Source organism: Thunnus albacares, chromosome 10 (assembly GCF_914725855.1).
Source record: "Thunnus albacares chromosome 10, fThuAlb1.1, whole genome shotgun sequence".
NCBI classification, from domain to species: Eukaryota; Metazoa; Chordata; class Actinopteri; order Scombriformes; family Scombridae; genus Thunnus; species Thunnus albacares.
This window is the reverse complement of record NC_058115.1, coordinates 16,288,921-16,525,587: the sequence shown is the minus strand read 5'-3', so window position 1 is coordinate 16,525,587 and position 236,667 is coordinate 16,288,921. Positions and strand designations below refer to the sequence as shown.

The following is a 236,667-nucleotide window of genomic DNA, read 5'->3' as shown; positions in this document are numbered from 1 at the left end:
ACATATGAAGGGCAAACACAGCACAGGAACTATAAATATAGTTTATCCACACATGAGTGTCTCATTTCTATTTTCCATGTACCACCACATTCTACCTCTATAGATCAATATATGTTAAAGCATTGTGTAATGTATTTGTACTTTCTTATTAGTCATGCAGTACTGAGGAAGCAGCAGGCAGTGCTGCATGTGAAGTGCACTGCAGGTGCAGGCCTGCTGCGCTAGGGCTTGGCCCATTTCTTAAAAAAAAAGAGAAGGGGGGGGGGGTCTGAATAATAGAGGAGAGTGCTGGCCTGCAGAGAGTCTGAGGTTGGAAATGTTTGAAATGGTTTTGTGAGGTTGCTCCACTTTCCACAGATAACGATGATAACTATTTATAAAATAATGACTTGCCTGCCCATCATTTCAGCTTAGTGGAGCTGTCTCAGAATAGCAAACACCATCTTCCACTCTCATCACCATCAAAACTTAAAGAGCTACATGGACAGCAGCCTCTTGCTGTGGTGAGGATGATAAGTATTTAGGTGCAACATGAGTGTGCATTTTAGCTTGCATGTGTGTGGTATATGCTGGTCAGTGTGTGTTAGGTAGAGGGGGTATACACTCAGTTGCCACTTTATTAGGTACATCTGGCTAAAACTAATGCACACTGATACAACCCTGCAAAGAATCCTACCTTCATTAAGGATATAATTAGTTTAGTATTTGTTGAAACTGTTTTACAAAAGTGTCAATTCAACCTACAGGTCTTTTCAGGGCTGTAGTTGGTGGTGCTGTTAACTTGTATTGTGTTATTCTGAGAGGTGTTTCTAATATTTTGCCCACTCTATTTGGTCAGAGTAAACATTAAAGATAGCTCTCAGCATAATGCAATACAATTCAACAGCACCACAACGGCCTCCAAAGACCATGAAGTTGAATCAGCACCTCTCGAGGTAACATTGACTGGAATATATCACCACTAACAATAAATCATACATGCAACACAGAAAAGGCCATAAATAAATCTAAGAGGCAACAGACTTCACATTGCATACATTTGCCAAGTATTACAGACTTGTTGGTTTTAAGCACCTGTAGTTTTACTAACATTAATATAACTGTGACTGTGAATGAACAGATAATGCAGACAGGGCCAAAACAAATACACAAGCGACAATAGTAGAACACAAAGTAAAAAAACAGATAGCAGCCTGGACATTAACTTGGAATTTAAGGGTGAGTGGCATCCTATTTCATTCTGTGCTGCTGCCTTTCCAAAGCTACTCTTCATGGCATCATTAAGATGATTCCACCTAATCGCATTAGAGGAGCAACATTGTAGAATTATCACTTTACAGAGGCCTTAATCCAGGACAACTGGGAATACTGACAGCAGTGGCAGAATGGAAAAAATGCTTTGACAGGAATTTCCAATTAAAAACACCTGGAAGAGGGATGCTGTTTGCAGTGAATTTAAAGTATTTCATACAACAACTATTTACTGCCCATTCATCGAGGTGTAATTTCACATTTAGTTTCACATAGGTAACACTACTGTATATATACTGCAGGGCTACATTAAAATATACAGGTGTTTTTTGTTTATATTTCACTGGTCTCTGAGTGTATTTTTAAAAAATATATATCATAGATTATAAGCCTTTGTTCCGCAAGGAGCATCATCAGCGCAACTTTCTACTCCAGCTCTCAGTTAGAGGACAAAGCAATGTGAGTCAGGATTAAGACGAACATTAGGCAGTAAACAAGGGCTTAGGGAACAATTAAACTCCAGTCTTATCGCGAAAACCCCATTTACAGTAGTCTGTAAACAAGCACACCAAACTCCTTGTTATTTTGGTATCATGTTTTTTAACGCCTTTGTTGTCTCTGCTCAGTTTTACACCTCTTACTCACATTAAGCAGACTCTTGCTTCATTATCTGTAATGTGATGCAAGGATTATCCAGCCCATCTACTGCGGACAACTTAGTTTTGGTGTGCATGAAAGATTTAGTTTATCGATTCTATGCATCATGTGATACCTGATCTTGTTTTCTGCTGTTAAACCCAGCTGATATCTAAACCGTCAGACTAATCACAGCAAAAACAGTGATGCACTGAGACCTGAACTCAAGGTCTTATGAGATGAGAGGTACAGACATTTAAAGAATAAAAGCACTGAACAATGAATTACACCTGAATTACACCTGAAACTGCATCATACTTGCATGCTACTGCAATAAGATCCACATGTCTGTGAAATGTATCATTAAATTGCCATTACTCAGATAATGTTGCAGTGATACATAAAGCTCTTTGATTATGCATGGATGATCACAGGTTTTAAATGTGTGACATGCACTCATATGACCACAACTAATATTTAATAAAAGGCAGTGTCTGGAAGAAAGCAACTTAACACAAATTACTCTTAGAAAATGTAACAAGAGCAGGCTAAGAATTGGAAGAAAGAAAAACAGTATAAAAAAATAATTCAGCTGCATCTGAGAATGATTATTTTGCTTCTGAAAAAGATGCCCTTTGGCTTTAAATGATGATGGCTCTAAGAGAGAGATGGCTGGTTTGTATTTTAGCCCCAAAGCAATAAAACACTAATAATTTATTAATTGAACCATTTTATGCAGCACAACAATCTACTGATTCTTGTCAACAGTAGCAATAGTTATCATGATCACCATAATCATTAATTGCACAGGCCACACACACACACAGACAAACAAACAAACTGAAGCAATAACATTATCTGTGCAAGGCTGTACTCCAGGAGGCACAAAGCTTCATCTTTAAATCAGACATGATGAGATTAGCACTGTCAATAAAGTGTTAGTTGACAATAAAGCAACATGTATTAGTAGTATATTAGTAGTCTGTAAGGTGGAAGTTGTTCCTAATTGCTCAATGATGGTTAGAGGTTATATTGCAAACCCATCATACTAAAACACATCACCTTACAAAAATGTCCTTATTTGTATTAAAATAAATATCTTTCATCTCATGTGTACCCTAACATTAACCAAAATAACTAATCTCACCTGACACAATTTATCTTAAGTCTAACAAATACGAATATGAATATGAAACCATGTCTTCTCAATGTGTCTGACAGTGCCAATGAAATAGCCATGAACATCTGTTTAAGTCAAGTCAGTTCAACAACAAATAGCCAAAACAGTGACTCTGGGTTCAAACATAAGACACACTGTAACAGAGAACAGCTTCAGATTATTTTGTCTTTGGCTCCAGGCCTGAGACTGCTGTGAGGAGCCACACTAAGGTTTATAGTGGTTCCTATCTCCCTACTTCTGCCGCAGTCATAAGGCAGAGATAAATAAAAAGGTGCTCTAGCATATTCAGCTCTACTCACAGCTCCAGTTTCTACAGAAAGAGGAAGTATTGTAGAAGTACTGTGGTCAGAAAGACAGGAGGGAGTATTATGGAATAAAGACAAGTGGACAAAAGGGTTGGTCAGTTAGTCTTTGTCCATTAGTTGTAGCCAAATCATGAGTGCTTAAAATTTAGAAATAGAGAAGAGAGGGAAAGAGAAAAAGAGTAACCCAGCCTCGAAAAAGGTGTCAGCCATTTTCTATCAGCTTGTACTCACACAAAGAGACAGGAGGGGGCATAAGAGAGAACCAGCCAAAGGAGATGCGTGGGAGGAGGAGGAGAGGGATGTAGAAAATCAGAGGAGATTCTTTGTGTGAGGATGAGACTGAAGAGATATGAAAACAAAGACAAGGGTTGAAGAAACAAGCTTGCAGAGGAAAAGAATCCAGTAAAAGGTGAAGACGAGCAGGAAAGCACATGGGGCTGGAGAAAAACGAGGTAGTGATAACGAGAACAAAGGCAGGGGAAGGGGGAGAGAGAGAGAGCCAGTTGGTGGGAGGAGAGAGTGGGATATGAGTCAGGCTTACAGCATTAACACTCGTCTTCCACACCCATGTCTCATTGTTTTATTCATACACTGCACCCACTTAATAAGATGGCGGTAAACATGGACAAACATTTAGCGATCGATACACATGTAAACACACAAACAATCATACACAGCTCAAGTGTGTACGTGGCTACAGGGCATCATATAACCAAATCTCCCTAATATCATGATATAACAATACTAGCACTAACCCTGAATGCACAAGTTCCTGGTTTCTTTTCTTTTTTTTCTTTATGACAGATGGTTCACCTAAAAATAAACACAGCAGACCAACTTCACAAAATGAAAAGCTACATGTGGGATGAGATGACTCATCCGCTGTACAACACAGCTTACTGGTTCACACTCACAAAGATGACCAGAAGAAGTCAAGCAGCATTCGGTTCATTTTAATAAGAAGAAAACAGATATTCAGCTGTAGCTTTCATCATTTTATTAAAAAAAAACAGGCTTTCTCTTAGTATCTACATAACCATATCAATGTGATATGATCTCACACACACCTGATATCAGTACAGTGACTCCCTCCCTTTGCATCCCGGGGAGACTAGATATCAATTAATTATACTTCTCTAAATACACAGGCCATTAAGCTGAGTGCTTGCTGACCACATTTTCCTTTTTAATAGAAAAAAACTGTTTTGTAGTAACACTGATGTCAAGTGAAAAACTTGCCCCTTTTAGTAGTCTCTGTACCAGTTTTCTGATCAGTTTGTTTTAGTCATATCACAACTGAACAGATGTGGTGAGAAATAGTCCAGTCAGTCTGCAAATATACACACATCACAGAAAATAAACTGTAGCTGTCTTTCAGTATACTCATTCTTGCATTCCTGGCTATTCATGTAAAAAAAGCATTAAAAGAAAAAGACAGATCTACAATACTGTTTTGTGGCTGCATTAAATAAGTGATTAACACATTGAAACTCTCACTATAGAGCTTTATTGATGTGAATATCCAAACAGGAAACATTCAGAGAAATAATAGACTTGCTAAAAACAAGGCTAAGCAATTACCCAAGATGCTTAGTAGGAGCACTTGTAAGGGACAAATAGCCACAGGGGGAAAGAGGAACCCTGCAGCTAGAGACTAGATCTCTCTAACAGCCAACATCTGATCCCATCCATGCATAGGCCAAAAATAAATCCAACATACGGCATTCATCAGACAACTATATGGCAACTGTGACTGTATATTCCATCTACCCCACAGTGAGCAGTGCAAGGATACGGCTGTAAGAAGGCAATCCTCTTACCAAGGCTGCATCCACTGTCCAAACAGCTGACTCTGGATTTCCCTCACCCATTCATACATCATTTCAATCAGAAATCACAACCTCATCCCCTAAATCTAGAAATCAGGACATGCAACATGGTGAACTCTAACTTTCAACCAACTGTGTCTTCACCAGTTTTCCACTTTATGGCTGACTGTCTTGCATAAAGTCTTGTGCTGACCCCTCAGTCAGTTCAATCCTCCAGGCAGGCAGTGATGATCTAAGTACAGCAGCAGATGTTGTGGCTGTATAAGCACTGATGCCAGACAAGAGCAGCACAGACCTACATCTGCTCTGATCTCTGTTGATTCAGAAAAAAAAATTAAACATAGCACAGGGCTAACTGCACTTTACAGAGAAATAAAGCACATGTTATTACATCATACAGATATAGAGGCACATTATTATTCAACAGTATTACATGAGTCTTCTTATTGTTCAGTTAATTGCACTGTTAAAAGATAAGTTGATTCTGAAATAAAGTAAGTCAACACATCAGCAAAATGTAGCACCCTGAGCGAAGCATATTTTATCCAGCAAGTATTTAAAATGTCACATGAATATAGTGTGGCGAATGTTTTTCATTAGTGCAATGTTGTTAATGCTCATGAAAATAGAGCAGGCTCACACCCTGGAGAAAGGCCTCTGTGCCTTGATTCAACTGCGGTGGAGTGAGTCTGAAATGAGAGTGGCAATGTCCAACCTATAGCACTCATCCACACAGCCATGAGTCAATGGACAGAGACATAATGAAACTGAGGGCTTATATAACCGAGTGGTAGAGAGGAGAAAGGGTCAGACCTACTCACACAATATCAGGCGTTCAAGAGATACAGTAGGTCTGAGAAAGAAAGAGATATGCACATATTTACAAAGAAAAAATATTTAAAAAACACTACTACTCCTTATTAAAATGCTGCCAAGATACTAAAGGTTACGATATCAGGCTTGCTGGACTAGCTCACAAATAGAAATGCCAAGTTTTGTTATCAAGATGGAAGAACCAGGTTTGACCCATATACTGAAGAGCAGTGGTGGAAGAAGTACTCAGATCCTTTACTAAAGTAAAAGTACCAATACAGCAATGTAAAAATACTCCATTACTTCAGTAAAAGTCCTGCATGAAAAATCACACTTAAGTAAAGTAAATAAGTATTTTGAGCTTGATGTAGTTAAAGTATTGCAGTAAAAGTAGTGGTTATATCAGTATATCTGACTGATATATTATTATATATGATGTCATTAGATTATTAATACTGAAGCATCAGTGTGTAAACAGCATGTTACTGTTGTAGCTGCTGGAAGTGGAGCTAGTTTGAACTACTTTATATACAGTTAGCTAGTTTAGTCCAGTGGTTCCCAACCTAGGGGTCGGGCCCCTCCAAGGGGCCACCACATAAATCTGAGGGGTCGTGAGATGATTAATGGGAGATGAAAGAAGAAAGAACAAAGTTCTGATACACAAATCTGTTTTTGGACTTTTTCTCTAATCTTTGATTTTTGGTGAAATATTGGATCATTTGAACATTTTATTGAAATGAAACCATGTGAGAAGTTTAGAGGGAAAAATCACTATTTGGTGGAGCTGTTAACAACTCATAGACATGTGAAATGTGACCCCGACTACACACTGCTTTTTGTAAGAGGTCAAAAACCAAAAAGGTTGCAAACCACTGGTTTCATCTTTAACAATGTGTTGTAATATATATATTATATATAATATATTATCCATTGTGTCAAATCTTCATCTAAAAAGTAACCAATGCTGTTAAATAAATGCAGTGGAGTAGAAAGTACAGTATTTCCCTCTGAAACGTGGTGGAGTGGAAGTATAAAGTAGAAATGGAAATAATCGTGTAAAGTACAAGTACCTCAAAATTGTACTTAAGTACAATACTTGAGTAAATATACTTAGTTACTTCATCGACTGGATAGGTGGTGCATGGTTTGGGTAGGGTTTTGAATGAAACAGCTCTCCATACTGAAGAGCAGTGACTAGCCTGGGCCAATTCACATCAAGCCACACTTGGCTCTGAACCAGTCTCGTCATGTTCCAGGAAAAATGACAAGGGCAAAAGGAGCTCTGCCAGGGAGTCTTGGCCCACAATTGTGAATGCAGCCTACAATAAGATTTTGGTCCGATGACTCTGACTTTCACTTGTTAACCCAGAGGCAACAGTAAAAAAAATGTAGTATATCAGCAAGTTGTGTTGTTAATAGTTAATTTAATGTCATTGTCAAATAATCACCATCACAAAAGATGTTTCTCTGTACTATTCGAGCATTATGAAGTCTGATCAAGATACTCAAGAGTGGGGCATTCTGTTGAAATCTGTCAGTTTCACACATTATAGAAAAATACTTATATCAATTCACACACAAGTCCAAGATTTTAAACATGGACTCAAAGTTAAACTCACAAAATGTAAATACGATCACACAGGGAAACAGCTGTTTACAGTTAGTCAAACTTGATATACAGAAGAGGCATTTTTCATTGTTGTCCAACCCTTCTCTGCCACTCCATGTCGAAAGTACAACACTACACAGCTGTATACAAACAGCTTATTGACCAAACACTATAAGCTGCACTGCAGCAGTGCCTGTACTTGCTGACATTCACAGTAACAACCTCCTGATTCACCAGCACCAAATCATCTGAATGGTCTGCAAAGAAGAACTACTGATGCAAACAAACATACTCACTAGCACACAGACACACAGGGAGAGTTAATTTACTCTCAACCCACATAACAAACTGTCCAGCAGCATCTGTACAGCATACAGTTTATGTGGCAAATTACAAAAGAACCTAAAACAGCAAGTATTTATGTAACTGCTGATCAATACAATGCCAATGTAATATTCAACAGTGAGAGTTAATGCAACAGTCCCCTCCCTCCATCCACAGAGCCACATCCATTTAATTAGTGAAAAACAATCTCCGGTCAACCTTGTCAACTGTAAGTGACTGCTGATAAAGAATTAAAAAAAGATCAGTGCTCAGTGACACAGAAAAAAAAATGTTATGTAGCATTCTGAATTAACTCAGTATGGTTACATGTTAGACAGATAGATGACAAATACAACTAAAGCACACAATGGGAAATAAAAACATTGCTCTAGAAACACAGATGTAGTTGCCATTGTATGCTGTGAGTGTTGTTGCACTGTCAAGCTTATCTCAGCACTATTTGTGTGCTGTGCCAGTGCAGGAGAAAAGTTTTGCTAAACAAAACTACCAGGATTATTTCTTAAACCAATTAGTATTGTCAGTGGCAAGCTTGACCTGTTCTATGTTCACCTGCGCTCTTGATAGACATAGTGCTGAGGGCGTGAAATGTCAAAGTTTCAGCCAGGTGGAACACTTATCATTGAGTCCGGTTTCGGTACGTGACTTTAAGTTAATGACCTGAGCACAACAGCAGGGAGAGGGACACAGATAAAATTTAAATAGGTGAAACTTATATCATGGCCTGAACAACCAAACTATAATGTAGTGTACACTGAGCAAGAAAGAATGAGATACAATAGCTATATTCACTCCCAGTATTAAACACCTGTGTTACATGTGTAACTACACACACAGTGAGCACACTCTGTAACACTGGTTAGTCGCTGTTATTGTTTGGTTCATTTTGCATGTTTTGGAGCTGTTGTCGGTGGCTGAAAGGAAGAGTTTGGTCTGTCTTGTCCGTCTGGATTGGAAAGTGAAATGTGTAGAGACCGAAGTGGTTTGACACAATCTTATCAAGCTAGTGGCATAATAGAGGTTTCTCAGAAAAAAACTCTGAAATCATGAAAGAAATACTGGAGGACATCTGATTTTTGGTACAGGGCTTTGATTGATAGAAATGTCTCTTCTTATGCTCTGTTTTCTTGTTTTCTGTGTGTTTCAACCTACAGTGCCAGTTAAAAGTTTTGACTCATCTTCCCATTCACTTGAATGAGAAAATGTGTCCAAACATTTGACTGGTACTGTATGCTCAACCTATTTTTTTCTGTGATAGTGCTGCTCAGTAAGGTGGATTATGTGCGAAGTGCTGTTGCGTGTGTGTGTGTCTATGTGAACATTAAGATCGTAGCTGTTGTCGTTGCACCCTACTATGTGTGTAAATAAGATTAGCGTCACTGCTGCTGACCTCAATGTGAGTGGCGCCATCCTCCCACAAAGCTGGAGCAATAAGAGAGAATGTGCCCCACTGACACACAACAGCACGTGCAGCATCCACAGGCACAACCCCACAGGCATGGGGCAAAGCAACAGAGAGCTAAAGAGCATGTGGCAGAACCCGGAGAGGAGATACACTGCAGAAAGAAAGGCAGAAAACGATAGGGAGACAGGCTTGGGTGGCATATGAAAGAGGAAACGAAGGACACATGCATGAAAGCGGGAAAAGGAGGCCATGAGTGGAGTGGGGGAGGGGATAGATGGGGAAGGGAAAACTGTGAGTGATATCAATATGGAGGGTAAGGAAGGAGAGAAAGTGAGGAGACAGCAAGAGAAGCTGCAAAAGTGGAGGAAGGAAAATCAGGTGATTGCATGAAACAGAACAGAAGCAGAATAGAACAGGAAGTACAGCAAGGAATGGCATTTTACAGAGTAACATTCATATTGCAGTATTTAACAAAAACAGCAAAAAAAAAAAGCCAAAGAAAGAGTTTGTAAGGGGAGCCAGAAATGGACAGTGAAATTAAAGAGAGATAATACAGCAAAACCAATTTTGAAACATAAAGGAGTAAAAGATGTTTTCAGAAAAAATAAGAAAGCAAAGGCGAGAAGAGTTTGAGTTACTGAAAGTTGTCAGTATGTGTGAATGCAGAAGAGCAACCACATAGAATAAAGCCATTTCTCGAAAGCTGCTGGGATTACAGTATATACAGTCCTGCTGAAACATCTGCATCTCTATCTCTCCCCTTGACATTTAGCTTGTCCTTTTAACCTCTCTCCATATGACACTGAGTGCAGTTTAATGAGGAAAATGCTCTCACCCACTTAACAAAGACAACATACACAGACATATGAAACACAAGGGTCATTGCACTTTAAATGATTTCTAGTGCAGATACTAAGCATGCAAACACCATTGCACAGATCTGCTGAGCCAGCCAAGCAGACTGACAAAGCCACTGGAGCAAACAGCCACACCCCTGCCAAGAGAGGAATATAGTATACTGGACATGGAGCATTCAGTTTTCCTGTTTAACAACAATGTTAATTATTGCAGAGACAAATGTTGATTGTGTTGTTTATGCTTTCATCAAGGCAAAACCATTCAGCATGATCCTCACACATAATGTTGTTGATTCATCAATGGACTAAAGCTCATCCCATGTGCTTTCATTGTGAATGCAGCTCATGACCCTAGTTGCAACTCATTCACTTCCCCCCTCTCATCTGTTTTTTCTCTCCCAACTATGCAAGCACAAATGCCATGGCAAATAAATAAAAGTGCAGCAAGATACAATTCTTTCTCATACATGACTAGCTCAAAGTATAACCGGAAAGATGTGATCCACTGATGCCACTGCATACTTTTTAGTTTTAATGAGATGCACTCATTTTTAATCACATCCATGAATCTTGTAGGGGCATCTGCTGTCCAGGCGCAGCTTAGTACTGCTGCTGTATTGCGAAACACATAATGCCTCACACACAAACACATGCACATAAAATATGCATACATGCACACATATACGCAGAGAGGAAGTTATTACTGTATAGTAGAGCACTGAATACAACTGGACAGAGGGAACTGCATAGTTCAGCCTCTTCTTCATGAAGCAGAAGTGATGCTTTACTCTGAATCTGTCACAACACTGACTGAATTGATCCTCTCCTTTCCTCTATTAATACTCCACTGTGGCTTTCTGCTTTAACACACATGCAGCTCAGTGGGTCAAAATATGCAATCCCATCAGCTTTTAGTGATGGCAAAATTAGACACAGTTTACCATATACGTTTTTCTGCCTGTCATTTTCGAGGTAGGAAATCGAAGGGCGACCCAGTTATTCGAGAGAATAGATTATCTCTATCCTATATAATATCTAATTATCAGCTCAACTATTCCTGCCTTCACTATTACTTCTATATCTGCACCATCTGCTGCCTGATTTACAGTGGAGATTTTGACATAATCCATGTGTTTCTTTCTAAATAAACCCATTTTCATTAAATATTGTGAGATTTCTATAGATGAGGCATACAATAGCCACTTCCCCTCCCCCCTCTTCTACAGTGCTCTCTCTATCCCTCCCTCATCCGCTTCCTCTGCTGTTGCTAAGACCGTTGAGCGCGTGCTAGTCTGTGGAAACCAGTAGACTCAGAGAGGTGGATCTCCCTGTGTGTTGCTATGGGCAACACAAAGTGTTCAACAGCGAATCAGCCCAGAAGCCTAGCATGCAGACCTTCACACATGTGATAAAATATGACCTATTTTTCAGTCAGTCAAAATGGGGGAAAACAGGAGCTCAGACATGTGCATAGAGTATTATTGTATACTGTATGTGTTTTATATCACTGTATTATATTTAACAAATCCAAAGCACATTAGACTAATCAAATGCAAAAAATAAAAAGAATATTGCATTCTGCTTTTCAGTCCTGAAATGAATGAAGATCCCAGCTAAGGCAGTGTCCTAACCCCACCTGACTGGTTGTACATTGTGAGTCACTGCACACCAGCCGCAGGCTCTCTCTTCCCCACTCTCTGTCATAGCTCCAGCCATTCATGGCCCACTGAATCACCTAAATCAGCAAACACAGACCTCAAATAACTCAGTCAGTCAGACTCTTCACACACACGTAACAACCCACATAGATGGGCACATAGTACAAAAATGCATACCAATGTGCACAAGCCTTTAAAACATGCACCAGCACATTTTTCGTATTCTAATAGATGATATGATATATGCTAACATGTCTTCTTCAAAAGACTATTTACATGTTTGGAGGACTGTAGGTAGTAGCTCAAATGATGCAGGGTGGACACCAATTGTAAACACAATCTCCTGCAAATAATTCTTGCAAATCAGACTTTTGATCAGAAACAGAACAGAAATAAACTAACCTTTAATTTTATGCTGAACATAAACCTTTCCTTATTTCACAAGAGTAAACCACGGTCTGCTAAAGTGATGCCTTTATTATGTTTCAGAGACAGTGTATGACCTACTATGACACAACAGCACATGGCCTGAAATAGGCACATGTAAGAGGAGTGTGCTGTCACTACTTCACCAGCCAACTTGGTGCTCAGATAACAAAAGAACAAATGTGAAAGATCAACTCAACAACACAAAGCAGACTAACTGGAAGAAACGTCTTTATTTCACAAACACTTTTCAGTGCAGGTTCGTCATCAGAGGATTGGAAGTGTGTTCCAGTTGGTCAGCTTAGTGTTGCTGAGTTCTTTCACAATGAAATAGACACCTTATAGCTTAAATTATTAAGAGTTAAAGTTGGTCAGTGCACTGAACATGAAGTTCTCAAAGGTCTGACATAAGTAAAGTGTGATGAAACACCAAGGAGACAAAATATGACATCTTACAGGCATTAATTGTCTTGAAGATCAAAAAAAGAAAGAGTTAGCTTTGGATATGTTGTCTTATTTTAGAAAGAAACTGTGTCTTCAGTACAACAAGAAAGGATAGATATTTCTGTTTACCTCTCTATATCCTTATAACAATGTTTCACAACTATCCACAACATCTTATCTTAGCCAACACAAAATCAATATATTTCATAAAGGTGTGTTGATTCCTGGAATTCATTTCATTTTCAGTAAGTACTGCTGGACACTGCAGCATTAAAGAGCAACCACAGCATAAAACTTAAGTTCGATTTGTAATTTGTTAAGTAATTAACACTCTGGGCTGTGTAAGAACCAACCATACAACCACCTGTAAACCAACAACTTAACTCAGCAGTCTCATTACAACAAAAAAAATCTCCCCGTTTCCCTCTGTGATGATTTTTATATGCCTGTACTCCTTTTTTGTCCAGCTTTCCCGAATGAGTGGTCTGATCCAGTACTTTCAGCAGACTTGAATCATTAGGATCTGCATCTCATCTATTACTAGCACTCATACCAAAGCTACCTTGAAAAAAGTGATTTTTCTTACCTCTCCAGAAGTGTGTCTCCTGTCAGGGAGCACTAGAGTATTGGCATGGCTACCAGGGACTATAGTAGATCCTATACTCATCCTGGGTCCAACTAACATGTAGCGTTTGTCTCCTGATCTGTACTGGATGCTGTGACACAGTGTCCCATCATAATTTGTGTCTTGTAGATATTTAGAAGTATAGTCTGTGGATTTTGAACACTGCATTGCAATCAGCACAATGATACTAATAAGAAAAAGTACAGAAACTGAGCCCAAAGTTATCATCAAGTAAAATGTCACATTGTCTTCCTCGTCAACCTTAGTTGCACTTTTAACATCAGAAGCTGCAAAAGCTTCTTTGGGCTCCACAACTTTGACAATCACAGTAGCTGTTGCTGACAGTGAAACGTTCCCATTGTCTTTTACCAGTATGACCAGTTTATGCTCAGCCTCGTCTGTTTCTGTGAATGAGCGAAGTGTTCTGATCTGTCCTGTATAGCGGTCCAAACCAAAGAGACTGTGGTCAGTAACTTGCTGCAGTGAAAAGAGTAACCAGCCGTTATATCCTATATCAGCGTCATAGGCTCTGACTTTAGTCACCAAGTGTCCTGCGTTCACATTGCGGGGAATCTCCTCCACACCTTCAGCAGAACCGTTAGAGCTGACTGGATACAGGATGACTGGAGCGTTGTCGTTCTGATCCAGAATGAACACGCTCACTGTGACGTTGCTGCTTAGTGACGGACTTCCAGAATCTGTGGCGACAACTTGGAACTGGAATGTTTTCAGTGTTTCAAAGTCGAAACTTTTTAGTGCCATAATATCCCCTTTCTCAGAGTTTATGTTCAGAAATGATGTAAATGTTTTGTGTTCATCCCCATTTCTCACTATGTTAAATGATATGAGAGCATTATTACCCTCATCACAGTCATAAGCACTCACTGAAAATAAAAAGGCTCCTGCAACATTGTTTTCAATGACATAGAAAGTATACGGATTCATTGAAAATTCTGGACTGTTATCATTCACATCTGATACCACCACACTTATTGTCTTGTGAGATGACAAAGATGGTTCACCAGCATCTTTAGCAACTATTGTCACATCATACTTGGACTGATGCTCTCTATCCAGCAGAGATTTGGTGACTATAGAGTACATATTGTCTTGTAAAGACGGTGTTAAAGTGAAAGGTACATCCTCAATTATATAACAGATTACCTTTCCATTTACACCTGAATCATTATCATTCACACTTATCAACGCTACTGTTGTTCCAGGTTTGGAGTCTTCAGGAATTGCACTGGAAAAGGATGTCACCTCAATCTCAGGTGCGTTGTCATTCAGGTCCACAATAGTTATCATAACACTTTTTTCTGTTGCTAGGGGGACTGGTCCTTTATCAGAAGCTTTAATATCGATTTCATACTTGTCTTTTGCTTCAAAATCTATCAGTCCTTTAACAATAATTTCTCCAGTATTAGCATCAACTTCAAAGAGTTTACGTAATTTATTATTTACATTGTTGCCGAATGAATAAACCACCTCCCCATTTAAACCGTCATCTGAATCTGTAGCATTCACTTGCATGATAGTTGTGCCAATTGGTGAATTTTCATTAAGCACCGCAACATATGAGTCTTTGGTAAAAACTGGCATGTTGTCATTTACATCTAAAACATTAATGATAATATCTATTGTTCCCGACCTAGCAGGCTTTCCTCCATCAACTGCTGTCAGCTGTAATCTATGACTTCTTGCAGTTTCTTTGTCTAGTGGTTTATGCAAATACAAGAGAGGTATTTTCCCATCTTCTCCTCTATCTTTAACCTCCAGACGAAAATGATCATTTTGACTCAGCTTATACATTTGAATAGAGTACATATCGCTGTCTGGATCACGGGCACCTTGTAGCTGGAATCGTGCCCCGGGTAAGGCAGACTCTGATATCTCTAAATACGTCTCGTTTTCGGAGAAGGTGGGAGAGTGGTCGTTTACATCCAAAACCTCAATGGCGACGTAATGCACCTCTAACGGATTCTCCACCACAGTCTTTATATTGATAATGCAAGTACTGATCCGTTCGCACACCTCTTCTCTGTCTATTTTTCGGTTAACACGTAAGATGCCGTTATTATTCAGCTGAAACAGGGGTTCAGTCGACCCAGAAACGATGCGAAATCCTCTAGCATCCAAAGCACTCAGATCCAGCCCTAAATCTTTAGCGATATTCCCAACAACAGCACCCTCCGTAAGTTCTTCGGGAATAGAGTACCGTAGCTGTGCAGAAGTAAAATTAAAAGTCAGATCCATATAAACAATTAGAATGACCAGGCGCTCCAACCATGCTCTGCATCCCCGTCGTGCCATGTTGGATTAAAAAAAACCCAAACGGATATACCGGTCAAAAATTAAAATGTGAGTGTGAGTCTACACAAGAACACACATTTCGAACAAAAACAAAATATGTTGCTGAAGGAGTCACAAATGTGAAGCCATCGCCCTGAAGCACAAGTGTACTCTGTCGCGAAATAGCATCAAACTACTGACGTAGGAATGTTAAACCGAGAGTCGTTCATTTTCACAAGCAGTGACACCATGCGAGCATACTTTTACAATGCAGACACACTTTAAATAACATCTTATTTTTATATGATGTTCGCAGTGTTTAAACCTTTCTAATATCTGCTGAAGTATAAAATGAAAAAAGAACGTCATACTGTTTCAGAATTAATGGAATGGGAAGACAATATACCAGAATTAGACTTGATCTTGATAGGATTATTACAACCAATATAATGAATAAATAATTACTTCCAAATCGGTTATAGCAATTTTCTTACCTCTCCAGATGCTCTCCTCCTGTCAGGGAGCACCAGAGTATTTGCATGGCTGCCCGGGACTATAGTAGATCCTATACTCATCCTGGGTCCAACTAACATGTACCGCTTGTCTCCAGATCTGTACTGGATACTGTGACACAGTGTCCCATCATAATTTGTGTCTTGCAGATATTTAGAAGTATAGTCTGTGGTTTTGGAGCACTGCATTGCAATCAACACAACAATACTGATTAGAAAAAGTACAGAAACTGAGCCCAAAGTTATCATCAGGTAAAAAGTCACGTCACCTCCCTCATCATCTTTTGCTGCACTTTTAACATCAGAAGCTGCAAAAGCCTCTTTGGGCTCCACAAGTTTGACAATCACAGTAGCTGTTGCTGAGAGTGAAACGTTCCCATTGTCTTTCACCAGTATGACCAGTTTATGCTCAGCCTCGTCTGTCTCTGTGAATGAGCGAAGTGTTCTGATCTGTCCTGTATAGCGGTCCAAACCAAAGAGACTGTGGTCAGTAACTTGCTGCAGTGAAAAGAGTAACCAGCCGTTATATCCTATATCAGCGTCATAGGCTCTGACTTTAGTCACCAAGTGTCCTGCGTTCACATTGCGTGGAATCTCCTCCACACCTTCAGCAGAACCGTTAGAGCTGACTGGATACAGGATGACTGGAGCGTTGTCGTTCTGATCCAGAATGAACACGTTTACTGTGACGTTGCTGCTTAGTGACGGAGTTCCGGAATCCGTGGCGACAACTTGGAACTGGAATGTTTTCAGAGTTTCAAAGTCGAAACTTTTTAGCGCCAAAATATCTCCATTCTCAGAGTTGATATTTAAAAACAGACCAGTACTGTCTCCACTGCTGTCCCTCGGAATGTGATATGAAATATGCGCATTATCACTGTCATCAAGATCAGTTGCCCTAACTGAAAATACTGGGGCTGTTAAGCCATTATTTTCAGTAATATAGAAAGTATATGGGCTCAGTGAAAACTGTGGTCTGTTATCGTTCACATCTGACACAACCACACTTACTGTCTTTTCAGATGAGAGTGATGGCTCACCGGTGTCCTTTGCAACAATTGTAAGTTCATAAAAAGACTTTTCTTCTCTGTCCAGTTGTGATTTGGTTACTATGGCGTACATATTATCTTGCAACGATGGAGATATAGCGAAAGGAACGTCCTCACGTATATAGCAAGAAACCTTTCCATTGGCACCTGAATCCAAATCATTGACGCTTATCAAAGCGACGGTTGTTCCAATCCTGGAATCCTCAGGAACCGATTTGGAAAATGATGTAACTTCAATCTCTGGAGGATTATCGTTAAGGTCAATTACCTTTATTATCACAGTTTTGTCTGTAGAAAGGGGAATAGTGCCCTTATCTGAAGCTTGTATATCAATTTCATAGCTTTCATTTTCTTCAAAATCAATTATGCCAGCCACTTTAATTTCGCCAGTCCTCGGGTCAATGTTAAATAGTTTCTGCACGTGTATATCCATTTCTTTACCAAATGAGTAAACTATTTCGCTGTTCGCACCCTCATCCAAATCTGTCGCATTAACCTGAATAACTAACGTGCCAGGGACTGCATTTTCATTTAAAACAGCAGAATATACATCTTTCGTAAAAACTGGAGAATTGTCATTAACATCAAGCACCTCGATCAGTATTTCTGTTGTTCCGGACCTCACCGGTCTCCCGCCATCAACAGCTGTAAGCAGAAGCTTGTGTTCTCTCATAGTCTCCCTGTCTAGCTGCTTCTGTAAAATCAGAGAGGGCATCTTACGGTCTTCGCCTCGCTCCTTAACTTCCAATCGAAAGTGATCATTGTGGCTCAGTTTATACTGCTGAACAGAAAACTGGCCACCATCTGGGTCGCGTGCAGGTTGGAGCTGAAATCTCGCTCCCGGTGATGTCGATTCAAATATCTCCAGTCGTTTCTCTTTCTCTGGAAATACGGGGGAATGGTCGTTTACATCCATCACTTCTATGGTCACATAATGGATTTCTAGAGGATTTTCTAGCACGGTTTTAAGGTTGATGATACACGCGTTGCTTCGTTCACAGATCTCTTCCCTGTCCACTTTCCTACTCACATACAGGATACCGTCGTCGTTATTCAAATGAAAAAAGGGTTCCGCCGAACTGCCAACAATACGGTATTCTCTGTCTTTCAGCGTAGCCTTATCAATTCCTAAGTCTTTTGCAATGTTTCCGACAACACTTCCGTCTTTCACCTCTTCGGAGATGGAATATCTGATCTGAGCTGAGGCGTCGCTCCACAACGTTACCAAAGCCACCATGTAGGCGACGCATCTCCATCGCTCTATCCACAACTGACGTCCGCTTTGTTCCATTATGTAGAGAAAAAAAATCCGTGATCTATAATTTTATTGTCAAGAAATAATATACAGCCGTATTCCTTTGCAAACTTCGCTCCATCACCAAGACAGCGCAGGGAATGTTACAGAGCTAGTTTCGTGTTGAAGCCCTTTGCACATAATGCCAAAATACAGGGTTGGATCAAATGGTGATGACGAAAAGCTAGACAATATTTGCCGTTATACCGACACCATGCGATCCAGAACATTATTGCAGCACTATTAGACTAAAAATATAGTAAAATCAAAAGTTTAGACAACCACGTAAACACTATAGGCAGAGGAGACAGACAATATGTTAGAATATTAATACAGATATGCGTTTAAAGTCATTTTTATGAAGCAATGGACTTAAGTCACAGTCAGTTCCCTCTCCAAAAAGGCATTATGTCCAAGAATCTACACTGCTACGACATCTTCGTTTCTGTCAGACTTCAAGAGAAAAGGCTACGGTTTAAAAAAAAAAAAAAAAGTTCAGTACCACGGACAGCGACACTTCTCCTGAACTCAAACACGTCGGTTTAGATTACAATACATCCATTGTGACACAATTCCTTCATACTCGAACATTATAGAAACCTGCATTGTCATGCCCTGTATATCCTCGAGTATCCAGCAAGAAGACAGTGTAACGTGTGTGAAATAAACAAATGAACAAGATGTGAGCTAGACAAGATAGAGATGCTGCTTTTTAATCATCAGAAATTGTTCTTGTTATGACAAATAATAGTGACTAGTTCTAAAATGTCACCACTATGGACACCAACAACATATTTATATAAATGAGGGAGATCAAGCAACACGTGGTTAATATTTTACTCACTGACAGCTGCTGAATTTTTTCAGGGGCAAGAGCAGAGACTATTTCTCCATATAAAAGTGCATGAGTATTAATATATTAATTAATCTTATATAATTTGACGTCAAGTTGTATTAATCTATTCAGATTGCCATAAAATTACCACATAATTTAGTATAAATAAAAATGCGGCAGTTGAAATATTGTGAGTATTGATTGCTCTTACCTCTCCAGATGCTCGTCTCCTGTCGGGAAGCACCAGAGTATTGGCATGGCTGCCCGGGACTATAGTAGATCCTATACTCATCCTGGGTCCAACTAACATGTAGCGTTTGTCTCCAGATCTGTACTGGATGCTGTGACACAGTGTCCCATCATAATTTGTTTCTTGTAGGTATTTGGATGTATAGTCTGTAGTTTTGGAGCACTGCATTGCAATCAACACGATAATACTGATGAGAAAAAGTACAGACACTGAGCCCAAAGTTATAATCAAATAAAATGTCACATTGTCTTCCTTGTCAACCTTACTTTCACTTTTAACATCAGAAGCTGCAAACGCTTCTCTGGGCTCCACAAGTTTGACAATCACAGTAGCTGTTGCTGAGAGTGAGACGTTCCCATTGTCTTTCACCAGTATGACCAGTTTATGCTCAGCCTCGTCTGTTTCTGTGAATGAGCGAAGTGTTCTGATCTGTCCTGTATAGCGGTCCAAACCAAAGAGACTGTGGTCAGTAACTTGCTGCAGTGAAAAGAGTAACCAGCCGTTATATCCTATATCAGCGTCATAGGCTCTGACTTTAGTCACCAAGTGTCCTGCGTTCACATTGCGAGGAATCTCCTCCACACCTTCAGCAGAACCGTTAGAGCTGACTGGATACAGGATGACTGGAGCGTTGTCGTTCTGATCCAGAATGAACACGTTTACTGTGACGTTGCTGCTTAGTGACGGAGTTCCAGAATCTGTGGCAACAACGTGGAACTGGAACGTTTTCAGAGTTTCAAAGTCGAAACTTTTTAGCGCCAAAATATCTCCATTTTCAGTATTTATGTTTAGAAATGAAGTCAATTGATTTTCCTCGCGTCCATCTCTTAAAATACGATATGAAATTACTGCATTGTCGTTCTCATCGCGATCAAAAGCTTTAACCGAAAATACAGATGTTCCTGGCTCATTAGCTTCAGTAATATAGAAAGTATAGGGGCTCAGTGAAAACTCTGGACTGTTGTCATTCACATCTGACACCACAACGCTTATCGTCTTTTCAGATGATAATGACGGCTGGCCAGAGTCTTTGGCAACTACTGTTATGATATAGTGCGACTGTGTCTCTCTGTCCAGAGGCGACTTTGTTACTAAAGAATACATTTTGTCTTGTAAGGTTGGTGATAAAGCAAAAGGAACATCCTCACTTATGGAGCAAATAACTTTTCCATTGAGACCAGAATCCAAATCATTCACACTGATAAGGGCAACTGTAGTTCCAGGTCTGGAATCTTCAGGGATGGAGCTGGAAAATGAGGTAACCTCAATCTCAGGTGCATTGTCATTCACGTCAACTATCTTTATAATGACGCTTTTTTCTGTCGCCAGAGGAGCGAGACCTTTGTCTGAAGCTTGAATTTCAATCTCATATCTGTCTTTTTCCTCATAGTCTATTAAACCTTTCACAATTATTTCACCTGTTGATGGATTGATGTCAAAAATGTTTAGTAATCTGTGACTCACACTATTGCTAAATGAATAAACTACATCTCCGTTCGGGCCGTCATCTAAATCAGTTGCATTCACTTGTATGACTGTTGTGCCTACTGGAGCATTTTCATTAAGCATCACAGAGTAAACATCTTTAGTGAAAACAGGCACATTATCGTTGACATCTAAAACATTAACTAGAATATTCATTTCGCCCGATTTCGGAGGTTTCCCTCCGTCCAGAGCCGTCAGCACTAATGAGTGGCTTCCCGCTGCCTCCCTGTCCAAAGATTTTTGCACAATTAATATTGGTATTTTACCATCTTCTCCCTTATCCTTAACTTCCAAACGGAAGTGGTCATTGGGGCTGAGTTTATACTGCTGAACAGAGAAAGGACCACTGTCTGGATCTCGTGAAGCTTTTAGCGGAACACGTACTCCAGGCAAAACAGACTCTGAAATCTCCAACGTTTTCTTTTTCTCTGGGAAACTGGGAGAATGGTCGTTTATATCCAGGACTTCCACTCCTACATAGTGGACCTCCAGTGGGTTTTCTATCACGGTTTTTAGATTTATTAAACACGTACTGCTCCGCTCGCATATCTCTTCTCTGTCAATCTTTCTGCTTACGTACAGGATGCCGTCGTTCTGATCAACATGGAAAAGAGGTTCCGTAGCACTAGAAACAATCCTATACTTCCTTTCTTTCAACGTGCTCTTATCTAATCCCAAATCATTCGCTATATTTCCAACCACAGTTCCTTCCTTAATTTCCTCGGAGATGGAATATCGTATTTGCGCCGAGGTCACAGTCCACAAAAGCACAGCGACCACGTATCCGATCCACCGTCTTCTCGCCCTTCTTGCCTCGCATCCTCTTTGTTCCATGATTTAAACCAGACTGCTATTAATTCCTCACAGGATTAATAATCGTACTGAACGAAACTGTTACATTACACCCGGGTATGCGAATGTCCACGCTCCTTCAAAAATGTTAAAATTCAGGACAAGGTTTCCAAAGGCAACAAACAAACCGGAATGCGATTGTACCAGTATCGAACTGAGAGTCCTATAAAGAGGTGGAACCAAAATGCAGTGACGACATGTTGAAACCTTTATTTTCCTAACACACTGACACCGTGCGAGCTCATTGCTCACTGCAAGTAAATAAACGTTTCTGCAGCAATTTATATAGCAGAATGCCAAGTGTAGCGTTTATTTACTTTGACCCTAAGTGCAGAGGTTGTGGAGTGACAGGTGACGACACGCCTTCCTTATCCCATTAACAAGCAGACGAAAAATTTACATTCCGCTGAATGAAGATTGGATGCAGAAAATCGCCCTAAAATGTTTGATGCTTCCATATAATAACTATGAATTCAGTTATTTTGGTATTTATAAACAAAAACGTATGATATAATGGCATTATAAATATTAGTGGTTTGACATTTCTCACCATGTAGTAAGCGGTATCAGGACGTTAGAGCAGAGCCTATCAGCACCATGGACAGCGTATAACGCCAGATATAATTGGGCCCAGCCATGAGTTTCAGATTATATTACATCACAGAAGCCCGACAGCTCAAATGACGTTGTAGTCTGTGTTAATGTGACTACAACTGTAATACTGATATGTGTTTTTCACAGTAGTGAAAAAGCAGGAGACTAAATAACAAACGGATGAGTTTGCGTAAACATATCACAACTGTTATTATAGTTACAGCAACTATGCTCAAAAGGATAGTATGACCAAATTGCAACTGAAAACCGAAGTGTCCTACTCCACAAAATTATATCAGCACAAAGCAAACAGTACACATGTAGTACATGTAGTGGATGGTTGACTTAACTAATTAATGAACAAATAAATTAATAACACTGCCAGCGTAAACAAGACAGGGTTTTCACAAAAAAAACTGTCTTACCTCTTCAGATGCTCTCCTCCTGTCAGGGAGCACCAGAGTATTGGCATGGCTGCCTGGGACTATAGTAGATCCTATACTCATTCTTGGTCCAACTAACATGTAGCGTTTGTCTCCAGATCTGTACTGGATGCTGTGACACAGTGTACCATCATAATTTGTATCTTGTAGATATTTAGAAGTATAGTCTGTGGGTTTAGAGCACTGCATTGCAATCAACACGATGATACTGATGAGAAAAAGTGTTGAAACTGAGCCCAAAGTTATCATCAGGTAAAGTGTAACATTGTCTTCCTCGTCAACCTTAGTTGAACTTTTAACATCAGAAGCTGCAAAAGCTTCTTTGGGCTCCACAAGTTTGACAATCACAGTAGCTGTTGCTGACAGTGAAACGTTCCCATTGTCTTTCACCAGTATTACCAGTTTATGCTCAGCCTCGTCTGTTTCTGTGAATGAGCGAAGTGTTCTGATCTGTCCTGTATAGCGGTCCAAACCAAAGAGACTGTGGTCAGTAACTTCCTGCAGTGAAAAGAGTAACCAGCCGTTATATCCTATATCAGCGTCATAGGCTCTGACTTTAGTCACCAAGTGTCCTGCGTTCACATTGCGAGGAATCTCCTCCACACCTTCAGCAGAACCGTTAGAGCTGACTGGATACAGGATGACTGGAGCGTTGTCGTTCTGATCCAGAATGAACACGTTCACTGTGACGTTGCTGCTTAGTGACGGAGTTCCGGAATCCGTGGCGACAACTTGGAACTGGAACGTTTTCAGAGTTTCAAAGTCAAAACTTTTTAGCGCCAAAATATCTCCGTTTTCAGTATTTATGTTTAGAAATGAAGTCAATTTATTTTCCTCGCTTCCATCTCTCAAAATACGATATGAAATTACTGCATTGTCGTTCTCATCGCGATCAAAAGCTTTAACCGCAAATACAGAGGTACCTGGCTCATTAGTTTCACTGACATAAAAAGTATAGGGACTCTGTGAAAACTCTGGGCTGTTGTCATTCACATCTGACACCACAACGCTTATTGTCTTCTCAGATGATAATGACGGCTGGCCAGAGTCTTTGGCAACTATTGTTAGTTCATATTTAGCCCTTTTCTCTCTGTCCAGAGGCAATTTGGTCACTAAAGAATACATTTTATCTTGTAAAGATGGTGATAAAACAAAAGGAACATCTTCAGCTATGGAGCAAATAACATTTCCATTAAGACCAGAGTCCAAATCATTTACACTGATAAGGGCAACTGTAGTTCCAGGTCTTGAATCTTCAGGGATGGAGCTGGAAAATGAGGTAACCTCAATCTCAGGTGCGTTGTCATTCACGTCAACTATCTTTATTATGACGCTTTTTTCTGTAGTTAGCGGAGCAACACCTTTATCTGACGCTTGAATTTCAATTTCGTATTTGTCCTTCTCCTCATAGTCTATAAGACCGTTGACAATTATCTCCCCTGTTGATTGGTTAATATCAAAAAGCGTAAATAAACTATTACTCACACTGTTACCAAATGAGTAAACCACCTCTCCGTTCGGGCCGTCATCTAAATCCGTTGCATTCACTTGTATGACTGTTGTGCCTATTGGAGCATTTTCACTGAGTGTAACAGAATAGATATCCTTCGAGAAAATCGGGGTGTTATCATTAACATCCAAAACATTTACTAAAATATTCATATCTCCAGATTTCGGAGGTTTCCCCCCATCTAGAGCCGTCAGCACCAACGAGTGGCTTCCAGCTGCCTCCCTATCCAATGATTTTTGTAAAACTAATATCGGTATTTTACCATCTTCTCCTTTGTCCCTAACTTCCAAACGAAAGTGATCGTTGTGGCTGAGTTTATATTGTTGCACGGAGAAATGGCCACTGTCTCGATCCCGTGAAGGTTTCAGCTGAAAGCGTGCTCCCGGCAATACAGACTCAGAAATTTCTAATTTTTTCTCTTTCTCTGGGAAACTTGGAGAGTGGTCATTTACATCCAGCACCTCCACTACAACATAGTGCACCTCCAGCGGGTTTTCCAGCAAGGTTTTCAGATTTATTAAACACATACTGCTCTGCGCGCACACCTCTTCCCTGTCAATCTCTCGGCTAACATACAAGATACCATCGTTTTGATTCACATGGAAAAGCGAATCCGCACCGCCAGAAACAATCCGATACTTCCTGTCTTTTAGTGTGCTTTTCTCTAATCCCAGGTCTTTCGCTATATTTCCGACCACAGTTCCTTCGTTAACTCCCTCGGAGATCGAATATCTCAGTTGCGCCGAAGCCACACACCACAAGAGCACAGCAACGACGTAGCCGGTCAAACACCCTGTTCTGTGTCGTCTCTCATATCTTCTTTGTTCCATGGTAAAACCCGATATCACCAGTAATCATTCACAAGAACAAAACTGCATTACAGTGATCGTATCCAACACTTTCGTTTATGGAAATAGTCATCCTACATTGCAGACATGAGCGCAAATAGAGTATTTCCAAAGGCAGCAGTATAAGCTCAGAAACGACTGTGTTAAAATCCAACTGAGGACGCGACCAAGAGGTGGAACCACAGTACAATGACGACAAGCTCGTGCAAGGCTTCCTTTTTCTATAACACTGACACCTTGCGATCTAAATTCACACTGCAGAAAATCAAAAACTAGTAGCATATTGGTTGAATTATAGATTATTTTCGTGTTTGTTCTGCTTTTATTTATCTCGAAACAGAACCCAAAAATAGTGGGGTGAATGAAAATAGAAGAGGAGGCTGTTCACTCTTAACACAAAACATTCGTCAAAAAAAATTAAAAAAAAACTTTTCAAAATGTTGAGAAGATTTTGTGTACCACGTGGGGATATGTTTATTTCACTTGATTAAGTTGTATGAATTATAACACTGAGATAACACTACTAAGTTGATAAATCAGTTACAACTCATGAACACATGCTGGTAAATGGGAGTAAGCATGTTCAGCACCACGGACAGCGATTACCACTAACTTTACTTCTGACCAGCTTCATGTGGTGATAGTATTCCATTTCAACTTTGTTAGTAATACAAGATGAACAACAGGTTATTTAAATCTTTCCATGCTGTGTTACCTTACCCATACTTCCGCTTCGTGGTTTTCATCTCGTGTTGCCTATGGCTCAGTGTGATTTAGGTATAATAAAGGCGTGCTGATAGAGCAAACACGTGTAAAATCAATCAGCTCTTGTTTGCTTCAAGAATGAGTATCCTCATCTAATTAGGCAGGATAAAATGAAGATGTACAGTTAGTTTCATATTAGTTTCTAAATATTCAATAAGTATAAAAAATGAGAAGTAGGTAGACAGTATGAAAATAAAGATTGTAAGCGTTTTAGTCTGTTTCGCTGTTTATATAAAGCAGTCCAGGTTAACCTTTTATTTAATTAAAGAAAATATGTCCTTAAAGGACATGGCATCAAACTTGTCAAAGGAAACTGGAGAGTAACCAAGGGACCCAATAACATAATTTGTAAACACACACCAAGGGCCCAGGAAAGCATACAGTGTGGTAAAAAAACAAACATACAATAGTCATCAGACATGCAGCAGCTTAAACTGAAATATGAATTTATGTTCTTCATTAGCTTCTTTTCTTGCTTAACAATGATCACGATGTTTTTGCATTCAATTTGAAGAGGGGAAGCTTTTCAGATACGTCCATTATAAATGTATCAGCTAATAATATTAAAAGTGAAGATTATGTAGGTGTTGTTTGATGAATATGGAAGTTGTAACTGATATATTGATTATGAACATGTAGGCTTCCCCAAAACATGGTTGCTATAAGTGTCCAATACCTGGACATGGAGGTAATTATTTGGGGGAAAAACACTTGTTTAAAACTGCCTTACCTCTTCAGATGCCCTCCTCCTGTCAGGGAGCACCAAAGTATTTGCATGGCTGCCTGGGACTATAGTAGATCCTATACTCATCCTCGGTCCAACTAACATGTACCGCTTGTCTCCAGATCTGTACTGGATACTGTGACACAGTGTCCCATCATAATTTGTGTCTTGCAGATATTTAGAAGTATAGTCTGTACTTTTGGAGCATTGCATTGCAATCAGCACGATGATACTGATGAGAAAAAGTGTTGAAACTGAGCCCAAAGTTATCATCAGATAAAAAGTCACATCATTCCCTTCATCATCCTTAGTTGCACTTTTAACATCAGAAGCTGCAAAAGCTTCTTTGGGCTCTACAAGCTTGACAATCACAGTAGCTGTTGCTGAGAGAGAAACGTTCCCATTGTCTTTCACCAGTATGACCAGTTTATGCTCAGCCTCGTCTGTCTCTGTGAATGAGCGAAGTGTTCTGATCTGTCCTGTATAGCGGTCCAAGCCAAAGAGACTGTGGTCAGTAACTTGCTGCAGTGAAAAGAGTAACCAGCCGTTATATCCTATATCAGCGTCATAGGCTCTGACTTTAGTCACCAAGTGTCCTGCGTTCACATTGCGAGGAATCTCCTCCACACCTTCAGCAGAACCGTTAGAGCTGACTGGATACAGGATGACTGGAGCGTTGTCGTTCTGATCCAGAATGAACACGTTCACTGTGACGTTGCTGCTTAGTGACGGAGTTCCAGAATCTGTGGCGACAACTTGGAACTGGAACGTTTTCAGAGTTTCAAAGTCGAAACTTTTTAGCGCCAAAATATCTCCATTTTCAGTATTTATGTTTAGAAATGAAGTCAATTTATTTTCTTCGCCTCCACCTCTGAAAATATGATATGAAATACGTGCATTCTCGTTCTCATCACGATCAAAAGCTTTAACTGAAAATACAGAGATACCTGGCTCATTAGCTTCAGTGACATAGAAAGTATAGGGACTTTGTGAAAACTCTGGACTGTTGTCATTCACATCTGACACCACAACGCTTATTGTCTTTTCAGATGATAATGAAGGTTGACCAGCGTCTTTTGCCATTATTGTTAGGTCAAAGTGAGACTGTTTTTCTCTGTCCAGAGGCGACTTTGTTACTAAAGAATACATTTTGTCCTGTAAGGATGGTGATAAAGCAAAAGGAACATCCTCACTTATGGAGCAAATAACTTTTCCATTGAGACCAGAGTCCAAATCATTTACACTGATAAGGGCAACTGTAGTTCCAGGTCTGGAATCTTCAGATATTGAGCTGGAAAATGAGGTAACCTCAATCTCAGGTGCATTGTCATTCACGTCAACTATCTTTATAATGACGCTTTTTTCTGTAGTTAGAGGAGCAAAACCTTTATCTGATGCTTCAATTTCAATTTCATATTTGTCTTTCTCCTCATAGTCTATTAAACCTTTCACCATTATCTCACCTGTTGATTTGTTTATATCAAATATGTTTAGTAATTTTTGATTCATGCTGTTACTAAACGAGTAAACTACATCTGCGTTTGTACCGTCATCTAAATCCGTTGCATTCACTTGTATGACTGTTGTGCCTACTGGGGCATTTTCATCAAGCATCACAGAATAAACATCTTTAGTGAAAACAGGCGCGTTATCATTAATATCCAAGACATTGACTAGAATATTCATTTCGCCAGATTTAGGAGGTTTCCCCCCATCCAGCGCGGTCAGTACTAATGAGTGGCTTCCTGCAGTTTCCCTGTCTAAAGGTTTTTGAACAACCAATATAGGTATTTTACCATCTTCTCCTTTATCCTTAACTTCCAAACGAAAGTAATCGTTGTGACTAAGTTTATATTGCTGCACGGAGAAATGTCCACTATCTCGATCCCGCGAGGCTTTTAGCTGAAATCGTGCTCCGGGCAACACGGACTCTGAAATCTCCAGCGTTTTGTCTTTCTCTGGGAAACTGGGAGAATGATCATTGATATCCAGCACCTCCACTCCAACATAGTGCACCTCCAGTGGGTCTTCGAGTACGGTTTTTAGGTTTATTAAACACGTACTGCTCTGTGCGCACACATCTTCCCTGTCAATCTTTCGGCTCACATACAGGATGCCATCGTTCTGATTCACATGGAAAAGTGGATCCGCGGTACTAGAAACAATCCGATACTTCCTTTCTTTCAATGAGCCTTTATCTAACCCTAGATCTCTCGCTACATTTCCAACCACAGTTCCTTCGTTAACCTCCTCGGAGATTGAATATTTAATTTGCGCCGAGGCTCCACTCCATAAAAGCACAGCAACCACGCAGCCGACCAAACATCCTCCTGCCCTTCGTTTCTCGTGTCTTCTTTGTTCCATGGTTAAATCCGAAAAAATCCGTAATCCATCACAAGAACAATATCTACGTTGTAAAAGCCGAATCCAGCACTTTTTTCCATGTAAATATTCACTCTCTTCCAAGAGAAATCAGTGGTGGCAAACAGGGTTTTCACAAAGGCGACAATAAGCTCAGAAACGATCGTGCTAATGTCGAAGTGAACGTTGTCAAAAGGAGGAACTGAAGTGCAATGACGACAAGCTCGTGTACTGCTGACTTTTTACCTTTCACTGACACCATGCGATATAACGTCGCACTGCAGAAAATTCAAAGGGTTTATAGCACATCAAATAAATAGTAAAAATTCCTTAGTTACCGCGAATCTCTGACCAAACATAATCAAGTAATTGGAAGGTGGACTCCCGTTGAGAGAAAAAAAGCTAACTCAAACTTCCCTCCAAATGAAGTGAGACATAAAAGCCTCTCCAAGGTTCTCAGTATTCAGTATAACACTTGTGAATATTGTGTATTTAATATCATTAAATTGTTTGCATTAAATCATTGAGATCATGTCATTTTGTGATTTGATGTGAATTGTCTTTTATGAACAGATTGGAACGTGAAACCAAACACTTTCAGCACCATGGACAGTGATTACCGCTGACTACAGTTAAGTCTAGCTACATTTTCTGAAAGTGTTAACATGCTATATCAAATGTATCGTCCAATAATACACGATAAACTCCAGCGTACTTTCTTTTTAAAATGCTGCCACGTTGAACACATTTCTACGAGAGACTTAGCAATATGTGTTGTCAGTGACTGAGTATGGGTGTGGTGTGGTGATACTGCTGATGCAAAACGCTCTTGTATCTGAAATCAGTCATCATAATCGTCATGTAATTACGTGCAAACAACAACTGAAGAATAACCACATGGTAATTACTCCCGCAAATTTTAAATGTCCCAAAAGTGTGCAAAAACTACTGTATGAAAACAAATGCAATAAATTGATGGAAGAACGAACTTTGTAACATAAAGACCTATAAGAAGCACCGAAGTTGCTTGGTCTACAAGAAGTGCAAAATGGAAAACAGTGCGCAAAGTAAAACCCGTATTGAAGAGAGATCGGGACAGCCATACCATGCAAAACCACACCAAGGCCCCATGAAACCACAGGATTCGGTATAGTAAACAAACAAATCAAGCGGGGTTTTTTTGTGTTTTTTTTTAAAATAAAACCAACCCCACTGCTACTAATTTACCTGACGTGCAACTAATCTGGAATATGGAAACGGATATATATTCACTGACAAGAGTTACTGTCAGTACAGGAGCACAATGTTTTGCTTATCTCAACCAAGTATCTTTATTATATGCCAGAACTTAACAATGCCTTGACAATTTGTGTAGGAGAAGATTTTAAGACGTGGGCTAACAATTTGTAACGTTGGAAGTGAAATTTTGCACGTTATTTGTTTAATATGCTAATGTAAACGTATCGGCCAATAACATTCAAAGTGAACAGTTTTGCAGGTATTGTTTGTCGAATATTAAAGTTTTGACTGATATATTGATTATGAACATGTAGGTTTCCCCAAAACATATTTTGTGTAAGTGCCCAGTACTTGAATATGGATGTAATTCTATGAGGAAAAAAAAAAGCTTTTTTAAAACTGCCTTACCTCTGCAGATGCTCTCCTCCTGTCAGGGAGCACCAGTGTATTCGCATGGCTGCCTGGGACTATAGTAGATCCTATACTCATTCTGGGGCCAACTAACATGTAGCGTTTGTCTCCAGATCTGTACTGGATGCTGTGACACAGTGTCCCATCATAATTTGTCTCTTGTAGATATTTAGAAGTATAGTCTGTGGATTTAGAGCATTGCATTGCAATCAGCACGATGATACTGATGAGAAAAAGTACAGAAACTGAGCCCAAAGTTATCATCAGGTAAAGTGTAACATTGTCTTCCTCGTCAACCTTAGTTGAACTTTTAACATCAGAAGCTGCAAAAGCTTCTTTGGGCTCCACAAGTTTGACAATCACAGTAGCTGTTGCTGAGAGAGAAACGTTCCCATTGTCTTTCACCAGTATGACCAGTTTATGCTCAGCCTCGTCTGTCTCTGTGAATGAGCGAAGTGTTCTGATCTGTCCTGTATAGCGGTCCAAGCCAAAGAGACTGTGGTCAGTAACTTGCTGCAGTGAAAAGAGTAACCAGCCGTTATATCCTATATCAGCGTCATAGGCTCTGACTTTAGTCACCAAGTGTCCTGCGTTCACATTGCGGGGAATCTCCTCCATACCTTCAGCCGAACCGTTAGAGCTGACTGGATACAGGATGACTGGAGCGTTGTCGTTCTGATCCAGAATGAACACGTTCACTGTGACGTTGCTGCTTAGTGACGGAGTTCCAGAATCTGTGGCAACAACTTGGAACTGGAACGTTTTCAGAGTTTCAAAGTCGAAACTTTTTAGCGCTGAAATATCTCCGTTTTCAGTATTTATGTTGAGAAATGAAGTTAATTTATTATCTGTACTTGCATCTCTGAAAATACGATATGAAATACGTGCATTCTCGTTCTCATCATGATCAAAAGCTTTAACTGAAAATACAGAGGCACCTGGCTCATTAGCTTCAGTGATATAGAAAGTATAGGGGCTCAGTGAAAACTCTGGACTGTTGTCATTCACATCTGACACCACAACGCTTATCGTTTTTTCAGATGATAATGACGGTTGACCAGCGTCTTTTGCCATTATTGTTAGGTCATATAAATGCTGTTTCTCTCTGTCCAGAGGCGACTTTGTTACTAAAGAATACATTTTGTCTTGTAAGGTTGGTGATAAAGCAAAAGGAACATCCTCACCTATAGAGCAAATAACTTTTCCATTGAGACCAGAGTCCAAATCATTTACACTGATAAGGGCAACTGTAGTTCCAGGTCTGGAATCTTCAGGGATGGAGCTGGAAAATGAGGTAACCTCAATCTCAGGTGCATTGTCATTCACGTCAACTATCTTTATAATGACGCTTTTCTCTGTAGCCAAAGGAGCAAGACCTTTATCTGATGCTTGAATTTCAATTTCATATTTGTCTTTCTCCTCATAATTTATTAAACCTTTCACAATGATCTCACCTGTTGATTGATTGATATCAAATCGTCTTAATAACCTTTGATTCAAACTCTTGCTGAATGAATAAACTACATCTCCGTTCGGACCGTTATCTAAATCAGTTGCATTCACTTGTATGACTGTTGTGCCTATTGGAGCATTTTCGTCGAGCATAACAGAATAAACATCTTTAGTGAAAACAGGAGCGTTATCATTAATATCTAAAACATTAATTACAATATTCATTTCGCCCGATTTCGGAGGTTTCCCTCCGTCCAGTGCGGTCAGCACTAATGAGTGACTTCCCGCTGCCTCCCTGTCCAAAGATTTTTGAACAACCAGTATAGGTATTTTACCATCTTCTCCTTTATCCTTGACTTCCAAACGGAAATTATCGTTGTGGCTAAGTTTATACTGTTGCACGGAAAAATGTCCACTGTCTGGATCACGCGAGGCTTTTAGCTGAATACGTACTCCGGGTAATACGGACTCTGAAATCTCTAGCGTTGTCTCTTTCTCTGGGAAACTGGGAGAATGATCATTGATATCCAGCACCTCCACTCCAACATAGTGGACCTCCAGTGGATTTTCTAGCACGGTTTTTAGATTTATTAAACACATGCTGCTCTGCGCGCACACCTCCTCCCTGTCAATCTTTCGGCTCACATACAAGATACCATCGTTCTGATTCACATGGAAAAGTGGATCCGCAGTACTAGAAACAACACGGTACTTCCTGTCTTTCAATGTACTTTTATCTAATCCCAAGTCTTTTGCTATATTTCCAACCACAGTTCCTTCGTTAATCTCCTCGGAGATTGAATATCGTATTTGCGCCGAGGCTCCACTCCATAAAAGCAAAGCAACCACGCAGCCGAGCAAACATCCTCCTGCCCTTCGTCGCTCGTGTCTTCTTTGTTCCATGGTTAAACCAGAAAACATCAATAACCCATCGCAAGAACAATAACTGCGTTGCAAAAACAGAATCCAAAACGCCGGTATATGTAAATATTCACTTTCTTCCTACATGCAGAAATCGTGTCAACTAGGGTATCTGCAAAGGCAACAATAGGCTCAGAAACGACTGTGCTAATATCGAAGTGAAGATATTGTCAAGAGGTGGAACCAAAATGCAGTGACGACAAGCTCGTGTACTGCTGACTTTTTACATTACACTGACACCATGCGACCTCCTATCCTATTGCAGGCAATTAAAAATTATTTATAGCACATTATGAAGGGTAAATTGTTATTCAGCTTCCGCGAATTTCTGACCAAACGTGGTTGAGTAATGGTAAAGAGATGAGCAGGTGGACTCCATAAACAAGCGACCACAAAATTTACTTTGATTAAAGTCAGAAAACAAAACCTCTTAAAATATTGTGAGGGTTCCTTATAGTAATATTGTGTATTTTATATTATTAAGCTGTATGAATTAAGTCACTGAGACTAAGTGGTTTTGTGATTTGCTGTGTTAGATTTAATGAACACATTGGAATATGAGACCAAGCGCTTCAAGTACCATGGACAGCAACAACACTAACTGCAGATAGTTTAGCTACATTTGAGGACAGAATTATAATGCTATTGTATTATACAATTATACACTATAAACTTCAGCATAATTTATTTTCTTCAATGCTGACACATACCAGTTTTTACAGGATAGTTATGTGTTTAAGGCTGAATATGGTGTGAATATAGCGATACTGCTGATACAACACGTTACTGTATCTGAAATCAGTCAACTCTTGTCTGATGGAAGTTTGACTCTCCTCATATTACTTAAAAGAAACAATAATAGAATAGTAAGTACACGGAAATTGCACTACAAATGTGAATGCCCCACAAGTGTAAAAAATGATGAGAAACTGTGAAAACAGTATGAAAGAAAAGTGAATGGAAAAATTGACTTTTTAATATAAATAACTACAAGCATTAACCACATGTTTAACTTATGTTTGACCTAGCCCAGGTTAACTTCTCTTTCTATAAAAGAAAAAGTATCGTTAAAACAACATAGTAATGGAAAATGAAAGAGCAGTTAAGGGATCCAATGCCAGATGTTGCAAAACTATACCAAGGACCAATGAAAGCATACAGTTCAGTATGACTGTAGTAAACAAACAAATAAACAAACCTAGCAGTCAAGAAACACATCACCATTTACACAACTCTTAATTAACCCTATGTGCTACTAATTTCACTCATGTAATCTGAATTTACATTCACTGGCCAGGCTTACTGACTCTCCAGAACCACAGTGTTTGCCTTACCTCAACCATGTATCTTAATTATATACCAAAACTTAACAATGCCTCAACAGTTTACTTTTCACATACGTGTAGTGTATGAAAACAACTCAAAACCATGACAGTGATAACTTTTAATGTTGGAAGTGAAATTTTGCAGATGCTCTTTGTTCAATATGTTCAATATAAACATATCTGCTCATGTTAAAAGTGACCAGGTGTGCAAGTATTGCTTGTTGAATATGAAAGTTTTGACTGATATATCTATTATAAACATGCAGGTTTCCCCTTAACATATTTGCTATAAGTGGATGTAATTCTGTGGAAAAAACACTTGTTTAAATATGCCTTACCTCTCCAGATGCTCTCCTCCTGTCAGGAAGCACCAGAGTATTTGCATGGTTTCCCGGGACTATAGTAGATCCTATACTCATTCTGGGTCCAACTAACATGTACCGTTTGTCTCCGGATCTGTACTGGATGCTGTGACACAGTGTCCCATCATAATTTGTGTCTTGTAGATATTTGGAAGTATAGTCTGTGGTTTTGGAGCACTGCATTGCAATCAACACAACAATGCTGATTAGAAAAAGTACAGACACTGAGCCCAAAGTTATCATCAGGTAAAAAGTCACGTCACCCCCCTCATCATCTTTTTCTGCACTTTTAACATCAGAAGCTGCAAATGCCTCTTTAGGCTCCACAAGTTTGACAATCACAGTAGCTGTTGCTGAGAGAGAAACGTTCCCATTGTCTTTTACCAGTATGACCAGTTTATGCTCAGCCTCGTCTGTCTCTGTGAATGAGCGAAGTGTTCTGATCTGTCCTGTATAGCGGTCCAAACCAAAGAGACTGTGGTCAGTAACTTGCTGCAGTGAAAAGAGTAACCAGCCGTTATATCCTATATCAGCGTCATAGGCTCTGACTTTAGTCACCAAGTGTCCTGCGTTCACATTGCGAGGAATCTCCTCCACACCTTCAGCAGAACCGTTAGAGCTGACTGGATACAGGATGACTGGAGCGTTGTCGTTCTGATCCAGAATGAACACGTTCACTGTGACGTTGCTGCTTAGTGACGGAGTTCCAGAATCTGTGGCGACAACGTGGAACTGGAACGTTTTCAGAGTTTCAAAGTCAAAACTTCTTAGCGCCAAAATATCTCCATTTTCAGTATTTATGTTTAGAAATGAAGTCAATTGATTTTCTTCGCTTCCATCTCTTAAAATACGATATGAAATTACTGCATTGTCATTTTCATCACGATCAAAAGCTTTAACTGAAAATACAGAGGTACCTGGCTCATTAGCCTCGGTGACATAGAAAGTATAGGGACTCTGTGAAAACTCTGGACTGTTGTCGTTCACATCTGACACCACAACACTTATTGTCTTTTCAGATGACAATGGCGGTTGACCAGCGTCTTTTGCCATTATTGTTAGGTCATATAAATGCTGTTTCTCTCTGTCCAGAGGCGATTTGGTTACTAATGAATACATTTTGTCCTGTAAGGATGGCGATAAGGCAAAAGAAGCATCCTCACCTATAGAGCAAATAACTTTTCCATTGAGACCAGAGTCCAAGTCATTGACACTGATAAGGGCAACTGTAGTTCCAGGTCTGGAATCTTCAGGGATGGAGCTGGAAAATGAGGTAACCTCAATCTCAGGTGCATTGTCATTAACGTCAATTATTTTGATAATGACGCTTTTTTCTGTCGTAAGAGGAGCTAGACCTTTATCTGATGCCTGAATTTCTATTTCAAACTTGTCTTTTTCCTCATAGTCTATTAGATTTTTCACAGTTATCTCACCTGTTAATGGACTGATATCAAATAGGTTCATTATATTTTGATTCATACTCTTGCTGAATGAATAAACTACATCTCCGTTTGGTCCGTCATCTAAATCAGTTGCATTCACTTGTGTAATGGTTGTGCCTACTGGAGCATTTTCATCGAGCATCACAGAATAAACATCTTTAGTGAAAACAGGAGCGTTATCATTAATATCTAAAACATTAATTACAATATTCATTTCGCCCGATTTCGGAGGTTTCCCTCCGTCCAGTGCGGTCAGTACTAATGAGTGGCTTCCTGCAGTTTCCCTGTCTAAAGGTTTTTGAACAACCAATATAGGTATTTTACCATCTTCTCCTTTATCCTTAACTTCCAATCGAAAGTGATCGTTGTGGCTAAGTTTATATTGCTGCACCGAAAAAAGTCCACTGTCTCGATCCCGAGAGGCTTTTAGCTGAAATCGTGCTCCGGACAACACGGACTCTGAAATCTCCAGCATAATCTCTTTCTCTGGGAAACTGGGAGAGTGATCATTTATATCCAGCACCTCCACTCCAACATAATGGACTTCCAGTGGATTTTCCAGCACGGTTTTTAGATTTATTAAACACGTACTGCTCTGCGCGCACACCTCTTCCCTGTCAATCTTTCGGCTCACATACAGGATGCCATCGTTCTGATTCACATGAAAAAGAGGGTCTGCATTACTAGAAACAATCCGATACTTCCTGTCTCTCAAAGTATTTTTATCTAATCCTAGGTTCTTTGCCACATTTCCAACCACAGTTCCTTCGTTAACCTCCTCGGAGATTGAATATCGTATTTGCGCCTTGACTCCACTCCATAAAAGCAAAGCAACCACGCAGCCGACCAAACATCCTCCTGCCCTTCGTTTCTCGTGTCTTCTTTGTTCCATGGTTAAACCAGAAAACATCAGTAATCCATCACAAGAACAATAACAGCGTTGTAAGGACAGAATCCAACACTTCCCAATATACAAATATTGATTTACTTCCTATTACGCAAAGGTTATGGCAAACGGGCCATTTTCACAGAATAAGCACACAAACGATCCTGCCAGTGTCAGAGTGGGAATACTGTCAAGAGGTGGAACCAAAAAGCAATGACGACATGATGTCGTGTAATGCGGACCTTTTAGATTACACTGACACCATGCGACTCAAATTCTCATTGCAGAAAATGTGAAGGATATATAGCACATTAGGTCAATGGCAGTTTGGTTTTTAGTCATAGCGAAGTTAGTCGAGTGTAGAAGGACTTCACCAGGTTACTCCTTCTCTGTAAACAAGCGACCACAAACCGTCTTTCAGAAATAGAAAAGAAAATATGTTTTAAAGATTCTATATCCCACGAGCAATTGTTGTTTTACCATGTTATTATTATTGTATAAATTAAGATAATGTCATAACGATATTGTTTGCTTTGATGTGTATTACACAAACGAAGCCAACACTTGAGCACCAAGGACAGCGATCGCCACGTGTTGCACTTCAGTATATCACATCGTCTATGGCAGTATTACATCTTTTCAGGTCTTTTTAATAGGGCTGTGTCGACTTGATCAGATTTTTCACACTGCCATGGTGTTCTTGTAATTCTATGGGATGGTATAGCCTAATATTTTTTCATATGTCGTTCATGGTTAAGTGGAGTGAGTGTTGACGCAGCACACGGAAAAAAGTGAAATTATATTTGCTCTTACGCAATTTTAAATTACAGAGCTAGTATAAACATTTAAACATAACCACACAATAGAGCAGCAAAATAAAAGAGCCACAAGCATTGTTAATGTCATGGCCCAAGAGAATGTCAAACAATTTTGTCTTGTACAGATGGTGATAAAGCAAAATGGTTTTTAAGAATTTAAGAAATTAAGTGCTGTTTAACTATTCAAGTCAACTTTAATTATCATCTGTTGCTCTGATAAATATGAGCCATAAAAATAACATCGGGTCATAAGTGCCAGGGAAGCCAGCAGATTTGATGCCATGCTATGCAAAACATTCCCCAGGGAACTATAGTTGATATCTTTAGTAAACAAATAATATAGTAAGTCACCTCACAGTTTGCACTTAAATATGTCTTACCTCCACAGATGTTCTCCTCTTGTCAGGAAGCACCAGAGTATTCGCATGGCTGCCCGGGACTATAGTAGATCCTATACTCATTCTTGGTCCAACTAACATGTAGCGTTTGTCTCCAGATCTGTACTGGATGCTGTGACACAGTGTACCATCATAATTTGTGTCTTGTAGATATTTAGAAGTATAGTCTGTGGTTTTAGAGCATTGCATTGCAATCAGCACGATGATACTGATAAGAAAAAGTGTTGAAACTGAGCCCAAAGTTATCATCAGATAAAAAGTCACATTACTCTCCTCATCATTCTTAGTTGCACTTTTAACATCAGAAGCTGCAAAAGCCTCTTTGGGCTCCACAAGTTTGACAATCACAGTAGCTGTTGCTGAGAGTGAAACGTTCCCATTGTCTTTCACCAGTATGACCAGTTTAGGCTCAGCCTCGTCTGTCTCTGTGAATGAGCGAAGTGTTCTGATCTGTCCTGTATAGCGGTCCAAACCAAAGAGACTGTGGTCAGTAACTTGCTGCAGTGAAAAGAGTAACCAGCCGTTATATCCTATATCAGCGTCATAGGCTCTGACTTTAGTCACCAAGTGTCCTGCGTTCACATTGCGAGGAATCTCCTCCACACCTTCAGCAGAACCGTTAGAGCTGACTGGATACAGGATGACTGGAGCGTTGTCGTTCTGATCCAGAATGAACACGTTCACTGTGACGTTGCTGCTTAGTGACGGAGTTCCAGAATCTGTGGCAACAACTTGGAACTGGAATGTTTTCAGAGTTTCAAAGTCGAAGCTTTTTAGCGCCGAAATATCTCCATTTTCAGTATTTATGTTGAGAAATGAAGTCAATTTATTATCTCCACTTGCATCTCTCAAAATATGATATGAAATGAGAGCATTATCACTTTCATCACGATCGTTGGCCTTTACTGAAAATACTGAGGCTCCGGGGCTGTTATTCTCCTTAATATAAAATGTATAGGGGCTTGATGAAAACTCCGGACTGTTGTCGTTTACATCTGACACGACGACGCTTATAGTCTTTTCAGTTGAGAACGATGGGTCGCCCGTGTCCTTTGCAATTATTGTGACATCATATTGAGAAATACTTTCCCTGTCCAACTGCGACTTGGTAACAACAGCGTACATGTTCTCTTGTAATGATGGAGATAACGTAAAAGGGACATCTTGGCTGATTGCGCAAATGACTTTACCATTGATGCCAGAGTCTAAATCACTGACACTGATCAGGGCCACTGTAGTCCCTATCTTTGAATCCTCCCGAATAGAGCTCGAAAATGATGTCACTTCTATCTGAGGAGCATTATCATTTACATCAATAACAGTTATCATAACACTTCTATCAGTTGTTAGAGGAACTGGTCCCTTATCAGATGCTTTTATGTCAATTTCATAACTCTTACTTTTCTCGAAATCAATCTGACCAGTTACATGAATTTCACCAGTGTTTGGATCGATACTGAAGAGATCCATTAATTTTGAATCAACTTCGTTACCGAATGAATATATTACTTCGCCGTTTGCACCCTGATCCAAGTCTGTCGCATTCACCTGAATCACTACAGTGCCAACGGGTACGTTTTCTTTAAGTGTGGCAGAATAAAACTCTTTAGTGAAGACGGGCGAGTTGTCATTGATATCGAGTACATCCACAATTATTTCTATAGCTCCAGACTTCGCCGGTTTCCCTCCATCAACAGCTGTTAGGCGAAGTTTATGTTTCCCAGCTGTTTCTCTATCCAGCTGTTTCAGCAGAACTAAAAATGGTACTTTACGGTCCTCGCCTCTATCCTTTACTTCTATTCTAAAATATTCGTTATGGCTGAGTGTGTATTGCTGAATGGAGAACTGGCCTACATCAGGGTCACGCGCCGCCTGCAGTTGAAATTTCGTTCCTGGTAAGGCCGATTCAGAAATCTCAAGCTTTTTTTCTTTTTCTGAAAAAGCAGGCGAGTGATCGTTGATATCGAGTATTTCCACTGCCACGTAGTGAATCTCCAGCGGGTTTTCTAGCACCGTTTTCAAATTGATCAAACATGGGCTGCTCCTCTCGCATGCCTCCTCCCTGTCTATTCTTCTTTTCACATACAAGATACCGTCATTTTGATTCACCTGAAACAGGGGTTCAGTTGAGCCTGTTACGATGCGATACCCTCTGTCTTTGAGCGCACTCTTATCTAGTCCCAAATCCTTAGCTATATTTCCAACAACGGTCCCATCTTGAATTTCCTCTGATATCGAATATCTGATTTGTGCGGATGCTCCGCTCCATAAAACATCCAAAACAAGCATAAAGGCAAACCAACGCTGTCGCTCCCTCCACGCTTTCAATTCTCTTTGTTTCATGACTTGCTGATGAAAATGAATAGTCCATCAAATGCGCTGTATTATTAACGAGACTTAATGCGTCATGGTCCTGAACGATCCTCAATGTCTGCTTTTACAAAAACTGATGATAATAAAACAAACTCGTTGCTGCCAATCCCGATACAGCTCCCTATGCCATTTGAGAAAGATTCAAGGCATCGGTTCAGATAAAGCCCGTGACGTAAAATCCTGCTCAATGCATTGGAATACTGAACTACACTGACACCAAGCGTTATAATTGTTATTTACACATATTAGAGAAATTTTACCAGATCAAAAACCACCTTAAAATGTAAAGAGGTAATACATTCCCACATTAATAAAAAAAACTTGAAACTGATCGGCTTTGACCATTTGACTACAGTGAACGACCTAAGCAGATGTTGCAGCCTTTGTCTTTGTGCTTACATTTCAGACAAACTGAGACAATAAAGCCACTGGAATACATTACTCTAGAACATATGATACAAACACCATTCACATATTAAAAATCGCATCTACTTTAGCAAATGTTGCAGTAAAACCCTTTAAGGCATTTAAAAATATTACAGTAATTAATTGTATCATTTGTAACGGTCAACTCAAATAAACTAATTGGAATACATACAAGAAAGCCACACACTTAACAAGAAGTATTATATTTTTGAGTTTGTTGTGTTATATAAGGCACTGTTCCCTAAGCAAAAGGCTGTAGAGACATTTTAGGAAGAAAACTTCAAGCAAAAGGCTAACATAGAACTAAATGCTTGTAAACATATTGTATAAAACTTTGTTTTTAAAGTCTTACCTCTCCAGATGCTCTCCTCCTGTCAGGAAGCACCAGAGTATTGGCATGGCTGCCTGGGACTATAGTAGATCCTATACTCATTCTGGGTCCAACTAACATGTAGCGTTTGTCTCCAGATCTGTACTGGATGCTGTGACACAGTGTCCCATCATAATTAGTGTCTTGTAGATATTTAGAAGTATAGTCTGTGGTTTTTGAACATTGCATTGCAATCAGCGCAATGATACTGATGAGAAAAAGTGTTGAAACTGAGCCCAAAGTTATCATCAGGTAAAAAGTCACATTATTCTCCTCATTATCCTTAGTTGCACTTTTAACATCAGAAGCTGCAAAAGCTTCTTTGGGCTCCACAAGTTTAACAATCACAGTAGCTGTTGCTGAGAGAGAAACGTTCCCATTGTCTTTTACCAGTATGACCAGTTTATGCTCAGCCTCGTCTGTCTCTGTGAATGAGCGAAGTGTTCTGATCTGTCCTGTATAGCGGTCCAAACCAAAGAGACTGTGGTCAGTAACTTGCTGCAGTGAAAAGAGTAACCAGCCGTTATATCCTATATCAGCGTCATAGGCTCTGACTTTAGTCACCAAGTGTCCTGCGTTCACATTGCGGGGAATCTCCTCCACACCTTCAGCAGAACCGTTAGAGCTGACTGGATACAGGATGACTGGAGCGTTGTCATTCTGATCCAGAATGAACACGTTCACTGTGACGTTGCTGCTTAATGACGGAGTTCCAGAATCTGTGGCGACAACTTGGAACTGGAACGTTTTCAGAGTTTCAAAGTCGAAACTTTTTAGCGCCATAATATCTCCATTATCAGTATTTATGTTAAGGAATGAAATTAATTTATTTCCTTCGCTTCCATCTCTTAAAATGTGATATGAAATTACTGCATTGTCATTTTCATCACGATCAAAAGCTTTAACCGAAAATACAGAGGTACCTGGCTCATTAGCTTCAGTGACATAGAAAGTATAGGGACTCTGTGAAAACTCTGGTCTGTTATCATTCACATCTGAAACTGCAACTGTTATTGTATTTTCAGACGACAAGGCTGGCTCACCTGAGTCTTTGCACGATATTCTCACATCATATTGAGCCTGATTCTCCCTGTCCAGTGAAGCCTGGGTAACTATAGAGTACATACGATCTTGCATCGACGTTGCCAATGCAAAAGGAGAAAAGTCATTTAAAAAGCAAATAACTTTTCCATTTGGGCCAGAGTCCAAATCATTGACACTAATAAGCGCCACAGTGGTCCCAATCCTGGAATCCTCAGGAATACTGTTAGAATATGAAGTGACCTCTATCTCGGGGGCATTATCATTAACGTCTATCACTTTTATAAATACGCTTTTATCAGTTGTGAGAGGAGCAGCTCCTTTATCGGATGCTCTTATATCTATCTCATAGGCTTGGTTATCTTCAAAATCAATTTTGCCTTTAATTGTTATCTCTCCAGTTTCCTGATTTAACCCAAATAGGTCCATTATATTACTATCAACCTCCTTTCCAAATAAATATATGACCTCTCCATTTAAACCCTCGTCCGAGTCAGTTGCGTTAACCTGAGCAACTGTTGCACCAACTGGTGTGTTTTCACTTAACGTTACTGAGTAAACGTCTTTTGTAAACGTGGGAGAGTTGTCATTTACATCCAGCACTTCCACATTGACTTCTATAGTACCCGACTTTGCTGGCTTCCCTCCATCCACTGCTGTCAGTAACAGTTTGTGTTTCACAGATGTCTCTCTATCTAACTGTTTTTGTAAAACAAGAAAGGGAATTTTACGATCATCTCCCCTATCTTTAACCTCTACACGAAAATGTTCGCTGTGACTCAGTTTGTACTGCTGAATTGAAAACTGCCCACTGTCTGCGTCCCGTGCAGCTTGAAGCTGAAACCGAGCCCCTGTTACGGCTGACTCTGAGATCTCTAAATTCGTTTCTTTCTCCGAAAAGGCAGGTGAATGGTCGTTAACATCTACCACTTCAACAGCAACATAATGGATCTCCAAGGGATTTTCCAGTACAGTTTTCAGGTTGATCAGACACGTGCTGCTTCGTCCACATACTTCCTCACGATCTACTTTTCGTTTCACGTACAGAATGCCGTCGTTTTGGTTTACCAGGAAGAGAGGTTCAGTGGAGCCAGACACAATACGAAAATTTCTATCCTTTAAGGTGTTTTTATCAAGTCCCAAATCTTTTGCTGCATCTCCGACCACCGTTCCTTCCTTACCTTCCTCAGAGATGGAATATCTGATTTGCGCATAAGCCCCACTCGTTAGAAGAACCAATAAAGGCACCGCTGCAACCCAGCCGCGTAATGGCCTCCACGTCGAGCATCCTCTTTGTTTCATTTTTTTGTTACTTGCAGTAACAAAACCAAGAATAATCCTCCGGTCAAGGAACAAAATCCCCTTGCCTTCGCCACACGCTCATTAAAAAGCCAGGAAAATGTATTGATCCATAAAAAACAATGTTATTGATGCACGTAAAACCACTGATGTGATGCCCGTGGTCGACTGATTCCGGCGAAGACTGAATGATAAGTCGACAAAGGGGGTGGGACCACGAAAATAAACGGAGGTGCTATCACCGTGTTCATATACTGACACCTTGCGTTTTTTCCTGAGACTGAAAATATGCATAGATTTACAATATTCAAACTCAAGACATTTGAAATATCGATTCTGGTCAAGCAGTGCATGTTATTAATTACTGTGCTAATAAAGCATGACAGTTTACATCACTGTTATCCCTCCGTGTAAGATTTTAGCTGCTACGCCAAGCTTCAGCACCACGGACAGTGACAAGTGCATTTTTTACAAAGATATGGAATACAGAAGCGTGGTCAGGGGAAGACGTCAACAACAACGTAAAAACGTTTCCAGGCCAAAACAATTATGTTAAACACAAGGACTTCCATTACTATAAATATTAAATATCAAATGTTTTGTCATGGTAAAAAAGGCAATAGACACTCCTCCAGTAATTTGTACAGAGTTATAAACTTCTTACCTCCCCAGATGCCCGCCTCCTGTCAGGAAGCACCAGTGTATTGGCATGGCTGCCCGGGACTATAGTAGATCCTATACTCATTCTAGGTCCAACCAACATGTAGCGTTTGTCTCCAGATCTGTACTGGATGCTGTGACACAGGGTCCCATCATAATTAGTGTCTTGTAGATATTTAGAAGTATAGTCTGTGGTTTTAGAGCATTGCATTGCAATCAGCACGATGATACTGATGAGAAAAAGTACTGAAACTGAGCCCAAAGTTATCATCAGATAAAAAGTCACGTCTCCCCCCTCATCATCTTTTTCTGCACTTTTAACATCAGAAGCTGCAAAAGCCTCTTTAGGCTCCACAAGTTTGACAATCACAGTAGCTGTTGCTGAGAGAGAAACGTTCCCATTGTCTTTTACCAGTATGACCAGTTTATGCTCAGCCTCGTCTGTCTCTGTGAATGAGCGAAGTGTTCTGATCTGTCCTGTATAGCGGTCCAAACCAAAGAGACTGTGGTCAGTAACTTGCTGCAGTGAAAAGAGTAACCAGCCGTTATATCCTATATCAGCGTCATAGGCTCTGACTTTAGTCACCAAGTGTCCTGCGTTCACATTGCGAGGAATCTCCTCCACACCTTCAGCAGAACCGTTAGAGCTGACTGGATACAGGATGACTGGAGCGTTGTCGTTCTGATCCAGAATGAATACGTTCACTGTGACGTTGCTGCTTAGTGACGGAGTTCCAGAATCTGTGGCGACAACTTGGAAATGGAACGTTTTCAGAGTTTCAAAGTCGAAGCTTTTCAGCGCTGAAATATCTCCATTTTCACTGTTAACATTTAGAAAGGAGGTAAACAAATGTTCTCCGCCCATATTCCTTAATATGAGATATGAAATAAGAGCATTACTCCCCTGATCATGATCACGGGCTGTAACTGATAAAATAGACGCTCCGGGGTTGTTATTCTCAGTAATGTAGAAAGTATAGGGGCTCTGTGAAAACTCCGGGCGGTTATCATTCACATCTGACACAACAATTTTTATAGTTTTATCTGATGATAATGATGGTTCACCTGCGTCTTTAGCTACAATTGTTACATCATATTCCGATTGCTGTTCTCGGTCCAAAAGTAATTTTGTTACCAGGGAATACATGTTATTTTGTAAAGATGGAGTGAGCATAAAAGGAAGGTCTTGGTTTATGTAACACATTACCTTTCCATTGAGACCAGAATCTGAATCTTTAACAGTAATCAAGGCCACTGTGGTTCCTGGTTTTGAATCTTCTGGTAGCGCGTGTGAAAAAGATGTTATCTCAATCTCAGGTGCGTTGTCGTTTAGGTCAACAATATTTATAATGACGGTTTTGTCTGTTGTCAGTGTAGGTGCACCTTTGTCAGATGCCTGGATATCTATTTCATATCTGCCACTCTCTTCAAAGTCTATGATTCCTGCCACTGTAATTTCTCCAGTTTTTGGATTTAAATCAAAACGTGCACGTGCCTGAGCATCCACGTCATTGCCAAATGAATATACAACTTCACCATTTGAGCCTTCATCCAAATCTGTTGCATTAACTTGAATAACAGTAGTACCAAGAGGAGAATTCTCTTTTAACTGCACAGTATAGGAATCCTGGGTAAAAACTGGGGGGTTATCATTAACGTCTGAAACATCTACAATGATTGTCATGTTACCGGACCTAGGAGGTTTACCTCCATCAATGGCTGTCAGAAGTAACACATGTGTCTTGATAGATTCTCTGTCAAGTGGCTTTTGAAGAATTAAACTAGGAGTTTTTCGGTCCTCACCACGATCTTTCACCTCCAAACGAAAATGTTCATTATGACCTAAGCTATACTGCTGAACGGATAATGAACCACTATCAGCATCACGTGCAGCTTGTAACTGAAATCTTGTTCCTGGTAACGCAGATTCGTAAATCTCTAACATCTTTTCATTTTCGGGGAAGCGTGGTGCGTGATCGTTTACATCCAGAATCTCTACTGTTACATAGTGGACCTCCAGTGGATTTTCTAACACGGTTTTTAAATCAATTAGACAAATCTTGCTTCGGTCGCACACATCCTCTCTGTCAATTTTTCGGTTCACATACAAGATACCATCGTCCTGATTTACTTGAAAAGGAGGCTCTGTCGAGCCATAGACAGTACGGTACCCCCTCTGTTTCAGTGTGGTCTTATCGAGACCTAAATCCCTCGCAATATTTCCAACAGCAGTTCCTTCGTTCACTTCCTCGAAGATGGAATATCTGAATTGTCCGGACGCTCCGCTCCAAAACGTAACAAAAACCATCATGTAGGCAGCCCACTTTGTCCGCTCTCTCCATGTCTGGCGTCGTCTTTGTTCCATGATGTGAAGATGAAACATTTAGAATACAAACAGATTTCAAAGATCTATACTCGTATACTACCGTAAAGTTCCTCCTTCACATTCGTTGTCATAATCCAATCGTTCTCCAACAGAGCATTAGAGTTTTTACAAAGCCGAGGTGTGCATTCAAGCTGTTAGCACGTAAAGGGTTTTGTCAGTTATGGTGTTAAGCGAATGGGATGGGTCTAGTGGCTATGACGAAAACGTGTGGAAGCATTATTTGTCATTATACTGACACCAAGTGACCGAGAATCACACTGCAGTGCTGTATTTGGAGCAACAGTAAAATGTATTAAAGTGGACTTTGCACGCAGATAAAAGCTTCTTCTTTTTTTTTTAACAATGGAGAAAAGCGTCCTGACATATTTCCACTTACAAAGCAGAAAGGAGGCAAAGATGCCCCTGCAACTTGATTTAACAGATAATCCATGAACACATTAACTTTTACATCACAATATTACCGATTAGTATCATGCTTCAAATGAGTGTCGCGTTTCACATAAAAAAAAAAAAGAAAAAAAGGGGGGAGAGGGACGTGCTCAAGAACATTTCAGCACCACGGACAGTGACAGCCTGAACTCAGATGCTGTGGCTAAACCACCAGTGCACTTGTATACATGCATCACAGTGGGATAAGACAGCGACTGTAAAAATAGATGTTTAGTCTGGCACAAACAGCCCTCTTTGATTCAGCAGGAAGAGAAGGAGATAAACCAGCCATCTTTCATAGCAGTAGGAATCACACATCCGAAGCTGTGATGCATCTAAGACAGCTACTCTCCTATATTGCATGTAATATCACTAACAAATTCACACCCCCACTCAGTTGATATTGAAACTTGCCAGTGCACAAATGCCATCAACTACAACTCATCTCCCCACCGGTATCAGTGTAGAAGAGTGTATGCTTCATGACAAAGGACGTTAATTAGCGTGATCCCGCAAATACAAACTAGAAAACCGATTACATTACTGACAGATGCACAACCTTCAATCTCGAGAGCATGTAATTAAGTAAAATATCATTAATCTGAATGTAATACAAACAAATTTAAGCTATAAAAACTTACAGAAAAGGGAGTCAAACTACTGATCTTACCTCTTCAGACGCACGTCTCCTGTCGGGAAGCACCAGAGTATTGGCATGGCTGCCCGGGACTATAGTAGATCCTATACTCATTCTGGGTCCAACTAACATGTACCGTTTGTCTCCTGATCTGTATTGGATGCTGTGACACAGTGTCCCATCATAATTTGTGTCTTGTAGATATTTAGAAGTATAGTCTGTGGTTTTGGAGCACTGCATTGCAATCAGCACGATGATACTGATGAGAAAAAGTACTGAAACTGAGCCCAAAGTTATCATCAGATAAAATGTGATATTGTCTTCATCGTCAACTTTTGCAGAACCTTTCTCATCAGAAGCTGCAAAAGCTTCTTTGGGCTCCACAAGTTTGACAATCACAGTAGCTGTTGCTGAGAGTGAAACGTTCCCATTGTCTTTGACCAATATGACCAGTTTATGCTCAGCCTCGTCTGTCTCTGTGAATGAGCGAAGTGTTCTGATCTGTCCTGTATAGCGGTCCAAACCAAAGAGACTGTGGTCAGTAACTTGCTGCAGTGAAAAGAGTAACCAGCCGTTATATCCTATATCAGCGTCATAGGCTCTGACTTTAGTCACCAAGTGTCCTACGTTCACATTGCGGGGAATCTCCTCCACACCTTCAGCAGAACCGTTAGAGCTGACTGGATACAGGATGACTGGAGCGTTGTCGTTCTGATCCAGAATGAACACGTTCACAGTGACGTTGCTGCTTAGTGACGGAGTTCCAGAATCTGTGGCGACAACTTGGAACTGGAACGTTTTCAGAGTTTCAAAGTCAAAACTTTTTAGCGCCAAAATATCTCCATTATCAGAGTTAATGTTAAGAAACGACGTCACTTTATTTTCATAACCTGCGTTCCTCAGAATGTGATACGAAATAACAGCATTATCTCCCTCATCACGATCAGACGCGCTCACGGAAAACACAGAGGCTCCTGGGGGATTATTTTCGGTGATGTAGAAAGTATAGGGACTCAATGAAAACTCCGGACTGTTATCATTTGTATCTGACACAAAAACGCTAATAGTCTTTTCGGATGTTAAGGCTGGCTCGCCTGCGTCTTTGGCGATTATTGTAATATTATATCTTGATTGTTGTTCCCTGTCAAGCTGTGACTTAGTGACAACAGCAAACATGTTATCTTGTATTGATGGCGTTAATGTAAAAGGACTGTCTTCGGCGACGTAGCTTATTATTTTGCCGTTCATGCCAGAGTCCAGATCAGCAATGCTGATAAGCGCTACAGTTGTTCCAGGTCTAGAGTCCTCTGAAACTGCACTTGACAGTGATGCCACTTCTATCTCGGGCGCGTTGTCATTTATATCTGCAATTTTAATGATTACACTTTTATCTGTTCTGAACGGAATGATTCCCTTATCAGAAGCCTGTATATCTATGTCATAGCTGTCTTGTTCCTCAAAGTCCACACGACCTTTCACAATTATCTCTCCAGTAACAGAGTCAATATGAAACAGCTCTCGAATTTTACTTTTTACATCACTTCCAAATGAATAAACAACTTCTCCATTAGGACCGTCGTCTAAGTCGGTTGCGTTAACTTGAGTGACTGTCGTGCCGACTAGGGCGTTCTCTTGTAGAACGGCTGCATATGTATCTTTGGTGAACACTGGCATATTGTCATTGACATCTAAAACATCTATGTATATTTCAATCGTGCCTGTCTTTGGGGGGTTTCCACCATCAGTAGCCGTCAGCACCAATTTATGGCTACGTTTGGTCTCTCTGTCCAGCTGCCTCTGTAACTGTAAAATTGGAGTTTTCCCATCTCTTCCTCGATCTTTAACCTCTAGACGGAAATGGTCATTCTGACTGATTTTATACTGTTGAACAGAGTTTGTGCCACCGTCAGGGTCGTGGGCATTTTGTAACTGATATTTTGCCCCCGGTAACGCAGACTCGGAAATTTCGAGCCTTTTTGTTTTCTCTGGAAATGCGGGAGAGTGGTCGTTCAAATCTGTTATCTCTACGGTGACATAATGTACTTCTAGTGGGTTTTCAAGAACAGTTTTAAGGTTAATTAAACATACACTGCTCTCCTTACATACTTCCTCTCGGTCAATTTTATGTATCGCATAAAGGACCCCGTCATTCTCATTTACCTTGAAAAGAGGTTCAGTCGAGCCGGACATGATACGAAATCCCCTCTGCTTCATTATATTCAGGTCTATTCCCAAATCCTTAGCTATATTGCCAACAAAACTTCCCTCTTTGAGCTCTTCAGATATGGAGTATCTCAGCTGTGCCGAGGCTGCTCCGAAAAACAAAAGCAAAACCAGAACGCCGAACAAATGTGGCCGCTGTCGCCATGACTCCCATCCTCTTTGTTTCATGTTTTGGGGTAAAAGTACGAATCCAAACGCGTCCATAATTATCCACTTGTCTAGATTTTTGTATCCATTACAGCATGACGTATATTCAATTCTCCTTGTAATGTGTTTCACGAAAGAAGAATAGTCACCTTGCGGTTATTCCAAGACTGGCAGCTAAATGTTGTAACCAGACTGAACGTAGAAGGGGCGGACTCATGTGTATCCTGTTCTTAGAAGCTATACTGATAAGATACTGCCACCCTGTGAATGTGCGTAATAACACATTTTATCACTCCAAATTGATCAGTACCAAATGTCACAATATATGTAAGTGTTTTGAATATGTTATATGTACGTTTGTTGAAATGATCCTCATGTGGGCTCAATTTATATCCAATAATGACAAAAGTAAGCCTTAAGTTATAGTATATATAGCAAATACAAATATTTACTCACCTCTCCAGATGCTCTCCTCCTGTCAGGAAGCACTAGAGTATTTGCATGGCTGCCTGGGACTATAGTAGATCCTATACTCATCCTGGGTCCAACCAACATGTACCGTTTGTCTCCAGATCTGTATTGGATGCTGTGACACAGTGTCCCATCATAATTTGTGTCTTGTAGATATTTAGAAGCACAGTCTGTGGTTTTGGAGCACTGCATTGCAATCAGTACGATGATACTGATGAGAAAAAGTACAGAAACTGAGCCCAAAGTTATCATCAGGTAAAAAGTCACGTCATTCCCCTCATCATCCTTTGCTGAACTTTTAACATCAGAAGCTGCAAAAGCTTCTTTTGGCTCCACAAGTTTGACAATCACAGTAGCTGTCGCCGAGAGTGAAACGTTCCCATTGTCTTTGACCAATATGACCAGTTTATGCTCAGCCTCGTCTGTCTCTGTGAATGAGCGAAGTGTTCTGATCTGTCCTGTATAGCGGTCCAAACCAAAGAGACTGTGGTCAGTAACTTGCTGCAGTGAAAAGAGTAACCAGCCGTTATATCCTATATCAGCGTCATAGGCTCTGACTTTAGTCACCAAGTGTCCTGCGTTCACATTGCGGGGAATCTCCTCCACACCTTCAGCAGAACCGTTAGAGCTGACTGGATACAGGATGACTGGAGCGTTGTCGTTCTGATCCAGAATGAACACGTTCACTGTGACGTTGCTGCTTAATGAGGGAGTTCCAGAATCTGTGGCGACAACTTGGAACTGGAACGTTTTCAGAGTTTCAAAGTCGAAACTTTTTAGCGCTGAAATCAGTCCATTCTCTGAATTTATATTTAGGAAAGATGTTACATCATTTTCACTCCCTGCTCTCACAATATGATATGAAACAGCTGCATTTTCATTCACATCATTGTCTGTTGCACTTACAGAGAATATTGACGCTCCAGCTAAGTTATTTTCTACCAGGTAGAACTGTAATCGGTTTTCGTCGAAATGTGGACTGTTGTCATTTACATCCGATATCTGAATGTCAAAGGTTTTAACAGTAGATAAGGGAGGCTCACCACAGTCGGTGGCTTTTATTGTTATTTCATAATGTGACACCTTCTCTCGATCTAAAAATTCCTTAGTGACAACTGAATACGTGTTTTCCTTATAGGAGGGCTTTAATTCTAAAGGCACGTCATTGGCTATGCTTGAAATAATTTTTCCATTGACACCCGAGTCTTTATCTGTTACACTGATGAGAGAAATAACAGTGCCAGGCTTTGAATTTTCGGACACTGTATTTGAGAGTGATGTGATTTCAATTTCTGGTGGATTATCATTGACGTCTTTTATCTTTATAATGACTCTACACCTGCTTGTTAATGGAGGTGTTCCTTTATCTGATGCCTCAACTTCTAGTTTATAAATCTCAGATTCCTCAAAATCTAACCCTCCTTTTAATTTAATTTGTCCACTTAACCTATCGAGTTCAAATATCTCGTAGACTTTTCGTGCTAATGATTTGCTAAGGCTGTACTCTATTTCTCCGTTAGCCCCCTCATCTGGATCCATTGCATTCACTCTTGTAACGGTTGTACCAACTGGAACGTTTTCATATATTTCAATTTGGTAAGTATCCTGACTAAACATTGGACGATTATCATTACTGTCAAGAACAATAATGGAAACATTTAGTGAACCTGATCTTTGAGGTTTACCTCCATCAAGTGCTGTAACAAATAACGAGTGCTTAGTATTTTTTTCTCTGTCTAAGGACTTCTTCAGCACTAAAAATGGTATTTTATCTTCATCGCTTTGACTAATATCTATTTCAAAGTGATCGTTTCCCGTTAATGTATATGTGCGGATAGAGTTTATTCCAGCATCAGGATCACGGGCTGCGTGCAGTTGAAATCGTGTTCCCGGAGATGAATGTTCCGCTATCTCAAATGTCTGTTGCTTCTCAGAAAAACTAGGGGAGTGATCATTTACATCAGTAATTTCTACAACCACATAGTGTATCTCCAGGGGGTTTTCAACAAGGATTTTTAGCTCCATTAAGCATGCACCACTTCCCTGACAAAGCTCCTCTCTGTCGATTTTCTTATGGACCTGTAAGGCACCGTTGTCCGGGTTTACCTCAAAAAACGCGTCCGCGGATCCAGAAACCACTCGGAATCGTCGGTCAATCAACGAGATTTTGTCCAAACCAAGATCCTTAGCAACATTTCCAACAACAGTTCCTTCTTTCACCTCTTCTGGAACAGAGTACCGTAATTCAGCCAAAGCCCGCTCTCCGAAAAACAGCAGTAGAGACAAATAAAAACCAAACCAATAGAAGCCCCATGATCGGCATCGTCTTTCGCTTTCCATCCTTATTCAAAAAGACGTATATACACTCCAACCCGTTTCTGCAACAAATAATTCTTTATATCAGCCAGGCGAGTATCGCATGTTTAGAGAAAATACCACGGAGCCTCATGCGACTCGCATGTTTAAATCAAATGTATCCTCTGCCGTGAGGTGGTAGACAAAAGCTTTGTTAGAGGAGGGACTGAGTCCTTTATGGCCTTATTGACGTAACAGTGACACCAAGAGGACAACACTTAAGAAAATTTAGTTAAAATGGTATACTACAGTAGGTTGTACTGTATAGTTTAGGTTTGAAATACAATAGGGGATATCAGAGAAAGAGCTGAGGAAAAAGCTGGTCGTGAAAACCAACATGATCATAAACAATTCACAACCATGTAAAAGACTCAAAGGTTCTTATGGCTACATCCTTATCATATGTTTACCTTTTCTCTCTCCCTCTCTGCTACACACGTGAAAAAAATACACTACAATAAAATAAGATATAATATGCACAAAAAGAATATAAATAGCTGAAACTCCTTAGTGGTAATACAAACAAGGAATTGTGGAAAATACTAGTCTATTTATTTTACCGTATTTCCTCTGCTTTGTTCTACTTTTCGCTCGCCATTAGTGAGGCCTTTGAATTTCAGCACCATGGACAGCGATCATGAGCGGACTTGTAGCCTTTTTCTGCACCACAGAATTTGGGTGCTTAACTATTAAGTCCCTTACACAATGCATATAAATACTAACAATCAACAACTTACAGAATTTTACTTATGATATTGTTAAAAAAAAGTTTAAACAATTCTTGAAGGTCAGTGATAAAACTCATTACTGACACTTTCCCAAACAGACACCTCAATTACAAAGTTGCAAGTTTTGTAATTCTTTCTTGTCTATGGGAAATACCTGTTTTGTTTCTCATAATAGCTTTGAGAGTATAACGGTGTGCATAATCTTTCCAAAGGATGAGAAGAGCTAAGAGCAACTTGTGGACCAGACAGGGGATCTAACAAATAGAAAAAGGGAGTTGAATCCATTATTGTATGCTGGCTGGTAAAGTTAAATCACTTCTCACGGAAACAGAGTGACATTGACATATATGTCAAACAATTATGACACTGATTAAAACATGCTGAATCAGACAAAAGTCCACAAATCTTACATAATGTGAAGAAGAAAGCATTAAACTTTCTTTACGTTTATGTGGTTTGTATTTTATGGGAAATGTAGTAGTCTGGATCACTATGCAATGGAATTTAAGGGCAAACATATGCTTAGTACAATTCAAAACATTTCTTTGTAGGCAGCGCTACATATTAAAGCCTTACCTCTACAGATGTTCTCCTCCTGTCAGGAGCCACCAGTGTATTGGCATGACTTCCCGGGACTATAGTAGATCCTATACTCATTCTGGGGCCAACTAACATGTAGCGTTTGTCTCCAGATCTGTACTGGATGCTGTGACACAGTGTCCCATCATAATTAACATCTTGTAGATATTTAGAGGTATAGTCTGTGGATTTGGAGCACTGCATTGCAATCAGCACGATGATACTGATGAGAAAAAGTACAGAAACTGAGCCCAAAGTTATCATCAAGTAAAATGTAACATTGTCTTCCGCGTCAACTTTAGTTGAACTCTTCACATCAGAAGCTGCAAAAGCCTCTTTGGGCTCCACAAGTTTGACAATCACAGTAGCTGTTGCTGACAGTGAAACGTTCCCATTGTCTTTGACCAGTATGACCAGTTTATGCTCAGCCTCGTCTGTCTCTGTGAATGAGCGAAGTGTTCTGATCTGTCCTGTATAGCGGTCCAAACCAAAGAGACTGTGGTCAGTAACTTGCTGCAGTGAAAAGAGTAACCAGCCGTTATATCCTATATCAGCGTCATAGGCTCTGACTTTAGTCACCAAGTGTCCTGTGTTCACATTGCGGGGAATCTCCTCCACACCTTCAGCAGAACCATTAGAGCTGACTGGATACAGGATGACTGGAGCGTTGTCGTTCTGATCCAGAATGAATACGTTCACTGTGACATTGCTGCTTAATGACGGAGTTCCAGAATCTGTGGCGACAACTTGGAACTGGAACGTTTTCAGAGTTTCAAAGTCGAAACTCTTTAGTGCTGTAATGTGTCCATTATCAGAGTTAATGTTAAGGAAAGATGACATTTCATTTCCATTTTCTCCTCGAAGAATATGATAAGAAATTGCTGCATTTTCATTCACATCATTATCTATTGCACTTACAGAGAACATAGATGTTCCCGCAACATTATTTTCCAAAAGGTAAAACTGTAAAGGATTTTGGTCGAAATGTGGTCTGTTGTCATTTATGTCTGATATTTGAATATTCAGGGTTTTTACAGTAGATAAGGGAGGCTCACCACAGTCGGTGGCTTTTATTGTTATTTCATAATGTGACACCAACTCTCGATCCAAAAATCCTTGAGTGACAACTGAATATGTGTTTTCCTTATAGGAAGGCTTTAATTCAAAAGGTACATCTGAGGTTATGCGAGAAATAATTTTTCCATTGACACCAGAATCTTTATCTCTCACACTAATTAGGGAAATAACAGTGCCAGGCTTTGAATCTTCAGACACTTTATTTGACAGTGATGTGACTTCAATTTCCGGTGGATTATCATTGACGTCTTTTATCTTTACAGTTACTCTACACCTTCCTGTTAATGGAGGTGTTCCTTTATCTGATGCCTCAACATCCAGTTTATAAATCTCGGATTCCTCATAATCCACGTCTCCTTTCAATTTAATTTGTCCACTTAAACTGTCCAATTCAAATATCTCATAGACTTTGCCTCTCAAGGTTTTACCAAGGCTGTACTCTATTTCTCCATTAGTGCCTTCATCTGGATCTATTGCATTCACTCTTGTAACGGTTGTACCAACTGGAACGTTTTCATATATTTCAATTTGGTAAGTATCCTGACTAAACATTGGACGATTATCATTACTGTCAAGAACAATAATGGAAACATTTAGAGAACTTGATCTTTGAGGTTTACCTCCATCAACTGCTGTAATAATTAACGAGTGCTTAGTATTTTTTTCTCTGTCTAAGGACTTCTTCAGCACTAAAAATGGTATTTTATCTTCATCGCTTTGACTGATATCTATTTCAAAGTGATCGTTTCCCGTTAATGTATATGTGCGGATAGAGTTTATTCCAGCATCAGGATCACGGGCTGCGTGCAGTTGAAATCGTGTTCCCGGAGATGTTTGTTCACCTATTTCAAATGTTTGTTCCTTTTCAGGAAAACTAGGGGAGTGATCATTTACATCAGTCATTTCTACAACCACATAGTGTATCTCCAGGGGGTTTTCAACAAGGATTTTTAGCTCCATCAAGCATGCACCACTTCCCTGACAAAGCTCCTCTCTGTCGATTTTCTTACGGACCTGTAAGGCACCGTTGTCCGAGTTTACCTCGAAAAACGCGTCCGCGGATCCAGAAACCACTCGGAATCGTCGGTCAATCAACGAGGTTTTGTCCAAACCAAGATCCTTAGCAACATTTCCAACAACAGTTCCTTCTTTCACCTCCTCTGGAACAGAGTACCGCAATTCAGCCAGAGCCCGCTCTCCAAAAAACAGCAGTAGAGACAAATAAAAACCAAGCCAACAGATGGCCAGTGACCGACATCGTCTTTCGCTTTCCATCCTTATTCAAAAAGACGTATATACACTCCAACCCGTTTCTGCAACAAATAATTCCTTATATCAGCCAGGCGAGTATCGCATATTTAGAGAAAACACCACGGAGCCTCATGCGACTCGCATGTTTAAATCAAATGTATCATCTGCCGTGAGGTGGTAGACAAAAGCTTTGTTAGAGGAGGGACTGAGTCCTTTATGGCCCTATTGATGTAACAGTGACACCAAGAGGACAACACCTTAGACAGTGTAGTTAAAATGGTGTACTAGGTTATACAGTTTTGTCAAGAAATCCACCACAGAATATTAGAGAAGCTGAGGAGAAGCTTGTTTTGAAAACCAACATGATCATAAACAATTCACAATGATGTAAAAAAAAGAAAAAGAAAAGAAACCTTCAAAATTCTTAAATTCTTAAGGCTGCATCCTTGTTGTTTGTTCATTCTTTCTCTCTCCCTCTCTGTTACACACAGGAAAAAAGACATTACAATGAAATAAAATATGCACAACAAGATTATAAATAGTTGAAACTCCTAAGTGGTAATACAAACAAGGGTTTGTGGAAAAATACTAGCCTATTTATTTTAACATATTTCCTCTGCTTTGCTCTACTTTTCACTTGACAGTAGTGAGGCCTTTGAATTTCAGCACCATGGACAGCGATCACAAGCAGAGTTGCAGCCTTTTTCTCAACTTAACCACAAAATGTTGTACTCAATTATTATGCCTTTTACACAATGCCTATACTGTATATATTTACAATCACCAACAACGTACAGAACTTAACTTATGATGTTGTAAAAAATGTTGAAAGTCATTGCTAAAACTCTTTACCAACACCTTACCAAACAGACACCTCAGTCACAAAGGTATAAACTTTTTTATTCTTTCTTCTCCCTGGGAAGTATTTCCCCTTTTTTATTCATTAAAAACAAACACTTTTGTTACTCTTAAGGTCTTTGAGAGTATAACAGTATGCATAACCTTTCCAAAGGATGAGAGGAGCTAAGAGTAAATTGTGGAACAGACAGGATCTAGCATATAAAACCAGTGACTTGTGTCCCACATTATTATATGCTAAGTTAAATCATTTCTCCCAGAAATAGAGTACTCACTGACATATACAGTACTAATCAAATGTTTGGACACACCTTCCTATTCACTTGAATGATGACGTGTGTCCAAACCTTTGACTGGTACTGTATGTCAAACAGTTATGACCTTGGATTAAACGTGCTGAATCAGGCAACAAGTCCACAAACCTTACATAATATCAACAGAAAGCTTCTTTCCTAAGTTTTTGCTTCTTTGTATTTGATAGGAACTGTAGTAGTGTGGATCACTATGCAATTGGATGTTAGAGCAAATATTTGCTAGAAAACCACAGTGTAATTCAAAACAGTTCTTTGTAGGCAGCGCTACATATTAAAGCCTTACCTCTACAGATGTTCTCCTCCTGTCAGGAGCCACCAGTGTATTGGCATGACTTCCCGGGACTATAGTAGATCCTATGCTCATCCTGGGTCCAACTAACATGTAGCGTTTATCTCCAGATCTGTATTGGATACTGTGACACAGTGTCCCGTCATAATTTGTTTCTTGTAGATATTTAGAAGTATAGTCTGTGGTTTTTGAACACTGCATTGCAATCAGTATGATGATACTGATGAGAAAAAGTACAGAAACTGAGCCCAAAGTTATCATCAAGTAAAATGTAACATTGTCTTCATCGTCAACTTTTGCAGAACTCTTAAAATCAGATGCTGCAAAAGCCTCTTTTGGCTCCACAAGTTTAACAATCACAGTAGCTGTTGCCGAGAGTGAAACGTTCCCATTGTCTTTGACCAATATGACCAGTTTATGCTCAGCCTCGTCTGTCTCTGTGAATGAGCGAAGTGTTCTGATCTGTCCTGTATAGCGGTCCAAACCAAAGAGACTGTGGTCAGTAACTTGCTGCAGTGAAAAGAGTAACCAGCCGTTATATCCTATATCAGCGTCATAGGCTCTGACTTTAGTCACCAAGTGTCCTGCGTTCACATTGCGGGGAATCTCCTCCACACCTTCAGCAGAACCGTTAGAGCTGACTGGATACAGGATGACTGGAGCGTTGTCGTTCTGATCCAGAATGAACACGTTCACTGTGACGTTGCTGCTTAGTGACGGAGTTCCAGAATCTGTGGCGACAACTTGGAACTGGAACGTTTTCAGAGTTTCAAAGTCAAAACTTTTTAGCGCGGTGATGTGTCCATTATCTGAATTAATGTTTAGGAAAGACGACATTTCATTTCCATTTTCTCCTCTAACAATGTGATATGAAATAGCTGCATTGTCATTCATATCATTGTCCGTAGCGCTTACAGAGAATATTGACGTACCAGCAATGTTATTTTCTGAAAGGTAAAACTCTAAAGATTTTTTTTCGAAATGTGGTCTGTTGTCATTCACATCCAATATTTGAATATTCAGGGTTTTAAAAGTCGATAAGGGAGGCTCGCCACAGTCGGTGGCTTTTATTGTTATTTCATAATGTGACACCTCCTCTCGATCCAGAAACCCCTTAGTGACAACTGAATATATATTGTCCTTATAGGAGGGCTTTAATTCAAAAGGCACGTTATTTGTTATGTGTGAAATAATTTTTCCATTGACACCTGAGTCTTTATCTGTCACACTGATGAGGGAAATGACAGTGCCAGGCTTTGAATCTTCAGACACTGTATTTGACAGTGATGTGATTTCAATTTCTGGTGGATTATCATTGACGTCTTTTATTTTAATAACGACTCTACATCTTCCTGTTAATGGAGGTTGCCCTTTATCCGATGCCTCAATATCTACTTTATAGATTTCTGATTCTTCAAAATCCACGATTCCTTTCACTTTAAGTTCTCCACTTAAACTATCCAGTTCAAAAATGTCATAAACATTACGTCTCAAGGTTTTACTAAGGCTGTACTCTGTTTCTCCATTAGTGCCTTCGTCTGAATCCATTGCGTTTAGTCTTGTAACAGTTGTACCAACTGGAACGTTTTCATATATTTCAATTTGGTAAGTATCTTGACTAAACATCGGACGATTATCATTACTGTCAAGAACAATAATGGAAACATTTAGTGTGCCTGATCTTTGAGGTTTACCTCCATCAACTGCTGTAACAAATAATAAGTGTTTATTGTTTTGCTCTCTGTCTAAGGACTTTTTCAGCACTAAAAATGGTATTTTATCTTCATCGCTTTGACTAATATCTATTTCAAAGTGATCGTTTGACATTAATGTATATGTGCGGATAGAGTTCATTCCTGCGTCGGGATCACGGGCCGCGTGCAGTTGGAATCGCGTCCCTGTAGATGTTTGTTCAAATATTTCAAATGTCTGTTGCTTTTCAGGAAAACTAGGGGAGTGATCATTTACATCAGTGATTTCTACAACGATATGGTGCATTTCCAGTGGATTTTCAACAAGGATTTTTAGCTCCATTAAGCATGCACCACTTCCCTGACAAAGCTCCTCTCTGTCGATTTTCTTACGGACCTGTAAAGCACCGTTGTCCGGGTTTACTTCGAAAAATATATCCTTATATCCAGACACAACACGGAACCGTCGTTCAATCAAAGATGTTTTGTCCAAACCAAGATCCTTCGCAACATTTCCAACAACAGTCCCCTCTTTCACCTCCTCTGGAATAGAATACCTTAATTCAGCCACAGCCTGCTCTCCGAAAAACAGCAGTGGAAGCGACAAATAAATAGCAAACCAACAGTAGTCACTTGACCGTCTTACGCTCCCCATCATTATCAAAGATCATTAACACGCAGGTGTCTGTTTCTATGAATGATCAGTTCTCCATACCCGAACAGTTTAATATGGCATCTTTAGAAAAACGCCCCACACGGTCTAATCCGACTGGCATGCTTACATCAAATGCTTTGAGGTACCAAACAAAAGCTTTTTCAGGGGAGGGACGAACACTTGTATGGCCTCGATGATATTACAGTGACACCAAGAGGACAGAATTGTATACCACTTTAAATTGTATGAATGCATACTACATTATAGTTATATATTTTGTCAGCATACCTGCAGAGATCAGAAATAAGATTGGAAACTGTCGGAAATGCCTGAAGCGTTCTGAATTAGCAATATGTTATTCCCATCATCGAAACACTTACAGGAGCTACGTATTCATGCAAATGAAGAACTATGAAAAAAACAAAACATTCCATTAGTCATTCACTCTTGTTGGCCGGGAAACAGTAAAGCCGATGTATTTCAGTAGCCTGGACAGCTATCACAACTCTTCACATAACTAAATAGTCCTGTGCACCATTAACAAGCTCGTTGCAAGATGCATACTCAAATACAGTATATATATATTTTTCCCCCCCAACACTTTCTTCACAGAGGAAGGTAATTATTTAGTCCATTAGTTCGTTGTTTTTGGTAATCATAATGGTCATGGAGTGTATATTTATGTACAGGAGAGACAAACAAAATGGGCTAGGATATTTTAAAGTCTTACCTCTCCAGATGCTCTCCTCCTGTCAGGAAGCACCAGAGTATTGGCATGGCTGCCTGGGACTATAGTAGATCCTATACTCATCCTGGGTCCAACTAACATGTACCGTTTGTCTCCAGATCTGTACTGGATACTGTGACACAGTGTCCCATCATAATTTGTTTCTTGTAGGTATTTGGATGTATAGTCTGTGGATTTGGAACACTGCATTGCAATCAGCACGATGATACTGATGACAAAAAGTACAGACACTGAGCCCAAAGTTATCATCAGATAAAATGTCACATTGTCTTCCTCGTCAACTTTTGCAGAACTTTTAACATCAGAAGCTGCAAAAGCTTCTTTGGGCTCCACAAGTTTGACAATCACAGTAGCTGTTGCCGAGAGTGAAACGTTCCCATTATCTTTGACCAGTATGACCAGTTTATGCTCAGCTTCGTCTGTCTCTGTGAATGAGCGAAGTGTTCTAATCTGTCCTGTATAGCGGTCCAAACCAAAGAGACTGTGGTCAGTAACTTGCTGCAGTGAAAAGAGTAACCAGCCGTTATATCCTATATCAGCGTCATAGGCTCTGACTTTAGTCACCAAGTGTCCTGTGTTCACATTGCGGGGAATCTCCTCCACACCTTCAGCAGAACCGTTAGAGCTGACTGGATACAGGATGACTGGAGCGTTGTCGTTCTGATCCAGAATGAACACGTTCACTGTGACGTTGCTGCTTAGTGACGGAGTTCCAGAATCTGTGGCGACAACTTGGAACTGGAACGTTTTCAGAGTTTCAAAGTCGAAACTTTTTAGCGCCAAAACATCTCCATTTTCAGAGTTGATGTTAAGAAATGATGTCACTTTATTTTCATAAGCGGCATCTCTGAGAATATGATACGAAATAACAGCATTGTCTCCCTCATCACGATCAGACGCGATTAAAGAAAATAACGACAGTCCTGGAGAGTTATTCTCAGTGACATGAAAATTATATCGGCTCTTTGAAAACTCTGGACTATTATCGTTTATGTCGGATACAACAACTCTTAATGTCTTTTCAGATGTTAAGGCTAGTTCACCTGCGTCTTTAGCGATTATTGTTACATCATACATCGATTTGTTTTCCCTGTCGAGTTGTGTTTTTGTTACAACAGCGAACATGTTGTCTTGAATGGAAGGCGTGAGTGTGAAAGGGACATCGCCTTTAACAAAGCTGATAACTTTTCCGTTTACTCCAGAGTCCAAGTCAGTAATACTAAGAAGTGCTACTGTAGTTCCGGGTCTAGCATCCTCTGAAATTTTGTTAGACAGGGACGTTACGTCAATTACAGGTGCATTGTCATTTACGTCCATAATATTTACAGTAACGCTTTTTTCTGTCCTAAATGGAACAGCACCGCTGTCAGATGCTTGAATGTCTATCTCGTAACTGTCATCCACTTCATAGTCTAATTGTCCTTTCACGGTTATTTCACCTGTGCTCGGGTTGACATCAAAGAGTTCACGCACCTTATTATTAACATTACCAAAAGAATAACTTACTTCGCCATTCAAACCTTCGTCCAAATCTGTGGCGTTTACTCGTATGACTATTGTGCCAACTGGTGAATTTTCACTTATCTCTGTGGAATATACATCTTTTGTAAAAACAGGTGCATTGTCGTTCACATCTAATACATCTACTAATATCTCCATGGTCCCTGATTTCGGAGGTTTACCCCCATCCAGGGCTGTAAGCAGTAGTTTATGGCTGCTAGAGACCTCTCTGTCTAACGGGCTTTGTATTTGTAAAACAGGGACTTTGCCATCTTTCCCGCGGTCCTTCACTTCTAGTCGAAAAATATTATTTTGACTTAGTTTATACTGTTGGACGGAATTCACACCGCCATCCGGATCGAGAGCAGCATGCAACTGAAATCTTGTTCCCGGTAAGGTGGACTCTGAAATCTCTAGCCTTTTGTTTTTCTCCGGGAAAGAGGGCGAGTGGTCATTTACATCTAACACTTCCACAGCAACATAATGGATCTCTAGTGGGTTCTCTAGCACACTTTTAAGGTTTATCAGACATACACTGGTCCGCTGGCATATTTCTTCTCGGTCAATATTACGATTTACGAATAAAACCCCATCGTCTTGGTTTACCTGGAAAAGGGGTTCGGTGGAGCCGGAAACAATACGAAACCCCCTCGCTTTTAATATACTTGGATCTATTCCCAGATCCTTTGCTATGTTCCCAACAGCAGTTCCTTCTTTGATCTCTTCCGATATAGAAAATCTTATCTGTCCCGTGGCCTTGCCGAAAATCAAATTCAAAGTCAGCACGAAGGCGAACCATTTTCCTTGCGGTCGCCAGGAGTCTTGTCCTCTTTGTTCCATTGTCTGGTGTCAAATGATAAATCCAACAGTTATAAAGAGATCGATCAAGTCATCACACATCTATTAATTATATAGAGTATCCGATTACAATGCGAGCAATTTGTATGGACGCGAAAACTGATCAAATAAAATCACATCCAGAGGATAATGCTCTGCCCTCCTGAATGCTTCATAGACAGTCTCGCAGCCCTATGTATGGTGAACTGTGTGATGCGTATTTCTGGTTGTATAGTGCCACCATGCGATTCTATCACAACACGGATTTTTCTTAAGTCATACAAACAATATAATCTTAGAGCCAAATACTACACCAAGCGGCGATTCACTGGTTATATAACATGATAACAAATAAACTAGATTGACACGTAAGAAAGGATTAATCACGATATTGTATATTTCTTTTGTTCATCTTATATTTCAAAGTGAAATATATCGACTACATCAAAAAGGTATATGTGAAACATTCTCAATGCAATCAACTAGTAGGAAGTGGAATATATATAGTATTATTATATATTTTAAAAATGTGATTCTGCACACACCGGCAAAAAAAATAACATTTAAGCAGGTCTTACCTCTGCAGTGGCAGATCTCCTGTCAGGAAGCACCAGAGTATTGGCATGGCTGCCTGGGACTATAGTAGATCCTATACTCATCCTGGGTCCAACTAACATGTACCGTTTGTCTCCAGATCTGTACTGGATGCTGTGACACAGTGTCCCATCATAATTTGTTTCTTGTAGGTATTTGGATGTATAGTCTGTGGATTTGGAACACTGCATTGCAATCAGCACGATGATACTGATGACAAAAAGTACAGACACTGAGCCCAAAGTTATCATCAGATAAAATGTAACATTGTCTTCCTCGTCAACTTCTGCGGAACTTTTGACATCAGAAGCTGCAAAAGCCTCTTTGGGCTCCACAAGTTTGACAATCACAGTAGCTGTCGCTGAGAGTGAAACGTTCCCATTGTCTTTGACCAATATGACCAGTTTATGCTCAGCCTCGTCTGTCTCTGTGAATGAGCGAAGTGTTCTGATCTGTCCTGTATAGCGGTCCAAACCAAAGAGACTGTGGTCAGTAACTTGCTGCAGTGAAAAGAGTAACCAGCCGTTATATCCTATATCAGCGTCATAGGCTCTGACTTTAGTCACCAAGTGTCCTGCGTTCACATTGCGGGGAATCTCCTCCACACCTTCAACAGAACCGTTAGAGCTGACTGGATACAGGATGACTGGAGCGTTGTCGTTCTGATCCAGAATGAACACGTTCACTGTGACGTTGCTGCTTAATGAGGGAGTTCCAGAATCTGTGGCGACAACTTGGAACTGGAACGTTTTCAGAGTTTCAAAGTCGAAACTTTTTAGTGCTGAAATGTGTCCATTCTCTGAATTTATATTTAGGAAAGACATTATATCATTTTGACTTCCTTCTCTCACAATATGGTAAGAAATAGCTGCATTGTCATTTAAATCTTTGTCTGTAGCAGTTACAGAGAATATTGACTTTCCAGCAATATTATTTTCTACAAGATAAAACTCTAATGGGTTTTGTTCAAAATGTGGGATGTTGTCATTTACATCCGATATCTGAATGGCAAAGGTTTTAACAGTAGATAAGGGAGGCTCACCACAGTCAGTGGCTTTTATTATTATTTCATAATTTGGCACCAATTCTCGATCCAGAAATCCTTTTGTGACAAATGAATACGTGTTTTCCTTATAGGAGGGCTTTAACTCAAAAGGCACATCATTGGTTATGTGTGAAATTATTTTTCCATTCACACCGGAGTCTTTATCCGTCACACTAAGGAGTGAGATTACTGTGCCAGGCTTTGAATCTTCAGGCACTGTATTTGACAGTGATGTGACTTCTATTTCTGGTGGATTATCATTGACGTCTTTAATATTTATAATGACCCTACACTCACCTGTCAGTGGAGGCGATCCTTTATCTGATGCCTCAACGTCCAGTTCATATACGTCGTTTTCTTCATAGTCCACTACTCCTTTTACTCTCATTTCTCCGGTTAATTTGTCCAATTCAAAAATATCATAGACTTTCCGCAACAAGGTTTTTCCAAGGCTGTACTCAACTTCTCCATAAATGTCTTCATCGAGATCCGTCGCATTCATTCTAAATATTGATGTGCCGACTGGAATATTTTCTTGTATTGCAATCTGATAAATCTCCTGACTGAATATCGGACGATTATCATTACTGTCAAGGACAATAATGGAAACATTTAGTGTTCCTGATCTTTGAGGTTTACCTCCATCAACTGCTGTAACAAGTAGCGTATGTTTGTCCTTTTGTTCTCTGTCTAATGATTTCTTCAGCACTAAAAATGGTACCTTATTCGCATCACTTTGACGGATATTTACTTCAAAATGTTCATTTGACGTTAAAGTGTATGTACGAATAGAGTTTATTCCTGCATCGGGATCACGAGCAGTGTGCAGTTGAAATCGCCTTCCTGGCAATGTATGTTCAGCTATTTCAAATGTCTGCTCATTTTCCGGAAAAGTTGGAGAGTGATCATTTACATCAGTGATTTCTACAACTACGTAGTGTATCTCCAAAGGGTTTTCAACAAGGATTTTTAGCTCTATCAGACAAGCACCGCTGCCTTGACAGAGCTCCTCTCTGTCAATGTGATTATGGACGTGCAATGCTCCGTTATTCTGGTTTACGTCAAAAATAGCATCCTTTGATCTAGAAACAACACGGAACCGTCGATCAATCAAAGAGGTGATGTCAAGCCCAAGATCTTTCGCAACATTTCCAACAATAGTTCCGTCTTTAACCTCCTCTGGAATAGAGTACCGTATCTGAGCCCAAGTCTGCTTTCCGAAAAACAGCAGCAGAGCCAAATAAAAACCTAGCCTGGGGTAGTCCCTTGTTCGAGATTTTGTCTCGGTCCTCATCGTTATCCAACAGTATATAAACACACAGGAGCCTGTTACTGCGAAAAACAACTATACATGTCCAAATCGCTCAGTATCGCACATCCACAGAACGCACAACGTGATTTCATCGGCTGGTGTGCTTGATTCAGTTGCTTTCTTTGCTCTGCTCAGATGACAAAGAAAGGGATCGTGAGGGGAGGGCCAAAGTCGTTTGTGGTTTCCTGATATAATAGTGACACCCAGAGGTAATTACTGAGAGCTAACTTTGCTACATATTGTTTTTTTAAAAATGTTTCTAGAGGCGTGAGAACAGAAACTGAGGTGAAACGCACCTTGAAAAACACAAATAATTTCAGCATTTTCTCTCCCTCTCTCCCTGACAAATCCAAAAGTTTGATGATGCATTTTTTAGATGGTTTGCACTTACCAAGTGGCATATTAATTTAAACTGTTGAGTTGTAATATAGAAATAGGACTCGTAAAAGTAATAATAGTCAAAGTTACTTGAACATCGCATTATAGTTTGACGGTTTGCCTTTCAGCACCATGGACAGCAACCACAAGCAGTCACACAGCCTTTCCCTCTAATAATAAAAATAGTTCAGTGTTAAACCAGTTTAGTCCATGAATTCTACTCAAACACCTCAACATAAACACAGAAACATCTCCAAACTTTTCTGTCAGTTATCAGTTAGAATTTAAAATATTCTAAATACCAAACTGTGACAAACTCACTGCTCACATTTCCCAAATGCAGACTATAACTTCTCTGTGTTGCTGTATAACAATATATTATATTTCAGCAGCATGGGCAGATGTCATAGTCAGCTCACTGTTTACCAAGAATGAGCTGTTCAATGTATTTTAAAAATATATTCATCATGGCTTTGAGCATCTATATGCATGTATCTCTTACTATGTAAACAAGCACTTTTTATGATGAATCAGACAATGAAAAAGAAAAGAAACTCAACCAAACTACTTGGAATGTGTACATGAAAGCTACACATGGAACAAGAAGTATTATATTTTTGAGTTTGTTGTGAGTTATATAAGGTACTGTTCCCTGAGCAAAAGGCTGTAAAGACATGTTATGAAGAAAACGTCAAGCAAAAGGCTGACATAGAACTAAATGCTTATAAACATATTGTATGAAACTTTGTTTTTAAAGTCTTACCTCTTCAGAAGCCCGTCTCCTGTCTGGGAGCACCAGAGTATTGGCATGGCTGCCTGGGACTATAGTAGATCCTATACTCATCCTGGGTCCAACTAACATGTACCGTTTGTCTCCTGATCTGTACTGGATGCTGTGACACAGTGTCCCATCATAATTTGTGTCTTGTAGATATTTAGAAGTATAGTCTGTGGTTTTTGAACACTGCATTGCAATCAGCACAATGATACTGACGAGAAAAAGTACAGAAACTGAGCCCAAAGTTATCATCAGATAAAATGTAACATTGTCTTCATCGTCAACTTTTGCAGAACTTTTAACATCAGATGCTGCAAAAGCCTCTTTGGGCTCCACGAGTTTGACAATCACAGTAGCTGTCGCTGAGAGTGAAACGTTCCCATTGTCTTTGACCAATATGACCAGTTTATGCTCAGCCTCGTCTGTCTCTGTGAATGAGCGAAGTGTTCTGATCTGTCCTGTATAGCGGTCCAAACCAAAGAGACTGTGGTCAGTAACTTGCTGCAGTGAAAACAGTAACCAGCCGTTATATCCTATATCAGCGTCATAGGCTCTGACTTTAGTCACCAAGTGTCCTGCGTTCACATTGCGGGGAATCTCCTCCACACCTTCAGCAGAACCGTTAGAGCTGACTGGATACAGGATGACTGGAGCGTTGTCGTTCTGATCCAGAATGAACACGTTCACTGTGACGTTGCTGCTTAGTGACGGAGTTCCAGAATCTGTGGCGACAACTTGGAACTGGAACGTTTTCAGAGTTTCAAAGTCAAAACTTTTTAGCGCTGATATTTGTCCGTTTTCAGAATTGACATTGAGGAAGGATGTGATGTCATTTTGTACTGCGTCCTTTCTAACAACCTGATAGGAGATCGCTGCATTTTCATTTAAATCCACGTCATATGCGTTTACAGAAAATATTGAAGAGCCAGGAACGTTATTTTCTACCAGATATAACTCTAAAGGATTGTGTCTAAACTCAGGGCGGTTATCATTTACATCGGATACTTCAACAGTCAGAGTTTTGACGGTGGATAGTGGAGGTTCACCACAGTCACTGGCTGTTATTGTAATGTCATAATGTGAAACATTTTCCCTGTCCAGACGCCCCATAGTCACAAGAGAATACATATTTTCCTGTATAGATGGTCTCAAATCAAATGGGACATTCCCCGCGATTGTACAAATAACTTTACCATTAACACCTGAATCTGTGTCCGTCACACTAATCAGAGAGATAACAGTGCCCGACTTTGAATCTTCGGGGACTACGTTTGACAATGAAGTCACTTCTATATCTGGCTTATTATCATTCACATCTATTATTTTGATAATAACTCTACATTCAGCCGTCCAGGGCGGCTGGCCTTTGTCGGAGGCTTGAACATCCAGTCTGTAAATCTCCATATCTTCAAAGTCTACGTTTCCTTTCACTCGAATCTCACCTGAGATGCTATCTAGGATAAATGTGTCATACACTTTTTGTTTCAAGGTTTTGCTTAGGCTGTATTCAATTTCACTATTCGAGCCTTCATCCAAATCCGTGGCATTGACTTTAAGGACAAGTGTACCACGAGGGGCGTTTTCGTGTAAATTTACTGTGTATACATCCTTACTAAATATAGGGCGGTTATCATTCGTATCAATAACTATGATAATCAAATTAAGGCTTCCGGATCTCTGTGGATTTCCTCCATCACTTGCCGTTAATACCAAGCGATGCTCTTTCTGTTGTTCCCTGTCCAAGTGTTTCTTTAACAGGAGAAATGGTATTTTTTCATCCTCGTTTTCTCTTATCTCAATGTCAAAATCAGAATTTGTGTTAAGCTTGTAGAAACGTACAGAATTAATTCCGCTATCGGGGTCACGGGCTGCATGAATCGGAAATCGTGTACCCACAGGAACATGCTCGGATATTTCCAGGAGCTGGTCCTCGCCGGGGAAAGACGGAGAGTGATCATTTATATCCGTAATTTCCACTGCAACGTAATGTATTTCTAAAGGATTTTCAACCGCTATTTTTAGATTAACCAAACAGACACTGTTTCCAGGGCACAATTCCTCTCTATCTATCGTTTTATGGACATACATCTGTCCATTGTCCTGATTTACCTGAAACAGGACGTCACTGGAGCCAGACACAATACGAAACCGCCTCTCCTTTAGAGTAGTGAGATCAATTCCCAAGTCCTTTGCAATATTTCCAACGACAGATCCCACTTTGGCCTCCTCTGGAATAGAGTACTTCATTTGAGCTGATATTCCATTGTCGTAACACAACAACAAAAATCCCACAACCCACCAGAGCTCTATCATAGGCCATTGTCTCCCGTTTCTCACATAAAGCAACATCTTCGTCAAACCAAACACAGTTATTCCTTTGTTAGAAAACAAAATTCCGTCGACTTTCCTACTCAGAAACCGAAGCATGAAAAAATCCCTCTATTTGCCTGATCCTGCATCCATAGACCCGACTCTATCAACGACTGAAATGGAAATTATACTAATACGCGTTGAGCCCGTACAGCATCAAAACCAGAACATAAACTATGTCACACTGACACCTTGTGGCCCGAGTTACAAAATATTAATTTAGTGGCACATTATTATGGCTGTATATGGCAATGTAGACTGCAATTTGGCTGTGGCAATTACATATTTATATAAAAAAAAATATGTGTGTATGATTGAAATGTAAAACTGAAAAAAATAAAAAATCAGATTTTTTTCAGAATTTCAAAAATGGATTGAACTGTAAAATTGAAATCTATACCGAACTAAACGAAGATATAGTTCAATTGCATGCCGTGATTATGGTATAATTTTTTAACAGACCAGAAGAAACATCACAGAAATCTAGGAAAAGCGGTGCTTACCTCTCCAGATTCTCGTCTCCTGTCAGGAAGTACCAGAGTATTGGCATGGCTTCCCGGGACTATAGTAGATCCTATACTCATTCTTGGTCCAACTAACATGTAGCGTTTGTCTCCTGATCTGTACTGGATGCTGTGACACAGTGTCCCATCATAATTTGTTTCTTGTAGATATTTAGAAGTGTAGTCGTTGGTTTTGGAGCACTGCATTGCAATCAGCACAATGATACTGATAAGGAAAAGTACAGAAACTGAGCCCAAAGTTATCATCAAGTAAAATGTAACATTGTCTTCATCATCAACTTTTGCAGAACTTTTAACATCAGATGCTGCAAAAGCTTCTTTGGGCTCCACAAGTTTGACAATCACAGTAGCTGTTGCCGAGAGTGAAACGTTCCCATTGTCTTTGACCAATATGACCAGTTTATGCTCAGCCTCGTCTGTCTCTGTGAATGAGCGAAGTGTTCTGATCTGTCCTGTATAGCGGTCCAAACCAAAGAGACTGTGGTCAGTAACTTGCTGCAGAGAAAAGAGTAACCAGCCGTTATATCCTATATCAGCGTCATAGGCTCTGACTTTAGTCACCAAGTGTCCTGCGTTCACATTGCGGGGAATCTCCTCCACACCTTCAGCAGAACCGTTAGAGCTGACTGGATACAGGATGACTGGAGCGTTGTCGTTCTGATCCAGAATGAACACGTTCACTGTGACGTTGCTGCTTAGTGACGGAGTTCCAGAATCTGTGGCAACAACGTGGAACTGGAACGTTTTCAGAGTTTCAAAGTCAAAACTTCTTAGTGCTGAAATTTGTCCATTATATGAATTTATATTCAGAAAAGATGCAATATCATTATGACCACCTTCTCTAACTATACGATAAGACACTGCAGCGTTGTCATTTAAGTCTTTATCAGATGAACTCACAGAAATTATAGATGCGCCAGCGACATTATTTTCCGTCAAATATAATTCCAGGGGACTGTGTGAGAACTCTGGGATGTTATCATTCACATCTGACACCTGAATACTCAAACTTTTGAATGTGGAAAGAGGAGGCTCACCACGATCAGTAGCTGTTATTGAGATGTCATAAAGTGACACAGTTTCTCTGTCCAATGCTTCTTTAGTCACTAATGAAAACATGTTTTCTTTAAATGATGGTTTCAGTTCAAATGGCACATTGTCTGTTAGACTGCATATGACTTTGCCATTCAGGCCAGAGTCAATATCTGCAACACTAATGAGAGCAATTACAGTCCCTTGTTTTGAATCCTCTGGGACCATGCTGGATATTGAAGTCACGTCTATCTCTGGTTTATTGTCATTGACATCTTGGATTTTTATTATAACTCTACAATCAGTTGTCATCGGAGGCTGACCTTTGTCAGAGGCTTGGACGTCTAACTTGAAAACATCAGCTGTCTCATAGTCAATTTGTCCGTTAACTCGAATTTCTCCTGTATTTCCGTCCAGACTAAACAGTTGTAATACATTTGAATTAATGTCACTTCCGAATGCATACTCCATATCCCCATTAGTTCCCTCATCAAGATCCGTTGCTTGAACTTTTGTGACAATAGTGCCTAATGCAGCATTTTCTTGTAACACAACAGAATAAACCTCTTTAGAAAAAACAGGTCTGTTATCATTGATATCAAGAACCCTTATTGTAAGATTTAGATTTGCAGATTTTGGCGGTGTCCCTCCATCTATAGCGGTCAAAATCAAGCTATGGTTTGTTTTCTGCTCTCTGTCTAAGTGCCTCTGCAACACTAGAAAAGGAATTTTATCCTCTCCCCTATCTCGAATTTCAAGATGAAAGTTATCGTTTTGACTAAGTTTATAGCGCTGGACTGAATTTATTCCAACATCTGGATCACGGGCGCCTGGTAACTGAAATCGTGCTCCTGGTAAAGTGTTTTCTGCTATTTCTATTACCTTTTCTTTCTCGGCAAAACTCGGTGCATGGTCGTTAGCATCCGTTATTTCCACAGTGACATAATGGATTTCAAGTGGATTTTCAACAACGATTTTCAGATCCATTAAACAAGCACCGTTTCTATCACACAGCTGTTCTCGGTCGAGATTTTTATGAACATACAAAACCCCATTGTTCGGGTTTACCTCAAATAGCGCGTCCTGAGCTCCAGACACAATACGAAAACGCCTGTTTATCAAGGTACTGACATCAAGACCCAAATCCTTGGCAACATTTCCAATAGTAGCTCCCACTCTGACCTCTTCTGGGGTCGAGTATTTTATTTGAGCTAAAATAAGCTCACCGCAACAAAACAGCAGAGACAAAAGCAGGGAACGCGAGCAAGACATCATTCTGCCTCTTTGTCCTTTGTTTCCTTTTGCGTAATCATTTAAAACAGCATCCACAAATATCCTCCACTCGAAACACCTCCAGATGTCCTGAGATTATCTTTCAGAAAACCATGTTCGCGTAGGAAAGGTACAGATCAAAATCCCGAAATGATGGCACTCTTTGTGGTCGGGCAGAAAAACACAGTTTGAAAGGGGCAGAGTCTATTCTGCATCAAGCCTTAGCAGCTCCCTACTGTAACACTGACACCCCGTGGATCATTCGATGCTTGCATTTAATATGAAGGAGGAAGAGAACATCAAACATGATTCCACTTAACAGAGACCTATAACGAACTAGATCTAGAATAGATGGATTAGAAACTAAATCTTGAGTATTCAAGCTGATCTCGATACGATGAAGCGAAAATATCACTAGACAGCCCACAGCATATGAAACAACAACTTTATAGTGAATATTAAAAAAAAATATGGGTTACTTTCCCTAAAACCCGATTTTCGGGGGCCACTTCAGTATTTGCATTGCTGGCCTGGACGATAGCACAAACTCTGTTTGTTTACTGCAAAATTTCAGCACCGTGTACAGCGCTAATACTTGTTAGTACTGTTATTTTGGGAGCTTAACTGAAATAATACTAGGACAAGCGTCGCCAAAATTAAAAAGAAAAGCTATTGTATCTAGCCAAGACAATGAAACCTAACTTGAAAACCACCACAACGTGACCAAAAAATCGCCACGAACACGAAACTTAATGGATAGCGCATCAGTGCGGAACCAAATATATATTTGCATACACATTTTACAATTACAGTAGGGGTAAACTTTGGACATTACAATGACTTTGACCAAAACCATATTTCAATTCGTTCACAAGGTATAGCAAAATTCCTGTTTTAAAAAGTCATCACCATATTCCCTTTAGAAGAAGTTTTTGGTAAGCCGAAAGAAATTCCTATATAAAAGTGACACATCAGTTATTAAGGATCATAAATTACTCTTACCTCTGCAGATGCCCGTCTCCTGTCTGGGAGTACGAGAGTATTTGCATGGCTGCCAGGGACTATAGTAGATCCTATACTCATTCTGGGTCCAACTAACATGTACCGTTTGTCTCCAGATCTGTACTGAATGCTGTGACACAGTGTCCCATCATAATTTGTGTCTTGTAGATATTTAGAAGTATAGTCTGTGGTTTTGGAGCACTGCATTGCAATCAGTATGATGATACTGATAAGAAAAAGTGCTGAAACTGAGCCCAAAGTTATCATCAGGTAAAAAGTCACGTCATTCCCCTCATCATCTTTTGCTGAACTTTTGACATCAGAAGCTGCAAAAGCTTCTTTGGGCTCCACAAGTTTGACAATCACAGTAGCTGTTGCTGAGAGTGAAACGTTCCCATTATCTTTGACCAGTATGACCAGTTTATGCTCAGCCTCGTCTGTCTCTGTGAATGAGCGAAGTGTTCTGATCTGTCCTGTATAGCGGTCCAAACCAAAGAGACTGTGGTCAGTAACTTGCTGCAGTGAAAAGAGTAACCAGCCGTTATATCCTATATCAGCGTCATAGGCTCTGACTTTAGTCACCAAGTGTCCTGCGTTCACATTGCGGGGAATCTCCTCCACACCTTCAGCAGAACCGTTAGAGCTGACTGGATACAGGATGACTGGAGCGTTGTCGTTCTGATCCAGAATGAACACGCTCACTGTGACGTTGCTGCTTAGTGACGGAGTTCCAGAATCTGTGGCGACAACTTGGAACTGGAACGTTTTCAGAGTTTCAAAGTCGAAACTTTTTAACGCTGAAATGTGTCCATTATCTGAATTTATATTTAGGAAAGACATTATGTCGTTTTGACTTCCTTCTCTCACAATATGATATGAAATAGCTGCATTGTCATTCAAATCTTTGTCCGTTGCGCTTACAGAGAATATTGACACTCCAGCAACATTATTTTCTACAAGATAAAACTCTAAAGGATTTTTTTCAAAGTGCGGTCTGTTGTCATTTACATCTGATATTTGAATGTTAAGAGTTTTTAATGTCGATAAGGGAGGTTCACCACAGTCGTTGGCCTTTAATGTTATTTCATAATGTGACACCTCCTCCCGATCCAAAAATTCCTTAGTAACAACTGAATATGTGTTTTCCTTAAAGGAGGGCTTTAATTCAAAAGGCACGCCATCATTTATGGTTGTGATGATTTTGCCATTGACACCGGAATCTTTATCCGTCACGCTGATGAGAGATATAACAGTGCCAGGTTTCGAATCTTCCGACACTGTATTTGACAGCGATGTGACCTCTATTTGTGGTGGATTATCGTTTACATCTATGATCTTAATATTGACCCTACACTCACCTGTCAGTGGAGGTGTTCCTTTATCTGATGCCTCAATGTCTAATTTATAAACGTCGATTTCCTCATAGTCCACTATTCCTTTCACTCTGATCTCCCCAGATAATCTGTCCAACTCAAAAAGGTCATATATGTTTCTTCTCATGGTTTTTGCAAGACTGTATTCGATTTCCCCGTTGCTGCCTTCATCTAGATCCGTCGCATTCATTTTAAATATTGAAGAATCGACTGGAATATTTTCCTTTATTGCAATTTGATAAATCTCCTTACTAAACATCGGACGATTATCATTACTGTCAAGGACAATGATGGAAACATTCAGTGTTCCTGATCTTTGAGGTTTACCTCCATCAACTGCTGTAACTATTAACGAGTGTTTGTTTTTTTGTTCTCTGTCTAACGACTTCTTCAGCACTAAAAATGGTATTTTATCGTCATCGCTTTGACGTATATCCACTTCAAAGTGATCATTTGACGTTAAAGTGTATGTGCGAATAGAGTTTATTCCTGCATCGGGATCATTAGCGGTGTGCAGTTGAAATCGCTTTCCTGGCAATGTATGTTCAGCTATTTCAAATGTCTGCTCATTTTCCGGAAAAGTTGGAGAGTGATCATTTACATCCGTAATTTCTACAACTACGTAATGTATCTCCAAAGGGTTTTCAACAAGGATTTTTAGCTCCATCAGACAAGCACCGCTGCCTTGACAGAGCTCCTCTCTGTCAATGTGATTATGGACGTACAATGCCCCGTTATTCTGGTTTACCTCAAAAATAGCATCCTTTGATCCAGAAACAACACGGAACCGTCGATCAATCAGAGAGGTGATGTCAAGCCCGAGATCTTTCGCAACATTTCCAACAATAGTTCCGTCTTTAACCTCCTCTGGAATAGAGTACCGTATCTGAGCCCAAGCCGGCTTTCCGAAAAACAGCAGCAGAGCCAAATAAAAAGCTAACCATGGGCAGTCCCTTGTTCGACTTTTTGTCTCGGTTCCCATCGTTATCCAACAGCACATAAACACACAGGAGCCTGTTACTGCAAAAAACAATTATACATGTCCAACCCGCTCAGAACGCACAACGTGATTTCATCGGCTGGTGTGCTTGATTCAGTTGCTTTCTTCGCTCTGCTCAGATGACAAAGAAAGGGATCGTGAGGGGAGGGCCAAAGTCGTTTGTGGTTTCCTGATGTAATAGTGACACCTAGAGGTAATTACTGAGAACAAATTTTACTGCATATTGTTCTTTTTAGATGTTTCTAGAGGCGTGAGAACAGAAACTGAGGTGAAACGCACCTTGAAAAACACAAATAATTTCAGCATTTTCTCTCTCTCCCTCCCTCACAAATCCAAAAGTTTGGTGATGCATTTTTCTAGACGGTGTGCACTTACCAAGAAGCATATTAATTTAAACTGTTAAGTCGTAATATAGAAATAGGACTTATAAAAGTAATACTAGTCAATGTTACTTTAACATCGCATTACAGTTTGACGGCTTGCCTTTCAGCACCATGGACAGCAACCATGAATTAAGCCCAAATACCTAAACCCAAACACAGAAACATCTTTACTTTTTTCAGTCAATTATTGGTTAGAGTTTGGAATATTCTAAAAACCCAAACTGTGACAAACTCACTGCTCACATATCCCAGATGCAGATTATAACTTCTCTGTATGGCTGTATAAAAATATATTGCATTTCAGCGCCATGGACAATGAGAGGAAAAGACTGTCCTCATTACAAATGATGAGCTCTTCAATGTATTTTAAACTTGCATGTATATGCACAATACAGGGAGACAAAATGTATTTTTTTTACATCTCTTGCTATATAAACAAGCACTTTTTATGATGAATCAGACAATAAAAAACAACAGAAACGCAAACAAACTAATTGGAATGTGTGTAAGAAAGCCACGAACTTAACAAGAAGTATATTTTTTAGTTTGTTGTGAGCTATATAAGGTACTGTTCTCTGAGCAAAACGCTGTAGAGACATGTTAGGAAGAAAACTTCAAGCAAAAGGCTAACATAGAACTAAATGCGTATAAACATATTGTATAAAACTTTGTTTTTAAAGGCTTACCTCTCCAGATGCCCGTCTCCTGTCAGGAAGTACCAGAGTATTGGCATGGCTGCCTGGGACTATAGTAGATCCTATACTCATTCTGGGTCCAACTAGCATGTAGCGCTTGTCTCCAGATCTGTACTGGATGCTGTGACACAGTGTCCCGTCATAATTTGTTTCTTGTAGATATTTAGAAGTATAGTCAGTGGATTTTGAGCACTGCATTGCAATCAGCACAATGATACTGATAAGGAAAAGTACAGAAACTGAGCCCAAAGTTATCATCAGATAAAATGTAACATTGTCTTCATCGTCAACATTTGCAGAACTTTTAACATCAGAAGCTGCAAAAGCTTCTTTTGGCTCCACAAGTTTGACAATCACAGTAGCTGTTGCTGAGAGTGAAACGTTCCCATTATCTTTGACCAGTATGACCAGTTTATGCTCAGCCTCGTCTGTCTCTGTGAATGAGCGAAGTGTTCTGATCTGTCCTGTATAGCGGTCCAAACCAAAGAGACTGTGGTCAGTAACTTGCTGCAGTGAAAAGAGTAACCAGCCGTTATATCCTATATCAGCGTCATAGGCTCTGACTTTAGTCACCAAGTGTCCTGCGTTCACATTGCGGGGAATCTCCTCCACACCTTCAGCAGAACCGTTAGAGCTGACTGGATACAGGATGACTGGAGCGTTGTCGTTCTGATCCAGAATGAACACGTTCACTGTGACGTTGCTGCTGAGTGACGGAGTTCCAGAATCTGTGGCGACAACTTGGAACTGGAACGTTTTCAGAGTTTCAAAGTCGAAACTTTTTAACGCTGAAATGTGTCCGTCATCTGAATTTATATTTAGGAAAGACATTATGTCGTTTTGACTTCCTTCTCTCACAATATGATATGAAATAGCTGCATTATCATTCAAATCTTTGTCCGTTGCGCTTACAGAGAATATTGACGCTCCAGCAATATTGTTTTCTACAAGATAAAACTCCAAAGGGTCATTCTCAAAGTGCGGCCTGTTGTCATTTACGTCTGATATTTGAATGTTAAGAGTTTTTAATGTCGATAAGGGGGGTTCACCACAGTCAGTGGCTTTTATTGTTATTTCATAACGTGACTCCTCCTCTCGATCCAAAAATTCCTTAGTGACAACTGAATATGTGTTCTCCTTATAGGAGGGCTTTAATTCAAAAGGCACGCCATCATTTATGGTTGTGATGATTTTGCCATTGACACCGGAATCTTTATCCCTCACAGTGATGAGAGATATAACAGTGCCAGGTTTCGAATCTTCCGACACTGTATTTGACAGTGATGTGACTTCTATTTGTGGTGGATTATCGTTTACATCTATGATCTTAATATTGACCCTACACTCACCTGTCAGTGGAGGTGTTCCTTTGTCTGATGCTTCAACATCCAATTTATAAACGTCGTTTTCTTCATAGTCCACTATTCCTTTCACTCTGATCTCCCCAGATAATCTGTCCAACTCAAAAAGGTCATATATGTTTCTTCTCAAGGTTTTTGCAAGACTGTATTCGATTTCCCCGTTGCTGCCTTCATCTGGATCCGTCGCGTTCATTTTGAATATTGAAGAACCGACTGGAATATTTTCCTTTATTGCAATTTGATAAATCTCCTTACTAAACATCGGACGATTATCATTACTGTCAAGGACAGTAATGGAAACATTTAGTGTATCTGATCGTTGAGGTTTACCTCCATCAACTGCTGTAACGATTAGCGAGTGTTTGTTTTTTTGTTCTCTGTCTAACGACTTCTTCAGCACTAAAAATGGTATTTTATCGTCATCGCTTTGACGTATGTCTACTTCAAAGTGATCATTTGACGTTAAAGTGTATGTGCGAATAGAATTCACCCCAGAATCGGGATCATTAGCGGTGTGCAGTTGGAATCTTTTTCCTGGCAATGTATGTTCAGCTATTTCAAATGTCTGTTCTTTTTCGGGAAAATTAGGAAAGTGGTCATTTACATCAGTGATTTCTACAACTACATAGTGTATTTCCAAAGGGTTTTCGACTATGACTTTAAGCTCAATCAGGCAGGCGCCGCTGCCCTGACAGAGGTCCTCTCTGTCGATTTTCTTATGGACATACAGAGCCCCATTGTCCTGGTTTACCTCAAAAAATGCGTCCTTAGATTCAGAAACAACACGGAACCGTCGGTCAATCAAAGAGGTGATGTCAAGGCCAAGATCCTTCGCAACATTTCCAACAACAGAGGCTTCTTTAACCTCCTCGGGAATTGAGTACCTTATTTCCGCCAAAGCCCGTTTTCCTAAAAGCAACAGTAAAGTCAAGTAGAAAGAAATCCAGGTGCAGCCGCTTGTTCGAGTCTGTCTTTCGGTCCCCATAGTTATCCAGCCACATATCAATACACAAAATCCCGTTACTGAAATAAATGTCTATATCCAACCTATTGCGTGTCGCATATTTACCACAGCACTATTCCATCGGATGGCGAGCTCGATTCAAATGCCTTCTCTGCTTCTTTCAGGGAGCAGACAAAAGCTTTGTCAGGGGAGGGACAAAGTGTCTCTATGGGTTCCTAATGTAACACTGACACCCAGAGGTCATCGTGGAAGTTCTAGCCCAATATACTTAAAGAATCTACCATCACCATGACCAAACCATCACGATTCCACCTTTGTTCTTCCTCATCACACTGTTCTCTTTGTGTAGCAAACAAAATGTATAGAATTGCTCCAGATAGATTGTAAAACGGGCTTCTCATTTGTTAAATTCGACTGTAGTTAATGGGCTTGGCATTCAAAATGAGCAATGTTTATTACGTGTCTTCATTCTCCATCACTGTAGACTGTTATGTAGGAACACAAAGACGCAAAGGCATTTCAGCAACGTGGATAGATACATGACCCTGGCCATTTGCCTGTCTCTTTCTTAAAAAAAGAAATAGTAGTCCTGACTTAAAATTATTATTGCTTATACGAATCAATAGGAACGCTAGCAACTTCAAACTTTACCATTAGTTGTTCTATGAAATTTAGTTGAATGTTTACAGAACTGTCACAGACACACACCAAAGTAGAGATACGTCAGCGTACTTCAGTGCCATGGACAGTCGTCACATTTAGGAAGATTTTCCTCTTTAAAATGGATGACAGAAGATATTTATATATTTTATCTATTCTAAATATTTGGTATTCACCAGCTTACGTAGATGTGAAAATTATAAAATCAGATGGTGTGTCAAGTAAGGGGAAAACTGTGGAACTTTGTGGCTATTGTCGACACAACAAATAAAAGAAAGCAAGCCATTTGTTATACTGATTTGCAAAACCACATCTCTTTTTATGGAAACAACAACAAACAACACTGTCTGGTCAATACCGTATGTCTTAAGAAATTTGGACTAAACGGCACAGATTCACAATTAATGAGCATCACAATGATCAAGTTTGTAATATATTTTGTTATAGTTTATTTCGACCTGTTTTGCAGTTCCCTTTGTAGAAAGGCATTGAGAGAGATGGAAAAATGCTATTAAGCAAAAAGCAAAGACAGAACGGAATACATGTAAACATGCTATATATCACATCGTTTTAAAGTTCTTACCTCTCCAGATGTTCCTCTTCTGTCAGGAAGCACCAGAGTATTGGCATGGCTGCCTGGGACTATGGTAGACCCTATACTCATCCTGGGTCCAACTAACATGTAGCGTTTGTCTCCTGATCTGTACTGGATGCTGTGACATAGTGTCCCATCATAATTTGCATCTTGTAGATATTTAGAAGTATAGTCTGTGGATTTGGAGCACTGCATTGCAATCAGCACAATGATACTGATGAGAAAAAGTACTGAAACTGAGCTCAAAGTTATCATCAGATAAAAAGTCACATTGTCTTCCTCGTCAACTTTAGTTGCACTTTTGACGTCAGAAGCTGCAAAAGCCTCTTTGGGCTCCACAAGTTTGACAATCACAGTAGCTGTTGCTGAGAGTGAAACATTCCCATTGTCTTTCACCAGTATGACTAGTTTATGCTCAGCTTCGTCTGTCTCTGTGAATGAGCGAAGTGTTCTGATCTGTCCTGTATAGCGGTCCAAACCAAAGAGACTGTGGTCAGTAACTTGCTGCAGTGAAAAGAGTAACCAGCCGTTATATCCTATATCAGCGTCATAGGCTCTGACTTTAGTCACCAAGTGTCCTGCGTTCACATTGCGGGGAATCTCCTCCACACCTTCAGCAGAACCGTTAGAGCTGACTGGATACAGGATGACTGGAGCGTTGTCGTTCTGATCCAGAATGAACACGTTCACTGTGACGTTGCTGCTTAGTGACGGAGTTCCGGAATCTGTGGCGACAACGTGGAACTGGAACGTTTTCAGAGTTTCAAAGTCGAAACTTTTTAGCGCTGAAACGTGTCCATTATCTGAATTTATATTCAAAAATGTTGCCATTTTAACTTGACTGCCTTCCTCTCTAACTATATGATAAGTTAGAGCCGCATTTTCATTTAAGTCTTTATCTGAAGCCGTAATAGAAAAAATTGGGTTTCCAGCGACGTTATTTTCCACCAGGTAAAGTTCAATTGGATTATGCAGAAATTCTGGGATATTATCATTCACGTCTGATACCTCAATACTCAGAGTTTTAAATGCGGATAGAGGAGGCTGACCACAGTCTGTAGCTGTTATTGTGATGTCATAATGTGAAACTGATTCTCGATCCAAGCGATGTTTCAAAACTAAAGAGTACATATTATCTTGAAATGATGGTTTTAATTCGAATGGCACATTTTCTGAAATACTACATATTACTTTACTGTTTAAACCGGCGTCTTTGTCTGTAATACTAATAAGAGAAACGACAGTTCCAGGCTTTGAATCTTCAGATACCATGTTTGACAGGGATGTCACCTCTATTTCAGGTTTGTTGTCATTTTCATCGACTACTTTGATGATTACAATGCAGTCAGCACTCATTGGAGGTTGTCCTTTGTCAGTGGCATGGACGTCTAACTTATAAACGTCAGCCTTCTCAAAGTCAATTTCGCTCTTTACTCTAATTTCACCAGTGTCTTTATCCAAGCTAAACATGTCATATATTTTATGGTCAAGTTCACCACCGAAAAAATATTCAATATTTCCATTTGAACCGTCATCCACATCAGTCGCCTCCACCTTGATCACAGTCGTATCTGTATCCACATTTTCAGGTATCGTTACGGAATACACTTCTTGGCTAAATACCGGATGGTTATCATTTGAATCAAGAACTATGACTGTCACATTAAGAGTCCCTGATCTCGGTGGATTTCCACCGTCAACTGCTGTCAGAATCAGTTTGTGCTCATGGTGCTTTTCACGATCTAGAGACTTTTGCAAGACTAAGAATGGTACCTTGTCGTCTGCTCTGTCACGAATTTGGACACTAAAATATTCATTGTGGTTTAATTTGTACACTCGCACCGTATTAACTACAACATCTGGATCGCGTGCAGTCGGTAACTGGAAGCGTCTGCCTGGAAGAGTAGACTCAGAGATTTCTAATATTTTTTCTTCCTCTTGAAAACTGGGTGAATTATCATTAACATCTATGATTTCAACTCCAACATAATGTACTTCCATTGGGTTCTCAGCTACCATTTTTAGGTTCATTAAACATGGCGAAACGCTTTCACAGAGCTCCTCTCGGTCGATCTTTTTATCCACATACAAGACGCCACTGTTCTGATTTACTTCAAACTGAGCATCTTCAGTTCCTGAAACAATACGAAACCGTCTTTCCTCCAGCGAACTGATGTCCAGTCCTAGATCTTTGCCGACATTTCCAATGATAGTTCCCACTTTTACTTCCTCTGGAATTGAATATTTTATCTGAGCTGAAACCTGCTCCACGCAGTTGAGCATCAAAGAGAGACGGAGGGCTACCCACCAGGACTGTACTCCTCGTCTTTGTCCTCCGGTTCCCATCGTTTCAGCTTTGATTGGTATTATATCCACTCAGAGGTCCATACGAAAAACGAAATTGCCTAAGCCACAAAATATGCTGTTGAAATATATCCCATATTTTCAACTTGTCTATGTACACCCGTCAGAACGGCAACACTGGTTACTGTTGAAGGTACTGTCTCTTCTGTGTCGACCTGAACAAAACCTCTGAGGAAGGGGCAGGGCCAGCGCTATAATACAACAGTTTATGCTGATATGACACTGACACCTTGTGGACTGAGCACATTATGACCCCTTATTGAATCAAACCACGTCATAAAGGACTATATCAGTGTGTTTGCAAATTGTAACTCCCGAACCACAAATCATTTATCGTATTGCAAGTTAGACAGTTTTAGATTTCAATAATGCATTTTTCTACCGTTTCAGGTAGCTACTATCCCTCATCTCTGTATGGTATGATACCAATCATCAGACTCTTGAAACGTGCTCATGTTGTGTAAACATAACAGCGATCATATCTTCATTATTGTTACATTATGGCTTCATGTCAAGGCAGTAAGCACTGATAGATTTGAACATTGCGAACTGAATTCCCTTGACAATAATGTTACTTTACGAAAAAAAAATGCAGAATGAATGCACTTTAATGGACAACATTATTCAACCAAGTTTTAATGGTGTGCTTATAAAGTTTTGTAATTCAGATGAATAGAGACCACCGGATTCCTAGACCGGTGGAAAAGTTATATCCAGATTACTAAAACACAGTAGGGTGGCAAACAACACAGTCATTGATTTGTAGTACATAGGCTAAAAAAAATCAAACCACAAGTTTGGTTCCTGAAATCCATAAATAAAACCCACAAAGCTCACAAAGCTTACACTCTGAAAATCACCACAATATAACCAAGCATGATTAAGTGTCAGCACCATGGACAGCGCTACACATTATGCCGTTATGTTGCAATAGTTTTCCTTGTGGAGCAGCCTAAACCTGTTGCTTAAAGAAGTGATATCCAAACTGAAACCTTAATCCGAACTTCTAACCAATACCGCCAAGACTACATTTAAACACCTTGGACAGTGATCTCATATAAACCATGGACAGCGCCACGAAATACGGTGTGACATTAATAACCTCACCACATTTTCTAATTTCAAGAGAGGCATGTGCGCTCACTGATAAGACTTTCATATCATTTACTTCACATAGTAAACTAACTGTTTTATATGTGTCCAAGGTTAATCATACCTGTTAAGAGGAAGTTATCTTAATGTGACTCACAATAAATTCCCTGTAAGTTTGCGAAAAATATCTTTAATTAAAATCGAAACATGTGCTTACCTCTTCAGATGCTCTCCTCCTGTCAGGAACCACCAGAGTATTTGCATGGCTGCCCGGTACTATAGTAGATCCTATACTCATCCTGGGTCCAACTAACATGTACCGTTTGTCTCCAGATCTGTACTGGATGCTGTGACACAGTGTTCCATCATAATTTGCATCTTGTAGATATTTAGAAGTATAGTCTGTGGTTTTGGAGCACTGCATTGCAATCAGCACGATGATACTGATGAGAAAAAGTACAGAAACTGAGCCCAAAGTTATCATCAGGTAAAAAGTAACATTGTCTTCATTGTCAACTTTTGCAGAACTTTTGACATCAGAAGCTGCAAAAGCTTCTTTGGGCTCCACAAGTTTGACAATCACAGTAGCTGTTGCTGAGAGTGAAACGTTCCCATTATCTTTGACCAGTATAACCAGTTTATGCTCAGCCTCGTCTGTCTCTGTGAATGAGCGAAGTGTTCTGATCTGTCCTGTATAGCGGTCCAAACCAAAGAGACTGTGGTCAGTAACTTGCTGCAGTGAAAACAGTAACCAGCCGTTATATCCTATATCAGCGTCATAGGCTCTGACTTTAGTCACCAAGTGTCCTGCGTTCACATTGCGGGGAATCTCCTCCACACCTTCAGCAGAACCGTTAGAGCTGACTGGATACAGGATGACTGGAGCGTTGTCGTTCTGATCCAGAATGAACACGTTCACAGTGACGTTGCTGCTTAGTGACGGAGTTCCAGAATCTGTGGCGACAACTTGGAACTGGAACGTTTTCAGAGTTTCAAAGTCGAAACTTTTTAGCGCTGAAACGTGTCCATTATCTGAATTTATATTCAAAAATGTTGCCATTTTAACTTGACTGCCTTCCTCTCTAACTATATGATAAGTTAGAGCCGCATTTTCATTTAAGTCTTTATCTGAAGCCGTAATAGAAAAAATTGGGTTTCCAGCGACGTTATTTTCCACCAGGTAAAGTTCAATTGGATTATGCAGAAATTCTGGGATATTATCATTCACGTCTGATACCTCAATACTCAGAGTTTTAAATGCGGATAGAGGAGGCTGACCACAGTCTGTAGCTGTTATTGTGATGTCATAATGTGACACTGATTCTCGATCCAAGCGATGTTTCAAAACTAAAGAGTACATATTATCTTGAAATGATGGTTTTAATTCGAATGGCACATTTTCTGAAAGACTACATATTACTTTACCGTTCAAACCGGCGTCTTTATCTGTAATACTAATAAGAGAAACGACAGTTCCAGGCTTTGAATCTTCAGATACCATGTTTGACAGGGATGTCACCTCTATTTCAGGTTTGTTGTCATTTTCATCGAGCACTTTAATGATTACCCTGCAATCAGTACTCATTGGAGGTTGTCCTTTGTCAGTGGCATGGACGTCTAACTTATAAACGTCAGCCTTCTCAAAGTCAATTTCGCCCTCTACTCTAATTTCACCAGTGTCTTTATCCAAGCTAAACATGTCATATATTTTAGGGTCAAGTTCACTACCGAAAAAATATTCAATATCTCCATTTGAACCGTCATCCACATCAGTCGCCTTAACCTTGATCACACTTGTTTCAGAATTGACATTTTCATGTATCGTTACCGAATATACTTCTTGGCTAAATACTGGATGGTTATCATTTGAATCAAGAACTATGACTGTGACATTAAGAGTCCCTGATCTCGATGGATTTCCACCGTCAACTGCTGTCAGAATCAATTTGTGCTCGTGGTGCTTTTCTCGGTCTAGGGACTTTTGCAAAACTAAGAATGGTATCTTGTCCTCTCCTCTCTCACGAATTTGGACACTAAAATATTCATTGTGATTTAATTTGTACACTCGCACCGTATTAACTACAACATCTGGATCGCGTGCAGTTGGTAACTGAAAACGTTTGCCTGGAAGAGTAGACTCAGAGATTTCTAATATTTTTTCTTCTTCCTGAAAACTGGGTGAATTATCATTAACATCTATGATTTCAACTCCAACATAATGTACTTCCATTGGGTTCTCAGCTACCATTTTTAGGTTCATTAAACATGGCGAAACGCTTTCACAGAGCTCCTCTCGGTCGATCTTTTTATGCACATACAAGACGCCACTGTTCTGATTTACTTCAAACTGAGCATCTTCAGTTCCTGAAACAATACGAAACCGTCTTTCCTCCAGCGAACTGATGTCCAGTCCTAGATCTTTGCCGACATTTCCAACGATAGTTTCCACTTTTACTTCCTCTGGAATTGAATATTTTATCTGAGCTGAAACCTGCTCCACGCAGCTGAGCATCAAAGAGAGACGGAGGGCTACCCACCAGGACTGTACTCCTCGTCTTTGTCCTCCGGCTCCCATCGTTTTACCTTTGATTGATATTATATCCACTCAGTGGTCCATACCAAAAACGAAAATGCCTAAGCCACAAAATATGCTGTTGAAATATATCCCATATTTTGAACTTGTCTATGTACACCCGTCAGAACGGCAAAACTGGTTACTGTTGAAGGTACTGTCTCTTCTGTGTCGACCTGAACAAAACCTCTGAGGAAGGGGCAGGGCCAGCGCTATAATATAACAGCTAACGCTGATATGACACTGACACCCTGTGGACTGAACACATTATGACCCCTGATTGAGTCAAACGACTATATCAGTGTGTCTGCAAGTTGTAACTCCTGAACTACAAATCATTTATAGTATTGCTGACTATTTTTTAATGCAGGTTATATCATTTTAGATTTTGTGATGTAGGTTTTCTACCCTTCCAGGTAGCTACTTTCCCTTCATCTCTGTATAGTATGACAATCAATCACGACTCTTAAAATGTGTTTATGTTGTGTCATGATAACAGCGAACATGTCAGTGTACATGTGTGTATGTTAGTATTATATTATGCTTCGTGGCAAGGCAGTATAAGCACGGGTAGATTTGAAAAATGTGCACTATATTACTCAAACAAAAATGTATGCAGACTGGATGCACTGTGCACAACGTGATTTAGCCAAGTAGAACGTGTTCCTGGATCAACATCCACATTGCGGTCCTGGATCAACATTGCGATCAACCAATCACAGCCCTCTGACATCATCAGTGTGCTGCTCCTGTCATTCTCTCAAAATTTCTTTTTGGCACCAGAGACAGTTTCTCTAATGAATAAGTATGGTTTAACTAGCCACCAACAGGGGTAGTTCACATCATAAGTTGTTTCCAGAAAAACTACAATGTTCCTGTTCATTTTATTGATGAATTATTCTGACCACAGCAAAATTAGGGCTCTTTTATTATCTTTACCCTTTATGTTAGTGAACAATATTCTAGCTTAACGTGCTAGTAGCTCATACAGCCACAGCTCTAGGTAGGTACTAGTCTGTAAGGATAAATATTAATGACTTAAAGACATGCAGTTAAGGATTTTGTTGAGTTTTCTGACTATTAATAAATTGATAAATTCAATTAGGAAAACTTAGCTTACCTCTGAGGAAAAGAAGCACAACTGTCTCTGGGGCCAAAAAGAAATTTTGAGAGAATGACAGGAGCAGCACACTGATGATGTCAGAGGGCTGTGATTGGTTGATCACAATGTTGATCAAGGAACACGTTCTACTTGGCTAAATCACGTCGCGCGATGCACTGTAGTGAAAAACATTACTTAAGCAAGTTTTAATGGTGTGCTTATAGACTTTCGTAATTCAAATGGATGAAAACACCGGATTCGTGGAACGGTGGAGAAGGTCAATTCAGACTACTAAGTAAAACAGACAGTGATTTATAGAAAATAGGTTAAAATGCAAACCGCAAGTTTGGTTCTTTAAATCCATCAGTAAAATCAAAAAGCTCTCAAACGAAACTTACACTCTAACTTGAAAATCAACAAAATATGTCAAACCATGGCTACGTGTCAGCACCATGGACAGCGCTACGAAATATGTCGCTACGAAATACGTCGCAGCCTAAACGTGTTGGTTAAAAAAGTAATATCCAAAGTGAAACTTTAATCCCAACTTCAAATTCACCACAATCTAACCAATACCACCATAACAACATTTCAACACCTTGAACAGTGCTATAATATAAACCTTGCATAGCGCCACAGTGTCATGAACACATTTTCTAATTTCAGTACAGGCATAAGTGTCATTGATAAGACTTAGATGAAAACGATATAAAACAATTCAAATCATTTACTGTTTAGTAAACATTGACTGTTTTTAATGTTACTAAAGGTAATCTTATCTGTTAGGAGGAAATCATCTCAATGTACAGTACTGTGCAAAAGTTTTAGGCACCCTAGATGTTTAGATTCTTATCCATTATGCAATACCATCAGGGAGGTGTCTGATCGGTCCCAAATTTATTCATGACATGACAATGACCCCAAGCATACAGCTAGAGTCATAAAGAACTATTTTCAGCAACAAGAAGAATGATGAGTCCTGCAACAGATGGTATGGTATGGCCCCCACAGAGCCCTATTCTCAACATCATGGAGTCAATCTGGGATTACATGAAGAAGCACCTGAGATGGCCTAAATAAAAAATCCACAGAAGAACATTCTTTCTCCAGGATGGTTACAACAACCTACCTGCCAGTTACCATGAAAAACTGTGTTAAAGTGTACCGAGGAGAACTACTGCTGTTTTAAAGGCAAAGCTGCTCACAGCAAATATTGGTTTCATTTCGGTTTCTGCTCTTTACTCAACTTTGTAAGAAGTTAATTGATAAATTAAAACTATTTATAGCAACATTTTTGTAAGCATTCTCACTTTACTTTTAGTGCCTAAAACCTTTGCACAGTATTGTAACACAGTAAATTCAGTATAACTATGTGAAAAATACTGTATCCTCAATTAAAATTGAAACATGGGCTTACCTCTCCAGATGTCCCTCTTCTGTCAGGAAGCACCAGAGTATTTGCATGGCTGCCCGGGACTATGGTAGATCCTATACTCATCCTGGGTCCAACTAACATGTACCGTTTGTCTCCAGATCTGTACTGGATGCTGTGACACAGTGTCCCATCATAATTTGCGTCTTGTAGATATTTAGAAGTATAGTCTGTGGATTTGGAGCACTGCATTGTAATCAACACGATGATACTGATGACAAAAAGTACAGAAACTGAGCCCAAAGTTATCATCAAGTAAAATTTAACATTGTCTTCATCGTCAACTTTAGTTGAACTCTTCACATCAGAAGCTGCAAAAGCTTCTTTTGGCTCCACAAGTTTGACTATCACAGTAGCTGTTGCCGAGAGTGACACGTTCCCATTGTCTTTGACCAATATGACCAGTTTATGCTCAGCTTCGTCTGTCTCTGTGAATGAGCGAAGTGTTCTGATCTGTCCAGTATAGCGGTCCAAACCAAAGAGACTGTGGTCAGTAACTTGCTGCAGTGAAAACAGTAACCAGCCGTTATATCCTATATCAGCGTCATAGGCTCTGACTTTAGTCACCAAGTGTCCTGCGTTCACATTGCGGGGAATCTCCTCCACACCTTCAGCAGAACCGTTAGAGCTGACTGGATACAGGATGACTGGAGCGTTGTCGTTCTGATCCAGAATGAACACGTTCACTGTGACGTTGCTGCTTAGTGACGGAGTTCCAGAATCTGTGGCGACAACTTGGAACTGGAACGTTTTCAGAGTTTCAAAGTCGAAACTTTTTAGCGCTGATATTTGCCCGTTATCCGAATTGACATTCAGGAATGATGTCATGTCACCTTGCAGCCTATCACCTCTCACAATGTGGTATGTGATCGCTGCATTTTCATTCAGATCATTATCAACAGCACTTACAGAAAATATGGATGCTCCCGGATCATTGTTTTCTAACATGTAAAGTTCAAATGGATTCTGGCTGAATTTCGGTCTGTTATCATTCACGTCTGACACCTGAACACTCAAGGCTTTTACGGTGGAAAGTGGGGTTTCACCACAGTCAATAGCTGTTATTGTGATTTCATAATGGGACACATTTTCTCGGTCTAAACGCCCCTTTGTGACTAGAGAGTACATGTTTTCCTCAATGGATGGCGTCAAATCAAATGGAACATTATCCGAGATTGTACAAATAACTTTCCCATTAACGCCTGAATCTCTGTCCGTAACACTGATGAGAGAGATAACAGTGCCAGGTTTTGAGTCTTCGGGGACTAAGCTACGTAGTGATGTGACTTCAATTTCTGGCTTATTATCGTTCACATCTTGAATTTTTATCACAACTCTGCTTTCGGCCGTCCACGGTGGCTGGCCTTTATCTGAAGCCTGCAAATCTAGTCTGTAAATCTCAGTGTCCTCAAAGTCCACATTTCCTTTAACTCGAATCTCACCAGTAACGCTGTCCAATTCAAAGGTATCTAGCACTTTTTTCTTTTGTGTTTTGCCAAAGCTGTATTCAATCTCGCTATTCGAGCCTTCATCTAAATCGGTAGCGTTTAATCTGACTACAAGGGTTCCAATGGGAGCATTTTCATCTATTGACACTGTATGTATATCTTTGCTGAACACAGGTCGATTATCATTTGCATCCAACACAGTGACAGTTAGATTAAGGCTCCCAGATCTCGACGGATTGCCGCCATCAAGAGCCGTTAACACTAAACGATGTTCTGCCTTTTGCTCCCTATCCAAAGGCTTTTTTAGCACTAAAAACGGTATTTTGTCCTCCTCGCTGTCTCTGACTTCAATATCAAAAAGATCATTTGGGCTCAACTTATACAATCGGACTGATTGTGCACTGACATCAGGGTCTCTAGCGGCATGAATTTGGAAACGAGTACCTGGTGGAATAAGCTCTGCTATTTCCAGTCGCTGCTCGTTTTCCGGAAAAGTCGGTGCATGGTCATTAACATCAGTTATTTCAACGCTAACGTAATGTATTTCCAATGGGCTCTCAACAACAATTTTCAGATTTATCAAACAAACCTTAGTTCCATCACAAAGCTCTTCGCGGTCCATACTTTGTCCAACATACAAGACTCCATTGTTCTGATTCAACTGAAACAGAGCATGATTTGGACCCGAAACTATACGAAACCGCCTGTCTGTCAAAGTGCTAATGTCAAGCCCCAAGTCCTTGGCAACATTTCCAACAGGAGTTCCCACTTGCACTTCTTCTGGAACTGAGTATCTCAACTGAGCCAAAATACGCTTCCCAAAGCACAGCAACAAAATCCCGGCAATCCACCAGCAGTTCACTCGGCGCCTTTGTCCTCGTTCTCCCATTGTGAAGCAACAAAATGAAGCCTTCTTTAAATCAAATGCAGTGACACAAGTCTTCATTAAATCAGTCTGAGTAGTTACATTTCACGATTCCCAAATACGAGTTTTCACACACAAAATATTAACCGTTACTTATATTATTTGATACACAGCCTTCGATGTGTACTCCGTCAGCCATACCGCCCACATCAGAGAAGATCCAGAGATGATGGGCAGGGCCTGCACAGAATCAGCAAACCAACCATTATCGAGGCCACACCGACTCCATGTGGCCGGTGGGCTTCAGTACGATATGATTTTCATCACAGGGGGCCAGATATCACAAGTGTTTTACTTCACTACACCTTTCTCTCGGAAACTATCACAATCGACTTCTATATGACTCCATGCTGCCCATAGTCCAGTAGTGAAGGACACGAAAGGAGCTGGAGAAAACGTCCTTCAAAGTCTCACACTGTGTAGGATGCTTGGGTCTGCCTTATCCAGCAAGTCAGCTTAATGTTTAGTATGTTTTTCAGCGACTCATATATGTCGTTAATAGACAATAACATCTGCAATTGTTAAATAACATTAAATTCCATCAACTTATTCCATCAACTTTAAATTATTTCGTAGAAGTAGGATCGAGTCAGTATGAAGCAGAAGATTGTTGTAATTGTATTTCCAAAACATGCTGAATATTGACATAACCTGGGGAAGTTAAAGCAGTAGAAATGAAATTAATTTCAGCACCATGGACAGCGCAATTTCACAACAGCATGGTCAAATCAGCAAAAAAAAGTTGTTGTTTTTTTAATGTATCTAATTGTGTACTATTTAATATTGTTTACTATTTAATAATGTTGTGCGAAAGCATGTAGTAATAATAATAATAATAATAATAATAAACATTTACCTCTTCAGATGCTCTCCTCCTGTCAGGGACCACAAGTGTATTTGCATGGCTGCCCGGAACAATAGTAGATCCTATACTCATTCTGGGTCCAACTAACATGTAGCGTTTGTCTCCAGATCTGTACTGGATGCTGTGACACAGTGTTCCGTCATAATTAGCGTCTTGTAAATACTTGGAGGAATAGTCTGTAGATTTTGAGCACTGCATTGCAATCAGAACGATGATACTGACAAGAAAAAGTATAGACACTGAGCCCAAAGTTATAATCAAGTAAAATACAATATTATTTTCTCCTTGATCGTTTGCCGCGCTGGTAACATCAGATGCTGCAAAAGCTTCTTTTGGCTCCACAAGTTTGACAATCACAGTAGCTGTTGCTGAGAGTGAAACGTTCCCATTATCTTTGACCAGTATGACCAGTTTATGCTCAGCCTCGTCTGTCTCTGTGAATGAGCGAAGTGTTCTGATCTGTCCTGTATAGCGGTCCAAACCAAAGAGACTGTGGTCAGTAACTTGCTGCAGTGAAAACAGTAACCAGCCGTTATATCCTATATCAGCGTCATAGGCTCTGACTTTAGTCACCAAGTGTCCTGCGTTTACATTGCGGGGAATCTCCTCCACACCTTCAGCAGAACCGTTAGAGCTGACTGGATACAGGATGACTGGAGCGTTGTCGTTCTGATCCAGAATGAACACATTCACTGTGACGTTGCTGCTTAGTGACGGAGTTCCAGAATCTGTGGCGACAACTTGGAACTGGAACGTTTTCAGAGTTTCAAAGTCGAAACTTTTTAGCGCTGAAATTGCGCCACTGGCTTCATTTATATTCAAAAAGGAGGTCACAGTGGGTCCCGGACTCTTACGGTCGAGTGTGTATATAACTGCAGCATTTTCATCCCCATCAGCATCAGCCGCGCTCACTGAAAAAATTGACACTCCGGGCTTGTTGTTTTCAAGCACGTAAAAATTGTATGGGCTTTCAGTGAATAAAGGACTATTATCATTAACATCTAGCACATCTACTTGTATCACCTTCGTAGATGACAGAGAGGGAGTCCCTAAATCCTTTGCCGTTATTGTAATATTATACATATGTACTGTTTCCTTGTCTAGGTTTTCCTTGGTGACCAAAGAGTATGACTGTCCGTCTGGGGATGGCTTTAAGTCAAAAGGCAAGTGACCCGGCACACTGCAGACCACCTGTCCGTTCACACCTGAGTCAAGATCCGTCACACCCACCAGCGCCACCACCGTTCCAGGAGGCGCATCCTCTGGAATGCGACTCGAGAGGGATGTGATGTCTATTTCAGGTGGGTTATCGTTCACGTCTTCAACTTTAACAACCACGTTGCAGTGTGTGGAGAGAGACACGGCACCTTTGTCCGCAGCCAGTACCTTAATCTCGTACAATTGCTTTTCCTCGAAATCAAGGCCTCCTTTCACAGTTAGTTTGCCAGTTCTGCTATTTAAATCGAAAGGCTCAGTTGAGAGTCCTCTTAGTTTACTCCGTATTGAATATTCGACCTCACCGTTCATCCCCTCATCCAAGTCAGATGCATCCACTGTCAGGAGAAACGTCCCCGCAGGTGCGTTTTCCTTTACCGTAATAGTGTATTTCTGTCTATCACATACTGGTGAGTTGTCATTTATATCAGATACAACAACAGTGATATTAATAGAACTAGATTTTGATGGTTTACCTCCGTCTGCAGCTGTTAACAGTAACCAGTGTTGAGCAGTGTGTTCTCTATCCAATGATCGCTGTAATATAAGGAATGGAACCTTCCCATCTTCCCCAAATTCCTCAGTTTCCAGGCGAAAATATTGGTTATGGTTTAGTTTATACGATTGTAGGGAATTCAAACCAGCATCCAAGTCGTGTGCCCCTTCCATTTGAAATCGAGATCCAATTATGGCAGACTCCAGCACCTCTAATGTGTAGTTTTCATCGGGAAATTTCGGCGAATTGTCGTTTATGTCGAGTATTTCAACTATTACTTGGTGCATTTCCAGAGGGTTTTCTACAACTGCTTTCAGATTTGTGATGCACGGAACAGTGTTTCCACACAGTTCCTCTCTGTCTACTCTCTGGTACACTAACAAAACTCCATCTGTCGGATTTACCTTAAACAGATCCTGCTTTGTTCCTGACACGACACGGAGATTCCTATCCGCCAGTCTCCCAAGATCTAATCCAAGGTCTTTGGCTACATTTCCAACTGCAGTGCCTAATTTCAATTCTTCCAGAATTGAATATCGTATTTGAGCAGAGATCCCCTTCAAATGAGTAACAATCAGCAGCGCCAGACAAAAAGAAATCCACACATGCAGCCATTGTCCCTTGATGTCCGTTATCGCCATTGTTTGACAGAAGTCTTTTACTCAACGACCATAAATCCGTCAACAAATTCGCAATGATTTTCAGTTTCCTCTTAAGCATCAAAAATCAAAAGTCTGCAGGAACATCATTCTGGCAGAAGAATAAGGGCTGTTTAGGTCCGCTCCTCCACGCGTCTCTTTGGGTTGCCACTGAATGCACATGTAAAAAAAAAAAAAAAAACATCTCACACACAACCACTATGATAATATATAATGTAACAGCACCACCTATTGTCACTGTAACGATGCTGCAGTGACCATAAAACGGTTTCTTCGAGTTTAGCCTACAGTATATGCGATTTGGCTGAAAACACCAAGTAATGTCAAATCATGTTTTTTGTCTTTTGTGTCCCATTGTATTACAGTGTCTCCCACAACATTATTTGTCTCATTAACCTGTTTTAATTCCACACATTCTTCAGAAAACAATTTAACAAACTAGACATAAGCCACATAATTTAACAATGTAATTGTTGCCAAAACACTTGACCTTTAAGGTTATGAAGGATGTAAATGCCAGTTTCATTGTTTTTATGTCACGTTTCCTTGTTTTCTTGGTAAACAAGTGCAATTGAAATTCAAGTAACCAGTCATTACTGGGATTTTTGTTCTCCATATATTTATATGCTTGCCTGTACACAAATTTCCCTTGTTCAGCTTCAAATAATACTAAGTTACATAGTACACAGTGCATATAGGAAACGTATTGAATATTTTTAGGAAAAATACTCGAACCCCTAAAATACAGCGTTTTTTAAAAATTTTTGTGTCAGTGTTTTTGGCCTTATGTAGATAAAGTTGTTGACATTCACATTCCTTCTCCTTAAACTCTGTGTGATCTATCCAGCACACTCCCATCATGTGTCTCCTAATCTAGAGGTGAGCAGTGACATCCCATGGATTAAACCTGCATGTGCAGCTATGATGAGCTCATGTCTGCTCTACATTGCTCATGTGCATTTCTGCCTCGTGTCTCATGCAGCAGCCTTACTGTACTGCAGCATATAAAATAAATAATGGTAGAAAAGAAAAAAAGATGATTATACTACAAGAAAACAAAGTGACCTACATAATAAACACCTCAAATCTGCGCACCCCTCCCACCTGCTATGTATTGATTTTGGATTGAGGTCAAACATATACGTGCGCGTGCACGAGCTCTGCCGCATTGTGCATCACCATGTCTTCCTGCATCGTTCCTCTCACGCTGCAGCAATTTTAGCAGACTGCAATTTCCTTTGTCATCAGCCCTTATAAGGCAAATGTAGCGGTAATATTTAGCAGAGAATGCTAATCTGATGTGGGCGAGCTGCGGCTGCTGCTCTGTGAAGAGGAGGAGGGGGGCTCGTCAGAATTTTAAATTACAGGCTGCTTCAGAGCACACCGCGGGCTCCAGCGAACAGACAGCACGTCGCCATGGCAACGCAGCTCCATTAGGCAGGTCACTGTCCATGGTGCTGAAAGCAAGTAAACGCCCAGCAAGAAAGGAAGCAAAGGGGGAGGGATGCTGTGAATGCTGCAGACAAAGAAAGGCAGCTGTAGCTACATGTGCTGACTCTGTTAATTCTCTAAAATATGTAAGATGCATTTTCCAATTCACAGTCACATCCCTTCCTTGGTTAATTTACAAGAAAGATTTTGTAATAAGGGTTTCAGGGGGGCTGCCTTGTACCAGGAGCCCATAAAACACAAAGAAAAAATATGTAATTCTTAAAATACATATTTTCTCCAGTATAAAGATTATGCATATCAATAGAGACCACAGTGATATTCCTAATAAATAAATAATATACATTTCATCTGAATATATGGTGTACATGTGTGCCTAGTAGTGCCAGCTGGTGGTTGTTGTAGTGTTTTGTTCCACATTGCTGCATCACTGTGTCTTTATCAGTGTGCCAGTCTGTCAGTGGACCAGAGCAGCAGACAACAGGCAGTAGGAGAGTCTCCTCTTGGGGTTCAGAGGTGATGAGAAGGGAGACTGAGAAATATTTCTTATCTCACGTTACTCTAACCAAATAGAATACTATCAAAACCACACCCACTTTAAGAGTGCCTGCTTTGTTTAAAGACATTACAAAGACACAAATTTTAAGTGCTAAAACATGCTACTAAAATGTTGAGGTATATTGGATATTAAATGAGAATAACTGCTCCTATGGGTCTGAATGTCTTTCCTGCTCACTCATGACCTCATCTCTCTGGGGAGATGAGATCATGTGTGTGCACACACAAAGAGAGGCAGACACGCTCATTACTCTGCCTTCAGTAAAAAAAAAAAAAAAAAAACAAAGCCCTGCAAACATAGGTTGAGTGAAAAACAATATTGACACCAACTGATGAATTTTTGAATTACATTGTGATGTAATGTTGAAAATGTGTTTTTATACACTCATTCAGCTGTGCAACTTGTGAGCTTTAGCAGCTATATTTAGAGTCTTAGTTAAGACATAATGTGGTTAGTTATTTTAAACATTATGGCTCTTTTCAGGTTAAGATAGTCATGATGTCCTCGCACACACTGGATGTGCTGACTGTGGTCAGTGATGACAGGCCAGATGGGACACTTGCACCAGTAGCTTGAGCCAATTTCACAATTTTTTCACTGCAATTCTACATGAGAGAGAGGTGTTGTTGACTCACAGATGCTGTGCAGTGAATTACTGAAAATATTTTTTAAGCATTTGATTCAATTCAAGAATTGTGCTTAAAAGACTTTATTGGCCTAAACTGGAGTTCTTTAACAGTTTGTGATCCCCAATCTATTGAGAAGTGCACTAGTGTTTTAAAAGTAGCAAATGCAAATAATATGACTATCACAAGGCTTTCCTTAATTCCTTAATTCCTTACTTACCACCTCAAACACTTGTTACTTTAAGTGCAATACCAAATTACTGTAGGTACTGGGACAGATATGCACTTTCAACTATTACATGGAAGCACGAACAGAATTTTCTGCCTATGTGAAGTTTGTTGTTCAGTTTTTTCTGACACAAAGAGATCTTTCAAAGTAAAGCCATTTCATTATATTGCAGAAATAGATGTAGATGGTAACAAGATAACAATTAAATTATTCAGTTTACTTCATTATTATACTTGCCTTGCAGTTGCTTTGTCAATATTATACTGCATATTATTATACCACTTACACACTGTAGTCCAGTTAAGCCAGTATTGTCCAGTATTGTTCCACAATATGTTATAGATTACTTTTTCCATTGATATAACTATGACAAACAGTGATTCCTAAAATTTCATTTGAATAGATACTTGAGAAAGTACAGAATGACTACATTACCTGCGGTTTGTGTCTGTGGAAGAATAATGTTCCATTGTGGAAATACACACACATAGAGGGGCTACAGGCATGTTTTCCTTTCTTTGACAACTTAGGTACATATTCTTGTGTTGTTACCATATTAATCCATCTCTCTCAGCATCAGAGAAAAAAGATGGGATAAAAATAGAAGCCACAGCTTTGAGAATCCCAGAGGAAGGTCTAGTTTCTACACTTACTACACTTCTATAGTTAGTCAATGGATTACAGTGGCTGAGCAGTGACATTTAAACCTGAATTCAAAATATGACAAAACACTGGTGCTGTAAACACCATCTGTTTAATGATATTCCTGGAAGAAAGTTATAAGTTGTTACCAGTGATTATCAACCGTAAGAACTTGTCCTTCAGTGACAGATAGAGAGAATAAAATAATCTACAGCACATACAGCCATACTTTCATGTGCAAGACATAATCCTGTTACAACATCTGACTTAATGCTTTGATCGTATGAATGCTACTGTATTCATGCTCTCTCACAGGCAAAGTTTCTTTGTTTCTTTCAGCATTGACTGCTAAAACCCTGTGAGTAAATACTGGTATTTTTTTTCCAGCAAGTAAGTTTCAATATCAACAATTCATCCTTCAGTATGGAAAACCAGGTATCATGTAATGTGAGGTGACCTTTATGACCCCAGCCAACATGTCTGTCATAAGCTTGACTCTGTGACATGTTTTGATATAAAATATGGTCCAAATTAAAGTACAACTCTATTCAATTAATATCTAGAAAACCTTTGTGTGTACTGTTCCATCATAAAGTCTTCTTAGTCAGTAGATAATGAAAGCTTGCAGTGTTGCAGCCCCTTAATCATCTCACTATGTGAGCAAATGATCAACTAATTAATTACATTGTAATTACTGGATAGTCCCTGCATCAGCAAAATCAACAATTTTCAAACATTGTCATTTCCATAAACTGGACATGTAATGTATGCATTCAAGCAAATTACTATACCATAAAATGACTCAGACAGAAAATCATACTGGTGATAGATACTGTTCTAAGGCCAGAAGTGCCTGTGTTTAGAAACATCAACTAAAAAGGTCCTAGTGAAGTGAAACTTGAGGATGTTAGCTGACTAGCTGACCAGGGTGAGGTAAGCCTTATAATGAAGGTGAAGTACACCTTTAACCTTTAACACTGCCATCAGAAATTATGCAACTGCCCCAGAACTCCAGAGAGAGTCAAAAGTTCATCATTAAGTTCTGTTTTTTTATTCAATAGATCATAATGACCAGACCATAGCATACAATAAGCTCACATGACACAATTTACTACATGTTGCACCATAAACATACCACTGTACAAAAGCACTTAATGTATATATTTGCCTGTAACACATTATAACTATACAGGTAATGCAGTGTGAACTGTGCGAAAGACTTTGACTACATGATGTCTGATTATTTTACTGTTGCACAGAACTAGTTGGCCCATAAATCTGCTGGCACAGCAGTTCAGCTGTTCACATTAAAAATTTTAGCACTTGCACTGAAAAGGAAACATACAGTACATACACTCAGTTACTTGTTATTAAGTAGATTTATTAGCTAAAACTAATCCAGTGTACCACAACAGCCCTGCAATAATGTCATACCCATATCAAAGGTATTTATTCAGCATTTGTTGAAATTGTCTTATATAGGTGTTAATTTGACTATATGGTCATATTGGAGGCTGAATTGTATCCCTTTACACTGACAGATGTTTCTAATCTTTCATTCACTTCATTTACATCACGACTCTGAGTATGTAACCAATTACAGCCTCCAAAATAACCATTAAGTTCAACACCTTTGTAAAACAGATACAACAAAAACTGAACATTATAACCTTGATGAGGGCAGGATTTACTGCAGGGCTGTTGTATAAGACTGCATTAGTTTTAGCTAGGTGTAACTGGAAACTGTATAGATACAGACATATGATACTGTATATGTCTGTCACATCTGTATCCATACTTATGCGTTGCATATGCAGATACACACAGTAATCAGTAATATACATGAACACAGCTTTCATTGGGTAAAACCAACCACAGCTATTTTGTTTTTCAGTAAAGTAAACATTAAGTCAATTCTGGGTTTTCAACTTCCTACACAGTCTCAGAAGACATTGATATTAAGAGACATCCAGAGTTTTGCTTTAAAAATAAAAAAGTAAAACATGGTCATGTTTGTGATAGATATACTATGCAGTAGTTATAAGGAGACATTAATCAATCTGTTCTCAACAACTGTGTTCACTTGTCTTCAGTCTGCTAGAATCATATTCTGCAGTAGTGTCAAAGTGGACAAAACATTCAAGCACACTGTATTCTTAAGTTATCTGTACACCCAAGTTTCTGAAGCATACAAATGCCTCACTGATCCCAGCCATTTTCCTCTTGAGTAGAAGCTAGGAAAAAGGAATAAGATTACACATCTGTGCACCATATCTCAAAATCTTAGGACTGTGTAATATGAAGGTGTAATGCTGTTGTACTTCTTCATTGTGGTCCCATTAAAATGCTTCCATCTTGTTTTGAAACAGACAAAATAGTGAGGCTTAACTACAGAAAACTGATTGTTCAATACCATAACATATCTAAAGCTATTTAAGTAATTGATTATTCCATGCAAAATCAACTGAAAGGCAGATACATGATGGCTGAAGGCCTCACTCTTATGTTTGATGTATTTGTTAAATTAATTTAATCTCTTAGCACTCTCATTCATATATTCAGGCCTGGCTCTCATATAAAGCACAAAGTCAGTTACAAAACATAAAATAACTAAATGCTACCACATTTACAAAATACTGATTCCCCTTTGTTTCATACTTTTGAAATCATAGGTTGGTGCTTTTTGACACAGTTAATTGTGCTGTTTCACTTCTTGATTCTTATGTTATCTTATATATTATACACCAATGCTGTTATGGAGCAAGACAAAGCATGTAGGTTAAAAATGTAAAATATCCATTATGTGTTTCTTTTTTAGAGTGGAAAAACAGTCTCTTAAAGGCATCCCAACATTCCTGTGTCCACTCAAGTAGTCCTTGTTGCAGCTTCTTTGAATATATCCACTGATGCAATTTTCTGTACAGTCTTTTTGGTGAGTGTCTTGTCTTGAATTTTTGTTTTTTTTTGTAGGTCTTGGAGTGTGGTTGAAGCCATGCAGTCTTATCATGCATAACGAATGGACAGAGAAACATTGTTGATTGGCTTTTCATGTGCTTAAAGACAGAAAGGGGGAGGGTTGCATCCTTGTTTAGCCACCATAGTCCGTTTGGTCTTAAAGCATGATAACTACACATTGCGAGGAGCAGGGACCAGACTGAGTGTGACGACATGGATTTGGGGGGGGGGGGGGTTTCTCCTTTCCTCTGTGAAGCTCTCTTGTCAGCATCAATCCGGTACGCAGCTGGAGGTGTGGCCTTATGTGGAACTGCCGCTGCTGGTTGTGGATGCCTGCCAATGAGACAAGAGAATTAGTCAAAGCTGGAGAAGAAGCAGTGCAATGACAGCCATGTGACAGGCCAGAGTGACATATCTCATGCAGCCGACGTCTGTCACTCAGACAGGGGCTTCAGGCAGAAGACAGAGTGGGTGGAGGGGTTGAGCTGATCCTTGAACATAGTTGTGAGATGGCGGTCTATAAATGAGTATACCATGCTCCAAGATTATGTGAAGGAGAGTGGTTGCTAGGTAACTGGGTGACTGGTATCACTTTGCGCCTTTCCTGCACAAAGAATTAGGTCACAATTCACACTACAGCAGACAGGAATTCAAAGGTGTCATTCTGTGAAGTCAGCAACACTCAATCCAATTTTGTTTCTAACTGACCAAATAATACAGAAACAGCACAGTCCATTCCCACTAACACATTCAAACATTCAAAAATAGGATATACTCCTAATATATCAATGATGGGTCAGGAGGGGATAAACACGTGTGTAAACTTCACATGCACAGGATCTTTTTGAGAACACAGTGATTCAATTAAAGCAGCACAGATCTATCAACACTTTCTAGTGTATTACAGCAAAAGCCAGATTGTGAAAAAAGCAAAGCCAGCAAATGGCAACATTGTTAGTTGAAGTGAAAAATTTTTAGAAGTTTGACCTTCAGGTGGAGCAGCATGTTGATGTTATTTTGTGTTGAATGATTACTACCATATGAGCTGAGGGAGCAGGTGTGTGTTTTAAGGACTGGCTACACCTGATTCTCACTTTGTTCACCTAATCTGCATTATCACTTGTGTTTAATTGTCTGCAAAAATTGACCACAGATTGTCAGACTCAGTATATTATCAGTACCATTATGATTATTATGGCCTCATGTCTTTGTCCCCCTGAGGTCAATCAAGGTCATTAGGCTATATTTTTCAAGCTCTGCCAAATTGTGCAAAACAAAACTTTGGGAACATAATCCCAAAATACTGACAGAAGTAGTGTTAATTACTGTAGTGGTTAGATTGCATAGATGCATTTTAGTGGGCTTTAAGGATGAGACTGTAATATGGGTAAGAGTAATCAAATTGTGGGAATGAGGAGACTAACACAGGAGATTTAGCAAACTGCATGTGATGTTAACTGAGTGACCCTTTGCAATTACAAAAATATCTATCTCCATGAGAAATTAAACAAGACAAAAATATAATATAAAAAAAACATCAACTGAGAACAGAACAAACACAAAGAACAACTAAGTTCAAATACTAAGTTCTGTAACATCATTCATAAAAGGCCATCCGGGGCGGGGGAGTGAGACTCCTGCATACCTCCAGCTGCAGGGTGGACTTCCCTCATTTAGGGTACTTTAGAGTGGGGAGAAAAAAAAAGCAATTCAATGGTCAGACAAGCACAGTAAAGGATTATTTGTGTATGTATCCTATGAACACAGAGTTGCAATGTTATCTTTGACTAAGCATGGTTAGTGTGACCCGCTAAAACAGATACAGCAGCTCGTTACAATTAGTTATATAAAGGTGATTTAAAATAGTTTTACATTTAGCTATGTAATTGTTTGTTCTTCCAGCTGCTCATACTTACCATCATAGATAGATAGATAGATAGATAGATAGATAGATAGATAGATAGATAGATAGATAGATAGATAGATAGATAGATAGATAGATAGATAGATAGATAGATAGATAGGTAGGTAGGTCGGTCAGCATTCATGGCATCAACTTACATTAAATAGTCCAATGACATTGGCAGAAATGTGTCAGTTTGAACTATGGGTTCAGCTCTCTGTATTTCAGATTTGTACTGTGGTGATACAGAACACTAAAAAGCTACTCATTTCCTGTCTCTCCAATTCCACAGACTTTGACATTGACAGGAACAGAAGACCTGAACCACACAGGGTGTATGTCTCATGTGTGCTAAAATGCACCACACTGTGTTGTTGCTGTCATTGTTGACAACAGCAAAAAAACTGCATCATGAATTCTTTTTTATGGATTGTTTAAATACAATGTTGCAAAGAGCATGTTTATTTGAAGAGAAATGGTAAGCCATACCTGACAAGAAAATGAAAAGATAGTTAGTCAAAAGAATCTATACTCATAAACCTTAATTATGTGAAAAAAGGTCTTATATGAGCTCTTTGTGCATCAGGTTTGTGCTCTGCTTTAGACTTCATTGTGTTTTTATTTGCAGTGAACATAATAAAGGCACTAATATAGAGGCCACAGACCAAAGTCACACAAAAATGTCTAAAGCCTTTTTAGCAAGTGTCGCTCTGTAAAACAACAAGAAAACTTTAAGAGCAAAGACCTGTGGGATGAAACAGAGGAGTAAGCAGAGTTTGTTACTGATTGTTATTTCACTTCTAATATAAAAAGATTTAATATGAGATTTAATGAGATTTTTTAAAGTATTGTAAATCAAAACTATAGGTTTATGTAGACTAGATGAATGTAATATCCAATAAAAGGTTGCATTTAACTTATGAATTCAATGTCTTATTTTTACTTTAATTTTCAAGTGTTTTTTTGTTTGTTTGTTTGTTTTTTGTTTTTATTACGTCAGCAAAGGTATTGCATTTCCACCAGTGTATGTTAAGGGTGATATCGGGAGTTGGGCTCTTGATTGCATTTTCAGTAGATACCTGTTTACTAAAGAAACACACATACCTGAAAGTTTAAACCAGTAAATATCCTTAGGACAAAACACAGACAACATCAGAGGTACAGCAAAATATTACATGTGTAGCTTTATACTGATTCATACTGTTTTCTATATATTTGCTTTGATGCAATACATTCTTAATGATTTTAAAATTAAGATTCCCATTGTTTAGATTGCTAGATGTATTATGGTTATTCTATTTTATATCCCTTGCAAAAAACAATATCTACTGAAAAAAGACATTGCTAATACATTTGAGATAAAAGCTGACTGTTAATGAAATATTGCAGTGTGAACTGTAGTAACGATAGGCCAGATATTTTGCTTCACAAAACTACATTTAGGAATAATGGTTTGTTTAAACTGCAGTGCAGTAAGCGGCCATTTCTACCTGCAGAGTAGAAGCTGCTGATTCACTAGTCTCTGACATTCCTGTGCTCCTTGGTATACTGGACACGATGTATCTGGAGCCCTTTGGCACAGGCTGTCTGACCACCAGCTTTCCTTTCCTGGTCTCTGCTAGAAACAGACTGTACCAGTAGGCATCGTTGGAGACCAGAGTGGAGTCTGCGATGGTGGAGTTCCTCTCACTGATCACACTGTTCCTGCAGGGAGGAGCTGCTTTGCTGGGCTTGGGTTTCTGACACTTGAGCACGATGGTGACCAATATGGTGATCAGCAGGAGAAATGACACCGAGCCCAGACCGATGACCAAATACAGGTTTAGGTCTGAGAAGATGTCATATTCTAGAGGCACTTCAGTCATGTCAGAGTAGGCCTTAACAGCAGTCTCCACTGTGGACAGCTTGATGGTGACTGTAGCAGAGAGAGCAGGATCCCCGTTGTCCTTGGCAATAACAACCAGTCTCTGGTGTCGCGGATCTCTGTAACTGAACATCCTCATAGTCCGGATCTCTCCGTTGTATTGATCCAGACTGAACAAGGTGGCGTCAGTCACCTGTAGAAACTGGTAGGTAATCCGAGAGTTGTGCACCGAGTCGGTGTCTAAGGCTATCACCTTCGCAACCAGGGAGCCTTTATCGGTGGATCTGGGGATTTTTTCCTCCACTATGGAGCCGTGCGCACGCCACGGAGAGACAATGACCGGAGCGTTGTCGTTTTGGTCCACAATAATGATATGGACGGTCACGTTGCTGCTGAGTGGAGGAGAACCAGAGTCTCTGGCCTCTATGTGGAAAAGAAACTCCTTCTCAATCTCATAGTCAAAAGTTTTTAATGCGTAAAGATTACCGTTCTCTGGATTGATGGAGAACAGCATGGACATGGAGGTGTTGGCTATCTCCTTCTCTAGGATGAAATAAACTAGATACTGGTTTTCATGGAGGTCAGGGTCAAACGCAGTGAGTGAACTGAGCAAGGCCCCAGGTGCGTTATTCTCCATTACACGTATAGTATAAAATGACTGAGGGAACTGTGGAACATTGTCATTCACATCCAGCAGCTCTAAAGTCATAGTTTCATTGTCAGATAAAGGAGGAGAACCTCTGTCTGTTACAGTGAAAGTGATGTCGTATTCTGGGACCTTCTCACGGTCTAAAGGCTCTGAGACCACTAACTCATAATAGTTATCAGATGATTCCCTCAGTTTGAAAGGCATATTATCTGGAATATGAAGATCAACCACTCCGTTGTCACCTGAGTCTTTATCATTAACACTAACTACTGCTATCACTGTGTCTACTGCAGTATCTTCTTTGATCGGACTATGAAATGATTTGATGGATATTTCTGGGTGATTGTCATTCATATCTGTGACCTGTATTGTCAGTTTACACTGTCCAGATAATGAGTTTGGCCCCTTATCACTGGCAATAACCTCCATTTCATAAAGTCTCAAATCTTCATAATTTATCATCTCTTTCACTCTGATTTCACCATTTTCTGGATTCAAGCTAAACATATTTTGTGTTCTCTCTGATGTATACAAACTATATGAATAAACTATATCAGAGTTGGACCCTTCATCTAAGTCAGTGGCATTTAGTTTAATTACTAGACTGCCAATCGGAGAGTTCTCCATCACATCTACGGTGTATTTGTCTTTGTCAAATGAAGGGGCGTTGTCGTTGACATCGAGCACGCGGATAATGATACTGGCTGTACCTGTGCGCGTGGGGACTCCACCGTCCACAGCAGTCAGTATTAAATTATGAACAGGCTGCTGCTCTCTATCTAAAGTTTTTTTCAGAATCAAATCAGCAAACTTTGTCCCGTCTCTACCGGTCTGAATTTCAAGCGCAAAATATTCGCTTGAGCTCAGATGGTAATCTTTCACAGAATTCGTTCCAACATCTGGGTCTGCAGCGTTATTCAGTGAGAATCTCTCTCCAACGGGGCTTGATTCAGATATGTCCAAATGCATCGTTCCCCGCCGAAAATGAGGAGCGTTATCATTAATATCCATAATTTCGACCTCGATATTAAACATTCGTATTGGGTTTTCAATCATAGCATCCAACTTAAGAAAGCAGTGCGCATTTTTCAAGGGGCACAAAAACTCTCTGTCTATTCTTTCCAAAATAAACAGCTCTCCCGTGTCCTTGTTGATGTCAAAATATTTTTTATTGCCTACAACGTCTAAGCGCATTTTCCTTCCTTTTAGCGTCTTCACATCTAATCCCAGATCAGTTGCTAAATTAGCAACGACTGAGCCTTCCTCCATTTCTTCGGGAACAGAATAATGGGTGACGGTAGATACCGTGATTATCGTGGCAGAAAGAAGGAGAAATACTGAAACATACCCTCTCCCAAATAACTGTCGGACATGATGCACCATCGTGAATGATCCGTATTAAAAACCTTGAAATGTGGATGAAACGTCCTCTTGTTAAATGAACAAACGAAACAGGGATCTTAAACGTAAACGTTCCTTTGCGCTTAGACCGTGGCTTAGACCAACCGTGACGCCCCTCTTACACAGGGTCTGACTTCCTCCTTCCTCCAATAAACTATCGTGAGAACAATGACCTCATCAGAGAGTGTGTTTTGGTGGAGAGCAGCGACGAAAATAGTCTTGTATGAGCGTTTTCGACTTTGTTAAAAAAAAAAAGAAATCACTCTTATTTTAATCCCAGGTAAAGTACGAGTTGATGGAGTTTAAGAAGCTGAAAATTAGCATGTTGTTGAAGTTTTCATTTCTAATTTATAAACTTATATTACCTGGATGGGAGATAGAATTCCCACAGCCTGATTAAGTTAGATTCAGTTTCCGTGCTTTATATATTATAATTTTATAATAGTTTTTTTGTTTGTTTTTTGTTCCTTTAGCACGTGTATACAATGATTGTAAAGTCATACAGTTTTTATCACGCTGTCCTCTTTTCTCCGTATTTTGGGAGTTTTACGCACGGATATCTGCACGTATAAACAATGCCAAACATGGTGAAATTAACTAATATACTTATGTAATGGTTAACTGAAGTATGAGTCATGATGATTTATTGCATTGATCTATGCAGAATGCATCATGAATTCCTGTTGCTCACTATTAACAAATGATCAAGTCATTATGACTTTATGTGATTAGTTAACACCCAATAGATAATCAATTAATGAATGTTGATTCAGTTACTTCATACATTAACTGATATGCCATCAAATTAGCTGAATTACGGTACAGTAAAGGGCATTTTATACATATGCATTTCATCGACCTCTATGAAGCTGCTTTTTATTTTTGTCAAACTGGTAGTCAGATGCAAAGATCTACCTGTTGCTGCATGACACAATGCTCTTTATGCCCCATTTACATGTATTGTACATGTTCAGAGTGTATCATGCTTTAATGTTATACCCACAGTAACTGTAGGTATAAAAACTGTCAATGGACAATGTAACTGTGAATTAACATTCATTAGCTGACTATCAAGTGTAAGCTAATCACATAAAGTCATAGTGACTTGATCATTTCTTAATGATGAGCAAAAGGAATTTATGACACATCCTTTATTAATTAATTAAAAAATTAATTAATGCATGAAATCCTCCTGACTCATGTTTTAGTTAAGCATTAATTAAGTATATTATTTGTACCCTTATTGTAAAGGGTTCCCAAATTAAAATAGTCCTTGTGTATGTAATCAATAATTTCTTATTGTACTTAGGTTTTATTTTATGTATTATCAATGTGCCTCATATCTTGCCTCATTTCACCTTTCAGTAACTAATGTATGCAGAAACATTTAGGCTTGAATGAGAAGTGAAAGAGATTTAGTAAAGGGAGAGTATAGATTATTTACCGAATTACTTATTAATTAAATCATATCAAGATTAAGTAACATTTGGTTTCCAACAACTGTAATAAGTTTTATCTAAAACACTGTTAATATGCATGATTATATTTTTTTTTGTGATGCTGATATAATTTTAGGCGTTTGTTAACTTTTTTATGTGTTATATTTTAAAATGAGAGAAGAGGAGATTATGAATTCTCAAACACTGACATCCTGAGTAGGCCTTGGCTACTATGGTCACTTATGAGTGGACTTTATAGATATTCACTTTGAATGTCTGTGCATAACGCATGTTTAATGTATGTCTTTCCATACCTGCAGAGTAGAAGCTGCTGAGTCACTTGTTTCTGACATTCCTGTGCTCCTTGGTATACTGGACACGATGTATCTGGAGCCCTTTGGCACAGGCTGTCTGACCACCAGCTTTCCTTTCCTGGTCTCTGCTAGAAACAGACTGTACCAGTAGGCATCGTTGGAGACCAGAGTGGAGTCTGCGATGGTGGAGTTCCTCTCACTGATCACACTGTTCCTGCAGGGAGGAGCTGCTTTGCTGGGCTTGGGTTTCTGACACTTGAGCACGATGGTGACCAATATGGTGATCAGCAGGAGAAATGACACCGAGCCCAAACCAATGACCAAATACAGGTTTAGGTCTGAGAAGATGTCATATTCTAGAGGCACCTCGGTCATGTCAGAGTAGGCCTTGACAGCAGTCTCCACTGTGGACAACTTGATGGTGACTGTAGCAGAGAGAGCAGGATCCCCGTTGTCCTTGGCAATAACAACCAGTCTCTGGTGTCGCGGATCTCTGTAACTGAACATCCTCATAGTCCGGATCTCTCCATTGTATTGGTCCAGACTGAACAAGGTGGCGTCAGTCACCTGTAGAAACTGGTAGGTAATCCGAGAGTTGTGCACCGAGTCGGTGTCTAAGGCTATCACCTTCGCAACCAGGGAGCCTTTATCGGTGGATCTGGGGATTTTTTCCTCCACTACAGAGCCGTGCGCACGCCACGGAGAGACAATGACCGGAGCGTTGTCGTTTTGGTCCACAATAATGATATGGACGGTCACGTTGCTGCTGAGTGGAGGAGAACCAGAGTCTCTGGCCTCGATGTGGAAAAGAAACTCCTTCTCGATCTCATAGTCAAAAGTTTTTAGTGCGTAAAGATTACCATTCTCTGGATTGATGGAGAACAGCATGGACATAGAGGTGTTGGCTATCTCCTTCTCTAGGATGAAATAAACTAGATACTGGTTTTCATGGAGGTCAGGGTCAAACGCAGTGAGTGAACTGAGCAAGGCCCCAGGTGCGTTATTCTCCATTACACGTATAGTATAAAATGACTGAGGGAACTGTGGAACATTGTCATTCACATCCAGCAGCTCTAAAGTCATAGTTTCATTGTCAGATAAAGGAGGAGAACCTCTGTCTGTTACAGTGAAAGTGATGTCGTATTCTGGGACCTTCTCACGGTCTAAAGGCTCTGAGACCACTAACTCATAATAGTTATCAGATGATTCTCTCAGTTTGAAAGGCATATTATCAGGAATATGAAGATCAACCACTCCGTTGTCACCTGAGTCTTTATCATTAACACTAACTACTGCTATCACTGTGTCTACTGCAGTATCTTCTTTGATCGGACTATGAAATGATTTGATGGATATTTCTGGGTGATTGTCATTCATATCTGTGACCTGTATTGTCAGTTTACACTGTCCAGATAATGAGTTTGGCCCCTTATCACTGGCAATAACCTCCATTTCATAAAGTCTCAAATCTTCATAATTTATCATCTCTTTCACTCTGATTTCACCATTTTCTGGATTCAAGCTAAACATATTTTGTGTTCTCTCTGATGTATACAAACTATATGAATAAACTATATCAGAGTTGGACCCTTCATCTAAATCAGTGGCATTTAGTTTAATTACTAGACTGCCAATCGGAGAGTTCTCCATCACATCTACGGTGTATCTTTCTTTGTCAAATGAAGGGGCGTTGTCGTTGACATCAAGCACGCGGACAATGATGCTGGCTGTACCTGTGCGCGTGGGGACTCCACCGTCCACAGCAGTCAGTATTAGATTATGAACAGCCTGCTGTTCTCTATCTAAAGCTTTTTTCAGAATCAAATCAGCAAACTTTGTCCCGTCTCTACCGGTCTGAATTTCAAGCGCAAAATATTCGCTTGAGCTCAGATGGTAATCTTTCACAGAATTCGTTCCAACGTCTGGGTCTGCAGCGTTATTCAGTGAAAATCTCTCTCCAACGGGGCTTGATTCAGATATGTCCAAATGCATCGTTCCCCGCCGAAAATGAGGAGCGTTATCATTAATATCCATAATCTCGACCTCGATATTAAACATTCGTATTGGGTTTTCAATCATAGCATCCAATTTAAGAAAGCAGTGCGTAGTTGTTTTCAAGGGGCACAAAAACTCTCTGTCTATTCTTTCCAAAATAAACAGCTCTCCCGTGTCCTTGTTGATATCAAGATATTTTTTATTGCCTACAACGTCTACGCGCATTTTTCTTCCTTTTAGCGTCCTTACGTCTAATCCCAAATCACTTGCTAAATTAGCAACGACTGAGCCTTCCTCCATTTCTTCAGGAACAGAATAATGGGTGACGGTAGATACCGTGTTCATAGTGGCAGAAAGAAAGAGAAATAATGAAACATACCCTCCACGGGAATACTGACGAATATGACGAGCCATTGAGAGGAATCCGTGTTTAAAACCTTAAAACGTAATATATGTTGGAACAAGAAGAATCCGTCCTTTATGAAATGATGAAAGGTAACGAGGGTTTTCAAGGAAAACGTTTCTTCATCCGATATCAGCAGATATTTGCGTGCAATATGTCTGCCTGCCCAGCCTCCAATAAAATATCGTGAGAACGATGACTTCATCGGGGAGTATGTTTTTGTGGAGAGCAGCGACGTGAGTAGTCCTCTATAAGCCTTTGCACCTCTTCAAATATCGATACATTTCGCTTTTCATCAGACACAGATAAACAGTAAACTTTAAATTGTATTAGAAAAAGTGCAATAAAAAATTAGACTCATGTTTTTCCTTGCTTTATAATCTTCGCTTTCCTATGGAGTATGTGAGCAACAACTATACATTTTTTTGTTGTGTTGTTTTTCTAAGTATTTATATGTGTAGATATTATATTACATCCAAATTAACCCGAAATTACACATCACTCCATCAGTGCAAATATGATGTCACAGCCCTTGCCTTCGTGTTTGTGACTTTTACGCGCAGATTTGTGTGCGTAAAACCATTTTAATATGGTAAAATAACTTCGTTTGCACGACCATTTAATTTCTATTTTAATGTATTTGATAAATGTTGTCAGTATTTTTTTGTTATGAAAGTGGTGATGCCAAATGGGTCACACACAGTTGCCTCGGGACCTGTGCAGTGTCGAATTTAAACTGTGCCTAAATATCGTGTGCGAGAACAAATGATTTATTGAAGGGACAAAATTTGCAAACATCCAGTGATTGTTCTAAGAAAAAAAATCTGTTAATCGTGTTAACATTTAAATTATATCTGAATGTCATTTGATGCTATATGAAGTCAATAAATTTGAATTTTTCTGTAGTCATTTAGAAAATATTAATAAAAAGTACATTCTGAGCCTTTAGATACCTATGCGTACAGACAAGTCCTCAAGAAAGTACGAAGTCGACAACTTCGACATTGCATAAACCGAACAGTAACTTTCATGAAATGCAATGATGCGCACGTTTTTGTATGGCTATTTGATGGACATGCTCAGAGAATATCTGTGCGTAACAGATTTTTAATTGACGTTTTTCCATACCTGCAGAGTGGAAGCTGCTGAGTCACTAGTCTCTGACATTCCTGTGCTCCTTGGTATACTGGACACGATGTATCTGGAGCCCTTTGGCACAGGCTGTCTGACCACCAGCTTTCCTTTCCTGGTCTCTGCTAGAAACAGACTGTACCAGTAGGCATCGTTGGAGACCAGAGTGGAGTCTGCGATGGTGGAGTTCCTCTCACTGATCACACTGTTCCTGCAGGGAGGAGCTGCTTTGCTGGGCTTGGGTTTCTGACACTTGAGCACGATGGTGACCAATATGGTGATCAGCAGGAGAAATGACACCGAGCCCAGACCGATGACCAAATACAGGTTTAGGTCTGAGAAGATGTCATATTCTAGAGGCACCTCAGTCATGTCAGAGTAGGCCTTAACAGCAGTCTCCACTGTGGACAGCTTGATGGTGACTGTAGCAGAGAGAGCAGGATCCCCGTTGTCCTTGGCAATAACAACCAGTCGCTGGTGTCGCGGATCTCTGTAACTGAACATCCTCATAGTCCGGATCTCTCCGTTGTATTGGTCCAGACTGAACAAGGTGGCGTCAGTCACCTGTAGAAACTGGTAGGTAATCCGAGAGTTGTGCACCGAGTCGGTGTCCAAGGCTATCACTTTGGCAACCAGGGAGCCTTTATCAGTGGATCTGGGGATCTTTTCCTCCACCACCGAGCCGTGCGCGCGCCACGGAGAGACAATGACCGGAGCGTTGTCGTTCTGGTCCACAATAATGATGTGGACGGTCACGTTGCTGCTGAGTGGAGGAGAACCAGAGTCTCTGGCCTCGATGTGGAAAAGAAACTCCTTCTCAATCTCATAGTCAAAAGTTTTTAGTGCGTAAAGATTACCATTCTCTGGGTTGATGGAGAATAGCATGGACATAGAGGTGTTGGCTGTCTCCTTCTCTAGGATGAAATAAACTAGATACTGGTTTTCATGGAGGTCAGGGTCAAACGCAGTGAGTGAACTGAGCAAGGCCCCAGGTGCGTTATTCTCCATTACACGTATAGTATAAAATGACTGAGGGAACTGTGGAACATTGTCATTCACATCCAGCAGCTCTAAAGTCATAGTTTCATTGTCAGATAAAGGAGGAGAACCTCTGTCTGTAACAGTGAAAGTGATTTCATATTCTGGGACTTTCTCACGGTCTAAAGGCTCTGAGACCACTAACTCATAATAGTTATCAGAGGATTCCCTCAGTTTGAAAGGCATATTATCTGGAATATGGAGATCAACCACTCCGTTGTCACCTGAGTCCTTATCATTAACACTAACTACTGCTATCACTGTGTCTAATTCTATGTTTTCACTGACTGGACTCTGAAATGACTTAATAGATATTTCTGGGTGGTTGTCATTCATGTCTTCAACCAGAATTTTTAATGTACATTGTCCTGATAAACTATTGGCTCCTTTGTCGGTTGCTATAACTTCCATATCATAAATCCTGAAATCTTCATAATTTAGCATTCCTTTTACAATAATCTCACCAGTGGAAGGATTCAGATTAAATGTTTCTTGCGTTTTCTCTGACGTATATAAACTGTATGAATATGTTATATCAGAATTTGACCCCTCATCTAAGTCTGTTGCATTAAGATGAATAACAAGACTTCCAATTGGGGAATTTTCCATGATTTTAACACTATAGATCGGTTTTTCAAATGTGGGCGCGTTGTCATTTGTGTCTAAAACCTGAACAATAACACTGGCAGTGCCAGAGCGAGCAGGTGTGCCTCCATCTACAGCTGTGAGTATTAAATTATGAACAGCCTGCTGCTCACGATCCAAAGTCTTTTTCAGTATGAGATCAGCAAACTTCGACCCATCTCTTCCAGTCTGAACCTCAATGTTAAAATGTTCACTGGCACTCAGATAGTATGTCTTTACCGAATTGAGTCCGACATCGGGGTCAACTGCATTACTTAGCGAAAATCTTTCTCCAGCAGGCGTTGACTCAGATATGTCCAAATGTATGATGTCTCTTCGAAATTGTGGGGCGTTGTCATTTATGTCCAAAATCTCTAGCTCGATGTTAAATATACGCACGGGATTTTCAAGTATCACTTCCATTTTTAAGTAGCACAATGTCAGCGTTTTTGTACAAAGATATTCCCTGTCAATTTTCTCTATAACATACAGCTCCCCAGTCTCTTTGTTCACATCCAGATATTTTTTGTTGGCGATCAGATCAAGACGCATCTTCCTCTGATTCAGTGTTTTAACATCCAGGCTGAGATCGGTAGCAAGGTTGGCGACAACTGATCCTTCCTTCATCTCCTCGGGGATGGAATAATGAGTCACTGAAGCAGTTACATGATGAACCAAAGAAAAAAGAATAACGAGCGCCACGTACCTTTTACATGTCTGCATTGTTACATCGGACCGCATTGTTATTCCTCTGTTCATTGCATGAAGCACGTCAGACGATATAAAAGACTGACAACATTACTGTTAAAATCTTAATCCAAATGAGTTCGTTAAATTTTTGAGTCCGGGGGTATTTCTTCGGAGAAATGAGCAAAACGTATTTCTCGCCTTTCATGTGAGTTTCAGCACCACGGAGCTGTCCGGCTGTGAAGCTATACCGTATTTAGGATTTACTGTCATGGCGACCGTGGGATAGTATTTTATCGAGTAAACAGCGCCACTCTTTGCATATTTTGGAACTATGTGTTCAATACCCAGTAGTTTAGAGAGCAAGCGTGTTTAAACTTTTGGAGGTGAGCTCAAGGTGAGTGACTGTTGCTGAAAGGAAGTTTGACTTATGATTTGTTTGTTTTGTTTTTTTTGCTCTGAACCTGCCTTTAGACACCTCACGACCTCAAATATTGTACGGTGCAAAATGGCAAGTTAAATTATAATAAACATGGCAACATACTAGAGAAAATTAAATTTTCGTCATACCTGCAGAGTGGAAGCTGCTGATTCACTAGTCTCTGACATTCCTGTGCTCCTTGGTATACTAGACACGATGTATCTGGAGCCCTTTGGCACAGGCTGTCTGACCACCAGCTTTCCTTTCCTGGTCTCTGCTAGAAACAGACTGTACCAGTAGGCATCGTTGGAAACCAGGGTGGAGTCTGCGATGGTGGAGTTCCTCTCGCTGATCACACTGTTCCTGCAGGGAGGAGCTGCTTTGCTGGGCTTGGGTTTCTGACACTTGAGCACGATGGTGACCAATATGGTGATCAGCAGGAGAAATGACACCGAGCCCAGACCGATGACCAAATACAGGTTTAGGTCTGAGAAGATGTCATATTCTAGAGGCACCTCAGTCATGTCAGAGTAGGCCTTGACAGCAGTCTCCACTGTGGACAGCTTGATGGTGACTGTAGCAGAGAGAGCAGGGTCCCCGTTGTCCTTGGCAATAACAACCAGTCTCTGGTGACGTGGATCTCTGTAACTGAACATCCTCATAGTCCGGATCTCTCCGTTGTATTGGTCCAGACTGAACAGGGTGGCGTCAGTCACCTGTAGAAACTGGTAGGTAATCCGAGAGTTGTGCACTGAGTCAGTGTCCAAGGCTATTACCTTGGCAACCAGAGAGCCTTTATCAGTGGATCTGGGGATCTTTTCCTCCACTACGGAGCCGTGCGCGCGCCACGGAGAGACAATGACCGGAGCGTTGTCGTTTTGGTCCACAATAATGATGTGGACGGTCACATTGCTGCTGAGTGGAGGAGAGCCAGAGTCTCTGGCCTCGATGTGGAAAAGAAACTCCTTCTCGATCTCATAGTCAAAAGTTTTTAGTGCGTAAAGATTACCATTCTCTGGATTGATGGAGAACAGCATGGACATAGAGGTGTTGGCTATCTCCTTCTCTAGGATGAAATAAACTAGATACTGGTTTTCATGGAGGTCAGGGTCAAACGCAGTGAGTGAACTGAGCAAGGCCCCAGGTGCGTTATTCTCCATTACACGTATAGTATAAAATGACTGAGGGAACTGTGGAACATTGTCATTCACATCCAGCAGCTCTAAAGTCATAGTTTCATTGTCAGATAAAGGAGGAGAACCTCTGTCTGTAACAGTGAAAGTGATTTCATATTCTGGGATCTTCTCACGGTCTAAAGGCTCTGAGACTACTAACTCATAATAGTTATCAGAGGATTCCCTCAGTTTGAAAGGCATATTATCTGGAATATGAAGATCAACCACTCCGTTGTCACCTGAGTCCTTATCATTAACACTAACTACTGCAATCACTGTGTCTAAATCTATGTTTTCACTGACTGGACTCTGAAATGATTTAACAGATATTTCTGGGTGGTTGTCATTCATGTCTTCAACCAGAATTTTTAATGTACATTGTCCTGATAAACTATTGACTCCTTTGTCGGTTGCTATAACTTCCATATCATAAATCCTGAAATCTTCATAATTTAGCATTCCTTTTACAGTAATCTCACCAGTGGAAGGATTCAGATTAAATGTTTCTTGCGTTTTTTCTGACGTATATAAACTGTATGAATATGTTATATCAGAATTTGACCCCTCATCTAAGTCTGTTGCATTTAGATGAATAACAAGGCTTCCAATTGGAGAGTTTTCCATGATTTTAACACTATAGATCGGTTTTTCAAATGTCGGTGCGTTGTCATTTGTGTCCAAAATATGCACAATGATACTGGCAGTGCCAGAACGAGCAGGTGTGCCTCCATCTACAGCTGTGAGTATTAATTTATGGAGAGCCTGCTGCTCCCGATCTAAAGTCTTTGTTAAGATCAAATCAGCAAACTTTGACCCTTCTCTCCCAGTCTGAACTTCAATATTAAAATGTTCACTTTCACTCAGATGGTATGTTTTAACGGAATTGCTTCCAACATCGGGATCAACAGCATTGCTGAGGGAAAATCTCTCCCCTTTTGGTGTTGCTTCAGATATATCTAAATGTATTGCGTCTCTTCGAAATTGTGGGGCGTTGTCGTTCATGTCCAAAATTTCGATTTCTATATTAAAAATTCGTAGAGGGTTTTCTAGTATTACCTCCAGTCTAAGATAGCAAGACGCCGATGACTTTGTAGGGCATATGTATTCCCTGTCTATCTTGTCAACAACATACAGCTCGCCAGTCTCTTTGTTCACATCCAAATATTTTTTGTTTCCAATGATGTCAAGACGCATCTTCCTCTGATTCAGTGTTTTAACATCCAAGCTGAGATCGGTTGCAAGGTTGGCTACAACCGATCCTTCTTTCATTTCCTCCGGTATGGAATAATGAGTCACTGAAGTCGATATGTGGTGAACGAAACACAAAAGAAGAATAACGAGTAGAACGTACCTTTTGCAAGACTGCATTGTTACAAAGGTCTTCATTTTTGTGTGTGTTTGTTAATCGCAGCTCAGTCTATACAACGTGCGTTTCCAGTGAAGTTGAATTTTGCTGTAACGGCCTGGATCCCAAACATATTCCTTTAATTTTAATCCCCGAAATATTTTGGTGCAGAAAAACGGCGACCGCGTTTTCGGAGTGGAGTGTCAGCACGACGGAGCTGTTCGTTTGTTCCACGATCTGCCCCGATGACAACGATTCACTGTCATGGCGTCTGTGGGCTGGCATATTAATGATAAAACAGCGCCACCCTTTATGTTTCACAAGACTCGTTTAACTACGTTTAACATGATGAGCCTTAAAAATTCGTTTTCTTAGTTAAAATGTTATTACTCACTGCAAGTATTGCTGAAAAGAATAATTTTATTTAGCCTATAAATTACCTTTATTAACCTAGCTGACAAACCTTTGTACTTTCGGACTTAAATGCAAAACATAATGTCACTTGAATTTATAAATGCTATTAAACTGATAAATGCTGTGTATGGAAAAAAAATAGCTAGATTAGACGCCTACCTGCAGAGTGGAAGCTGCTGAGTCACTAGTCTCTGACATTCCTGTGCTCCTTGGTATACTGGACACGATGTATCTGGAGCCCTTTGGCACAGGCTGTCTGACCACCAGCTTTCCTTTCCTGGTCTCTGCTAGAAACAGACTGTACCAGTAGGCATCGTTGGAGACCAGAGTGGAGTCTGCGATGGTGGAGTTCCTCTCACTGATCACACTGTTCCTGCAGGGAGGAGCTGCTTTGCTGGGCTTGGGTTTCTGACACTTGAGCACGATGGTGACCAATATGGTGATCAGCAGGAGAAATGACACCGAGCCCAGACCGATGACCAAATACAGGTTTAGGTCTGAGAAGATGTCATATTCTAGAGGCACCTCAGTCATGTCAGAGTAGGCCTTAACAGCAGTCTCCACTGTGGACAGCTTGATGGTGACTGTAGCAGAGAGAGCAGGATCCCCGTTGTCCTTGGCAATAACAACCAGTCTCTGGTGGCGCGGATCTCTGTAACTGAACATCCTCATAGTCCGGATCTCTCCGTTGTATTGGTCCAGACTGAACAAAGTGGCGTCAGTCACCTGTAGAAACTGGTAGGTAATCCGAGAGTTGTGCACCGAGTCGGTGTCTAAGGCTATCACTTTGGCAACCAGAGAGCCTTTATCAGTGGATCTGGGGATCTTTTCCTCCACCATTGAGCCATGCGCGCGCCATGGAGAAACAATGACCGGAGCGTTGTCGTTCTGGTCCACAATAATGATGTGGACGGTCACGTTGCTGCTGAGTGGAGGAGAGCCAGAGTCTCTGGCCTCGATGTGAAAAAGAAACTCCTTCTCGATCTCATAGTCAAAAGTTTTTAATGCGTAAAGATTACCATTCTCTGGATTGATGGAGAACAGCATGGACATGGAGGTGTTGGCTATCTCCTTCTCTAGGATGAAATAAACTAGATACTGGTTTTCATGGAGGTCAGGGTCAAACGCAGTGAGTGAACTGAGCAAGGCCCCAGGTGCGTTATTCTCCATTACACGTATAGTATAAAATGACTGAGGGAACTGTGGAACATTGTCATTCACATCCAGCAGCTCTAAAGTCATAGTTTCATTGTCAGATAAAGGAGGAGAACCTCTGTCTGTAACGGTGAAAGTGATTTCATATTCTGGGATCTTCTCACGGTCTAAAGGCTCTGAGACCACTAACTCATAATAGTTATCAGATGATTCCCTCAGTTTGAAAGGCATATTATCTGGAATATGAAGATCAACCACTCCGTTGTCACCTGAGTCCTTATCATTAACACTAACTACTGCTATCACTGTGTCTAATTCTATGTTTTCACTGACTGGACTCTGAAATGATTTAACTGATATTTCTGGGTGGTTGTCATTCATGTCTTCAACCAGAATTTTTAATGTACATTGACCTGATAAACTATTGGCTCCTTTGTCGGTTGCTATAACCTCCATATCATAAATCCTGAAGTCTTCATAATTTAGCATTCCTTTTACAGTAATCTCACCAGTGGAAGGATTCAGATTAAATGTTTCTTGCGTTTTCTCTGACGTATATAAACTGTATGAATATGTTATATCAGAATTTGAGCCCTCATCTAAGTCTGTTACATTAAGATGAATAACAAGACTTCCAATTGGGGAATTTTCCATGATTTCAACACTATAGATCGGTTTTTCAAATGTGGGCGCGTTATCATTTGTGTCTAAAACCTGAACAATAATACTGGCAGTGCCAGAACGAGCAGGTGTGCCCCCATCTACAGCTGTGAGTATTAAATTATGAACAGCCTGCTGCTCACGATCCAAAGTCTTTTTCAGTATGAGATCAGCAAACTTCGACCCATCTCTTCCAGTCTGAACTTCAATGTTAAAATGTTCACTGGCACTCAGATAGTATGTTTTTACCGAATTGAGTCCGACATCGGGGTCAACTGCATTACTTAGCGAAAATCTTTCTCCGGCAGGCGTTGACTCAGATATGTCCAAATGTATGATGTCTCTTCGAAATTGTGGGGCGTTGTCATTTATGTCCAAAATCTCTAGCTCGATGTTAAATATACGCACGGGATTTTCAAGTATCACTTCCATTTTCAAGTAGCACGACGTCAGCATTTTCGTACAAATGTGTTCCCTGTCAATTTTCTCTGCAACATAAAGCTCCCCGGTTTCTTTGTTCACATCCAGATATTTTTTGTTGGCGATCAGATCAAGACGCATCTTCCTCTGATTCAGTGTTTTAACATCCAGGCTGAGATCGGTAGCAAGGTTGGCGACAACTGATCCTTCCTTCATCTCCTCGGGGATGGAATAATGAGTCACTGAAGCAGTTACATGATGAACCAAAGAAAAAAGAATAACGAGCGCCACGTACCTTTTACATGTCTGCATTGTTACATCGGACCGCATTGTTGTTCCTCTGTTCACTGCGCAACGCATGTCAGACGATATAAAAGATTTTCTAGAGATTTAGAACGTTACTGTTAATATCTTAATCCAAATGTGTTCGTTATTTTTTTAATTCCGGGGGTATTTCGTCGGAGAAATGAGCAAAATGCATTTCTGGCCTTTCGTGTGAGTTTCAGCACCACGGAGCTGTCCGGCTGTTTTAAGCTATACCGTACTTAGGAATTACTGTCATGGCGACCGTGGAATAGTATTTTATCGAGTAAACAGCGCCACTCTTTGCATATTTTGGAACTATGTATTCAACATCCGGTAGTTTAGAGAGCAAGCGTGTTTAAACCTATGGAGGTGAGTTCAAGATAATTGACTGTAGCCGAAAGGAAGTCTGTTTTTTGATTTCTTTGTTTTCCTTTTTGCTCTGAACCTACCTTTAGATACCTTATGGCCTCAAATATTGTATGACGGAAAATGGCAAGATAAATTATAGTAAACATTGCAACATACAACAGAAAATTAAACTTCCTTCATACCTGCAGAGTGGAAGCTGCTGAGTCACTAGTCTCTGACATTCCTGTGCTCCTTGGTATACTGGACACGATGTATCTGGAGCCCTTTGGTACAGGCTGTCTGACCACCAGCTTTCCTTTCCTGGTCTCTGCTAGAAACAGACTGTACCAGTAGGCATCGTTGGAGACCAGAGTGGAGTCTGCGATGGTGGAGTTCCTCTCACTGATCACACTGTTCCTGCAAGGAGGAGCTGCTTTGCTGGGCTTGGGTTTCTGACACTTGAGCACGATGGTGACCAATATGGTGATCAGCAGGAGAAATGACACCGAGCCCAGACCGATGACCAAATACAGGTTTAGGTCTGAGAAGATGTCATATTCTAGAGGCACCTCAGTCATGTCAGAGTAGGCCTTAACAGCAGTCTCCACTGTGGACAGTTTGATGGTGACTGTAGCAGAGAGAGCAGGATCCCCGTTGTCCTTGGCAATAACAACCAGTCTCTGGTGTCGCGGATCTCTGTAACTGAACATCCTCATAGTCCGGATCTCTCCGTTGTACTGGTCCAGACTGAACAAGGTGGCGTCAGTCACCTGTAGAAACTGGTAGGTAATCCGAGAGTTGTGCACCGAGTCGGTGTCCAAGGCTATTACCTTGGCAACCAGAGAGCCTTTATCGGTGGATCTGGGGATCTTTTCCTCCACTACGGAGCCGTGCGCGCGCCACGGAGAGACAATGACCGGAGCATTGTCGTTTTGGTCCACAATAATGATGTGGACGGTCACATTGCTGCTGAGTGGAGGAGAGCCAGAGTCTCTGGCCTCGATGTGGAAAAGAAACTCCTTCTCGATCTCATAGTCAAAAGTTTTTAGTGCGTAAAGATTACCATTCTCTGGATTGATGGAGAACAGCATGGACATGGAGGTGTTGGCTATCTCCTTCTCTAGGATGAAATAAACTAGATACTGGTTTTCATGGAGGTCAGGGTCAAACGCAGTGAGTGAACTGAGCAAGGCCCCAGGTGCGTTATTCTCCATTACACGTATAGTATAAAATGACTGAGGGAACTGTGGAACATTGTCATTCACATCCAGCAGCTCTAAAGTCATAGTTTCATTGTCAGATAAAGGAGGAGAACCTCTGTCTGTAACAGTGAAAGTGATGTCGTATTCTGGGACCTTCTCACGGTCTAAAGGCTCTGAGACCACTAACTCATAATAGTTATCAGAGGATTCCCTCAGTTTGAAAGGCATATTATCTGGAATATGAAGATCAACCACTCCATTGTCACCTGAGTCCTTATCATTAACACTAACTACTGCTATCACTGTGTCTAATTCTATGTTTTCACTGACTGGACTCTGAAATGATTTAACTGATATTTCTGGGTGGTTGTCATTCATGTCTTCAACTACAATTTTTAATGTACATTGACCTGATAAACTATTGGCTCCTTTGTCGGTTGCTATAACTTCCATATCATAAATCCTGAAATCTTCATAATTTAGCATTCCTTTTACAGTTATCTCACCCGTGGAAGGATTCAGATTAAATGTTTCTTGCGTTTTCTCTGACGTATATAAACTGTATGAGTATGTTATATCAGAATTTGAGCCCTCATCTAAGTCTGTTGCATTTAGATGAATAACAAGGCTTCCAATTGGAGAATTTTCCATTATTTTTATATTGTAACTTACTTTCTCAAATGTAGGAGCGTTGTCATTTGTGTCCAAAACATGAACAATAATGCTGACAGTGCCTGATCGAGCAGGTGTTCCTCCGTCTACAGCTGTAAGTATTAAATTATGAACAGCCTGCTGCTCACGATCTAAATTCTTTGTTAAGATTAATTCTGCAAACTTCGAACCATCTCTTCCAGTCTGGACTTCAATATTAAAATGTTCACTTTCACTCAGATGGTACGTTTTAACGGAATTGCTTCCAACATCGGGATCAACAGCATTGCTGAGGGAAAATCTCTCCCCTTTCGGTGTTGCTTCAGATATATCTAAATGTATGGCGTCTCGTCGAAACTGTGGGGCGTTGTCGTTCATATCCAAAATTTCTAGTTCTATATTAAAAATTCGTAGCGGATTTTCTAATATTACCTCCAGTTTCAAGTAGCACGACGTTGACGACTTTGTAGTGCAAATATATTCCCTGTCTATCTTCTCAACAACATACAGCTCACCAGTCTCTTTGTTCACATCCAGATATTTTTTGTTTGCAATGATGTCAAGACGCATCTTCCTCTGATTCAGTGTATTAACGTCCAAGCTTAGATCGGTTGCAAGGTTGGCTACAACCGATCCTTCTTTCATTTCCTCCGGTATGGAATAATGAGTCACTGAAGTCGATATGTGGTGAACGAAACATAAGATAAGAATAACGAGTAGAACGTACCTTTTGCAAGACTGCATTGTTACAAAGGTCTCCATTGTTGTGTGTGTTTGTTAATCGCAGCTCAGTCTATACAACGTGTGTTTCCAGTGAAGTTGAATTTTGCTGTAACGGCCTGGATCCCAAGCATATTCCTATAATTTTAATCCCTGAAATATTTTGGTGCAGAAAAACGGCGACCGCGTTTTCGGAGTGGAGTTTCAGCACCACGGAGCTGTTCGTTTGTTTCACGATCTGCCCTGATGACAACGATTCACTGTCATGGCGTCTGTGGGCTGGCATATTAATGATAAAACAGCGCCACCCTTTATGTTTCACAAGACTTGTTTAACTGCGTTTAATATGACACGCCTTCGTTTACTTAGTTAAAATGTGAGATAAAACTGAATACACACTGCAGGTATTGCTGAAAAGAATAATTGCATCTAGCCTACTTGTTTAACTGCGTTTACTATGATGCACCATAAGAGATTGTTTTCTTAGTATCTCTGTCAGATAAAACTGAGTACACACTGCAGGTATTGCTGAAAAGAATAATTGCATCTAGCCTATAGATATTCTTTATGAGCCTAGCTGATGAAACTGTGTATTCTCATAATCTAATACAAAACATTATGTCACTGAAATTGATAAATGCTAAATATGACAGGAAATGTGTAGATTGGACTCCTACCTGCAGAGTAGAAGCCGCTGAGTCACTAGTCTCTGACATTCCTGTGCTCCTTGGTATACTGGACACGATGTATCTGGAGCCCTTTGGCACAGGCTGTCTGACCACCAGCTTTCCTTTCCTGGTCTCTGCTAGAAACAGACTGTACCAGTAGGCATCGTTGGAGACCAGAGTGGAGTCTGCGATGGTGGAGTTCCTCTCACTGATTACACTGTTCCTGCAGGGAGGAGCTGCTTTGCTGGGCTTGGGTTTCTGACACTTGAGCACGATGGTGACCAATATGGTGATCAGCAGGAGAAATGACACCGAGCCCAGACCGATGACCAAATACAGGTTTAGGTCTGAGAAGATGTCATATTCTAGAGGCACCTCAGTCATGTCAGAGTAGGCCTTAACAGCAGTCTCCACTGTGGACAGCTTGATGGTGACTGTAGCAGAGAGAGCAGGATCCCCGTTGTCCTTGGCAATAACAACCAGTCTCTGGTGGCGCGGATCTCTGTAACTGAACATCCTCATAGTCCGGATCTCTCCGTTGTATTGGTCCAGACTGAACAGGGTGGCGTCAGTCACCTGTAGAAACTGGTAGGTAATCCGAGAGTTGTGCACCGAGTCGGTGTCTAAGGCTATCACTTTAGCAACCAGGGAGCCTTTATCGGTGGATCTGGGGATCTTTTCCTCCACCACCGAGCCGTGTGCGCGCCACGGAGAGACAATGACCGGAGCATTGTCGTTTTGGTCCACAATAATGATGTGGACGGTCACGTTGCTGCTGAGTGGAGGAGAGCCAGAGTCTCTGGCCTCTATGTGGAAAAGAAACTCCTTCTCGATCTCATAGTCAAAAGTTTTTAATGCGTAAAGGTTACCATTCTCTGGATTGATGGAGAACAGCATAGACATGGAGGTGTTGGCTATCTCTTTCTCTAGGATGAAATAAACTAGATACTGGTTTTCATGGAGGTCAGGGTCAAACGCAGTGAGTGAACTGAGCAGGGCCCCAGGTGCGTTATTCTCCATTACACGTATAGTATAAAATGACTGAGGGAACTGTGGAACATTGTCATTAACATCCAGCAGCTCTAAAGTCATAGTTTCATTGTCAGATAAAGGAGGAGAACCTCTGTCTGTAACAGTGAAAGTGATTTCATATTCTGGGACCTTCTCACGGTCTAAAGGCTCTGAAACTACTAACTCATAATAGTTATCAGATGATTCCCTCAGTTTGAAAGGCATATTATCTGGAATATGAAGATCAACCACTCCATTGTCCCCTGAGTCCTTATCATTAACACTAACTACTGCTATCACTGTGTCTAATTCTATGTTTTCACTGACTGGACTCTGAAATGATTTAACTGATATTTCTGGGTGGTTGTCATTCATGTCTTCAACCAGAATTTTTAATGTACATTGACCTGATAAACTATTGACTCCTTTGTCGGTTGCTATAACTTCCATATCATAAATCCTGAAATCTTCATAATTTAGCATTCCTTTTACAGTAATCTCACCAGTGGAAGGATTCAGATTAAATGTTTCTTGCGTTTTTTCTGACGTATATAAACTGTATGAATATGTTATATCAGAATTTGAGCCCTCATCTAAGTCTGTTGCATTTAGATGAATAACAAGACTTCCAATTGGAGAATTTTCCATTATTTTAACACTATAGATCGGTTTTTCAAATGTGGGCGCGTTGTCATTTGTGTCTAAAACCTGAACTATAACACTGGCAGTGCCAGAACGAGCAGGTGTGCCTCCATCTACAGCTGTGAGTATTAAATTATGAACAGCCTGCTGCTCACGATCTAAAGTCTTTTTCAAGATCAGATCGGCAAACTTCGAATCCTCTCTCCCGGTCTGCACTTCAATATTAAAATGTTCGCTTTCACTCAGATGGTATGTTTTAACCGAATTGCTTCCAACATCGGGATCAACAGCATTGCTGAGGGAAAATCTCTCCCCTTTTGGTGTTGCTTCAGATATATCTAAATATATGGCGTCTCTTCGAAATTGTGGGGCGTTGTCGTTCATGTCCAAAATTTCCACTTCTATATTAAAAATTCGTAGAGGGTTTTCTAGTATTACCTCCATTCTAAGATAGCAAGACTCAGATGACTTTGCAGCGCAAATATATTCCCTGTCAATCTTCTCAACAACATACAACTCACCAGTCTCTTTGTTCACATCCAGATATTTTTTGTTTCCAATGATGTCAAGACGCATCTTCCTCTGATTCAGTGTTTTAACATCCAAGCTGAGATCGGTTGCAAGGTTGGCTACAACCGATCCTTCTTTCATTTCCTCCGGTATGGAATAATGAGTCACTGAAGTCGATATGTGGTGAACGAAAGAAAAAAGAAGAAGAAGAACGAGTAGAACGTACCTTTTGCAAGACCGCATTGTTACAAAGGTCCCCATTGTTGTGTATGTGTTTACCGCAGCTCAGTCTATACAACGTGCGTTTCCACTGAAGTCAAATTCCGTGCAATGGCCTGGATCCCAAACATATTCCTATAATTTTAATCCCTGGAATATTTCGGTGCAAAAAACGGCGACCGCATTTTCGGAGTGGAGTTTCAGCACCACGGAGCTGTCCGTTTGTTTCACGATCTGCCCTGATGACAACGATTCACTGTCATGGCGTCTGTGGGCTGGCATATTAATGATAAAACAGCGCCACCGTTTATGTTTCACGAGACTTGTTTAACTGCGTTTACTATGATGCACCATAAGAGATTGTTTTCTTAGTATCTCTGTCAGATAAAATTGAGTAACCACTGCAGATATTGCTGAAATGAATAATTGCATCTAGCCTATAGATGTTCTTTATTAGCCTGGCTGATGAAGCTGTGTATTCCTATAATTCAATACAAAACATGTCACTGAAATTGATAAATACTAAATATAAAAGGAAATATCTAGATTGAACTCCTACCTGTAGAGTAGAAGCCGCTGAGTCGCTAGTCTCTGACATTCCTGTGCTCCTTGGTATACTGGACACGATATATCTGGAGCCTTTTGGCACAGGCTGTCTGACCACCAGCTTTCCTTTCCTGGTCTCTGCTAGAAACAGACTGTACCAGTAGGCATCGTTGGAGACCAGAGTGGAGTCTGCGATGGTGGAGTTCCTCTCACTGATCACACTGTTCCTGCAAGGAGGAGCTGCCTTACTGGGCTTGGGTTTCTGACACTTGAGCACGATGGTGACCAATATGGTGATCAGCAGGAGAAATGACACCGAGCCCAGACCGATGACCAAATACAGGTTTAGGTCTGAGAAGATGTCATATTCTAGAGGCACCTCAGTCATGTCAGAGTAGGCCTTAACAGCAGTCTCCACTGTGGACAGCTTGATGGTGACTGTAGCAGAGAGAGCAGGATCCCCGTTGTCCTTGGCAATAACAACCAGTCTCTGGTGGCGCGGATCTCTGTAACTGAACATCCTCATAGTCCGGATCTCTCCGTTGTATTGGTCCAGACTGAACAAGGTGGCGTCAGTCACCTGTAGAAACTGGTAGGTAATCCGAGAGTTGTGCACCGAGTCGGTGTCTAAGGCTATCACCTTGGCAACCAGAGAGCCTTTATCGGTGGATCTGGGGATCTTTTCCTCCACTACGGAGCCGTGCGCGCGCCACGGAGAGACAATGACCGGAGCGTTGTCGTTCTGGTCCACAATAATGATGTGGACGGTCACGTTGCTGCTGAGTGGTGGAGAACCAGAGTCTCTGGCCTCTATGTGGAAAAGAAACTCTTTCTCGATCTCATAGTCAAAAGTTTTTAATGCGTAAAGGTTACCATTCTCTGGATTGATGGAGAACAGCATGGACATGGAGGTGTTGGCTATCTCCTTCTCTAGGATGAAATAAACTAGATACTGGTTTTCATGGAGGTCAGGGTCAAACGCAGTGAGTGAACTGAGCAAGGCCCCAGGTGCATTATTCTCCATTACACGTATAGTATAAAATGACTGAGGGAACTGTGGAACATTGTCATTCACATCCAGCAGCTCTAAAGTCATAGTTTCATTGTCAGATAAAGGAGGAGAACCTCTGTCTGTAACAGTGAAAGTGATGTCGTATTCTGGGACCTTCTCACGGTCTAAAGGCTCTGAGACCACTAACTCATAATAGTTATCAGAGGATTCCCTCAGTTTGAAAGGCATATTATCTGGAATATGAAGATCAACCACTCCGTTGTCACCTGAGTCCTTATCATTAACACTAACTACTGCTATCACTGTGTCTAATTCTATGTTTTCACTGACTGGACTCTGAAATGATTTAACAGATATTTCTGGATGGTTGTCATTCATGTCTTCAACTACAATTTTTAATGTACATTGTCCTGTTAAACTATTGGCCCCTTTGTCTGTTGCTATAACTTCCATATCATAAATCTTGAAATCTTCATAATTTAGCATTCCTTTTACAGTTATCTCACCAGTGGAAGGATTCAGATTAAATGTTTCTTGCGTTTTCTCTGACGTATATAAACTATATGAATATGTTATATCAGAATTTGAGCCCTCATCTAAGTCTGTTGCATTTAGATGAATTACAAGACTTCCAATTGGAGAATTTTCCATTATTTTTATATTGTAACTTACTTTCTCAAATGTAGGAGCGTTGTCATTTGTATCCAGAACATGTACAATAACACTGGCAGTGCCAGAACGAGCAGGTGTGCCTCCATCTACAGCTGTTAGTATTAAATTATGAACAGCCTGCTGCTCCCGATCTAAACTCTTTGTTAAGATTAATTCGGCAAACTTCGACTCCTCTCTTCCAGTCTGAACTTCAATATTAAAATGTTCACTTTCACTCAGATGGTACGTTTTAAGTGAATTACTTCCAACATCAGGATCGACAGCATTACTGAGAGAGAATCTCTCCCCTTTCGGCGTTGCTTCGGATATATCTAAATGTATGGCGTCTCTTCGAAACTGTGGGGCGTTGTCGTTCATATCCAAAATTTCTACTTCTATATTAAAGATTCGTAGTGGATTTTCTAGTATTACCTCCATTCTAAGATAACAAGATGACTTTGCAGGACAAATATATTCCCTGTCTATCTTCTCAACAACATACAGCTCGCCAGTCTCTTTGTTCACATCCAGATATTTTTTGTTTGCAATGATGTCAAGACGCATCTTCCTCTGATTCAGTGTTTTAACATCCAAGCTGAGATCGGTTGCAAGGTTGGCTACAACCGATCCTTCTTTCATTTCCTCCGGTATGGAATAATGAGTCACTGAAGTCGATATGTGGTGAACGAAAGAAAAAAGAAGAAGAAGAACGAGTAGAACGTACCTTTTGCAAGACTGCATTGTTACAAAGGTCTCTATTGTTGTGTGTGTTTGTTAATCGCAGCTCAGTCTATACAACGTGTGTTTCCAGTGAAGTTGAATTTTGCTGTAACGGCCTGGATCCCAAGCATATTCCTATAATTTTAATCCCTGAAATATTTTTGTGCAGAAAAACGGCGACCGCGTTTTCGGAGTGGAGTTTCAGCACCACGGAGCTGTCCGTTTGTTTCACGATCTGCCCTGATGACAACGATTCACTGTCATGGCGTCTGTGGGCTGGCATATTACTGATAAAACAGCGCCACCCTTTATGTTTCACAAGACTTGTTTAACTGTGTTTAATATGACACACCTTCGTTTACTTAGTTAAAATGTGAGATAAAACTGAGTACACACTGCAGGTATTGCTGAAAAGAACAATTGCATTTAGCCTATAGATGTTCTTTATGAGCCTAGCTGATGAAACTGTGTATTCTCATAATTTAATACAAAAAATTATGTCACTGAAATTGATAAATGCTAAATATGACAGGAAATGTGTAGATTGGACTCCTACCTGCAGAGTAGAAGCCGCTGAGTCGCTAGTCTCTGACATTCCTGTGCTCCTTGGTATACTGGACACGATATATCTGGAGCCTTTTGGCACAGGCTGTCTGACCACTAGCTTTCCTTTCCTGGTCTCTGCTAGAAACAGACTGTACCAGTAGGCATCGTTGGAGACCAGAGTGGAGTCTGCGATGGTGGAGTTCCTCTCACTGATCACACTGTTCCTGCAGGGAGGAGCTGCCTTGCTGGGCTTGGGTTTCTGACACTTGAGCACGATGGTGACCAATATGGTGATCAGCAGGAGAAATGACACCGAGCCCAGACCGATGACCAAATACAGGTTTAGGTCTGAGAAGATGTCATATTCTAGAGGCACCTCAGTCATGTCAGAGTAGGCCTTAACAGCAGTCTCCACTGTGGACAGCTTGATGGTGACTGTAGCAGAGAGGGCAGGATCCCCGTTGTCCTTGGCAACAACAACCAGTCGCTGGTGTCGCGGATCTCTGTAACTGAACATCCTCATAGTCCGGATCTCTCCGTTGTATTGGTCCAGACTGAACAAAGTGGCGTCAGTCACCTGTAGAAACTGGTAGGTAATCCGAGAGTTGTGCACCGAGTCGGTGTCTAAGGCTATCACCTTAGCAACCAGAGAGCCTTTATCAGTGGATCTGGGGATCTTTTCCTCCACCATTGAGCCGTGTGCGCGCCACGGAGAGACTATGACCGGAGCGTTGTCGTTCTGGTCCACAATAATGATGTGGACGGTCACGTTGCTGCTGAGTGGTGGAGAACCAGAGTCTCTGGCCTCGATGTGGAAAAGAAACTCCTTCTCAATCTCATAGTCAAAAGTTTTTAGTGCGTAAAGATTACCGTTCTCTGGATTGATGGAGAACAGCATGGACATGGAGGTGTTGGCTATCTCCTTCTCTAGGATGAAATAAACTAGATACTGGTTTTCATGGAGGTCAGGGTCAAACGCAGTAAGCGAACTGAGCAGGGCCCCAGGTGCGTTATTCTCCATTACACGTATCGTATAAAATGACTGAGGGAACTGTGGAACATTGTCATTAACATCCAGCAGATGCAGAGTTATTGTTTCGTTATCAGATAATGGCGGCGCTCCTGCATCTGTCACAATCAGTGTGATGTCATATTCAGGTTTTGATTCACGATCTAAGGCTTCTGACACTATGAGCTTGTAAAGCATAGGCCTGTCTGATGACTTGTTAAGAATAAAGGGCATGGGCTGATATATGGATAAGCTTACTTTTCCATTGTCACCAGTGTCTCTGTCACTTATGCCTATCAAAGCTATGACACTTCCTACTGGGATGTTCTCATCCACTGTATTTTTAACAGACTGTATGGTGATTTCTGGATAATTGTCATTCATATCCGTCACGTAAACGACTACTTTACATTGGCCCAGTAAGGGATATGCCCCTTTATCCCTTGCTTCAATGTGCATCTCATAAAATTTCATATCCTCATAGTCAATCGTTCCCTTCACAGTTATCTCTCCTGTGTTGGGGTTCAACGCAAATACATCTTGTGTTTTTTCTGACGTGTAAAGGGTGAATGAGTACACTATCTCTGAATTCAGACCCTCGTCAAGATCTGTAGCGTTGAGCTTCATCACTGTGGCTCCGATTGGGGAATTTTCAGTCATGTTAATTGTGTAAGTCTGCTTGTCAAACCGAGGAGGGTTGTCGTTTGTATCCTGTACTCTAACAATAATATTGGCAGTGCCGGAGCGCACAGGGACTCCGCCGTCCACAGCAGTCAGGATTAAATTATGAACAGCCTTCTCCTCTCTGTCTAAAGACTTGGTCAACACCAAATCAACATATTGAGTTCCGTCACTGCCCGTCTGAATTTCAATGGTGAAATGTTCACTGACACTGAGTTTGTATGTTTTAATTGTATTTAGGCCAACATCTGGATCCACAGCATTAGGCAGGGAGAATCTCTCTCCCGGTGTTGCCGATTCTGAAACATCTAGCTCTACTCTGTCGCGTCGAAAATGCGGAGCGTTATCATTTATGTCCGTTATTCCGAGCTCTATGTTGAAGATACGTAAGGGGCTTTCTATGATAACATCAAGCTTTAAAAAACAGGACGTGGGTTTCGCTGGACAAAGATATTCCCTGTCCATTTTTTCCACGATATACAACTCCCCTGTCTTTTTATTTACATCTAGATATTTTTTGTTGTGGAAAATATCAAGTTTTACCTCCCGTTGTGCCAAACCTCCAAGCTCAAGTCCCAAATCCGCAGCGAGATTAGCCACAACAGAGCCCCTTTCCATCTCCTCGGCTATGGAGTATCGTGTCACAGACAAAGCAGTTGGCCATACTGCACACAAGACAAAGACAGTGGTCCAAAAAATCATCCTTTCCTCTGCGGGAAAAAATACAGCAGATTCTGGAAGCATGTGTTGTTCTTGTTGATTTTAAAGCTTTGACAAAAATACTTTGCTCATGTCCTAAGGTCCTGTTGTTAATTTAAAAATAAAAAGCACATCTTCCACAAAGATGTGTCCTACACCCTTTAAAATGGGTGTGTCATGACTTCCAGGAATGAGATGCATTATGCTTTACAGGTCAACAGTGACACCATGTGACAGAGACTGTACATAGTGCAGTAAATGTTATATAAGCAGCTTTGTTGGGCAAGAACTGACCAAAATGTGCTTTCACAGAACAGTGACATGTAGCAGGATTTATTCATGTATTTTTAATTTTTTTTTGTGGAAGGGCCTCCCTTTTCAAATTTCCCTCAAGAACATATTGATTTTAAAACTGATCACTGTAAGCCAAAATGCCAAGTGCTTCCCAGTCACAATGTATTTTACATTAAAGTTTGTTTTTTGGGGGTTTTTTACATTTAAGTTAACCATATTTGTTTGTGTCTTGGTGAATATTGATTAAATCAGTGTCACAAAAACCCAGACAGCAATCCAAAGTATTGGAAAACTAAGAAAAAACACCTTTGTTTGCAATATTAATTAAAATATAAGGATATATATATATATATATATACACACACACACACAGTAGGTTGGGTCAACATTGTTCCAGTCAGCCAATAATTGTAAATAGGTCTGTATATTTGTCAGAAACATGACTTCACACAGCAGTAGCTGATGTTTTTAACAAGGTATCTACAGGTCTTGAAAAGTCTTAAAAAGCATTGTATCCTCAAAATTTATGCCTAGAAATTGTTAAAAAGTCTTAAATGTAATTGACAAAAGTCTTAAGTATTATCTCTTACTTGCTGTAGGCAGTAATGTTAGCTATTAAATGGATTTTGTATGTGATTGCAGGCTGTCAGCAGATGTTATGCATCTATATAATAAAAGAAGGATTGTTTCAACAGTGCATTTTGCTGCAGGAAGCTGCGTCATTATTTTTTTCTGACCTGTGGCAAACACTGTCACTACTGCTGGCTACTGTAGCTCAGAAGCTCATCCACTAATAATGGGCAGGTATCAATGTTAGTAAAAGCATCATCGGTTAATCCGTCCATCCATTTTCTGCTGCTTATCTGAGTCCAGGTGGCATTAGTTTATATAAAGCTGTGAAGTACTGAAAAAATGTGATATAATAATAAATAATTCTAGGCCATACTGAGTCCCTACTGGTTTTCCATCACACTTTGGCCATTATGATAGTGAAACAGGTATTTAATTGTAGTCTGTGTGGTATTAAAAAGTCTTAGATGTGAACTTGGTGAACCCTGCTGAAACCTTATTAAAGTAAGATAGAACTCAAGGTGGAAAAGGTATTTGGATTTGGGGCATTTTTAGTGTGGTACCATTTAACTTGTCTCTTTTTAATTTTTTTTACAAGATGACTTAACACTAGAAATGTAGAAGTGCCTACTCATAAGTTTTGGTTTTGTTTGTTTGTTTGTTTGTTTTTTTCTCAAACACAGGACCCACTCATCACCTATTTCAATCCAGCCAGTAGTGTTCTTTCTGTGTAGTGTTCACATGTTCTCGTTGAGACAGATCCTACTGAGAGGTGTTAATAATAATGAAAGTGAGTTTTTGATCCATGTAGTGATAGACAAAGTGATTGTTTTGCCATTATTTTTAAATGAAACCATCCGGATGCCCTTGTGTAATCACAGTTTTTAAAAATCTAAATAATTAAATTGAAATTTGATTAATAAAAATATTTTTTTAAAAATACATTAGATGATTCCAATCCTGGTGTGATGTTTTTTACTAGTTTTTTGTACTTGCATTTACCTGAATCGCTTCAGGTGTTGTTTTGTGATAACAGGAAGGCAGATATGTGCATTTTAGGTCAAGATTTAACGCTTTGTGTTCTTCTTTCTTGTGTTTTTCTCTGCTGCCAAATGTTCACCATTTATATGAAACAGAGGAGCCAAAGGAAATTAAAAGTTGGCTAATGGCTTCTGGCCAGTTGTTGCTTTTAATCTAGCTAAAGCCAACACAGGCTCCAAAACACAAAAAACAAAGAAAGTTGTCACAAAACAAAATGAATAACTGATCTGAAATATAGTGCAAAGACTGTTTTTTTCCCCACGGAATATGACGTGTTCATCAGGAGCTAAATTTAGGCCAGGCAGATCATTGTGAGTATCAGCTCAGCCTAATTATGACAGTTAATATGAGTTAGCCACTCTGACACCCTGGTATTGCACTTCATATTGAATTAATCAACAACAAATGAACAAATCATACTGAAGCTCAAAAGTCTGCAGCGCTACATACTACTCAAACAAATCAAACCTATAGCTTTAGCCAGTGCACTTAGCTGAATTCTCTACATCACTGTGAGTCCCAGTGAAAACTCCCATGTATCTGCAATGCAAATGAAATTCAGTATAAGCATGAATCAATTTCAAAATACAGTGTTACTCTTGAGCCTTGACACAACTTGCAGTTTTCCACTCAGGGATTGTAGCTAGATGTACTGTGATGAGTGAGTTTATCAGGTAACAAACCCTGTAGATACTACTCAAATTAGTTACCGTCATTCATGGCTTCATGTTATATGAGCCATGTGCTGTCTGAAGTTATCAGTATTTCTGACAGCCTAAAAGAATTTTATTGTGCATGTTGTTCATGACAGAGCAATCCTAGTCCATGCCCCTGTAAGCTGTCTCAGCATTGCAAGTAACATTGTATTGTCAGCAAGTTCAGAAATGAGAATGCTTTGTACATCTAATGTAATAACTTTGGTGTGGTTGCAGTTTTGTCATTATAGTCATCGTTACACAGAGAGTAGAGAACATATTTCAGCACCCTTTAAAACAATACTGACAATAACTGAAGATGACATATCAACTTTCACACCATGTTGTAGCCTGAAAATGTAAAAGTCAAAAGTCAATAACCGTAGCCTGCCTTCAGATGTGGACCAGCATGTACACTCTAGAGTCAGGGTGAAAAGGCTTGTGTGCAGATTGTACTTCTAAGTTTAATATTTATACGTTATGTACAGTATAGTATAACATTGGTTTACTATTGATGAATTAATTTTTAATGCTGTTTGACAGTTTAATCTGTATGCATCATACAGTATATTTTGTATATAAGATCTAAATCTGCTTTCATAAGTTGAGTAAGTAACTGGTAACTACAGCTTTCAAATAAATGGTGAAGTAAAAAGCACAGCATTTCCTCTGAAATGTAATGGAGTAAAATGGAAACATTACAATACAACATACAACACAACAATTTTAAAAAATGTATACTGTTTGATACAAATTAATTTAGATTAGTTTTTTGTGGTGTATTGTCTGTTTAGAGCACCAGGTGTAAACTGTCTGTTTTTACTATTTCTGCCCAAATGAAGACCTGTGAGGTCAAAACCGTTCAGAATTTTAACCAGTACTTTACTGCTGGTGTAAGAAGTGAATATAACAACTCTTCTCCTACATGAGCTAGTGACTGTGGCCTGGAGGTTTTGCTATATCATTTGTGCACCTTATAACATGGACTTTCTCTTTCAGTTAATGAGTTGTTCAACACAGCTGTGGTAAATTGTCTCATCTCTACACAGCCAAGTTGAAGAGAATTTCCCTGCTGCTTGTTATGTTTTGTATAAGTGTTTTATTCTTGTTTTTACCATGACTAACAGTGTTACTAGTCTGGTCTAACTGGCTTGTGTTTGTTGTTTTTGTCTCTGTAACATATTAAAACTCTCCATCAGCCAGACATTTTTTTCCCTGTGACTGACTCCTGAGCCTTCTTGTTTGTTACATTATGAGCCAGAACACAGGCTTATATCTATTGGTAAGGTTTCCTCAACTGTTTCGACATGTTTCGGGCCCAAAGATCATAAAGATCAGAGGTGACTACTTTATCACTTGGTCTGAAGAATTTGTATTCACCTTTAAATTGCTTATCAGGACCTATTTGCACAAAAGACTGTTTTGGGTTTTTTTTTGCATGTTTTGACTCACCTTTTTTTTTTTTTTCTTGTACAATTACATTTAACAAGCAAATGCATATACACTGAAGTGGTAATCCTGAATACTGTCAGTTTTAACTACATTGGACAAGCCATACTTATGTGAAAGCTGGAATTCATTGACCTTCAGAAACTATCAATACAGCAAGAAAAAAAGTACTATAACCCAAGTAATAGATAATAATTGATCATCTGCAATGTCATGTTCCTAAAATGTTTTCAGTATAGTGATTCTTCACCAAATTCAACATGCTTCATCTGAGTTTAACTTGATTTTTATTAATTAATTAATATTATTAATATTAATCAATAATGCCAATTCATAAGTCAGGATATGTTGCAGCAAGACAAACCTTTGTTTTGATTGTGCTTTATGTTTCTAAAGTCAGAAAATGTAAGTTATGTGTGCAGTTTGATGCATCCAACACTCACATTATGTCAAATTAAAGTAAATCAAATTAACAACTATTTTCATATACAGCACACACGTCTTGGCAAAATTCACTTGCATTATAGAGCAGAACTTGGAAATTAAGTTTGATTATTTCTATGTAATTAGCACAGTCAGGAAAGTACAATCAGTATTTGTCAACATAAAATATAAAAACATATTCTTAATAGACAAGAGTTAGTCCAAAGTCTCCACAATCAATCATTGATTATGATTCTCTGTTTTCTCTTTGAAAACAGAGAATCATAATCAATCATTGGCAGTGACATACACTTGTAAACAAATAACAAAACTGAACTTCTCACAATTGTAAACAAATGACAAAACTGAACTTCTCACACTTGTAAACAAATAACAAAACTGAACCTCTCAGAAATTAACCCTTTGTTTTCCACATGTATTTTGTCAACCAGACTGCACAACTGTTGGCAAATAGGGAGCCATCTCCAAGGATGTCCTTTGTATATGACTATGATTCACTGCTATATGTTCCAGTACATTTCAGATTACTTGATCAAAATAGGACCTGCAAATTTCCAGCTGTGATATATGTAAATGACTGCAATGACATTTTCCCCTTATCGTGATTTTAGTCAAATTCAACTGATAAGAGAATATATGATTAAAAACTTCCAGCAATCACACTATTCTGACTACAAACAAGGCACAATTTTGTAGTTTTCAATGTACCAAAAATACAGCAGGAAACGTCCATGGGAGGACACTGTGGGTTGAGAGCAGTTAATAAAATCACCAAGATCTAACTGATCACCAATAAAACAATAAAACTCTTCAAGAACACTCAGAGTTGTATCCATAGAGTTGTAAATCCAGAGTTGTAGTTACCTTCCAGCGTCACTTGGTGGCAATAACGCACCAGGTTTGACTGTAGTGGCTCAGCTGAAGTCATTAGTTACATTAACAGCACCTGCAACAATCACACCAATTAAACAGCTGTGTTGTTTTTGCAATGTTATAAGGTCAGAACACTCACACAAACATTTAGTACAGCACCTGTAGCTTAGATACATACCTGGGGAAAATGGTTTACATCTAAATGTACTAAATGTTCAGCAGGTTATTATGGAAATGGCAGTGAGTGATGAGTCACAGCTCATCACCCTCCATTTCATCGAGTCTCCGTGTTTTGTTTTCTCTTAACTTCTCTTTGCCTTCTCTCTCTCTCTCTCTCTCTCTCTCTCTCTCTCTCTCACTCTCACTCACTCACTCACTCACTCACACACACACACACACACACACACCATACCATCCCATACCAAGAATAGGGCAGTGATTCGCACATGTTATCTGAATATGCATGTGCAAGATGTGCAGTAAATGTGTCATATTAATTTAGATGTGTTTGTTCTATTTTAATATTAGAGGGAGTTTAGAAGCAGAGTCTTGATTTGATGATTAACGGTCAATACTACTAATGCTCTGCTATTGCATTTTGCTTTATGGGTGTCTGTCTCATAAAAGAAAAAGGAGAGAAGAGAACTCTCTTGTTTGTTTGATTTTCCTTCCCACAAATACATTAAGCCAGTCTCCCTTTATTATCTGACGTTGTTTTGGTTTACGTCATTGTAAACTCAGGGAGTGTGGGTCTGGGGTCTAAGACTTTCAACCTGGCTGTCTGTTGTGCAGTGACTCTTACTCAATGATGCCCTCTGCTGGATAAATCTGTTGCCAGGCCGGTTATCAACTCTAACCATATTTATCTATAATTTCTCATGCTGTGATGTAAATGGCTACTGTATACTTCTACTCAACTATTACAGAGTCAAATATTGTACTTTTTTACTCCACTACAATTATTTGACAGCTACAGTGGCTGGTTTCTTTGCAGATTTGAGATGTTACATACAAAACACATGAGGGATTATTATAGATTAAAGTAATAATGATAATAATAATAATGATAATACACTTAATTTATATAGCACAATTCATGCATAAAATGCAGCACAAAGTGGTAAACATAAAAGCAGACAGTAAAAGCATTTATGACACAACAAAAACAAGGAAAAATTAAATTTGAAAAAATAAAGATAGTACCCCACTGAATATAAAGCAATTAAATTGAGCTCTACCTCGAGCAGCATTAGAACATTAAAATGCTTTTTGCACATCAATGCATCAGTAATCCAATAATATAGCACATAATAATATAATACATAGTCTTACACTCACAGGGGACATTTTTCCAGTATAATGAAAACTTTTATTGTTAATACTTTAAGTGCATTTTGCTGTTTATACTTTTATATCTACTTAAATAACTTTTTCAGTGTAAGACCTTTACTCTTTACTGCTATTTTTACATTGTTACATCGCTACTTTTACTTCGGAAAAGGATTTGAATACTTCTTCACTCCTGGCCGTAAATTAAACGGTACCTCTACCCTAGGAAAATACTTTATTTATTGTGTGTGTGCGTGCGAGGAGAATGAGAGGTCCCCCCAAAACCTGAAGTCCAACATGCACTAGTCCTCATAGAGTGGCATTAGATGTGCCCTCTGGTGGATGACTGAAGAAACTGCAGGTGGCCATAAAAGAACCACTGGTCAGAACAATTTCAGCACCATGGCAATGGACAGCTCCCACTCCGAATGACCAGCAAGGTTAAAGGCTGTGAAGTGACACGAGATGCCCTGTGTTGAGAGTTGTGTTGCTGAAACAGAAGATACTGGAAGATTTTATACCTTTAACGTTTATAATTTCTCCATTTTCTGCACAATAATTTCACTACAACCGCTGAGTGTACAAGAAACTGACATTTGTGTTTTTGTTTTGATCTCCAGGTGTAGACATATACAGGAATTTAATGTTTCTAAATGTTTTATTTAATGGTCGTAAATAACTTTTTTTTACTTAAAAGTTGCGTGACAGAGTAAGAAAATCCAACACCTCTATTGTAGGAACAGAGCACCATCCCTCACTCATCTGAAAGTAAGCCAAGCTGACCTAAATACGGCTGCCCCTTCAGCCGTCCCTGTGGATCACCTTACCGCAGAGAAGGTTAGCCTGCTCCTCTCCATGCTCTCTGCGGACACCGTTTCTTTATTAACAGAATTATTTTCAATCTGAGCCATACGACGACCTAATTACCCTGCTCATTTCTGGCCAGTGGCCAGCTCTCATCTGTTGATGGCAGGAACTAATTCCCTGAGAAGTAAGATGTAAAAGGGCACATAGAGAGAAGCCACAGCCCCCTTAGCTCACATCCAGGTGTGGCATTTGCAGCTGAGCACCCCCTCCCCTGACGCTTGTATTCGTGTTCGTGGTCTTAATTAAAGTGATATTTCGAGAGAGGAGGTTCTGTTTGTTCAGTTAATGAACCCCACTATTCTCTGCGGGCAAATGGAAATGCAAGCACTCCAATTACCATATGTTAGCATTTTACTGTGTTTATTCCTCACCGTGGAAAACAGCTTACCAAGGCGAAAAGCTTTCCGCCCTTGTAAGAGTAGCTCTGGAACTTTTTCACCCCAAAATAATTGACTCAAGCTAATTAAACATAGATCTAGGAAAGTTACATCTAAATGCTTTACGCATGTAGATCGACCGAGTCTGTGTATGAGTGGGTGCGTGTGTCAGTGCGCGTGGGTCGGGTTAGGGCCGTGAGTTTTATGAGTTAGAGCAGACCACACATGCATTTTTTAAGAGACATAAGAAAGACCATATGGAAAAAATACTTTATTTTCATAAATGTATACAGTACGTGTGTAGGGACAATTCCCCGTCTTTACAGTAGTCTGCGTCATGTTGCAGCTTGCATATACATTATCATAATGTTTGTCATATTCACACAAGCTCTGTTAGCAAACACACATACAAAAAAACATTTTCTTTTCATAAAACTTAAAAATATAAATTCATACAGATGTGCAAAATTATTGTCCACTTATGCTTCTTAATACATTTTGGATGTAACAACTGCAGCTCCAGTTTGATTGTCTAAAAAATAATAAGAGTAGCAATAATAATAATAATAATAATAATAATAATAATAATGATAATAATAGGCAGACGCATACATTGACCATGTTGCAGTGGCATTTTACATAAATAGCCATCCAACTTCATTTCCCATCAGCACTTTTGCTGAAATGAATTGTTCATTCATCATTTCTCTTGAACTGCTCGTCCTCTGTATCCTCTCGCATTTGTTCATTAATTTATGTACTGAATGGTTTCTTCTTCTGTTTTTCATATGAGTCCATCCATCACTCTAATCATCCATTCAGACAGTCATTGAAAAATCAGTCATTGTACAGGTCATTATTTATAATTGCAGCCTCTCCCTGGGGAGACATCTGAAGGCGCCGCTTCTTGCCGAAGGTGGAGAAGGAGTTGTGGACGTCCAGCTCACTCCGCTGTACAGCGGGCCTCAGGGTGCAGAAGCCTGATGGTGTCCCAGGGATGTACACGTTATGGTGATAGTCAGGCGGCGGATGTGGGTGAGGGTGGGGTGGGATCGATGGCTGCTGCTGTTGGGGAGGAGGTGTGCACCGAGGAGTCCAGGGACGAGAGGGGACTCCACTGGTTGAGGGAGACATCTTATAGTCTGTAGTGTGAGATAGGTGAGGAGAGAGGAAGCCATTATACAATATTGACTTTCTAGTGCTACTTTCATTTGCATAGCTCTTATGTAAAACAAGGTTCAGTGCCCGGCATTAGAGACAATAAACAATGACGTGCAAAAAAGGAAGAGGTCAGCAGTGAAAATACAAAAACGAGATGAGGTAAACAAACTTATAAATGGAACAACAAAGGGAAACAGAACATGATTACATAAAAGCATTTAGGTATGCGGTGTAAATGTGAAATGTGTGTAGTCATGATGAAAGCGGTTTGCAGTTCAATAGGATTGCCCTCTTACCTTTCATGCCTCTCATGTGAGTACCCCAGGTCCAGTACTGTCCAGGTCCCATGGAGGTGACATAGTTTTCTGGGTCTGCATGCATGGCCTTACGCATGAGGGTGCCGTCCATGTTGATTGAGTTGTAACTGCAAAAACAAACAAACAAACAAAAAAATCAGAAAGCCACCTGACTGTTATTACGACATACTCGTGTATGTAAATGCGATCTCTACATCCATATTAACATGTTTTTGACAGAAAACACAGTGTAAAAGTGAAAAGGTCAAAGGTCAGAGATGTTACCTTTTAATGGAGGAATTCTGATTCTTTGTGAGAGTCCAGTCTGTGTTTGGCTGCTTCAGCTGCGGAAAAAGGACATGACATTTTCATTGCAACTTACTGAAAATTACAGTACAGTAAATGCACATATTTATACAATGCCGCCGTCCATGTCTGTTATGAATAACATCACCCTTTAAATTAAGTTATATTCAAACCAGTTTTGATAGCAAATGACAACTGTTCATTCTGTGCTCTTGAATCACCAGAGGTCAGTGATAATTGACATGAGGAGCAGTCTGTCATTGTCTTTGCCCTGAAATAGAGACATGATTCTTCCCGGATGGATCGCGGCTGCCGCCCTGTGGAGGTCTGGCGGAACATAATTTTTAAGGTGGCGTTGCCTCCATCTTCGACTCGCCTGTCACTTAGTTTTGCTTTTATCTTCTGTGGCGCTGTGGGAGGGGTGAAGGAGAGCACCCGAGTGATATTTATTCTGAGTCTGAGTCTCATAGTATGGATTCCACGCTCTATTAATTCACGTAAAGTTGTTAACAAGGAGAATGCGACGTAAGCGTATTATTAGAATCGGTATTCAAAATACACTCCTCGCCAACTACGCTACAAAACCAATTAGAACCCCACCGGGATGAAACGAAACATGATTTTAATCTTCAAAGGGAAACCGTGCCAGGGAGAAAATTAAGAAAATTACACACGTCATTGTTTTGTGGATTTTATGCATCATTTTACATTAATATTTGCCTGATGCTCCTCGAGCAAGGTTTTTAATTAAAAGTCTCATAGAGAGCCTTGAAAAGTTTGAGCTCCTTGCAGCTGTATATGCACAGCCGCGCATACACGTGCGCGCACCTGTCCACGCTTGAGTGTGTGTATAATCTCTCTTTTCACCTTCAATTCATCAGTTTATGCGGGCCCATGTACTTGCTTTGCGTAATGCTCAAATAGTTTCATCTGTCTTTGAGACTGAATGTGTCACTGTCGACCTCAAGACGACTCATGTGGGTGCGCTGAGGGACACCACCGGGTGAATTAGAGGAGCCAATTAACGACAGGAAGGACACTTTCTCCTGAAGGAGCGTAGCTGCTGGCAGAACAATCCCCGTGACCTCGAAATCCCTCTTGTGGCCAGAGGTGTATGTGCCAGTGACCGGGCTGACATTTCTCAGTCTGCCTGGTGGAGTCTGGCATCAAGGCTGTGAGTCTTTGTCCCTCTGCGTTTTGATGAAAACAGGGAGACGACAATGAGCAATGCGTGTATATTTACGGTCTGCTGCCCCGTCTGTTGGAATTAGAAAACACTGGTTTAGACATCCTGCCTCCTTAAATTCCCTCTCTCCTTATCTCCTTCCTTCCCCCGTTTTCTATTCCACCCCTCCTCTTCCCCACCCTTGCTCGACAAATATGAATTCACATCTCCCTCCCTCTCTCTCTCGCTCTCTCTCTCTGTCTCCTCGCATTCAGAGGACAACGCCGGGGCCGATCTACACGCGGCCCACGTCTCAGTCCAGCCATGTCCTTGCAACCCCCCCCCTTCTCCTTGCCCCCTCCCCTCTCGATGTCCTCCCCTGTCTCCCCAAAACCGACCATTTGCCATTTTTCATCAATAATGGACAGCCCTCCCCCCTTGCGAATACGCCACATTGTGTGTAGTATAATGGTTCGGCCGTGCCTGTGCCCTTGAGGCATAGTTAGTGAGGTTATCTGTCCTAGTTGGAGAACAAGAAGGCGTGTTGAAAACCCGACTGGTCGCACAAGAACTGTCTGAACCCAAGGCAAATGAATTCAAACAACTGCCATTCACCTTGTCTATCACGTATAACCTTGACTTTTTGTTCCAACTCAGATAGATGTGCTGGGAGCAGGTTTGTGTGTCAGTGTATAGAAAGTACACGGCAATGACACTGGAAGATGGAGACATTAATCTCGCAGGTCACAATCTATTCAAATAAAGTTTATGAATTATTATTAGAAGCTTTTATCCCCCCACATTTAAAATGTTTTTGTGTCGTGAAGGCAGCTGAAAATGTCCACAAGACTGAATACAGGAGTCAACTTCTTCAATCTCCTCTTCCTCTCGCACAGTAATTAATATCTCACTTCATTCTGTACGGATGATAAGACACGGTATGCACATGGCATACGCTCCTTAGAAGACAGAGCTTTACTCTTCCATTAACGTGTCAATTAAAATGTAATCTCACATCGTCTCGTTTCATTTCCCGGGTGCAGAGCGTTACCATCAACTGCACAATTAGGATAAATTATTGCCATGATTATAAAAACAGTGGAGACGGCATTAATGTGTAAAACACTCATTAATAAGAGACGGAGAGAATAAAACAATGGCTTTGCTCAGTTTTTCTCTCAAGTTGAGTTTAAACCTGGCTGATGTGCGTGATGTGACCTTCATGAGAGAATGTCACAGTCTAGATTCTTATCAGATAGAAAACTGACACGGATCTTGTTGTGGCGGTGAGTGATACAGGCAGATTTAAATGAACTCTGGCGTCTTATACTATACACTGATTTCACTGTACCTCGTTGGGGGTAGTTGCTCCGTTGTTCACAGATGCGCTCCGGCTTTGCGCGTTCCACGAGTTTTCTGCGCTCTTCGCCTCATTGTTCCTCGGCGTGCTACCTGGGCTGCACGGCTTCAGAAACATAAAGTCACTTTTGGCAGATTCGGGGGTCAGGCACACTTTATAACAATATGACTGAGAGAGACTGCTGTTTCCATTCACCTCCATACAGTTCGTGGGCACTTTAGCCGCGGATGAAATCTGCAGGTTGAGGTTGGATTTTTTGAACACCTCTGGGGGCGGCTCAGGCTGAAACCCCCCGCAACAGCAGCAGGCGAACGGGGGGAGGTTGTACCCGCTGATGGTTTCTCTGTCCTTGTAGCACTTAACCGCAGCCAGCACGATAATAGCCACCAGGAATATTAAAGATATTGTGCTCAGTGACACGATCAAGTAGAGAGCGAGGTTTGACGGGGGCTGTGGGCTGAGTGTGAGGTCTCCGAAATCTGACAGCGACTCGGGCACGCTGTCTACCACTGTGAGGACAATGGACACGGTGGCGGAGAGCGGCGGCTGCCCGTTGTCCTTGACTAATATTACTAGTCTTTGTCTTGTTGCGTCTTTTTCCACTAACCGGCGAATAGTCCTGATTTCTCCCGTGTACAGAGCCACACTGAACAGCCCCGGATCTGTAGCCTGCAACACCTGATAGGACAGCCGGGAGTTTTGCCCTGCGTCAGCGTCTAACGCTGTTATTTTCGTTACCAGATAGCCAGCGTCTACTGACCGCGGAACCACCTCTGTGGCCACGGTGCCGTTTTTGGGCAGCGGGGACACAATAATTGGTGCGTTGTCGTTCTGGTCCAAAACAAAGACGTTGACAGTGACATTACTGGCAAGAGGAGGGAAACCGGCATCCTGCGCCTGTACCAGAATCTGAAAGTTTCTAAGTTGCTCATAATCAAAAGAGCGCAGTGCGTAGATATTGCCGTTGTCAGAGTTGATGGAGACATAAGTGGACACTGGCATACCCTGAATCTGACCCTCGAGAATAGAGTAAGACAGATAGGCGTTCTGGTTAGAATCGGGGTCGAATGCAGTTACAGAGCAAATGGAAGCGCCCGGGGCATTATTCTCGGTCACATAAACTGTGTATGAAGGTTGAGAGAACCGCGGGGGGTTGTCATTAATGTCAGACACTTGAACGAGGATGGTTTTCCTGGTGGAGAGCGAAGGAGAGCCCAAGTCGCGGGCTGTGAGAGTGATATTGTATTCGGACACCGCTTCTCTGTCTAAATACTCGCTTGTCACCAGAGTGTAATAGTTTTTAAAGGATGAGTGGAGCTGAAAGGGAACATTGCTCGGAATTTGGCAGTCAACATTCCCGTTCTCTCCCGAGTCCCGGTCCATGACACTGATAACAGCTATCACCGTGCCCGGTGGCGCGTCTTCCTGGACAGGCGTGGACACTGATGTGAGGATGACTTCGGGCGCGTTGTCATTCACATCCAGGATGTCTACCAGTACTTTACTGTGCACCGCCACAGCCGAAGGTCCCCTGTCTTTCGCCTGTACATACAGTTCATATACACTGGCTTTCTCATAGTCCACAACGCCCTTCACTCTGATTTCACCCGTGTACGGGTCCACGCTGAACAGTTCACGCACCTTGAGTGGTGCGTGCCCACTAAACGCGTAGGTCACCTCCCCATTCGAGCCCTCATCCAGGTCTGTGGCGTTCAGCTTCAGCACCAGCGTCCCCCTCGGTGCGTTCTCCACCAGGCTCGCCCGGTAAACTGAACGATCAAACACGGGCACGTTATCGTTTGCGTCTAACACTGTAATAGTTATCAATGCTGTCCCAGAGCGTTCCGGTGACCCCCCGTCATAGGCTGTCAGAACCATTTCGTGCTTTTTCTGCTGTTCCCGGTCCAGTGGGGTGTCCAGCACGAGCTCAGCAAACTTGCTTCCGTCGTTGCGCGTCTGGATATTCAGTACGAAGTGCTCGTTTGCGCTTAGCTGGTAGGAGCGCAGAGAGTTGGTGCCCACGTCCTGGTCCTGTGCGCTCTCCAACGGGAAACAGGAGCCGGGCGCAGCCGACTCTGTGATGTCAAGATTAAACTCGCTCCATGGGAAACTGGGCGAGTTGTCATTTACATCTAAAATCTCCACTTCCACTCTGTACAGTTCTAATGGGTTTTCAATAACCACTTGTAAGTGTAAAAAACAGCTCGGGCTTCGTTCACAAAGCTCCTCTCTATCTATTTTTTCGTTGACGAAGAGGATGCCATTCTCCAAGTTCACTTCTAAATACTGCTTCTTTGCACCGGAGACTATACGGAAGCGACGGGCTGACAGCTTAGCCACATCCAAGCCCAGATCTTCGGCGATGTTGCCTACAAAAGCTCCATGTTCCAGCTCCTCGGGAATTGAGTACCGAATTTGCGCTAGAACCAGGTCCACCACACACGCACATAGAAGCAGGCATATAACCAGCCCAGTCACTGGTACCCAACTGCCTCTGGAGAGTCTGTGATCCATTTCAGCGGCGTGCGTAAAATCACCTTACCCAGACATCATTCGCCTCAGAAAAACATTCAGCTGTACAGCTAAAAAAGTAAACACAGAAGCAGAGCCTCTTCTCAATGAAAAGTCTTCAGATGTAAGTTTGTAACATCTATGTGTATGGGTAACTTTACCGGATAGTTAAGCTGAGGGAACGGGAGAGGAGAGGAGAGTGAAAGCACCTCTCTCTCTCTGTTGTGCTCCACGCGCAACACCGGTGGTGTGTGAACGGGGGAGGCTCGCGCTTTGATTTTCCAGTGTATTAGACAGTCGGAGGAGCTGGTGGGGAGGCGCGCGCGCGCGCGTGTGTGTGTGTGTGTGAGAAAGAGAGAGAGAGAGAGAGAGAGAGAGAGAGATGGAGGGGGTGGACGTAGCTTCTCGCAGCTCCGTATTGGAGAACGCCGACGCGAAGTGCGACTCTAATTACTGTAGACGTTTAACCCTTTCGCATCCTCGTGTCTGTTCCTCTGACCTATTAAAGAGACGAGAAGGCGTAAGTTTGACACCGGACGTCAGAGTCAGATTTGGATTAGGGGATAAATTGTGTTGTGGGTGTCGTTTTCTAGGCTGCATTTAACAGACGAGGATGGACATGGATTTGTCTTGGTGACCACAGTGCCTTAAAGGCCCAGGATGGCAGTGGTAGCCACCATTAGTGTACTTTGATTTATTATAACCTCTATTATAGCTTCAAAAAAGAATAAACTACTTTACCGGGGTTCCACTATTACATGTCGCGATGTAGAAAACAAAAACACACAGAACTAAGCACACTCGCTTTGCCTCAAACGGGCCAGTGGCCACTGCCAGTAGACTACTGGGATTCCATAATGCTTTTTAATGAGGGCCCTTTGAAGATGAATGCCCACATTGCAAAAACAGTCCCATTCATTAATCATCACACACGGAATTAGGTTTTACAAAAAGAATCTTTGATGGTTCCGGATATTCAATTTTAATCAATATTTAAATGAGTGTGAGCTATATTTTGGAGCCTAACATGATTACAGTGACAATCCTGAGCGGGCGACACACTAGTGCAAATACGCATTACACGACTTTAATTCACATAAGCAGGCTCGAACATGTATCAACATAATCAACATAAAAGCAATGTCATAAAGCCTTAATCATACTTGTCTCTAATCAGGTATTATAGCTGGGATTAGATGAAGATCCCACAGGTAATGTGTTGATGACAGAAAAAGGAGCGCGTGCATGCTCGGTGGATGTTTTTGAGGACGTCAGTAGATGAAAGTACAAGCACTGAGCATTATAGTTTTCATGGGACAAAGAGGATAACTCGGGCCTCTTTAGAGTGCGGCACATGTTTGTTCAGATCTAATCTTTTTCCTGTCAATCCTGGTCAGTTAGACAACCACTGAACCAGAGAGAGAGAGAGAGAGAGGGAAAGAGAGAGTGAGTGAGAGAGAGACCAAAGGATGCCTTTGTGAATTCGGGTTCGTCTCCAAACAGACACGAGTGGCATCCTAATGTAAAACGGTGGCTTGAAATCTAAAAGTCTCTTCTTGGGGCTGACGACACAGCCTTACCCCCCTGCGGGCAGCGTTGGGCTTGTTACTAGCTACTAAAAAAGAGGGGGGGAAAGCAAGAGGAAGATGAGAGAGAAAGAACAAGAAACAAATATGCCTACTTCCTGGGGCAGCATTTCTTTTTACACTAGATTTTACTGTTTCTACCACTAAACCCAGTACCAGAGGACTGCATCCTCTGCCGAAAAAAATCGTGGTGATGCTCGGTCCTCTGTGGGAATGATCAGGGATATCTGAAGTTGTTGTGATCTCTTCATTTGAACAAACGGGGCTAGTGGGAATACTTCAACTCGTAGGTCTTTCTGACATTTCTCTTTAATGCAATTGAGAGAATAATGAATGAATTTAGGAGTCAGAGCATGGAGGTGGAAGTTTTTGCATAATTAATCTTCAGCTTGGCATTTAAAGGGGTGATAACAAAGGTCACGATTTATTAACGAAAAACAGTGTTATCAAACGATTAAAATGCTCATCGTGTAAAAACGTTACATAATAAGTATCATTTATACTTTCCCCATGGACAAAAGTTTTCCCCGACCTATATCCTCCAACAAGCAGCCCCCGAAATGCAACACCCTCCCCTTTTCAGGAAAAAACTAAAATCCCCAGGTTTAAATAAGCAGAAAACACAATCTGCTTGCAGACTTAACCTCAAGCAGATGGTTAAGCTTCTCCAGAAATGATTACATTTCTGGAAAAGGAGAAAAAAATCACCACCACCAGTTCCATTGCTTTCCTCTTCTTTTTAATTAACGGAGTGACGGATTAGTGTGCAGCTATCCGGGATCAACCGTTCTCCGACGGAAGAATACAAATGTTTTGTGATAAATAATCCCAAAGCACTCCGGCCGGCGGTCCCTCGGTGCCTGTTACATTAACATGCATTACACGGAGCATTAAGCCGGTCTCATCCGCCCCTATCGCCTCGCTCACCCCATTGTCCGACAGAAAGACAGCCATTACTTTCTCTGAGCTGCCGCTCAACAGCCACCTGACCGTGACCCGTTACTCCACTGTAGTGCGTGACACTTAATGAAAATGTGGCGGATGGTGGATCAAGGATGGTGAAGGACTAATGATTGGAAAGTTTTGAAGTATTCTTTATTCCCTTGAAAGTAAAGTAGCATTTGTTGTCTCTTTTTCAAGGGTTTTCAGTTTACCAGCTGGGCCTATAGGCTGCATATATATTTGATCCACAATGTGCACAAGCGGGCCAACAGTCATTTCTTTTTTATTCGTGATCTTGTGGCGCCATCTACTGGTTGTTGACCGACAATGTAAATTGTGTGGAAATAAATATGCACTTTGTAATGACTTCACATCACTCAGCAGCAGGGTTGTGAGCAACTGAAGGGACACAATAAAAAGAAATGATATATTTATTCATAAAATGTGCTTCTTATTCCTCATCAATTGATTAACAATCAACTTTATTGACCAAGATTGTCAGTGAATAGTATATATATATATATATATATATATATATGCACACCATGTTGGTGTCACAGTTTTAAATATTTTGGAATAAAATTATTACTGATTGTTAATCACTGTATACCAGCTACAAAGGAGAGAATTAGCTGCAGTCTTTCTGCAGACTGCAGTCTGTGTCATTGTTTGAAAAAGAAAGCACTCCTGCATCTCTTGGCAGCCTCGTAAAACCACATTTGATATGGAAAAAATGCTGCCTTTCTCAACCTTGAGTTGTGATTCCACAGTCTGAAAACCACTGAGGAATCATGACTAGATTATGGTGCACCTACTTAACCATTAATATTTGAGTCTCTCAAGTCATCAAAGAGTCTCAGACATAAAAAACTTTTAAACATAAAAACTTGTCGTAGTAATACTGCACTCATCATCCACCATTTTATCTGGCTGAATAAATTTCAATCATGAGAAAACATTGAGAAAAACTAATGTGTTTCAGCCCTCAGTCTTCATTGGGCTCATTTGGGAAAACATACTCAAAGTGCAATATTGAACGACATATGAAGTCTGTTCTGCAATGTATTTTAAGCAACATGGTATTTACACATTAAACATATGACAATGAATAACAATCAAAGTGAGAAAGTCATGGTGAGTTACTGATGCTGGATGTTATAATTAGTCTACACTAATCTATGGGAATAAATAGGACTATGATCAAATATTATGTGTCCTCCCAGAATGTACCTCTTACAAGCAAATAACATAATATAAGGGAGACCCAGTGAAATTTAATTAATTGAGAAATCCCGAAGAACTCATCAGGATTTGTCCATTAAGTTTCTATAGTTGCCCTCCTTTGTTCCAGTCAGACCATTATTTATTGTCTGTAGTGTAGTTGGAGTTTTCATCTGTGATCTTAGTGCGCCATCTACTGGATCATCATGACAGCTGCTATACAATATACCATACAATGTTTATGCTGTAAATATTCTGTAATCAGATTAGTCTGATTCAGTTACCCCCGTGTTTGTCTTTGTTCAGACAGAGACAGAAATATAAATCTTAATAGCCTCATCTTTTTTCTTTTTAATATCATTTTATGTAGGTTATATTTTCATTTATTATACGTGCTATTTTCCTGTTAAACATGTCAGTTTATCTTTATTTATTTCAAAATCATGAAAGCAAATTTGCGGATTCTTCGGGGCACGTGGTTTCAGTTTTAACTCAGCTTATATCAGTCATATCACTATTTCTGCAACAATGACCTTAAAAGATGAAAATAACAGCAGAAGTGAAAATTATTGTTTCAAACCCTGGTCACGAGACATGTTTTTGCTGTTTTGTTTCACAAATGAGAGGTAACCAGTTCACTAAACAGAGCTGCATTATGTAGACCAACAATAAATATTACGTCATGGAGGGCAGATGAAGAGAACTGACTGATGAGGGGCATCTTGTCCTCTAAAGTGTCTTCTATCACTATTAGTGTTACTATTTCCGGTCATTATAATATTGTTTTATTGCTGCATTATTTATTGGTACCTATTGTTCAGTCTAGTTCATGTTGTTGTTACACACATGTTTATTTTTACAAGATATCTTGTTCTAATCAACTTTTAGGCTTAACATCTGTCCAGGGACCACATATCCAATTCTCTGTTCTGTTGATTAGTAAGAATTCAAAGCTGTACTTGTCCATTATTGAAATCAGTGATTATTAGTTAGCAGTGTGAGGCAGAGCAGAGTATGGGCTCAGCGGTTGGCTTGCAGTGCTGCTGTGGGTTTTGCAGTAGTAATTACATCAGTAGTTGTGATAGTATTTCCCATTCACTGAAATGTCATTTTATTAACTTGTGGTCGTTTTAGCTGCCTTATTTGTCAGCGCTTAGTAGTGTTTTTTTTTTGTTTGTTTGTTTTTGTTTTTTTTTACTTTTCCCACTTGATGGACTTAGCCATTTTAAACGAACACTATTCCAGTGGTGAAGAGAAGCTAAGATTATTATAAGGACGCCAGGTTAAAGGGTACAAGGGCACTCTGTCAGTCATTTTGATGGAGACAGACACAGATTTGCTCATGTGGTCTGTTGACGACCCTAAATTTTCATTTTACACAATATGCAAATCTACTATAACTTTCCTAAAATAATAATAATCTGTTTGTTTTTTCCAGATGACATTAATTACATCATTAATAATGTTTGGAGAAAAAATACATTTTGAAATAAATTTATGTCGGTTGTTTCTTACAGTAGCTTATTCTTTGGGACCCTAGTCAGTAGTCCCTGTATGTTAAATATGTTAGTAGGATAAGAGTTAACAGGAGCTTATCTGTCGGGGAGATAAACCATAATCAAAACAGTAGATTTTAGTCAGATTTAAAGTATACAATACTGGGAAAAGCACATTATATCCAAAAGTCATCTGATGATTCATAATATGGTTTTAATCTCCTATGCTTACACTATCATAATACCCTCGTAGTGGGTTATTTCTCCACAGACTTTTTGTTGTGATAATGAGCTTTTCAGCTTTCAGTTATCAGTTCAGAAGCTTGACAGAAGCATTAAGGGAATGAGGGTAAAACATCGGACAGCGCCCGCGGTCCGCAGCATGGAAACTTGAGAAGTAACCACTGAGCTAAGCTAATGCAAAGCAATCATGAGCACAACTCTTATAGATATGTGAGCAAGTTACTGGACACGTGATGACCGGCTTGTAGGCTATAGTGTGTCCTCCAGGTTCAATCCAAAAACAAGAAATGAGTTGGTCCACATGCTGGATAAACACAGACCAGATTTACAAAGAAACATAACTGTAATGAATTCATGGTTAAAGGTTAAAAGGTGAGACTGATGTGGCTGCAGGAGAGCAGACAGGTGCTTCACTTCCCGAACAGGTGGAGTCCAACAAACAGTTTACCTCTCTGGTCTGTTTAATTTACTGAATGTTGATAGCCCACATATAGTGAGCAAGAAGCTTCAGCTGACAATTATCTTTTGCAGTACAGCATAATGATACGCTTTTAGGAAAACTTTTATTCATCCTGTCTCATTTTATATTATTTGTATTATTTTATTAGTTATTTTTTGGCACGAAAGACCAATCCTCATCCTGACTCTGCGATTTTATTTATTTTTTAATCTTTGTCAGCATATTCCTCAGTCTTAGAGGCTAAACAGAGCGAGTTGATGGCATATCCGGATTGATTTTTGAGTTACGTCATCTATATAGGCACATAAAGGGTGTTTCGTTACGTTGACGCTGATAATCCACTAGAAGGCGCTAAAGACCAAGAAAAGACAAGCCGGAGTCCAATATGTATCTTCCTCTCACATACAGACACACACCGATGTGCACATGACTTTAGGTCCACATATAAGATGAAGTATGTGTGTCTCTCTTTATAGATACACAGTGTAAACGTATATTTTTCTTTATATGAGTCTCCTTTGCCATAACGTTTGTGTGTGTATGTGTGTGGCAAATGAATGTGCATGTGTGCCCCCTGAGATTATTTTGATTACTTCAGCAGATGTGAGTTTGTGTGTGTGTGTGTGTGAGAGAGAGAGAGAGGGAGAGAGAGAGAGATAAGGCAAGAGAGGAACAGAGACAACAAAACACAGAGACGCGATGAAATGGAGGGTGACTTCCACCTGTGATGAGCCTGAATCATCACTCACTGCCGTTTCCATAATAACCTGCTGGACTCTGTCCAGTGTGTCACCACGATATCTATCAGAGGAGACAAACAAAAAAAGACGCGGGGTTAGAAGAAAGGTGGGAGGTCGTACATCATTGAGAGAACAGTGGGACAAAGCAAACGACGGAGGGCAGGTGAAAGGAGATAAGAAAGACAATTAATGCTTCCTAAGCAAACAGAAAATGTGAAAGACACACAGTAGCAGAACAAGTGGTGAAGTGATAGGAAAATGAAGAGCAGGGATAGGGTAGTGGAGAGGGAGGAAAAAGAGGGAAAGAGAGAGAATAGAGGGTTTCGTCCACATGCTCCTCAGCTGTGTAAACTGAAGGTCTCTGCTGCTTCTCGGATTCCCCTGAAGAAGGGGGATATTTATAGGAGGCTGGCAGTTGCAGTGAATGGATCCTTGCTCTGTCACACCCACTAATATTATTATTATTACTTTATATGCGCAAAAATGGAAAATGTCAGCAACCCGAGAGGCCTACAGAGACAGTGCGTGCATGTAGTGTGTCTCACTGCCTGTTAAGTGTGTGTGTTTCTGCCGCTCGTGTGTGTGTGTGTATCCTCATGTTCGTGAGAAACTGTCTGTTGGTGAGACGTAGCATTTATATGAAACGGGCAAAAGAAAGAAGCAAGAAGACAGAATTAGAGAACAGACAAACAGGGAGAGGTTGGCATGTATCGAGGGGTGTAACTTGATCTACTGAACTTATTAGAGCTGTCAAAGAGTGAGAGAAAAGAGAGAGCGAGAGAAAAAGAGAAAGAAAGAGAGAGAGGTGGAGCAGGGCAAGACAGACACAGACATGAGCACATATTCCAGCTCCAGATTATAAGATTCCCGCAAGTTGCAGACGTGTTGAAACAGACTACACACATATGCACGCACACACACATACAGGTCCACATCCACCTGGTAACAGATGCAAAGTCAGACACACATGCAGAAACACAAATAGTCTGATAGACATAACAGACGTGCACGCGCATGCACACATGCTGGGAAGAGAGGAAATTCCAGAGGGAACAGGTGGGAGTGGCGATAACAATCTATCAGGATGACTTTGATCTTCCCCATGCTTCTGTCACCACTGGTAAAATACGCTGGATGGATCAGGCTGCTCTCCAATTAATCATAATGTGCGTACACACGCCAAGAAGTAATAACAGCAACACACCAAAATACTTGCAAAGCAAAAATTGTAGCTTTGATGGAGCGAGTGCACATCAAGTTGTATATGCACATTGAAAATGAGTTGAAATGCATCCCGAGTTACAAAATGCTGACTGTCTGTTTGTCTACCCACACTTCCTCGTGTTCTGTCCAAAGTAAAGCACAGATAGAAGAACAGTTGCATCTCTTCTTGTGTGTTTTCAATGAGAGAAAATGATCTAAGGGGGCAGTGTTGAGAGGAGCTCTAGAGAGTCGAGTTGAGCTACACCTGAAACATTAAAAGTAACATAATGGGAATGTTAAGAAAGCTGAAATGAAACAGCAAACATCATTACTGCCAATATAGTTGCATTGATGAACATTTAACTCTTTTAATGCTTCTCATTTTCTCATGATTGTCAACAAGATGATCTGAGATTCGAGGGAGGGAAGAAAAACATGAGGAAGGAAAAAAGGAAGCGAAAAGGGAGACAGAGAGGAGACAGAGACATGGCTCTGGCACAGATGCAGTGTCTACTGAGGACAGAAGTCAAAGCTCAAGAGTGTGTGTGTTTATTTGTGTGTACATGTGTGCGCATGTGTATGTGTGTGTCCTTAGGGTGACCTGAACCTTAGGGCATATTAAACAAAATCATTCAGTACAACGTCTCATCACAAGGAAGAAAATACCAGAATGTGCGTAATATCAGCCAAGTGTGTGTGTGTGTATGTGTGTGTGTGTGTTTGTGTGTGTGTGTGTGTGTGTGTGGGCGAGTGCCAAGGCTGATATGAGAACAGAGAACCCCTGCCTTAGGGGCCACAAAGACAGTTGATTGACAAGCCACATGAATGTGCCTGTGTAACCCTCTCCTTACCAAATCCTCATAATCACACCGCTTCTCCTCTTTTGTCCCTCCTCTCCCCCCATCCCTACCTCCACTTCCCCCTCTTCCCAGCCCTCCTCATCCTCTACAGCCCTCTCCTAACCGTCCCTCCTTCTTCCACTTCTCTACTTCTTCCAGATTTTTTTTATTTTTTTTTATTGAGAGGCGGGCGTATATTAATGACCCCCTCGATAATTAGCTACTTTAAAGCATAAAAAGTCATGAATGGAGGCCTGCCCATGAACAGGTTTTTGCACATAAACACATTGGTCAGCTCGCAGTGTGCTGCGTGGCCAAAACATGAGCAGCAATCGAGAAAACATGCAAGGAGGAAAAAACTCAATCTTGACGGAAACTGTTTGCAGAAATTATTCATTTCCCTCCTTTTTTATGTTTTCCTTGTGCTGACTGTACACCCCTCCCTCTCCCCAGCCTCCCTCTTTCACTCTCACTCTTTCCCTCTTGCACATTCCACTCCGTTTTGCATATCTCTGACCCCCCCCTGCACTATACCTCACCACTTTTAAAACAACTCTCCTTCTCCCTCTCATTCTTTCTTTTTCTCTTTCTCTCTCTCCCTGCCTCGTTCCCGCCCTCTCCCCTCACTACCTGACATTGTGGCTCGATGCCCAATGAGTCACACCTCTGCTAAAATCATCAGAGATGGAGAGAGAGGGAGGAGGGAGCAAAAGAAAGAAATCGTCAGGGAGAGAGAAAAAGCAGGAGAGTATGACAGAGAGAAAAATATAGAAAATAAAAATGGGAGGAGAGAAACTTAGAGAGGCAGAAAGAGGGAGCCTCCGGGGAGAGAAAAGAGCATAGAGTGCGTTTAACTTTTTGACTCCAGTAGTCAGTGTGTGCTTGTCAGTTACAGTTAGCCTGTAGACAACAACACTTTCCACACACTGCTTAGGCACACACATGCATGCACGAAAACACGCGCACACACGGCTATACACAAACATAGCCACACAATGACATCGTGCATATAAGCCCACCTGCGTGCTCTGCAGGCACACACACACACACACACACATACAGCAATCAGACATGCAAACAAACCAGAGAAGAAAGTGTGGCTGCAGCCCTGCCTCTCTACATCAGCCTCCCCCACCCTCCCTAGCCGTTGCCCTTGGATACCACACAAACACTCCCTGTTGGGCAACACTGGGAGTCAGGAGAGGACGTACATGGGTCACACACCACCCCAAGCAGTACGAGTTTGAAAGCAGTTGTATGCATGAATGTGCATTAGTGTGTTTTGTGCATTTTGTGCATTTATGTTTCAGTCGTGAGTTGGAGTGTTTTTGCATAACTAGATTCTCTTTCTTCAAGAAATGTGCCTGTGAAAGAAAAACAAGTGAAAGCAAAACTTATTTTTATGATGTTGCATGTGTGATGAAGGTGGCGTAGGAGTATGAGGAGTATGCGTGGAGGAACCACTGTTTACATATATGTTGTCCAAGAAACAAGGGATAAAAGAGGGGAATGAGAAAGACGAGCTCACCAGAAGCAAAAACTGACATGAAAAAATATCCAGAGTGCAAAAAATCGAAATAGAAAGATTAATGTTTGGGCGGAAAAGTATTGTTTACTACAGTAAGTCTCCCTCGTCCTCCGATTTTACTCATGACGACCCTTATCCCTGAACTGTGACCTTGGCTTGCTCGTCACAGTGGGGACCCAGGCTTTAACGAGGCTTTGTGTTTTATGAACCCTGAGGGATCGCTGCAAGCTGTGTGGATGTTGCTGTGTGCCACGTGCCTGTCATCATTCAGCAGTGTTGTTTCTGAGTACTCCTGTGCCTCAGTCAGACAAGCTTGTGCTTCTGACAGACAAGTGTGTTTTATTTTTGATGTGAGATCAATAGGTCTGTTAAAAAACTAAATCAATCAGTCGATCAATCAATTGTTTTTTCTGTCTTAAAGATCCTCAGGTGGGCTTATCACCACATGTCCAGATGGAGGGGAACCAAGTTGGTTTCATGTTTTCTTTATCTTGGATTTTGCACCGAGGGATTCGTTTTGATTTTAGGGAAACTGAAAGACTACAGCTGAAGACTCCTTAGTACCTCTACAAATGGCACAATCTATTCTGCTTTGATGGGGTCAATCCCAGCTGAAGCCCCAGGCTTAGGAAGCGGAACAGGCCTTTGTCCATAGCTGTAATGTTTTTAAAGCCATACCAGCCAGCCACAAAGCTCCTTTTGCCCTTTGTACAGAACACACCAGACAAAACCTTGGAAGCCATCCACTGCAAAGCACATTCCCAAAGTATTTCTTTTTTTCTTCTTTTTACAAGTGTGGGATGGGGTCGAACAACAATTACGGTAAAATGTGACTAATATGTCACAGACATACTGGTGTGTTTTTTTTCTTTTCTAACCTACTCTTTCCCTTTTTTTCTTTTTCCATCCATCCTCTTCTCTCTTCTTGAAATTCTTCCCTTTCACATCAAACCCCTGTAATTACAAACAAAAGCGCTGACTCTTCTCCAGCTGAAACAATGATAATGATGGAGAGTAGTAAGTGTGTGTGTGCGTGTGTGTGTCTTCATCAAAGCGGCGTTGACGTTGATGGGTGTAGAGAAATGTGTGGAGGACAGAGAGGATTAACACAATCTGGGCATGAAGCCCCACAACTGAGAGAATGATGTGTGTATGTGTGTACATATGTTGACTGTCTTGATAGCAACGATCCAACACACAGCTGCTCTCTAAGCTTGGCATTTAAATGAGGCAAACAGACACTCGGAGCAAATGGAATACAGACAGAGGCGGTGACAACACAGACAGATAGAAGAGATTTGAGGAGCAGAGCAGACTTAAGAGCAGGTTGCATTTATATTTGGGCTCTAAATGCTGTAAACAATAGAAATAGAAATCCTACCTCACTTTTAATCACAGAGAGATTAGCATAGTTTGACCTGAAATAGCACAAAGTACATGACTAACATGTTTTTTGTACCTCACACTCCCATACACTAAACCTGAATATGCAGCTGAACATTAGGTACAATACACCGAGTGTGTTGCGGTAGTATCTAGGCCACATGTATGCATGGTTGCGAGGTAGAGAGAGTGTACTGCCTGGTTGTGTTTGGAGCGGGCCCAGGCCAGAGGAGCTCAAAGCACTGAATGTCATCATCAGAGCTGTCGGAGAGCCAAGCAGTAATCACACCCAGATCACCTACACGCTCACGCCAACTTACAACACCAGTCACCCCGGAGTGGTGTGTGTATGTGTGTGTCTGTCTTAAAAAAAAAAAAAAAAAAAAAAAAGAGAGAGAGAGGCTGATTGAGAGGGAGAAAGAAAACGAAATACAAGAAGTATATGTGCATGCAGCAAGTATGCATCCTGTGTTACAGAGAAGAAGTGTGTGTGCGCAGACAAGCATGTGGTCATAGTGCGAGTAGTGAGTGAGTGAAGGCTATAGATGTGTGCACTGGAGGAGAAGAGGGTGTATTTTTTCTCTCCTCTTTCTTCCTCCCTCTCTCCATGTCAGTCTTATATCCCACCCCTCTATTTTCCATTTTTACATGCAGCTCCAGATGTGAAGGCAGTGAAATATTAAATTACAGAAATGGGCTTGTTTCTGCACTTTGGTTATATCAAAAACAACCCAGCCTCTGCTCTCTCCTGACCTGACACACACTCGTACTTTGACTATCACATTTTATACTGCACAGGTGAAAGTCACAAATTACAGTAATGCTTGTTACTTATTGAGAAGCTTTAGGTGTACTTGCACTCGTGAGTAATTGTTCAGTCACTGGTTTGATTCAGTGTTTATACTCACGTGTCATTTTAAAATATAAAACTGCTCATTTTCAAGTACAAACTCTCCATACACACTGCATTAGGATCAAGAAGAACCACCATGGCTGCGTCCAGGAGCTCTTGCACAAGCGCCTGAGGATGCAGTCCCTCTGAAGGCCACTAGATGCTGGCCTCAAGAAAACTCTTACTATACTGAAGTCAGCAGACCATTATACATAAAATAAAGACATTCATAAGAAGTGGTCTGTTATCAATTTGCCCAAGTTTGTTCTCAGTTTCCATTTGGATAATATTGTAACATTAAAGGGATATTAAGTCTTAAAGGGAAGTATATCTGGAGAGATTGATTCATTGATTTGTGTGATTATCTCAGCCTATTACTCTCAGCTGTGTAGGCATGGTGGCTTCAAACATGGCAGCTTCAAAATTCCCTGTCTGATTCATTTCATATTTTTCTCTCAGCAGTGTAGCTATAATCTTCCTTTTAGTACCACAGAGGAAAGATAAAATTGTGGAATTGTAATATTATGGCCTTTAGTCAATTATATTTTTTTTTTCCAAAATAATGAAAAAATAGATAAAAGATGATCAGAGTAAGCATAAACTAGATGTTGTTTTTTACAGAGATTACCACTGTGAAGTGTTGTGACAAGTGATAAACAAATGAGGATGAGGTTTGAACTGTATAAGCACTGTAACAGAAATATTACCTTGAGCTGATTGCCACAGTAATCAGTGTGAATATGCATGAAAAAAATAACCGTTCTCAGTTTTCTCTTTTATGCTTTCAGACAATGCACAAAACTTTTTAGAGTGTCTGTTTTTATTTACTTGTACTTTAGTGGATCAATATATCAGCAGATCTATGTAAGAGACATTTATCAAAATAGTAAAATTTTACTCAAACAGGATATTTTAGTACAATTTTCACATTCTCTTGTGATCAATTTCAGATGTACAGAAGCCCGCAGTATTGTGCTGTTGTGTAGTTTGTTGAGAATAGATGAAAACAACTGAAATCAGTTAAATATGAAACTTTACCAAAATCAATAATGTACAAGATAGATTAATGTCAGTAAGTCAAATGTCCATAAAAATTGTAACAACAACAATTATAAGTAATAAAAACAGTTATTTCCCAAAGAACTGAAATGATTGAATTGATTATAATTCTATTAATGTAATGATGACATCACAGACTGCATTGTGACATCACAAGTGTTTCTGTGTGTTGTGATAAATATGCAGAAAACAGGGGATGACTTACATGACGAGTATACGTTGAAGTTATAATAAATCACTTGATGACACAGCCAGCTCCACACACTGATGAGGACCATTGGTTGCAGTTGAAAGCTGGGAAAAGCTAGTAAGTGGACCTTTGAGTTGATATTATTTTGATACACATAAAGGAGCAGTTTTTCAATCTCGGCACTTCCCAGTGTGCTGGAAAAAAAAGCAATTTTCTGATGAGTACATGTTAGAAAAATATGAGGAGTCAAGTGCAGTTCACAAAGTAAGCACAATTCCAGACTTTCATTGTGGCTACAGTTAAAAGCAATTCCTCACATTTTGTGTTGGATATTCATGTCCTGACAGTCAAATATGTGTATGTCAACAAAACTCTGGCTATCCAGGAGTCTGTTACAGATCTAATAATTTTTTCCTCAGCTTCATATTACATCTTCTGATTATACAGCAGCTAGCATTACAATGTTACAACATCCCCAAAAGTCTATGCTCTCCCCCTTGCTGCACATATTGTTCTGAAAACGTAGCCCCCTGCTCACCTTCTCCATAAACCCTGAGCTATCCCGGGGTTACACATGATTTACTGATTGAGTGTAGACAACCTGATAGCAGTTTAGGATCACAGTAGAGTTAACACACTGTCAAATGCCATGCAATGAGCACCTCAACAGGGGACAGATGAGAGTAACATGTGAGCGTATGCTGGGCGTGTGTATGTCTGCACATAGTATATGAGAGGAGTGAGTGTGAAACGAGTGTGTGTCTTGTGTGTGTGTGTATGAGTGAAGTGTGTGTATACGTCTGTTTGTGTGTGTGAGGGCTACCCTGCTCAGGGCATTGACTGAATTGTTTCCACATGTGTCTTAACGCAGAGTTCTGGGCGGGTTTGGAGGACAAGAGAGGAGAGGGGGCTGCTATAGTTGGTATGGGGGGGTGGGGGGTGGGGGGGTCAGGTTTCATAGCACCATGTAGCACATCTGGGCTGCGAGAGGAGAATTAGAGTTCCCACGACTGAAAACACATAGCCTACGCACACTCGCATGCATTTTCGCACACCTTGATAAAACCACCATGAGTAAACAAATATCTGTGATGTGTAGGGAATGAGCATGTGCACATCCACCAGCACAACAATGCAGAACGTACATGCACACACACACACAGCAGGCACACACATTGTACAACCCGTTACACAGTTATGAATAGATGAATGATCTTTATTGTCATTATACTCAGGTACTCTTCCGATGCGGCTGAAATAAAACAAATTAATAAAAGCAGTACCAGAAAACAGCTGTAATAGCAACATAATGTTTAAAAAGTGACGCTTGTGCAAGTGCAACCTCACACATTTATGTTATGCAAGTGCGGCTTATTGTATCACGCTCTGTTGCTTTTTAACCCCGGTCTTTCATATCCTTAACACACACATACACTCGTGCATGCCTACACACACAAACACACACACACACACACACACACACACACACATACACACAGACACACACAAACACCACTTCTTCCCTGGCACAGCTGTCCCAAATGCTGCGGGCACACGGGCGTTTCACTGGCACAACACATGGAAGGAAAATCTGAATGTGTTCTCACTAATCATTCCACTATTCCACTCAGAGAGAAAGAGAGAGAGACTGAGAGAGAGAGAAAGGGGATGTGGAGGGACCAAAGGATGAGAACGGATGAGTGCAAGGACTTGGACGACCTGTATAGCAGGTGTTGAAAGGTGAGGAGACAGGAGACAATGTGAGCGTCAGAGTGAAAATGCGAGAAGAAAGAGAGAGTGACAGAGCGGGATAAAAGCAGGTTAGAGGTGAATGGATCGGGAGAGCGGGTGGGAGAGAGAGAGAAAGAATGAGTGAGATGGGATAAATGGGGGCATGCCAGTTCCATAAATGTTTAATTGCCAGCAGGTTTATTCATGTTAAGAGAGAGAGAGCAGAAGAAAGAGAGAGCTTAAACAGTACAAAATCTGTCTAGAGACCCCAAATCTAATTTACACAACAAACAGAGAGAGGAGAAAAGAGAGGGCAAAAACGGAGGGGAAGAGAGGGGGGGGTGGACGGGGAGGGGGGAGAAAAGGAGAGGGAGAAAAATGCTAATTGGCTACAGTTGGGCATGTCTGGCCTGAGATGAAAGAGGAAGAGGACAGAGAATGAGGGAGCAGGAGGGAGGGATGAGAGAGCAAAGGAGGGAGTGTGGCAGGAAGAGCATGGACTTTACGGACGGGCGGATGGATGGATGGATGGATGGGAACACACACGGATGAAAGAGTGTCATCTGTAGTTTATACCACACAATGTGTCCCAGCCTTTACTATTGCTTTCTTTTTTTTTTCTCCCACAAATCTAACTTGAGCATGTGATTTTTTTCCCCCCAAAGATCATTGAATGAATGAATGAAAATAAGACTAAAAGATGTAGAGACTAATTATGAGTGTTGACACTTGTTGGACATGAAAATCCTACAATTGAAGGCCATTTCAATAGTTTCCTGCATACTTTCAGTGAAAATATAAACACATTTCAAAACATAATTAAGGTTTTGTGTGAAAATTGCTTTCTTTACCTTGGAATTAGTAGTTTGGCAGAAACTAAATTATAACTCTAGGTTTCTAGAGCCTTGAACCACATCTCACAATCTTCATCAGAAGTTGTCATGGAGATGGCTCAGCTGCCATCATTTGAGCCATGGTCATGTGTTTAACAGTAAAATGAAAGTTTCTCTAATATGCTAGTAAGTGAACTTTTTTTTTGGCCATAATTCATGTTAATTTGTATAGTCTCTGTCTCTCTGTAATCTCCTTTTCTACTGTAATAGGGAAAACCTAACTGAATGTCAGCCTTGTAATAGGGAGCTCACATGATTGACATTTGGTCAGTAGCTACTGTTTGTTGAGCTAACCATCAAAATGGCTCAGAGGAGAGGATGGGCTGTATGGTAATGCATTTCACTGTTCCAGTCTTATTTAGACTGCCACAGTATTTCTCCATCTGTGGATGCATAGACTTTGAATGGAATCCACAAATGAGTCAGATTGGACTTTCCCAGCTGTGCAGAGTTTTGGCGTTGTTTGCTGTTTTGGTGCACTTACGTATACTGGAACTGTTTTGGCTCAAGATTCCTTCCTGAATTGAAACAACACGTAACCTCAAGTGCTGCACAAAGGGCTTAAAATTCTATTGGTCTCTAGCGCAAAGTGTACCTCATACTTCCTGTTTATGGTGCCCCCCCCTTCCCCACCCACCCCATTTTGTCTTTCACTCTGTATATCTCTCCCATTTTGTCTCTCTTCATCTCCTGTTCCATCACATTTTACACCTCCTCCTCCCTGCCTCCCCTGTGTAAGCTTATTGCAGTATCACCCCTAAATCCCCCCCGTGATCCATGTGTGGAGAGCAGATCCCAAATGTCACGATGAAAACGTGATACCTACTTAATAGGTCAGCATTGTCCAGAGAAAGGTCAGAGTGTTTCATGGGCTCGGACAGAGTTTGGCATTAGCTGGATGAGGACGTGTGTTCAGTAGCTGAACCAAAGGTAGGGACATTCTTAAAAAGTCTCTCCCCCTGTCTTTCTCCCTCTGTAACTCAGACCTATGTCTCCAGGCTGATACAGCATCTGTGCTTTGTTAAACATATTACTGTTACGCAAGAATCTGGGGCGAAGAACAACAACACTTGCTAAATATTTTGTTTATTGAAGTTAAAAATGCATTCAATTGCGGTCATGAATTCTGCTTGAGAACCTTCACTCTGATTAATCATGAAAACAAAGCAGCACTGAAAAAGAAAATAAACCCAGTGCAGGCCACTGGTGGAGAAATCGCCTTTGGTGTGTACCTGTTTGGACTTGAGCCAGAACCGGGCCAGGAAAGCAGGTCAGGGGGTGCTGTTCTGCGGGAGATCTGTTTGGAGTCTGCTCTGTGTGTGTTGTGTTTAGCGCGGTTTAGTCAGTCTCCGATTTACAAACATTTAAGGCCCCGCTGCTGTGCTGTTTCATTTTTCATTTAGTCGCAGCCCAAGGCCATGTCCCAGATTGGAGACTGCTACACAGCACACTGCTGCACTCTGCACCGCACCGAGCCGCTCCCCTCCTCATCGTCTGGTCTGGTCTTGAGGAGATGAGGACCCGCCGGTGACCCCGAAGCCTGCAACACACACACACACACACTGCACACATTCTTGCACGTTCCTATACGCACGCTCACACACACACACAAACCTGAGCGGAAAGCAGACATATTTCTACACGTGCACACAAAACACACACAAGCGAGACAAGAAAACACAGACAGATAGGCAGACAGAACACACACGCAGACAACATGCGGAACAAGCCGTCTAATTCCACTAATACGAAAAAATCTGCAGAGACAGACAGGTATGACACAGCAGCCACTACAAACACAAAGAGAGACATTACACACTCTCCAGTGCACACTGAAGTGTTTAGAAAGGTTTAACTCTCACCATCTGGATATGGACAGTAGGGACACGTCCCTACCAATATCAAGGTGATGCTGGATTGTCCTTACCAATATTTTTACTGATCTCAAACAATCTAGCAACTTTAATTCGACGTAATGTTAATGGTAAGATCTCTACGGAGTTGCCAGGTTTGTATGTTTTCTGCCAAAAAGTGCACTATTATGTTAAAGGGTGGAAGAGCAGGATATGGGGGATACTCTACCTGATGATCTGGCAGTCCTCAACCTCAAGCTGTACACATTGTTGACTATCAGCATCCCAGCAGCAGCAGCCAGGACAGTCTGCCTGCAGACCTCCACTGTCAGGCCAGCTCCACTGTCAGGACAGGAAACGCCACCAAAATAAAACGATACCTCCGCTGTCAGGAAAAAAGAGCACAGAACTATCCGCCGTCACAGCAAATACATGTTGCTGTTTAATGTGATTTTGTCAATGATATACAGTAAACAATTCTGTCAACGCAGTAACGTTATAGTATCCTATGGATTCTTTAAATGTAACAATATATATCTGTCAACATGTAAAGTGATTGACTGCCAATATAATGATTCATATTGATTCAATAATTATAGGCTATCAATCAACGTAGCGGTATTATTTAAGTGTTGAATATATTGATTTATTCTGTCACTGTAGCAATATTTACTGATAGATTCATAAATATATATATCCTATAGCTTATTGATTTAAAAAAATGCTTATTGCTTGAAGCCTCTCTTCAGCTCTCACAGACACGAACACATTCATTGTTTTCCTTCTATTCACAATGTCTGAGTCATAATTTCTCTCTGCAGACAGAGAGACTATTGAACTGTGATCAGGTGAATTAAATATGAAAAACTGACAATCAGTTGTCTTTCTGATCACACTGTCTTTTATCATATTTACAGCCTAGCCTATATATACCTATTGATATATGAAAAATCTACCAAAACTAGTTTTATATTAATACAACATGTAAGGAAAAGTTTTCTTTGTGTAAAAATGACCTAATGAGCTAAAGCTAGCCACTGTTGGCATAATAGAAAGCCTGACTGGATAATTCAGTAGTTACAGGTATTTAAATTAACACAAACAGATAACATAATATGAGCTATTTTAACAGCACAACTAGTACGGAGCAAAACATTCAGACTAGTGGATGTTTTGGATAATGAACATTTGCCCATCACAGTTGTGTAGGGGAGGCTTCAAATATTGACCAGAACAGGTGTCATTCAAACTGAACTTTTACTCACCAATGTGCTGCAGTTTTACAAAAAAGAAAGTAAACAATGGACTTTACACACAAATATCATCTAAAGCTGCGACAAAGCACGGGGTGGGTTACTTCCTTGAAACTTTAAAAAAAAAAGCATCCTTGTATGTAACTTAGAACAATGCATTTTCAGTGCAGTGTTTTGTTCAAAGTAATACTCAATAAATACCATTACCAGGTTTCCCATAAATTCTCACATTTACAGTAAATACTATGTGTAAGATACTGAGTCAGAGAAGACAGTCAGAGTTAATGGTGAGTCACGATGCTTTATTGGCACTTAGCCTACAGCTAATTGCGAACACTGATGCAGTACGGTAACTCTGGAGGAATACACAGAGGTCAACTATGGAAACCTACACAAGTCGCATAGAGCTCAACTCACAACAGCAATACATTACACTACATTTACTTTACTGATTACTTTAAACCAGACAAGACACAGTCGCATTGTCACTGCTGTGTATGGCTCTTGAAAACAACCATGGGCATGCCTAGCATCTTCTTTTACGGTTGTAAATGCTGGCAAAAAAAACAAAAAAAACAACATGTTATTTCCTGTCCTGACAGAGGAGCTGCCCTGAGAGTGGAGCCTGCACCGGAAGCGTCCCCACAGAGGAGGGGGGGTCTGCCTGCAGGCAGACCCCTTTTGCAGCAGCAGAAATGGAGTCATCGAGGTAGGGAAACTGAAGTGGTTAGTATTTATAGTTTGAACGTTTCAAACTTCACAGAATTGAAAACGACTTCACTGAACAAAACAAAGATTTTAAAGTTTTTTATTCCTCCCAAAAGCAAAATTAGACATCTGGTCCTTTTTTAAGAAGAACCAAAGTGTCAGTAACAGTTGAGCTTAGTTCATAAGAATTTTCTGTAATCAATCCAAACATTAATCTTTGAAATTAGTGGGAGAAGTATTAACTATTTAATGCCATCTTTCCCCTTTTCCATGAGAGCAGAGTTTTTATTGCATGTGTGTCATAAAGACATGAACATTACTTATAAGCTAAATTAGCCACAGCTTGTCCAACTGATCTGTTTGACTGTCAGGCACAGAGATACACAGAGAGGTGAGCTGTCGACCAAATCCACAAACTGAAAGAGGGGCAGAATCTCAGATGAGGTTTGAAAACTTTACACCAGCGGGTTACAGAGCAGCAAATTACCTACAGGTTCCTATACATTTATTTTATTGTAACATTGATTGTGACGGTCTATGATATGTTATTTTTAAATATTTCTGGTCTCAGATTAATGGTTAAGTAGTCTATCAATGAAATAGAGAAAAAAGTCATGAAACAAGTCTGGTTTCAGGCAAGTCAGCAAATGCATATTCAGTAAAGTGAACATTTTGCAGAGTCAGGCTCTTTATGTGTGTGTGTGTGTGTGCACATGTACCTATGAAAGAGGACAGAGTGATAGAGCAAGTACACATACACAATTATTTTGGCTGTCCAACAAAAAAATGTCCCTACCAAAGTTAAAACCAAACCTACGCCCTTGACTCTCGCACATGAGTACGCAAATGTGCAGACAGTTACACACACACACCAATACACCTGATAACCAGTTATATGCATACTGTACACTCTCCCATGCACATATACACACATTATACACAGACACAAATGACACACACAGATGCATAACCACCACATTTGGACCTGCTCACATTGAAACAGAAATACATGCGTGCACACATACAGTAGATACAAGTGTGTGCACACAAACACACACCTGTGGTTTCAGGCCAGAACACAGAGAACACTTTAGTCTTTGAGCTGTCTGTCCCACTTAAAGTGAGCACTGCTTGTGAAGAGGACCTGACAGACAGAGAAAACACACACACACACACACACACCCTGCGATGAGTACACTGCTGGAGCAGAAGACCTGACTAAGCTGAATTTCCCCCTGCTCCCCTTTCCTATTTTCCATCTGCCTCAGCGTAGGAGAACCTGCGTGGGGAAAAATAATGCCCACCATACACACGCCACTCTTCACTTTAGCTACTCTCACTGTGACACTTTAAACACACACACACACTGCTAATCCCCTCTGTCAATCTCTACAGTTTCACTCCTTCTGCTTTCTATTTTCAGATTTCTTTCCATGCAGCCTCTCAGTATTCTGTCTCCACTCCTCTTCTTCCAATTTCCCAACTCCAGCCTTATCTCTTTTCGGTGCCCTATCTCCTCCATCTCTCCCCCTCCCTCCCTTCATCCCTTTGTCATTTCTGTGGTGCTGTGTGGTTGACCAACAGCCAGGGAGAGACAAGTGCAGGAGTGCCGGCCAAACTTGCCTGCCTCTCCGCCCAAATTACATGGGACAGTCCCAATTACCCTGTGGCCAACCAAAGCATTTCCTGGGTTAGCGCTGGTGACGCGTGCCCCCCCTTTGCTGTGGTTACAGGGGGTGTCATTAGATGCTTGTTTTACTGCAACCCCAAGAACGTGCCCGCCGGCCGCATCCACGCCACAGGAAGTGCGACTGCAACGTTCCAATAACTTTGCCGGGCCTGATGTATGACAAATGGGAGAACGTTAGGGGTAACGTTGGAGCTTGTAGTAAATTCCAGCCGACCCAGAGGGAGATGCAAAGGGAACATTGCAGGGAAAATAAGGAATTCTAGACAAGCTGCTGTGATTTCTTGGAAGCAGATAAATGTGAGCTGTACTGTTTTATGAGATTTAAAACACCGGGATTAAATATGGATAGTTTTTCAGACAGGTTATCTCCAATACTGTGCAAGGTGTAAAGCACAGATGTGAAGAAATTAAATCATCTAGTTTGATTTTGACAGCAATGGTTGTGGTTGGAAATTAGACAAAACTGCAATAAAACACACAGACGGTACAAATACAGAAAACAGAAAAATGTTGTGAAGACAAAATAGACAGGAGAAAGAAATATACAGTATATATTTTTAGTTTTGTACCATGTTTTTCATGCTCATACACTCTATGTGGCCACAGATGCATCTTTGTGTGTGCAGGTCCATGAGTGATGGTGTAAGTGACAGTGATGGAAAATAACATTTACTCAAGTACTGCCCTTAAGTACAATTAAGTACTTTACTTAATTACGTTAATGCATCAATAATAATCCAACATATACAATAATGTTACACTTTGAAAGTAGCCTTCATAGTGAGTGTTTTTACTTTCAAAACTTTAAGTACATTTTGATGATAGTGTTTCTGTGCTTTTACATACAGTACCAGTCAAAAGTCTGGACACACCTTCCCATTCCCTTAAATAAGGAACTGTGTCCAAACTTTTAACTGTGAGTAAAACTTTGAATGCAGGTATTATATTAGTAACAGATACTTCTTCAACCACTGCACGTGACACAACACAGAGTCTACAGTATGTCATACAAAAAAAATAAAATTAAAAATGTGAAAATTAAAAGCAAACAATGGGGAGTGGGAGTATAGTGGGAGGAGAGAAAAAAGAGAGAAAGAGATGGATCTCATGGAGGAAAGTAGGCAAGCGGAGAAGGGAAAGAGTAAGCGACTGACGCACAGAGTGGGATGAGGGTTTTGGGGGGGTGCTGGCGAGAGGCAGAGTGACGTAATGGATGAGAAGAGAGAGGGATTAGCTGAGTGACAGAGATGAAGGGATGCTCTCTGGTGTCACCCGTCCTCACTCTCACACCGTCCATCATTCATCGGCAGCATCATGTGGCTCCGGAGTTTGTGGCAGCTGTGCATGTCAGCTGTGCACAAGTGTACGTGTGTGTAATCAATTTGTTTGCATACATTTCAAAGTCTGTTTATGCACACGTGTGTGTATGTATTAATATTCCTTCTGTCAATCTGTCAGCATTAATGTGCACCATGTGTCTGTGTACAAAGTGTGTGTTTTTTGTATGTATGTGTGTGTGTTGTGTGTGTGTTTGTATGTGTGTAGTGTGCCTCTACATGCAATGTGTCTACTTCTAGTTGCCCATCTGGTGCTGCTATGCTGTGCTGCTCAGCCAGCTCTCTAATAGCTCCAATAAGCCTGTGGTTTGCCGCCTCATACACACATGCACACATACACACACATATACACAGATATGTACACACTGGCGCATGAATACACACACATACTTACACACTTAACACAAACCTTTACACACATGCTCCTCTCGCTGTTATTCTTCTTCCAAGAGAAAGAGGCCGAAAAATGACCATTTATTTACTTTGAGCTCTGGGGCTGCGGCAACACAGCCTGCCAGTAGACAGAAAAAAAAAAAAAAAAAGAAATAGTCAGAGAGCGAGACAGAGAGAGAAGAAACGCAAAAGGTAGTCGAACATCAGAGGAGGACAGAGGGAGGAGCAGTGGATGAACAAGTAAAGAATGAGCCAGAAAGAGCTACAGGTTGAGAGAGAGGGAGAGAGTTCGCTGGTGGATGTGGAGTAGCGAGCTGTGGTTTGGTCCGGTGCAGCGTTTGGTTGTGTTACAGTCTGGCTGTGGCTTATGTGGGTTGGGCTGAAACGAGCAGGGAAACAAACCCAGGCAGAAAAAAGTAGATGAATTCGCTCCGAGCACTTGAAAACACATTACAAGTGCTTAATAAACTTATCTTCCAAGGGATTTTTGTCCATGTTGAGGTTGTGTAAGCATCTGATGAGATGAATTAAGGTTCACCTCAAGTATTTCAAATATTTTGAGCCGTATTTATGTTTGTCCATGTCTGCTGGAGGGAGCACTCTGCCCTGCCAGCCTGCTCCTGGCCCGGCTGTTGAGGCTTCGTTCAGTAGCAGAGTGTCTTTCCAGCTAGTAGGGCCATGCTGGTTCCAGTTCCAACAAACTGAGAACTTATTTACATTCGGGGGAAAAATATGCCTTTTCAAATATGCCTTACAAGTCATTTCTAGCCAAAGAAATATTTCTACACATGTAAACAGGACAAATTGTCAACTTAACTTTGACGTGATTCCCCTGGATGTGGTGGATTACACTCACATTCAAAGGAAGGTTGTTCCAGTTTATCCAACAAAACAGGTCTCTCTTCAACTAGATGTTTATTTGAATACCCCTGGGAAAAGCCAGGTGTTGCCAGTGTACACAGGCCTAATGTGGTTTTGGGGAGTTTACCTCAGAGTGCAGACTACAGGTGCTTGTAGGAGTGTGCTGCAGTGCTCGGAAGATAAGATGCTGAGATGGGAGGAGAGCATGTGTCCCACGAGCCCAGAGCAATACAGTCCAAGTCAGCATGGAGATATAGACAGCCAGATTCACTGACTGACTGACAGATACACACACACACACACACACACACACACACACATACTGCCTGTCTACTCTAAAGGCCAAGGTTGTCACAGTTACCTGCTCTCTCTGTATGTTCCTCCCCTGCTCTCTCTTCTGCTCTTTTTCATCCCTCTCTCTCCCTCCCTCGTCTTCTGTTAATCTGTTCCAGAGCATTGTGATCACATGGAAAAAAAACATAGCAAGTGCACATATTTCCCCCTTAGCCAAGAGTGAAAAAAAACACACACGGGGGTGGGGTGGGGTGGGGTGGGGTGTGGGGGAGGGAGGGAGGGAGGGGGTTGGGGGGGGGGGGGTTGTATGATGGGGAGAAAAAAAAAGCGAAATAAACTGTTTATTCAAAGGCAGCGCTGAGCCCTTTTGTTGTGGTGGGGACCTGTCTTTTATTAGCAGCCTGAAAAGCCTTCAAAGGCTGGAAAGACAGAGGACATGCCAACAGACGAGTGTATACAAGGCAGGGGAGAGAGGGGGGAGGAGGAGGGTGAGGGAGGGAGCGGGGAGACAGGAGAGAAAGGGGGTCGGGAAAGGGGACAGGGCGAAAAAGGTTTTAGAGAAAGGCAAGCGAATAGGGTCTGGGGACATGAATGGGTAAAAAAGGTCTCGGGAGGCGGTGGAGGAGGTGATGGAGGGTTGAGAACTTGAGATTGTGCCACTGGCAGTGAGGACACGGAGCGAAGGCCAACGGAGAAGGAAAAGGGGGGTGCTGGGACAACTCCAGATGGACCATAATATGGGGAAACTGTTCAGGCCTGTTCTCATATGTTTGCAGCTTTTTACACAGGCAGGACTTTCACAGAGCCTTGTAACTGATTTTGTTGGTGTGTGTGCATGTGTGTCTCTTGGGGAGGTTAAGAGGAGAATGATGTTTTATATCAGATCTTGATAGCTTTAAAAAAAAAGTTCTGACAAAGACTATTTGGTGTGTGTTTCTCTGCACCTAAATGTGCACACAGTTATGAGTGTGTGTTTGTGTGCATAAACTTACATGTGTGCAGGAGAAGGATGTATTTGGGGATAGTTTGGAGAGGCAAAGGAGACATTCCCTCATTGCGTAACTTCATCTTTCTTATCTCTGCTACTCAAAGCAAACTGTCAATGCTGCCTTCCCACCTCTCTCTCTCTCCTTCTCTCTCTCTCTCTCTTTCTGGATCAAGTCTTTGGGGGCACAACCTTTTTGTCCCCCCCCATCCTGCTTTCCATCTCATCTCCCGAGTATTCAATCTGTTTGTCTACTTTAGAAGTGCTGTGAAAGTGATGTGGCCTCTATGATCCAACCTTAAGAGTGTGTGCATGTGTGTGTGCATGTGTGTGTGTGTGTGTGCATGTGTGTGTGCTCAAAATATGCTGATGGTATGAACCGTGTGTGTGGGTACGTGCATAAAGCGTGCAATCTATTTTAGTGTTTGTGCACCATGTGTATGCGTGCGCACGTCTGTGCACGGTGACCGCTCTTGAAGGCGAATCAAAGTGCTCTGCTTTCAATAAGAGTCACAATCAGCAAAGTGGCAGCAAGCAATGACATCACTGCAGCTGGGTCCCCAGCTGGAGCACAGAGAAGACTTTGGCAAGTGTGTGTTTGTGTGTGTGCATGTGTGTGTGACTCAGTTTATGTGGACGTACGTGTGTAACAGAGTCAAAGACCACTGTATGCATAGTTTATTTGTAATATGCATATTTCATGCAATTCGTAAACGCCGTGGCAGAGCAAAACGCAAGCAGGTCCATGCCAATGTAAAACCTTTCCTCGCAGTGTTTATGAGTGCGTGTGTGTGAGTGTGTGTATGGTGGCTGAGAGCGTAAGTGAGATTTCCAACCTCAGTCGTCCCCGTCAGTCTCTCTGCACATTCTGTGCCTTGTTTCTATTGGAGCAGACAGTGCTGCGGTGAGAAAAACAACAGGAATTTCATCTGTCATTGATTAAGCCCATTAACGGTGGTGTCTGATGTCTTTTACACTCATTCCACACACACCGACATGCAGCTGCACTCACAAATACACAAAGTTACACACACACACCCACGCCCCCGCCATACTGCACTGCTACCAAGACTACCATACAGTAACGGGCACACCATGGAATATCATCAAGATCCACATATGTGTGTGTGTGTGTGTAGGTGTGTGTGTGTGTGTGTTGTGTGTGTGAGTTTGTGTTGGGTGTGAATGGATTTTCACACGCTAAGTCATGCAAGCCGGAAAATACTGATCATAAACTTCCAACCAGCATGAGCAACTGACAACCCCACAGAGCAACACACACACACACACCATGCTACTGGACTCACAAGCTACTGACGCGGTTTACACACATGCATGTGTTCATTTACATACACACACACACACACACACTGTAAACTGCTCACACATCAGTACAAACCAGTCTTTCAAACACACACACACGACACAGCCGCTGAAAACACACTGCTACTGAGCATACCACGCAACCAGACACTCCAAACTCACTAAACAAATGTCTGATGTTGTCACTCTGGTATTTACCACCCCACCACTGTCATTTTATAAGCCAGCCTCAGTACGTTGAATGTGCACGCATTGTGATTTTAGCTGCACGCTGAAAGTGAAGCTCACATAATGTGACAGTTATTGGTTGAAAACAGAGCTGAATGGCTACAGTTCCACTACGTCAACACAGTTTACGTCTCTGTTTCACTGCAGAATAAAATATTTAGTGATCTACTTGAACACCTGATGTGAAGATTTAGATATCATATCACAGTAGACACAGAACTCTGCACTGTCGGCTGTTTTACACAACTCCAAAATCCATCTAGTAAAAACACGTCCGTCCAACCTGCCTCGTTCTCAGTCCAGACACTGAGAATCTGGTATTACAAAGCATCCATTTACAAACTGCCTTGAGCTTTCAACCACATCTCACAGTCATCCTCAGCAGATGGTGTTTGCTCAATTATTATCACGTGACAAGTGTGGAACTTTGGTCACGTGATCACAAGTGGTCTGTATAAAGGGAAGATCACAACCCCTGTCTGTGTTCGGACGTGATCTTTGTAAATGATAACAGAGCTATTTCCAACTGACCAAACTCTATCCACTGAGGAAGACCATGGGATGCAGTTGAAAGCTTTGAAGATGGCAAGCAAGTGGACTTTGAGTTTTGTTTGTTTTTCAACTGAGAATATTATCTGTCATACGCATTACAGGAAACTGTATGAAATGATTCATACTTTAAACTTTAACCTTGAGGTAATGCTTCAGTCACAGATCTGCATCTTAGATTAAATATTTTATTCAGAGTTTTTTGTATATAGTTTCTTTATAATGCTGGAACACGTTCAGTGTTTGTGACATGACCATAATGTGACCATAATAAAGTTTAATCTATAGACATTTAAGAGGAGTATCAGATTCAGGAATTATATGTAAATATATATAGAAGTAAGACAATATTGAATATACAGACTGGTGAAACAAATTAAAGGAAAAACCAACATAAATTGTCTTTGTAAGATGTTTGTAAGAGTCACAACGAACCTCCAGAACAGCCTCAGTGCTGCTTGACATAGATTCTCCAACTCTCTGAACTCTACTGGAGGGATGAACACTGCTCTTCCAAATGATGTTCCCTCATTCAGTGTCTTGATGATGGTGGTGGAGAGCGCTGTCTAACATGTTTTTATAGTGTTTATTCTGATGTTTTTATGTTGTTCTTTTTATCTCTATGTGACCACTCCTTTAAATCCCTGTTTTATTGTAATTTCTGTGTATGTTGTTCCTTTAAATTTTGTTTTATTTTTCTATGCTCTCTATCTCTCTCTATTGAAATGTGTATGCTAAAATTGCACCTACATTTTATGGTATTGTGTTTTGTGAGGCACCTTAACTATTTTTTAGAGGCACAATAGAAATAAAATTTACTTACTTACGTCTGTCCAGAATCTCCCACAGGTGTTGTGTCGTGTTGAAATCTGGTGTCTGGTGGCAAAGGCCATAAAATATGATTGACATCATTTTCATATTCATCAAACCATTCAGACAGCCCTCATGCCCTGTACAGAGGTACCTGCATCTATTATGTTTCTAAACTCATTTATTCAGATTTCTTGAATTTGTCTTGACATCTGTATGTGGAAAATGTCAATTATCAATTTCATAGGCTTGTTCATACAAATAGGAGGTTTCAATGATGTGCAACATTTGAAAAAATGTGCAGGAATATTTAGTTGCATTTGCTCAATACAAAGGAATTTAGTTGAAGATAATTTAGATGTTTATAATATGAGTTTCCTATTCTTTTCCATTTTTTAATGTTTTATCCAATATGTAGTTGTGTGCGTATTCACAGTCTCTGAAGTTTCCCTTCACTTCGGTCAGCCCAGCTCTCAGCAGATCATTAGAGTCTAAAATAGTTCCTCCATAATAAAAATAATTTTCCTCCAACCGAGCTGAATACAGGCTATTGAGTTGAGGAGAATAATTTAACCAAATGGTTGTCCACCAGCTGTCACTACTTGATTCATTCATTTTTTACTGCAGAAGCAAAAGGGAGTTATGACTTGCATGATATAAAAATAGAGCTTTCAAAACTCACAAATTTATTATGACTGCAGTTTAATCCTCCAACAATCCAACTTTGAGTTTCAAACCAGTCAAAGCCAAACATTATTATATGTATCATAAAATACACTGTATGTACACTGGCAAAGCCCTCTGCAAGTGCTCCAGGTTTTAATCCTTTCAGCAATAGAATAGAATAGAATAGAATAGAATAGAATAGAATAGAATAGAATAGAATAGAATAAAACTGAGCTGAGCACAAAGCATATTGCAGCACAGCAGAACAGGAGAGGAGAGTGAAGCCAACAGCAGAGACCTAAGGGAACATAGCAGTGATGAGGGACGGCTACCAGAGACACCCAGCAACTCACGTTGGTGTGCAGAGCAACCCGTACATACTGATACACATGGGCCATAAAAAACACACATGTCTATACATATAGATACACAGACCAGGGCAGGGGTGCACACACACACACACGCTATGCTCACAAGTACCTGCACACATAAGTAACCACACAGACAACACACCTGTAGTGCACATGCATACACATCTTTGTTTCAGTACTCAACGAACACATGAACTCTGGTCTGAATTACTGCTTGTAATCATGAATCCATTCTCATCTGCATGTTTCCTCTTATCTTTTTCTCTGCGCTTCCCCTCTCCATCTCCGTCCTTCTTCTTCTATCAAATTCCAGGGATCTGTCACATTCCATATTTCCATCACAGGAGACAGCCCCGTAGCCGTGCCGCTCTCCAGAAGTCCACAGCTCTGTCCAACACACCGGTCTGGCTCCAGAATCCTGTCATGTGCTATAATTTAGCTTTTTCCAGAACGCTTTACATTCTCTCTGACTGTCACTTCCCATATATCACTGTCATTCAGTGCATCTGTCGGGGGTCTGGGAAAAGGGCTACGGGTGAGCGGAGGTGTCATCGGAATCCTGTCCGAATGTTTCTTGATAGTTTCCTACGCTCCACACGCACAAACACACAGACACACACACCTCACCTCAGTCTGAATGACAAAGGGCAGAGGAGAAAGGCAGGTGGGTTTACGCAGAGTGAGGGGTCGAAGAGAGTAGATAAGTGACAGAAGCCAACAGAGGGAGTGTGAGCGAAGGGGAAAGAGCGTGAGAGAAAACGAAAGAATGAGAGGAAAAGGGAGAATAAAACAACAGGCAAAGTGGGAGAGAAAAGGAGAGGGAGAAAGCCTCCTGAGTGCTTTTTTTGCTCCAACGGGACAAAAGGTTACAGCATGACGGGGGTAGGTGTCAGGTGATGTGTGACAAGTCCAAATTAAAGATGACATAATGGCGGGGGCCCGGATGGGGTCCAAACTGGGGGCTGACTGAGACTTAGGGTAGGGGTAGACCGTGGCAACCAAGTCGAGCTGGGCCATGCTGGGCTGGGCTAGGCTGGGGCTGGGCAGCAGGGGGCTACCCTGCAGGCTCCTCCATATGGAACGCGTTAGCCTAGCGATTGCTAATGAAATGCAGGCTGACGTCAGGCAGACACCCACCCATTGTTTTGCTGCTTAATTTGTTATAATATTTGTCTTACAAATGAGGATTTTGCCAGGACAGAGGAAGAATGAAAGGCTACAGGCCCTCATGAACAGAAAGTGGGCAAAAGGTTTTACAGTAAGAGCCCAACGTTAAGACGGCATTGACAGTGGAGGTAGAGAAAAGCTATGGGACTTAGCATAAGTGCTAACACAAGAAGGGCCAGGGCCTCAGCTGTCTAAGTGGGAGGTATAGTGACCGGAGGACTAACATGGGTGGGTGAGCTGGAAAGGGAGGGACCGCTGTAAGAGGCTGGGAGTATGTGTTAATTGCATATGGAAGTTTTTAGCATAAACAAACCTTTCTGCATTACTCACAACAATTTCTTTTAGGAATGCATCATTCAGGCTACTCCTGCAGCTGCCTGCCTGTTTTATGCATCCTCATTTACACTCTTTCAGTAAGTGTTGTTTTTTTTTATAATTCTCTCTCTCTCTCTCTCTCTCTCTCTCTCTCTCTCTCTCTCTCTCTCTCTCTTCCTCTCCTTCAAGCCCATTCACCCAGTTTCCAATATACAGAAAAGTCTTCCTAAAATAGGCTCAGTGGAGCAAGTTTAAGAATGCTTTTGTTATTCCAAAGAAGTTGCTGTAATTGACCACCACCTGGGCATCTGGCAGAAGTCACAGTGAGCCAGAGAGCAAGGGATACAGTGGGAGAGGAAGGAGCTGTGAATGGAAAGAATGAAAGAAACGACAAAACAGAGATGAACAAATGGAGACTGAGGAAAGACAAGAAAGGAGGAGAGATTAATGGAGGGGAGGAGGTGGGGGGGAGGGTGAATGATGGAAAGTGTATGTGCTATGCCCCTCTCTCCCTCTCCCCTCTCTTTCTCTCTGTCTCTCTTGCTCTCCCACTCTGACATGTCAGTTCGAAGGTGCTTTATTGGCATGAGTAATGATGGGAGGTGTTGCCAGGGTAATTACATAGCACATTAAAGGGTTTTATAAACATTACAGTTCCTCCTTTGCCCGGTGGCAAGGCCAAAGGGGCAGGAAGAGGGAAAAAACAGAATGAGAGAAATGGACACAGTGAGAGGGAGCAGGAACAGCACAAAGGAGAGCAGAGAGGATGAAAGAGTAAAGGGCATTACTGGGGAGGAGGGGGAGGAAGAGAGAAGGAAGGAGTGTGGAAGAGATGAACAGAAAAGATGACAGGAGCGAAGGTTACCATGCTCAAGGATTCCATCGCTGAGCGCCTGAACATGAAACAGGAAGAAAAAAAAAAAAAACAACATGCCGGATCAGCGTCCAACACAAACCACAGCTGCAATTCACATCACTATGCATGGAGAGCAAAGGATAGCTGCCTCTCACATACACACATGTGCACACACCGACACAACTTTGTGCATACCCTTGTTGACACAATCTTCAGCATTCACACTATAAGCCACACACTCAGCTGTGCACAGTCTGTCACTGAGGGTCATGACACACTCACTCAACCAAACACACACAACCACAAGGACCATAATTAAACAAACATCCACCCATTCGCTGAGAATTGCATATTTATGTACAACCTCATTGGTCAAAAGCAATTAGCTAGAACATCCTCGCAGAGCGCACGAAGCAGCTCCTGCCAGTCAGTGTCAGACAGCATGCAGTCACCACTCCTGCAGTAAGTCTTCATCACACAAGTCTTTTTTTTTTTGTTTCACCCTTTGTTTTGAAGTGTTGTCCATTGTCCATAGAAATTCATTACTATCCCTGGTTTAATTAATTGGGATGATCAGATTAGAAGTTCTTGACTTGTTGGCCCCTATATGAGGTCATGTCATGGCTTCCTGAAGATGTTGATAAAAGATCCAGATGTATAATGATAGAGGCGTTGAAGTTTGATGTCTTTATGTTTTTTTAAATACCACTCTACCGACGCAAAGTGTCCAAGCTTCAGCAAGCGGTCCTGCCAGATGGCACAGAGGCAAAGACATCTAATAGACACAGATGTATGTGGATATTTTGGCAGACATCATTTACAACAATGACAATAAACCTTATAAATATATAATAAAATATGATTCTGGAGCCACTGAAAGAGCACCCTAATGAAAATCATTGATGGTAGATGGCATGACGACAGGTGTAGGCTGAAGAACAAGGCTTACTGGGCACGATTCGCTCTGTAAAACCAGGCTTTGGCCTAACAGTGACAAGCTAGATTGCATGAATAATTACCCTGACATGAGTCCAAAGCAGCATCAAACCCTCCAACTTGAAAGTGTCAAAGTAAAGTTATTCCAGTGCTTCAGCTGGGCTATGTATAGAGACAACAGCTGCAATGGATTCCAGGGCGCAGAGGAGAGTAAACGTTCATATTCATTGGATTAATCTTGCTAAGCGAGAGAAAGGAGCAGGCTGTGCACCACCAACATCGCCGCTAATAAAAACAATATTTTGCTTTTCTCTTCATCTCAACCGCGGCTCACTATCACACAAACGGCTCTCCGCTAATTAATTCCTGCTCTTACTTAGTTGCAGCTGTCGATTCTCTCATCTTGCAGACGCAGACAAGTGGCGAACAGGTTCTCATTTCAAAGCCCGGCACACTGTACACATTCCTTGACTTTGCATGGGCCCCCCTGTCATCAAAGGGCCTTTATTAAGTGTCTCATACATTTACACATTGGGGAACAGTTTAAACTTGGCCCGTGATTAACAGAGCAGGGATATCTATCCCAGGAACCAATGTTAGGCTGACATCTCAACATCTGATGTGAAGTTTAAGGCTCATGTCTGCAGGTATTAATCAAAGCCACAAGCCTCTCTCTCCCTCCAGAGATCCCACATACACACAGGCCTGCTTCTCCAGTCCCTCCTCCCATCCAAACATATACAGCCCATACCTTATAGACAAAGCTAATTGGACACAATCCACTGCACGTGACACATCCAAATCTGCACAATGTGTCACCAGGATGATGGATTGCATTTATACTGTTCAAAGTTTTTAAAGTGTCTAACACTTTAGAGCACACAGCGGGGGGATGATATCGCCTGTCTGCCAACTTGTCTTTGACTAAACCAAGGCATATCTAAACTTGACTCCTCACACACACACCACTACACACACACGCACACATACATCCCACTGTCATAATGAGTCAACAACTGGCCCGCGGCTCAGACGCTCCAAGCTCTGCATTAGGTTCCACTCCAGTCACCCATAACATAGAGTCCAGCACACCCTGCCTCTCCTCCACGGTGACCTTGGGGTCAGGCCAGAATATAATGAGAGTGCTGTTTGGGGATTTGTTGGACTGTGATAGAGAAAGGGCAAGCACACGCAATGCACCCTGGGTCTTTGTCTGGGTGCTGATGGTATTGACGAGCGCTGATCGATGTTAATTGCTAGACAGAATGGCCATATTGACCAGGCTCCCTGGATGAAGAAGCCTGCAGGCCCAGTCAAAGAGAGAGAGACAGAGATACAGGGAGAAAAAGCTGCTGGGCCCAGACCTACAGCAGCTACTGGGCCCCAGATATACACACACACACACACACACAGCTCTCATTCACTTTAATGAGTCGAGAGAGGAGCACAAAGGCATAACGTCCATCAATGCCAAGTCTATTCAACACAACAGAGGGTATATGCAAAAAATATGTGTCCTGGTGTGTGTCTCTTTGTGTTTGTGTGTGCACATGTGCATGTATGAATAATGTGTGCGGCAAAGTTGGTCTGCATGAAAGTACGACGGTTTTTTGAGCGCGGGGAAACGGCAAGGAGACATCCATGTATGTGAGGATGTGTGTGAATACAGGTTTGTGTGTGCGTCTTAGCTAAGGATCAATAGGCAGGAGCTGCAGAGGCAAAGACATGGGCAATCAATATGCTGGCTGCAAACAGAGGGAGGGACAGAGTGAGCAGATAAAAAACAGCCGGGGAGATTAAAGAGACAGATAGGGAGGACAGAAAATGAAAGAGAGAAAGAGTGATGTGACAGAAGGGGCGAGAGAGAGAAAAAAAGGCCTGTTTGGTTTTAAATCAGTTTCCCCCCCAACTTTGGGTTATTTTTGGGACAATGTGCGTGCAAACCAGGTAACATTTTGTTTCTTTCTGCCAGCACAAACACCTGACGATCATTTCACTCCATCATGAACTTTACATGCAGCAAGTAATTACAGGACAAAAAAAATTGTGAAACTTACTCCAAGTACAGCTTTGTCTAACGAATAATAAGGTATGAATGCTTGAGCAACAACTTTATATTTTAATGGTCTCTGACCCCAGATGAAAATAAGGCCTCAAGTCTTTCATTTGTACCTTAATGGATGTTCATACTGCTGAGCCAGATACCTTAACTCTTGTCTCCCAGAAGAATCTCATAAATTTTATGAATTTACAATGGCAATAAGACAATCTCATCTTTTGGAAAATCTACTACTATCTGCAAATCTACCACTACTATTAAATCAGGCTTTTGTGTATCATATGAATGAAGTTTGGATGTTCTGCCTGCTAGTCCGTCCTCCACCAGTATACCAAGATGTGCTGTAGTCCCTTTTCTGAACCCTTCCATCTGGGCTTAAGAGTACCAGACGGGCCCATACCTCATCACCAGAATGTGGTTCAAATCCCTCTCCACAACATTTACACTCTTGTCCCTTGCAGCAGTGCGGTGAGCAGCGAAAAAGCACCCAGACACAGGTGCAAAGACAGAGAGAGCCAGTGGTAGGAAAGAAGGCCAAAGGCTTGTCTATGGAGCATGACTGGAAAGGCATTCAACCACAGTACCCCTACCCAGCCCAGCTCAACCCTGTCCAGTTGCAGAAGTCTGTGTGTGTGTGTGTGTGTGTGTGTGTGTGTGTGTGTGTGTGTGTGTGTGTGTGATTTGAAAGTACAATGTTGAAAAGAATAAGCCTACACTTGGAGCCAAGATAACTGTCCCTGATGTATGAGGCCAACCCCCTCCCACCTCCACACACACACACACACACACACACTAAGAGAGAGAATAGAGAGGAGAGTAAATTTGTGCGAGTGTGTGTGTGTATGTGTGTGTGTGTGTGTGTGTGTGTGTGTGTGTGTGTGTGTGTGTGTGTGTGTGTGTGTGTGTGTGTGTGAATGAAAGGTATGGCAGGAGTGTTGTGTTGGCTTGGCTGACCGTCTGCGGTTGTGCGGCAGTGAGAGGGAGTTTTGGGAGCTCAGAGCGGGCGTTGCTGCCGAAATCCCTGAGAAATGTTCGTTTTGGATCCGTATCCGTGCTTACATACCGCCCTCCCGACTGTCTCTCATTCTCTGTTTCATTTTTCCCTCTTAAGGTTTAACTTAAAAGTTATGAAATGGGGAGTCAAAATACATCACTTGAAAGCGCAGCGACTCTGAAGAGTGTGTGTGTGTGTGTGTGTGTGTGTGTGTGTGCGTGTGTGTGCGTGTTTGTGTGTGTGTATGAGTGAGTGAGTGCACTGCCCTCCACACTTCATCCTGAGTACGGGGCCACTGAGGCTGCAGGGGTGAGGTTATCTTTGGGGGAGATAATAGAGGGCAAGAAGTCTGCTTGGTTTCAAGGCAGATGTTCACTTGACGGAGGCAGGTGGCTTTGTTTTATAAGAATCTTTTTTTAAGTTTTTTTTTCCACTTTCTCTTTCGGTTAGAGACATTTTCAAGAGCCCAATTCATTTATTCAGAAATGTACTTTAAAATCGTATTTTCTGGAGATAAGTGAATTCATCCCGATAAAATTACATAATTCAAATAGTTTCCAGTGCATTTTGCTTTTTTCAAGATTTTCCACAAACACATATTAGTTGAAATAAGGCAGAATAGATATCACAAATAACGACCTGTACGAAAATTTCCTGATTAGAAGTTAGTTTGTGTTGTAAACAAGAGACATTATCTCACCTCATTAGCAGATGTTTTTCACTTAAAATTGATAGTTTTTCAGTGTTAGTTTGGTCGGCATCGCATAGCGACTGACTAATCCCATTTTGATCCAATAAGTGTGCATATGCGTGTGAGTGAAGGGGAGAGAGAGGGAGAGAGAGAGAGAGAGAGAGAGAGAGAGAGAGAGAGAGAGAGAGGTGGGAGGGGGTGAGGAGAGGAGAGGAGAGGAGAGGAGGGAGGGAGGGAGGATTGATCCGCGTCTGTTAAAATCTTGTTCTGGTTTTTCTTGGAGTGAGGTCTGTGCCTGCCGACGCGCCTCTCCTGTGCAGCCCCCCTCAAGAAGAGCTTTTTATGGAAGGAAACCTTGGAATTTTTTGAAAGGGAGAAAGATCTACATAATACCAGAAAAGTGGATAAAAAAAACGCACGGCTGGGTTCTTTCTGCGTTCTCTCTTGCGTTTTCTCCTCTGGTGTCTGAATGAAACAGGGAGGCAGATATAAGGGGGAGAGGGACGGTGCAGGTTTTGGACTGGGAGTCGATCTGTCAGTGTGATTTTGAGTAAACACGTTTCCAGTGGGCCCGTTTAACTTTTATTTCTTCAGAAACTGGCGAGCTCGTCTCCTCTCCTCTTGCACCGCGGAGTTCGGTTTTTTCTCGGAACGAAGAGACTTTCGTGTTTTTTCCCCTTCAGAGAAACTGCTTAAACTTTCTACGTTTAAAAAAATAAATAAAAAGATCGGATTGCATTTTCCCCCTTCAAACATTTTGGAGGTGATGTCATCGTGCTGTGTTTTGGCTGGTATTGTGTCGAGAAGGCGCAGGGAGGACTACTGCAGCCAGGCGGTAACCAGCGGCTGAGGCAGCGGGGAAGTCCGGAAAATCAGGTGCAAAGTGCGGCTGTCATTTCCTCGCTGTGTCGCGGGTGGCTGAGTCCGCCACCCAGTCACAGCTGTTCTCATCCTCTCCAGCCACCCCTCCCTCCCTCGTCTTTCCTTCTCCTTTATTATCCCTTCCCATTCTCATTCAGCACTCTCCATATACCCCTCTGAGCTGGACCGCTCCGGGACCTTATCACTCTCTCTGTCGGACACTGTTGGTCGGTGTCACCTGAGCCACAGACCCGTTGATCCAGCGTGGGGGCGCAGACATGACCGAGACCGCCTTGCATTACCCTGCGCCCGCAGAGCCCCCGTCTCCAGCTCGCCGTTTGCTCCATCAGCCAACCCAGGTAGCTCACCTCCAACAGTTCCTGTTCCTGCACTGCTGGGAATAAACCTTCCTCCTGCTCCTGTCTGTGTTGGGACAAACACTCCTTTCTTCTGTCATCTCACCTACTACAGAATTCATTTTGGAGACCAGAAGCTTGCTGTTGCGCTGAAACGTTACGCATTGGATTACGCAGAAGATTACGCACGCTCCGCATCTGTCCGCAGGGCCAAGCATCATTCAGAGGGTCAACAAGGTCGATTGGAGTTTGTAATCTGTGAGGCGTGCGCGCGCTTTCACCTGTTCGTCTCCTTGTCGGGGACGCGCAGCGTTTAAAGCCCTAACCTTCCCCCTTTGCTCCCCCGCCCATCCGTCTCTCCCCCGGTCTGGACAGCTGTTAGAGGTTGCCCGGCGGTCACAGTGGCACAGTTACTCCGGCCTCACACCCCACCTTGCCCGCGCCTGTACATTTACCCACGCCGGGGGAACCGGGGCACGCCGCCGCCGATGCCAACGGGAGTGTCCGCTGACTCTTTGACTCTGCACAACATCCAGCGGATTCCAGCCACAGAGGGGAACTCTCCGGACTGTCGGACTGGCTCAAACCGAGCGAGGAGACTGTCTCTGGGCCAAGTTCCATAGTGGAGGGGGGAAGCAATGTGGTCCCTTCTTTCCACGCTGACCGTCTTGTAAGTCACTTTTATCACTTTATTGTGTAATAATCTCATTTTCCTACTCAGGTTCTTTGTCTTTTTTCAGTTGTTTAAACTATTTCCATGAAAGGCCTAGCTATAGATGAAGATGATGGAGAGGAAGGTTGCAGTGTCTAACGATTACATCACTCCTCATCAGTCCCCATAGAAAACATGCCATGGAAGGCCCTGTTTTGATTGGCTGACAGTTCAGGGTCACTGGGTCAGAGTCAGGGCCATGTTACTCATAAAACCTGCCATAAACATCTCCATCACCATCTGCACTTACTTCAGGGATGGCCAAGCTGGCTTAGGGAAGGCCATTTTCCCATCGCCAAAAAAATGTTTTTTTTCCTATTGAAAATATTTCAGAAGTTGAGTCAAATAACACCGGCTTTATCTAGTGGGATAGGAAAATGATATAGTGCCAAGAGCAAATCTAAGGGAGGAGGATACAGACTCAGGGGGCTTGAGTTTGCCCATTCGAGGTGTGTCTTGTTAAAAGCCAAGGGATTTATTTTTCTTTCTTTGTGTCGGCTGTACTTCTCCCAGATGGCAGTCATCTCCAGATACTTCTCATTCCTCACACAACCTGGACAGGGTGTGTGCTGCTGCTGCTGCCGCTGCTGCTGGTGTCTGCCTGACTTTCTCTCTCCTCTGTGTCTCCCTCACACTCTCCACTTACCTACCTAACTGCCTACATCTGTCTTCCTGTCTTGCCTATACCCCATTTTTCCACAGATACTTGCTCAGATAAAAAGTATGAATTAATAACTGATGAATGATGGCGCCCCTGGCAGTATCTGAGGAGGAGCAGTCGGAGTGTTTAGTCTGCTGGTTTTAGTTTAAGTCTACCAGAGCCAATAATCTATCCATTCATTTCCTTCTTGCCTATCGCTTTTACCACAGCCACTTCATCATATCTGCACTTATTCTCAAAACATGTTGTTTTACCAACTTGACGATGTGTCTTCAGCCAGTGAGAAAAGCCACAGGCCTTTTGCCACAACAACCTGTTGCTCTTCTCCTAAAGCCACAGCTTCATATCAAGGCCCTCTGCTTCTCTAACCAGTGCTCCACCGTTGGGTTTGTTACTGCTGATACCACTCACACGCCCACTAGCCTAACCACTATTCCTCACCAAGGGCCACTGCTGAACATCTGAAACTCTTGCAACGTGCCGAAGCCCACTGCTGCAGTGTTGGCCTACCACTCTAACCACTGCTACACACAGCTGAAACCGCTGCTCTGCACTGAGTCCCACCAGGCCGACCGCTCTCACTCCACGCTGGTGCCCAGTCCTCGGTGCTGAGGCCTGCTAGTCTAACCGCAGCCTCCATATGGTAGATCTGCTGGGACGCAGGTTTATGATGTCAGACCCTTGCTTGTTTTGGCAGCCGGCCAAGGCGCACCGGGCTTTCCCTCTCTCCATACCTCCTTCTGTCTTTACTTCCCCGACTTTTACTGTGCGCTCTCTTATTCTCTCATTTTCTCATCCCTCCCCCACCCCCGGCTGATCCTGTCTCCCTCTTTCCTCTCTCCTTCTCTTTCTCTCTGTGGCTGGCATAATATGGAGTGTCTGTGGTTTTTGTGGGAGCAGGGGAATCCAGTGCAGAGGCACTTTTCCTGCAGTGTCCTCGGCGGCAGTGCAGCCGTGGTGTTTTAACAGCTGAGAGTCCTCACAATGCACAGGCGCTCAGGTTTTTTCGGCTGCGCAGGCAAAATGTGAGGGCCAACACTCTACTGCATTGCCCAGGATGTCTGCATCTATTAGAACAGCTCAAGGGCCAACACACCAGCTATGGGAAAGAAAAGATTGGGAGGAGAAAGGCTGAGAGAAAGGAAGCAAGATGTTTGTGATGGTATATATGTGTGTGTGTGTGTGTGTGAGTCAGGAGGCAGTGACATGTGTTACGATGTGCATGAGTTGAACCCCCTTCCTCTTTCTTTCCCATTATTTATCTTTTTGTCTACTTCTCACGCCAGACCACACTCTGTGGTTATACTACTGTCTCTCATTTTGGCATTTTTTCTTCTCCTTTCTTAGAGGTGTAACCTTAGTCTTTTTTTTTTTATCCCTCTCTCCTCTTTCTCACATCTGTGCATCTGCCCACTCTTTCTGATTTTATCTCACCTCTTTTATTCTCTGTCAGCATTCTCTGGCTTCATCTCCCCTCTGTTTATTCTTACATCACCTTCCTCTGTCCTGCGTTCTCCCAATCCCTTTGTGTACCTCTCAGTCTACCTCTCTCTCCTCCTCGCTATCTCCCTGTCTCAGCAGCGCGTACATCTTTGCTTTGGCCCAGCTGTCAGCTGCCTGCTCCTCCTGTACACACACACACACACACCCTGCACACATCTGCACATCTGTGTGCATGCCCATGACAGTGCGGAGGAGTCGCCTTGCTAACCCCAAACATAAAGGAAGATGGGAGGCAGGGAGCGATAGGAGAAAGGTAGAGTGGACAGAGAGGCGAGGAAAGAGAGAGATAACGTAGAGGAAAGATAGGGAGGACAACAAGTCAGAGAAAGAGAGAGGAGCAGAGAGAGAAGAGGCATGCAGAGAGATAGCAAAAAATGAGGTGGGGAAAGACAAAAGTTGTAGGATTGCCTCTCAGCCCACACACTTGGTTCTGAACTTCATCAAGTCTTCAGCCACTAATTCAGAGCAGTTCAAGGACTGCCAGAGTAGATTTTGCGCAACTGAATTCCTCCCTTTCTAAAGCTGTAAATAACAATTGATATATTCAAGGTCAAGGTCTAAACTTCAATTAAGCAATGAAATAAAGTGAAAAGAATTTTAATTGTAACTATAACCAGCTGTTTCTGTCATAAACGTCTCTAAATGTCCAGATAGTCAGAAGGATAAGGTAGAAATAAGTAATAATACAAATAAATTATATTTTCACATGAACAATACACATATATTCTGTATGCTACACCACCATAATTATTCCCCATCAATTGATTCATCCATAAATCATCTTTCCACACATTTGGGTAGCTCATGTTCTCACTTATTCATAGCATCTCTAAATGTGACCACAGTCCACCGCTCTCCAAAGCCACATCACAGCAGCGTGTACACCTGTAGTCAAGCCCAGCTGTCTACATACACAGAGCAGCCAAATAAGTCAGCCCATTCCCTTAGATGTCCAAACCAAAACATGTTCTAGTTGTCTCGGCATGTTTGCCATTTCGCCATGGTCCAATCAGGTCATTTGGAGGCCAGATTTTGGTGTGGCGAAAGTCACTGACGGGTCAGAAATTAGGTTTGGAAAGAAGGCTGGTAGCGTAACTATAAACACTGCTCTGGGTGTTGTCTGTCTGCCGATCCTGGACATCTGCCTGTCTGTATGTCAAGTTGCTGTGCCAGCCGCACACCCAGCAGTGTGAGTAATCACCCAATAAGGGAAAGAGATGTTGAACAGAGAGAACAGCAGAGAAGAAAGAAATGGAAATGATGGTGTCACGCTTGACTTTTCCAACACTAAATGTTGCTTACATATTTCTAAATTCATCTGTTTCTACTTTTTCCAGATGTATCCAGATGTTGCTGGTGATGTGCAATCCATTACAGGTAAGAGTCTGCATGCTTGACAGTGAATGATTGTACAGTATAAAAGACATGTTGTATATTGGTAGTAGGTGAAAATTTTAAAGCCTGTTCATGACTCTGTATGTGTGTGTGTGTGTGTGTGTGTGTGTGTGTGTGTGTGTGTGTGTGTGTGCCAACCTCTGGATGTGTGTGTGTGTGTTCTCAGCAGGTACTTGGTGTGGATGGGGTCAACTTCAGTGTGCATGTGGAGAACCAGACACAGGTGCGAGACACCATGAGTCGGCGACACCACCGGGTTTACCAGCTCTACAGTCGCACCAGCGGCAAACACGTCCAGGTGCTGGGACGCAGAATCAGCGCCCGTGGAGAAGATGGAGACAAATATGGTAAGACACACACACACAGAGGTGCGCAGGGAGGCAGTAAACACACAGATTAACACTTTGGTACGTGTGTGAATGCGACACTGAGAAAGATTCTGACTTGCACACATGCACGCTCATACCATCTAAAGACTGCAAGTACAAAGACTTGAAGATTGACCAAGTGCATGCATGAACGGATACAGAATGCAGCTGTGCAGGCACACTCACAAAAGCACACACACATGCCTCCCCAGGCTTTGGCAGAGGGGCAGTGGAGCTTGTCTTGGGAGTACAAAGACCTCATCGACTGGCTGCTGACTCAATGATTCACAAGAGAGCAAAAGAAAGAGAAAAAGAGAGAAAGAAGGTGTTAGTGAAAAAAAAAAGTGTGAGTTAGACGCAGAAGCCTGGCAGGTAGAGTGTCGGACCGAGTGTTAGAAACTCATCTCCTTCATCGATCCCTGCATTGATTTCTCATCCTCCCTGTTGTCTCCTCTGGATTTAAAACAGCAGGCTTCCTCTCCCTCCCTCCCTCCCTCCCTCCCTCCATCCTTTACACTCCCTCTGTCCATCCCCCACTCCCTCCTCCTCTCCTCCTTCTCTGTCTGTAATGATGTCTAACCCATTCTTAAACTACACACAGAATCAATGGGCTGAAGAAAGCCAAGCCATAAAGCTAGAGTTCATATTTCTGTATGTACTCCAGCGGTGGCTCATATTGCACATCCCTTCCATTCACAAACATGTCAGGTTGGTAACGCGCCACTTCAAGCCATAAATTGGACCGTAGATGCAGAAGCCTGTCTGTTTTTGACAAATACCACACCAAAGAGTAAAAGAAACCAACTATGGCATTGAGGTATTACACAGGGGAACCAAGAGCAGAACGAGAAGAAATACAGCAAAGAAGGGGCGGGTGCATGAAGATATACACATGAAGTGAAAGAGCAGAAGGGAGACGAGAGGAGAGTTGGGGGAAGAGAGGAAGAGGGCAAGCAGGAGGGAGGTATTGATTTCTCTTGACCCCTTTGTTGACTAAGGTCATGTAGGAACCATTTTAGGGATTTATTTTTAAACAGGCACAAACGCTCTCTGAAGATGTGTAGTTAGTGAAGCGATATTGCCTGGAAGGACGAACATACATACACAAACACACATGCACACGCCTTAAAACAACAGGGTCGCAGACACTCAGTCTGAGTGTTCTCCTGCTTCTCCCAGGCCCACTGTGCTCTGTCTACTTTCGGCTGTTATCTTTTTTACGAGGCCCATTTGTGGTCAGCAGCCTCACATCCATGTGTGTGACCAGGCTTATCTTACAACCATCTGTCCAGCCAGAGACATTTACATCTGTGTGTGATTTATCAGCACGTTTAATGGCGACTATGAATCCTAAAACTGTGATTCGATGTGAATGCCTTACCTGGTTTAAAAGCCAAATCTGATTTAATGATGGTTGATAATCTGTGCAATTAATGTCACTCTGTTAATGGAAGCTTGAACGTTGTTTTTTTGCTATGGCAAGTGAACTAACTGAGCTCTAAATATGCGTTACCTTAATCTTTCTACCTTTAATACTTACGCAGTAAAACCTAATACATGAGAGATCTGGTAAACACTGGCACACTGTGGCTCTAATGTCTGTCTGTCATTCTGTCTGTCCCTTCACAAGCCCAGCTCGTAGTGGAGGCCGATACCTTTGGTAGCCAGGTGAGAATCCGGGGCAAAGAAACCAATTTCTACCTGTGCATGAACCGCCGGGGCAAGCTGGTAGGAAAGGTGAGACTTCTTTTGGTTAACACAGACATGTTTATTAAAAAAAAAATCTTATTGCTATTTTCATTCAGTTTCCTGACCAGCCTCTTTTTGTTTCTCCAAATGTGTGTGTGTGTGTGTGTCTGTGTGTGTGTATGTGTGTGTGTGTGTGTGGGTGGGTAACTGTGGTTTCTCTGCTCTCTCAGAAGGCCAGTAATCGAAGCGCCGACTGCGTCTTTGTGGAAAAGGTTCTGGAAAACCACTACACAGCTCTGATGTCAGCGCGCTACACGGGCTGGTATGTGGGCTTCACGAAAAGAGGGCGTCCTCGCCGCGGCCCCCACACACTCCCCAACCAACAGGACGTACACTTCATGAAGCGCTTCCCGCCTGGGGAGCAGCCTGACCTCACCACCCCCTTTCGATTCACCACCGTCAGCAAGCGGGGCAAGAGGGTGCGTGCTACTGGGCCCCGCTAGTAGTGGCTAACGCTAGCACCCACTGTCTTGTCATCCAAAGCCTTGACCTGAGCCTGCCAATGGCTAACCTAGTCATCTCTTCCGCCTCACATGACTGAACATCTCCCTTTGTTGGGACAAACATTGACCAGAAACTTGATGAATCATTCATGGGGTTTAGCTTTACACCTACTAATTTGCCACTACAGCCCCCTAGTTAGTGATCATTCCTCTCAGTTTTAGTTCCCTTACTGGACCAACTGGACCATTACTGGTCCATCACTGGAAGCTCTATGGACCTGGTCTGCTTCCCTTCATAGGCCAGAAATATTGACAGGGAACCTGAAGGGCAGCCAAACAGAGTCCCCAGCTTATGGCTCCACAAAGGCCTTTATTTCACAACCATGAAAACCACAAGGCCTTCATGTCTCCTGTTCTGGACCAGCTGGACAATGTCAAGTATGGGATTACAACTGGACCATGCAGGGAGAGAACAAGGGTGGGAAAGACTGACTGAACAAGGGAGTGGGTGCTTAGCCTATGGGATAAAGGGAAAACAGGAAGGAGAAGACAGGACAACCGCGGAGTGGACAAAGGGATAAAATGATCTGCACCGAACAAATAATGGACTGTTGACATGTGACGCACTTATTTTTCTCACTGCTAAATTGGTGAGAACCTGTGAGACTGTCGGATGAACGGATGGATGAATGAGGGAATGATTAAGTGAGTGACTTACTGACAAAATGCATGTTTGTAAGATGAAGAAATATATGTAACTGTGTGTGCGTGCGTGTGTGTTTGTGTGTGTGAGTGAGTGCACCAACAACCGTGAGTGAAGCTGGATCACGAGGGACTCTGGAGAGGGACCATACAGTCCCTGCATGAACCCGTGACAACTCACTGCAGGGACTGAAGCTTTAGGAACTGGAATGTATAAAAACCAAGCTGCACCAAAAAACAGCCAGCCAATCACAGAAAAACCAAACCAACGACCAACCAAAGACAACTGGAGACCTTCTTCATGACTCCTCTTTACGCCCTGCTCCCCCCACCAACCCCCTCCCCCCCAGGACACAACACCCTCTGCTTATAGGTGCAGAGGATGACGAGCGCAAGGGGGGAGCATGGCGGGGAGGGCGCCTTCTCTATTAGCATTGCTATAGAAACGACCCAGGGGATGATGCTCCCGTGCGATACCGTGGATACAGAATGCTGCTACCAGGACATTCAGTGGAACAAACCAAAGTCTCATGCATACACACAGGAGAAAAAATATTAAAGGGAACAATTTATTGAAAGTTATATATATATTATATATATAAAAGAAGACAGAAACCCTAAATAAGCAATCTTACTATGATGGTTACTATAATTATTACGATAAAATTATTTCATTTATTTATTTCAGCTCTGTGTGCAGCAGTCTTTCTCGACTCAGTAAACCTTACAGAAACATTTCCTGTGTGTCTTTGAACTGCTTCTTCACACGCTTTCTTTTCTGTCACGAATAGATTCACATTCAGAGAGGCTCCAGATGTGCTCAGCTGGCTTTAGTGTTCTATTAGTTGATCGATTGAACATTAATTGGCAATCTTTGATAACCTATAAATCATTTAAGTCCTGTATGAAGCAAGAATACTATACATTTGCTTGTTTTGGCTTCTGTAACGTGACGGTTAAATGGTTTTCTGCTGTATATAATTCTGATTTGAACATTGTTAGGTTTTGGATTGTTGGTTAAACAAAACAAGCAATCTCTTTAAACAAGTGTGATAAGCTTTAGGGATGGGCACTATGGTGATATGCACGGTGATGCAATATTAATTTGGCAAGTGTCACAGAATTGGTCATACTGTTTACACTGAGGGTATCCACCCCTGTATCCCATATGAATGATGATTATATCTCTGGCTGTATCAGACCATGGTTGATGCAATCAGTCAGACAGCGCAGTGATTTATGGTAATATTGTGTTTGAATGCGTTTTACATCAATTTTTAGGTATTAACATGTCTTACATATCACCATACCACCCACTCCAAAATGGGATTTTTCACCATTTTTTGACTAAACCACTAATTAATTAATTGAAAAAAAAGCAATCCACAGATGAATCTTTAATGAAAATACATGTTAGTTGCTGCTCTAGCTTGCTTTACAATTCTTAGAAAACTACTTAGGAGATTTGAAAACTTCCTCTGAGCAAGTATCAAGGGCCAATAGCGGACTGTCATGGCAACCTCACTCTCTTCCTCCTATCAGGTGTGAGAGTTATTGTAGCGATTGCATTTCCGACAGAACGCTCCCTGACACCTGCAGCACTTTTAGTCTGATTAGATTTCTGATAGAGCTGTGACGCGAGCACTTGAAGGCCACAGAAGAACGGACTCTCAAACTGTAAGTGGTTAGCATAGGTGAAGTAGCCACTGAAGCGCTCAAGATCTGATCTCATTAAATTGTACAAAAATACAGAAATAAGACTGACCAGCTTCACTCAAGAACCCTTTGAAATTGCCAGTCGTGCACCAACTTTTCTGCAAAAAACAACAGTCATCTCCATGTTGTAAAGTAATACCCTGAATATACAGCATGAAGGATAAGACAAAACAGGGGAAAGGAAACATGCAGTAGTGAGTTTGAGTTTCATAGCTGCTTCTCGTCTCATCTATCCTGCTCTTATCCCCCGCATCCCTCCCCTTCCTTCCCTATCCTAGCGGGAGGTCACTGAAGAGATGTCGCTGCCAAATGACCCAATCATGCCGGGAGACACAAACAGCTGACTCAGGGGGAAAAAAGGGTTGTACCAGAGGATTCCTATTGCAAGGCAGCAGGAATCTGTGCTGGAGGGGGGTGGTATAAGGAGGAGACAGTGGGGTGGGAGGGAAATGGGGGTGGGGTGGGGGGTGGGGGTCGGATAAAGAAGAGCGAGTAAGGGGTGGTGGTGGGGTGAGTTGTTCATTTCTGGAACGTTGCTCCAGTTCCACTCGGGAATGATGGAAATATTCTGCGTAGCCAAACCCAGAGTGGAAGGTGTATGGTAATCATGTCGGGGAAGGAATGCCAAATATGTGCGTGAGAACGGAGCTGTGACCTGAGAGCTGCAGGAATTATGGGCCAAAATCCCACAGACCCAGAGGAAGCACACACACCCATACACACATCATATACTAATGGTGCTCCACCAAGCACAAATCCATCCCACATAACTTATTCCCAGAATTTGAAACATTCTACTATACTGAACTAAACCCAGAAATGTAGAAAACCAACCCCCTCAGCAGACCAACTTCCCCACTGCTCCTAGTCGAGAGAATACATACTGTACAATAACCAGGCAGACGTGTTATAGAGCTCAACCACACCAGCCACAGCTTTGCTATAAATGCACCACTTTAAGCATTTTAAAACATACATTCCTCCCTCACAGTTACAGTGTTTACAAGACTGTTTGTGATCAACTGTAACAGGTTGTTTAGACTCCAAACTTGGCTACCAAACAGTTAGAGCCCAAGTCTCATAAACAGATTACACAGTGGGAGATTGTTGAGTTTATACTCCCACCTGGTGGCTATCTTTAAAACACTTGCTACATTATCACACAGTGCAGTTTATGAAACATTTGTTTTTTGTTAAATAACTTCATGCAAGCCAGAACTGTGAAAAGTACCAATTATAACAAAGTTCTTGCACATCATAAAGTCTTGACAGGTGCGTGGGATCAAAACCCTTGACTGTGAATTTGTAACAAATATATTCACATATGGTTACAAAGGTGAACTTAATTTTGTATAACTGACTTATTGGAGGCCAACTGGCCTTTAGTTACTTTACTTTTTATAACATTTGACTGTGAAAAACATGCACACTGCTCATTACTTCATCACTTTAACGTTTGTGTCGGAGACTGAAACATTAAATTGTGCAGGATTTTTTTTTTTTTTTTCAGTCACAAGTAGTAAAAACTAAAATGACTAAAGACCTTTTCATCATATGTGTTAGTAATACAAATTTAAAGTCAACCATGTTCCACTTGTTAACATTTTGTCATATCTAATCTATTGAAAACAGCTGTGGGCTACAAGTTTTTATAGCTTCTGCTGAAAGAAAAAGGTTTAAAACTACCTACTGAAGTGCTGCTATCCATATTGATACCAGAGTCTCACATCCACTTCTTAATAGACCATTTACATGCCGGCTGCAGCTTCATGGTGTCTTTGTTCTAAACCTATTGCATCAAATGTTTATAATTGTTCTCTCACAGCCAATCAGAAAGAAGTGTGAGTGTGAAAGTTCATTCTTTATATTCAAAAACTGTAGTTTCACAAAAATATTTTGAAGATTTCAATCTCATCTTTCCTCTTGGGTCTCCTTCATGTGATGTTGTTTGCTCAAATGTTATTTTGTCAACTGAGCAAACTGCATTCACTGAGGAAAACCGCAAGATGCTGTTAGCTCCAGAAAAACTAGTTTTTTTGGTCCAACACTAAGTATTTACTGGTAAACAAACCAAATTTGAAATAAATGTTGAAATTCTTTGTTATCTGTGGAACTGACAGCCTTTGCTGCTGTTGGTCTGAAGTACAAAAGAAACAAACCAAAGCGCTGCTGAGTGTTGTATCTACATGTCAGAAGTGAGAGAGGCGGCATAGCACAAATCCACCCACACATACACACACACACACACATACAGACATGAACAGACAGACAATTAGACACTCATTCATGTTACAGTTGGCTCAACACTCCACCACTGTCAAGTACTTTATTCACAATAAGGTCATTTTCTTCTTTAAAAAATCATTTTTAATATACAACACAATTTTTGACAAGACAACTCTGTTTACAGCTAAATTTGAGCTCTTGAGTTCCAGCTTCTCTCATAACCAAAGCAAGCACGTAGATGATGGGGGAGAGAAAGATGGAGTGAAAGGGACAGATGAACAAGGGTCGAAGTTAGAGTAAAGAATGAGGAAAAAGACAGTCAAGAGAGAAAGAGGGGAAGAGAAAGAGGACTACGCTTAGTATGATTTTTGTACTAAGAACCAAAATACTCAAATAAAATTAGAAAATAACAGTAATAAAAAACAGTAAGAAAGTAAGAGTTAAAGAGAAAAAAAAAAGCTGAGGTGTACCGGGATGCTGTATCCAAGGCAACCTCACATGCATGTCTGTCTGTTTGACGCTTCTGCTCTGTTCTGCCGTTTCACAAGTCCACATACACAAACACACGCTCACGCAAACTTGAGTGTGTGCGCCCCCATATTCCAAGCGAGTGTGCATCTCTGGGGGGTTTGAGGGGAGGGAGCAGGGAGGGGTGGGGTGGGGTGGGGTGGAGGGTGGGGTAGAGAGAGAGAGAGAGACAGGGAGGAGTGAGAGGGAGTGAGAGGGAGCGGGGGCGGATGCAGGTCATCCCCGACACAGTTCTCCCTCGTTCACTCCCTCCATCTCCCATCCTTCCCTCCTTTCCTAGAGCTGAGTAAAGAGTCTCTGTCTCCCGCATCACAGCTCTGGTCATCCTCTGTCCAACTGTGCCACTGTGTGTGTGTGTGTGTGTGTGTGTGTGTGTGTGTGTGTAAAATATCTATATATATATATCCATATATATATATCTATATAAATATATATATAAGCGATTCCATATCTGTGGAAACCTGTTTTGGCAGGGGTTGAAAACTGAGGAGCAGAAGCTGCTTTAGTTTGTATAAAGGGGACAAAGGGGAGCTTGTGACTTATACGGTCTACATTAATACTGTCATTAGTGTACTTTACAAAACATAAATTAGTAGTAGAAGGTGAACTTCTTGGGAGAGTTGCGTTGGTTCTGTAGTAGGGCGTCCTCATCAGTGTTGACCTGTGTGTGCATGTCTGTGTGTGCATGTCAATGGGACTGGCGGGGAAATGGGGCACAAGCTTAGGAGTCTGTCAGAACGGGCAGGGGGGGAGGTGGTGGAGGTGGCGAGGGCGGGGTGGGAGGTGGACAGAGAGATGACGAGGAGGAAGGAGAAGAGATGGGCTCCTTTCCGTGATGGACACACCCATCAGCCTATCAGCCCTGGGCTTCTCCAAAAGAGGGTGCGGTGGATGGCGCCACCTGGGAACAAGAAAGAAGCCTGCAGTCACACACTGAGCGTCAACATACTGACTGAATATGATTCTACCAGCTATACAAAAACACACACACACACACAACCTCATGTGTAATGCAGACATAAACATGACATATACACATTTGTAGAGTTTGTACCTGCTATCTAGAAATGTAAGTGTAGGTGCGGGAGGGAGACCGTCCCTCTGACTGGCCATTGGTCGAGACGTTCAGGAAGTCCCAGATCAGAATGGTGTCGTCGTGAGAACTGCTGATGATCTGGAATTCATCAAACTGCAGACGGAACACGCGGCCAGAGTGCTCCTGAAAAACACACAATGAATCATTTTCGACTACAGCCAGACCACAGACTGCGATAAGACTGAGATGGAGATTTGTGGTGTCATCATTTACATTTTTAGGTGGGTTTCTGATATTTTGTCCACCCAATTTACATCGTAGAGGGTAGACTAAATATTTTATAATCCTCTTTAATGAAATACACAACAGAACCACAAACTACAGCCTCCAAAATGACCATCAACGCCTCTCTAAAACAGTTTCAACAAAAAGTGAACATTATAAGCTTCATGAAGGTATGATTTATTGCTGTAGTGTTAATTCTTTACTTCTCTTTAATATCATCTTGATATATCCTCAGCATCAAGATAGATGTTAGAAGAAGTGAAATCAATCATAAAAACCCTTAAGTGGAAAGAACAACCACTTTGTATTTCACTAAGAAGTTAGCTGGTTTTTTCCCCTACACAGATTTTTATAATATCTGAGGTCCTTTAGAGGAGCTGCAGCTGAAGACACTTAGCAGCAGGGGGATACTCACCACTAGAGTGCGCAGACATAGTGTGCTGGCAGGGGCTCGTGGGTCCAGGGCTGCCTGCAGGTCCCACACCTTGATCTTACTGAAGAGAGAAACATGATATGACACTAAGTCAGAAACAAATTGTGCCTCTGTGCATAAAACTGTGAGTATGTGTGTGTGTGTGTATGAGACTCACCCGTCGTAGGCGCCGCTGACAATCCTCTTGTTGTCAAAGCGAATGCAGCGCACCAGCTCCTCGTGACCCTCCAGCACTCGCAAACACGCCCCACACTCTATGTCCCATAACCTGCAGGAAGAGAAGAAGTAGTAAATAAATAGAGAGATAAAGTCCCTGCACTGTTTATACAGTTTTAAGTAGTCAAATATTTCAATGACACTTAACAGCAGGATTGTTATTGCTTAATAAAATGTCATGATGGAAAGTGTTTTTCAGCCTCTAGATAAGAGATCCACTTTGATGTTAAAATAAACTGCCAATCTTCTTGCATAAAGTGATTTCAACATTGTACATTTTAATACAAATATTTAGAGATATCCTGAACAGATCCAGGCTTATTTGAAAGGATCGCTGTTGCCTAAAATAAAGCATATAAATCCTTTCATCACAATACTCTGCTGTGTTTTGTCCACTTCAGCCTGCGAGTGTTGCAGCACATCAGGGAAAGCGACTGAATTCTGACATCCAAGTTGGCGCAAAATATATGAATTCACTAAACTCAGACTCTCTCTCTTTCTCACTGGTGAAGAGTAGCGGTGTACAAAATGTTCAGCCAGCAGCTTCTCACTTTTTAGTTGACGTTGACCATCACTTCAAACTGACAAACGTTGACGCCAACAGATCATATCAGTTGTTACTAATGAAAGTTAATTCTGTGAGCGACTTCATGACAGGCCAAAATTTTAATTGTCTGTTTGTTGTGGGGTTTGTGTTCTCTTTTCATGTTGGTGTGTCTGTAGTCTCACTTTTAGGATTTGCATTCTCTAGTTAAACTTGCCAAAGTCAGAAGGATTCACCTATTTCAATGTGGCAGATAAATATTAAAAAGGAAAAATTCACCTCTGTGAATGTGATATTTCATAAAACTAGGACGTTTCTGCCCTATGACTATAGAAAACGAAGGAAAAAATGTGTAGGTTCCCCATACCGCTCTTAAGGGGGAATCCTACAACAACCAGAATGCATTGCACGAATCTTGTCCAATGAGCTTCAAGTGAGCTACTCACGGTGTGTTTAGGGCCAGATTAGCACCAAAGTCAAAGTTAGTGCAGCGTTGTATCTCTTTACTGAGGCTTATTTTCATTTACAAAACGTTTTTCCTCATCAAGTCTGGATATATCGAAACAGTGTACAAGTAAATGCTGTTTCTTTTACAAACTGTGGACGACGATGAGCCAGACTGGATTGTGGTCAAACCTGAATGTAGCCGCCCACAACTTACAGGTAACATGCAGTCGCTATTCTGTTCTGTACTGTACTCAGAGTTGGCAAAGTCCGATATAATATTCTGTCAAAAAACAAAGTCAGGTTTACCAAAACACAGCAAAGTTTTCTGTTCTGTTCCCATTTTCTCTGACGATCATCACCTGATGGGCGCCGGTTGATGCTGCAAAGCTACGCCGGCTGCATCGCCTCTATTTCGGCTGCAGCTGTGCCGTAGCTCTGGTGGTTACTTTCTCCGCAATAATCTGTTTTATGTTTTTACACAGCGTGATATTTGGCCACATAAGTTGTAGTAGTAGTGCCACATCTCTGCTCTGACATTATACTGTAAAGCTAGTTGTTTCGTTGTGTAGCTGTTGTCACAGAGAAACTCAGCAGCTGATGTTCATGTGTCAGGCTGCGGCTGTAGCTCAGCTCTGGTGGTTGCTTCGTCCTCCACACTCTTGAGTCTGATTCAACAGCGCAATATTCAGCCTCGTATCATGAAACTAGTTTTCTTCCAAATATAGTGATATTTTTAAGTATTTAATATTATGATATTTTAGTGTCTGCTGTTCCCTTTCATTTGTGTAACATGATGGCCGGAAGTGTTTTGGGAGACCCACATTTTACCGTCCTTGAAGGCACCACTACAGAAAATACGGAAACATAGTTTGTAATCTAAGGCAGATCTCCAAAGTCCGCTGGATGACGCATTTTACGTCGCCTGGCAGACTACTGCTGGGAAACCAGCAGGGAGTTCTGGGTAAAGGCAACATAGAAGGAAGTGAAAGACTGTTCATTTGCATATACTACCCACATTGTGATGATACAATGACGGTTGAAGTTTCCTTTTAGATCAAAATATCCTGCTGCTATGTAAATGTTAGTATAGGATTGGACTCGGTATCAGCAGATAGCAAATATTAAAGGACTTGAATAGCGGCCAGAGAAAGTTGATTGGGACATTCCTACAGATATTACATAACATATTAATCATATACCTATTTAATAGACAGCTAACAGCTTTTGTGTACAACAACTTTGTGGTTGAAATAAGATGGTGTAGGGTAAACATACCGGATTGTGTTGTCAGATGAGCCGCTGACAACCAGGCGATCCCGGTACTGTAGACAGGCGATGCCCCGCTTATGACCATTTAGAGTGCGCACAAACTCACAGGTACTGGTGCTCCATACCTGCAGGAGGACAACAAAGAAAGCTTTGTAAAATAATGACCAGTAAAGTAAACACGCTGAAACCACTAAGACTTATTTGTTTGTTCAACAGATCAAGGTGACATTTGTACAGTCTTTGAGTGTATCTTTGTCCTCATAATTCACCCCCTCAAAACAACTTCTGTTGTATCACATTGCAAGTTGGCCATCACTGGGTCCTTTTACAGTAAATATGGAGAAGCAGAGGGTTCCTGGTTTGACTTCTGGATTTGCAGTAAAAATCTGGATAGAGCAATCTAATGAGAAACACTGTCTAGTCTGTTGAACTACCACAGCAGGCTGTGTAAATATGAAAAAAGCCTGTCTGCTCCAAACTTTATTAGATAAATAACATTTAATAAAACTCTACCCTGCAGCAACTGTTAGAAATGTTTCTCTAGAAATCACGCTCTTAGATCTTTTTTACCTTGATGGTGCGGTCCCCTGAGGCGGACACGATATATTTGTCGTCAAAGTCGACCACGTTGACAGCAGCCCGGTGTCCTACCAGGACACGACGTAAGCTGATGTCAGTCGGAGAGGCCATGTCCCAGACGGCGATTGAGCGGTCCTTGGAACAAGTGACCATCAGGCCGTTGGCGAAGCGTAGGTGAAGCACTGCCTCGTTGTGGTGGATCAGTGTGTTCAGTACCTCACCCGTCGTCACCTCCCACACCCTGCAGAGGAAGAGAGAGATGGAGGGAAACGGGAGGATGAGAAAACAGGAGTAAGGAGAGATGACGGTGTGGCCGAATGACGAGGGCAAAGGTGAGAGAGAGAGAGGCGAGGAGGAGGAAAAGAAAAAGTGGAACGGAGCGGGAGTGAAAATGTTGAATGAGAGGAGGGGGAGGTGTGAGACAAAGGAAAGAAATGACAAGGGGGTGAGAAAAGTGGAAAATGATAGCAGGAAGGGGCGAGTAGGAAAGAAAAATTAAAGATGGGGACAGCGGGAAGAGCGGTCAAAACGAAAGAAAAGAAGGTTGAAGACGGAGAGTGGAAAAGATATGTAATGGGAGCAAAGGAAAAAGGGAAACAATGGAGACATGAGAGAGAATTATGTTTATTAGTTTTACAATGGAGAATAACTCAGAGTTCACACACATATGGCTGTGAAGAACATGTTACTGAACTGCACCGCTGGGTTTTGCGAATTAAATACAGAACACTCTGGAAAAGCTGACAGCCAAACCTACAAACAAAGTGCCTGTCACGCTGTTGCTAAGGAAGTGAAGTCACACTTTCCTTGGATACCGCCCAGCAAGTACGGCTAAAGTGTGAAGTAATAAGAGAATTAATATTGAGCTTCTGTGTGCAGTAGCCAAGCAAGTGTCAACACACACGCACACACACACAAATATTAAATATCTGCTATATAACATACTCCACTAGCTCTTGTAATGATAGTAAATCTAACTAAATATGAAACAATAAACTTCAATATTCTTATACTCCAGCTGTGAGTTGGGCAGTGACCTAAAGCAGCGTAAACTATTTTGGTTAGATTTGTGAAGGCAGTTACTGTATAATGTAGGCAACTGTGAAATGGTGGGTGGTGCGTTTCTCAGAGTAGCATCATATTGTACAGTAACCTACAGTATAATGTTTAGAAGAGCTTGGTGTAATACAGTTAAGATGATACGTTTCAGAGAAATTAAGTCTTAATTTTCTAAAAGTTCAGTTTTCAAAACGTAGTATTTTTTGGAGTATATTTTTGGAACACGTGTATTTTACATCAAGATCTTAAGTGATGTATTCAACCCAGGAAGAAATATGAAAAATATCCTACAAGGAAAAAAAACAGAAGCTGCATCGGTTTGCACTGGTTACGGACTGTTGTGCTAGAAAATATAAATGTATAGCAGTCAGGGTGTGTGTGAGGATAAAAAAAAAAAAAAAAAAAGAAAAAAAAAAAGTATTTTGTCTATTTTTTCTCAATATGTTGTCAAGGTGAATCAAGGTTTTACATTGTGTTCAACAGTGGTGGAAGAAGTATTCAGATCCTTTACTTAAGTAAAAGTACCAACACATCAATGTAAAATACTCCATTACAAGTAAAAGTACTTGTTTCGTCCCTCTGATATATTATTATACATGACATCATTAGACTGTTAATACTGAAGCATCAAACCTAACAGGAAGTAAATATTCCTAATTTTTTTTGTTGTTTTTTTTTTTTTAAAGGAAAATATGCTTCCCCATTTATTGATAGATGGTGCCTCCTCATTTTTTAATTCTTCATTTGTCTCCTCAGCTCAGTTTCTTACTGGACTTGTAGTTAATTATGTTTGCCTGGATTTATTTTGTTTTGTTTTCTCCTGTTACTTATTTTTCATTGATTTACTGTAACAAGTGGTCTTGTGTTTCATTATGTTTTGTATATATTGAAAAGTTAAATAAAAAACTTCAATAATAAAAAACATACTGAAGCATCAGTGTTAGAGCAGCATGTTACTGTTGTAGCTGCTGCAGGTGGAGCTAGTATGAACTACTTTATACACAGTTAACTAGTTAAGTCCAGTGGTTCCCAACCTAGGGGTCGGGCCCCTCCAGAGGGTCACCAGATAAATCTGAGGGGTCGTGAAATGATTAATAGGAGAGGAAAGAAGAAAAAACAAAGTTCTGATACACAAATCTGTTTTCAGTTTCTGACTTTTTCTCTAATCTTTGATTTTTGGTGAAATATTGGATCATTTGAAAATTTACTGAAATTAAACCAAGTTTAGAGGGAAAAATCAGTATTTGGTGGAGCTGTTAACAACTCACAGACATGTGAAATGTGACCCTGACTACACACTGCTTTTTGTAAGATGTCAAAAGCCAAAAAGGTTGGAAACCACTGGTTTCATCTTTAACAATGTATTGTAATTTAAAAGCTTGTTATATTATCCATTGTGTCAAATCTTCATCTGAAAAGTAACTAAATCTGTTAAATAAATGTGGTGGAGTAGAAAGTATAAAGTAGAAATGGAAATACTCAAGTAAAGTACAAGTACCTCAAATTGTACTTAAGTACAGTACTTAAGTAAATGTACTTTACTTATACTACTTTCCACCTCTGGTGTTCAAACTATAAATAGGTTAGTAAATGAGGACAATGACTGTGACAGTTTGACACAGCTGTACAGTAAATCCTGTCAAGTCGTCCAGACAGATAGTGTAATCAACAGTAATTGGAATAATTTTTAATCTTGCTGACACAGTTTGGGTTCCTGCTCCAAACACACAGTGTGTTGCATCTATAACAAGATGTGTTTCATACCTGACAGTTGAGTCAGAAGACCCAGTGACGATGACCCTCTCATCATACTGCAGGCACAACACTGAGCCTGTGTGACCGGTCAGTATCTTCAGACACTCCAGAGACTGTTTATCCCAGATCTATGAGCAGGAAAGACAGGAGGAAGAGGCGGGAGGAAGACAAGTGAAGCAGAGGGTGAGAGACATATGGACAGAGTGGCACACAGAAGAGGAGGAATAAATAAGTGGTTTTGAAAAGGTTGCAGATTTGGGTCATGCTAATAATGGCCTTTTCTAGCTGCAGTGTTCATGAACTGTTCATGCCCCATTTCCCCCTCTGCCGTGCTGAGCTCTGTGTACCTAAAGAGCCATTCAGCTCTTCCCTGAGTGTGCGTCAGCCTCCTCCAGAACAATAAGAAGACAAATCCACTCTTCTCCTCCCTCTACCCTCCCCTCCTCTTCATCATCTTCTCCTCTTCTCCCAGGCCAGACAGATAAGTGGAACACACAACGGGTCTGGAGCTGAGCCCTTTTATCCTATAATTCACTTGTGTTCTGTCTCAGTGTCTGCTGGTTTAGCCCAGCGCCACAGACAATAAGATGATGAGCCATACTGAGCCCAAGAAAAGATTCAATTCATAAATACGCTAATGCAGGTAGCTGGAAACAACCCCACACACACACACACACACACACACACACGCACACACCACGCATGTCCTGCTCATAGCCAACCTTTTTGGCTTGCTTTACTGCTGGTGCTTAGCACTAGTGGGATCAATCTTAATTACTCCTACATGTCAGTTTGGGCCAGTAGGACACACTGATACATGACTACAGTATGTTTTCACTGCCTCAGCAACAGGAAAAAACAACTTAACTTAATAAATATTTATTAAACAATGTCAAATTCAAGTGTGCTAATGTTTATATGTTACCAGTAGGAGATCTGGTAATCAATCATTCGTTTTGCACAAACTAAAACATGACTCCGGTGCTTTACTTATAAAATTATTGTTCTGTTAACAAGTTAATCTACTTCTAACTAACTAAATGGACGAGTTCTGATGGCGCTCTCATAACCTGCTGATTTGCATACAGTCATACAGATATCAGCTTTTATTCGGGGCAACACATTTTTGATTTTCAGGAGCTCCTCTACTCGATGGCAGGAGTCATCAATTTTACATTTCAATCTAAGGAAATAATTAATTTGTAAATCAAAACCTGCCAAAACCACTCTACACACCTCTGAGGTAGTACTGAACCAGAAACACAAATAGGTGGCAGAGCACAGCGGCAAAAATAATAAACTTCAAGTCATCATTTCAGTGAACTCAGACTACTGTCCTAGACGTTTTAAACTTAAAACCAACGTACCTTGATGGAATTGTCCCTAAGGCCACTGATGATCTTGTCATCGTCGTACTGGAGACAGTAAACCCCTTTACTATTTTCTGAGCGACACTGAATCCTCTGCAAGTTGTGTCTGCCACATCGCCAGTTAGCCTCAATAGTCTGGAGGGAAGAAGAAGAAACAATGAGACACTAACACAGGAGGCCTCCAAAGACTAAAAAGAGAAGCACCGTAAGGGGGAGAAGATGAAGGCAAATATCATATAATGTAATGTTATTAAGAAGGGACAGAAACAGATGTGAGATCTAGCGAGGTGGAAAGTGGTCGTGGGATTAGAATAACACTGTAACACCAAGACATGTGGTTGCAAATGTGAGAATAAACTTGCTACTTATTAAAACATGATTAAATTATCCAGTGGAATATTTAGTCAAATTAGACCCTTTTAAGGCCAATCAATAAGATATGTGCAGATCAGTGATGTATATACACTGTATAGAGAGAGCTCAGATTATACTACAGGGTTAAGAGAGTCTGTGAGATACTATGAAACAGTCCCTGCAGATGGCAAAGTGCCATTACAAACAAGGAAGGAAAATAATGTCTGACGCAATATTGAAAGCTGAACAAAATTACTAAAATCTAAAAAAAAAAAAAAAAAAAAAAAAAAAAAAGTGTTCAGTTAATACTGAAAATCGTTTCTCTTACCTCTATGTCTTGGATGATCTTGGGATAAAGGGAGTGATAGTAGGAGTTGGGTGGGACTTCTGCCGTGCGGTTCTTGAAGAGATATTTCTCCCTGAGGGAAGAAAAATATTATGAGTGACAGCTGCTTTGTGTGCACTGGGTTTTTTTTTTTCCACCGACAATAGTGAACGTCTATTGTAGGTGGAAAAAAAAACCCCAAACCCTTAAACCCAGACCCAACCTAACACAACCTGTCTTCCTCCTTCCTCCTTCCTCTGACTTTCCTTCATACTACAGTACCAGTCAGAAGTTTGGACACACCTTCCCATTCTTGAATGAGAAAGTGCATCCAAACTGTTGATGTCGGCCATTTTTACCTCTTCATGTAAAACAAAAGTAGGATAGCAACCTCTATGTGTGTGTGTGTGTGTGTGTGTGTGTGAGTAAACGTGTAGGTGCGTTCTTACCACTGGTGTCTCTCGGACAGGCCTTTCCACAGTGGGTCAGTGCGGACCATGCGTTCAATGAGCTTCTTCCACAGCATACCCTCAGAGATGACCCTCTGCCACTCCTTACACACCAGCTCTGCCGAGCACAGCGAGCGTGCATCCAGGAAAGACAGGATGTTCTCTGCTATGTGATCCAAGCCTTGGGCTGTAGGGAGGAAGAGGAAGGGGTGAGCAAGTGTTTGCTGCAAAATTAAAAGGATTTCATCTTGCCTTTTTTTTTTCTGTGCCTAGGGCTCATTACTTTCAGTTTTTGTTTTTTATAATAAATTCAGGAATGCATTAGTGTGTATTTTCAATATTTAAAAAATCAGATAAAAGAAATACAATAATACAAAAAACTGGTGGAAACTTTAGAAACAACATTTGTAGCATCTGTAGTTTTTTCTATGCTCACTGCAAGAGGGAACTGTTTACCATAAGCTAAAATATTAATGGTCTTCTTTCAGTACCAAACAACTTTTGTAAGAACTGGATGAAAATCACTTTGAATTGATATACTCCTTTAAAAAAAAAAAAAAAAATTGATTTTTCTGTGGGGAAATCAGTAAAAAACTACAACATTGAGTCAGGAGGATGAGCTCACGCTGGAGCATTCAGTACAAACATCTGTATTTGTACCTGGGAGCGCAGTGATGAAGTCCCTCTGCAGCATGGGTTTGAGGTAGGAGTTAATGTGGCCGTGCTGGTAGTGGCACATACGGGAGATCAAGCGCTCGACAAACTCCACCTGGTCGGCCTCCGACCACTGGTCAAACAGGGCGATGCAGTGTTCCTTTTCCTTCTCATAGTTCCCCTCTGACGGACGCTTGCGGGACCCCACAACAGGACCATTACTAAGCTGTGAAGAGCAGGAGTACAACAACAGATTTATTAAAAAAAATCAATTATGTTAGATTAAGAATCATTAAAGAGATAAACAAAATAAAGGAAGGACTCTGTCTGTCTGTCCTTTGCATATCTTGACAACCGTTCATCCGATCGACTTCACACTTGGCGGGTGTATTGCTCAGGACCCACGGACATGCAGTGTTGAATTTGGTTCAGTTTGAGCACGCAACACATTTAATATTAATAAACTTTGAATAAACAAGCGAACAGCGAGCCACTCAGCTCTGCAGCAGCGAGGCAGGACTTTAGGGCTGACGAGATGAGAGAAATACAAGTTGGGGAAATCACATGTCGTGCTCTAAAAAGAGAAAGGTAGACAGCGAAGACAGAGCTTTTAATCAAGAATGGACAGACTCACTTATATGTTCATTCTTCCCACGGGCGGTTCATTTGGATGAGCGAAATAACCGATAAATTAAATGACGGAGCGTATCTATTTTAACTGGTGCCAGCTTTTCTAGCCTTGACGCTGCGCACACACGTGCACGCACACACACGGGGAGAGATGAGTCGAGAGAAAATACAGTCGGGAGAAAATTACATGGCGCGCTCTAAAAAGAGAACAGTAGACAGCGAAAACAGAGCTTTTAATCAAGAATGTACAGACTCTTACATGTTCCTTCTTCCCACGCGCAGTTTCAAAACCAGTATGTCTCATATGTTCCGAGGACCGTGGGCGATTATGAAGCGCCACTACAGACAAAGCACAAATCTTTTGAGCAAACATACCCACTCAAATCCAAACTAAAAGGCACAGAAAATAATCACTTTATTTTAGGATGCACATTTTTTCAAAAGCTCTCTGTTATGCATTTTATTTTTTAAAAGCAGCCCTTATATTACTTGAAATGAGAAAAGATTCACTATAACAGTACTTAACATCTGTTTATAATAGAATGTTAGTGTCTTTCATGTTGTTGGTGTAAATACTCAGTCACACCTCACATCAACTGTATTTATTTTTTATGCGTTGAAGCAACCGACTCGTTCCGAACAGGCACGTTTTGAACGGGAAGTGCAGTGGGATCAATCCTATTGGTGCGTTCTGTTTCATTATCTGTACATTACATTCATGTCAGCTGTGAAAGGAATTTTTCTGTTAGCTGGTGGCGTCACTTGTAGAGTGTGTGCATAATTGAAATCTGCTGGGCCAATGCATCATTACTGCCACAGCATGGCAAAAGCTGAAATTCAAAATTATGTCAAATATTTAAAAAAAAACAAAAAACTATTTCATTTCAAATCTTGCTACCACAGTTAAGAATTGTTAAATTTAGTTTCATAAAAACAAAACCACTACAAACACTTTTGACTCATTTTTCCATTACTGAAATGCATGTGGTGGATAAAATGGGGACTGAAACTGAAAGTTGCTGTATTGCTATAAGACAGTTCATGTACCGGATCAAGAGGAGCCTGTTAAACCACTAGATACCAGTGGTGAGGACATGTGTGTGTGTGTGTGTGTGTGTGAGAACAGGAACAGATTTATTTATTTTTTTAAATAAATGTTCATGTCCACAGTATTTGTCAACATCAGTGTGAGTTTTACTTAAATAGAGACCTGAATGGAACATGCTGATATTTACACTATGCTATGAACCAACTATATATTCATATCTACTGTTCTGTTGAATTTAAAAGATTTTGAAGGCAAAGGCTTTAACCTTTAAATGACCATCCTCAAAGAGTTGGCTTGGCTGCGGGATTTGAATAAAAAGGCACACATTTGAGAAGCTGTGCATCTCTCCAACACAGTATATACATGTTGAAGAGTTAAAATCAATTTAAATAAGCTGAGATGCAGATCCCACACTTTTTCCACCAAACTGTGTTCATGGATCAACTATACACAAACTGATCACCCACACAAAAATAAGCACAAGCACACACATACACACACCTTGAGAACTGTATTCTTCTTTGGCGACAGATCGTCCACGAGGTTCTGTGACTCCATCCCTGATGTGTTCTGTGGACAAAGGACAAAACAAAGATACGGCGTGGGTTAGTGTTTTATTCTCTTTGCGCGTGTGTGTGTGTGTGTGTGTGTGTGTGTGTGTGTTAAAGGCACTGTGAGAGCCAGGGCAGCGGTGTGGATAGCGCTGGACACAAGAGTGCCACAAACACAGCCAAGGAAGGGTAACCATCATGACTTCTGAGGCGTGCGCGCACAAACACCCGTGCACACACACACACACACACACACACACACACACAGACATACACACACACATACACACTCACAGACATACACACATGGAGTGAAAAAAACAAGAGCACTGCAACAAAAGGAATCTATCTGCTTGCTTGTCTGTGATGTGGGCTAAGTAGTTTAAACTGCAGCATCTTGGGTATGTCACTGGCAGCAGCTCAGGCATGAATGTAATGAAACTAAAATCAGATAGTAGCCTTACTGCACATACAGAGGATAGAAAAAACTGGGAGGTAATCAGATCCCGACTATTTCTAGCTTGACTTAAGTCTTACAATGATTTGAGTCATGTTACAAGTGCACTGCAAACATGCTAGACTAACTTGAATCGTTCTAACAACAAAAGGGGTAATGCACAAATTACTTATTGACACTAGAGTGAGAAGCTGACTATTCAACTGTGCTCTTAACACTTTAACAATTTATGTCATTATCATTGTTATCTGCCAGATTTATCTGACACACTTCATAAATAGTAGGTTCCTCATAGCAGTAAACTGTTCTTCCGGCAGCAAAATTATTATCTTACATTCATCATTATATCCATAACACCAACATAGAGACCTGCTGTCCTTTTAGGAGGTTTAGTGTCTACTGGTTTCAGTTGGTAACTGAAAATACACTGGATCACTGATATAAGGAGGCCATCATGAATTAACATACCGTTCCCATACTGTTAAATTAACATTTTTAATCAAAATAGCGTAGCCTTTAACTATGAAGATTCTTTTAAACATGTACTACAAACTCTCAGAGCATTACTACCCCAGAAACACACTAAAAAGGCACAAACACATTATTACAGTTTACAGATTCACTCTTAAATTTGAACCATTTGCAGTTTTTCTAACAATATATCATTTCTGTTCCCAGATAGTTTCAAAAACAAATTTGGGGAAATGGGACACACAGCCTTCACCTGGGAAAGGGTCAATGCTATTGCATGTGTGTGAGTGTGTGTGTGTAGGTGATGACTGAACCAAGGTCAGTCTTCAAAAATGGCTGTGTAAGCAAAAATGCTAGAATAGAGGCCTGTCTGTCTACATACTGTAATAGCTTATCTTTTGGTGCTACTCCAGAGGTCAAAGAGTTGAAGTTGGTGGTCTCTATCTGTGGCCTGTCTTACAAAACAAGATTATTAATCTATCCAGATATTCCTCTCTAAATGAAACCCAGAAGATCCCCCTCAAATTTGGATCAGAGTAAGAGCTGTTGCAAGTTTTGCTTCGAGCAGTTGTCCAGCTAACTTAGTAAAGCTGCCTCATTTGGATATTGGCCAAAACCAACATAGAACATCTCAGTGGTTGCCACTGACACAACCACACAAACAAACAAACAAAAAAGGTCAGGTACTAAGAACAAAGCAGACAAGACAGGAAGCCAGGATGGGCTTGCTGGTGTTGATGGTCATGCAGAGCAGAAAAAAAAGAGAGAAGGAAGGAGCGATAAAAACAGACAGACCAGATTTGGCCAGGCAGGCAGGCAAGCAAGCATGTAGCCTCTCAGAGCTTGAAGGAAGACCCCCCACCTCGGCCCTCACACCTCCAGGTAGAAGGGGAGAAATCATTACTCCTCAGTGCTGGGTTATTCTCTGGTACCCTCTGCATCCTTCCTCCACTCACAATGTAAGAAGGAAATGATCTATTCAAACCCATCTGATGGTAAAACTCTTCATTACAGGACACAATCACTGTTCTCAGTGTTCTAGGGCCTAATTTAGTTGCAAGAACTGTGATTTGACATGATTACAAAGAAGTCAATTATAGTTTATAAAGCTACAATTCTGTTTAAAGCAGAGAGAGCCGGAGGACGCACCAGAGAAGAACCTGAGAGCAGTGTGCTTCCAACAGGGAGGAAAGGACAACGGAAGGTGAGGAGGTAGGAGGGTGAGGGGGGAGGGAGGGGGGGTGGATGCTGTCCGCACAGAGGTGGTATGAGGAGTCGTGTGGAGTGGGCGAAGAAAAGTGAAAAGGTGTGGAGATGGCGAGGGAGGAGGGAGGGAAAGGAGGAGGAGCAGCAGAATTAAAGAGGAGATAGGCAGAACCTGGTTGTGAGCCCGGGTGGAGGGGATGCTCTGCAGGCACCTGAGTGCACACAAACTCTCAGCCACCGAGGAGCAGCCCAGCCAGAGAGAGCGAGGCACAGAGCACTGTGTGAAAGAGAGAGAGGAAGGGAGGAAGGGAGGAGGAGAACGAAGTGGACAGGGTGAGGGAGGAAGAGAAAGGGAAGAGCGAGAGACCAGAGATGGGAAGTAAAGGAAAAGAGGAGGGCGAGGGGGGGGGGGGGGGGGGGGGTTGATGAGGGAAATTGGGAGGAGGATACCAAAGGAGATGATTGAATGGATGGATTAATGAATTGACATATGGATGGAAGTGGTGAGAAGTTTGTGTGGGGGAATAGAATAGTTGGGAGTGTGGAAAAGTGCAAGAATACAAAAATAATGGATAAATAAATAAGTGAGGTTTGGTGGGGATTCATGAGGATGTAGGTGTGTAACCATTAAAAGTGAGGAGAGAAGAAGAAGGGAGGAGGTGGGGGGAATAGTGAGGGGAAAAACCAGTATTAGAGCTACACACACATTGGCACAGTGAGCGCAGGAACACACACTCCTTCACACACAAGATACAGACTGATAAACATACACACAGAAGCATTATTAGACATGAACTGGGAGGGGATAGGTAGAGGAGAGGGGGGGGCAATGGGATTAATTGTCAATTATTGACACTCTTGTTTTGACAGAAACCCCACCCACTGTTCTGCCATCCCCACTCTCATGAGTGGTTAGTGAATAAACACTGGGACAAAAAAATAAAATTAAATAAAACAAACAAACACAACCCAGACGAGAATCAAACTTTTCTGTGGGCCTGTAAGATTTCTGACCCAAAACGCTTCACAAGTCTTTCCTCAGTTTTAATATGTACAATCATTCAGTGCACGGAAATAAATGAGATGTAGAAATCCATGGTTACATATAGTATGTGCTCTCATCAGATTAACAATTTGTCACACTTAATATATCATTTCGAGATGTATATCTTACTCTATGGCAGTGTAAGCACTTTGGGTACATTTATGTTATGTATTTACATATATTTGTATATTATGTATCATGCTTATATTATGTATTTTGATCTAAAGGCCACAATACAGATCAGACAAACATTTGACAAGCAGTGTATTTATTACCAATTATTCATTATTTCTGTCTTCACAGTAATCCACTGACCTCCTCCATTAATAATTTGACTCTATACTAGCATTTAATTACTTTCAGCGATGGTTATTCATGGTCTATAAACATCTATTGTGATTGTGTATATGACCCTTTAGCAACAATAGGAACTGATCGCTCAGTCACGCTGGATATGTCTGGTCCATATTATCAACTAAACAATATAAAAAGGTTTTATTTCAGAGGCCTAACTTACTATTTTGATACTGTATAACAATACAATTTATTTGTGTGTTGGAGAAACTGAGGACTGTATGTGATCATATATAAATGAAGTGTGAATACCGACCAAACTAGTGCGAACTCTTAACTATAACAACTATTAAGTTCATTGACAAAACACACGAGCGCCTCGTCTTAATTGACGTCTTCCTTACGACCACTTTGACCCCTGTAATGTTAATATTAGCCATTCGTAAGCTAACATTAGCCTAGCTAGCTAGCTTGTCGCGATAGCTGATAATTGAACACGAAAACTAAGTTGCCTGAGGACCAAATCTAACCGTCTGTGAACAAAAACAGTATTATAAATGATAGTTTGCGTTTCTGGTAAACAAAAGAGCTTTTACTACTCTGACCAATTGACTGTTTTGATATGGAAATGGCTGTCAAGTTAGCGTTTTTACCATGCTAGCTATTTAGCTAATTGCTACCCCGCTAATCGTGGTAATGCTATGTGAATGAAAAAGCAATACACTTCCTTCTACGCACTTTAAAAATATAAACAGACGAGCAGCACATTGTTGCGATTTTAGCTGCCTTCCGTTGTGTTGTGGAAGCTGCTCGACCACTCCACACATCTACCACCGTATAGGTCTGTCTTCACATAAACTACATAAAATAACATTCCCGTAAATTGACGTGGTTCATCGCCTTGTAGCCAGTGTTAGCTGGACGGCTAAGTATCAGGCAGGGCCCAGTTAGAGTGGCGCAGCGTCACCGCAGTGAACGCTGCCCCGAGAATCATCGGCTGTCTTCGGCCGACGACTACACATCAGCCTTTGGTTTACCCCGCTGTTTACCGAATTTAGCCAAAAGAACACATGTTTTACATTTATCAGATGTCGATGTCTAGCTGTTGTTTATCAATCCGATCAGTATCCGGAGCATTCTTAGCTAAATGTATCGATAATTTCAGGCCCTCCCTCTGATTTCTGGTCCCCCCCCCCCCCCCTCCTTTCTCCTCCACCTCTCCCGACAAGCCGCTTTCAGCTCATCCGGCCGTCGAATCGAGCCTCGGCGCTTCCCCTCAATATTAACACGATACTGAACACCTCGAGCGTCCAGGATGCCACATCGAAACGAATCTTACCATCAGCTCCAACGTTTTGTCCTCCATCTCCGGCTCCATGTTGACGATCCCCCCCGAAACTCGCTCTGAAAATGGTAACCCAGCCCTGCGTCGGCGGCCCGCAAATGCAGAGACGTCATTCACTTCGCTCAACCACACAGCTTCGGTAGGGCAGTGTCAAAGGGGTGGGTGGGGGATGGGCACGCCCATGCAATGAAAGAAGCGCGCTGATTGGGCGGATTTTGCCAAAGGGGGAGTGGCTTTACAGCTTTGCCTATTATTGATTGGCTTACCGTGCTACCAAGGCTTCCCCGGTGACTCCCCCAAACAAAAGAGCAAATGGATGAAGATGCTGTTGCTATCCTGAAGAGGAATACACTAAGGCAAAATCAATCATCCGCATAGCTTTGCTATGAGATGCTGCAGGGTGTTGGGCAATTTAGTATGTCGTGTGTGATTTATGGCATTAGTAATTTAAATTCAGCTCCAAAAAAACCCCCAACTATTTAAGTTACGATGCATGGATGTCAGAGTCAGTGTTCCCATAGCTTTGTGACAACAAGCAGTAGTTAAATACAATTTTCGAGAACATGTTGGGTTATATTTCCACTATTTACATATTTAAATCACTCCACAGAGGATTTTGAATGGTTAAGATGAATGTAAATAATTAAGGAATGTGGTAACCAAAACTGAAACAAATGTTAAAGCAGGGGTCCCTATCAAGACACACGGTTACCCAGTTATCAGGATAACTTTGCTTAGTAAAACCTCATATTTGGAACCTGTTCCAGACTCAGCAAAGTAATCATGATAGCTCAATTAACCAGGAACAACTTCAGTACCATCATCTTTTGCCTTAGTTCATGTTTGTTGATCCTTTCTATGAATCCCATAAGTCTTTTTAAAGATAGTTGACAGGTAATTGACTATTTGTTTAAATTACTCATGTCCCAACTCTAACTTTAATACCATCTTCACATGTTTTAGTGTGCAGGTTTGTTTTACTTTCATCACATTCAATACCTTCTCAAATCAAGTGTCCTTTGCGCAATTTTACTTTGTTAGTTTGTCCTATGAAATAACTTATTTTTTTGAGAAAGGAATGGATGTGTTTTGGTGTATTTAACCATGGCTTTTCTTTAACAGCTCCCTGAGTAGGTCAATGTAGGATTATGAACCAAGTCCTTATCTTTTGGCCTATTTCCTAATGGAGTTTGGTAAATGCCAAACTTCTTCCAGGTGGCTAAACTATCACATTTAAACATGTCTGAAGAAATGGATTGCCAAATTCATACTGTTGATGGATTTGTCTTTGGATGAACAAATGCATTTATAAATGCAATTAAATAAGACATTGGTGGATTCTGGGAATTGGGATTCAGGTACCCAGAAGTTAGACTTAATTTCTATACAAGGGGGACCTAATGAATACCCAAGAGATCTGGTACCTTTGCATTCTGCCATTTAAAATTTGGAAACATTCAATTTCGACATGAGGTTTATCCCGATGAACCAATTAGACGACTGGAACCACCTGCAGGCAGTCATGCATGCTTCATGCTTCACTCACACGCACATACGTCTGTCACAATATGCTCATTTGATGTCAGTGAAGCAGAGAAAAAAAGTCAGCCTTTCCAGAAGCGGACACACACGTCACAGGATTGAGACCACAGCAGATGAGGAGGTAGCAATGGTTTTCAGCAGTTCAAATTTAATACTTTGTCCCCCTTTCTCTACAGAAACCCAGGTAAAAAAAATCCCCCACTCTCATAAAATACAACAGCAGCAGTTACCAGTAAAAAAATGAAATGCAAAAAAAAAAAAAAAAAAAAAGAGAGAGAAAGCATAGAAGGGAGAAGAGAGAGAGGGTAGGGACATGATGAGGCAAGAAAGGAAAATATATTTTCTATATGTGAGGAGTGAGTCCAAAGTTCATCTTCAGACCGGGTTAAGGGCAGCGAGGAATCTGGGAACTTGCTGTTGTGTTCATTCAAAATGGAGGGGAGGAGGAAAAAAAAAAAAGAACAAAAATGAGTCGAGTCCAATCCAACTAGGGGAAGGAACCAGCACTCTAAGGCAGGGATTTATTCAGGAAGGGCTTTCTCCCTCTCTGGATGAAAGAAAATCTCACTCCTCTTCAGCCTGTGTGATGTATTTTGTTGTGTGTACAGATGAAATGTATGTGCAAGTTTGTGTATGCAACAGGTAAATTGGAAGTTGTGTCTGTCATATATATGGGTCAACACAGTTGCACCTCTCACTTGCTGCAAGAGAGGTGGCATTTTTCTTTCCTTATTTCTTCATTCATTCCTTTGCTTTTCTTTTTTTCTCCCAATATCAGTCCCCGACTACCTAGTAGTCATCCAAATCAAAGAACTCATCGTCCTCTCCTTGGTACTCCATGCCCTGGAAATCCACCCTGTACCGCAAGATACCTGAGGAACACAAAGATGATAGATCAACAAGCGTAATGTGATGGCATTAAAAGGAAGAATTTGTATTAGGTTAGTCTAATCCCCATTAGCTATTGGGGTGGGAGCATTAGTATCTAAAAAGCCTGAATTCCTGAAATCCTCTTTTAAGAACTACTTACCGAATTATAAGACTAACTACATGACATTTTTTTCCTTTTTGGAGGCAGGAGTCTTTGATTCTTTTGTATTTCTTGGTTTCTTTTAAAGTTTTACTGCCATTAAAATTCCATTTAACCAGCTCTATATTTTAGACCCTCCATGATTGCACATTGTGCTGCTAAATGTGCTTTATTACACACGATCAGAGAAAGTATTCAAAGAATCTGCACTAGTAAGGCTTCTATAATACTAATGCCGATTTGACAATGATATCAGTGATAAAAAGCCTTTCTGGTAGGAGGAATCTATTGTGTATAACCATTTAATACTTGAATAACACATACTTTTGTACATACAAGTGTTTGAAATGACATTCAGATACATTGTCAAGTCTAAGGAGAATGTGAAACTTTATTGATCTCCTGTCCTCAAAATGGAGACTGCATATAGTGGTAGTTACAGAGCAGCAACCATGGAGATGGCAGAGATTCCAATTTGCCTTCACTATGGCTCATTTCCTTACCTTCCTCTGTGTTTCCTAAGAAGAAACCCAGAAAAGGGCAGGAGGAAAGTGGATCAAAAGAGAAGTGAGCAGAACCGGAACAGTCTGCCCCCTGTAATGTCATCAAAATTCTTTGAAATTTCATGCAGAGTGGCTAAAAGACAAGTAGCCAATCTAGGTAAAGTGCAGAAGTCTGTTATTTTACTTAACTGTAGCAACAGTGGTATGTAAACAATAGTCAGTTACTGAAAGTGGTCTGAAACAGTATATTTAAACCAAAATTAGTCATAGCCATAACCTACTATGTATAGGCTATAGTCATCAGTTAAGTTCATGGAGTTTAGCCAGAAATTATTATTAGCCTGTGACATTCTTGCAATCTTTTAGTCCTGGCTATCATGTCTTGATTCCTGTGGATGTCAGCAATAAATGGAGCAATGCTCATCAGCTTGTATGCAGTGTGCCGTATAAAACTATTTCTTGAAAATATGCTCTCGTTTTTCGTCTGACAAAGCTGTGATGTGGCGATAAATGGAGAGGCTCATTCTGTCTCTTACACTATCGGGACAGCTGAAGTGATGATTCATGGTTGCATAGTAAAAGGTAATGAAGGAAAGGGAAAAGCATTTCTAAGATATCTCAACACACCCTTCATATTTTAAGGATACTTTAACATGGTGGATACTTGTGGATAGATGGAGGCTTGAACTCAACTCGTACTCACTATGCCACAGAACAAACTAACCACTGAACTAAGGATAACCTCCATTTTAAGCTGGACTGGCCACGGACCAGCCTTATAACCTCGCATGTCTGTCCGTCACTGACTGACTGACTGACTGAGTGATGAAGTTACACCATTGGTGCTGCTGGCCCAGTGTTGGAGTTTCCCCACTGGCTGTTGCTCTTTCAAAATGAATTGGCGCCAAGAGTTTCCATTACCTTCTCAGGGGCGTTTACAGCGGAGCCACGAGCACAGCTCACAGTCCCGAAATAAGTTTTAAAAATACACATTTACTGACCAAAGCGTCTCACATGGAGGCTCAGATACTCACAGGAGCACCAACCCACGGATACAAAGAGACATGACGAATCCATTTTACCAGCCTGCACAGCAGCTAGATGCTAGTTAGCATGGCTAGTATTGTTAGCATAGCCATGCTGTGCTATTTGTAGCCCAGCCTGCATAAAAATAAGATGTAGCCGCTATGTTTCAGGTTTAACAGTACCGTGTTAGGCAGGTGACAGGTGTGTTTACGGTGTTTGTGTGTTCTGAAAGACATCACGGCAGATATAAAGTTACACAGCTGACGGACTGTTAGCCTAACATGCTAATCCTACGTAAACATGGATGAGACTTTGTTTACAGACATACACAGAAACAGATGAAAGAGCAGGGGGAATTAAAAGATAATTAGAATAGTCAATATAAGATCTCTTTCAAATCAAACATCCCAAGATAGGAGTGGAAAGTATTGTTCTTGCAACCACATTCATACCTTTTTTTTTGACTCAAACGCTGCTTAACCATGTCATGTGATATGCTACTTCAGTACTTTAACAACAAATATTAATGGGACCACTACAAAAAATTGCAGATGAACATTTAATATTCAAGAAATCACATTACAGACACTACCACTGACTATCCCTGTAACAAATTGGCCACAATTTCACACATTGTGAACTGTAGCAGACTAATCTATTTGGTCTCATATCAGACTAAATAGATTTAAAAATTCATTTATCCTGGTGTCAATAAAACTTTAAAATAGTGGCAGATAAGTCCAGGATGGGCACTGGATGATCTTCTCTGTAAGGATTTTTTTAATGAAAAAGGGATTTTCTGTTTTTTATGTTTATCTTGCCTAGGTACTTTTAGAACATTAATATGGTATTTATTTATGTTATTCATTAGCAACTTTGTATATTTTCTGTATGTAAATTGTGGTTTTAGAACCTTGTTTGTTATTTTTGTAACACTTTTTTTTCTGTATATGAAATGTTTTTATGGTCCAAGACAAATTTTCCACTCTGTGGAACAATTAAGTTAATCTTGAATCTTGACATTGACCATACACAGTCTAACCATATACTAGGTTTTGACTTAGTCTTGTTCCTAACTTAATAGCATACAAGTGTACAACTAAAGTGTTATGACCCCTATTGCAATCAGTGTGCTCACCCCCGATGCCTCCAAAGCCCTTGACGAACTGGGATCCTTCCTGGCTCTTGTCTGTGACTATCTCCAGCGTGGCTCCAAACTTCTTGTAGTTGTTAGCAAACCACTCTAGCAGTGGCATGCTCTCAATCAGCTCATGTTCCTGCCCCGTCTGTAAACACAATCAAAGTCAGGAAGACATGGCATGATTGGTAACGGGTTTAACTTTAATTGACATGTTCAGGGTCTGTCTTATCTGTGTAGCCCTCACCTCCTTGTCTGTGAAGTGAGACTTGTCTTTCTCCTGCTCTGGCGTTAAGTACAAAGTCTTCTCATCTGAAAATGAAAGGAGACACATTGAGATTAAGGCCTTGCAACATCATATTGCCTCGTTTCTCAGCAAGGGTGGATGTGGCATATGTGGTTTGCTCACCATTCTCTGCTCCATTGCTCTCGGCCCCATGCACACGTAGAATGTAACGCATGGTGTCTAAGTTCTCATAGACTATGAGGATCTCCACCGCTCCCATCTCCAGGGCTTTGAGTGTGTCCTCCACACCAAAACAGTATTTCCCCGTGTCCTGACTGATTTCATCAAAGTACCGCCCTGTAGTAAGAGGAACAGAAAAGGGTAAGAAAAACAGAATACATATTTACTTGAAGGACAAGCATCAGGAAAATCACAACCTAAGCATGTTTCTTTTTGCTCTTATGGGTGAGACCTATAAGAGCAACTCCACTGTGTCAACATGACCACCTACCTATGAGCTTCTTCTCCTGGATGAACTTGACATTAGAGAGAACCTCTGCGGAGAGCTCGATAGCCTGGTTGAAACCATTTTCTCCACCGTAGGAGATGTCCACCAGCTTCAGAACCTTGGCCTGTAACCTCTGTTAAAAAAATAAAAAATACACACACACACTAGTTAAAAATAGAGCTGCAACGATTAGTCGATTCCTTGATCAACAGAAAATTAATCAGCAACTATTTTGATAATCAATTGATCATTTAAGTACATTTTCAAGTAAAAATTCCAAACTTTCTCTTGTTTAAGTTCCTTAAATGTGAAAATTTGCTTTATCTCGTCTTAACTGTATAGTAAATGTAATCACCTTGGGCTCTAGAAAATTGTGACGGGCATTTTAAATGTTTTCGGATATTATACAGACCAAATGATTAATCGGTTTGTTGAGAAAATAATCAGCAGATTATTCAGTTATGAATATAATTACTTTCAGCCCTAGTTAAAAACAACATACCGTATATATCCACATATACCCATCATATATACAGACAAGTGACAAATTAAAGGAAAAACCTGAATAAATGAGTGGAGAAACATAACGAATACAGATGCTTCCACACAAGTGTATTGTGTAGTACAATTAAGCAATTAACATCCAGTCATGCTCTGTGGCATGTATGAAAATCCTGAGAAGGCCCAGCTGATTCTGGTTTTTGTATCATGATGGCAGAGGAAAAGATCTGAGTGACTTTGAAAGAGGGTTCATTGTTGGGGCACAGATGGCAAGAGTTTCAGTCACAAAGACTGCTCAACTGGCTGGTGTTTCAATAGGAACAGTGACTGAAGTGACATCTGCATTTAGATCTGTAGGAAAGACATCAGTAAACCGGGTCGGAAATTGTGGTCGACAGCGTACATTTGATGACTGTGATGCTTGTGCAATAGTGTGATATGTAAGGAAAAAACAGTGAAACATTGAGTCAAATTTAAAATTGCTGGCTAAGAATAAACGTAAATATGGTACGATTGTCATCCATGGTGGCGGCAACGACTCCCGATTATGCCAATCAGAGGTCACCAAAATTAATGTTGAGTCGGTGTGTACATTTGCAAAAACAATGTCGGACTCCGTAATTTTCTCTGGACCGCTGCCTAATCTGACCAGTGATGACATGTATAGCTGCATGTCACAATTCAACCGCTGGCTGTCGAGGTGGTGTCCAGCAAACAATGTGGGCTTCATAGATAGTTGGCAGACTTTCTGGGGAAGACCTGGTCTGATTAGGATAGACAACATACATCCCACTTTGGATGGAGCTGCTCTGATATCTAGAAATATGGCTGAGTTTATTAGTAGACCAAAACCATGACAACCCAGAGTTGAGACCAGGAAGCAGAGCTGCAGTCCTACACGCTTCTCTGCGTTTCCATTAGAGCAGATACCCAACCAAAACTACATAGAGACTGTGTCTGTCCCCCGACCACTTAAATCAATGAAATCCAAAGTAAACAAAAGAAGAGTCATCCATAAAAATCTAGTAAAAATTAAAACCACTACTGCAATAGTACAACAAAATAAGATAATTAAATGTGGACTCTTGAAAATTAGATCTCTGTCATCTAAAGCTGTATTAGTAAATGATGAATCCACTCCCCCCAGTCATATTAATACTCACATTCCTCGAGACACTGGCCGAGGAGGAGGAGTTGCAGCCATTTTCAAGTCAAGCCTAATCATTAACCCTAGACCCAGATTTAATTATAACTCATTCAAAAGCCTTGTTCTTAATATCTCTCACCCAACCTGGAAAACTTTACAGCCAGTTCTATTTGTTACAGTGGCCCATACTCTGAATTCCTATCTGAATTCTCAGAGTTTTTAATCAAACTTAGTCCTTAGTACAGATAAAGTAATTATAGTAGGTGATTTTAATATTCATGTGGACATCGATAATGATAGTCTCAGTACTGCGTTTATCTCATTTTTAGACTCAACTGGCTTCTCTCAGTGTGTAAATAATGCCACTCACTGTCTTAATCACACCCTCGACCTTGTTCTGATTTATGAGATTGAAATTGAACATTTAATAATTTTTCCACAAAATCCTATTTTATCAGATCATTTTTTAATAACTTTTGAATTACTATTACTGGATTACACACCATTAGATAAAAATGTCCTCACTAGTCTATCTGATAGTGTTGCAGATAAATTTAAGGAAGCAATTCCATCAGTGCTGAATTCAGTGCCATGTCTCAATACTATAGAGGACTCTTATGTTAACTTTAGTCCCTCCCAAATTGATAATCTTGTTGATAGTGCGGCAGGCTCATTACGAATAACACTCGACTCCAATCCCCCCTTAAAAAGGAAGATAATAAAACATAAGAGGTTAGCTCCGTGGTATAACTCCCAAACCCGCAAATTAAAGCAAACATTGCGAAAACTGGAAAGGATTTGGCGTTCCATTTTTTTTCCATTTTCTCCAGTCGCCTTTCTGAACTAACTTCAATGATTTGTTCAGCTAAACCATCAACCTGTCTCTTAGACCCCGTCCCAACTAGGTTGCTTAAGGAAGTCTTACCCTTACTTAGCACTTCTTTACTAGATATGATCAATCTGTCTTTAGTAACAGGCTATGTACCACAGTCCTTTAAAGTAGCTGTAATTAAACCTCTTCTTAAGAAGCCTACTCTTGATTCAGGCAGTCTCTATACTTGTCCTGTTAGGTCTTAGTGCCGCATTCAAAACAATTGACCATCAAATCCTTTTGCAGAGACTAGAACATTTAATTGGCATTAAAGGAACTGCATTAAGCTGGTTTAAGTCCTATTTATCAGACCGATTTCAGTTTGTACATGTTAATGATGAATCCTCCGTGAAGGCAAAAGTTAGACACAAGTTCCACAAGGTTCTGTACTTGGACCAATTCTATTCACCTTGTATATGCTTCCTTTAGGTAATATTATTAGGAAACACTCCATAAATTTTCATTGTTATGCAGATGATACCCAATTATATTTATCAATGAAGCCTGATGAAACCAATCAGTTAAACAAACTCCAAGCATGCCTTAAGGACATGAAGACCTGGATGACCTGCAATTTTCTGCTACTTAACTCAGATAAAACTGAAGTTATTGTGCTTGGCCCTAAACACCTTAGAAACACATTATCTAATGATATAGCTACTCTGGATGGCATTACCCTGGCCTCCAGCACCATCGTAAGAAATCTGGGAGTTATCTTTGATCAGGATATGTCCTTTAACTCCCACATAAATCAAATCTCAAGGACTGCCTTTTTTCACTTACGTAATATCACAAAAATCAGGCACATCCTGTCCCAAAAAGATGCAGAAAAACTAGTCCACGCATGTGTTACTTCTAGGCTGGATTATTGCAATTCCTTATTATCAGGCTGCTCTAACAAGTCTCTAAAGACTCTCCAGCTGGTCCAGAATGCAGCTGCACGTGTACTGAGTAAAACTAGAAAAAAGCGATATGGTCGGATATGTCATCTTTCACCATATTCTCGACAAGCGGGTGAGGGTGTCTGTGACGTACACCAAGAGAACAGTACAGGTTTGAATGCTTGACCCCTACAGTGAGGGCAGCTCTATTATGCTTTGGGGGGCATTTTGCTGGCATGGTTTGGTTCCACTTGTCCCTTTAGAGGGAAGGGTCACTGCAAATCAACACAAAGTTGTTCCGAGTGATCACCTTTATCCTACGATGAAACATTTCTATCCTGATGGGAGTGGTCTCTTCAAGGATGACAATGTCCCTGTCCACAGGACACAAGGGGTCACTGAATGGTTTGATGAGTATGAAAATGATGTGAATCATATGTTATGGCCTTCACTGTCACCAGATCTCAACCCAGCTGAACACCTATGGGAGATTTTGGACCGACTCCACCACCATCATCAAAACACCAAATGAGGGAATATCTTTTGGAAGAATGTTGTTCATCCCTCCAGTAGAGTTCAGAAACTTTATGTTGGTTTTTCCTTTGATTTGTCACCCGTCTTTATGTCATAATATAAAGCTGCATACTTCTAAGTATACTCAGAATATTACTAGCTATAGATTATTCATTTGCAGTGAGGGTTTTAAAAGAGGGTTGAGGAAAGTACTATGCATTAGGGTATCGCTGTATACAAAATATAAAAAGGTTAAAAGGCCTTTTAGCAATTGGACTAAACTGCTACAGGTGTGAGAAACACCCAGTTGACACAAGAAACCATGATGTTTTGACCAAAAAGCAGAAATTATCAGACAAACCTTTATATACATGTTGCAAAAACTGAAATTCTTTATAATAAGCTACATTAGTAGTGTATCGTGTTTCATGGCTTAGTATGTATGTGTTTTCTAAAAGTATGCATTATAGCACTGTAAGGTCAACAGAATTTTCCTTACTTAACATGTTACTTGATTTACAGAAAGTTATTAGATAAGGCATTTGTAATAGAGTTTAACAATATGTCTATATGTCTAAATCTCCCTTCTTTTGGCATTTATATATTATATAAGTATGCGTATATGAAATACATTTAGATTCTAAATTTCTTACTGGTCAAGTCTTCAAAATTGTTCGAAAAGAGATTCATATTTATAAATAACTGATATATTACACAGTTAATACCTTCATCAGAACACACTTACTGGGTCAAACATGTCAGACTGGCTGAGCTCGGTCTTGAAGTCAGCAGAACCAGCCAGGACCATTCCTGCCACATTAACTTTGTCGTTGGAAACAAACAGCTGGACAGCCGTCTCAGCTACTTTTCTCACATAGTTGTGTCTCTTCTCCATTCTAAGACGAGCGAAACGCAGAGCAGACTGTCCTCCTCTGCCTGAAAGAAAGAGAAAGATAAGAGAAGCAATGATTACAATGTTTAAACTAAGAGCGACAAACTAATAGAGTAATATTTAATCAGTTGTCTACAGTACAATGTAATTGAAAATATCACATTCAGTGATGTGTGAGCATTGTGGGTTAGTACCGTGCTTCTTAGGAAGGTCCACAGTGAACTTGTGCAGCACCTCTCTGGTGTTCCCCTGCAGCGTGCCAAACAGAGCCCCACTACCGTCGATCACAATAAATCCAAACTTACTGTCATCAGAGAGCAGGGCTGTCAATGCCTGTGTTTAGGAGAGTGAGGACAGGATGTGTGAGGAGAGCGGAAGAAGAGAGGAAAGCCTCTCTCAACAAGAAGTACGCAGACACACAAACCAAGAAAATGCTCTCACCTCAGTGTGGAACTTGTTGTCGCAGAGGTACAAGGAGGTGTTGATTGGCTTAAAAGGCTCAAAGTCGATATTGACTTTCTTCTCCTTACCTTCCTCTGTCACAATGGTGCCACAGTACACAACCAAACCATTAGGTGGCACTGACATGGGAGGAGAGTCAGAGGTCATAAAATTAGACACATATCAAGTTGAAAATTATCAACAGAGCACAGAAAAATATCAACAAAGTACAGTCCAAAGAGAGAAGCCACTTTTGGCTTTCAAAGTATTTAGAGGGAGATTTGAGAGCACCTTATGTCTTACTGGGGCTCAAATATGTTACTATGTATTGTTGTATGCTAAGCTATGAAAGGACAATATTCTTTGACATAATTCCCCACATTTCCATGCAACATTTTTCTTTCTATGATGTATGAATATTATCTATGCATGAGCACTATATAAAACAATACACTTGCATGATATATACCTACTTCCATGCTTACAGTCACCTAATTAGTAATTAAATGCTAGAACCAACTCATATTGTTCCAGTTGAATAATACTTTCTCATTCACTAGCTGGTTAGTTGTCAAGTCAATTTCATTTGTATAGTGCCAAATCATAACTGAAGTTAGCTCAGGGCACTTTTCATATAGAACAGGTTCAGACCATACTCTTTACAATATTGTTTACACAGACCCAACATTCCCCTAAGAGCAAGCACTAAAGTAGAAAAAAGTATTAGATGCCATGTTTGACATGGAAAAAGAGCACTGTTATGAGTGTCTATGCCTATTTTATCAATTTACTTTGCATGGTTGTAAAATGTAAAAAAACAAACAAAAAAAAAGAACTTAAATGCGTAAAAAGATAGAACAATTCAATCACCTGCTTGTGTTTAGAAATCTGGACTTAATAAAGGCCAATTCAACACTAGATCTGACTATCTGGCATTTATTGGAAACATGAGACTTGTTTTTCATTAAAGACTTCCTGATAAGACTGAATACTGTCCAGCTGCGCTTGAGAACAAAAGTCCCACAGGAAAGTCAGCAGGGTTTTATCTGAGTTGTCATTGTAACACATACCCTTGTTGTAGAGTTTTAGTCTTTGCTGTACAGAGGTGATGGCCCCGAGTACAGAGAGCCTGTTAACTCGGCTTTTGATGTTGGAAGCAGTGCCAAACTCATCTGCCAACATCTTGGCCACTCTGGAAATCTGGTCCTTGGGGGGGATGATCAGTGAAATCATACTGGTGCCATTACTATAGAGACAGAGAGCATTAAATGTTAGTACTTGCATACACACTTTGGTATACATGCACACAAGGTGCTATGAGATTCAGTCACAACACACTATAAAACTCAGTGGTTTACTACAACTAGTGTGTAACAGAGTTTACAACACAGCAACAGAATTCATAGCCATGTCAAAATTATAGTGACATGACAGATGCACCAACTCTAATCAACAATTATTTGAAACCACAACTTTGACCTGTACATTTTATTACAGTCTACATAATTCCACCTCTCACTCTATCCCATTAAGTAAACAGACAACCTTCACTGGCAAAACATCACCTTGACAGGGTCTGAAAGGTTAAGGGGACAATCACGGTGGGTTTTCAGTTTCACAATTTACAATCTCTGTCCTTGAAGCCAAGGACTGAGTTTAAGTTCCACAGTTCCACATTGTTGTCTTTCTATTCACTACTCGTGAAAAGGCAGCAGCAGGCTGACACTGCACACATAAACACACACACAGGCAGGTAGCGGCAACTGGATGAATATGGGGCAAATGGTCAACTGTGTGTGACATGGCAGGCGGTGGAGTACAGGACAGCAAATTTCTGCGCAGCACTAGATGGCAAGCTGTCGCAGAGCATGCTGCTAGCTGGAGTTGCAACACCCACATTAAAAATGTCCGTGTTTTATAACTCAAAAAGGCCTTAGTGTCCCTATCGGCAAACAGCTGATTTTGAATTCGTCTTCTGGAGCTACTCAAGCTTTAATGTAACGCTAAGCAGCCCGCCTGTCAAAAGGTAACCAACTTAATGGACTCAGTAAGGAAACACTAAGCTGTCATATAACCTAACGTTACATGTAAACAGGTCAGGCAGGCGTCACACGAAATTGAGAAATGCGTCTATCGGAGCATGTGGAAGTGCAGCTGTAAGCTAGCCGGCCTTTCCTTCTCATCAACGTGCTCCCTTGTTAAAGACACCCATGGCGGCCTCTTTCCAGAGATGACGTCTATTAGCGGGTCCCATTAGCCTCACGGCTAACATTAACGTTACTAACTCCACACCGTTTGTGGGATGCGAGGCAACATTTCCCGCACTATCACCGATAACACATGAACCAAGACTAAATCAGAACACATATTCTACCAAATCACCGCAATGTTTCCCACGTCTAGACGCGCTGAATACGACAGCAGTTAGGGCTAACTGCATTAGCAAGCTAGCAGCCACAGCTACAGTGAGCTAAGTTAGCTACATGCTAAGCTAACCACTCCCAAACTGGGCCCCGCTTTAACGCTCTCCAGCTGTTGCCGCGGTCCACCTTCACACCATCACCCGAAAGTCATATACCTTAGGACAGTGTTCCCGGCACACGGCTCAAATCGATCACTTACCCGCGGGCAGCTTCCAAACTTTTGATCAGCTTCTTGATTTTCCATATCTCCACGTTCCTGTCCGCCGCACTGGGGTCGTCCGCCATCTTTCAGCTGTAATCGCTTCAGCACCTGAAAAGACGTGAAAAAAGAGCAAAACATATGCAGTAAATCGGTTAGTAACTAGATTGATCGATAATCGCAATCCCAATTAGGCTGACAAAAAATGTCGTCACAACTAGCTGGGACTAGGTACCTCTCCAAACTAATGGCGCGGTGTCCGTTACGGCACCTGAACAGTAACTGGCAGTTGCTCTGACCGTGAGGGAGCGCTTCTTCCCGGGCTGCCTCTGTCAGGACAGACCGCGGAGATTAACAGGCCTACACTCTGCCAGGCCCTAGCGTCCACCCTGTTCTTATCTAATACGACCTACTTTCCCCCCGTTCCCCTGGAAACCAAATGGAAACTAACTGTCAGCTTTTTTGTGGATGTTTAGTTTATATGGGCATAAACGGTGCCAGTACGGTACCTGCCTCGGACAACGCCGCTCCGCTCCGCTCTCAGTCTACTTCGCTACGTCGAGTCGGTGGTCCGAGGAGTGACGTTGCCTTCCCGACCGGTGTGTCTCCGCCGCACGCCGCGCGTGGTGCAATCGACTGGGCTCACGTGGGGTAGGTGGTTGGGACTGTTGGCGTTCACTTCCTGGAAACCACATAGAAACCAATGGCAACTCTTTGCTGACACGTCAATCATAACATTCTAAACAACGATTGCACGGAACACTGAAAACGTAATCGAAGCTGGGTGGGCGTCCGTCACCGTGGTTTATGGGATCTGTAGTTAATGTGATGTGGCTTTACAGACTATAACTGAACTAATGGATTGATTGGCACGATCACTTTATATCGTCGCTTTTCTGCTCATTCATTTAGCTAAAGACCCCCTACCAGTAGTGTTAAAATACTCTATGAAATATGCTGTTGAATCCCACTTGTTAAAGTCCCATAAATGTATTATATTGTTATTACTCTATGTAAAAAATGTTCTAAAATATTTGGTTTGAAGAGCGGCATCTGGTGGCCGCTCTGAAAGCTTGTTTGCCGGATGCATTTTACTTTTCAACCAGTCTCTGACGGAGTATGAGCTACTCCGTCGTATGTCTCAAACACATTTCCTCAACAAAATATTGTCTAGTTCTGAATGTATATTGATGTAATTCCACATGCACATCAGATAAAGTACATTTTTGCTATCTCCTTTGGTTTTGGCTTTCGGAAAACTTCAGATCCCCACATATTAGGCTAAACTCTGTTGTAGCCCTGACATCTAAACCCCTCAAAACAATAGTGAAGTAAAGGGGTTCATTACACCTTATGTGCTTTCTAAAATTTAAAGGATGGGTTCACAAATTTTCAAGTTTGTCTTAAAACAATAGTCAGGAACAGGTTTTTCTTGCTATAATCATTCCTCCAGTTCATACTAGCCATTAGAAGATCCCTTCATAATGCACTTACTATGTAAGTGAAGGGGGACAAAATTCACAATTCTCCTTCTATAATTAAAAAATGTATTTAAAAGTTAATCTAAAGCTAATATGAAGCTTCAGCCATCCATATTAGTCAAATCAAGTAGATATATTTTAATGTTAAAGTCTTTTTAGTGCCAAAGTCCTTCTTTTTGTTACTTTACTTCCGCTGCAGCTCAACAGGGAAACACAAAGAGGGAATTTGATGCTAAAAAGACTGTAAATGTGGCAGATATCCACTTGATATGACTGACTTAGACTTCTGAAGCCTCATATAAGCTTCAGATAAACTTTTAAATGCATTTTTGCACAAAATGACTGTGTGGACACACTGTGGATTTTGGCCCCCATCACTTACATTGAAAGCACATTTGGAGGGGATCTTTTAATAGCCAGTATGAAGAAGATGAATGATTACAATGAGGAAAACTTGTTTCAATGTTCATATGGGCACCTGATTGTTGTTTTAAGGCAGACTTGAAAAATTGTGAACCTGTCCTTCAACTCTGCTACCCAACTGCAATATTGTACAGGCAGAGATGCGTTTGGCTCGTCTTTTGTCAGGTTGTCACTTACTGCAGAGAAAAGAAAGATGGAAGAATGTGAAACTGGCACTTTTTTGAGTTTTTCTTTTGTGAGATGTCAGTTGATGATGATTTAAGTCCACAGATGCCCTATAAAAGGTCACTGGATTTAGTTTTTATTCACTTTTGTACTCATTACATTTCTAATGAACATCAGAAACCTGTCCATTGTCACCAGTGCCAGTGAAGATGCTGCTCAACCAGATATTAAGTTTAACTTCCACAATTTGTGATGCAACAGGTGTCTTGTAAGTAACGCATATGTAGATGTTTTCCTCTGTTCACCCAAGTCAGCGAGGTTCAGATCCCTTTACCCTATAAGTGTTGGGATAATATACCCTCCAAACTGTTTAGTGGGTTATTTCAAACCAGAGAAAGGTCAGCTGTCCAATTAGTGTGACTGGTGGTATGGAAACCTTTTCTAAAAAAGAAATCTAGCAGGGTTTTTCGAGGAAGGCGGCTCAGTAATCCAGCGAGTTTCTGTTGTTGAGGTTGATGATGCAGAAGCAAATTGTCGGGTGAGATGCCAGGTGAGCTCTGTGTAAGCCTAAGATTGCAGTGTGAGTAGATTGTAAGTACAGTGTGGATTTTATTGTGGGTTAGAGGTAATTCTTCAACATAGTAATCAACCGCTTCATCTCCTGCAGGTACAACAGGCCACATTAAGAGAAAAATCTCAGCGTGTCTCTTTTTCTTTTAGACATTTGGTCTATTTACAGGAGAAGACAAGATAGAAAAGAAAAACCTCTGCAAACTCAAATTAGACAAAATGTTCAACTCATTATTGTTCACTGTTAATGCTTCATTTGTTATTTCATGTTGACAAAAGTATATGCCATATTCTGTGTATTCTAGTCCTAGCTGTCTTTGGACACCACATTATTTGCACATTTAAGAAGAACATGTGGATGACAGTTGTTGCATATCTTTCCCCATCTTTCCTAAGTACATTGGCATGAGAGTGAACTTATGCAAGCACTCTGAACATCATAAGCTAATAATTGTGCTGCTACCCAATAATCTATGGGTTTTTTTAATCAAAGTCCTAAAATACTTGGCTTTGAGGTCTGAAGTGACACTTTTCCTGAAATGTGATTTCATCTTTCATTTCCATTTTGAATGTTTTTTTCAAAGTAGGCTTGTTAAAGGTATATTTATTAAACAGATTTAGTGAAAAAGGTGTGACAGCTATAGCCTAAAATGGCAGGCAAGACATACTCCTCAATAGATCTACAAAGGGGTCAAAAACCCATTTTTCCCTTTAACATAGAGCAGTGAAACAATACTGGGGCCTACGCAGTTTCAAACCACTAGATGACAGCATTGGTTAGTGGACAAACGAATGGCTTCTTCCTTGTCATCGATATTCTTATTATTAGTCGATGAAGGAGCATCATGTCCCTGGAGCTTCTGTTCTTTTGCATTGCTCAGTGGGACACCCAGAAGTCAAGTCTTGTTGTGTATTTGCTCTACTAATTGTGGCATGCAGTTTGTTAGACGTTATTAGGTTGCCATATGCTGGATATTAGTCAATGTCTTCAGTGAATTGTGATGGTTTCTCTCAGAAACAAACAGCTGTTTGTGCATAAAACAACAAGCTCAAGGATTATCCCCATGGTATCACCCATCTCTGGTGAAATGAGGGAGTGGGTGGAATTTCTGTCAGTATCTGGCACTCTCTGGATGGCTACATCATAGAGAAGAGTGATATAGCAGTTTTGTGCAACTGACTGCCTCCAAAATTGTCCAGTGCCGGCATCAGAGCCAATTCATCACCATCTGTCGACCATCAGAGCTGTAATGATCTGTCGCTTGGAAATGGATGGCACTTGCTGTGCTGTGGACGGGAGCTGTCATGGTCACGGTTGCTATTCCTCATTTCACCTGGTCGTCACACAGGAGCATTCAGATGAGGAGAGAATGTTGACAAGTTGTTGAATCCTCAGCATTTCAGCTTATGAAACAGAGAAATTTATTAGCAAAAATAAGGAATATAATCAACATAAGGGAACCATTTGTTGGCCGAAAAATTAATTCCAAGAAATTCTCGTGATATAAGCAGTTAGAGCTTTGTCAAGTTGTGTGAATTTGATTACTATTCTGTTTTCAAGAGCATTAAAAGAGCTTCGAATAGATATTGAAACGTTTTAAAGCTATTAAGTATTTTTCAGTTCAACACCCATCATGGCTGACTTATCAAGAGATAGGTGTTTTCCAATGACCACAACTTAAATTGTCTCATATTTTAATGCTACTTTGTACACACTGTATGTATAGTATGTGCAAGTATCTACAAGTATGTTTATATGTATATATACATATGTTGTTTTATCTTTTTATACTCTATCATATGCACTTCATTTGAGCATACTCATTAAACTCAGTTGCACCTTCACATTGTAAATTTTTTATGTCTTTGCCTTGATGCATTTATGTTTGGTTTTTACACCCTTGTCCTATAAAAAAAGATTTCATTTCAACAGTTTTTTTGTATCGCTGGAATTACAAATAAGATCAACTCGAACTTCTTGACAGTACACTCAAAACTGTAACCTCTAAATCAAATATTAGTGAATGCTGGTACTTGTTGGGTTGATCTATTTTGTGCAGACCATCAGTGTCTTCTACTGTTCCTTTCTACCTGTCTGGTCTTTTCTTGTGCTGCTGTAATGCTAAATTTCCCTTCTGGGATCAATAAAGTTCGATCTTATCTTGCCTTATCTTGCTGAAACCATATTTGGGTTAGTGCATCACTTTTGATATCAGTTAGATCCTTGTATGGCTCTTCAAAACTACTAAAAAGCCTTTAAAGAATGATGAATGCACAATTCTGTGGGTGAGTTATTGCTCTCAGGTACTCAACATCGGTCAACTCTGATGGACTTGGATGTAATCGTGTCCCATCTACTCACATGTAGCCACCAGCATGATGTATTCAATAAACGTGTAGGTGTAGCGTTTGGCTGCCCTCTCCATATTGTCACACTGTGTTCTGTATTGTATCAACAGAGACCTATAATATCCTAGACATGTTATGATGTAATATAGGAGTGACTAATAGTCTGTGTATGTGTGTGTGATGCAAGTAGATATGCACGTGGAAGAGTTATGGAGAGCAAAACAGATGCCATCAGGTCCACGGGGCTCTATTTTCCCATCTGTGGCCATCTGCTTAAGTAGAGTTGAGGTGAAAGAAGGATGAGTGAAGGTGGAACAAGGGAGTCTCAGGGGTATTCAAGGACACAGTCTTGCTTGTCACCACTAAGAAATCTGAGTTGGTTACAAGCTACGACAGAAAGAAAGAGGATGCATCCAGATGAGCCACTTCTAGACAAAGTCGGGCTATTACATAATCAGACGAGGTTGTGAAATTTCTCAGTTGTCTATTAGAGGGGACCAAGACATCGCTGACCCTGTAAAAGTTAGTCAAAAAGACACCGATGGAAACACGTCAGCATAAAACAAATCAAAGCTCCCGATCAAAGCGCCCATCTCTGTGACTCTGATAACCTTGCTGTCACGGACGAACTAAAGCTTTGATGCTTACCCTCCCATGAAAACTTAATTTGCTCCTTGGTGTGGGCAGTGCAGCTCTCAACAAGGATGAGGAAACCTTTGAACTCCTCAGAGGGAATTAAGCAGCACTTATTCTCTGCTGACTAGCTAATCTGTGACTCAGTATGTGTCTGTCTCTCATGCTCTCTTTCTCTGTCCTGCGTAGTGAAAGAGAGGATCATAATCGTCAGCACTTCAATAGCTTGCTTATGACTTAAACCAATCTTCTTAGGACCCGCTGTAAGGGTCTGAGAACGTACAACCGCTGCTGTCTGCCAACCATCCGCTGCACCACTGAGAGTTTTTAGTTCTGGGACAAGTGAAAAGATTTGGCTTTGCAGTAGCACGGGTGTTCTGGTGTGCGAATGTTGTTTTATTTTGCAAATCCCAGAGTTGACATTCTTGTCACATCCATGGCTCTTTTACTGCTCTCCACAGAGGCAGGAGGAGATTTACGGATCTGCGTCCTAATATTAAGTGGATTAATCAGGAATGGAGAGTCGAGGTTGTCATAAATATAAATGAGGTCTTTTGAGGCATGGGGGCAAGGCATGCTTCATGTCCACACAGTGTAGGCTATTAGGAGTTTATCAGCGCAGTGGATTAAGACCAATAACCTCAATTTAGAGGCCAGGACACACAGTCAATCTTAATGATGCATTGGAAAGGGGTTAAACCCAAAGGTAATATGGACCAGCTGGCCTGCCTACACCACTGACTGACCCAGGGCATAATCCAATTGTCTTTCACGCTTCAGGGAGCAGAGAGTTCAGTGTATTTTGCAGTTAAAAGTTTAGATTTAAAAACTCCTGTTGCCTTATTTTCTGTTACTGTAATGTAGACTAATAAATATGCAAAGAAAAGCAGAATTTCTTGAGCCAACAATGTGCTACCTGTCAATGTTAGCCTGGAGGATAGTGCTGAGTCGCAGTCAACACATGCAGCTGATAAAGCCTGGATGCCACCCATCACTCCCCAAGGAGAGATTAGCAGATGCTCCCATCAATCTCACAGTTTTCCCAGGGCATGATGGTATATCCGTCCTGCCAACAGTCTATATTGGAGAAACTGAATGAATGCACACATTACACATGCGTTTTTACACACAGAGAAACACATTTGTGTATGCAAAAATATACTAAATGCAGCTGTTCAGAAACATCTGTTCCATCAACGCCTGCCACATGCATAAACACTGCAGTCCTCCCTCTAATGACTGGGTTCCTTTGGCTCTTAGCACAATTAATGTGATATAGAAGACGGAGGAAAATAATTTAAATTCCATTACTTGTTTGAGATTATGGTTTTGGAATCTGTGGGGACCAGAGATACAGAGATCTTCATTGTCACTCCCCAGAAAAATCTAGTTTTCATACGAGTGAGTCCAGTGTATGCAGTAATCCAAGCCATCACTCATGCAGCTCAGCTTTAAACCAGTCTGAAATCATTATATCGGAGCGACCACCATGATAACCTCACAGATAGACTGATAGGGAGAGGAAGATGGGAAGAAGGGATGAAACAGGGGAGAAAGATAGTGGAAAATTGATTTTCTTCAAGTTGCATTAATCAAATTGACTACAGAAAGGGCATTATCAGTTCAATGGATTTAATACAGCGTATTAAATGAAGACAAAGGCGTAACTAGTGAGGCGAGCTTTGTTTGAAGGATGATGACGGGAGCCATCAAAAGTCATTGCCATTTGGATAATGTGCAT

The 236,667-nt window shown here is 41.0% G+C and overlaps 35 protein-coding genes across 40 annotated transcripts; 1 reads left to right on the top strand and 34 right to left on the bottom strand.

Moving 5' to 3' along the window:
- Window positions 1–13,198: 13,198 nt before the first annotated feature.
- Window positions 13,199–15,693, bottom strand: LOC122989837 (protocadherin alpha-8-like). The gene has a single exon (XM_044362853.1). It carries the CDS (start codon window positions 15,691–15,693, stop codon window positions 13,303–13,305), a length of 2,391 nt encoding a protein of 796 aa, XP_044218788.1. The 3' UTR covers window positions 13,199–13,302.
- A 455-nt stretch (window positions 15,694–16,148) lies between these two features.
- LOC122989840 (protocadherin alpha-3-like) lies at window positions 16,149–18,524 on the bottom strand. The gene has a single exon (XM_044362857.1). The coding sequence runs from the start codon at window positions 18,522–18,524 to the stop codon at window positions 16,149–16,151; it is 2,376 nt and encodes a 791-aa protein (XP_044218792.1).
- A 962-nt stretch (window positions 18,525–19,486) lies between these two features.
- Window positions 19,487–21,931, bottom strand: LOC122990997 (protocadherin alpha-8-like). The gene has a single exon (XM_044364590.1). The coding sequence runs from the start codon at window positions 21,929–21,931 to the stop codon at window positions 19,487–19,489; it is 2,445 nt and encodes an 814-aa protein (XP_044220525.1).
- Window positions 21,932–22,883: 952 nt separating this feature from the next.
- On the bottom strand, window positions 22,884–25,394 carry LOC122989839 (protocadherin alpha-8-like). The gene has a single exon (XM_044362855.1). It carries the CDS (start codon window positions 25,324–25,326, stop codon window positions 22,948–22,950), a length of 2,379 nt encoding a protein of 792 aa, XP_044218790.1. The 5' UTR covers window positions 25,327–25,394; the 3' UTR covers window positions 22,884–22,947.
- A 1,430-nt stretch (window positions 25,395–26,824) lies between these two features.
- Window positions 26,825–29,344, bottom strand: LOC122990996 (protocadherin alpha-3-like). Its single transcript, XM_044364588.1, has one exon. It carries the CDS (start codon window positions 29,195–29,197, stop codon window positions 26,825–26,827), a length of 2,373 nt encoding a protein of 790 aa, XP_044220523.1. The 5' UTR covers window positions 29,198–29,344.
- Window positions 29,345–30,826: 1,482 nt separating this feature from the next.
- On the bottom strand, window positions 30,827–33,199 carry LOC122990995 (protocadherin alpha-8-like). Its single transcript, XM_044364587.1, has one exon. The coding sequence runs from the start codon at window positions 33,197–33,199 to the stop codon at window positions 30,827–30,829; it is 2,373 nt and encodes a 790-aa protein (XP_044220522.1).
- Window positions 33,200–34,865: 1,666 nt separating this feature from the next.
- Window positions 34,866–37,238, bottom strand: LOC122990994 (protocadherin alpha-3-like). Its single transcript, XM_044364586.1, has one exon. The coding sequence runs from the start codon at window positions 37,236–37,238 to the stop codon at window positions 34,866–34,868; it is 2,373 nt and encodes a 790-aa protein (XP_044220521.1).
- A 1,177-nt stretch (window positions 37,239–38,415) lies between these two features.
- LOC122990992 (protocadherin alpha-8-like) lies at window positions 38,416–40,929 on the bottom strand. The gene has a single exon (XM_044364584.1). It carries the CDS (start codon window positions 40,789–40,791, stop codon window positions 38,416–38,418), a length of 2,376 nt encoding a protein of 791 aa, XP_044220519.1. The 5' UTR covers window positions 40,792–40,929.
- Window positions 40,930–41,587: 658 nt separating this feature from the next.
- Window positions 41,588–43,960, bottom strand: LOC122989843 (protocadherin alpha-8-like). The gene has a single exon (XM_044362860.1). The coding sequence runs from the start codon at window positions 43,958–43,960 to the stop codon at window positions 41,588–41,590; it is 2,373 nt and encodes a 790-aa protein (XP_044218795.1).
- A 646-nt stretch (window positions 43,961–44,606) lies between these two features.
- Window positions 44,607–46,982, bottom strand: LOC122989841 (protocadherin alpha-7-like). The gene has a single exon (XM_044362858.1). It carries the CDS (start codon window positions 46,980–46,982, stop codon window positions 44,607–44,609), a length of 2,376 nt encoding a protein of 791 aa, XP_044218793.1.
- A 1,102-nt stretch (window positions 46,983–48,084) lies between these two features.
- Window positions 48,085–50,460, bottom strand: LOC122989842 (protocadherin alpha-3-like). The gene has a single exon (XM_044362859.1). The coding sequence runs from the start codon at window positions 50,458–50,460 to the stop codon at window positions 48,085–48,087; it is 2,376 nt and encodes a 791-aa protein (XP_044218794.1).
- Window positions 50,461–50,676: 216 nt separating this feature from the next.
- LOC122990990 (protocadherin alpha-8-like) lies at window positions 50,677–53,250 on the bottom strand. The gene is made up of 2 exons (XM_044364579.1): window positions 50,896–53,250; window positions 50,677–50,700 (listed from the first exon to the last, which is right to left on the bottom strand). The coding sequence occupies exons 1-2, from the start codon at window positions 53,248–53,250 to the stop codon at window positions 50,677–50,679; spliced, it is 2,379 nt and encodes a 792-aa protein (XP_044220514.1).
- A 1,307-nt stretch (window positions 53,251–54,557) lies between these two features.
- On the bottom strand, window positions 54,558–56,924 carry LOC122989848 (protocadherin alpha-8-like). The gene has a single exon (XM_044362866.1). The coding sequence runs from the start codon at window positions 56,922–56,924 to the stop codon at window positions 54,558–54,560; it is 2,367 nt and encodes a 788-aa protein (XP_044218801.1).
- Window positions 56,925–58,343: 1,419 nt separating this feature from the next.
- Window positions 58,344–60,811, bottom strand: LOC122989846 (protocadherin alpha-8-like). The gene has a single exon (XM_044362863.1). The coding sequence runs from the start codon at window positions 60,708–60,710 to the stop codon at window positions 58,344–58,346; it is 2,367 nt and encodes a 788-aa protein (XP_044218798.1). The 5' UTR covers window positions 60,711–60,811.
- Window positions 60,812–61,425: 614 nt separating this feature from the next.
- LOC122989844 (protocadherin alpha-8-like) lies at window positions 61,426–63,805 on the bottom strand. Its single transcript, XM_044362861.1, has one exon. It carries the CDS (start codon window positions 63,793–63,795, stop codon window positions 61,426–61,428), a length of 2,370 nt encoding a protein of 789 aa, XP_044218796.1. The 5' UTR covers window positions 63,796–63,805.
- A 4,067-nt stretch (window positions 63,806–67,872) lies between these two features.
- LOC122990987 (protocadherin alpha-5-like) lies at window positions 67,873–70,248 on the bottom strand. Its single transcript, XM_044364577.1, has one exon. It carries the CDS (start codon window positions 70,246–70,248, stop codon window positions 67,873–67,875), a length of 2,376 nt encoding a protein of 791 aa, XP_044220512.1.
- A 494-nt stretch (window positions 70,249–70,742) lies between these two features.
- On the bottom strand, window positions 70,743–73,112 carry LOC122990986 (protocadherin alpha-8-like). The gene has a single exon (XM_044364576.1). It carries the CDS (start codon window positions 73,098–73,100, stop codon window positions 70,743–70,745), a length of 2,358 nt encoding a protein of 785 aa, XP_044220511.1. The 5' UTR covers window positions 73,101–73,112.
- Window positions 73,113–74,075: 963 nt separating this feature from the next.
- On the bottom strand, window positions 74,076–76,472 carry LOC122990985 (protocadherin alpha-3-like). Its single transcript, XM_044364575.1, has one exon. It carries the CDS (start codon window positions 76,470–76,472, stop codon window positions 74,076–74,078), a length of 2,397 nt encoding a protein of 798 aa, XP_044220510.1.
- Window positions 76,473–77,529: 1,057 nt separating this feature from the next.
- Window positions 77,530–79,896, bottom strand: LOC122989845 (protocadherin alpha-8-like). The gene has a single exon (XM_044362862.1). It carries the CDS (start codon window positions 79,894–79,896, stop codon window positions 77,530–77,532), a length of 2,367 nt encoding a protein of 788 aa, XP_044218797.1.
- A 434-nt stretch (window positions 79,897–80,330) lies between these two features.
- LOC122990984 (protocadherin alpha-8-like) lies at window positions 80,331–83,476 on the bottom strand. Its single transcript, XM_044364574.1, has 2 exons — window positions 81,119–83,476; window positions 80,331–80,360 (listed from the first exon to the last, which is right to left on the bottom strand). Exons 1-2 carry the CDS (start codon window positions 83,474–83,476, stop codon window positions 80,331–80,333), a joined length of 2,388 nt encoding a protein of 795 aa, XP_044220509.1.
- A 1,228-nt stretch (window positions 83,477–84,704) lies between these two features.
- LOC122990983 (protocadherin alpha-8-like) lies at window positions 84,705–87,161 on the bottom strand. The gene is made up of 2 exons (XM_044364573.1): window positions 84,804–87,161; window positions 84,705–84,710 (listed from the first exon to the last, which is right to left on the bottom strand). The coding sequence occupies exons 1-2, from the start codon at window positions 87,159–87,161 to the stop codon at window positions 84,705–84,707; spliced, it is 2,364 nt and encodes a 787-aa protein (XP_044220508.1).
- Window positions 87,162–88,125: 964 nt separating this feature from the next.
- LOC122990982 (protocadherin beta-15-like) lies at window positions 88,126–92,122 on the bottom strand. Its single transcript, XM_044364572.1, has 3 exons — window positions 89,678–92,122; window positions 88,279–88,305; window positions 88,126–88,173 (listed from the first exon to the last, which is right to left on the bottom strand). Exons 1-3 carry the CDS (start codon window positions 92,084–92,086, stop codon window positions 88,126–88,128), a joined length of 2,484 nt encoding a protein of 827 aa, XP_044220507.1. The 5' UTR covers window positions 92,087–92,122.
- A 36-nt stretch (window positions 92,123–92,158) lies between these two features.
- On the bottom strand, window positions 92,159–97,036 carry LOC122990981 (protocadherin alpha-3-like). The gene is made up of 2 exons (XM_044364571.1): window positions 92,922–97,036; window positions 92,159–92,245 (listed from the first exon to the last, which is right to left on the bottom strand). The coding sequence occupies exons 1-2, from the start codon at window positions 95,280–95,282 to the stop codon at window positions 92,159–92,161; spliced, it is 2,448 nt and encodes an 815-aa protein (XP_044220506.1). The 5' UTR covers window positions 95,283–97,036.
- Window positions 97,037–99,840: 2,804 nt separating this feature from the next.
- LOC122989825 (protocadherin alpha-C2-like) lies at window positions 99,841–115,439 on the bottom strand. Of its 4 annotated transcripts, none has more exons than XM_044362840.1 (3): window positions 112,857–115,439; window positions 103,406–103,441; window positions 99,841–102,093 (listed from the first exon to the last, which is right to left on the bottom strand). In XM_044362840.1, exons 1-2 carry the CDS (start codon window positions 115,278–115,280, stop codon window positions 103,430–103,432), a joined length of 2,436 nt encoding a protein of 811 aa, XP_044218775.1. In that variant the 5' UTR covers window positions 115,281–115,439; the 3' UTR covers window positions 99,841–102,093; window positions 103,406–103,429. The 4 variants fall into 4 exon arrangements, 3 of the variants coding, with proteins under 3 accessions (XP_044218775.1, XP_044218776.1, XP_044218774.1); XM_044362841.1 differs by lacking the exon at window positions 112,857–115,439 and adding an exon at window positions 105,154–107,727; XR_006405178.1 differs by lacking the exon at window positions 112,857–115,439 and having other exon boundaries at window positions 103,406–107,734.
- On the bottom strand, window positions 109,268–111,798 carry LOC122989826 (protocadherin alpha-C2-like). The gene has a single exon (XM_044362842.1). The coding sequence runs from the start codon at window positions 111,737–111,739 to the stop codon at window positions 109,310–109,312; it is 2,430 nt and encodes an 809-aa protein (XP_044218777.1). The 5' UTR covers window positions 111,740–111,798; the 3' UTR covers window positions 109,268–109,309.
- A 333-nt stretch (window positions 115,440–115,772) lies between the features above and the next one.
- On the bottom strand, window positions 115,773–118,336 carry LOC122989828 (protocadherin alpha-C2-like). Its single transcript, XM_044362844.1, has one exon. The coding sequence runs from the start codon at window positions 118,188–118,190 to the stop codon at window positions 115,773–115,775; it is 2,418 nt and encodes an 805-aa protein (XP_044218779.1). The 5' UTR covers window positions 118,191–118,336.
- Window positions 118,337–118,426: 90 nt separating this feature from the next.
- On the bottom strand, window positions 118,427–121,158 carry LOC122989824 (protocadherin alpha-C2-like). Its single transcript, XM_044362838.1, has one exon. It carries the CDS (start codon window positions 121,156–121,158, stop codon window positions 118,711–118,713), a length of 2,448 nt encoding a protein of 815 aa, XP_044218773.1. The 3' UTR covers window positions 118,427–118,710.
- A 467-nt stretch (window positions 121,159–121,625) lies between these two features.
- Window positions 121,626–124,444, bottom strand: LOC122989829 (protocadherin alpha-C2-like). Its single transcript, XM_044362846.1, has one exon. The coding sequence runs from the start codon at window positions 124,065–124,067 to the stop codon at window positions 121,650–121,652; it is 2,418 nt and encodes an 805-aa protein (XP_044218781.1). The 5' UTR covers window positions 124,068–124,444; the 3' UTR covers window positions 121,626–121,649.
- Window positions 124,445–124,497: 53 nt separating this feature from the next.
- On the bottom strand, window positions 124,498–127,418 carry LOC122989823 (protocadherin alpha-C2-like). Its single transcript, XM_044362836.1, has one exon. It carries the CDS (start codon window positions 127,115–127,117, stop codon window positions 124,622–124,624), a length of 2,496 nt encoding a protein of 831 aa, XP_044218771.1. The 5' UTR covers window positions 127,118–127,418; the 3' UTR covers window positions 124,498–124,621.
- A 25-nt stretch (window positions 127,419–127,443) lies between these two features.
- Window positions 127,444–130,037, bottom strand: LOC122990980 (protocadherin alpha-C2-like). Its single transcript, XM_044364569.1, has 2 exons — window positions 127,635–130,037; window positions 127,444–127,452 (listed from the first exon to the last, which is right to left on the bottom strand). Exons 1-2 carry the CDS (start codon window positions 130,023–130,025, stop codon window positions 127,444–127,446), a joined length of 2,400 nt encoding a protein of 799 aa, XP_044220504.1. The 5' UTR covers window positions 130,026–130,037.
- A 22-nt stretch (window positions 130,038–130,059) lies between these two features.
- pcdhb (protocadherin b) lies at window positions 130,060–133,565 on the bottom strand. Its single transcript, XM_044362835.1, has one exon. It carries the CDS (start codon window positions 132,982–132,984, stop codon window positions 130,480–130,482), a length of 2,505 nt encoding a protein of 834 aa, XP_044218770.1. The 5' UTR covers window positions 132,985–133,565; the 3' UTR covers window positions 130,060–130,479.
- A 7,564-nt stretch (window positions 133,566–141,129) lies between these two features.
- si:ch73-233f7.1 (uncharacterized protein LOC100537710 homolog) lies at window positions 141,130–147,929 on the bottom strand. The gene is made up of 4 exons (XM_044362834.1): window positions 145,158–147,929; window positions 142,621–142,679; window positions 142,336–142,463; window positions 141,130–142,020 (listed from the first exon to the last, which is right to left on the bottom strand). The coding sequence occupies exons 1-4, from the start codon at window positions 147,678–147,680 to the stop codon at window positions 141,716–141,718; spliced, it is 3,015 nt and encodes a 1,004-aa protein (XP_044218769.1). The 5' UTR covers window positions 147,681–147,929; the 3' UTR covers window positions 141,130–141,715.
- A 36,758-nt stretch (window positions 147,930–184,687) lies between these two features.
- Window positions 184,688–194,981, top strand: fgf18a (fibroblast growth factor 18a). Of its 2 annotated transcripts, none has more exons than XM_044364237.1 (5): window positions 184,688–186,309; window positions 189,853–189,892; window positions 190,077–190,257; window positions 191,909–192,015; window positions 192,201–194,981. In XM_044364237.1, the coding sequence occupies exons 1-5, from the start codon at window positions 186,278–186,280 to the stop codon at window positions 192,468–192,470; spliced, it is 630 nt and encodes a 209-aa protein (XP_044220172.1). In that variant the 5' UTR covers window positions 184,688–186,277; the 3' UTR covers window positions 192,471–194,981. The 2 variants fall into 2 exon arrangements, with proteins under 2 accessions (XP_044220172.1, XP_044220170.1); XM_044364235.1 differs by having other exon boundaries at window positions 184,689–186,309; window positions 192,198–194,981.
- Window positions 194,982–197,171: 2,190 nt separating this feature from the next.
- fbxw11a (F-box and WD repeat domain containing 11a) lies at window positions 197,172–215,614 on the bottom strand. Of its 2 annotated transcripts, XM_044364232.1 has the most exons (14): window positions 215,459–215,606; window positions 212,953–213,057; window positions 210,597–210,665; window positions 208,424–208,643; window positions 207,764–207,950; window positions 207,318–207,408; window positions 206,633–206,770; window positions 205,275–205,393; window positions 202,443–202,692; window positions 201,879–201,997; window positions 199,554–199,664; window positions 199,379–199,457; window positions 198,697–198,861; window positions 197,172–198,543 (listed from the first exon to the last, which is right to left on the bottom strand). In XM_044364232.1, exons 1-13 carry the CDS (start codon window positions 215,495–215,497, stop codon window positions 198,700–198,702), a joined length of 1,689 nt encoding a protein of 562 aa, XP_044220167.1. In that variant the 5' UTR covers window positions 215,498–215,606; the 3' UTR covers window positions 197,172–198,543; window positions 198,697–198,699. The 2 variants fall into 2 exon arrangements, with proteins under 2 accessions (XP_044220167.1, XP_044220168.1); XM_044364233.1 differs by lacking the exon at window positions 212,953–213,057 and having other exon boundaries at window positions 215,459–215,614.
- A 1,520-nt stretch (window positions 215,615–217,134) lies between these two features.
- etf1a (eukaryotic translation termination factor 1a) lies at window positions 217,135–229,948 on the bottom strand. Its single transcript, XM_044364234.1, has 11 exons — window positions 229,815–229,948; window positions 229,306–229,416; window positions 227,754–227,929; window positions 226,684–226,823; window positions 226,437–226,575; window positions 226,096–226,286; window positions 221,441–221,570; window positions 221,113–221,286; window positions 220,951–221,015; window positions 220,704–220,851; window positions 217,135–217,878 (listed from the first exon to the last, which is right to left on the bottom strand). The coding sequence occupies exons 2-11, from the start codon at window positions 229,389–229,391 to the stop codon at window positions 217,796–217,798; spliced, it is 1,332 nt and encodes a 443-aa protein (XP_044220169.1). The 5' UTR covers window positions 229,392–229,416; window positions 229,815–229,948; the 3' UTR covers window positions 217,135–217,795.
- Between the last annotated feature and the right edge of the window lie 6,719 nt (window positions 229,949–236,667).

What these genes read in the sequence shown, in the direction of transcription:
- LOC122989837 (XM_044362853.1), bottom strand. Translation starts at nt 15,693, where the DNA reads ATGGCACGACGGGGATGCAGAGCATGGTTGGAGCGCCTGGTCATTCTA.
- LOC122989840 (XM_044362857.1), bottom strand. Translation starts at nt 18,524, where the DNA reads ATGGAACAAAGCGGACGTCAGTTGTGGATAGAGCGATGGAGATGCGTC.
- LOC122990997 (XM_044364590.1), bottom strand. Translation starts at nt 21,931, where the DNA reads ATGGAACAAAGAGGATGCGAGGCAAGAAGGGCGAGAAGACGGTGGATC.
- LOC122989839 (XM_044362855.1), bottom strand. Translation starts at nt 25,326, where the DNA reads ATGGAACAAAGAAGATATGAGAGACGACACAGAACAGGGTGTTTGACC.
- LOC122990996 (XM_044364588.1), bottom strand. Translation starts at nt 29,197, where the DNA reads ATGGAACAAAGAAGACACGAGAAACGAAGGGCAGGAGGATGTTTGGTC.
- LOC122990995 (XM_044364587.1), bottom strand. Translation starts at nt 33,199, where the DNA reads ATGGAACAAAGAAGACACGAGCGACGAAGGGCAGGAGGATGTTTGCTC.
- LOC122990994 (XM_044364586.1), bottom strand. Translation starts at nt 37,238, where the DNA reads ATGGAACAAAGAAGACACGAGAAACGAAGGGCAGGAGGATGTTTGGTC.
- LOC122990992 (XM_044364584.1), bottom strand. Translation starts at nt 40,791, where the DNA reads ATGAAACAAAGAGAATTGAAAGCGTGGAGGGAGCGACAGCGTTGGTTT.
- LOC122989843 (XM_044362860.1), bottom strand. Translation starts at nt 43,960, where the DNA reads ATGAAACAAAGAGGATGCTCGACGTGGAGGCCATTACGCGGCTGGGTT.
- LOC122989841 (XM_044362858.1), bottom strand. Translation starts at nt 46,982, where the DNA reads ATGGAACAAAGACGACGCCAGACATGGAGAGAGCGGACAAAGTGGGCT.
- LOC122989842 (XM_044362859.1), bottom strand. Translation starts at nt 50,460, where the DNA reads ATGAAACAAAGAGGATGGGAGTCATGGCGACAGCGGCCACATTTGTTC.
- LOC122990990 (XM_044364579.1), bottom strand. Translation starts at nt 53,250, where the DNA reads ATGGAAAGCGAAAGACGATGCCGATCATGGGGCTTCTATTGGTTTGGT. An exon ending in GGAGGAGAGCATCTGGAGAG is followed by an intron (nt 50,701 to 50,895) that starts GTGAGTAAATAT and finishes GCACATTCACAG; the next exon opens with GGTGGCAGTATCTTATCAGT.
- LOC122989848 (XM_044362866.1), bottom strand. Translation starts at nt 56,924, where the DNA reads ATGGAAAGCGAAAGACGATGTCGGTCACTGGCCATCTGTTGGCTTGGT.
- LOC122989846 (XM_044362863.1), bottom strand. Translation starts at nt 60,710, where the DNA reads ATGATGGGGAGCGTAAGACGGTCAAGTGACTACTGTTGGTTTGCTATT.
- LOC122989844 (XM_044362861.1), bottom strand. Translation starts at nt 63,795, where the DNA reads ATGGAACAAAGAGGACAAGACTCCTGGCGACCGCAAGGAAAATGGTTC.
- LOC122990987 (XM_044364577.1), bottom strand. Translation starts at nt 70,248, where the DNA reads ATGTTGCTTTATGTGAGAAACGGGAGACAATGGCCTATGATAGAGCTC.
- LOC122990986 (XM_044364576.1), bottom strand. Translation starts at nt 73,100, where the DNA reads ATGATGTCTTGCTCGCGTTCCCTGCTTTTGTCTCTGCTGTTTTGTTGC.
- LOC122990985 (XM_044364575.1), bottom strand. Translation starts at nt 76,472, where the DNA reads ATGTGCTGTTGGATAACGATGGGAACCGAGACAAAAAGTCGAACAAGG.
- LOC122989845 (XM_044362862.1), bottom strand. Translation starts at nt 79,896, where the DNA reads ATGGGGACCGAAAGACAGACTCGAACAAGCGGCTGCACCTGGATTTCT.
- LOC122990984 (XM_044364574.1), bottom strand. Translation starts at nt 83,476, where the DNA reads ATGGGAACCGGAGGACAAAGACGAGGAGTACAGTCCTGGTGGGTAGCC. An exon ending in GAAGAGGAACATCTGGAGAG is followed by an intron (nt 80,361 to 81,118) that starts GTAAGAACTTTA and finishes CCTACATAACAG; the next exon opens with TCTACAGTGATGGAGAATGA.
- LOC122990983 (XM_044364573.1), bottom strand. Translation starts at nt 87,161, where the DNA reads ATGGGAGCCGGAGGACAAAGACGAGGAGTACAGTCCTGGTGGGTAGCC.
- LOC122990982 (XM_044364572.1), bottom strand. Translation starts at nt 92,086, where the DNA reads ATGAAGACTTGTGTCACTGCATTTGATTTAAAGAAGGCTTCATTTTGT. An exon ending in GAAGAGGGACATCTGGAGAG is followed by an intron (nt 88,306 to 89,677) that starts GTAAGCCCATGT and finishes TTTTGGCCCCAG; the next exon opens with AGACAGTTGTGCTTCTTTTC. An exon ending in TGTGCTTCTTTTCCTCAGAG is followed by an intron (nt 88,174 to 88,278) that starts GTAAGCTAAGTT and finishes TTATCCTTACAG; the next exon opens with ACTAGTACCTACCTAGAGCT.
- LOC122990981 (XM_044364571.1), bottom strand. Translation starts at nt 95,282, where the DNA reads ATGGCGATAACGGACATCAAGGGACAATGGCTGCATGTGTGGATTTCT. An exon ending in GGAGGAGAGCATCTGAAGAG is followed by an intron (nt 92,246 to 92,921) that starts GTAAATGTTTAT and finishes GATTCTGTGCAG; the next exon opens with GCCCTGCCCATCATCTCTGG.
- LOC122989825 (XM_044362839.1), bottom strand. Translation starts at nt 107,559, where the DNA reads ATGGTGCATCATGTCCGACAGTTATTTGGGAGAGGGTATGTTTCAGTA. An exon ending in CAGCAGCTTCTACTCTGCAG is followed by an intron (nt 102,094 to 105,153) that starts GTAGAAATGGCC and finishes TCTCATTGGCAG; the next exon opens with GCATCCACAACCAGCAGCGG.
- LOC122989826 (XM_044362842.1), bottom strand. Translation starts at nt 111,739, where the DNA reads ATGGCTCGTCATATTCGTCAGTATTCCCGTGGAGGGTATGTTTCATTA.
- LOC122989828 (XM_044362844.1), bottom strand. Translation starts at nt 118,190, where the DNA reads ATGAAGACCTTTGTAACAATGCAGTCTTGCAAAAGGTACGTTCTACTC.
- LOC122989824 (XM_044362838.1), bottom strand. Translation starts at nt 121,158, where the DNA reads ATGCGTTGCGCAGTGAACAGAGGAACAACAATGCGGTCCGATGTAACA.
- LOC122989829 (XM_044362846.1), bottom strand. Translation starts at nt 124,067, where the DNA reads ATGGAGACCTTTGTAACAATGCAGTCTTGCAAAAGGTACGTTCTACTC.
- LOC122989823 (XM_044362836.1), bottom strand. Translation starts at nt 127,117, where the DNA reads ATGGGGACCTTTGTAACAATGCGGTCTTGCAAAAGGTACGTTCTACTC.
- LOC122990980 (XM_044364569.1), bottom strand. Translation starts at nt 130,025, where the DNA reads ATGCAGTCTTGCAAAAGGTACGTTCTACTCGTTCTTCTTCTTCTTTTT.
- pcdhb (XM_044362835.1), bottom strand. Translation starts at nt 132,984, where the DNA reads ATGCTTCCAGAATCTGCTGTATTTTTTCCCGCAGAGGAAAGGATGATT.
- si:ch73-233f7.1 (XM_044362834.1), bottom strand. Translation starts at nt 147,680, where the DNA reads ATGGATCACAGACTCTCCAGAGGCAGTTGGGTACCAGTGACTGGGCTG. An exon ending in GAGCAACTACCCCCAACGAG is followed by an intron (nt 142,680 to 145,157) that starts GTACAGTGAAAT and finishes CTTTTTCCGCAG; the next exon opens with CTGAAGCAGCCAAACACAGA. An exon ending in TCACATGAGAGGCATGAAAG is followed by an intron (nt 142,021 to 142,335) that starts GTAAGAGGGCAA and finishes CTCACACTACAG; the next exon opens with ACTATAAGATGTCTCCCTCA.
- fgf18a (XM_044364235.1), top strand. Translation starts at nt 186,278, where the DNA reads ATGTGGTCCCTTCTTTCCACGCTGACCGTCTT. An exon ending in AGAAGATGGAGACAAATATG is followed by an intron (nt 190,258 to 191,908) that starts GTAAGACACACA and finishes TCCCTTCACAAG; the next exon opens with CCCAGCTCGTAGTGGAGGCC. An exon ending in GGGGCAAGCTGGTAGGAAAG is followed by an intron (nt 192,016 to 192,197) that starts GTGAGACTTCTT and finishes CTGCTCTCTCAG; the next exon opens with AAGGCCAGTAATCGAAGCGC.
- fbxw11a (XM_044364232.1), bottom strand. Translation starts at nt 215,497, where the DNA reads ATGGAGCCGGAGATGGAGGACAAAACGTTGGAGCTGATG. An exon ending in CCACCCGGGCTCACAACCAG is followed by an intron (nt 210,666 to 212,952) that starts GTTCTGCCTATC and finishes CTTTGTCCACAG; the next exon opens with AACACATCAGGGATGGAGTC. An exon ending in TCATCTGACAACACAATCCG is followed by an intron (nt 199,665 to 201,878) that starts GTATGTTTACCC and finishes CTCTTCCTGCAG; the next exon opens with GTTATGGGACATAGAGTGTG.
- etf1a (XM_044364234.1), bottom strand. Translation starts at nt 229,391, where the DNA reads ATGGCGGACGACCCCAGTGCGGCGGACAGGAACGTGGAGATATGGAAA. An exon ending in AGTCTGACATGTTTGACCCA is followed by an intron (nt 221,571 to 226,095) that starts GTAAGTGTGTTC and finishes TTTTTTTAACAG; the next exon opens with AGGTTACAGGCCAAGGTTCT. An exon ending in GGGCTTTGGAGGCATCGGGG is followed by an intron (nt 217,879 to 220,703) that starts GTGAGCACACTG and finishes TGTGTTCCTCAG; the next exon opens with GTATCTTGCGGTACAGGGTG.